The 288,358-nt window shown below is 48.1% G+C and overlaps 1 long non-coding RNA gene across 1 annotated transcript; it reads left to right on the plus strand.

The window, feature by feature from the left end:
* The first annotated feature begins 113,162 nt into the window (after positions 1-113,162).
* LOC138257958 (uncharacterized) lies at positions 113,163-229,835 on the plus strand. The gene is made up of 2 exons (XR_011198402.1): positions 113,163-113,214; positions 228,766-229,835. It is a non-coding gene; the product is annotated as an uncharacterized lncRNA (long non-coding RNA).
* Positions 229,836-288,358: the final 58,523 nt, after the last annotated feature.

The following is a 288,358-nucleotide window of genomic DNA, read 5'->3' on the forward strand; positions in this document are numbered from 1 at the left end:
CCCAGGAGATTTATGCAGTGGTCTTTCTGCTCAGCAGTAAGACAATCTGCTAACACTACACCTTCCACTAGAGCATCTTGTTCTGTGGAAGAGAAGAGATCAGGGAGAGGGTCACTCTCTTCTTCCTGTCCTTCATCTGTTGCCATGAGCAGGGTGAGATCAGCCCTGTCATAGTAGGGTTTCAGGCGATTGACATGAAGCACCCTAAGGGGACTCCTGGCAGTGCCTAAGTCAACCAAGTAGGTGACTTCTCCCTTCTTTTCAACAATTATGTGGGCTCCACTCCATTTGTCTTGGAGTGCTCTTGGGGCCACAGGCTCCAACACCCACACTTTCTGCCCTGGTTGGAACTGAACCAAAACAGCCTTCTGGTCATACCATTGCTTTTGGAGCTCTTGGCTGGCCTGAAGGTTTTTACTGGCCTTTTTCATGTACTCAGCTATCCTAGATCTTAGGCCAAGTACATAGTCCACTATGTCTTGCTTTGCAGCTTTTAAAGGTTGTTCCCAACCCTCCTTCACAAGTGTTAGAGGACCTCTTACATGGTGTCCAAATAGGAGTTCAAAGGGGCTGAAGCCCACTCCTTTCTGGGGTACCTCCCTGTAAGCAAAAAGGAGGCAAGGTAACAGAATATCCCATCTCCTGCGGAGTTTTTCAGGGAGTCCCATTATCATTCCTTTGAGAGTTTTATTAAACCTCTCAACCAGTCCATTTGTTTGTGGATGATAGGGTGTGGTGAACTTGTATGTCACACCACATTCCTTCCACATGGCCTTTAAGTAAGCAGACATAAAATTGCTTCCCCTGTCTGATACCACCTCTTTTGGGAAGCCCACCCTGGAAAAGATTCCCAGGAGGGCCTTTGCCACTACAGGAGCTGTAGTGGTCCTTAGAGGAATTGCTTCAGGATATCTGGCGGCATGGTCCACTACCACCAAAATAAACCTATTGCCTGAAACAGTAGGAGGGTCAAGGGGGCCAACTATGTCAACCCCTACCCTTTCAAAGGGAACCCCAACCACAGGCAGTGGAATAAGGGGTGCCTTTGGAGTGCCACCTGTCTTGCCACTGGCTTGACAGGTTTCACAGGACTTACAAAATTCCTTTGTGTCCTCTGACATTCTAGGCCAATGAAACAAGGGGACAAGCCTGTCCCACGTTTTCATTTGCCCCAAATGTCCAGCTGAGGGAATGTCCTGGGCTAGAGTTAGGAGGAACTTTCTGTATTGCTGAGGAATCACCAACCTCCTGGCAGCTCCAGGTTTTGGATACCTTGCCTCAGTATATAAGAGGTTGTCCTCCCTGTAAACTCTGTGAGAGTCACTGACATCCCCATTTGCTTGTTTGACAGCTTGCTGCCTTAGACCCTCTAGTGTGGGACAGGTATGCTGTGCCACACTCAGCTCCTCCCTGGCAGGCCCCCCTTCACCCAAAAGCTCAGCAGTGTCTGCTTCCAGCTCCTCTGGTGTAGGTTCTGCACAGGGTGGAAATTCTTCTTCCTCAGAAGTTGAATCCACTGTAGAGGGAGGGATAGTAGGTAGTGTTTTACCTTTACTAACCCTAGCTTTAGGGAGCACTTGGTCCATTCTTCCAGGATCCAAGTCACCCTGTCCTTTTTGCTTTTTGGCCTGAGCCCTGGTCAAAGCAAAAATATGCCCTGGAATGCCCAGCATTGCTGCATGAGCCTCCAACTCCACTTCTGCCCAAGCTGATGTCTCTAAATCGTTCCCTAGTAGACAGTCTACAGGTAAATCTGAGGCAACCACAACTTTCTTTGGACCAGTAACCCCCCCCCAGTTGAGATTCACAACAGCCATGGGGTGGCTAAGAGTGGTGTTATGAGCATCAGTCACTTGGTCCTGTGACCAAGTAGGTGTTGTTCAGGGTGGACCAGTTTCTCTATTACCATTGTAACACTGGCACCTGTGTCCCTGTAGGTCTGAACCTCAACACCATTTATTAGGGGTAGTTGCTTGTACTTATCCATATCAAGGGGACAAGCAACCAAGGTGGCCAAAAAAATGGCCCCCTCAGAGACTAACACAGCCTCTGTGGTCTCCCTAACAAGACCAACCCCAACTAAATTACCAAAAGTGAGCCCAGCTACTCCTTTGGATTGGCTATTAGTAGGTTTGCTCCCACCACCACTGTTATTACTAGGCGTACTAGGTGTAGCAGCAGGGGCTGTAGTGGTAGGAGGCTTGGTGCTTTTCTTTGGGCAACTGGGATCAGTTGTCCAATGGCCTTTTATTTTACATAAATAGCACCATGGTTTCTTTTCTTTGTTTTGATTTGAAGAGGATTTGGACCCACCACCCCCACCAGAGTATTTTTGTGGGCCTGATGAAGACTCATTTTTAGATTTGTCCCCACTCTTGTCAGAAGACTTACCATCCTTCTTCTGGCCATCCTTGTCACCCCCTGTATGAACATTTCTGTTCACCCTTGTTCTGACCCATTTGTCTGCCTTCTTTCCCAATTCTTGGGGAGAGGTCAGATCAGAGTCTACCAGGTACTGGTGTAACAAATCAGACACACAATTATTAAGAATATGCTCTCTCAGGCTTAAGTTATACAGGCTTTAGTCAGAAACTTTACTGCCATGTAACCACCCCTCCAAGGCCTTCACTGAATGGTCAACAAAGTCTACCCAGTCTTGTGAAGACTCCTTTTTGGTTTCTCTGAACTTGATCCTGTACTGTTCAGTGGTTAAGCCATAACCATCAAGGAGTGCATTCTTAAGAACTGTAAAATTATTGGCATCACTTTCCTTCACAGTAAGGAGCCTATCCCTACCCTTTCCACTGAAAGATAGCCATAGGATAGCAGCCCACTGCCTTTGAGGGACTTCCTGTACAACACAGGCCCTCTCAAGTGCAGCAAACCACTTGTTAATGTCATCCCCCTCCTTGTAAGGGGGAACTATCTTGTGCAGATTCCTAGAATCATGCTCTTTTGCAGGATGACTATTTGGAATACTGCTGCTGCCACCATGGGGTCCTAGCCCCAATCTCTGTCTTTCTTTTTCTAAATCAAAGACTTGCCTATCTAAATCCAGCTGTTGCTTCTTGAGCTTCAGCCTGGATTCTTCCACTCTCAATCTATTGAGCTCCCTTTCTAACACTCTGTCATCAGGGTGGGTGGGTGGGGCATGCTTTGACACAGAAGTATGATGAGAATGAACAGAGGGGGACCTGTCCTTAACAGATGGCACTCTAACAACCTGGCTAACAGAAGTAACACTCCTACTGTGATGAGAACTCACATTAGTAACAGCAATGCTAGGTGGTCTGCTTATGGGCAGGTTGGGAAGGTTCCCTTCCAAATCTTTTGCTAGGGGTGCCCCAGGATCAAATTGGGAACCATCAGCTAATTTCTCAACAGAAGTGCCAACTAAGGTCTTATCTTGTTTAATGAGCATATTAACCAACAGTTGTCTTGAGGGATTCTTCCCTACCCCTAAACCTCTATCTATGCAGAGACTCCTTGCTTCTTTCCAGATAATGTTGTCATAAGCTATGCTGGCCAGATCAAGAGTTTGGCCTGTACCAGACATGATAGACAATAGTTTAAGGGTCAGAAAAAGAAAGAAAAAGTTTCAGAACTTTTTAAAGAACAGGAAAAAAAAAACTTTAAAAACTTTTAAAGAACTTTTTGAAAGTTTTAGAGGTACTTTTCAGCACTTAGCAAAGAAGTGAGAGAAGAACAGCAAAACCTTTTGGTTAGCTGTACATACACTGAACTTGTTTTGTATATTTTTCCAGGCTGGACTGGCTTGCAGTGGGTACCAAGAGGTACTTACACCTTGCACCAGGCCCAGGTATCCCTTGTTAGTGTAGAGGGGTGTCTAGCAGCTTAGGCTGATAGAAAAGGTAGCTTAGCAGAGCAGCTTAGGCTGAAGTAGGAGACAAGTGAAGCTCCTACAGTACCACTAGTGTTACTTGCACAATATCATAAGAAAACACAATACACAGATATACTAAAAATAAAGGTACTTTATTTTTATGACAATATGCCAAAGCATCTCAGTGAATACCCTCAGTATGAGGATAGCAAATATACACAAGATATATGTACACAATACCAAAATATGCAGTAATAGCAATAGAAAATAGTGCAAACAATGTAAAGTCACAATAGAATGCAATGGGGGCACATAGGGATAGGGGCAACACAAACCATATACCCTAGAAGTGGAATGCGAACCACAAATTGACCCCAAACCTATGTGACCTTGTAGAGGGTCGCTGGAACTGTAAGGAAACAGTGAGGGTTAGAAAAATAACCCACCCCAAGACCCTGAAAAGTGGGTGCAAAGTGCACCGAAGTTCCCCAAAGAGCACAGAAGTCGTGATAGGGGAATTCTGCAAGGAAGACCAACACCAGCAATGCAACAACAATAGATTTCCAGATGAGAGTACCTGTGGAACAAGGGGACCAAGTCCAAAAGTTACGATCAAGTCGGGAGTGGGCAGATGCACAGGAAATTCCAGCTGTGGGTGCAAAGAAGCTGCCACCGGATGGTAGAAGCTGTGGATTCTGCAAGAACGACAAGGGCTAGAAACTTCCCCTTTGGAGGATGGATGTCCCACGTCGTGGAGAGTCGTGCAGAGGTGTTCCCGTGCAGAAAGACCGGAAACAAGCCTTGCTAGCTGCAAGGGTCGCGGTTAGGGTTTTTGGATGCTGCTGTGGCCCAGGAGGGACCAGGTTGTCGCCAATTGCGTGAGGAGACAGAGGGGGCGTCCACCAAGACAAAGAGCCCACTCAGAAGCAAGCAGCACCCGCAGAAGTGCCGGAACATGCACTACGAAGTGGAGTGAACCGGAGCTCACCCGAAGTCACAAAGTAAGGTCCCAGGACGCCGTAGGACAACTCAGGAGGTTGTCTTTGCTACTTTGATGCAGTTTTGCAGGCTTCCAGCGCGGTCAGCAGTCGGTTCCTTGGCAGAAGGTGAAGAGAGAGATGCAGAGGAACTCTGATGAGCTCTTGCATTCGTCATATAAGGAATTCCCCAAAGCAGAGACCCTAAATAGCCAGAAAAGGAGGTTTGGCTACCTAGGAGAGAGGATAGGCTAGCAAAACCTGACGGAGCCTATCAGAAGGAGTCTCTGACGTCACCTGCTGGCACTGGCCACTCAGAGCAGTCCAGTGTGCCAGCAGCACCTCTGTTTCCAAGATGGCAGAGGTCTGGAACACACTGGAGGAGCTCTGGGCACCTCCCAGGGGAGGTGCAGGTCAGGGGAGTGGTCACTCCCCTTTCCTTTGTCCAGTTTCGCGCCAGAGCAGGGCTGGGGGATCCCTGAACCAGTGTAGACTGGCTTATGCAGAAATGGGCACCATCTGTGCCCATGAAAGCATTTCCAGAGGCTGGGGGAGGCTACTCGTCCCAAGCCCTAACACCTTTTTCCAAAGGGAGAGGGTGTAACACCCTCTCTCTGAGGAAGTCCTTTGTTCTGCCTTCCTGGGCCAAGCCTGGCTGGACCCCATGAGGGCAGAAACCTGTCTGATGGGTTGGCAGCAGCAGCAGCTGCAGTGAAACCCCGGGAAAGAAAGTTTGGCAGTACCCGGGTGTAGGAGGCTGGACTGGCTTGTAGTGAGTACCAAGGGGTTCTTACACCTTGCACCAGGCCCAGGTATCCCTTATTAGTGTATAGGGTGTCTAGCAGCTTAGGCTGATAGATAATGGCAGCTTAGCAGAGCAGCTTAGGCTGAACTAGGAGACGAGTAAAGCTCCTCCAGTACCACTAGTGTCACTTGCACAATATCATAAGAAAACACAATACACAGATATACTAAAAATAAAGGTACTTTATTTTTATGACAATATGCCAAAGTATCTCAGTGAGTACCCTCAGTATGAGGGTAGCAAATATACACAAGATATATGTACACAATACCAAAAATATGCAGTATAGTCTTAGAAAACAGTGCAAACAATGTATAGTTACAATAGGATGCAAAGGGGACACATAGGGATAGGGGCAACACAAACCATATACTCCAAAAGTGGAATGCGAACCACGAATGGACCCCAAACCTATGTGAACTTGTAGAGGGTCGCTGGGACTGTAAGAAAACAGTGAGGGTTAGAAAAATAGCCCACCCCAAGACCCTGAAAAGTGAGTGCAAAGTGCACTAAAGTTCCCCAAAGGACATAGAAGTCGTCATAGGGGAATTCTGCAGGAAAGACACAAACCAGCAATGCAACAACGATGGATTTCCAAACAAGAGAACGTGTGGAACAAGGGGACCAAGTCCAAAAGTCACAAGCAAGTCGGAGATGGGCAGATGCCCAGGAAATGCCAACGGTGGGTGCAAAGCAGCTGCTACTGGACAGGAGAAGCTGAGGATTCTGCAGGAACGACAAGGGCTAGAGACTTCCCCTTTGGAGGATGGTTTTCCCACGCCTTGGACAGTCGTGCAGAAGTGTTTTTCTGTGGAAATACAGCCAACAAGCCTTGCTAGCTGCAAATTGTGCTGTAAAGGTTTTTGCATGCTGTTGTAGCCCAGGAGGGGCCAGGATGTCGTCAATTGCGTCTGGGGACAGAGTGGGCGTCGTGCAAGACAAGGAGCCCTCTCAAAAGAAGGCAGCACCCGCAGAAGTGCTGGAAAAGGCACCAGGAAGAGGAGTGAAATGGTGCTCACCCGAAGTTGCACAAAGGAGTCCCACTCCGCCGGAGGGCAACTTAGAAAGCCGTGCAATGCAGGTTCGAGTGCCGTGGACCCAGGCTTGGCTGTGCACAAAGGATTTCCGCCGGAAGTGCACAGAGGCCGGAGTAGCTGCAAAAGATGCAGTTCACAGCAATGCAGTCTGGCGTGGGGAGGCAAGGACTTACCTCCACCAAACTTGGACTGAAGAGTCACTGGACTGTGGGAGTCACTTGGACAGAGTTGCTGGAATCAAGGGACCTCGCTCGTTGTGCTGAGAGGAGACCCAGAGTACCGGTAATGCAGTTCTTTGGTGCCTGCGGTTGCAGGGGGAAGATTCCGTCGACCCATGGGAGATTTCTTCGGAGCTTCTAGTGCAGAGAGGAGGCAGACTACCCCCACAGCATGCACCACCAGGAAAACAGTTGAGAAGGCGGCAGGATCAGCGTTACAGAGTTGCAGTAGTCGTTTTTGTTACTTTGTTGCAGTTTTGCAGGCTTCCAGCGTGGTCAGCAGTCGATTCCTTGGCAGAAGGTGAAGAGAGAGATGCAGAGGAACTCTGATGAGCTCTTGCATTCGTTATCTACGGACCTACCCAAAGCAGAGACCCTAAATAGCCAGAAAAGAGGGTTTGGCTACTTAGGAGAGAGGATAGGCTAGCAACACCTGAAGGAGCCTATCAGAAGGAGTCTCTGAAGTCACCTGCTGGCACTGGCCACTCAGAGCAGTCCAGTGTGCCAGCAGCACCTCTGTCTCCAAGATGGCAGAGGTCTGGAGCACACTAGAGGAGCTCTGGGCACCTCCCAGGGAAGGTGCAGGTCAGGGGAGTGGTCACTCCCCTTTAATTTGTCCAGTTTCGCGCCAGAGCAGGGCTGAGGGATCCCTGAACTGGTGCAGACTGGCTTATGCAGAGATGGACACCATCTGTGCCCATCAAAGCATTTCCAGAGACTGGGGGAGGATGCTCCTCCACAGCCCTGACACCTTTTTCCAAAGGGAGAGGGTGTAACACCCTCTCTCTGAGGAAGTCCCTTGTTCTGCCTTCCTGGGCCAAGCCTGGCTGGACCCCAGGAGGGCAGAAACCTGTCTGAGGGGTTGGCAGCAGCAACAGCTGCAGTGAAACCCCGGGAAAGGTAGTTTGGCAGTACCCGGGTCTGAGCTAGAGACTCGGGAGATCATGGAATTGTCTTCCCAATGCCAGAATGGCATTGGGGTGACAATTCCATGATCCTAGACATGTTACATGGCCATGTTCAGAGTTACCATTGTGACGCTATACATATGTCGTGACATATGTATAGTGCACACGAGTAATGGTGTCCCCGCACTCACAAAGTCCGGGGAATTTGCCCTGAACAATGTGGGAGCACCTTGGCTAGTGCCAGGGTGCCCACACACTAAGTAACTTAGCACCCACCCTTTACCAGGTAAAGGTTAGACATATAGGTGACTTATAAGTTACTTAAGTGCAGTGGTAAATGGCTGTGAAATAACGTGGACGTTATTTCACTCAGGCTGCACTGGCAGGCCTGTGTAATAATTGTCAGATCTCCCTATGGGTGGCACAAGAAATGCTGCAGCCCATAGGGATCTCCTGGAACCCCAATACCCTGGGTACCTCAGTAACATATACTAGGGAATTATAAGGGTGTTCCAGTATGCCAATGTAAATTGGTGAAATTGGTCACTAGCCTGTTAGTGACAATTTGGAAAGAGAATGAGAGAGCATAACCACTGAGGTTCTGATTAGCAGAGCCTCAGTGAGACAGTTAGTCACTACACAGGTAACACATTCAGGCACACTTATGAGCACTGGGGCCCTGGGTTACCAGGGTCCCAGTGACACATACAACTAAAACAACATATATACAGTGAAAAATGGGGGTAACATGCCAGGCAAGATGGTGCTTTCCTACCCACCCCCCCCCCCCCAAACGAAGGACAATAAGACTAGCCATTACCTGATGAGTCTTCATTGTCTAAGTGGAAATATCTGGAGAGTCCATCTGCATTGGAGTGGCTACTCCCAGGTCTATGTTCCACTGTATAGTCCATTCCCTGTAGGGATATGGACCACCTCAACAATTTTGGATTTTCACCTTTCATTTGTTTTAGCCAAAGTAGAGGTTTGTGGTCTGTCTGAACAATGAAGTGAGTGCCAAACAGGTATGGCCTCAACTTCTTCAGAGCCCAGACCACAGCAAAGGCCTCCCTCTCAATGGCAGACCAACGCTTTTCTCTAGGGGTCAACCTTCTACTAATAAAAGCAACAGGTTGATCCTGGCCCTCAGAATTAAGTTGTGATAGGACTGCCCCTACTCCTAATTCAGATGCATCAGTTTGGACATAGAATTTTTTAGAGTAACAAGGGCTTTTCAGGACAGGTGCAGAGCACATGGCCTGCTTCAGCTCCTCAAAAGCTTTCTGACAGCTTGCTGTCCACAATACCTTTTTAGGCATTTTCTTGGATGTGAGGTCATTAAGAGGGGCTGCAATGGAGCTATAGTTCTTAATGAACCTCCTGTAATACCCAGTGAGGCCTAGGAAGGCTCTCACCTGAGTCTGAGTGGTAGGGGGAACCCAATCAATAATTGTTTGGATTTTCCCCTGAAGTGGTGCAATCTGTTCCCCACCAACAAGGTGTCCCAGATAAACCACCTTACCCTGCCCTATCTGGCACTTTGAAGCCTTGATAGTGAGGCCTGCCTTTTGCAGGGCCTCCAAAACTTTCCAAAGGTGGACCAGGTGATCATCCCAGCTGGAGCTAAAGACAGCTATATCGTCCAAATATGCTGCACTGAAAGCTTCCAGCCCTTGCAGGACTGTGTTCACCAACCTCTGAAAAGTGGCAGGTGCATTTTTCAAACCAAAAGGCATTACAGTAAACTGGTAATGTCCTCCAATGGTAGAAAATGCAGTCTTAGGTTTAGCATCTTCTGACAATTTGATCTGCCAATACCCTGCAGTCAAATCAAAAGTGCTTAGATACTTGGCAGATGCCAGTGTATCTATGAGCTCATCTGCCCTGGGTATAGGGTGAGCATCAGTTTTGGTTACCAAGTTGAGACCTCTATAGTCTACACAAAACCGCATTTCTTTCTTTCCATCCTTAGAATTGGGTTTTGGTACCAGTACCACAGGAGAAGCCCATGGACTGTCAGAGTGCTCAACCACTCCTAGTTCCAACATTTTCTGAACTTCTTGCTTTATGCAGTCCCTGACATGGTCAGGCTGCCTATAGATCTTACTTTTGACAGGTAAACTGTCTCCAGTATCTATAGTGTGCTCACACCAAGAAGTGGTGCCTGGCACAATAGAGAAGAGTTCTGAAAATTGTCCTAGGAGATTTATGCAATTGTCTTTCTGCTCAGCAGTAAGACAATCAGCCAAAACTACACCTTTCACAAGAGCATCTTGATCTGTGGAAGAGAAGAGATCAGGTAGAGGATCACTGTCTTCTTCCTGTCCCTCATCTGTTGCCATGAGCAGGGTGAGATCAGCCCTGTCATAGTAGGGTTTCAGGCGGTTGACATGGAACACCCTAAGGGGACTCCTGGCAGTGCCTAAGTCAACCAAGTAGGTGACTTCACCCTTCTTTTCAACAATTGTGTGGAGTCCACTCCATTTATCTTGGAGTGCTCTTGGGGCCACAGGCTCCAAGACCCACACTTTCTGCCCTGGTTGGTACTGAACCAAAACAGCCTTCTGATCATGCCATTGCTTCTGGAGCTCTTGGCTGGCCTGAAGGTTTTTACTGGCCTTTTTCATGTACTCAGCCATCCTTGATCTGAGGCCAAGTACATAATCCACAATATCCTGCTTAGGAGCTTTTAAATGTTGTTCCCAACCCTCCTTTACAAGTGTGAGTGGACCCCTAACAGAGTGTCCAAAAAGAAGTTCAAAGGGGCTGAAGCCCACTCCTTTCTGGGGTACCTCCCTGTAGGCAAAAAGGAGGCATGGTAGAAGGATATCCCATCTCCTGCGGAGTTTTTCAGGGAGACCCATAATCATGCCTTTGAGAGTTTTATTAAATCTCCCCACCAGTCCATTTGTTTGTGGATGATAGGGTGTTGTGAACTTGTACGTTACACCACACTCCTTCCACATGGCCTTTAAGTATGCAGACATGAAATTGCTTCCTCTGTCTGATACTACTTCCTTTGGGAAGCCCACCCTGGAAAATATTCCAAGGAGGGCCTTTGCCACTGCAGGAGCTGTAGTGGTCCTTAAAGGAATAGCTTCAGGATATCTTGTGGCATGGTCCACTACCACTAAGATAAACCTATTGCCTGAAGCAGTAGGAGGGTCAAGGGGGCCAACTATGTCAACCCCTACCCTTTCAAAGGGAACCCCAACCACAGGCAGTGGGATAAGGGGTGCCTTTGGAGTGCCACCTGTCTTGCCACTGGCTTGACAGGTTTCACAGGACTTACAAAATTCCTTTGTGTCCTCAGACATCCTAGGCCAATGAAACAATGGTACCAATCTGTCCCAAGTTTTCATTTGACCCAGGTGCCCAGCTAAGGGAATGTCATGTGCCAGTGTTAGGAGGAACTTTCTGTACTCCTGAGGAATCACTAATCTCCTGGCAGCTCCAGGTTTAGGATCCCTATGCTCAGTGTACAAGAGGTTGTCCTCCCAGTAAACTCTGTGAGAGTCACTGACATCCCCATTAGCCTGTTTGACAGCTTGCTGTCTGAGACCCTCTAATGTGGGACAGGTTTGCTGTGCCACACGCAGCTCCTCCCTGGCAGGCCCCCCTTCACCCAAAAGCTCAGCAGTGTCTGCTTCCAGCTCCTCTGGTGTAGGTTCTGCACAGGGAGGGAATTCTTCTTCCTCAGAAGTTGAATCCACTGTAGAGGGAGGGATAGTAGGAAGTGGTTTGCTTCTACTAGCCCTAGCTTTAGGGAGCACTTGGTCCATTGTTCCAGGATCCAAGCTTCCCTGTCCTTTTTGATTTTTTGGCCTGAGCCCTTGTCAAAGCAAAAATATGCCCTGGGATGCCCAGCATTGCTGCATGGGCCTCCAACTCCACATCTGACCAAGCTGATGTCTCCAAATCATTCCCTAATAGACAGTCTACAGGTAAATCTGAAGCTACCACAACTTTCTTTGGACCAGTTACCCCCCCCCAGTTGAGATTTACAACAGCCATGGGGTGGCTTTGTGTTATGTTGTGAGCATCGGTTACTTGGTACTGGTGTCCAAGTATGTGTTGTTCAGGGTGCACCAGTTTCTCAATCACCATTGTGACACTGGCACCTGTGTCCCTGTAGGCCTGGACCTCAACACCATTTATTAGGGTTAGTTGCTTGTACTTCTCCAAGTTATAGGGGCAAGCAACCAAAGTGGCTAAATCAATAGCCCCTTCAGAGACTAAAGTAGCCTCTGTGGTCTCCCTAATCAGACCAACCCCAACTAAATTACCAAAAGTGAGCCCAGCTACTCCCTTGGATTGGCTATTAGTAGGTTTGCTCCCACCACCACTGCTATTAGTAGGGACACTAGGTGTAGCAGTAGGGGTTGTAGTGGTAGGAGCTGTGGTGCCTTTCTTTGGACAACTGGGATCTGTTGTCCAATGGCCTTTTATTTTAAATAAATAGCACCATGGTTTCTTTTCCTTGTTCTGATTAAAGGAGGATTTGGGCCCACCACCCCCACCAGAGTGTTTTTGCGGGCCTGATGAAGACTCATTTTTAGATTTGTCCCCACCCTTGTCAGAAGACTTACCATCCTTCTTTTTGTTGCCATCTTTGTCACCCCCTGTATGAACTTTTCTGTCCACTCTTGTTCTGACCCATTTGTCTGCCTTCTTTCCCAATTCTTGGGGAGAGGTCAGATCAGAGTCCACCAAGTACTGGTGCAACAAATCAGACACACAATTATTAAGAATATGCTCTCTCAGGATTAAGTTATACAGGCTGTCATAATCAGTAACTTTACTGCCATGTAACCACCCCTCCAAGGCCTTCACTGAATGGTCAATGAAATCAACCCAGTCTTGTGAAGACTCCTTTTTGGTCTCTCTGAACTTTATCCTGTACTGTTCAGTGGTTAAGCCATAACCATCCAGGAGTGCATTCTTAAGAACTTGGAAATTATTGGCATCATTTTCTTTCACTGTAAGGAGCCTATCCCTACCTTTTCCACTAAATGATAGCCATAGGATAGCAGCCCACTGCTTTTGAGGGACATCCTGTACAGCACAGGCCCTCTCAAGTGCAGCAAACCACTTGTTAATGTCATCCCCCTCCTTATAAGGGGGAACTATCTTGTGCAGATTCCTTGAATCATGCTCTTTTGCAGGATGACTATGGGGAATACTGCTGCTGCCACCATGGGTATCTAAACCCAACTTCTGTCTTTCCTTCTCTAATTCTAAAGACTGTCTATCCAAATCCAGCTGTTGCTTCTTGAGCTTCAGTCTGGTTTGTTCCACTCTCAATCTATTGAGCTCCCTTTCTAACAATCTGTCATCAGGGTGGGTGGGAGGGACATTTCTAGATACAGAGGTATGATGGGAATGAACAGAAGGAGACCTGTCCCTTACAGAGGGCACCCTAACAGCTTGGCTACCAGCATAATGTGAGAGCACACCATCAGTATGGTGTGATTCAATTTCTGTACCAACTATGCTAGACTGTCTAGTAATGGGCAGGCTGAGAAGTTTCTTTCCTGAACCTTTTCCTGGGGGAGTCCCTGGATCAGATTGAGAACCATTAGCTACTTTTTCACCAGATTGGGCACTTATGGCCTTATCCTGTACTCTAAGCATATTAATTAACAGTTCTAAGGAAGGATTCTTCCCTACACTCAAACCTCTCTCTATGCAGAGACTCCTTGCTCCTTTCCAGCTAAGGTGATCATATGCAATTTTGGACAGTTCAACATTTTGGCCTGTACCAGACATTTTTTAGAGAGAGTTAAAGTGATAGAAAAAGAGAAAAAAGTTTTCAGAACTTTTTGGAAAGGCAGAATTTTTTTTTTTTTAAACTTTTAAGAACTTTTTGAAAGTTTAGGAGTACTTTTCAGCACTTAGAGAAGAGTGAAAAGAGGAAATGCAAAACTTTTTGGCTATGTGTATATACACTGACCTTGTTTTGTATATTTTTCTCTTATGAAAAGTACAATGACAAGAGTGGTAAGTAGTCTCAAGCACTTATCCCACCACTGCACATCCAATGTAGGAGGCTGGACTGGCTTGTAGTGAGTACCAAGGGGTACTTGCACCTTGCACCAGGCCCAGTTATCCCTTATTAGTGTATAGGGTGTCTAGCAGCTTAGGCTGATAGATAATGGTAGCTTAGCAGAGCAGCTTAGGCTGAACTAGGAGACGTGTGAAGCTACTAGAGTACCACTTAGTGTCATATGCACAATATCATAAGAAAACACAATACACAGTTATACTAAAAATAAAGGTACTTTATTTTTATGACAATATGCCAAAGTATCTTAGAGTGTACCCTCAGTGAGAGGATAGGAAATATACACAAGATATATATACACAATAGCAAAAATATGCAGTATAGTCTTAGAAAACAGTGCAAACAATGTATAGTTACAATAGGATGCAATGGGGAAACATAGGGATAGGGGCAACACAAACCATATACTCCAGAAATGGAATGCGAACCACGAATGGACCCCAAACCTATGTGACCTTGTAGAGGGTCGCTGGGACTTTTAGAAAATAGTGAGAGTTAGCAAAATAACCCTCCCCAAGACCCTGAAAAGTGAGTGCAAAGTGCACTAAAGTTCCCCTAAGGACAAAAGAGTCGTGTTAGAGGAATAATGCAGGAAAGACACAAACCAGCAATGCAACAACTGTGGATTTCCAATCTAGGGTACCTGTGGAACAAGGGGACCAAGTCCAAAAGTCACAAGCAAGTCGGAGATGGGCAGATGCCCAGGAAATGCCAGCTGCGGGTGCAAAGAAGCTTAACTGGACAGAAGAAGCTGAGGGTTTCTGCAGGAACGAAAAGGGCTAGAGACTTCCCCTTTGGTGGACCGATCCCACTCGCCTTGGAGAGTCGTGCAGAAGTGTTTTCCCGCCGGAAGGACGCCAACAAGCCTTGCTACACGCAAATCGTGCGTTTGGCGTTTTTGGACGCTGCTGGGGCCCAGGAGGGACCAGGAGGTCGCAAATTGGACCTGCAGAGAGAGGGGACGTCGAGCAAGACAAAGAGCCCTCATTGAAGCAGGTAGCACCCGGAGAAGTGCCAGAAACAGGCACTACAAGGATGCATGAAACGGTGCTCGCCGAAGTTGCACAAAGGAGTCCCACGTCGCCGGAGACCAACTTAGAAAGTCGTGCAATGCAGGTTAGAGTGCCGTTGACCCAGGCTTGGCTGTGCACAAAGGATTTCCGCCGGAAGTGCACAGGGGCCGGAGTAGCTGCAAAGTCGCGGTTCCCAGCAATGCAGCCCAGCGAGGTGAGGCAAGGACTTACCTCCACCAACCTTAGGCTGAAGAGTCACTGGACTGTGGGGGTCACTTGGACAGCATCGCTGGATTCGAGGGACCTCGCTCGTCATGCTGAGAGGAGACCCAAGGGACCGGTAATGCAGCTTTTTGGTGCCTGCGGTTGCAGGGGGAAGATTCCGTCGACCCACGGGAGACTTCTTCGGAGCTTCTGGTGCAGAGAGGAGGCAGACTACCCCCACAGCATGCACAAGCAGGAAAACAGTCGAGAAGGCGGCAGGATCAGCGTGACAGAGTTGCAGTAGTCGTCTTTGCTACTATGTTGCAGGTTTGCAGGCTTCCAGCGAGGTCAGCGGTCGATTCCTTATCAGAAGGTGAAGAGGGAGATGCAGAGGAACTCGGCTGAGCTCATGCATTCGTTATCTAAAGTTTCCCCAGAGACAGAGACCCTAAATAGCCAGAAAAGAGGGTTTGGCTACCTAGGAGAGAGGAAAGGCTACTAACACCTGAAGGAGCCTATCAGCAGGAGTCTCTGACGTCACCTGGTGGCACTGGCCACTCAGAGCAGTCCAGTGTGCCAGCAGCACCTCTGTTTCCAAGATGGCAGAGGTCTGGAGCACACTGGAGGAGCTCTGGACACCTCCCAGGGGAGGTGCAGGTCAGGGGAGTGGTCACTCCCCTTTCCTTTGTCCAGTTTCGCGCCAGAGCAGGGGCTAAGGGGTCCCTGAACCGGTGTAGACTGGCTTATGCAGAATTGGGCACATCTGTGCCCAACAAAGCATTTCCAGAGGCTGGGGGAGGCTACTCCTCCCCTGCCTTCACACCATTTTCCAAAGGGAGAGGGTGTCACACCCTCTCTCAGAGGAAGTTCTTTGTTCTGCCATCCTGGGCCAGGCCTGGCTGGACCCCAGGAGGGCAGAAACCTGTCTGAGGGGTTGGCAGCAGCAGCAGCTGCAGTGAAACCCCGGGAAAGGTAGTTTGGCAGTACCCGGGTCTGAGCTAGAGACTCGGGGGATCATGGAATTGTCGCCCCAATGCCAGAATGGCACTGGGGTGACAATTCTATGATCTTAGACATGTTACATGGCCATGTTCGGAGTTACCATTGTGACGCTATACATATGTCGTGACATATGTATAGTGCACGCGTGTAATAGTGTCCCCGCAAGTCTGGGGAATTTGCCCTGAACAATGTGGGAGCACCTTGGCTAGTGCCAGGGTGCCCACACACTAAGTAACTTAGCACCCAACCTTTACCAGATAAAGGTTAGACATATAGGTGACTTATAAGTTACTTAAGTGCAGTGGTAAATGGCTGTGAAATAACGTGGACGTTATTTCACTCAGGCTGCACTGGCAGGCCTGTGTAAGAATTGTCAGATCTCCCTATGGGTGGCACAAGAAATGCTGCAGCCCATAGGGATCTCCTGGAACCCCAATACCCTGGGTACCTCAGTATCATATACTAGGGAATTATAAGGGTGTTCCAGTATGCCAATGTAAATTTGGTGAAATTGGTCACTAACCTGTTAGTGACAATTTGGAAAGAAATGAGAGAGCATAACCACTGAGGTTCTGGTTAGCAGAGCCTCAGTGAGACAGTTAGGCACCACACAGGGAACACATACATATAGGTCACAAACTTATGAGCACTGGGGTCCTGGCTAGCAGGGTCCCAGTGACACATAACAAACATACTGAAAACATAGGGTTTTCACTATCAGCACTGGGCCCTGGCTGGCAGGATCCCAGTGAGACAGTGAAAACACCCTGACATACACTCACAAACAGGCCAAAAGTGGGGGTAACAAGGCTAGAAAGAGGCTACTTTCTCACAGCGTGCACGCAGACGCAGAGCCCAGCAGCAAGAACAGCAGCTACAACAACACCAGCAGGGACCCCAAAGGCAGCGCAGAAGGCAGGAGAGGATATTCTGCCCAAGAACAACCCTTCAGGGCCTCAGGGAACATGACATTATCCAGAGGTACCGGTTGAACTGGCATGCCATACAGCAGCTGCTGAGAAACATTGAACAGCAGTTGGCCCCCACTTTGGTGACACCCCACACCATACCAACAGAAACAAAGCTGCTTGCCGTACTTCACATGCTGGCAAGTGGCTCTTTTCAAACAACTGGTGCCCTGGTTGGCGGAATATCACAACCATCATTCTCCGCATTTCTGCCCAAAGTACTGGACGCCATCATTCGCCTGACACCCCGCCACATCTGCTTCCCTAACACACAGCAGAAGCAGCAGGAAACAAAACAGGGGTTCTACGCAATCAGTGGCTTCCCACACGTCCTTGGTGCAATCGACTGCACACATGTACGCCTTGTGCCACCTGCTGCAACTGAACACCTCTACCACAACAGGAAGCACACACATTCAATCAACGTGCAGGCCATAGTCGATCACCAGGGATTGATCACCAACATCGTGGCTAAATATCCTGGGAGTGTACATGACTCATTCATCTTCTGTCACTCTACCATCAACCAACACTTCCAGGATGGACGGTATGGCAATGGACTACTTGTTGGTAAGTACAAAAACCTACTAATATACACACTGCACAGCAACCCTCTAGGACACACAACACACACACCACAACAGCAACATCTAGACAGGAACACACTGAGGTCCTGACATCACTAGCCATGTTTCTTAAGTCACCATTGAACCTGTCACACATCGGAATTTACTGTACAGCCTAATGTGAAGACATTAATGAGTGTGGTAGCCGAAATGTCACCTTGCAAATTGTAAGTGTCCCAATTACCTTTACATTAATACACTGCCTAAGTCTAAAGGTATGGGATGTCCAGGGTACTTTCAGATGAACGTGCTAACAACACTTATAAATGAAACTCTACATTGAACTATCTACTCACCCCAAGTGAAGACACAAGGACACCTGTATCACAAGTCACAATGCTAGGGAGGGCACACTGCACTGAAAATCCCAAAACATACTGATGACAAACACTTACTCAGCCAAGGAAACAACACAATGCAGATGGTATAGCCTACAAGTATAGGATGTCACATTAGTACACTAAATAGTCACAGACAACACAAGACAACTACTGCCATTGAAGGTCTTTTCAATAGCGCAAGCTACATCAACATGATCCCATTCTTTTTCTCTTTCAGCTGATCAGGGATATGGCATCCAGCCATGGATAATGACACCATTTGGCAACCCGAGTACTGCTGCATAGCGGGCATACAACGACGCCCATAAGAGGACACGCAGCATTGTCGAGCGGACCTTCGGCATCCTCAAGTCAAGGTTCCGCTGCCTCGACATCACTGGTGGTAGCCTACCCCCGAGATGGTCTGTAGGATCATCCTCACATGTGCAATATTGCACAACATTTGTGTCAAAAGGAACATTCCCCTCCTCGAACCAGATCCATACATGCCTGAATACGAGGAAGAGGAGGATGCTGGCCTGCAACAGGAGGGGGAACAACCAAACACAGCTGCTGGAGTGCGTAGGCGCCAACACATTGTAAACAATTTCTTTTCATAATTATCACCATCACCACTTAATGAACTATTGTAAATAAACACTGATAACAAACACCACATCATGGTCTGGCTATTCATTTCTGCACACCTTTAGCTCTAAATATCAGAAGAAGAATGTCGCCTCATGGAGCATTAATGATATACCAATCAGGACACAGAAAAATACACTACAAATGTAATGCCTATAACACAACGGTCACATACACACAAAATGTAAATGACTGACATCCTATACAGTTCACCTTTGGGGAGGTGCAGGTCAGGGGAGTGGTCACTCCCCTTTCCTTTGTCCAGTTTCGTGCCAGAGCAGGGCTAAGGGTCCCTGAACCGGTGTAGACTGGCTTATGCAGAAATGGGCACCATCTGTGCCCATGAAAGCATTTCCAGAGGCTGGGGGAGGCTACTCCTCCCCTGCCTTCACACCTTTTTCCAAAGGGAGAGGGTGTAACACCCTCTCTCTGAGGAAGTCCTTTGTTCTGCCTTCCTGGGCCAAGCCTGGCTGGACCCCAGGAGGGCAGAAACCTGTCTGAGGGGTTGGCAGCAGCAGCAGCTGCAGTGAAACCCCTGAAAAGACAGTTTGGCAGTACCCGGGTCTGAGCTACAGACCCGTGGGATCATGGGATTGTACCAACAATGCCAGGATGGCATAGAGGGGGCAATTCCATGATCTTAGACATGTTACATGGCCATATTCGGAGTTACCATTGTGAAGCTACACATAGGTAGTGACCTATGTGTAGTGCACGCGTGTAATGGTGTCCCCGCACTCACAAAGTCCGGGGAATTTGCCCTGAACGATGTGGGGGCACCTTGGCTAGTGCCAGGGTGCCCACACACTAGGTAACTTAGCACCCAACCTTTACCAGGTAAAGGTTAGACATATAGGTGACTTATAAGTTACCTAAGTGCAGTGGTAAATGGCTGTGAAATAACGTGGACGTTATTTCACTCAGGCTGCAGTGGCAGGCCTGTGTAAGAATTGTCAGAGCTCCCTATGGGTGGCAAAAGAAATGCTGCAGCCCATAGGGATCTCCTGGAACCCCAATACCCTGGGTACCTCAGTACCATATACTAGGGAATTATAAGGGTGTTCCAGTATGCCAATGTGAATTGGTAAAATTGGTCACTAGCCTGTTAGTGACAATTTGGAAAGAAATGAGAGAGCATAACCACTGAGGTTTTGGATAGCAGAGCCTCAGTGAGACAGTTAGTCATATACACAGGTAACACAGTCAGGCACACTTATGAGCACTGGGGCCCTGGCTGGCAGGGTCCCAGTGACACATACAACTAATACAACATATATACAGTGAAAAATGGGGGTAACATGCCAGGCAAGATGGTACTTTCCTACACCAAGTTACAAGGGAAAGAACTGAAGTCTGCGACAAACAATACAAAATGAAACGGACACATGACTACATATAAATCATCCTCCTAAAACATATGGAAAATGGGTCTCACATTTCTATCCCCATGTTCTGTATGCTGTATGAGTGACATAACAACTATACCTTCAATGTGGCTGTCATTAATGCAGCATGACTGTCTCCGTGGCTGAGAGAGCTTGCTTCAGTGTGCTAGATCTGACGTCTATTTGAGTTGATGGCACTGCATGGGTTCTCTCACGCGCGTCGATCATGCATAGCATTCTGATACATCCTCATTGTTGCCTTAAACTGCAGGATGCTGTGTGACGCTGTTTGCAAGTACCACTGCTTAGTGTTGCCTTACAATTTGTGTGGGAACACCCACCTTGCATACATTACTCGCTGCGCCATGCACTGTAAGGCCGCACATCGCTTGCACATGCAGGCAGTCAAAAGCAATAAAAACCTGTTCCTCGTGTGGATAGCCAAGTTTTGCTGGGAGAAGTAGTAGTAAAACTAGGACTCAACATATTCTTTAAAGTTCTACCTTTCCGATACCATGTAGGTATTCTTTCTGGTATTAGATTTTTCATTGATTCGTCTTGGAGTAATATATTCCAATGTTTAATCATAAATCTTCTTAAAATCAGAGAAGCATCATTGTAATCTGTTATAAATTGAACCTTATTGGATTTCTCCTTTCCCACACTATTTCGATCTTTGGTTCTCAAGGTGTCACTTCTATTCAATTGTTTGGCTCTCAACTGTGCCCTCTTAACTACCTTGTTGGAGTAACCCCGTGCCTTAAATCTCCTACCCATATCAACCACATGGTCTAAAAACTCATCATCCAAACTACAGTTACGTCGTGCCCTTGTAAGCTCTCCAAAGGGAATTGAAACTACTTGATGTCTGGGGTGTGCACTCTCAGCATGAAGAATAGAGTTGCATGCTTTAGCTTTACGGAAGAGTCTACTTTGGATTCTACCACCCGCAAAGAAAAGTTCTACATCCAGGAATTCAATACTAACCAAACTAAATTGATAAGTGAATTCAACATACATGGAATTTGAAATTGAAAAGGTACAAAATTCCATCAATTTCTGCTCTCCACTGGTTCAAATCAAAAAACAATCGTCTATGTAACGACCCCAAAATAATATATGAGTTTGTCATTGAGTGGATTCAGGACCCCAAACCCATTTGTGTTCAAACCACGCCATTAAAAGATTCGCATAGGAGGGAGAAAATTTGGAGCCCATCGCAACACCCCGTTTTTGTCTAAACCAATCATTATTGAACAGAAAAAAATTATTATTGAGAATCAAACTCATCATCTCAATTACCATTGTGGTATGTTCCCAAAGACTTGCTGATCTTTTATTTAGAAAATATCGAATAGCTTCCTGTCCTAATTCATGATTGATGCAGGTACATAAAGATACCACGTCCAATGTAACTAATAACATATTGCTCTCCCATTCCACATCATTCAAAATACTGAGAATATGTGTAGTTTCCTTGATAAAAGATGGGAGATTTTGAACCAAAGGTTGCAAAAAAACAATCCACAAATTCAGACAGTCTCTCAGTGGGACCTAGTATACCAGAAACAATTGGTCTACCCGGTGGGAAAGGTAATCCTTTGTGTATTTTCGGTAGTGTATAGAGACAAGGATATCTAGGATGGTCTACCTTCAGATAGAGATATTCGTCCTTGCTAGGTAGCCCCTGTTGTTGCCAAGCAAGTAACCTCTTGTTGATTATGTGCATAAGGTTGGGAATGGAATTACCAATGATCTTCTCATAACATGTCCTATCATTCAATTGTGACAAAATCTCATTGTCATAGTCTATCTTGTTCATGAGAACAACATTCCCCTCTTTATCCGCTTGCCTAATAATAATGTCTTTGTCATGTCTGAGTTTTTCCAGTGCAGCTAATTCCTCTGTATTCATATTTTTTTTTAATTGTCTATAGTTGTTCTTAGTTAGATAATTGTCACAGTCTTGACAAACCAGGTCAAAGAACTTATCAAAAGAATTCATGCCTACAGATCTCGGAGTCCAACACGACTTTCTTTTCAAGCCACTAGAGATACGTCTACTGGATACTACGTCCAAATCATGTAGTACCCTTGAAAGAATATCAGGCTCTTCATCTCGTTCAGCTATAGATAAAAGAAGTGCTGTATCATACACTTCTTCAATAGACAATGTACTCAAAGAAGATGTAGCTTCATCCGGAATCGAGCTATCAAACGGATTCAGTTGAAAATGTTTTTTTAATTTAAGTTTACGAACAAACCTAAATAAATCAATTTTATATCTACAGGGATCACCAAAAGTTTTAGGACAAAAATTAAGACCTTTAGCCAGGAGACTCCTAACCCCTAACGTCAATTCAACCTTGGAAAGATTAATCACATTAATCGATGATTAACCGTCTACCCCTATATTTTCTTGGCCCGAGATCTCGTTTTGACACCATGTTGATCTTTTGCCTTGACCACCTGCTCCTCTCCTACCCCTCCTGTTTTTTTTGTATGTGATATTCCTCTGCTTTGGACATATTTGCCTCGTTTCATCCTCATTAGTTCTTGTAAAAAAGCATTCCCACCCGAAGTGTCACTCCCTTGGGCAGAAGTACTCGCACCGCCATCCACCTCACTATCGCTGTTCACTTTACCACTGCTAATCAGTGCTAATGTACTTGTGCTTTCACAACTCAACGTGGTAACATTGGCTTATACCCAATCAGCATATTTCATTTACTTATAGGTCCCTTGTAAAGTGCACTACTCGTGCCCAGGGCCTGTAAATTTAAAGCTGCTATTAGGCCAGCAGCACTGATTGTGCCACCCACTGAACTAGCCCTTTAAACATGTCCCAGGCCTGCCATTGCAGAGTTTATGTGTGCAAATGTATGCTGCCATGCCTACCTGGCAAAATAAACCTTTTGCCAGGCCCAAACCTTCCTTTTCCGTGCATATAGTCAACTTTAGGGTAGGCTCGGACAGCCCAGAGGGCAGGGTGCAATGTATAATGAATGATGTCCATGGCTTACGTGCTCTGCCCTTAAGGACAACAAACAGAAAGATGCCAATTGCAGTTTTTATCTCCTCCAGTTGCAAGGAGCACGAGACAGAAGGTGGGGGAAACAGTCACCTGTTTAGTCAACATTGACTCATCCTCCTGCCAAGAACCAAACTGGTAGAGCTGCCTCAGGATCTGTCATCAGATCTGCTGAGAGGGGAGGGACGGCGGCTTCCAGCGTAAATACTGGAGCTCTGGGCTTAGAAAGACACCTTGAGATCAGACCTTTTCTAGATTAAATCTCAATACTCAGCCGTCTCTCAGCCATGAAGACCGCTCTCTCCTTCCTGTCGGTGGCAGTCATGTGCTCCCTTGGTAAGTGTAATTCTTATGCTCAGAGAATGGGGGTCAGAAGACATGGGTCTAAATGTGCCTCTCTTTAAATAAATAATCTCCTGGACTCTGTGATGTCTGTGAAAGCGTCGGTCGTAGAGAGCCCCCAAGCAGAATAAAACATGCAGCGGGCTGTGGGCAGTCCTCACACCACTAAAAGGGATGAACAACTGTAGAGGTCCAACTCCCTCTTGGAATTGGATCATTGCTGTAGGTGCACTGAGTATTTCAGAAGCTCCCTAATAAAACATCATTCTCTTGGGATGGAATAATCATTTGAAATGATAGATTCTGTAAAACAATGGATTAAACATACCTTCGAGTGTTGACCCCATGACTATGCACATCACACTCGATACATATGGTTTAATCCCTACACTGCTAAGCTTTCCCCATACGTGCTGTCTTTTTTGGGGGGCTATATGAGGTAGTTTGTGTTGAGGCCCCCATACCTTTGTTATTTCAACTGTGTGTCCTTTTTTCCAACATCCTGGGGATTCTAAAGTTCTCCAGGCTTTGTGGATTCCCTTGTAGAGGACCGAGAACGTACCTAATTACAGCTAAACTTTGAGTTTTTCAGGAAAAACTGGCAACAACATCTGTTTCTTTTCCCTGCAAATGGCATCAATGAAGGGTTTGTGGCGCTTAAATCACCACATACCCACCCTAGGCAACAGACAGACTAGAATCAGAAAACAAACATTTTCAACACAGTTTTGGCATTTTACTGGGACATACCACATTTTCCTATTTTTTATGCTTTCAGCCTCCTTCCAGTTAGTGACAGAAATGGGTGTGAAACTGATGGTGGATCCCAGAAAGCTATATATTTCTGAAAAGTAGACAAAGTTGCAAATCTAGCAAGGGGTGTGTAGATCCTTCAAGGTTTTCTTATAAAAAAGTACAAATTGAAATAAAATAATATTGAAATTGAGATTAAAAAAACAGCCATTTCTGTCTATGTTTTCATCTATAACTTTTTTAACTATGGCAGATTTTCAAAAGCAATACACAGTTACGTCCGTGGACTCTTCTGGTTGTGGGTATATATAGGACTTGTAGGTTCACCAAGAACTAAAGGCACCCAGAGCCAATAACTGAGCTGCACCTTGCAATGGGTTTTAATTGTGTACTGGGAATACAGCAATCCAATTAGTAAAATATAAGGAATGAAAATAGGCATCAAAGAAACCTATGTATTTCCGAACTGGGCATAAGATATGGAGATTAATGCAGTGGTTATTTGCACATCTCTGAATTTGTGAGCACCCTTACTAGCGTGTGAAGTAGAGGGCATTTCTCAAAGTGACCGCTTTCTTACACACCGTCTTACATTTGGAAGGCACAAATGTAGAGAAAGAGAATTGGTAATAACACTTATTCTGCTATTCCGTGTACCCCCAAGTCTCCCGATAACAATTGTACCTCACTTGTTTGGGTTGGCCTTGTGCCTGCGACAGGAAACGTCCCAAAACGCAATGTGGACCCATCACATTTTTCCACTGAAAGCTGAACCTTTATTTGTAAAGTGCCTAGCTGTGGATTTTGGGATCTAGCTCAGCTGGCACCTAGGGAAACCTAGCAAACGCATATTTTTTAAAACTAGACACCCATGGGTGACTTGTGTGGCTCTCACCACATTCCTTTAAATAGAACTCCTTGCAAACCTCAACATTTGCCTAAAAAACATATTTTCTTCACATTTCAATGAAGGAAGGTTCTGGAATCTGAGGGGAACCAAAACTTTCTTTCATCCAGCATTCCCTCAAGCCTCCCAATACAAGTGGTACCTCACTTGTGTGGTTAGGTCTAGTATTTGCAACAGGTAATGGCCCAAAACAGAACGTGGACACATCACATTTTTCCACTGAAAACTGACCTATTTTTTTTGCAATGTGCGTAGCTGTGGATTTTGGGTTCTCACTTAACCGACACCTAAGGAAACCTAGCAAACATGTACATCTTTGAAGTCCACACACCTAGAGAAATACAGGATGGGGTGACTTGTGTCGCTCTCAACGCATTTTCTTACCCAAAATCCCTTGCAAATCTCAAAATGTACCTAAGAACACATTTCTCTCACATTTGTGTGATGCAAAGTTCTGAAATCTGAGGGGAACCATAAACTACCTTCCACCCAGCGTTTCCTCAATTCACCTCATAAAAATGGTACCTCACTTCTGTGGAAAGGCCTAGTGCCCATGACAGGAAATGGCCCAAAATGCAACGTAAACACATCACATTTTTCCACCGAAAACTAACTTCTTTTTTGCAATGTACCTAGCTGTGGATTTTGGACTCTAGCTCAGAGAGCACCTACGGACACCTACAAAACCTGTGCATTTTTTAAAAGTAGACAGGTTGTGGAATTCAGGATGGGGGTAACATGTGTGGCTCTCAGCACAGGTTCTTACCCAGACTCCCTTGCAAACCTCAATATGTGTCTAAAACACATTTACTTCACATTTCTGTGAGGGACAATTCAGGAATTTGAGGGGACCCACACATTTCATACCACTCAGCATTCCCCTGATAAAAATGATACCCCACATGTGTGGCTGGGCCAACTGCCTTTGACAGGGAAAGGCCAAAAACATGTAAAAATTGAGGAAGAACCAACGAGGGTACAAAGGGGCAAGCTTTTTAGACATTTTGAGGGTGACTGCTGTGGGCACCCGGTATCAGTTTTATCTGGGAATGTTGGGTAGTAGGAAATGTGTCGCTTATTTCTGTTTGTGGAAGAACATGGTACAGAAATTCATGAACAATTTGTGATTTTAGTCACCTTTTGAGGCTTGCAGAGCATTGTAAGAAAACCTATTTGGGACAACGAAAGTCACGCAATCCTGTACTCCCCTGGTGTCTAGTTTTTTAACATATCGAGACTTGGTAGTTTTTGCCTAGACAAGAAGCGAGCACACTACCAAGTCTCTTACTTCTGTGATGTCCCAAACACTCACTAGTTGGTGGCATGCTTAATCATTAGGGTCCATCTGAGACACGTAGTATGTCGGGTGTGATTCGATGCCTGATTACAGCAGAGCAGGTTTTTCCATGAGTGAAATTCCCAACTGAGAGGAGAAGTTACAAGGGCCAACAACCCAGTGATATCTTGTAGCACAATGCTACTAAAAGTAGCAAGGAAGTCAAAAAATAAACAATACTGCAGATGTAAAGTTTCAGACTAGTACATGAATCAGCTGAAAAGACCCATTTACGGTCACTTGCTAATGGAAACTTATAAACAAATACATAACAAATAGAATACGTCCTTAGCTACATACACTTTCTTTGCATGCACTCTGGCTCACAAATTAAAACTGGCCCCACAAGCCAAACAAAACCCATCTTTCTTATGCACCCCAGACTAACAAATGGAACATTGCCCTAGCAGTGAGACACACTAGCTACTATTTAAGGACACAATAATTAGCCACTAGGAAAGATAATAATCTACATTTCTATAACAAAACCAATGCTTGCCTTTCACACACCTTGGCTTTATATGTACCACACTCAAGGAAAAGGAGCAAGGAAACCCAAAGAGTAAACCAGACGGCATATGCAAACATTCAGATTTACTACATAACAACTGAATGACCCACGTATGGGCACATTATGGAGATCTATAAACAAATAGAACACATCATAATCTACATACGTTTTCTTTGCATATTCTCTGACTCACAAAATAAAACTGTGCCCAACAAACCAAACAAAAAACATCTTCCCTACATAGTCTGTGCAACTAAAGGGAAAGGCGACCTGGCAGTGAGCTACACAAACTACTATATGGAGGACATGATAATTCATCATTAGGAAAAAATAATAATTGTATTTTTGTTTTTCATTGATGTTGAGCTCCATATGTGATACAATCCTACTAAAGTTGCATGGAAGCCCAAATAATAAACTAGACTGCATACATAAAGTTTCAGAATTAGTACATAAATAACTAAAAAACACATTCATGGTCACATCATTATGTAAGCCAATAAACAAATACATAACAAATACAATAAATAAAAAGGAAGACATCACAGTAAATCTGATTGCCACTCTGTAGTTATAGTTAGTATTCCCAAAAGATATTCCCAAGTATAGGAATGACTTGGATAAAAACTCCCTAATATGTTCCCCCTATTTGACAAATCACCACAAAACGTTCCGGACCTATAGCATTCTCTACATTGTGCGATGATGTAAACTTTTGTGGTGAGTCGTAGGGGGATGCAAAGATAAAAGGGGGTCCCAAAATGAGTTTTTCCACCAATGCATTTTCCATAGACTATTGCATTTGACTTAGCACGAAAATGGCTGAATGGATTTACATAAAACTTGGCATCATTATACATTATGGTGCATAGAATATGCTTTTTGGATACTGTAGTTAAGTAGGGTAATTATTTTTCAGTTATAAAGCATTTGAACTTCACCAAATTTTGTGAACGTTTTGTGTTACATAGCTGTAAACTTATTTCAAATATATAAAAAATATAAATATATGTCCATAGTTATTACCGCTTTAATAAAGTGGTAATAGTTAGGGACCTTCAACTTACCAAAATCTAAGGCCCTAACACTGAACACAGCCACAGAGAAATAAAACAAAAATATGGCTGCCTTTTCATTCTCAAAAAACAACCATTACCCAATTATATACTGATTTGTCATCACAATGTACTACAGTATCCTGCAAAGATATGGTATACCATGAGCCAAAATATAACTAAGGTCTAGCTGTATTATTGGATTGCCGTCCCTTGTGTCACTCATGGTGTCCCATGTCAACGCAATACTTAAGTCAGAGTTACAAAAGACCGCAAGGCCACGATATGTGGCCCTGCATTGATTGGTGAATCTGGAGAAGCAAAAGGCAGTGCATTTCGCTGTTTTACTTTACTCTGCTCCCCATAATCTAGATTGCTGCTAACGTTTATATACATCCATATGCCATGCCACTGTAGCCACTGTACTGTATGCTATCCCATTCCACACCGCTCCACTCTACGCCTCTCTACTGTACTGTATGAGGCTCCATTCTACGCCACTCCACTCTACAACACTCCACTGTATGCCACTCCACTGTACGCTACTCCACACTGCACCACTCCAGGGTATGCCACTCCACTCTACAGCACTCCACTGTGTGCTATACCATTCTACACCACTCCACTCTATGCCTCTCCACTGTATGAAACTCCATTCTACACTACTCCACTGTACGCTATTTCACTGTATGCAAGCCACTGTATACCACTCAAGTCTATGTCACTCCACTGTATGCCACTCCACTGGATGCCACTCCACTCTACAGCACTCCACTGTATGCTATCCCATTCTACACCGCTCTATTCTATGCCTCTCCACTGTATGAGACTCCATTCTACACCACTCCACTCTACACTGTTACAATGTATACAAGCCACTGTATGCCACTCCACTCTATGCTATTACACTGTATACCACTCCACTGTATGCCACTCCACTGGATACCACTCCACTCTACAGTACTCCATTGTATGCTATCCCATTCTACACTGCTCCCTCTATACCTCTCCACTGTATGAGACTCCATTCAACACCACTCCACTCTACGCTATTACACTGTGTGCAAGACACTGTGGGGGTCATTCTGACCCTGACGGGCGGCGGAGGCCGCCCGCCAGAGTTCCCCCCTCCGAAATACCACTCCGCGGTCGAAAGACCGCGGAGGGTATTCTAAGTTTTTCCCTGGGCTGGCGGGCGGTCGCCAAAAGACCGCCCGCCAGCCCAGGGAAAAACTCCCTTCCCACAAGGATGCCGGCTCGTAATCGAGCCGGCGGAGTGGGAAGGTGCGACGGGTGCTGTTGCACCCGTCGCGTATTTCACTGTCTGCCAAGCAGACAGTGAAATACTTGTAGGGGCCCTCTTACGGGGGCCCCTGCAGTACCCATGCCAGTGGCATGGGCACTGCAGGGGCCCCCAGGGGCCCCGCGACCCCCCCACCGCCATCCGTTCCCGGCGGGCGGACCGCCGGGAACTGGATGGCGGTAGGGGGGGTCGGAATCCCACTCTATGCCTCTCCACTGTATGAGACTCCATTCTCTGCCGCTCCACTCTACGCTATTACACTGTATGCAAGCCACTGTATGCCACTCCAGTCTATTTCACTCCACTGTATGCCACTCCACTGGATGCTACTCCACTGTATGCTATTCCACTTTATGTCATTGTACAGTATGCCACTCCACTTACTCTAACCCACTTTATGCCACTCCACTCTACAACACTCCACTGTATGCCACTCCACTGTACGCTACTCCACTCTATACCACTCCAGTGTATACCACTCCACTGGATGCCTCTCCAGTCTACAGCACTCCAATGTATGCTATTCCATTCTACACCGCTCCACTCTTTTCCTCTCTGTAGGAGGCTGGACTGGCTTGTAGTGAGTACCAAGGGGTACTTGCACCTTGCACCAGGCCCAGTTATCCCTTATTAGTGTATAGGGTGTCTAGCAGCTTAGGCTGATAGATAATGGTAGCTTAGCAGACCAGCTTAGGCTGAACTAGGAGACGTGTGAAGCTACTACAGTACCACCTAGTGTCATATGCACAATATCATAAGAAAACACAATACACAGTTATACTAAAAATAAAGGTACTTTATTTTTATGACAATATGCCAAAGTATCTTAGAGTGTACCCTCAGTGAGAGGATAGGAAATATACACAAGATATATATACACAATAGCAAAAATATGCAGTATAGTCTTAGAAAACAGTGCAAACAATGTATAGTTACAATAGGATGCAATGGGGAAACATAGGGATAGGGGCAACACAAACCATATACTCCAGAAGTGGAATGCGAACCACGAATGGACCCCAAACCTATGTGACCTTGTAGAGGGTCGCTGGGACTATTAGAAAATAGTGAGAGTTAGCAAAAGAACCCTCCCCAAGACCCTGAAAAGTGAGTGCAAAGTGCACTAAAGTTCCCCTAAGGAAAAAAGAGTCGTGTTAGAGGAATAATGCAGGAAAGACACAAACCAGCAATGCAAAAACTGTGGATTTCCAATCTAGGGTACCTGTGGAACAAGGGGACCAAGTCCAAAAGTCACAAGCAAGTCGGAGATGGGCAGATGCCCAGGAAATGCCAGCTGCGGGTGCAAAGAAGCTTCGACTGGACAGAAGAAGCTGAGGTTTCTGCAGGAACGAAAAGGGCTAGAGACTTCCCCTTTGGTGGACGGATCCCACTCGCCTTGGAGAGTCGTGCAGAAGTATTTTCCCGCCGGAAGGATGCCAACAAGCCTTGCTACACGCAAATCGTGCGTTTGACGTTTTTGGACGCTGCTGGGGCCCAGGAGGGACCAGGAGGTCGCAAATTGGACCTACAGAGAGAGGGGACGTCGAGCAAGACAAGGAACCCACACTCAAGCAGGTAGTACCTGGAGAAGTGCCAGAAACAGGCACTACGAGGATGCGTGAAACGGTGCTCGCCGAAGTTGCACAAAGGAGTCCCACGTCGCCGGAGACCAACTTAGAAAGTCGTGCAATGCAGGTTAGAGTGCCGTGGACCCAGGCTTGGTTGTGCACGAAGGATTTCCGCCGGAAGTGCACAGGGGCCGGAGTAGCTGCAAAGTCGCGGTTCCCAGCAATGCAGCCCAGCGAGGTGAGGCAAGGACTTACCTCCACCAAACTTGGGCTGAAGAGTCACTGGACTGTGGTGGTCACTTGGACAGCGTCGCTGGATTCGAGGGACCTCGCTCGTCGTGCTGAGAGGAGACCCAAGGGACCGGTAATGCAGCTTTTTGGTGCCTGCGGTTGCAGGGGGAAGATTCCGTCGACCCACGGGAGATTTCTTCGGAGCTTCTGGTGCAGAGAGGAGGCAGGCTACCCCCACAGCATGCACAAGCAGGAAAACAGTCGAGAAGGCGGCAGGATCAGCGTTACAGAGTTGCAGTAGTCGTCTTTGCTACTATGTTGCAGGTTTGCAGGCTTCCAGCGCGGTCAGCGGTCGTTTCCTTATCAGAAGGTGAAGAGGGAGATGCAGAGGAACTCGGCTGAGCTCGTGCATTCGTTATCTAAAGTTTCCCCAGAGACAGAGACCCTAAATAGCCAGAAAAGAGGGTTTGGCTACCTAGGAGAGAGGAAAGGCTACTAACACCTGAAGGAGCCTATCAGCAGGAGTCTCTGACGTCACCTGGTGGCACTGGCCACTCAGAGCAGTCCAGTGTGCCAGCAGCACCTCTGTTTCCAAGATGGCAGAGGTCTGGAGCACACTGGAGGAGCTCTGGACACCTCCCAGGGGAGGTGCAGGTCAGGGGAGTGGTCACTCCCCTTTCCTTTGTCCAGTTTCGCGCCAGAGCAGGGGCTAAGGGGTCCCTGAACCGGTGTAGACTGGCTTATGCAGAATTGGGCACATCTGTGCCCAACAAAGCATTTCCAGAGGCTGGGGGAGGCTACTCCTCCCCTGCCTTCACACCATTTTCCAAAGGGAGAGGGTGTCACACCCTCTCTTAGAGGAAGTTCTTTGTTCTGCCATCCTGGACCAGGCCTGGCTGGACCCCAGGAGGGCAGCTGCCTGTCTGAGGGGTTGGCAGCAGCAGCAGCTGCAGTGAAACCCCAGGAAGGGCAGTCTGGCAGTACCAGGGTCTGTGCTACAGACCACTGGGATCATGGAATTGTACCAACAATGCCAGGATGGCATAGAGGGGGCAATTCCATGATCATAGACATGTTACATGGCCATATTCGGAGTTACCATGGTGAAGCTACATATAGGTAGTGACCTATATGTAGTGCACGCGTGTAATGGTGTCCCCGCACTCACAAAGTTCAGTGAATTGGCTCTGAACAATGTGGGGGCACTTTGGCTAGTGCCAGGGAGCCCTCACACTAAGTAACTTTGCACCTAACCTTTACCAGGTAAAGGTTAGACATATAGGTGACTTATAAGTTACTTAAGTGCAGTGTAAAATGGCTGTGAAATAACGTGGACGTTATTTCACTCAGGCTGCAGTGGCAGGCCTGTGTAAGAATTGTCAGAGCTCCCTATGGGTGGCAAAAGAAATGCTGCAGCCCATAGGGATCTCCTGGAACCCCAATACCCTGGGTACCTCAGTACCATATACTAGGGAATTATAAGGGTGTTCCAGTAAGCCAATGTAAATTGGTAAAAATGGTCACTAGCCTGTCAGTGACAATTTGGAAAGAAATGAGAGAGCATAACCACTGAGGTTCTGATTAGCAGAGCCTCAGTGAGACAGTTAGTCACTACACAGGTAACACATTCAGGCACACTTATGAGCACTGGGGCCCTGGGTTACCAGGGTCCCAGTGACACATACAACTAAAACAACATATATACAGTGAAAAATGGGGGTAACATGCCAGGCAAGATGGTACTTTCCTACACAACCCCCCCCCAAACGAAGGACAATAAGACTAGCCATTACCTGATGAGTCTTCATTGTCTAAGTGGAAATATCTGGAGAGTCCATCTGCATTGGAGTGGCTACTCCCAGGTCTATGTTCCACTGTATAGTCCATTCCCTGTAGGGATATGGACCACCTCAACAATTTAGGATTTTCACCTTTCATTTGTTTTAGCCAAAGTAGAGGTTTGTGGTCTGTCTGAACAATGAAGTGAGTGCCAAACAGGTATGGCCTCAACTTCTTCAGAGCCCAGACCACAGCAAAGGCCTCCCTCTCAATGGCAGACCAACGCTTTTCTCTAGGGGTCAACCTCCTACTAATAAAAGCAACAGGTTGATCCTGGCCCTCAGAATTAAGTTGTGTTAGGACTGCCCCTACTCCTAATTCAGATGCATCAGTTTGGACATAGAATTTTTTAGAGTAACAAGGGCTTTTCAGGACAGGTGCAGAGCACATGGCCTGCTTCAGCTCCTCAAAAGCTTTCTGACAGCTTGCTGTCCACAATACCTTTTTAGCCATTTTCTTGGATGTGAGGTCATTAAGAGGGGCTGCAATGGAGCCATAGTTCTTAATGAACCTCCTGTAATACCCAGTGAGGCCTAGGAAGGCTCTCACCTGAGTCTGAGTGGTAGGGGGAACCCAATCAATAATAGTTTGGATTTTCCCCTGAAGTGGTGCAATCTGTTCCCCACCAACAAGGTGTCCCAGATAAACCACCTTACCCTGCCCTATCTGGCACTTTGAAGCCTTGATAGTGAGGCCTGCCTTTTGCAGAGCCTCCAAAACTTTCCATAGGTGGACCAGGTGATCATCCCAGCTGGAGCTAAAGACAGCTATATCGTCCAAATATGCTGCACTGAAAGCTTCCAGCCCTTGCAGGACTGTGTTCACCAACCTCTGAAAAGTGGCTGTTGCATTTTTCAAACCAAAAGGCATTACAGTAAACTGGTAATGTCCTCCAATGGTAGAAAATGCAGTCTTAGGTTTAGCATCTTCTGACAATTTGATCTGCCAATACCCTGCAGTCAAATCAAAAGTGCTTAGATACTTGGCAGATGCCAGTGTATCTATAAGCTCATCTGCCCTGGGTATAGGGTGAGCATCAGTTTTGGTTACCAAGTTGAGACCTCTATAGTCTACACAAAACCTCATTTCCTTCTTTCCATCTTTAGAATTGGGTTTTGGTACCAGTACCACAGGAGAAGCCCATGGACTGTCAGAGTGCTCAACCACTCCTAGTTCCAACATTTTCTGAACTTCTTGCTTTATGCAGTCCCTGACATGGTCAGGCTGCCTATAGATCTTACTTTTGACAGGTAAACTGTCTCCAGTATCTATAGTGTGCTCACACCAAGAAGTGGTGCCTGGCACAGTAGAGAAGAGTTCTGAAAATTGTCCTAGGAGATTTATGCAATTGTCTTTCTGCTCAGCAGTAAGACAATCAGCCAAAACTACACCTTCCACAAGAGCATCTTGATCTGTGGAAGAGAAGAGATCAGGTAGAGGATCACTGTCTTCTTCCTGTCCCTCATCTGTTGCCATGAACAGGGTGAGATCAGCCCTGTCATAGTAGGGTTTCAGGCGGTTGACATGGAGCACCCTAAGGGGACTCCTGGCAGTGCCTAAGTCAACCAAGTAGGTGACTTCACCCTTCTTTTCAACAATTGTGTGGGGTCCACTCCATTTATCTTGGAGTGCTCTTGGTGCCACAGGCTCCAAGACCCACACTTTCTGCCCTGGTTGGTACTGAACCAAAACAGCCTTCTGATCATGCCATTGCTTCTGGAGCTCTTGGCTGGCCTGAAGGTTTTTACTGGCCTTTTTCATGTACTCAGCCATCCTTGATCTGAGGCCAAGTACATAATCCACAATGTCCTGCTTAGGAGCTTTTAAAGGTTGTTCCCAACCCTCCTTTACAAGTGTGAGTGGACCCCTAACAGGGTGTCCAAAAAGAAGTTCAAAGGGGCTGAAGCCCACTCCTTTCTGGGGTACCTCCCTGTAGGCAAAAAGGAGGCATGGTAGAAGGATATCCCATCTCCTGCGGAGTTTTTCAGGGAGTCCCATAATCATGCCTTTGAGAGTTTTATTAAATCTCTCCACCAGTCCATTTGTTTGTGGATGATAGGGTGTTGTGAACTTGTAAGTTACACCACACTCCTTCCACATGGCCTTTAAGTATGCAGACGTGAAATTGCTTCCTCTGTCTGATACTACTTCCTTTGGGAAGCCCACCCTGGAAAATATTCCCAGGAGGGCCTTTGCCACTGCAGGAGCTGTAGTGGTCCTTAAAGGAATAGCTTCAGGATATCTTGTGGCATGGTCCACTACCACCAAGATAAACCTATTGCCTGAAGCAGTAGGAGGGTCAAGGGGGCCAACTATGTCAACCCCTACCCTTTCAAAGGGAACCCCGACCACAGGCAGTGGGATAAGGGGTGCCTTTGGGGTGCCACCTGTCTTGCCACTGGCTTGACAGGTTTCACAGGACTTACAAAATTCCTTTGTGTGCTCAGACATCCTAGGCCAATGAAACAATGGTACCAATCTGTCCCAAGTTTTCATTTGACCCAGGTGCCCAGCTAAGGGAATGTCATGTGCCAGTGTTAGGAGGAACTTTCTGTACTCCTGAGGAATCACTAATCTCCTGGCAGCTCCAGGTTTAGGATCCCTATGCTCAGTGTACAAGAGGTTGTCCTCCCAGTAAACTCTGTGAGAGTCACTGACATCCCCATTAGCCTGTTTGACAGCTTGCTGTCTGAGACCCTCTAATGTGGGACAGGTTTGCTGTGCCACACTCAGCTCCTCTCTGGCAGGCCCCCCTTCACCCAAAATCTCAGCAGTGTCTGCTTCCAGCTCCTCTGGTGTAGGTTCTGCACAGGGAGGGAATTCTTCTTCCTCAGAAGTTGAATCCACTGTAGAGGGAGGGATAGTAGGAAGTGGTTTGCTTCTACTAGCCCTAGCTTTAGGGAGCACTTGGTCCATTGTTCCAGGATCCAAGCTTCCCTGTCCTTTTTGCTTTTTGGCCTGAGCCCTTGTCAAAGCAAAAATATGCCCTGGGATGCCCAGCATTGCTGCATGGGCCTCCAACTCCACATCTGACCAAGCTGATGTCTCCAAATCATTCCCTAATAGACAGTCTACAGGTAAATCTGAAGCTACCACAACTTTCTTTGGACCAGTTACCCCCCCCCAGTTGAGATTTACAACAGCCATGGGGTGGCTTTGTGTTATGTTGTGAGCATCGGTTACTTGGTACTGGTGTCCAAGTATGTGTTGTTCAGGGTGCACCAGTTTCTCAATCACCATTGTGACACTGGCACCTGTGTCCCTGTAGGCCTGGACCTCAACACCATTTATTAGGGTTAGTTGCTTGTACTTCTCCAAGTTATGGGGGCAAGCAACCAAAGTGGCTAAATCAATAGCCCCTTCAGAGACTAAAGTAGCCTCTGTGGTCTCCCTAATCAGACCAACCCCAACTAAATTACCAAAAGTGAGCCCAGCTACTCCCTTGGATTGGCTATTAGTAGGTTTGCTCCCACCACCACTGCTATTAGTAGGGACACTAGGTGTAGCAGTAGGGGTTGTAGTGGTAGGAGCTGTGGTGCCTTTCTTTGGACAACTGGGATCTGTTGTCCAATGGCCTTTTATTTTACATAAATAGCACCATGGTTTCTTTTCCTTGTTCTGATTAAAGGAGGATTTGGACCCACCACCCCCACCAGAGTGTTTTTGTGGGCCTGATGAAGACTCATTTTTAGATTTGTCCCCACCCTTGTCAGAAGACTTACCATCCTTCTTTTTGTTGCCATCTTTGTCACCCCCTGTATGAACTTTTCTGTTCACTCTTGTTCTGACCCATTTGTCTGCCTTCTTTCCCAATTCTTGGGGAGAGGTCAGATCAGAGTCCACCAAGTACTGGTGCAACAAATCAGACACACAATTATTAAGAATATGCTCTCTCAGGATTAAGTTATACAGGCTGTCATAATCAGTAACTTTACTGCCATGTAACCACCCCTCCAAGGCCTTCACTGCCTGGTCAATGAAATCAACCCAGTCTTGTGAAGACTCCTTTTTGGTCTCTCTGAACTTTATCCTGTACTGTTCAGTGGTTAAGCCATAACCATCCAGGAGTGCATTCTTAAGAACTTGGAAATTATTAGCATCATTTTCTTTTACAGTAAGGAGCCTATCCCTACCTTTTCCAGTAAATGATAGCCATAGGATAGCAGCCCACTGCTTTTGAGGGACATCCTGTACAGCACAGGCCCTCTCAAGTGCAGCAAACCACTTGTTAATGTCATCCCCCTCCTTATAAGGGGGAACTATCTTGTGCAGATTCCTGGAATCATGCTCTTTTGCAGGATGACTATGGGGAATACTGCTGCTGCCACCATGGGTATCTAAACCCAACTTCTGTCTTTCCCTCTCTATTTCTAAAGACTGTCTATCCAAATCCAGCTGTTGCTTCTTGAGCTTCAGTCTGGTTTGTTCCACTCTCAATCTATTGAGCTCCCTTTCCAACAATCTGTCATCAGGGTGGGTGGGAGGGACATTTCTAGATACAGAGGTATGATGGGAATGAACAGAAGGAGACCTGTCCCTTACAGAGGGCACCCTAACAGCTTGGCTACCAGCATAATGTGAGAGCACACCATCAGTATGGTGTGATTCAACCTCTGTACCAACTATGCTAGACTGTCTAGTAATGGGCAGGCTGAGAAGTTTCTTTCCTGAACCTTTTCCTGGGGGAGTCCCTGGATCAGATTGAGAACCATTAGCTACTTTTTCTACAGATTGGGCACTTATGGCCTTATCCTGTACTCTAAGCATATTAATTAACAGTTCTAAGGAAGGATTCTTCCCTACACTCAAACCTCTCTCTATGCAGAGACTCCTTGCTCCTTTCCAGCTAAGGTGATCATATGCAAGTTTGGACAGTTCAACATTTTTTCCTGTGCCAGACATTTTTTAGAGAGAGTTAAAGTGATAGAAAAAGAGAAAAAAGTTTTCAGAACTTTTTGGAAAGACAGAAAAAAAAACTTTTTAAACTTTTAAGAACTTTTTGAAAGTTTTAGAAGTACTTTTCAGCACTTAAAAAAGAGTGAAAAGAGGAAATGCAAAACTTTTTGGCTATGTGTATATACACTGACCTTGTTTTGTATATTTTTCTCTTATGAAAAGTACAATGACAAGAGTGGTAAGTAGTCTCAAGCACTTATCCCACCACTGCCACCAATGTAGGAGGCTGGACTGGCTTGTAGTGAGTACCAAGGGGTACTTGCACCTTGCACCAGGCCCAGTTATCCCTTATTAGTGTATAGGGTGTCTAGCAGCTTAGGCTGATAGATAATGGTAGCTTAGCAGAGCAGCTTAGGCTGAACTAGGAGACGTGTGAAGCTACTACAGTACCACCTAGTGTCATATGCACAATATCATAAGAAAACACAATACACAGTTATACTAAAAATAAAGGTACTTTATTTTTATGACAATATGCCAAAGTATCTTAGAGTGTACCCTCAGTGAGAGGATAGGAAATATACACAAGATATATATACACAATAGCAAAAATATGCAGTATAGTCTTAGAAAACAGTGCAAACAATGTATAGTTACAATAGGATGCAATGGGGAAACATAGGGATAGGGGCAACACAAACCATATACTCCAGAAGTGGAATGCGAACCACGAATGGACCCCAAACCTATGTGACCTTGTAGAGGGTCGCTGGGACTATTAGAAAATAGTGAGAGTTAGCAAAAGAACCCTCCCCAAGACCCTGAAAAGTGAGTGCAAAGTGCACTAAAGTTCCCCTAAGGACAAAAGAGTCGTGTTAGAGGAGTAATGCAGGAAAGACACAAACCAGCAATGCAACAACTGTGGATTTCCAATCTAGGGTACCTGTGGAACAAGGGGACCAAGTCCAAAAGTCACAAGCAAGTCGGAGATGGGCAGATGCCCAGGAAATGCCAGCTGCGGGTGCAAAGAAGCTTCGACTGGACAGAAGAAGCTGAGGTTTCTGCAGGAACGAAAAGGGCTAGAGACTTACCCTTTGGTGGACGGATCCCTCTTGCCTTTGAGAGTTGTGCAGAAGTGTTTTCCCGCCGGAAGGAGGCCAACAAGCCTTGCTACACGCAAATCGTGCGTTTGGCGTTTTTGGACGCTGCTGGGGCCCAGGAGGGACCAGGAGGTCGCAAATTGGACCTGCAGAGAGAAGGAACGTCGTGCAAGACAAGAAGCCCTCACTGAAGCAGGTAGCACCCAGAGAAGTGCCAGAAACAGGCACTACGAGGATGTGTGAAACGGTGCTCGCCGAAGTTGCACAAAGGAGTCCCACGTCACCGGAGACCAACTTAGAAAGTCGTGCAATGCAGGTTAGAGTGCCGTGGACCGAGGCTTGGCTGTGCACGAAGGATTTCCCCCGGAAGTGCACAGGGGCCGGAGTAGCTGCAAAGTCGCGGTTCCCAGCAATGCAGCCCAGCGAGGTGAGGCAAGGACTTACCTCCACCAAACTTGGGCTGAAGAGTCACTGGACTGTGGGGTTCACTTGGACAGCGTCGCTGGATTCGAGGGACCTCGCTCGTCGTGCTGAGAGGAGACCCAAGGGACCAGTAATGCAGCTTTTTGGTGCCTGCGGTTGCAGGGGGAAGATTCCGTCGACCCACGGGAGATTTCTTCGGAGCTTCTGGTGCAGAGAGGAGGCAGGCTACCCCCACAGCATGCACAAGCAGGAAAACAGTCGAGAAGGCGGCAGGATCAGCGTTACAGAGTTGCAGTAGTCGTCTTTGCTACTATGTTGCAGGTTTGCAGGCTTCCAGCGCGGTCAGCGGTCGTTTCCTTATCAGAAGGTGAAGAGGGAGATGCAGAGGAACTCGGCTGAGCTCGTGCATTCGTTATCTAAAGTTTCCCCAGAGACAGAGACCCTAAATAGCCAGAAAAGAGGGTTTGGCTACCTAGGAGAGAGGAAAGGCTACTAACACCTGAAGGAGCCTATCAGCAGGAGTCTCTGACGTCACCTGGTGGCACTGGCCACTCAGAGCAGTCCAGTGTGCCAGCAGCACCTCTGTTTCCAAGATGGCAGAGGTCTGGAGCACACTGGAGGAGCTCTGGACACCTCCCAGGGGAGGTGCAGGTCAGGGGAGTGGTCACTCCCCTTTCCTTTGTCCAGTTTCGTGCCAGAGCAGGGGCTAAGGGGTCCCTGAACCGGTGTAGACTGGCTTATGCAGAATTGGGCACATCTGTGCCCAACAAAGCATTTCCAGAGGCTGGGGGAGGCTACTCCTCCCCTGCCTTCACACCATTTTCCAAAGGGAGAGGGTGTCACACCCTCTCTCAGAGGAAGTTCTTTGTTCTGCCATCCTGGGCCAGGCCTGGCTGGACCCCAGGAGGGCAGCTGCCTGTCTGAGGGGTTGGCAGCAGCAGCAGCTGCAGTGAAACCCCAGGAAGGGCAGTCTGGCAGTACCAGGGTCTGTGCTACAGACCACTGGGATCATGGAATTGTACCAACAATGCCAGGATGGCATAGAGGGGGCAATTCCATGATCATAGACATGTTACATGGCCATATTCGGAGTTACCATGGTGAAGCTACATATAGGTAGTGACCTATATGTAGTGCACGCGTGTAATGGTGTCCCCGCACTCACAAAGTTCAGTGAATTGGCTCTGAACAATGTGGGGGCACTTTGGCTAGTGCCAGGGTGCCCTCACACTAAGTAACTTTGCACCTAACCTTTACCAGGTAAAGGTTAGACATATAGGTGACTTATAAGTTACTTAAGTGCAGTGTAAAATGGCTGTGAAATAACGTGGACGTTATTTCACTCAGGCTGCAGTGGCAGGCCTGTGTAAGAATTGTCAGAGCTCCCTATGGGTGGCAAAAGAAATGCTGCAGCCCATAGGGATCTCCTGGAACCCCAATACCCTGGGTACCTCAGTACCATATACTAGGGAATTATAAGGGTGTTCCAGTAAGCCAATGTAAATTGGTAAAAATGGTCACTAGCCTGTCAGTGACAATTTGGAAAGAAATGAGAGAGCATAACCACTGAGGTTCTGATTAGCAGAGCCTCAGTGAGACAGTTAGTCACTACACAGGTAACACATTCAGGCACACTTATGAGCACTGGGGCCCTGGGTTACCAGGGTCCCAGTGACACATACAACTAAAACAACATATATACAGTGAAAAATGGGGGTAACATGCCAGGCAAGATGGTACTTTCCTGCACTCTCCACTGTATGAGACTCCATTCTACGCCACTCCACTCTACGCTCTTACACTGTATGCAAGCCACTGTATGCCACTCCAGTCTATGTCACTCCACTGTATGCCACTCCATTCTACAGCAGTCCACTGTATGCTATCCCATTCTACACCTCTCCACTCTATGCTTTTTTACTGTATGAGACTCCATTCTACGCCACTCCACTCTACGCTCTTACACTGTATGCAAGCCACTGTATGCCACTCCAGTCTATGTCACTCCACTGTATGCCACTCCACTGGATGCCACTCCACTCTACAGCACTCCACTGTATGCTATCCAATTCTCCACTTCTCCACTCTATGCCTCTCCACTGTATGAGACTCCATTCTGCGCCACTACACTCTACACTCTTACACTGTATGCAAGCCACTGTATGCCACTCCAGGTCACTCCACTGTATGCCACTCCACTGGATGCCACTCCACTCTACAGCACTCCAGTGTATGCTATCCCATTCTACACCTCTCCACTCTGTGCCTCTCCACTGTATGATACTCCATTCTATGCCACTACAATCTCCGCTATTACACTGTATGCAAGCACTGTATGCCACTCCAGTCTATGTCACTCCACTGTATGTCACTCCACTGTAAGCCACTCCACTGGATGCTACTCCAATATACACTATTCCACTTTATATGATTGTACTTCCCACTCATGCCATTCCACTTTACTCAATCCCGCTGTATGCCACTCCACTCTATAACACTCCACTGTAAGCCTCTCTACTGGATGCCACTCCACTATACAGCACTCCACTGTATGAGACTTCATTCTACTCCACTCCACTCTATGCTATTACAATGTTTGCAAGCCACTGTATGCCACTCCAGTCTATGTCACTCCACTGTATGCCACTCAACAGGATGCTACTCCATTGTACGCTATTCCACTTTATATCATTGTACTTTATGCCACTCCACTTTACTCTATCCCACTGTATGCCACTCCACTCTACAACACTCCACTGTATGCTATTCCATTCTACACCGCTCCACTCTATGACTTTCCACTGTATGAGTCTTCATTCTATGCCACTCCACTTCACGCTATTATACTGTATGCAAGTGTAGGAGGCTGGACTGGCTTGTAGTGGGTACCAAGAGGTACTTACACCTTGCACCAGGCCCAGGTATCCCTTATTAGTGTAGAGGGGTGTCTAGCAGCTTAGGCTGATAGAAGAGGTAGCTTAGCAGAGCAGCTTAGGCTGAACTAGGAGACGAGTGAAGCTCCTACAGTACCACTAGTGTTACTTGCACAATATCATAAGAAAACACAATACACAGATATACTAAAAATAAAGGTACTTTATTTTTATGACAATATGCCAAAGTATCTCAGTGAGTACCCTCAGTATGAGGATAGCAAATATACACAAGATATATGTACACAATACCAAAATATGCAGCAATAGCAATAGAAAACAGTGCAAACAATGTATAGTCACAATAGAATGCAATGGGGGCACATAGGGATAGGGGCAACACAAACCATATACTCTAGAAGTGGAATGCGAACCACGAATGGACCCCAAGCCTATGTGACCTTGTAGAGGGTCGCTGGGACTGTAAGGAAACAGTGAGGGTTAGAAAAAAGGCCCACCCGAGACCCTGAAAAGTGGGTGCAAAGGGCACCTAAGTTCCCCAAAGAGCACAGAAGTCGTGATAGGGGAATTCTGCAAGGAAGACCAACACCAGCAATGCAACAACAATGGATTTCCAGACAAGAGTACCTGTGGAACAAGGGGACCAAGTCCAAAAGTCACGATAAAGTCGGGAGTGGGCAGATGCCCAGGAAATGCCAGCTGTGGGTGCAAAGAAGCTGCCACCGGATGGTAGAAGCTGTGGATTCTGCAAGAACGACAAGGGCTAGAAACTTCCCCTTTGGAGGATGGATGTCCCAGGTCGTGAAGAGTCGTGCAGAGGTGTTCCCGTGCAGAAAGATTGCAAACAAGCCTTGCTAGCTGCAAGGGTGGCGGTTAGGGTTTTTGGATGCTGCTGTGGCCCAGGAGGGACCAGGATGTCGCCAATTGCGAAAGGAGACAGAGGGTGCGTCCAGCAAGACAAAGAGCCGACTCAGGAGCAAGCAGCACCCGCAGAAGTGCCGGAACAGGCACTACAAAGTGGAGTGAACCGGAGCTCACCCGAAGTCACAAAGTAAGGTCCCACGACGCCGAAGGACAACTCAGGAGGTTATCTTTGCTACTTTGTTGCAGTTTTGCAGGCTTCCAGTGCGGTCAGCAGTCGGTTCCTTGGCAGAAGGTGAAGAGAGAGATGCAGAGGAACTCTGATGAGCTCTTGCATTCGTTATCTAAGGAATTCCCCAAAGCAGAGACCCTAAATAGCCAGAAAAGGAGGTTTGGCTAGCTAGGAGAGAGGATAGGCTAGCAACACCTGCAGGAGCCTATCAGAAGGAGTCTCTGACGTCACCTGCTGGCCCTGGCCACTCAGAGCAGTCCAGTGTGCCAGCAGCACCTCTGTTTCCAAGATGGCAGTGGTCTGGAGCACACTGGAGGAGCTCTTGGCACCTCCCCTGGGAGGTGCAGGTCAGGGGAGTGGTCACTCCCCTTTCCTTTGTCCAGTTACGCGCCAGAGCAGGGTTGGGGGATCCCTGAACCGGTGTAGACTGGCTTATGCAGAAATGGGCACCATCTGTGCCCATGAAAGCATTTCCAGAGGCTGGGGGAGGCTACTCCTCCCAAGCCCTAACACCTTTTTCCAAAGGGAGAGGGTGTAACACCCTCTCTCAGAGGAGTTCCTTTGTTCTGCCATCCTGGGACAAGCCTGGCTGGACCCCAGGAGGGCAGAAACCTGTCTGAGGGGTTGGCAGCAGCAGCTGTAGTGAAACCCCGGGAAAGGCAGTTTGGCAGTACCCGGGTCTGTGCTAGAGACTCGGGGGATCATGGAATTGTCTCCCCAATGTCAGAATGGCATTGAGGTGACAATTCCATGATCTTAGACATGTTACATGGCAATGTTCGGAGTTACCATTGTGACGCTATACATATGTTGTGACATATGTATAGTGCACGCGTGTAATGGTGTCCCCGCACTCACAAAGTCCAGGGAAGTTTCCCTGAACATTGTGGGAGCACCTTGGCTAGTGCCAGGGTGCCCACAAACTTGACAATTTGGAAAGAAATGAGAGAGCATAACCACTGAGGTTCTGGATAGAAGAGCCTCAGTGAGACAGTTAGTCTTAACACAGGTAACACATACAGGGCACACTTATGAGCACTGGGGCCCTGGCTGGCAGGGTCCCAGTGACACATACAACTAAAACAACATATATACAGTGAAATATGGGGGTAACATGCCAGGCAAGATGGTACTTTCCTACACAACCCCCCCCCAAACGAAGGACAATAAGACTAGCCATGACCTGATGAGTCTTCATTGTCTAAGTGGAAATATCTGGAGAGCCCATCTGCATTGGAGTGGGTACTTCCAGGTCTGTGTTCCACTGTATAGTCCATTCCCTGTAGGGATATGGACCACCTCAACAATTTAGGGCTTTCACCTTTCATTTGTTTTAGCCAAAGTAGAGGTTTGTGGTCTGTCTGAACAATGAAGTGAGTGCCAAACAGGTATGGCCTCAACTTCTTCAGTGCCCAGACCACAGCAAAGGCCTCCCTCTCTATGGCAGACCAACGCTTTTCTCTAGGGGTCAACCTTCTGCTGATAAAAGCATCATGTTGATCCTGGCCCTCAGAATTAAGTTGTGATAAGACTGCCCCTACCCCTAATTCAGATGCATCAGTTTGGACAATGAATTGTTTGGAGTAACAGGGGCTTTTCAGGACAGGTGCAGAGCACATGGCCTGCTTGAGCTCCTCAAAAGCTTTCTGACAGTTTGCTGTCCATAATACCTTTTTAGACATTTTCTTTGAAGTGAGGTAATTAAGAGGGGCTGCTATGGAGTCATAGTTCTTTATGAACCTCCTGTAGTACCCAGTGAGGCCTAAAAAGGCTCTCACCTGAGTCTGAGTTGTAGGGGGAACCCAATCTATAATAGTTTGGATTTTCCCCTGAAGTGGTGCAATCTGTTCTCCACCTACCAGGTGTCCCATATAAACCACTTTCCCTTGCCCTATCTGGCACTTTGAAGCCTTGATAGTGAGGCCTGCCTTTTGCAGGGCCTCCAAAACTTTCCATAGGTGGACCAGGTGATCATCCCAGCTGGAGCTAAAGACAGCTATATAATCTAGATATGCTGCGCTAAAAGCTTCCAGCCCTTGCAGGACTGTGTTCACCAACCTTTGAAAAGTGGCAGGTGCATTTTTTAATCCAAAAGGCATTACTGTGAATTGGTAATGGCCTCCAATGGTTGAAAATGCAGTTTTTGCTTTTGCATCCTCTGATAACTTGATCTGCTAATACCCTGCAGTCAAATCAAAGGTGCTTAGATACTTGGCAGATGCCAGTGTATCTATTAGCTCGTCTGCCCTGGGTATAGGGTGAGCATCAGTTTTGGTTACCTGGTTGAGACCTCTGTAGTCAACACAAAATCTCATTTCCCTTTTACAATCTTTGGAATGAGGTTTTGGTACAAGTACCACAGGAAAGGCCCATGGACTTATATAGTGCTCAACCACTCCTTGTTCAAGCATTTTCTGCACCTCTTGTTTTATGCAGTCTCTGACATGGTCAGGCTGCCTATAGATCTTACTTTTGACAGGCAAGCTGTCTCCAGTATCTATAGTGTGCTCACACCAAGAAGTGGTGCCTGGCACAGTAGAAAAGAGTTCAGAAAACTGACCCAGGAGATTTATGCAGTGGTCTTTCTGCTCAGCAGTAAGACAATCTGCTAACACTACACCTTCCACTAGAGCATCTTGTTCTGTGGAAGAGAAGAGATCAGGGAGAGGGTCACTCTCTTCTTCCTGTCCTTCATCTGTTGCCATGAGCAGGGTGAGATCAGCCCTGTCATAGTAGGGTTTCAGGCGATTGACATGGAGCACCCTAAGGGGACTCCTGGCAGTGCCTAAGTCAACCAAGTAGGTGACTTCTCCCTTCTTTTCAACAATTATGTGGGCTCCACTCCATTTGTCTTGGAGTGCTCTTGGGGCCACAGGCTCCAAGACCCACACTTTCTGCCCTGGTTGGTACTGAACCAAAACAGCCTTCTGGTCATACCATTGCTTTTGGAGCTCTTGGCTGGCCTGAAGGTTTTTACTGGCCTTTTTCATGTACTCAGCTATCCTAGATCTTAGGCCAAGTACATAGTCCACTATGTCTTGCTTTGCAGCTTTTAAAGGTTGTTCCCAACCCTCCTTCACAAGTGTTAGAGGACCTCTTACATGGTGTCCAAATAGGAGTTCAAAGGGGCTGAAGCCCACTCCTTTCTGGGGTACCTCCCTGTAAGCAAAAAGGAGGCAAGGTAACAGAATATCCCATCTCCTGCGGAGTTTTTCAGGGAGTCCCATTATCATTCCTTTGAGAGTTTTATTAAACCTCTCAACCAGTCCATTTGTTTGTGGATGATAGGGTGTGGTGAACTTGTATGTCATACCACATTCCTTCCACATGGCCTTTAAGTAAGCAGACATAAAATTGCTTCCCCTGTCTGATACCACCTCTTTTGGGAAGCCCACCCTGGAAAAGATTCCCAGGAGGGCCTTTGCCACTACAGGAGCTGTAGTGGTCCTTAGAGGAATTGCTTCAGGATATCTGGCGGCATGGTCCACTACCACCAAAATAAACCTATTGCCTGAAACAGTAGGAGGGTCAAGGGGGCCAACTATGTCAACCCCTACCCTTTCAAAGGGAACCCCAACCACAGGCAGTGGAATAAGGGGTGCCTTTGGAGTGCCACCTGTCTTGCCACTGGCTTGACAGGTTTCACAGGACTTACAAAATTCCTTTGTGTCCTCTGACATTCTAGGCCAATGAAACAAGGGGACAAGCCTGTCCCACGTTTTCATTTGCCCCAAATGTCCAGCTGAGGGAATGTCCTGGGCTAGAGTTAGGAGGAACTTTCTGTATTGCTGAGGAATCACCAACCTCCTGGCAGCTCCAGGTTTTGGATACCTTGCCTCAGTATATAAGAGGTTGTCCTCCCTGTAAACTCTGTGAGAGTCACTGACATCCCCATTTGCTTGTTTGACAGCTTGCTGCCTTAGACCCTCTAGTGTGGGACAGGTATGCTGTGCCACACTCAGCTCCTCCCTGGCAGGCCCCCCTTCACCCAAAAGCTCAGCAGTGTCTGCTTCCAGCTCCTCTGGTGTAGGTTCTGCACAGGGTGGAAATTCTTCTTCCTCAGAAGTTGAATCCACTGTAGAGGGAGGGATAGTAGGTAGTGTTTTACCTTTACTAACCCTAGCTTTAGGGAGCACTTGGTCCATTCTTCCAGGATCCAAGTCACCCTGTCCTTTTTGCTTTTTGGCCTGAGCCCTGGTCAAAGCAAAAATATGCCCTGGAATGCCCAGCATTGCTGCATGAGCCTCCAACTCCACTTCTGCCCAAGCTGATGTCTCTAAATCGTTCCCTAGTAGACAGTCTACAGGTAAATCTGAGGCAACCACAACTTTCTTTGGACCAGTAACCCCCCCCCAGTTGAGATTCACAACAGCCATGGGGTGGCTAAGAGTGGTGTTATGAGCATCAGTCACTTGGTACTGTGACCAAGTAGGTGTTGTTCAGGGTGGACCAGTTTCTCTATTACCATTGTAACACTGGCACCTGTGTCCCTGTAGGTCTGAACCTCAACACCATTTATTAGGGGTAGTTGCTTGTACTTATCCATATCAAGGGGACAAGCAACCAAGGTGGCCAAAAAAATGGCCCCCTCAGAGACTAACACAGCCTCTGTGGTCTCCCTAACAAGACCAACCCCAACTAAATTACCAAAAGTGAGCCCAGCTACTCCTTTGGATTGGCTATTAGTAGGTTTGCTCCCACCACCACTGTTATTACTAGGCGTACTAGGTGTAGCAGCAGGGGCTGTAGTGGTAGGAGGCTTGGTGCTTTTCTTTGGGCAACTGGGATCAGTTGTCCAATGGCCTTTTATTTTACATAAATAGCACCATGGTTTCTTTTCTTTGTTTTGATTTGAAGAGGATTTGGACCCACCACCCCCACCAGAGTATTTTTGTGGGCCTGATGAAGACTCATTTTTAGATTTGTCCCCACTCTTGTCAGAAGACTTACCATCCTTCTTCTGGCCATCCTTGTCACCCCCTGTATGAACATTTCTGTTCACCCTTGTTCTGACCCATTTGTCTGCCTTCTTTCCCAATTCTTGGGGAGAGGTCAGATCAGAGTCTACCAGGTACTGGTGTAACAAATCAGACACACAATTATTAAGAATATGCTCTCTCAGGCTTAAGTTATACAGGCTTTAGTCAGAAACTTTACTGCCATGTAACCACCCCTCCAAGGCCTTCACTGAATGGTCAACAAAGTCTACCCAGTCTTGTGAAGACTCCTTTTTGGTTTCTCTGAACTTGATCCTGTACTGTTCAGTGGTTAAGCCATAACCATCAAGGAGTGCATTCTTAAGAACTGTAAAATTATTGGCATCACTTTCCTTCACAGTAAGGAGCCTATCCCTACCCTTTCCACTGAAAGATAGCCATAGGATAGCAGCCCACTGCCTTTGAGGGACTTCCTGTACAACACAGGCCCTCTCAAGTGCAGCAAACCACTTGTTAATGTCATCCCCCTCCTTGTAAGGGGGAACTATCTTGTGCAGATTCCTAGAATCATGCTCTTTTGCAGGATGACTATTTGGAATACTGCTGCTGCCACCATGGGGTCCTAGCCCCAATCTCTGTCTTTCTTTTTCTAAATCAAAGACTTGCCTATCTAAATCCAGCTGTTGCTTCTTGAGCTTCAGCCTGGATTCTTCCACTCTCAATCTATTGAGCTCCCTTTCTAACACTCTGTCATCAGGGTGGGTGGGTGGGGCATGCTTTGACACAGAAGTATGATGAGAATGAACAGAGGGGGACCTGTCCTTAACAGATGGCACTCTAACAACCTGGCTAACAGAAGTAACACTCCTACTGTGATGAGAACTCACATTAGTAACAGCAATGCTAGGTGGTCTGCTTATGGGCAGGTTGGGAAGGTTCCCTTCCAAATCTTTTGCTAGGGGTGCCCCAGGATCAAATTGGGAACCATCAGCTAATTTCTCAACAGAAGTGCCAACTAAGGTCTTATCTTGTTTAATGAGCATATTAACCAACAGTTGTCTTGAGGGATTCTTCCCTACCCCTAAACCTCTATCTATGCAGAGACTCCTTGCTTCTTTCCAGATAATGTTGTCATAAGCTATGCTGGCCAGATCAAGAGTTTGGCCTGTACCAGACATGATAGACAATAGTTTAAGGGTCAGAAAAAGAAAGAAAAAGTTTCAGAACTTTTTAAAGAACAGGAAAAAAAAAACTTTAAAAACTTTTAAAGAACTTTTTGAAAGTTTTAGAGGTACTTTTCAGCACTTAGCAAAGAAGTGAGAGAAGAACAGCAAAACCTTTTGGTTAGCTGTACATACACTGAACTTGTTTTGTATATTTTTCCAGGCTGGACTGGCTTGCAGTGGGTACCAAGAGGTACTTACACCTTGCACCAGGCCCAGGTATCCCTTGTTAGTGTAGAGGGGTGTCTAGCAGCTTAGGCTGATAGAAAAGGTAGCTTAGCAGAGCAGCTTAGGCTGAAGTAGGAGACAAGTGAAGCTCCTACAGTACCACTAGTGTTACTTGCACAATATCATAAGAAAACACAATACACAGATATACTAAAAATAAAGGTACTTTATTTTTATGACAATATGCCAAAGCATCTCAGTGAATACCCTCAGTATGAGGATAGCAAATATACACAAGATATATGTACACAATACCAAAATATGCAGTAATAGCAATAGAAAACAGTGCAAACAATGTAAAGTCACAATAGAATGCAATGGGGGCACATAGGGATAGGGGCAACACAAACCATATACCCTAGAAGTGGAATGCGAACCACGAATTGACCCCAAACCTATGTGACCTTGTAGAGGGTCGCTGGAACTGTAAGGAAACAGTGAGGGTTAGAAAAATAACCCACCCCAAGACCCTGAAAAGTGGGTGCAAAGTGCACCGAAGTTCCCCAAAGAGCACAGAAGTCGTGATAGGGGAATTCTGCAAGGAAGACCAACACCAGCAATGCAACAACAATAGATTTCCAGATGAGAGTACCTGTGGAACAAGGGGACCAAGTCCAAAAGTTACGATCAAGTCGGGAGTGGGCAGATGCACAGGAAATTCCAGCTGTGGGTGCAAAGAAGCTGCCACCGGATGGTAGAAGCTGTGGATTCTGCAAGAACGACAAGGGCTAGAAACTTCCCCTTTGGAGGATGGATGTCCCACGTCGTGGAGAGTCGTGCAGAGGTGTTCCCGTGCAGAAAGACCGGAAACAAGCCTTGCTAGCTGCAAGGGTCGCGGTTAGGGTTTTTGGATGCTGCTGTGGCCCAGGAGGGACCAGGTTGTCGCCAATTGCGTGAGGAGACAGAGGGGGCGTCCACCAAGACAAAGAGCCCACTCAGAAGCAAGCAGCACCCGCAGAAGTGCCGGAACATGCACTACGAAGTGGAGTGAACCGGAGCTCACCCAAAGTCACAAAGTAAGGTCCCAGGACGCCGTAGGACAACTCAGGAGGTTGTCTTTGCTACTTTGATGCAGTTTTGCAGGCTTCCAGCGCGGTCAGCAGTCGGTTCCTTGGCAGAAGGTGAAGAGAGAGATGCAGAGGAACTCTGATGAGCTCTTGCATTCGTTATATAAGGAATTCCCCAAAGCAGAGACCCTAAATAGCCAGAAAAGGAGGTTTGGCTACCTAGGAGAGAGGATAGGCTAGCAAAACCTGACGGAGCCTATCAGAAGGAGTCTCTGACGTCACCTGCTGGCACTGGCCACTCAGAGCAGTCCAGTGTGCCAGCAGCACCTCTGTTTCCAAGATGGCAGAGGTCTGGAACACACTGGAGGAGCTCTGGGCACCTCCCAGGGGAGGTGCAGGTCAGGGGAGTGGTCACTCCCCTTTCCTTTGTCCAGTTTCGCGCCAGAGCAGGGCTGGGGGATCCCTGAACCAGTGTAGACTGGCTTATGCAGAAATGGGCACCATCTGTGCCCATGAAAGCATTTCCAGAGGCTGGGGGAGGCTACTCGTCCCAAGCCCTAACACCTTTTTCCAAAGGGAGAGGGTGTAACACCCTCTCTCTGAGGAAGTCCTTTGTTCTGCCTTCCTGGGCCAAGCCTGGCTGGACCCCATGAGGGCAGAAACCTGTCTGATGGGTTGGCAGCAGCAGCAGCTGCAGTGAAACCCCGGGAAAGAAAGTTTGGCAGTACCCGGGTGTAGGAGGCTGGACTGGCTTGTAGTGAGTACCAAGGGGTTCTTACACCTTGCACCAGGCCCAGGTATCCCTTATTAGTGTATAGGGTGTCTAGCAGTTTAGGCTGATAGATAATGGCAGCTTAGCAGAGCAGCTTAGGCTGAACTAGGAGACGAGTAAAGCTCCTCCAGTACCACTAGTGTCACTTGCACAATATCATAAGAAAACACAATACACAGATATACTAAAAATAAAGGTACTTTATTTTTATGACAATATGCCAAAGTATCTCAGTGAGTACCCTCAGTATGAGGGTAGCAAATATACACAAGATATATGTACACAATACCAAAAATATGCAGTATAGTCTTAGAAAACAGTGCAAACAATGTATAGTTACAATAGGATGCAAAGGGGACACATAGGGATAGGGGCAACACAAACCATATACTCCAAAAGTGGAATGCGAACCACGAATGGACCCCAAACCTATGTGAACTTGTAGAGGGTCGCTGGGACTGTAAGAAAACAGTGAGGGTTAGAAAAATAGCCCACCCCAAGACCCTGAAAAGTGAGTGCAAAGTGCACTAAAGTTCCCCAAAGGACATAGAAGTCGTCATAGGGGAATTCTGCAGGAAAGACACAAACCAGCAATGCAACAACGATGGATTTCCAAACAAGAGAACGTGTGGAACAAGGGGACCAAGTCCAAAAGTCACAAGCAAGTCGGAGATGGGCAGATGCCCAGGAAATGCCAACGGTGGGTGCAAAGCAGCTGCTACTGGACAGGAGAAGCTGAGGATTCTGCAGGAACGACAAGGGCTAGAGACTTCCCCTTTGGAGGATGGTTTTCCCACGCCTTGGACAGTCGTGTAGAAGTGTTTTTCTGTGGAAATACAGCCAACAAGCCTTGCTAGCTGCAAATTGTGCTGTAAAGGTTTTTGCATGCTGTTGTAGCCCAGGAGGGGCCAGGATGTCGTCAATTGCGTCTGGGGACAGAGTGGGCGTCGTGCAAGACAAGGAGCCCTCTCAAAAGAAGGCAGCACCCGCAGAAGTGCTGGAAAAGGCACCAGGAAGAGGAGTGAAATGGTGCTCACCCGAAGTTGCACAAAGGAGTCCCACTCCGCCGGAGGGCAACTTAGAAAGCCGTGCAATGCAGGTTCGAGTGCCGTGGACCCAGGCTTGGCTGTGCACAAAGGATTTCCACCGGAAGTGCACAGAGGCCGGAGTAGCTGCAAAAGATGCAGTTCACAGCAATGCAGTCTGGCGTGGGGAGGCAAGGACTTACCTCCACCAAACTTGGACTGAAGAGTCACTGGACTGTGGGAGTCACTTGGACAGAGTTGCTGGAATCAAGGGACCTCGCTCGTTGTGCTGAGAGGAGACCCAGAGTACAGGTAATGCAGTTCTTTGGTGCCTGCGGTTGCAGGGGGAAGATTCCGTCGACCCATGGGAGATTTCTTCGGAGCTTCTAGTGCAGAGAGGAGGCAGACTACCCCCACAGCATGCACCACCAGGAAAACAGTTGAGAAGGCGGCAGGATCAGCGTTACAGAGTTGCAGTAGTCGTTTTTGTTACTTTGTTGCAGTTTTGCAGGCTTCCAGCGTGGTCAGCAGTCGATTCCTTGGCAGAAGGTGAAGAGAGAGATGCAGAGGAACTCTGATGAGCTCTTGCATTCGTTATCTAAGGACCTACTCAAAGCAGAGACCCTAAATAGCCAGAAAAGAGGGTTTGGCTACTTAGGAGAGAGGATAGGCTAGCAACACCTGAAGGAGCCTATCAGAAGGAGTCTCTGAAGTCACCTGCTGGCACTGGCCACTCAGAGCAGTCCAGTGTGCCAGCAGCACCTCTGTCTCCAAGATGGCAGAGGTCTGGAGCACACTAGAGGAGCTCTGGGCACCTCCCAGGGAAGGTGCAGGTCAGGGGAGTGGTCACTCCCCTTTAATTTGTCCAGTTTCGCGCCAGAGCAGGGCTGAGGGATCCCTGAACTGGTGCAGACTGGCTTATGCAGAGATGGACACCATCTGTGCCCATCAAAGCATTTCCAGAGACTGGGGGAGGATGCTCCTCCACAGCCCTGACACCTTTTTCCAAAGGGAGAGGGTGTAACACCCTCTCTCTGAGGAAGTCCCTTGTTCTGCCTTCCTGGGCCAAGCCTGGCTGGACCCCAGGAGGGCAGAAACCTGTCTGAGGGGTTGGCAGCAGCTGCAGTGAAACCCCGGGAAAGGTAGTTTGGCAGTACCCGGGTCTGAGCTAGAGACTCGGGAGATCATGGAATTGTCTTCCCAATGCCAGAATGGCATTGGGGTGACAATTCCATGATCCTAGACATGTTACATGGCCATGTTCAGAGTTACCATTGTGACGCTATACATATGTCGTGACATATGTATAGTGCACACGAGTAATGGTGTCCCCGCACTCACAAAGTCCGGGGAATTTGCCCTGAACAATGTGGGAGCACCTTGGATAGTGCCAGGGTGCCCACACACTAAGTAACTTAGCACCCACCCTTTACCAGGTAAAGGTTAGACATATAGGTGACTTATAAGTTACTTAAGTGCAGTGGTAAATGGCTGTGAAATAACGTGGACGTTATTTCACTCAGGCTGCACTGGCAGGCCTGTGTAATAATTGTCAGATCTCCCTATGGGTGGCACAAGAAATGCTGCAGCCCATAGGGATCTCCTGGAACCCCAATACCCTGGGTACCTCAGTAACATATACTAGGGAATTATAAGGGTGTTCCAGTATGCCAATGTAAATTGGTGAAATTGGTCACTAGCCTGTTAGTGACAATTTGGAAAGAGAATGAGAGAGCATAACCACTGAGGTTCTGATTAGCAAAGCCTCAGTGAGACAGTTAGTCACTACACAGGTAACACATTCAGGCACACTTATGAGCACTGGGGCCCTGGGTTACCAGGGTCCCAGTGACACATACAACTAAAACAACATATATACAGTGAAAAATGGGGGTAACATGCCAGGCAAGATGGTGCTTTCCTACCCCCCCCCCCCCCAAACGAAGGACAATAAGACTAGCCATTACCTGATGAGTCTTCATTGTCTAAGTGGAAATATCTGGAGAGTCCATCTGCATTGGAGTGGCTACTCCCAGGTCTATGTTCCACTGTATAGTCCATTCCCTGTAGGGATATGGACCACCTCAACAATTTTGGATTTTCACCTTTCATTTGTTTTAGCCAAAGTAGAGGTTTGTGGTCTGTCTGAACAATGAAGTGAGTGCCAAACAGGTATGGCCTCAACTTCTTCAGAGCCCAGACCACAGCAAAGGCCTCCCTCTCAATGGCAGACCAACGCTTTTCTCTAGGGGTCAACCTTCTACTAATAAAAGCAACAGGTTGATCCTGGCCCTCAGAATTAAGTTGTGATAGGACTGCCCCTACTCCTAATTCAGATGCATCAGTTTGGACATAGAATTTTTTAGAGTAACAAGGGCTTTTCAGGACAGGTGCAGAGCACATGGCCTGCTTCAGCTCCTCAAAAGCTTTCTTACAGCTTGCTGTCCACAATACCTTTTTAGGCATTTTCTTGGATGTGAGGTCATTAAGAGGGGCTGCAATGGAGCTATAGTTCTTAATGAACCTCCTGTAATACCCAGTGAGGCCTAGGAAGGCTCTCACCTGAGTCTGAGTGGTAGGGGGAACCCAATCAATAATTGTTTGGATTTTCCCCTGAAGTGGTGCAATCTGTTCCCCACCAACAAGGTGTCCCAGATAAACCACCTTACCCTGCCCTATCTGGCACTTTGAAGCCTTGATAGTGAGGCCTGCCTTTTGCAGGGCCTCCAAAACTTTCCAAAGGTGGACCAGGTGATCATCCCAGCTGGAGCTAAAGACAGCTATATCGTCCAAATATGCTGCACTGAAAGCTTCCAGCCCTTGCAGGACTGTGTTCACCAACCTCTGAAAAGTGGCAGGTGCATTTTTCAAACCAAAAGGCATTACAGTAAACTGGTAATGTCCTCCAATGGTAGAAAATGCAGTCTTAGGTTTAGCATCTTCTGACAATTTGATCTGCCAATACCCTGCAGTCAAATCAAAAGTGCTTAGATACTTGGCAGATGCCAGTGTATCTATGAGCTCATCTGCCCTGGGTATAGGGTGAGCATCAGTTTTGGTTACCAAGTTGAGACCTCTATAGTCTACACAAAACCGCATTTCTTTCTTTCCATCCTTAGAATTGGGTTTTGGTACCAGTACCACAGGAGAAGCCCATGGACTGTCAGAGTGCTCAACCACTCCTAGTTCCAACATTTTCTGAACTTCTTGCTTTATGCAGTCCCTGACATGGTCAGGCTGCCTATAGATCTTACTTTTGACAGGTAAACTGTCTCCAGTATCTATAGTGTGCTCACACCAAGAAGTGGTGCCTGGCACAATAGAGAAGAGTTCTGAAAATTGTCCTAGGAGATTTATGCAATTGTCTTTCTGCTCAGCAGTAAGACAATCAGCCAAAACTACACCTTTCACAAGAGCATCTTGATCTGTGGAAGAGAAGAGATCAGGTAGAGGATCACTGTCTTCTTCCTGTCCCTCATCTGTTGCCATGAGCAGGGTGAGATCAGCCCTGTCATAGTAGGGTTTCAGGCGGTTGACATGGAACACCCTAAGGGGACTCCTGGCAGTGCCTAAGTCAACCAAGTAGGTGACTTCACCCTTCTTTTCAACAATTGTGTGGGGTCCACTCCATTTATCTTGGAGTGCTCTTGGGGCCACAGGCTCCAAGACCCACACTTTCTGCCCTGGTTGGTACTGAACCAAAACAGCCTTCTGATCATGCCATTGCTTCTGGAGCTCTTGGCTGGCCTGAAGGTTTTTACTGGCCTTTTTCATGTACTCAGCCATCCTTGATCTGAGGCCAAGTACATAATCCACAATATCCTGCTTAGGAGCTTTTAAAGGTTGTTCCCAACCCTCCTTTACAAGTGTGAGTGGACCCCTAACAGAGTGTCCAAAAAGAAGTTCAAAGGGGCTGAAGCCCACTCCTTTCTGGGGTACCTCCCTGTAGGCAAAAAGGAGGCATGGTAGAAGGATATCCCATCTCCTGCGGAGTTTTTCAGGGAGACCCATAATCATGCCTTTGAGAGTTTTATTAAATCTCCCCACCAGTCCATTTGTTTGTGGATGATAGGGTGTTGTGAACTTGTACGTTACACCACACTCCTTCCACATGGCCTTTAAGTATGCAGACATGAAATTGCTTCCTCTGTCTGATACTACTTCCTTTGGGAAGCCAACCCTGGAAAATATTCCAAGGAGGGCCTTTGCCACTGCAGGAGCTGTAGTGGTCCTTAAAGGAATAGCTTCAGGATATCTTGTGGCATGGTCCACTACCACTAAGATAAACCTATTGCCTGAAGCAGTAGGAGGGTCAAGGGGGCCAACTATGTCAACCCCTACCCTTTCAAAGGGAACCCCAACCACAGGCAGTGGGATAAGGGGTGCCTTTGGAGTGCCACCTGTCTTGCCACTGGCTTGACAGGTTTCACAGGACTTACAAAATTCCTTTGTGTCCTCAGACATCCTAGGCCAATGAAACAATGGTACCAATCTGTCCCAAGTTTTCATTTGACCCAGGTGCCCAGCTAAGGGAATGTCATGTGCCAGTGTTAGGAGGAACTTTCTGTACTCCTGAGGAATCACTAATCTCCTGGCAGCTCCAGGTTTAGGATCCCTATGCTCAGTGTACAAGAGGTTGTCCTCCCAGTAAACTCTGTGAGAGTCACTGACATCCCCATTAGCCTGTTTGACAGCTTGCTGTCTGAGACCCTCTAATGTGGGACAGGTTTGCTGTGCCACACGCAGCTCCTCCCTGGCAGGCCCCCCTTCACCCAAAAGCTCAGTAGTGTCTGCTTCCAGCTCCTCTGGTGTAGGTTCTGCACAGGGAGGGAATTCTTCTTCCTCAGAAGTTGAATCCACTGTAGAGGGAGGGATAGTAGGAAGTGGTTTGCTTCTACTAGCCCTAGCTTTAGGGAGCACTTGGTCCATTGTTCCAGGATCCAAGCTTCCCTGTCCTTTTTGCTTTTTGGCCTGAGCCCTTGTCAAAGCAAAAATATGCCCTGGGATGCCCAGCATTGATGCATGGGCCTCCAACTCCACATCTGACCAAGCTGATGTCTCCAAATCATTCCCTAATAGACAGTCTACAGGTAAATCTGAAGCTACCACAACTTTCTTTGGACCAGTTACCCCCCCCCAGTTGAGATTTACAACAGCCATGGGGTGGCTTTGTGTTATGTTGTGAGCATCAGTTACTTGGTACTGGTGTCCAAGTATGTGTTGTTCAGGGTGCACCAGTTTCTCAATCACCATTGTGACACTGGCACCTGTGTCCCTGTAGGCCTGGACCTCAACACCATTTATTAGGGTTAGTTGCTTGTACTTCTCCAAGTTATAGGGGCAAGCAACCAAAGTGGCTAAATCAATAGCCCCTTCAGAGACTAAAGTAGCCTCTGTGGTCTCCCTAATCAGACCAACCCCAACTAAATTACCAAAAGTGAGCCCAGCTACTCCCTTGGATTGGCTATTAGTAGGTTTGCTCCCACCACCACTGCTATTAGTAGGGACACTAGGTGTAGCAGTAGGGGTTGTAGTGGTAGGAGCTGTGGTGCCTTTCTTTGGACAACTGGGATCTGTTGTCCAATGGCCTTTTATTTTACATAAATAGCACCATGGTTTCTTTTCCTTGTTCTGATTAAAGGAGGATTTGGGCCCACCACCCCCACCAGAGTGTTTTTGCGGGCCTGATGAAGACTCATTTTTAGATTTGTCCCCACCCTTGTCAGAAGACTTACCATCCTTCTTTTTGTTGCCATCTTTGTCACCCCCTGTATGAACTTTTCTGTTCACTCTTGTTCTGACCCATTTGTCTGCCTTCTTTCCCAATTCTTGGGGAGAGGTCAGATCAGAGTCCACCAAGTACTGGTGCAACAAATCAGACACACAATTATTAAGAATATGCTCTCTCAGGATTAAGTTATACAGGCTGTCATAATCAGTAACTTTACTGCCATGTAACCACCCCTCCAAGGCCTTCACTGAATGGTCAATGAAATCAACCCAGTCTTGTGAAGACTCCTTTTTGGTCTCTCTGAACTTTATCCTGTACTGTTCAGTGGTTAAGCCATAACCATCCAGGAGTGCATTCTTAAGAACTTGGAAATTATTGGCATCATTTTCTTTCACTGTAAGGAGCCTATCCCTACCTTTTCCACTAAATGATAGCCATAGGATAGCAGCCCACTGCTTTTGAGGGACATCCTGTACAGCACAGGCCCTCTCAAGTGCAGCAAACCACTTGTTAATGTCATCCCCCTCCTTATAAGGGGGAACTATCTTGTGCAGATTCCTTGAATCATGCTCTTTTGCAGGATGACTATGGGGAATACTGCTGCTGCCACCATGGGTATCTAAACCCAACTTCTGTCTTTCCTTCTCTAATTCTAAAGACTGTCTATCCAAATCCAGCTGTTGCTTCTTGAGCTTCAGTCTGGTTTGTTCCACTCTCAATCTATTGAGCTCCCTTTCTAACAATCTGTCATCAGGGTGGGTGGGAGGGACATTTCTAGATACAGAGGTATGATGGGAATGAACAGAAGGAGACCTGTCCCTTACAGAGGGCACCCTAACAGCTTGGCTACCAGCATAATGTGAGAGCACACCATCAGTATGGTGTGATTCAATTTCTGTACCAACTATGCTAGACTGTCTAGTAATGGGCAGGCTGAGAAGTTTCTTTCCTGAACCTTTTCCTGGGGGAGTCCCTGGATCAGATTGAGAACCATTAGCTACTTTTTCACCAGATTGGGCACTTATGGCCTTATCCTGTACTCTAAGCATATTAATTAACAGTTCTAAGGAAGGATTCTTCCCTACACTCAAACCTCTCTCTATGCAGAGACTCCTTGCTCCTTTCCAGCTAAGGTGATCATATGCAATTTTGGACAGTTCAACATTTTGGCCTGTACCAGACATTTTTTAGAGAGAGTTAAAGTGATAGAAAAAGAGAAAAAAGTTTTCAGAACTTTTTGGAAAGGCAGAATTTTTTTTTTTTTAAACTTTTAAGAACTTTTTGAAAGTTTAGGAGTACTTTTCAGCACTTAGAGAAGAGTGAAAAGAGGAAATGCAAAACTTTTTGGCTATGTGTATATACACTGACCTTGTTTTGTATATTTTTCTCTTATGAAAAGTACAATGACAAGAGTGGTAAGTAGTCTCAAGCACTTATCCCACCACTGCACAACCAATGTAGGAGGCTGGACTGGCTTGTAGTGAGTACCAAGGGGTACTTGCACCTTGCACCAGGCCCAGTTATCCCTTATTAGTGTATAGGGTGTCTAGCAGCTTAGGCTGATAGATAATGGTAGCTTAGCAGAGCAGCTTAGGCTGAACTAGGAGACGTGTGAAGCTACTAGAGTACCACTTAGTGTCATATGCACAATATCATAAGAAAACACAATACACAGTTATACTAAAAATAAAGGTACTTTATTTTTATGACAATATGCCAAAGTATCTTAGAGTGTACCCTCAGTGAGAGGATAGGAAATATACACAAGATATATATACACAATAGCAAAAATATGCAGTATAGTCTTAGAAAACAGTGCAAACAATGTATAGTTACAATAGGATGCAATGGGGAAACATAGGGATAGGGGCAACACAAACCATATACTCCAGAAATGGAATGCGAACCACGAATGGACCCCAAACCTATGTGACCTTGTAGAGGGTCGCTGGGACTTTTAGAAAATAGTGAGCGTTAGCAAAATAACCCTCCCCAAGACCCTGAAAAGTGAGTGCAAAGTGCACTAAAGTTCCCCTAAGGACAAAAGAGTCGTGTTAGAGGAATAATGCAGGAAAGACACAAACCAGCAATGCAACAACTGTGGATTTCCAATCTAGGGTACCTGTGGAACAAGGGGACCAAGTCCAAAAGTCACAAGCAAGTCGGAGATGGGCAGATGCCCAGGAAATGCCAGCTGCGGGTGCAAAGAAGCTTCAACTGGACAGAAGAAGCTGAGGTTTCTGCAGGAACGAAAAGGGCTAGAGACTTCCCCTTTGGTGGACGGATCCCACTCGCCTTGGAGAGTCGTGCAGAAGTGTTTTCCCGCCGGAAGGACGCCAACAAGCCTTGCTACACGCAAATTGTGCGTTTGGCGTTTTTGGACACTGCTGGGGCCCAGGAGGGACCAGGAGGTCGCAAATTGGACCTGCACAGAGAGGGGCCGTCGAGCAAGACAAAGAGCCCTCATTGAAGCAGGCAGCACCCGGAGAAGTGCCAGAAACTGGCACTACAAGGATGCATGAAACGGTGCTCGCCGAAGTTGCACAAAGGAGTCCCACGTCGCCGGAGACCAACTTAGAAAGTCGTGCAATGCAGGTTAGAGTGCCGTTGACCCAGGCTTGGCTGTGCACAAAGGATTTCCGCCGGAAGTGCACAGGGGCCGGAGTAGCTGCAAAGTCGCGGTTCCCAGCAATGCAGCCCAGCGAGGTGAGGCAAGGACTTACCTCCACCAACCTTAGGCTGAAGAGTCACTGGACTGTGGGGGTCACTTGGACAGCATCGCTGGATTCGAGGGACCTCGCTCGTCATGCTGAGAGGAGACCCAAGGGACCGGTAATGCAGCTTTTTGGTGCCTGCGGTTGCAGGGGGAAGATTCCGTCGACCCACGGGAGACTTCTTCGGAGCTTCTGGTGCAGAGAGGAGGCAGACTACCCCCACAGCATGCACAAGCAGGAAAACAGTCGAGAAGGCGGCAGGATCAGCGTTACAGAGTTGCAGTAGTCGTCTTTGCTACTATGTTGCTGGTTTGCAGGCTTCCAGCGAGGTCAGCGGTCGATTCCTTATCAGAAGGTGAAGAGGGAGATGCAGAGGAACTCGGCTGAGCTCATGCATTCGTTATCTAAAGTTTCCCCAGAGACAGAGACCCTAAATAGCCAGAAAAGAGGGTTTGGCTACCTAGGAGAGAGGAAAGGCTACTAACACCTGAAGGAGCCTATCAGCAGGAGTCTCTGACGTCACCTGGTGGCACTGGCCACTCAGAGCAGTCCAGTGTGCCAGCAGCACCTCTGTTTCCAAGATGGCAGAGGTCTGGAGCACACTGGAGGAGCTCTGGACACCTCCCAGGGGAGGTGCAGGTCAGGGGAGTGGTCACTCCCCTTTCCTTTGTCCAGTTTCGCGCCAGAGCAGGGGCTAAGGGGTCCCTGAACCGGTGTAGACTGGCTTATGCAGAATTGGGCACATCTGTGCCCAACAAAGCATTTCCAGAGGCTGGGGGAGGCTACTCCTCCCCTGCCTTCACACCATTTTCCAAAGGGAGAGGGTGTCACACCCTCTCTCAGAGGAAGTTCTTTGTTCTGCCATCCTGGGCCAGGCCTGGCTGGACCCCAGGAGGGCAGCTGCCTGTCTGAGGGGTTGGCAGCAGCAGCAGCTGCAGTGAAACCCCAGGAAGGGCAGTCTGGCAGTACCAGGGTCTGTGCTACAGACCACTGGGATCATGGAATTGTACCAACAATGCCAGGATGGCATAGAGGGGGCAATTCCATGATCATAGACATGTTACATGGCCATATTCGGAGTTACCATGGTGAAGCTACATATAGGTAGTGACCTATATGTAGTGCACGCGTGTAATGGTGTCCCCGCACTCACAAAGTTCAGTGAATTGGCTCTGAACAATGTGGGGGCACCTTGGCTAGTGCCAGGGTGCCCTCACACTAAGTAACTTTGCACCTAACCTTTACCAGGTAAAGGTTAGACATATAGGTGACTTATAAGTTACTTAAGTGCAGTGTAAAATGGCTGTGAAATAACGTGGACGTTATTTCACTCAGGCTGCAGTGGCAGGCCTGTGTAAGAATGGTCAGAGCTCCCTATGGGTGGCAAAAGAAATGCTGCAGCCCATAGCGATCTCCTGGAACCCCAATACCCTGGGTACCTCAGTACCATATACTAGGGAATTATAAGGGTGTTCCAGTAAGCCAATGTAAATTGGTAAAAATGGTCACTAGCCTGTCAGTGACAATTTGGAAAGAAATGAGAGAGCATAACCACTGAGGTTCTGATTAGCAGAGCCTCAGTGAGACAGTTAGTCACTACACAGGTAACACATTCAGGCACACTTATGAGCACTGGGGCCCTGGGTTACCAGGGTCCCAGTGACACATACAACTAAAACAACATATATACAGTGAAAAATGGGGGTAACATGCCAGGCAAGATGGTACTTTCCTACAGGTACCTCCCTGTAAGCAAAAAGGAGGCAAGGTAACAGGATATCCCATCTCCTGCGGAGTTTTTCAGGGAGACCCATAATCATGCCTTTGAGAGTTTTGTTAAATCTCTCTACCAGTCCATTTGTTTGTGAATGATAGGGTGTAGTGAACTTGTACGTTACACCACACTCCTTCCACATGGCCTTCAAGTAAGCAGACATGAAATTGCTTCCTCTGTCTGATACTACCTCTTTTGGGAAGCCCACCCTGGAAAATATTCCCAGGAGGGCCTTTGCCACTGCAGGAGCTGTAGTGGTCCTAAGAGGAATAGCTTCAGGATATCTTGTGGCATGGTCCACTACCACCAAGATAAACCTATTGCCTGAAGCAGTAGGGGGGTCAAGGGGGCCAACTATGTCAACCCCTACCCTTTCAAAGGGAACCCCAACCACAGGCAGTGGAATAAGGGGTGCCTTTGGAGTGCCACCTGTCTTGCCAATGGCTTGACAGGTTTCACAGGACTTACAAAATTCCTTGGTGTGCTCTGACATTCTAGGCCAATGAAACAAGGGAACAAGCCTGTCCCAAGTTTTCATTTGCCCCAAATGTCCAGCTAAGGGAATGTCGTGAGCAAGAGTTAGTAGGAACTTTCTGTACTCCTGAGGAATCACCAATTTCCTGGCAGTTCCAGGTTTTGGATACCTTGACTTAGTGTACAAGAGGTTGTCCTCCCAGTAAACTCTGTGAGAGTCACTGACATCCCCATTTGCGTGTTTGACAGCTTGCTGCCTTAGACCCTCTAGTGTGGGACAGGTATGCTGTGCCACACTCAGCTCCTCCCTGGCAGGCCCCCCTTCACCCAAAAGCTCAGGAGTGTCTGCTTCCAGCTCCTCTGGTGTAGGTTCTGCACAGGATGGAAATTCTTCTTCCTCAGAAGTAGAATCCACTGTAGAGGGAGGGACAGTAGGTAGTGTTTTACCTTTACTAACCCTAGCTTTAGTCTTTTATTTTACATAAATAGCACCATGGTTTCTTTTCTTTGTTTTGATTTGAAGAGGATTTGGGCACACCACCCCCACCAGAGTGTTTTTGTGGACCTGATGAAGACTCATTTTTAGATTTGTCCCCACCCTTGTCAGAAGACTTACCATCCTTCTTCTTGCCATCCTTGTCACCCCCTGTATGAACCTTTCTGTTCACCCTTGTTTTGACCCATTTGTCTGCCTTCTTTCCCAATTCTTGAGGAGAGGTCAGATCAGAGTCTACCAGGTACTGGTGTAACAAATCAGACACACAATTATTAAGAATATGCTCTCTCAGGATTAAGTTATACAGGCTTTAGTCAGAAACTTTACTGCCATGTAACCACCCCTCCAAGGCCTTCACTGAATGGTCAACAAAGTCTACCCATTCTTGTGAAGACTCCTTTTTGGTTTCTCTGAACTTCATCCTGTACTGTTCAGTGGTTAAGCCATAACCATCAAGGAGTGCATTCTTAAGGACTGCAAAATTATTGGCATCACTTTCCTTCACAGTAAGGAGCCTATCCCTTCCCTTTCCACTGAAAGATAGCCATAGGATAGCAGCCCACTGCCTTTGAGGGACATCCTGTACAACACAGGCCCTCTCAAGTGCAGCAAACCACTTGTTAATGTCATCCCCCTCCTTGTAAGGGGGAACTATCTTTTGCAGATTCCGAGAATCATGCTCTTTTGCAGGATGACTATTTGGAATACTGCTGCTGCCACAATGGGATTCAAATCCCAATTTCTGTCTTTCTCTTTCTATCTCTAAGGACTGCCTATCTAAATCCAGCTGTTGCGTCTTGAGCTTCAGTCTGGCTTGTTCCACTCTCAATCTATTGAGCTCCCTTTCTAACACTCTGTCATCAGGGTGGGTGGGTGAGGCATGTCTTGAAACAGAAGTATGGTGAGAATGAACAGAAGGAGACCTGGCCCTAACAGATGACACTCTAACATTCTGGCCTACAGAAGTAACACTTTTACTGTGATGAGAAACAACAGTACTACTGTGATGAGAAACAACACTATTACTGTGATGTGAATTCAAATCAGTACCAGCTATGCTAGGTGGCTTGCTAAGGGGCAGGTTGGAAAGATTCCCTCTCAAATCTTTTGCTAGGGGTGCCCCAGGATCAGACTGGGAACCATCAGCTAATTTCTCACCAGAAGTGCCACCTCTGGCCTTATCTTGTTCAACAAGCATATTAACCAACAGTTCTCTAGAGGGATTCTTCCCTACCCCTAAACCTCTTTCTATGCAGAGACTCCTTGATCCTTTCCAGCTAAGGTGATAATAAGCAACTTTGGACAGATCAACAGTTTGGCCTGTACCAGACATGATAGAAAGTGTATAAGGGACAGAAAAAGTGAGAAAAAAGTTTTCAGAAGTTTTTAAAGGACAGAAAAAAAACTTTTTAAACTTTTTAAGAACTTTTAGAAAGTTTAGAGGTACTTTTCAGCACTTAGTAAAGAAGTGAAAGGAGAAAAGCAAAACTTTTTGGTTATGTGTACATACACTGAACTTGTTTTGTATATTTTTCTCTTATGAAAAGTACAATATGACAAAGTGGTAAGTGGTTGCAAAGTACTTATCCCACCGCTGCACAACCAATGTAGGAGGCTGGACTGGCTTGTAGTGAGTACCAAGGGGTACTTACACCTTGCACCAGGCAAATCCCTTATTAGTGTAGAGGGGTGTCTAGCAGCTTAGGCTGATAGAAAAAGTAGCTTAGCAGAGCAGCTTAGGCTGAACTAGGAGACGAGTGAAGCTCCTACAGTACCACTAGTGTCACTTGCACAATATCATAAGAAAACACAATACACAGATAAACTAAAAATAAAGGTACTTTATTTTTATGACAATATGCCAAAGTATCTCAGTGAATACCCTCAGTATGAGGATAGCAAATATACACAAGATATATGTACACAATATCAACATATGCAGTAATAGCAATAGAAAACAGTGCAAACAATGTATAGTCACAATAGGATGCAATAGGGGCACATAGGGATAGGGGCAACACAAACCATATACTCTAGAAGTGGAATGCGAACGACGAATGGACCCCAAACCTATGTGACCTTGTAGAGGGTCGCTGGGACTGTAAGAAAACAGTGAGGGTTAGAAAAATAGCCCACCCAAAGACCCTGAAAAGTGGGTGCAAAGTGCACCTAAGTTCCCCAAAGAGCACAGAAGTCGTGCTAGGGGAATTCTGCAGGAAAGACCAACACCAGCAATGCAACAACAATGGATTTCCAGACGAGAGTACCTGTGGAACAAGGGGACCAAGTCCAAAAGTCACGATCAAGTCAGGAGTGGGCAGGTCGTGCAATGCAGGTTAGAGTGCCGTGGACCCAGGCTTGGCTGTGCACAAAGGAAATCCTGGAAAAGTGCACAGGAGCCGGAGTAGCTGCAAAACATGCGGTTCTCAGCAATGCAGTCTGGCATGGGGAGGCAAGGACTTACCTCCACCAAACTTGGACTGAAGAGTCACTGGACTGTGGGAGTCTCTTGGACAGAGTTGCTGAGTTCAAGGGTCCTCGCTCGTAGTGTTGAGAGGAGACCCAGAGGACCGGTGATGCAGTTCTTTGGTGCCTGCAGTTGCAGGGGGGAAGATTCCGTGGACCCACAGGAGATTTCTTCGGAGCTTCTAGTGCAGAGAGGAGGCAGATTACCCCCACAGCATGCACCACCAGGAAAATAGTCGAGAAGGCGGCAGGATCAGCGTTGCAAGGTCGCAGTAGTCGTCTTTGCTACTTTGTTGCAGTTTTGCAGGCTTCCAGCGCGGTCAGCAGTCGATTCCTTGGCAGAAGGTGAAGAGAGAGATGCAGAGGAACTCTGATGAGCTCTTGCATTCGTTATCTAAGGAATTCCCCAAAGCAGAGACCCTAAATAGCCAGAAAAGAGGGTTTGGCTACTTAGGAGAGAGGATACGCTAGCAACACCTGAAGGAGCTTATCAGAAGGAATCTCTGACGTCACCTGCAGGCACTGGCCACTCAGAGCAGTCCAGTGTGCCAGCAGCACCTCTGTTTCCAAGATTTCCTTATAATTTCCTAGTATATGGTACCTAGGTACCCAGGGTATTGGGGTTCCAGGAGATCCCTATGGGCTGCGGCATTTCTTTTGTTACCCATAGGGAGCTCAGACAATTCTTACACAGGACTGCCACTGCAGCCTGAGTGAAATAATGTCCACGTTATTTCACAGCCATTTTACACTGCACTTAAGTAACTTATAAGTCACCTATATGTCTAACCCTCTCTTAGTGAAAGTTAGGTGCAAAGTTACTAAGTGTGAGGGCACCCTGTCACTAGCCAAGGTGCCCCCACATTGTTCAGGGCAAATTCCCTGGACTTTGAGTGCGGGGACACCATTACACGTGTGCACTACATATAGGTCAATACCAGTATGTAGCGTCACAATGGTAACTCCGAACATGGCCATGTAACATGTCTAGGATCATGGAATTATCACCCCAATATAATTCTATGCATCCCCAGGGCTCCAACAAAGAGCCCGGGTACTGCCAAACTAACTCTCTGGGGTTTTCTCTGCAGCTGCTGCTGCTGCCAACCCTCAGACAGGTTTCTGCCCCCCTGGGGCCTGGGCAGCCCAGTCCCATGAAGGCTGTACAAAGGATTTCCTCTGAGAGAGAGTGTTACACCCTCTCCCTTTGGAAATATTGTGAAGGGCCTGGGAGGAGTAGCCTTTCCTGGCCTCTGGAAATTATTTGAAGGGCACAGATGGTGCCCTCCTTGCATAAACCAGTCTACACCGGTTCAGGGATCCCCCCAGCCCTGCTCTGGCGTGAAACTGGACAAAGGAAAGGGGAGTGACCACTCCCCTGATCAGCACCTCCCAAGGGGAGATGCCCAGAGCTCCTCCAGTGTGTCCCAGACCTCTGCCATCTTGGATGCAGAGGTGTGAGGGCACAATGGAGACCTCTAAGTGTCCAGTGCTAGCATGTTACGTCAGAGACCCCTCCTGATAGGTGCTTACCTTCCTCTGTAGCCAAACCTCCTCTGATGGCTATTTAGGGTCTCTCCTGTGGGTTTCTCTTCAGATACCTAATGCAAGAGCTCACCAGAGTTCCTCTGCACTTCCCTCTTCGACTTTTGCCAAGGATCGACTACTGACTGCTCCAGGACGCCTGAAAAACGACAACAAAGTAGCAAGAAGACTACAAGCAACATTGTAGCACCTCATCCTGCCGGCTTTCTCAACTGTTTCCAGGTGGTGCATGCTCTGAGTGCTGTCTGCCTTCACCCTGCACTGGAAGCCAAGAAGAAATCTCCAGTGGGTCGACGGAATCGTCCACCTGCCAACGCAGGCACCAAACTTTAACTTCACCGGTCCTCTGGGTCCCCTCTCGTCTTGCCGAGCGTGGTCCCTGGAACACAGGAGCCGGATCCAATTGTCCCCGACAGTCCAGTGGTCCTTCTGTCCAAATTTGGTGGAGGTAAGTCCTTGCCTCCCCACGCCAGACAGTAATCCTGTGTACTGCGAGAACTGCAGCTGCTCGGGCTTCTGTGCACTTTTGCAAGACTTCCTTTGTGGACAGCCTAGCCCTGCACTCTGTCCTATATTGCCCAACTCGCTGAGTTGGACTCCGACTTCGTGGGACCCTCTTTTGTTGTGCTGAGTCGACCGTTATGCTCAGATCTTCTGAACGCCTGTTGAAGTCCTTCTGCAGGTGCTGCATGCTTCTGTGTGGGCTCTCCATGTTGTTGAGTGCCCCCTCTGTTTCCTCCTCCAAGGGGCGACCTACTGGTTCTTCCTGGGCCCTGGCAGCACCCAAAACCTTCAACCCTGACTCTTGCAGCTAGCAAGGCTTGTTTGTGGTCTTTCTGAGTGGAAACAACACTGCATCCTCCAGCACGCCGTAGGATATCTTCTAACCAAAGGAGAAGTTCCTGGCACCTTCCGTTGTTGCAGAATCTTTGGCTTCTTCCACCCAGAGGGAGCCCTTTTGCACCTTCATCCGGGGTTTAGTGGGCTCCTGCCCCCAGGACACTTGCATGACTCTTGGACTTGGTCCCCTTCCTTTGCAGGTCATCAGGTCCAGGAATCCGTCTTCAGTGCATTGCAGTCAGTTGTTGTCCTTGCAGAATCCCCTATCTCGACTTTACTGTCTTTCTGGGGTAGTAGGGTAACTTTACTCCTACTTTTCAGGGTCTTGTGGTAGGGTATCTTGGACACCCTTAGTGTTTTCTTACACTCCCAGTGACCCTCTACACACTACACTAGGCCTGGGGTCCATTTGTGGTTCACATTGCACTTTTGGAGTGTATGGTTTGTGTTGCCCCTAGGCCTCTTAGTATTGTGTTTCTTATGATATAGTGCTAAGCGATATAAGTGTTATAGTAGGAGCTTTACATGTCTCCTAGTTCAGCCTAAGCTGCTCTGCTATAGCTACCTTCTATCAGCCTAAGCTGCTATAACACTACTAATCTACTAATAAGGGATAACTGGACCTGGCACAAGGTGTAAGTACCATCAGGTACCCCCTATAAGCCAGGCCAGCCTCCTACAATCCACAAACTGCAGCTCTTCTGTCTGATCAGCAAACTTCAGACACAAGGGTAATCGTTTATTTCTCACCGATCTACCGAGCTCATGAACGCTAATTCACCAAAATTGCAGGGGTAGCAGAAGTGACATCACACGCCCTTTGACCTTCAGTTTTACTCACAAGCACATGCTTACACATACACTGACACGTGAACACACTCTCCCACATAAACGCACACTCCTGCAAGCACACACATACAACATTTATTTAAAAATATGTCATATTCCAGCTAATTGTACTCCATTTTGTATTCCTTTAATAGTGAATAATACGGCATTGTTCACTATTAGTGTAAAAGAAACAGAAAGCGAGTGGAGCCCCAGCCGAGGCCCATAAGGACGAGCTGCCACTGTGTTCCTGGCACTGATTTTGGCACCTGAGGCCCGGGGTCGCGAAGGCAGTGGCAGGGATCACAAGGGGCAAGCCAGTGGTGGAGCTGCAGCCCCTAGGTGACGTCCATGACTGAGGTAACGGGTGGAGGTCCTTAAAATAACCACTGCATCGCTCCTTGGAGATATGTGAGGTGGTCTGGAGCATGGGAGAGCTGGACAATGCAGGAATATAGGTAGATCATTTACCGCCGGGGAGTCACACTACCCCGTCGGATCTTTGGAAGCCCATACGGAGTCCATTATCACTGATGCATCCTAAATAAATGAGATCCTCCTGAGTGCTGCAGATTTCACTATTCTATATAAAGTCTCAAGAGATGCTTGTCAGCAATCCTGTATCTCGTGCACTTCAAGCACCTTTCTCAGACTCTTGGGCAGGTTTCTTGTCCTCAGTGATGTCTCTAGATTCATTGTACGCAAATTCCACTTTCTTGGCCACAGTGCTTGCAAGAGGGTCCCATGATCACAATGCGCCTTAGACTGCGTAACCCGCTGATCTAATGGGGACAAGAAGCTAAAAGTGTGATAGGATCCGCCCATAGCAGCAGGGCCGGACTGGCTGTAGCGGGCATTGGCCGTTCTCCTGGGAGGCTGGAAGGGGGGTGTGGGTCGGTTTTGCAGCTGTGGAGCCTGCTTTTGTTATTGCGGGCTGGTTTCCGAGCAGTGCTGCAATATCGGCGTCCAGTAACAAACGCAGCGGTGCTCCACACGTGCACCCAACTCCCCCACCACTGGCGGTGGGGGTGAGGGACTGGTCTGACAAAATTGTGAGGATTGCTTTGTGTTCCCAGCCAAACCCTGCATAGCAGCCTAATCTGATGCTATATGCGGGCGCTAGCATACAGCACTGTGCCATGTGCGCGTGCTAGCATACAGCACTGTGCCATGTGCTTGTGCTAGCATACAGTACTGTGCCAGCTAGCATACAGCACTGTGCCATGTGCGCGTGCTAGCATACAGCACTGTGCCATGTGCTTGTGCTAGCATACAGTACTGTGCCAGCTAGCATACAGCACTGTGCCATGTGCGCGTGCTAGCATACAGCACTGTGCCAGCTAGCATACAGCATTGTGCAATGTGCGTGCACTAGCATACAGCACTGTGCTATGTGCGCGCGCTAGCATACAGCACTGTGCCACGTGCGCGCACTAGCATGCAGCACTGTGCCAGCTAGCATACAGCACTGTGCCATGTACGCGTGCTAGCATACAGCACTGTGCCAGCTAGCATCTGGCACTGTGTCAGCTAGCATACAGCAGTGTGCCATGTGCGCCCACTACCATACAGCACTGTGCTATGTGTGCGCGCTAGCATACAGCACTTTTCCATGTGCGCGCGCTAGCATACAGCACTCTGCCAGCTAGCATACAGCACTGTGCCATGTACGCGTCCTAGCATACAGCACTGTGCCATGTGCGCGCGCTAGCATGCAGCACTGTGCCAGCTAGCATACAGCACTGTGCAATGTACGCGTGCTAGCATACAGCACTGTGCCAGCTAGCATCTGGCACTGTGCCAGCTAGCATACAGCAGTGTGCCATGTGCGCCCGCTACCATACAGCACTGTGCTATGTGTGCGCGCTAGCATACAGCACTGTTCCATGTGCACGCGCTAGCATACAGCACTCTGCCAGCTAGCATACAGCACTGTGCCATGTACGCGTCCTAGCATACAGCACTGTGCCATGTGCTTGCGCTAGCATACAGCACTGTGCCATGTGCTTGCGCTAGCATACAGCACTGTGCCAGCTAGCATACAGCACTGTGCCATGTGCGCGTGCTAGCTTACAGCAATGTGCCAGCTAGCATACAGCACTGTGCCATGTGCGCGTGCTAGCATACAGCACAATGCCAGCTAGCATACAGCACTGTGCCAGCTAGCATACATCACTGTGCCATGTGCGCACGCTAGCATACAGCACTGTGCCATGTGCTCTCGCTAGCATACAGCACTGTGCCATGTGCTCGCGCTAGCATACAGCACTGTGCCATGTGCGCGCAAAAGAATACAGCACTGTGCCATGTGCGCGCGCTAGCATACAGCACTGTGCCATGTGCGCGTGCTATCTTACAGCACTGTGCAAGCTAGCATACAGCATTGTGCCATGTACGCTGCTAGCATACAGCACTGTGCCATGTGCTCACGCTAGCATACAGCACTGTGCCATGTGCGTGCAAAAGCATACAGCACTGTGCCATGTGCGCGCGCTAGCATACAACACTGTGCCATGTGGGCACGCTAGCATACAGCACTGTGCCAGCTAGCATACAGCACAGTGCCATGTGCGCGCACTAGCATACAGCACTGTGCCAGCTAGCATACAACATTGTGCCATGTGCGCACGCTAGCATACAGCACTCTGCCATGTGCGCGCACTAGCCTACAGCACTGAGAAGGCACACTTCCACTTTATCAACCTTGTGGTTCCTTTTTTAGATCTATCTATATATCTATCTATATATATATATATATATAGATATTTTTTTTTAATGTATATATGGGATGTTAGCTGCAGAACACAGGCCTCTGGAGCCCCTGTGGCTTCCAGCCCTGCCTGTCATTATCTTGATATCTGTCTGTCTGTCTGTCTATCTATCTATCTATCTATTTATCTATCTATCTATCTGTATTTCTATCTATCTATCTATCTATCTATCTATCTATCTATCTATCTATCTATCTGTCTGTCTGTATATCAATATTTTGATATCTGTCTATCTATCTATCTATCTATCTATCTATCTATCTATCTATCTATCTACCTCTCAAGCTATCTATCTATCTATGTGTCTATCTTTGTATCTATCTATCTATAGAGATATATATGGATATATATATATTTTTTCAATAATGTATATATGGGATGTTAGCTGCATAACACAGTCCTCTGGAGCCCCTGTGGCTTCCAGCCCTCCATGTCATTATCTTGATATCTATCTGTCTGTCTATCTATCTATCTATCTATCTATCTATCTATCTATCTATCTATCTATCTATCTATCTATCTCTCTCTCTCTCTATATATATGTATATATATATATATATATGTATATATATATATATATATATATATTTGTTTAATAATGTATATATGGGATGTTAGCTGCATAACACAGGCCTCTGGAGCCCCTGTGGCTTCCAGCCCTCCCTGTCATTATCTTGATATCTGTTTGCTCAGGATAAACTCTGGAAATTGTCTCCATGTGGTGTTTCTTCTGAGCTATCTGGCCGAGGGGATCATTAGCACCTTTCACCTTTGGCATCGAGAGAAAAGCTTAGAAACAATAGTCAGTCTGGTGAATGAAGTCCACAGAAGGTGCATCTGTCCCTTTCAATCACAACTGCGCGGAGCCTTACTTGATTATGGGGGCTCCTGGGTTATGGGGCTCCTTACTAGCAGATGTCCTGGAACTACAGCTGCGCGGAACTGCTTGGCCTTCCTGGGTTATGGGGCTCCTTACTAGCAGATGTCCTGGAACTACAGCTGCGCGGAACTGCTTGGCCTTCCTGGGTTATGGGGCTCCTTACTAGCAGATGTCCTGGAACTACGGCTGCGCGGAGCTGCTTGGCCTTCCTGGGTTATGGGGCTCCTTGGTTATGGGGATCCTTACTAGCAAGTCTCTGGGAACTACAGCTGGGCGGAGCTGCTTGGCCTTCCTGGGTTATGGGGCTCCTTGTTTATGGGGCTCCTGGGTAATGGGGGCTCCTGGGTTATGGGGCTCCTTACTAGCAGATCTCCTGGAACTACAGCTGCTTGGAGCTGCTTCGCCATCCTGGGTTATGGAGCTCCTTGGTTATGGGGCTCCTTGGTTATGGGGTTCCTTACTAACAGATCTCTGGAAGGTCATCGGGGTCTCGGCCCTCTGGAGAGTCAGGGGATGGACCTTTGCTTCTTCTGTGTCTTGCTTTTGATGTCATCACTGGTATTCTGCCGTTTCAATGCTGTTCCTTTATTTTCCAACAATACTGCTTCTAAATCAGCTCACATGGAATCACCTCCGCGTCGATGCTTCTTGTAGAACACGTCACTGTCTGTAAATGCACTGATTGCGTCTTTTTCATCCCTGTGCCCAGGTCTTGTGTTGGCGGCTCCTGCAGGATTGGGTTTGCCTGCAGTCGATGACCCCACCTATGTTCTGCTCCCAGGGGTATGCATTTTAAGTTCCAATTTGCCTTTAAAGATGTTCTTCTGCTGTTGAAGTGATGATCTCCATCCATGGTGAATGCACACGTGCTGAGTCGCTGCCCACCTGCGGGGCTCCTGGGGACATCTGGGGGTGTGTGTGGGTGAGTCTTGGGGCTCCTGGGGATGTCTGAGGGTGTGTGCGGGTGAGTTTTGGGGCTCCTGGGGATGCCTGAGGGTGTGTGCGGGTGAGTCTTGGGGCTCCTGGGGATGTCTGAGGGTGTGTGGGGGTGAGTTTTGGGGCTCCTGGGGATGTCTGGGGGTGAGTCTTGGGGCTCCTGTGGAAGTCTGGAGGTGTGTGAGGGGTAAGTCTTGGGGCTCCTGTGGATGTCTGGGGGTGTGTGAGGGGTAAGTCTTGGGGCTCCTGGGTAAGTCTGGGGGGGTGTGTGGGATGAGTCTTGGGGCTCCTGGGGATGTCTGGGGGTATGTGTGGGATGAGTCTTGGGGCTCCTGTTGATGTCAGGGGGTGCGTGAGGGGTAAGTCTTGTGGCTCCTGGGGATGTCTGAGGGTGTGTGCGAGGTGAGTCTTGCACAAATGGCCTCAGCACAAGAGTCCTGCAGCAGGAGGCTCTGGAGCTACTGGCACTTCGCCCCTACTTGAAGGAACTTTGAGATAGTATATACAGAGCCAACTTCCGACAGAGGGTGAGGGTGACTGTTTCCAAGAGAAAGAGAGGACCTTGCAACTAGAACTGATAAGGTAATGCCAGAGAAGCTAGAGGACATGGCAATAACATCTGCTCATACATGTTAAAAGGAACCAGGACATTTGTGATGGGTGAGAAAAGGCACCGAGCAGCTTCTTTGGTTGTGTGATCCTTAATGCATTCCCTAGACAACTCTTCCATCTGCATGATGGATACATGCTGGTCCAGCTTGTTGTAGACGGATCTGCTGTTGTTTTCACTACGCCACCTTCCAGGGCAGCTTGAAACATAGAGAACATTCAAAAGGCAGTTATTATGATCAACTTAAATGGTGCTGACGGATGGTAGAATGACTGGCTCACATGGAATATGGCTTGTGATCTTTCTCAGACATGTTTAGGGGCATATTTATACTTTTTGCTGCAAAACTGCGCTAATGCAGTTTTGGGGCAAAATGTTTAGCTCTGGCTTGCGTCACTCTACAACGCCAGCAGGGTGGCTTATTTATAGAATGGCGCAAGCGGGCTCTAAGCTTGGGCTAGTGTCTAAAAAAAACAACGCTAGCCGGGTGGGGATGACGGTATGGTGTGAGGGGGTTGTGTACCCAAAAATGATGTTAGGCTGGTTGCGGCAAAATAAATGCCGCCAGCCAGCCTTGCATCATTTCTAGGCACACAACCATCCTAAAACATGACTCCTGTCTTAGAAAAGACAGGAGTCATGCCCACCGCCCCAATGGCGAGCACAGGGGACCCTTGTTAGGGCCCCCAATGCTTACCTATACTTACCCTACTTACCTGGGATGGGGTCCCCCATTCCACAGCATCCCTCTGGTGTGGGTGGGGGTGTTGCTGGAGTTTCAGGTTGGCACCTGTGGGTTCTTTTAATGGTGTTTGACCATGGAAATGGGTCCACATGTCCCCTAGCGGCTGGTCTGACCCAGGCATTAAATAATGGCACCAAGATAGCTGAACCCCATTATTTGGGGCCGCATTCCAGCCGTGCGTCATCTTTGCACAGGGGTACAAATATAGCGCTATGGGTATAGCTGCTTTTATTGGATGGGTACGCCTACCTTGCATCTCATTGACGCAAGGTAGGTTCACGGATCCAAAAAATGGTGCAAACTCCTATATTTCGACGCTAGATGTGTCTAGTGTCAACCTATAAATATGGAGTTAAGTTTGTGCCGCATTTGCGTCAAAACAAATGACACAAACAGTGCAAACAAAGTATAAATATGCCCCCCAGTGCTCACCAGGACGAGAGTAGGGGAGCAGCCACTCTGCTATGTTCAGCACTTTAAGACCCATCACAATCTGGGTCACCAATGCAGAGAAGTAGATTTCATGGACGTCACCTAAGAGGAGACTTAAGGCAGCGGTGTAAGTGGCTCAACTTTCAGAAAAACATCTAAGTACAAATGCTGGAATAGTTGACTCTGTGGTCTGCTTAGAGCTCTGTAACTCCTGCGATGGCACCGTTCATCTGCAGTGAAATGAGGCCTCAGTTCCAGTTTAGCAATTAGAGTCCCAAAGTTCTTGAGCACGAGGATTGCCAGGTCACAGAAATGTGCCAGGGCAGCTGCCAGGAGAAGGTGCAGAGAAGCAGCTGAACCGAGTAACAGAGATGTCTGGCCTCTGACCTCCTCCACCGGGGGGGGGGGGACACTTGACTGGTCCTTCACATGGATGTGTGGCCTCTGACCTCCTCCACGGGGGGACACCTGACTGTCCCCTCACATGGATGTCTGGCCTCTGACCTCCTCCACGGGGGGCACACCTGACTGGCCCCCCACATGGATGTCTGGCCTCTGACCTCCTCCACGGGGGGCACACCTGACTGGCCCCTCACATAGATGTGTGGCCTCTGACCTCCTCCACCGTGGGGGGCTGGACACACTTGACTGACCCTCCCAAGGGCATGAGGATTCCTACTGCAATGCACGTGGGAATTACAAATCAAAACCAGCAGACGGTCTGCCACCTCGTTGTGCCCTCTGTCATTGGCACAGAATCTGGTGAGTGAAGGGCAAAGCTGTGTAAGTGCCAGTGATGTGTCACACTTCAGTGATTGAACAGAAGAACTGTTGTTACAGTGTTTGGAGAGCTCTCCTAAGCGCTTTGTTTCATTCTTTTGTAGCTGACGTTTACCTTGAAAATAGTAGTGATAATAGTGGAGAACCGTTTAGCCGTTGGAGAACAAGTAAGTTTTTTATTTACTTCTATTATTTACAACCTGAAGCCTCATTGGAGACGCTGCCTCAGATCGTAGTGATGACTTGAAATGTAGTGTTCAGTGGGCGAGAAATACACATCATGGATGGGGCGTCCAGATCTGAGGACACTTTATACTTGGAACAAGCTGAAGGTCTGACTTAGAGTTGTACAGATTGCTGTCTCCACCCCCATCACCCCCAGGCGCACAAGATCCCTCCCTATGGAGAGGCCCCCTGTCTGGGTGGGGATCTCTTTTGCTAAAAATGCTGACGCTGCTGTAGCAGAAGACCATTTGGCAGAACCCTGCGTTGTGAGGCTGCTGTGTTTTGGCAACCTCCTAGCATTTATTTTGTATTTTTTGCAGAAAAACTAATGATTGACTCAGGACTTAATTTGAGCTGGTGGCTTCTGGTGGGGGGGGGGGGGGGCACAGCACTTATTTTTGAGGGCCAGTACTTATTTTTCTGCATCAGGCATTTACGGTGAGCAAAAGATGCAAGTGGGAACCACAGAGGAAGAGAAAAACGAAGGAGCCTCACAAAGGGAGAAAGCTGCAAGGGTGAGCAGAAGGGGCAGGGAGTGTCTGTAAATGGATTAAAGAGGCCCCAGTTGGCTTCAGGATTATGATGCCTCAGTAGTCTGTCCTAGCACATTTAATTGTAGCAACCGCGTGTTCCAAAGGAAGGCTTTGAGCACCAGCACGTTTTTATTTACAAATTAAGCACTGGATTGACTGCTGAATTGATCCTCTGGCATCATGCACGTCTGGCAAATTGTTGCCTGGCTTTACTTTGGCCCAGGGAGGTGTTCCGTAGTTGGTACATAGGTGTTCCCAACCATCCGCCCATGAATCTTGACATATTCCCAGATGTACCATTAGTGGTAGACCTGGGAATGCGTAAAAATGAACAAGAGTTCTTCCTGCAGAATTTCTAGTGTCATAGTAGCACCTTTTCTGTATAAACATGCCTGCTTCGAAATTCCTTCAAGTGTTTGTTAAAAGAGTTACTGTCCTGCAGATCTGGCGTAAGACGTATGTGGTCGATTATTGCTTTACGTACATGGAGGACATAGTGCTGCTCTATCGAAGCTGCTCTATCGAAGCAATGTGTCTGGAGTCAGATACACACCGCCAGTCGTTAAGCAGCTGTGCAGATCAGTTCTTCTGCTTTGTAATATAAGGGAGGTCATGATTCTGAGTTCTCAGAAGTCGGTGGACCACTAAGGGTGGAATGAATGAGGTTGGTACCAAGGTCTATGGTATCACTCAAGGATCTCTATCAACAATAGGGCAGAAAGCAGGTTTATCACATCCTGCTATGACCTCCCTGTCTCAGTGTCTACTGCAAGCTGCCAGCCGAGCATAGCTTTCTGCTTTTGGGGAATTATTGTGTTTGCTTTAGTTTAGTTTTGATACTTGTAAAGTGCAATCTACACCCTAACTAGGGAATATAGATGCTGAAAACCAAAAGTCACTCAACAGCTCCAGTTGAACAGGCTTGAAAAAGTGACCGCAGGACTAGAGACCCCAGGGCACTGGAGGGCTGGACACCACCAGTCTTCAGCAGTTTTCTGAATTTCATGATATATGGTGGCATGTAATTCCACTGAAGGGCTGGAGTTATTGATAAAGGGCCCGCTACTCGTGGTCGTTGGACTTAAATTTAGAATTCTCAAATATACACTTGTTTTTAGGCCTTAATGGGTGACCAGAGGAGTACATGCAAACTCTGTGTTGGAATAGGAATGTTCAGGAGTAAAAGTAGATTTGATACCATAACATTTGTTTAAATAAGTTTAATGGCCTAATTTAAAATTTTGCAGTTGGGCTGTCCTCCGCCAGGGTGATGGAGTAAATCCCTCCGTGTCTCTTGGGGGGGTCCCAGCGGCCACATTTTGAAACGTCTCTGGACCTTTCAAGGATTGAGAGGAACCGCCAAGGTGGTCACTGCTATGCACTGTAATGTTGTTGTACGTCTCCGTCAGACATGAAGGATCTGTGTGATAAAAGTTAATATTTTTTTCATAAACAAAACCTCAAAGAGGGATTTCCATTGTTGAAAATAAAAACAAAACAATGCCCTACTTTACTTGCCATGGCAAAGGGAGCATTTTGCAGTTTTCACTGTCAGTTACAGCAAGGGCTTTCCTGTGGGTGACTCGCAGTGAAAACTAACCTGCATGTCCGCCCTTCTGAATGATGTGGGCGCACATACATGTGAACCTCCAACAGGCCTGACTCCTTCAGGCCATCAGGAGGGCGTCACCACGACAGAGTCGCAGTAGTCTCCATAGGTCTGCCCGCATTTAAATCAGATGAGTAGACCATTATGTTAGAGGATAGGGTACTCCCTTGCCATTGCCGCCAATATACATGTGAACCTCCAACAGGCCTTAGTCCTTCAGGCCATCAGAAGGGCGTCACCACGACGGAGGTGTAGTAGTCTCTGTTGTGGTTGCATCATAGATCTGCCCGCATTTAAATCGGATGAGTAGACCATTATGTTAAAGGGAGGAGTACTCCCTCGCCATTGCCTCCAATATATTAATTAGGCCCAAAGTCTTTCACTGCGGGCGATGCAGCGAGGCCTGCTCAGAGATGGTTCCTTTGATGAAAGCCAAGGGCTGGTCCTGCAGCGTGATCCTGAATTTCTTCTCCTGGAACAAGACTGCTGGAAGGTCAAGACGGGCTGTAATCCAAGTGAGCTGACAAAAAGAGTTCTTAATTTGAAACTTGTGAAGGAATGGAAAAAGCTGTGAAAATATTTTAGTGAACGCAGTTGGAGTAAACAAGATTTTTCGGCTGAATAACTCTGATCGACCATAGTAGTGGAGGAATCCACCTTTACATTGAGATCTTTCACAGATGCCATGGAGGTGGACGTAGGGCCTAGGGTGGCTGGGCCAAGATGATAGTTATGTAAACGTTGAAGGGTTACTAGCACAAAGGATTTATGTCTGGTCCCCATGAAGCCAGGGATGGTTTGAACTCATCCAAAGCTGAACCTTGGGGAGGCAATCATACAGGCGAGCCACCACTGGCTGGACATCGTGGGACAGGTTCCAAGTGGTTTGTGTATCATCCGCAGAAAGAAATAGACTGAACCAAAATATTGTTTTTGCTGGTGGGGAGGGACACAATTCTTACACTAGCTCCACAGGATAGAGATGTCTATGCACCCATGAAAGCTGCTTCACTGGCCAAGTTTGCGCTGACCCCTGAGAAATACCGTCAGAGGTTTAGGGACAGCACCAAACTTCCCACACAAACTTGGGTAGATTGTTATGATTTCTCCAATAAGGCACAGGATGGATGGGTGCGGGGCAGCAAAGTAGATGATTATAAAGGGTTATATGACTTGATTCTGAGAGAGCATATGCTCATTATTTCTTTTACAGAATTGCGGCAGCACTTGGTAGATAGTAAGCTGACTGATCCTAGGAAGCTTGCTGAGGAGGTGGATCTCTGGGTTAGCACCAGTTTCCAAGAAGGCATCTGGTGGGGACACCCACAAAGGTGGTCAGGGTTCCCAACAGAAGAAAGAGGGGGGCGAAAAACTTAAAGAAAAGGAGTTCTCAAAAGGCCCCCAAAACAATTCCCAAGGGGGGGTGGTAACCATTCCTGTTCTAGATTTGGGAAGAAACCAGGGTTCTTTGACAGAAAGTTAGGGAAGTTCATCCCCAAATGCTTAGTGTGCTACCAGCATGGACACTCTAACGGCGACTCCCAGTGTTCCAAGAGAGCAGAGTCCACCACTGGACAGACACCTGGGTCGGCTAGTGTAGTGCTCGGGGGAGATAGTCCCAGTTAGCTTTGGGGGGAAGACAGAGGTTTCCCTAGTGTCCCTGGGAGATAGAGAGATGGTGCCTAAAGCCCACATGCCGGCAAATACTTCAAAGTACAGGCAGTGGGTCACCATTGATGGGCAAAGGGTGGAGGCTCTGCGTGTCACAGGAGATAGTATGACTACTGTCAAGAGTCAGCAGGTGTCAGCAGAGCAGATAGTCCCAGATACATTCCACCAGGTCATAGTCACTGACAATCGTGAGAGTCACCGACCAGTGGCTCTGGTTCCCTTTGAGTGGGGGGTGGTTTGTTACTCTGAAAGTAGCTGTGAGTCCTGCCATGCCTGTAGATTGTTTGTTAGGCAATGATCTTGAGTACACTACCTGGAAGGAGGTAGAGCTCAGATCCCGCCTGGAGATGTTAGGTTTGCCTGAGTTGGTCTGCATGCACATAGGGTCCATGGCTGCCCGAGTCAAGGGCATCTGGAGCCTGGAACAATGGCCCAGACAGCTGCAAAGAGGAAGGGCAAGAGGCATGGGAAACCCGCCTCAGATGTTCCCAAGGTGGTGGACGGGGCCCCTGAGGAGGAGGAGGCCCCTGAGCCAACTGGAGAGCACGTTGCTGACCTGGGCAACCTGCCTGAACTTGCTGGCAGGCAAGTAGAGGGTGGGCCAACTAGGGCAGAGTTCTGCAAGGCGCAGAAAGAATGCCCCGCCCTTGAGGGTCTGAGGCGACAGGCCACAGCCCAAGCAGCTGGTGAAGCCTCTGGCACTCACCATATCTACTGGGAGAATTAACTCCTTTACAGTGAGCCTAAGGTTCTGGGCCCTGGGGCAGCACGTGTGCTGGTGGTCCCCCAGTGTTACCGAGCCTTCCTACTGGGTCTGGCTCACGACATTCCCCTTGCACGACATCTGGGCCAAGACAAGACCTTTGACAGGCTTGTCACCCACTTCCATTGGCCTAGAATGAGGGTAGCCTCAGATAATTTCCACAGAGCCTGCCTCACCAGCCAGGCTAGTGGGAAGACAGGGAAAAAGCCTAAAGCTCCCCTGATCCCACTCCCCGTCATTGGCACCCCCTTTGAAAGGGTGGGCATCGACATTTTTGGTCCCTTGGACCCCAAAACTGCCTTGGGCAACAGGTTTATCCTCGTTTTGGTGGACCATGCCACCCACTATCCAAAGGCAATCCCTCTGAGAACAGTGACTGCACCGGTGGTGACCTGAGCCCTACTGGGAATATTTAACCGTGTGGGATTCCCTAAGGAAGTTGTGTCTGACAGAGGCACAAACTTCATGTCTGCATACATGAAGTCCATGTAGGATGAGTGTGGGGTGACCTACCGGTTTCCCCCCCCTTATCAACCTCAATCCAATGGGCTTGTTGAGAGATTCAACAAGACCCTTAAAGGCATGATCAATGGCCTTACTGAAGCCATGAAGCATAAGTGGCACGTCCTCTTGCCATGCCTGCTGTTTGCTTATAGGGAGGTGCCCCAGAAAGGGGTTGTGTTCATCCCCTTTGAACTTCTCTATGGACACCCTGTCAGTGACCGCTAAGCATAGTTAAAGAGGGCTGGGAGAAAGCTCCCAAGACACATCCCCAGGATGTGGTCAGTTACATGCTGGCCCTCCGCAACCAAACCCAACGCTTCTGGAAGCAGGCCAAGAGTATCCTCAAGGCCAGTCAAGAGGTGATGAAGAAGTATGACCGGGAGGCCACTCTGGTTGAGTTCTCACCTGGAGACATTGTTTGGGTGAAGGAGCCAGTAGAACCTAGGGCTCTCCAGGACCACTGGTCTGGCCTATTTGAGATTAAGGATCGGAAGGGGAGGCCACTTACCTAGTGGACCTCAAGACCCTTAGGCACCCCCTAAGGGTCCTCCATCATAACAGACTCAAACCTCACTTTGAGAGGTCTGAGGTCAGTATTCTCCTGGTCACTGATGAGGACATGGAAGAGGATAGTGAACCTCTCCCCGACCTCCTCTCTCTCAAAGCAGGTGATGGGTTGTCGTAGTTGGACTCTTGCTCTAGGCAATACAGCTGGTTTAAGGATGACAGTACTTATGTTTGTAGGCTACTATGCCTATCCTACAATAAGTCACAGCTGTAGTCCCAACCCTTCGGGCTCACTAGCAGCACCTCACCAAAAACCCAAACAGTAAAAGGTGATTTGTGGCAGCCTTTACGCATGGACTTAAAAGTATGACATCTCAGGGAGTGTTGTGGTTTAACGGAGATTACCCCTTTCTCACAGATATATCATGTCTCATCCAAACACAGGCAATAACGAAAATGCAGTAAAGTTTCCATGGTTTTTATTTAACACAACTGCAATTTGCGATAAGTTGCATGGGCTGCAATGATTAGGATAATGAATAGTGCAAGAAACAGAATTGTAAAGACGAGAGTCATTATTACAAAGACCCCTACCATCTTGCAATAACATGAAAAGACATAAAGTGTGCATTATGTCCTAATACCTTATCATGATTGGCCTAACCTCCTACCTAAAGGAGAGCTGGGAATGTTAAACCTAATCTGCCAATGCCATGTCCATGAGAGGACCCCCAACCCTTGTTACCTTGGAATGAGGTTTCTATCTCAGACTCTGCAGGGACACGAAGACTGGGTCAACGTCAAGACGACTGCAGCATCGATATCAGCGATGGTGGCGATGCCCTCTGGTCGGAATCCCTCTGATTATCTGTCTAAAGTGTGATGTATTTATACAGATCTACTTGGACCCCTGACGTAGGTGTGTTCCCAAACAATAGATAACAGGCATGCTTGGGGCGGCAATTAATATAAACAATTCCCTCGAAAGCATGGAGAGGGAAAGTCCCTAAGTGTGAACACCTACTGTTTGTCACTTGATCTTGACGTCTTAACGCAGTGGCACTGATAATGCAAATCATAACAAGTGGCCTAACTATAAACAAAGCAGCCATCTTAGAAGAATTAAATAATTAAATAGGATAAGGCAGAGCAAGCTAAGTAGGTTAAAAGTCACTAGGTGACGGGGGCACGAGTCTGCAAGCTAAAGGCTAAGCTAACTCCTGTTATCCCATTAAAACAAACTAGGATTCACTACAGGGTCAGTGGAGGGTGTCATTCTCTCTGACTCCCTGACTCTAGATCAGACAGGAGACTGCTATGAGTTAGAGCAGTTATCTTCCCTGTTTTCCCTTACTTCTGGACTTACTCATCTGTGTGTCCATGACAATGACACGGGAGACAGTCCCCCTGTGAAGACCAACATTTACAGGTTGTCGGATAAGGTGAAGGCCAGCATCAAGGAGGAGGTCTCCAAGATGTTGACCCTAGGGGTTATTGAGAAGTCCAGTAGTCCCTGGGCCAACCCTGGGGTGCTGGTACCTAAGGCTGCTGCCCCCGGTGTGTAGGAGGCTGGCCTGGCTTATAGTGGGTACCTGATGGTACTTACATCATGTGCCAGGTCCAGTTATACCTTATTAGTAGATCAGTAGTGTTCTAGCAGCTTAGGCTGATAGAGATAGCAGAGCTGCTTAGGCTGAACTAGGAGACATGCAAAGCTCCACTTATATCATATAGCACTATATCACAAGAAACACAACACTCCGAGGTACTTAAAATAAAGGTACTTTTTTTAGTGACAATGTGCCAAAAATATCTCAGAGGATATACTCTCTTAAGAGGTAAGTAAAATACACAAAATATACACAGAAACAAAAATCAGGTAGTAAACAGTTAGAAAAGTAGTGCAAACTCTGTAGAATACAATAGGATGCAATAGGCCTAGGGGCAACACAAACCATATACTAAGAAAGTGTAATGCGAACCACTTCGGGACCCCTGGTCTAGTGTAGTGTGTAGAGGATAGCTGGGAGTGTAAGAAAACACTAAGGGTGTCCAATATACCCCACCCAAGAGCCTTAAAAATAGGAGTAAAGTGATTCCTGGACCTGAGTATGTTTAAAGGAAGGGGACCAAGTCCAAGAGTCACAAAAGTGTCCAGGGGGGGCAGGAGCCCACTAAACCCCGGATGAAGGTGCAAAATGGCAGCCTCCAGATAGAAGAAGCCAAAGATTTTGTGACAACGAAAGGTGCTAGGAATTTCTTCTTTGTGCAGAAGAAGTCCCACGGAGTGCTAGAGGATGCAGCATTGTTTCTTTGGAGAAAGACCATAAACAAGCCTTGCTAGCTGCAAAGGTCGTGGTTGAAGAAAAAGGGTGCCGCCCAGGTCCATGAAGGACCAGGAGATCGCCACTTGGAAGAGGAGACAGAGGGGGCCCACAGCAATAAAGAAAGCCCATGCACAAGAAGGCAGCACCTGCAGAAGTACTTGAACACAGGTTCAGAGAAAACTTAGCATGGCGGTCATCTCAACACGACAAAAGCGGGTCCAATGAAGCGGGTGGTCAACTCAGCGAGTTGAGCAATACAGGACGGAGTGCTGGGGACCTGGGCTAGGCTGTGCAGGAAGGTTTCCTTGCAAAAGTGCACAAAAGCCCTAGCAACTGCCGTTCACGCAGTGCACAGGATTACTGTCTGCAGAGGGGAGGCAAGGACTTACCTTCTCCAAATTTGGACAGTTGGACCACTGGACAGTCTGGATTACTTGGGTCCACCACCTGTGTTCCAGGGGCCACGCTCGTCAGGGTAAGAGGGATCCCAGAGTACCAGTGACGCTGAGGTTTGGTGCCTTCTAGAGCAGGGGGAAAATTCCGTCGACCCACAGGAGATTTATTCTTGGCTTCCAGTGCAGGGTGAAGGCAGACAGCCCCCAGAGCATGCACCACCAGGAAACAGTTGAGAAAGCCGTCAGGATTAGGCGCTACAATGACGCTGGTAGTCTTCTTGCTACTTTGTTGCAGTTTTGCAGGCGTCCTGGAGCAGTCAGTGGTCGATCCTTGGCAAAAGTCGAAGAGGGAGATGCAGAGGAACTCTGGTGAATTCTTGTAAATTGTGATCTGAGGAAAAGCCCACAGGAGAGACCCTAAATAGCCCCCAGAGGAGGATTGGCCACCTAGTGAGGTAAGCACCTATCAGGAGGGGTCTCTGACATCACCTGCTGGCACTGTCCACTCAGAGGCCTCCATTGTGCCCTCACACCTCTGGATTCAAGATGGCAGAGGTCTGGGACACACTGTAGGAGCTCTGGGCACCACCCCTGGCGTTGTGATGGACAGGGGAGTGGTCAGTCCCCTTTCCTTTGTCCAGTTTCATGCCAGAGCAGGGACTGGGGGATCCCTGAACTGGTGTAGACTGGTTTATGCAAGAAGGGCACTGTAGGAGGCTGGCCTGGCTTGTAGTGGGTACCAGAGGTACTTACACCTTGTCCCAGGTCCAGTTATCCCTTATTAGTGTAGAAGAGGTGTTTCTAGCAGCTTAGGCTGATAGAAGGTAGCTATGGCAAAGCAGCTAAGGCTGAACTAGGAGACATGTAAAGCTCCTACTATACCACTGGTGTCATATGCACAATATCATAAGAAAACACAATGCTCAGAGTTACTAAAAATAAAGGTACTTTATTTTAGTGACAATATGCCAAAAGTATCTCAGAGGATATACTCCGTTAGGAGGTAAGTACAAAATATACACACACAGCCAAAATCAGGTAAGTAAACAGTTGGAAAAGTAGTGCAAAAACTGTAGAACACAATGGAACGCAATAGGGAAAAATAGGCCTAGGGGCAACACAAATCATATACTCCAAAAGTGGAATGAGAACCACAAATGGACCCCAGGCCTAGTGTAGTGCGTAGAGGGTCGGTGGAGTGTAAGAAAACACTAAAGGTGTCCAAGATACCCCACCCCAAAACCCTGAAAAGTAGGAGTAAAGTTACCCTACTACCCCAGAAAGACAGTAAAGTCGAGATAGGGGATTCTGCAAGGACAACAACTGACTGCAAAGCACTGAAGACGGATTTCTGGACCTGAGCACCTGTAAAGGAAGGGAACCAAGCCCAAGAGTCACGCAAGTGTCCGGGTGGACAGGAGCCCACTAAACCCCGGATGAAGGTGCAAAAGGGGTGCCTCTGGGTGGAAGAAGCTGAAGATTCTGCAACAACGGAAGGTGCCAGGAACTTCTCCTTCGCTCAGAAGATGTCCCTCGGCGTACTGGAGGATGCAGAGTTGTTTCCAAGCAGGGTGCTGCCAGGGCCCAAGAAGGACCAGGAGTCACCCCTTGGAGGAGGAGACAGAGGGAGCGCTCAGCAACAGAGAGTGCCCACGTAGAAGCAGGCAGCACCCGCAGAAGCACCTGAACAGGCGTTCAGAAGATCTGAGCAAAACGGTCGACTCAGCAAAACAAAAGGGAGTCCCACGAAGTCGGAGTCCAACTCAGTGAGTTGGGCAATGTAGGATGGGGTGCTGGGGACCTATGGTAGGTTGTACACGAAGGAAGTCTTGCAAAAGTGCACAGAAGCCCTAGCAGCTGCAGTTCACACAGTACACAGGATTGCTGTTTGGCGTGGGGAGGCAAGGACTTACCTCCACCAAATCTGGACAGAAGGGCCACTGGACTGTCGGGGACACTTGGACGCAGCTCCTGTGTTCCAGGGACCATGCTCGTCAGGATGAGAGGGGACCCAGAGGACCGGTGATACAGAAGTTTGGTGCCAGCGTTGGCTGGGGGAAGATTCCGTCGACCCACAGGAGATTTCTTCTTAGCTTCTAGTGCATGGTGAAGGCAGACACCACCAGGAAACAGTCACGAAAGCCGACAGGATGAGGCGCTACAATGTTGCTGGTAGTCTTCTTGCTACTTTGTTGCGGTTTTTCAGGCGTCCTGGAGCAGTCAGTAGTCAATCCTTGGCAGAAGTCGAAGAGGGAAGTACAGAGGAATTCTGGTGAGCTCTTGCATTCGTTATCTGGTGAAATACCCACAGGAGAGACCTTAAATAGCCCTCAGAGGAGGATTGGCTACCGCGAAAGGTAAGCACCTATCAGGAGGGGTCTCTGACGTCACCTGCTGGCACTGGCCACCCATAGATGTCCATTGTGCCCTCACACCTCTGCATCCAAGATGGCAGAGGTCTGGGACACACTGTAGGAGCTCTGGGCACCACCCCTGGCGTTGTGATGGACAGGGGAGTGGTCACTCCCCTTTTCTTTGTCCAGTTTCGTGCCAGAGCAGGGCTGGGGGGATCCCTGAACCAATGTAGACTAGCTTATGCAAGGATGGCACCATCTGTGCCCTTCAAAGCATTTCCAGAGGCCTGGAGAGGCTACTCCTCCCCACACCTATTTCCAAAGGGAGAGGGTGTAACACCCTTTCTCAGAGGAAATCCTTTGTTCTGCCTTCCTGGGACTGGGCTGCCCAGGCCCCAGGGGGGCAGAAACCTGTTGAGGGTTGGCAGCAGTGGTAGCTGCAAGGAAAACCCCGGAAAGTTAGTTTGGCAGTACCCAGGCTCTATGCTGGAGACCTGGGGATGCACCCATTGTCACCCCAATACCAGAATGGTATTGGGGTGACAGTTCCATGATCCTAGACATGTTACATGGCCATGTTCGGAGTTACCATTGTGGCACTACATATAGGTATTGACCTATATGTAGTGCCCTTGTGTAATGGTGTCCCCGCACTCACAAAGTCCGGGGAATTTGCCCTGAACAATGTGGGGGCACCTTGGCTAGTGCCAGGGTGTCCACACACTAAGTAACTTTGCACCTAACCTTCACTAAGTGAGGGTTAGACATATAGGTGACTTATAAGTTACATAAGTGCAATGAAAAATGGCTGTGTAATAATGTGGACGTTATTTCACTCAGGCTGCAAGGGCAGGCCTGTGTAAGAATTGTCTGAGCTCCCTATGGGTGGCAAAAGAAATGCTGCAGCCCATAGGGATCTTCTGGAACCCCAGTACCCTGGGTACCTAGGTACCATATACTAGGGAATTATAAGGGTGTTCCAGTGTGCCAATCAGAATTGGTAAAATTAGTCACTATCCTGCAGTGACAATTTTAAAAGCAGAGAGAGCATAAACAATGATCTGGTTGGCAGAGCCTCAGTGATACAGTTAGTCACCACACAGGGAACACATACAGGGCACACTTTATGAGCAGGATCCCAGTGACACAGGCAAAAACAAACATATATACAGTAAAAATAGGGTAACATGCCAGGCAAGATGGTACTTTCCTACAGGTACAAATTCCTAAAGATCTGGTGAAAGATTACAAGAGGGAGGATGACATATATCTGTGGTTTAAGGGGTATGAGTCTGCTCTCCAAATGTACATGGTCCCTGAAGCACAATGGGGGGCAGGTCTGTGGAATCACTTTGAGGTAGAGGGGAGGGATATTCTGACATCCTTCGGGAATTCTCAGGGGATCACTTACTCTATCAAGAAGGACGCCCTACTCACAAGGCATGGTCTCACCCTGAGCAGTACAAGGACAGTTTAGGTCCTACAAGACAAACATGATTAGAATGTGTTGACTCTTTCTGCAGGTCACTGGATGGTTGGGTGAAGGGCAGTAAGGTAACAATTTAGCAGGGGCTTTACAACTGAATTGCTTGGGAGCACTTGTACAGTCATTGTTTTCCTGAGCTGCACCAGCACCTAATTGACAGCAAGCTGACTGATCCCAGAAAGGCAGCTCGTCAGGGTGATCAGCAGGCCCTGAAGCCTTTAAGAGTGGCCCAGGTGTCTGCCAGAAGAACTAAGGACATGGGGCACGGGAAACCCAACCCTGAAGTTCCAACGGTCCGGGAGAAGACTGAACCTGAGGGGGATGCTGTAGGAGGCTGGACTGGCTTGTAGTGGGTACCAAGAGGTACTTACACCTTGCACCAGGTCCAGGTATCCCTTATTAGTGTGGAGGGGTGTCTAGCAGCTTAGGCTGATAGAAAAGGTAGCTTAGCAGAGCAGCTTAGGCTGAACTAGGAGGCGTGTAAAGCTCCTACTATACCACTGGTGTCATATGCACAAGAAAACACAATACACAGATATACTAAAAATAAAGGTACTTTATTTTTATGACAATATGCCAAAGTATCTCAGAGAGTACCCTCAGTATGAGGATAGCAAATATACACAAGATATATGTACACAATACTAAAATATGCTGTAATAGCAATAGAAAACAGTGCAAGCAATGTATAGTCACAATAGAATGCAATGGGGGCACATAGGGATAGGGGCAACACAAACCATATACTCTAGAAGTAGAATGTACCACAAATGTACCCCAAACCTATGTGACCTTGTAGAGGGTCGCTGGGACTGTAAGAAAACAGTGAGGGTTAGAAAAATAGCTCACCCCAAGACCCTGAAAAGTGGGTGCAAAGTGCACCTAAGTTCCCCAGAGAGCACAGAAGTCGTGATAGGGGAATTCTGCCAGGAAGACAAACACCAGCAATGCAACAACAATGGATTTCCAGACGAGAGTACTTGTGGAACAAGGGGACCAAGTCCAAAAGTCACGATCAAGTTGTGAGTGGGCAGATGCCCATGAAATGCCAGCTGTTGGTGCAAAGAAGCTGGCACCGGATGGTAGAAGCTGTGGATTCTGCAAGAACGACAAGGGCTAGAAACTTCCCCTTTGGAGGATGGATGTCGCACGTCGTGAAGAGACTTGCAGAGGTGTTTCTGTGCAGAAAGACCGCAAACAAGCCTTGCTAGCTGTAAGGGTCGCAGTTAGGGTTTTTGGATGCTGCTGTGGCCCAGGAGGGACCAGGATGTCACCAATTGCGTGAGGAGACAGAGGGGGCGTCCAGCAAGACAAAGAGCCCACTCAGAAGCAAGCAGCACCCGCAGAAATGCCAGAACAGGCACTACAAAGTGGAGTGAACCGGAGCTCACCCGAAGTCACAAAGGAGGGTCCCACAACGCCGGAGGACAACTCAGGAGGTCGTGCACTCCAGGTTAGAGTGCCGGGGACCCAGGCTTGGCTGTGCACAAAGGAAATCCTGGAAGAGTGCACCTCAGTACCATATACTAGGGAATTATAAGGGTGTTCCAGTATGCCAATGTAAATTGGTGAAATTGGTCACTAGCCTGTTAGTGACAATTTGTACAGAGAGAGCATAACCACTGCGGTTCTGGATAGCAGAGCCTCAGTGAGACATTTAGTCATAACACAGGTAACACGTACATATAGGTCACAAACTTATGAGCACTGGGGTCCTGGCTAGCAGGGTCCCAGTGACACATAACAAACATACTGAAAACATAGGGTTTTCACTATGAGCACTGGGCCCTGGCTAGCAGGATCCCAGTGAGACAGTGAAAACACCCTGACATACACTCACAAACAGGCCAAAAGTGGGGGTAACAAGGCTAGAAGGAGGCTACTTTCTTACACCCCCCCCCCCCCCCAAATGAAGGATAATAAGGCTAACCTTGGCCAGTTGAGACTTTATTGTCTAAGTGGTGATAAGTAGAGAGTAGCTCTGCAATAGACTGGTTACTCCCTTTATCATCCACTATATGGTTACTTCCCTGTGGGGATGTAAACCACTCTGTTTAAAGTTGTTTAGCTAAGCAACAATGTGAAGATATATTTTCAGAGTTTCTATCAGTAAGTTTTAGCTTAGAGCAGTGGGAATTGTCCACTGAACCTAAGTTTTAGCTTAGAGCAGTGGGAATTGTCCACTGAACCTATTTGTAGTGATGAAAATGCCAGACAGGGATGCTGTCTCAGTAAAGCCATAGCTGGGAAAAAACGATGTCCATATGGCTGGAAGAGAGAACAGGGATGCTGTTTCTCTTTAGTTGGAGCAGGGCAGGGATGCTGTCCTAGGAGCTCCACACTAGGGCAGGGATGCTGTCCTAAGTGTTGTGAGGCAGTGCATGGTTTCTGCACTAAAGTTTCTCTGGGAGGGTTGGAGGGATGCTCCATGTTAACTAAAATGGTGATCTTTTTCTCACCAATGTTAGTTATCCCACGGAGAGGTACTTCCACCTCAGGGAGAACAGCTATGCCAGCTGATGATTCCCTTGGGACAGGTGCCACCCCAGGAGAGGTTTCTCCCACCACAGGAATGGTATCCTGAATGGTAGGGTGGTTAGGGGATACTGTGATACCCTTTTTACCTGTTGTTGGAGAGGGATCCTGAGTTTTCAGGCCTTCTCTCCTTTGCTTTTTCATTTCAGTAGAAATGAGAGGGAACAATTCCTCAGGGATGCCCAGCATGGCTGCATGGGTATAAAACTCTACATCAGCCCAACCTGAGGCCTCTAGGTCATTACCTAAGAGATAATCTACAGGTAAGCTAGGTGACACTACCACCTGCTTAGGGCCAGTAACTCCACCCCAACTAAGCTGGACTATAGCTAAGGGAAGAAATTTAGTGGAGTTATGGACATCAATAATCTTATACTGTTGTCCAGTGATGTGTTGTTCAGGAGCCACTAGGTTTTCAGTCACCAAAGTGATACTGGCACCTGTGGCCCTGTAGGCCTGGGCCTCAACACCATTTATTGAAAATGTCTGCCTGTACTTATCATTTGTAAGGGGACAAGCAGCCAGTGTGGTAAGGCCAATGCCACTAGGTGTGACAGAAACTGTCTTGGGACTGACTACCCCAGTTTCTATGATGGACCCATAAGTGAACCCAACTATACCCTTTGCTTGACTGTTGCCAGCAGTCCCACCACTAGTACCGCTACTGCTAGGGGCACTAGAGCTTGATGTATTAGTGGTGGTAGGCTCAGGGGGTTTACCTGAACAGGACTTATCCCCTGGCCTATGGCCTCTGTTTTTACACACAAAGCACCAAGGCTTCTTAATGTGTGCAGGTTGTGAAGAAGAGGAAGAATTTGTTTTATCCCCACCCCCTGAAGAGTGTTTAGGATTTGAAGAAGGATCTTTGGTTTTACCCTTATCCCCATCCTTATCCTGAGATTTCTCACCATCTTTTGTCTTGCCATCCTTGTCACCACCTGTATGAACTTTTCTGTTCACTCTTGTTCTGACCCATTTGTCTGCCTTCTTTCCCAATTCTTGGGGAGAGGTCAGATCAGAGTCTACCAGGTACTGGTGTAACAAATCAGACACACAATTATTACGAATATGCTCTCTCAGGATTAAGTTATACAGGCTTTCATAGTCAGAAACTTTACTGCCATGTAACCACCCCTCCAAGGCCTTCACTGAATGGTCAACAAAGTCTACCCAGTCTTGTGAAGACTCCTTTTTGGTTTCTCTGAACTTGATCCTGTACTGTTCAGTGGTTAAGCCATAACCATCTAGGAGTGCATTCTTAAGAACTGTAAAATCATTGGCATCACTTTCCTTAACAGTAAGGAGCCTATCCCTACCCTTTCCACTGAAAGATAGCCATAGGATAGCAGCCCACTGCCTTTGAGGGACCCCCTGTACATTACAGGCCCTCTCAAGTGCAGCAAACGACTTGTTAATGTCATCCCCCTCCTTGTAAGGGGGAACTATCTTGTGCAGATTCCTAGAATCATGCTCTTTTACAGGATTACTATCTGTAATACTGCTGCTGCCACCATGGGGTCCAAACCCCAACCTCTGTCTTTCTTTTTCTAAATCAAAGGCTTGCCTATCTAAATCCAGCTGTTGCTTCTTGAGCTTCAGCCTGGATTCTTCCACTCTCAATCTATTGAGCTCCCTTTCTAACACTCTGTCATCAGGGTGGGTGGGTTGGGCATGCCTTGACACAGAAGAATGGTGAGAATGAACGGAGGGAGACCTTTCCCTAACAGATGGCTCTCTAACAACCTGGCCTAAAGGAGCTATCTCTAAACTATGATGATAACTCACAGCAGTACCAGCCCTGCTAGGTGGTCTACTAATGGGCAGGTTGGGAAGGTTCCCTTCTAACTCTTTTACTAGGGGTGCCCCAGAATCAGAGTGGGAACCATCAGCTAATCTCTCACCAGAAGTGCCAACTATGGTCTTATCTTGTTCAATGAGCATATTAACTAACAGTTCTCTTGAGGGACTCTTCCTTTCCCCTAAACCTCTTTCAATGCAGAGACACCTTGCTCCTTTCTAGCTAAGGTGATCAAAAGCAAGTTTGGTCAGATCAACAGTTTGACCTGTATCAGACATTATAGAAAAGGTTTAAGGGACAGAAAAAGAAAGAAAAAGTTTCAGAACTTTTTCAAGAACATAAAAAACGTTTTTAACTTTTTAAGAACTTTTTGAAAGTTTTAGAGGTACTTTTCAGCACTTAGCAAAGGAGTAAGAGAAGAAAAGCAAAACTTTTTGGTTAGGTGTACATACACTGAACTTGTTTTGTATATTTTTCTCTTATGAAAAGTACAAAATGACAAAGTGGTAAATAGTTACAAGTATTTATCCCACCGTTGCACAACCAATGTAGGAGGCCGGCCTGGCTTGTAGTGGGTACCAATAGGTACTTACACCTTGCACCAGGTCCAGGTATCTATTATTAATGTAGAGGGGTGTCTAGCAGCTTAGGCTGATAGAAAAGGTAGCTTAGCAGAGCAGCTTAGGCTGAACTAGGAGGCGTGTAAAGCTCCTACTATACCACTGGTGTCATATGCACAATATCATAAGAAAACACAATACACAGATATACTAAAAATAAAGGTACTTTATTTTTATGACAATATGTCAAAGTATCTCAGTGAGTACCCTCAGTATGAGGATAGCAAATATACACAAGATATATGTACACAATACTAAAATATGCAGTAATAGCAATAGAAAACAGTGCAAGCAATGTATAGTCACAATAGAATGCAATGGGGGCACATAGGGATAGGGGCAACACAACCCATATACTCTAGAAGTGGAATGCGAACCACGAATGGACCCCAAACCTATGTGACCTTGTAGAGGGTCGCTGGGACTGTAAGAAAACAGTGAGGGTTAGAAAAATAGCCCCCCCCAAGACCCTGAAAAGTGGGTGCAAAGTGCACCTAAGTTCCCCAGAGAGCACAGAAGTCGTGATAGGGGAATTCTGCCAGGAAGACAAACACCAGCAATGCAACAACAATGGATTTCTAGACGAGAGTACCTGTGGAACAAGGGGACCAAGTCCAAAAGTCACGATCAAGTCGGGAGTGGGCAGATGCCCAGGAAATGCCAGCTCTGGGTGCAAAGAAGCTGCCACTGGATGGTAGAAGCTGTGGATTCTGCAAGAACGACAAGGGCTAGAAACTTCCCCTTTTGAGGATGGATGTCCCACGTCATGAAGAGACTTGCAGATGTGTTTCTGTGCAGAAAGACTGCAACCAAGCCTTGCTAGCTGCAAGGGTTTTGGTAAGGGTTTTTGGATGCTGCTGTGACCCAGGAGGGACCAGGATGTCACCAATTGTGGGAGGAGACAGAGGGCGCGTCCAGCAAGAAAAAGAGCCCACTCAGAAGCAAGCAGCACCCGCAGAAGTGCCGGAACAGGCACTACGAATTGGAGTGAACTGGAGCTCACCTGAAGTCACAAAGGAGGGTCCCACGATGCCGGAGCACAACTCAGGAGGTCGTGCAATGCAGGTTAGAGTGCCGGGGACCCAGGCTTGGCTGTGCACAAAGGAAATCCTGGAAGAGTGCACAGGAGCCGGAGCAGCTGCAAATCACACTGTTCCCAGCAATGCAGTCTAGCGTGGGGAGGCAAGGACTTACCTCCACCAAACTTGGACTGAAAAGTCACTGGACTGTGGGAGTCACTTGGACAGAGTTGCTGAGTTCAAGGGACCTCGTTCGTCGTGCTGAGAGGAGACCCAGAGGACCGGTGATGCAGTCTTTTGGTGCCTGCGGTTGCAGGGGGAAGATTCCATCGACCCACAGGAGATTTCTTCGGAACTTCTAGTGCAGAGAGGAGGCGGACTACCCCCACAGCATGCACCACCAGGAAAACAATCGAGAAGGCGTCCGGATCAGCGTTACAAGGTTGCAGTAGTCGTCTTTGCTACTTTGTTGCAGTTTTGCAGGCTTCCAGAGCAGTCAGCGGTCGATTCCTTGGCAGAAGGTGAAGAGAGAGATGCAGAGGAACTCTGATGAGCTCTTGCATTCGTTATCTAAAGAATTCCCCAAAGCAGAGACCCTAAATTGCCAGAAAAGGAGGTTTGGCTACTTAGGAGAGAGGATAGGTTAGCAACACCTGAAGGAGCCTATCAGAAGGAGTCTCTGACGTCACCTGCTGGCACTGGCCACTCAGAGCAGTCCAGTGTGCCAGCAGCACCTCTGTTTCCAAGATGGCAGAGGTCTGGAGCACACTGGAGGAGCTCTGGGCACCTCCCAGGGGAGGTGCAAGTCAGGGGAGTGGTCACTCCCCTTTCCTTTGTCCAGTTTCGCGCCAGAGCAGGTCTGGGGGATCCCTGAACCGCTGTAGACTGGCTTATGCAGAAATGGGCACCATCTGTGCCCATGAAAGCATTTCCAGAGGCTGGGGGAGGCTACTCCTTCCTAGCCCTAACACCTTTTTCCAAAGGGAGAGGGTGTAACACCCTCTCTTTGAGTAAGTCCTTTGTTCTGCCTTCCTGGGCCAAGCCTGGCTGGACCCCAGGAGGGCAGAAACCTGTCTGAGGGGTTGGCAGCAGCAGCCGCTGCAGTGAAACCCAGGGAAAGGTAGTTTGGCAGTACCCGGGTCTGAGCTAGAGACTCGGGGGATCATGGAATTGTCTCCCCAATGCCAATGACAATTCCATGATCTTAGACATGTTACATGGCCATGTTCGGAGTTACCATTGTGACGCTATACATATGTCATGACATATGTATAGTGCACGCGTGTAATGGTGTCCCCGCACTCACAAAGTCCGGGGAATTTGCCCTGAACAATGTGGGGGCACCTTGGCTAGTGCCAGGGTGCCCACACACTAAGTAACTTAGCACCCAACCTTTACCAGGTAAAGGTTAGACATATAGGTGACTTATAAGTTACTTAAGTGCAGTGGTAAATGTCTGTGAAATAACGTGGACGTTATTTCAGTCAGGCTGCAGTGGCAGGCCTGTGTAATAATTGTCAGATCTCCCTATCGGTGGCAAAAGAAATGCTGCAGCCCATAGGGATCTCCTGGAACCCCAATACCCTGGGTACCTCAGTACCATATACTAGGGAATTATAAGGGTGTTCCAGTAAGCCAATGTAAATTGGTAAAATTGGTCACTAGCCTGTTAGTGACAATTTGGAAAGAAATGAGAGAGCATAACCACTGAGGTTCTGGATAGCAGAGCCTCAGTGAGACAGTTAGTCACTACACAGGTAACACATTCAGGCACACTTATGAGCACTGGGGCCCTGGCTGGCAGGGTCCCAGTGACACATACAACTAAAACAACATATATACAATGAAATACGGGGGTAACATGCCAGGCAAGATGGTACTTTCCTACACTGGTAAGAAAATATTTTCTGCAAACTGTGAAGCAAACGTATTGGTCTATAATTGCCAGGGACTGACCTATCTCTCTGTGTCTTTTAGAGTAAACGGTGTAAGCCCGCCTGCACGAGTGTTATCAATCACCCTTGCTCTCCCTGTGCCAATTAGAGGTCCAGACTCCTGCCTATAGAGTCCAGTCATCAGGTTGTATATGGCAATCAGCTCTGGGATTCTCTTTTCACCCCCTTTGGGTTACCAACAACCAGAACTGCTAATGATTACTTTCCTTAGCTGCTACTAACAATTCCTGCCAAGTTGCCTCCTCCCATTTAGTCTCACTAGTCCTAATTGCAGTGGCATACTCTCTCCTCAACAAAATAATCATTGATCTATCTTTTTGTTTGATTGCCTCCAAGAGCCTGCACTTGGCCTTTTTACACACTTTATTAAACCATCTATTGCATTTGCCTATTTTCGGCTGTTTATTTCCTTTGCTGACTCTGAAAAATAGCTCTTTCAGAGAAGAAAAGAATTCTGCATGAGTGGCCATAATCTGATCCGGTGTGTGTACTAGAAGCAGCGGCTACATGATAAGTGAAGCCTGAGTTGTGCTTTTCAGCCACTGATTCATTTGAATTTGTAAAAGTCTCCCATTTTATGGCACGCTTGTTATTCGTCACCACTATGGGGAGCATATCACCATGCTTCTGCTGAATGTCTTTTTTAGTAGAAAACCACCAATCACACACGACCACAATAGGTGAGTGACCACTGCAGCGCTGTTCTCCCACCCTAAGGTCTTCGATTTCATGCCAGATCCTTACATCAATGAGCACGAAATCAATATGACTGCTGTAGGACCCTCGAAGGAATGTTGGATTCGATGGGGTGTCTGAAGGAAAGCGCCCATTTCCTGGCCGAAGTCCATGTGTTTTCATAAATTCAATGACCTGCTGCGCCCTGGCACTGGATTTTGACTGTTTTTTCTTTTACATTGAAGGAGCTGGAATTCCCCATATACAGTCCTCTACCTGCGTAAGCTCAGAAAAGAGGGATTTAGGCTCTGGGGACACATTAAAATCTCCGGCTACAATAATAAAATGTGAGGGAAGACATTTCGAGACAAGAACACTCAGAATACTAATAGAATTAGTGATTAGGCTTGGAGAACCTGGTCTATTATATATATATTGACACACAGAAGCAAGGGACCCCGATTCAGCTTAATTGAAACTGCCAATATATGGGCTGAGTCTACATGGATTTCTTTCATTTCACCCACCTGCAAGATTTTTACCCAGGTAATAAGGCCCCACCTGCTCTCCCAGCTGCGGATGGAGTAGCCTCCTTGCAAAATGAGGTAAACCCTTGCCTGTAAACATTTGACGTGGCCCACGTTTCCTGAAAAAAGCAAATGTTAAAGCTATCGACAAACTGCCCCCACTCCACATCATCAGTCTTATTTCGTATGCCGGCTATATTCCATTAAATTAATGCAGGGTTAGAGAACCCATGTCCCACATGATCATTCTTTCGGAACTCACAGCTAGGGATTATGTTTGTTCTCCTGTTGATTTCTACCCTGTTTGATTTTTTGGCTTGGTAAAATCCCCTAGGAGTAGCCAATTCGAAGAGCACCCTAGTTTCTATTTGGAGATTACTTACATCAACATGTACGTTATTATCTGCAGGAGTGGATGATAAATGCAGTCAACCTATATCTGAGAGATTATCTGCCTGCATTGTTCTCAATAAATTCTCTTCTCCATTAGAGTTTACGCACTCCCTCCTAGCAGCCATAGAATACACCCGCAGATGGATTTGAATCCTCAGTTCCCATATGGGATGGTTCTGTACTCATGGTAGTAGAGACCCCACTGCCCCCAGTGCCTCGGTCAGACCAAGAACTTTTGAAAACAGTATTTGAACCATTTCTTAATGAGTTACGCATCTCCAAGGATATCAAACTTTTTACCAACATGGGACTGACAAGCATTAATTCTTTGGTATCCCTACAGCCTGAATGCTCTGTATAACACTTGGCAGAAATTATATCTGAATGTACAATAGACCCACATTGCCTAACATGTCTTATCCAATGCATCACTTTATTCTTTAGCGACAAGCTGTCTTCTCGTACATTAGGAGGTAAAGATGGTACTCCACACTAGTAAATTGGATAAGCTCTATTAAGGTTTTTAGTAGACTGCACAATGCTCGAATTCTATGTCGTAGGCACACGCAGATGAATCAATGTTAAAGAACTATTTTGACCAGATGCTCTATGTTGGTTTTTGGAATTTGCCAAGGGTACTCTTGTCCTCGCAGCTGGCCTAGGAGAGCCCTTGCTCGTCATATTCCTCTGCTCTATGATGTTATGTAGAGATGGGCCTTCTCTTCGAGTACTTTCAATATCCCTTTTCATTGCAATGGGTCGGAGGAGATTGAGTACCTCCATCATCATTTGTTTAAGCTCTGTTACCTCTTTTTTTAAGCCATTAATAACATTAACCACTTCTTCCTGGTTGAAGACTCCATTAGGCTGGTGGCTAAATATTCCCACAGTCGAGTCAAGCTTACTGAATCCTGTTGATTGGTCAAGAGTCTCCAGTGGCAAAAAACGAATTTAGCAAGGAATTACGTGGACAATTGCACTACATGTTGGGACACCATCAGCATTGCTATGTGAGGGGCTACTTTTACTAGCCTCTGCGTTAGATTCACCAGATTCCCCTGTTAACAACAAACCGGTCAAGATGTCTTTCTTGCAGGCAATATCTCCCTTGTTTGGCAATCTAGGGTTAAAAAAGGGTGAGAGTGAGCCACTTTTCAACCCCTTAGAGGTTCACTTCTCTTTCCCCTTCAATATAGATTCTGCGTCTTCAATTAATGAGTCAATTTAATTTGTAACACAATTAGAGGGATTTTGAAGAATTTTGTGAATTTTGGGGATTTTGGATAAAGTTGCACATGCTGCAGGGCTCCCTTTTACCTTACGCTGCTCCATAATGTAACTTGTATTTGAAAAGGTAGTAGTGTTTGGAAGAATTAGTGATCAATCCCTACCTTAAGACCAAGAGGTATGGCCCAGCCCGGCCTCAGGCTGTCTCTAACGGGCATGGATGGGCCCGCCCTTGGCCCACGCACGTTCTGTGCTGCAGGAAGGCAGAAACACTTTCTTGCGCTGTTGGTGCTGCTGGAGCAAGTTCCTGTCACCGCCCCCTTCCCCCAAGGGCTCCTGGGACACAGAGTCCCCTTGAAAACATCTTGGATAATTTAATTGACAGTGTTCACCAGAGATTATGGCCTACGTGGCAAGATACTGGGAGTGATGTGGGTCTGCTGGCCATGCTTAAACTGCCAGGAGTGACGCGCCTTGGCTTCAGATAAACAGTATGGCGAAGTCTTGGTCCCTCCAGATATATTCGCCGAGGGTCAACGGTTCGACGCACTTAGAGAAACTTTATGGGTGCATCCACACAAAAGGTGTTCATTTTCATCGCAGGAGCACTGCACTCATCACGGTAGTCATAAGCTTTGCCACATCGTATCCCCGGTGGTAAGGTATCCAAAATGTTAGCCCTTGGGGTTATTGAGTTCTTCAGTTGCCCTCGGACCAGCCCTGTAGTCTTGGTCCCAAAAGCTGATGCTCCTGGTGCCACTCCAGAAATACGGTTCTGTGTGGATTACAGGGTACTCAATGAGGTCACTAAGACTGACGCGCACCCCATCCCCGAGCTGATGAGCTCATTGATCGGTTAGGTGCTGCCAAATATCTAAGTACGTTTGATCTAACATCTGGATATTGGCAGATTGCTCTGACTGAGGGGGTTCAGGAGAGGTCTGCTTTTTCTACCCCAGATGGGCACTACCAGTTTAGTGTGATGCCCTTTGGGATGAAAAATGCCCCTGCCACATTTCAGAGGCTAGTTAGTTATGTATTGGTTGGATTGGATGATTTCAGTGTAGCCTACCAGAATGACATTGCTGTGTTCAGCTCCACTTTGGAGGAACACTTGAAGCACCTCTGTAAAGTGTAGAGGCCCTGCAGAAGGCAGTACTCACTGTTAAGGCCAGTAAGTGTCAAATAGGGCAGGGTTCTGTGGTGTACTTGGGACACCAGGTAGGGAGTGGCCAGGTGATACCCCTACAGCCAAAGATTGATACCATTCTGGCTTGGGAGCCTCCCAAGACCCAGACTGCGTTGAGAGCCTTTTTAGGTCTCACAGGATACTATAGTAGGTTTGTCAAGGGGTATGGTACTATTGCTGTTCCTTGACTGTGTTAACCTCCAAGAAACAACCAAAAAAGTGATCAGGACTAAGTCTCGCCAGACAGTTTTTGATGCCCTGAAGGCACCCATGTGCACGGCTTCAGAGCATGGTGTAGGAGCAGTGTTGTCACAGCTAAATGGAGAGGGCCTAGAACAGCCTGTAGCCTTCATCAGTAGGCAGTTACTTCCCCTGGATCTTAGGTGGAGTGCAATAGAGCGTGAAGCTTTCGCTGTGGTCTGGGCGCTGAAGAAGCTAAGACCCTACTTGTTTGGGACTTACTTCTGGGTTCAGACAGATTACAGACCCCTCAGATGGTTAATGCAGATGAGGGGTGAGAACCCAAAACAGTTGAGGTGGTCCATTTCCCTACAGCAAATGGACTTTACAGTGGAACACCGCCCTTGAACAAAACACGCCAGTGCTGATGGTCTGTCCAGATTCTTCCGCCAGCGTGAAGAGAACTTCCATGAAGTTGGGTAGTTCTCTCCACTTTCAGCTGGGGGGGACACATGTTAGACTTGGCATCCTTGGCGTTGTCTCCCCTGTCTTTTTTGCCTCTGCTTCACATGTTGTGACTGTGTGCGGACTCTGTTTATACAATTTTTGGTACTCTGGGCACTTTACCACTGCTGATCAGTGCTAAAGTGAAAGTGGTCCCTGTATAAATTGTATGTACAATTGGCTTTTCCATGATTGGCATATTTGATTTACTGGTAAGTCCCTAGTAAAGTGCACTAGAAGTGCTTAGGATCTGTAAATCAAATGCTACTAGTGGACCTACAGCACTGATTGTGCCATCCACATGAGTAGCCCTGAAAATATGTCTCGACCTGCCAATGCAGTGTCTGTGTGTGGAGTTTTAAACTGCCAATTCGATTTGGCAAGTGTACCCGCTTGCCAGGTCTAAACCTTCCCTTTTTATACATATAAGGCACCCCTAGGGTAGACCCTAGGTAGCCCCAGGAGCAGGGTGCAGTGTATGTTAAAGGTGGGACATGTGTTGTACATGTCCTAACAGTGAAATACTGCCAAATTCTTTTTCACTGTTGCAAGGCCTATCTCTCTCATAGGTTACCATAGGGGCTTCCTTTAAATAGTTGGGGTCTCTTAACTCACAATTTAACATCTTTTAGTGAAGGTGTTTTTTTGATTGTTAGTTTGAAAATGCCACTTTTAGAAAGTGGGCATTTTCTTGCTTAAACCATTCTGTGACTCTGCTTGCTTGTGTATTCCCTGTCTGGGCCAGACAGACAGTTGGGCTGTTTGTGAATCCCCTCTAGACAGTGACAAAGGGAGCTGGGGTGTAGCCTGCATATCCGGATGAGCCATCTGGGCTAGAGTGGCAACTTACACTTGAATGGGCTGTGCCTGCCCTCACACAATGCAGACTCCAACCCCCTGGTGTGTTGTCTGGGGCAGGCCTGGGCAAGGGAGAATCTTGTGAACAACAGAGACTTTCCTACTTTATCTGCAGAAAGGGGTATAAGTAGTGGACCCAAAACCCCAGACTTTGGATTCACTTCTGGAACCAAGAGGAATCTCTGCCAAGGAGAAGAGCTGAAGAGCTGAGGATAAGTGCTGCTGCTACCTGTGACTGTTGGGCTATCCTGCAGTTGCTGCTTCTGCCTGAGGAAGGGGAAGAAGGCTGGACTTTGTGGTATATTCCTGCTTGAGAAGAATCTCCAAGGGCTTGGACTGAGCTTGCTCCCTGTTCTGAAGTCTCAGGGCCATCAAAGACTTCCTCTGCCAGCACCTGGACTCTCTGCTGAGACCTCTGCCCCGCCAAGTGGTGCCTAATCCAGTGCCTGGGCCATTGAAAGAAGAAGCTGGAGAAAAAATCAAGAAGATTCAACTAAACCAACTTCAGATGACTCCAGATTGACGCTGCTGCTTAATCCTGTGACACCGTCTGCAACCACAGCCGTTGTCCTCGTTGGAGTGTGACGACCCCACAGGCCCGATGCTGCTGCAGCCTTGCTGAAGTCCGCGACTCCGTGGAAGTTGCCGCACCATGTCATGACTGCCGGATACCGACTCTACCGGAAGTGCGCGGATCCAATGCTTTGCACCAACGCCTCCTCACCTCAGCCTCTCCGAAGCAAGGACCCAACTTCTTTTTGTGAAACCTCCTCGCCTTTGCTCCACAGCACCGGAACTGATGCGAAGCTGCGATCCCCGAGTCCGTGCACCGGCTTGTTTCCTCATTTTCTCTAGGTACTGTACCTGGGGGTGAGCGTGACGCACGACCGGCGCCATTGGCATTGGATTGTTGGGAGCGACTCCACCATGATGCTGTGATATCACCAATTCGAAGCATTTGTGTTTCTAAGCGCTATATTGAATTTAATCTTCTAAAAATTCAGAACTTTGCTTGTGTATGTTTGATTTTTGTCATTTTGGTCTTGTTTGTATTGTTTTCACTGTATTACTGTGTGTGTTGGTAAAAATACTTTCCATATCGTTTCTGGGTTAAACCTTTCTGCTCGTGCCAAGCTACCAAGGGGGTGAGCAGGGGTTAACTGGGTGTGTTTCTCCTTTGCCCTGACTAGAGGGAGGGTCCGTGCTTGGACGGGGGTAACCTGACTGGTAACCAAAGGCCCCATTTCTAACAACCTTTCGAGCCTAGTGTGTGTGTCCTTTAACCACAACTAGTAAACTGGATTCAGGTTGAGGGCTCTACACCACGACATAGACAACAGATTCATGCATGTCCCTTCCTACTTCAGGTCCATGAGATTGTTTGAAAGCTGCTGTTGTTGACTGGCTTTCTCATAAACCAAAAGGAAGGCTTTTTCCTCCATTTAATTTTAATTAGAACATTGGATTGTTGGGAGCTCCATTGTACACAATGGAGTGCTCTGTACTTCTAATGGCTGGTAAAAGCCCTGAGCCTCAACATTTCTATGTTCTTTGTTAACAGCAACAGCCCTGAACAAAGGTCTCACAGAGCCAAAGGGGATTTCAATCCCCTCGGGCTCCGGGAGCCCTTTGTTTTGTTTATTAGAACATTCTGCCCTTTGCTTCAGCCTGGACCTTACTGCTGGAGCTGGCTTTTAATGGCCGGTATAACCTACTACGGCAGGCTATAATGCTATACTACAGTTTGATTTTGAGTTGATGTGGGTTCAGTCCTACTGTGAGATCTGAGGGCTAGCATGATTGTGTCACTTGCTCACGATTACACTGAATGACCAACCAAAGGGCAGAGAGTGGCACAAGACATGGAGGAATATGATGAATCCAGCCTTTGTTCTTCCTTGTCTGGTGATTTTCCCGTTTCATGGAGTTAAGTAATGGCAGCTTTTTTTGTTGCCATTATTATATTTGGTCGTTGATCCGTTGGTGACTATGGTGCAGGGAAATCTGTTTTGGAAAATCTTCTGCTGGTCATATGAAAGTATTTACACCCACTCCCGGCTCCCAAGTCACCTTTGTCATTTCAGTATGTCTTTTGTTATAATTCAGTTGATCATTATACAATATAGACGAGGATTCCTCTAGATGGCAAGGTTGGCGCTGAGCTTGCGTCAGGGTCCCTCCTGCCCCTTGGAAGTTTTCCATTGTTAAAATGGAAGGTACTGGCAGCAGTCCAGCTGGCTCTAAGATGCTTTTCATGTTCCAGGTGGTGACTGTAAAGACAGAAAACACAAAAGCAATGATCCAGGCATGCATCACAAATTGGAGTGTAAAGAGGTGAAGGGGTGTGTTAGACATGGACTTCATCAGCTGTCATTAAATAAGTTGGTAGGTGGCACAGAGGCAGACGGGTGGAGCATGATTTTCTCTTCTTGCCAGGACCCTTGTATCTCTCTCAGTAACTTCAGTATTTATACTGTAGGTTTCAGTCTTTGATGGTGGACCTCTGCATGGCCCAAATGTAAGGTGGCATTCATCAGATTCCTCAAAAGGGTCCTGCTGGTGGGTGTATGAGGTAGATGTGCTGCTCTTTCTGTTACAGACCCAGATCCAGTACACCTCGGCTTTTCCACTGAGTACCCAGCTTATTGTCACAGATGTGAAAGTCATTGGCACTGGGGATTGATGTGGTCTTCCTTTGGTCATTCATAGTATTATGTTTCCCTGCATTGTCATGCCCTTTTTTCAGTCTGCTGCTTTTCACTGACATGCACCCTCTAATGGCTACTAGCCTACAGGTTGTGAAGGCTTGACATGGGTTTTTGGGCCTTTTCAGGTATTTAGCTTGTTCTATCCAAGTCTCTCATAAGCCCTAAACAGTAGCTACTTATTACACTCACAACTCATGTTCATTCATTGTGCAAGGAGCAGACACTACGTAGGACTCTGAAGAACAGTTGATAATACTGCTCTAGTTTGTTTTGGGCGTAGGCCTGGCAGGGGACACACCGTGGTAGTAAGGATTTTCATGAGCTCAATATGTGGACCCCAGGAAGGAGATGTTGCTTTGTGGGCATTAAGAGTCTGGAATGGTCTCTCTGTAGGAGTTAAAGCTGCGGGGATCAGTCTTTAAGCCTCTTGCACCAAAGTACAATCTTCATTTGGTTTTAGGCTTGCTGCTGGATTTATCATGTGTATATCAAATGGAAGTTTTGCTTCTGGTTCTTTCTTTGAAGATCATCTTCTTAGTGGTCATTTCTTGACCAGGACAAGGGGGGAGATGACAGGCTTCACATTTCCAGGTATTGTTGCCGTTATCTGGTCCAGGGATTCTTTCAAATGTGATTACTCTGTTTTACTGGGTGTTGGAAAATGGGTTATTGGTAGGGCAGGTAGGTACCTACACCTAGCAACAAGCCACTAACCTCCACATAGGTACAGTTAGGTCTCAGTAAATTAATCCCAGCTCAACCCTTGGTAGCTTGGCAACGAGCGTCAAGGCTTAACTTAGGAGACAAAGTGTAAAGCATTCAAATATCACAAAACAGTAATTAAATAAAACACAGGAAACAGTTTAAAAATTCAGGGGAACCGGAGATATGAATTTTTAAAGAATTATTACTTTTCTAGCGCTTAGAAACAAAAAGCGCCAATCGGGTCATCTGATTGCACCTCGACCGGGGCAAAGTCAAACTTTCAGGCCGACCGCGTTGGAGCCCTGCTCGGCTACAGGTCGCGGGAGGCCTCGGTTAAAAAGTTACCTTCTGACTTAGTCTTTATTTTGAAGTTTTTCTTCACCGGGACGAACCTGCCAGTTGAATCCGACCTCCTGGAGCCCTTGTCCGGATACGCGATGTGGGTTTCCTCGGTGGAGACTTTTACCTTCGGACTTAGTCGTTTTTTCGAGATGAAAATCCTTCGACCGGGGTAAACCTGGATCTTGATCCGACGTCCATGGAGCCCTTCTCGGATACGGATACGATGGCTGGGAGGTCCCGGTCAACTTTTTACGTTCGGACTTAGTCTCTTTTTTGGATGTTTTTCTTTACCGGGACGACCCACGAAGTCAGGCCGGGTCGCGGTTGAGGCAAGCCGGCTAGAATTTCCACGGCGGGTCGGTCCCTCTCTGGAGCTTTTTTCCAAAAATTCTCAAATCTTTTCCAAACTTCTGGGGCTTCACCCAGATGTTCTTTTAAGGTTCTTTTGGGGTCCACAGCTCACCCCAAGGGTCCAGAAGTTCTGTGATGGTCCTTGGGGGGTGCGGACTTCAACTCCCAGAATGCACCTGGCGCAAACTCCTTTTTGGCCACAGGACAGTGGTCAGCTGGTCGCTTTCTTCAGGAGTTGGTGCAGGGGACTCTGGTTTAGCAATTTTTCACCTGTAGCAAACAGGGAGTCCCTCCTTGAACCAGTTGAAGCCAGGCAAAGTCCTTCTTGTGGTGAAGCCCAAGTGTGCAGCTGGTGCAGTCCTTCTGAGTGCAGGGTCCAGGTGAAGGCCAGGGGTCCAGCAGGGCAGTCCTTCTTCTCCTTAAGTTCTTTCTTCTTGAAATTTGGTGGGGATCTGAGGCGTGGGTGCAGGTCTGCCAGTTTTATCCTTGCTCCTGGGTGAAAAGCAGGGGGGCCCTGGTTCTCCAATCAGGGACAGGGTCGTCCCCCTGTGATGACCACTTCCTGGGAAGTGTGGCAAAAATCCATCCCAGAAGGCAACAGTCTCTAAAAATCCAACATGGATGAATCTGATTTTTGGAGGTTACATCTGGCTGAGCCCACCCACTGGTGTGGCTAAAAATCATAAACACACCCCTCTCCTGCCCTCTCCTAATCTAATCAAGGGGGCACCTAATTGTCTGGGGTTGCAGGATGTGGGGGTGTTGCTGGGTGCTCCAAATGTCCTTCTCTGCCTTTGAAGACCAGTTTGGCAGCCCTCCCCCTTCCTGCCTCACCATCTGCTGAGGGGAGATTCTCTCCCCCAAGCACATCCCTTTGTGTGAAGCCTGGCCACTTCACACCTCATCAAGGCAGCCTGGCAGAAGCTGCTGCAGGCTGGCCAATCAGAGCACAGCAGCAAAAACAATGCAGAGCTGAAATTGGCAACTTTTTAGGTAAAGTCTAAACTTTTTACCTGAACAAGTTATATTAAATCCAACAACTGGAAGTTGTGGGATTTATTACAACAATTAATTTGATACCAAATTCTTGGTATGTAACATTTAAGGAGACTTTAAAATGTAAAATAAAGTCTGCCCATTCTAGCCTATGAAGGCCATTTACTTCAATGAGGGAACAACAAATTTGGCTGTTTTTACCTCACCAGGGCTTATAAATCTATGTTTATAAAGTCCCTGCTTATAGTTACATGGCACCCAGCCCTAGGGGCACATAGGGCACACCTTAGGGGTGACTTATATGTAAAAATAAGGTAGTTTAAGACTTTGGAAGTACCTTTAATTCCAAAGTCGAATTTGCATATAACTTTAATTTAAAAGCAGCCAGCAAGGCAGGCTTGCTTTTAAAATGACACTGGGCACCTCAGCAGTGCACCTAGGTGTGCACCACCTATGCTGTGGTCCCTAAACCTACATGCCCTACCATATACTAGGGACTTATAGGTAGGTTAACTTAGCCAATTATAATTAGCCTAATTTGCATATCCATTTTACACAGAGCACAGGCCCTGGGACTGGTTAGCAGTACCCAGGGCACCATCAAAGTCAGGAAAACACCAGCAAAAAGAGGAAAATGGGGGCAAAAAGTTATGGGGCCTCTGCAATCAGCCCTGTTTTCTCACACAACCCCCCCCCCAGCCCACACGCCCAGGAGACTCAGCCCAACCCTGGGAGAGTCTTCCTGGCTTGTTAGGCGAGGAAGACAGTGAAGAAAACTGGCTGTCCCTTTGCAGGGCCTACTCTGCCTTATATCCTCCTGTCAGGGTCACTTCCTATGGGTAGTGAAGCCATCCCAACAGTAAAAGGACCCAACTCAAACTGAAACTTTCCTCTAGGGGGGTCTTCCTCCTTTCTCTCTGCCAACTTGGGTAGTGAGGTGCCCACCTCCCCTACTCCAAACTTTGCTAGGGCAACACCTAGCTTACCCAAAGAGGTCACCCAACACTTGAGCAACCCCACCATGACCAATAGGGTCAGGGGTCCTACTTTGCTATTGGCCCTGGGGTCTGCCTCCCAGGCCAAGTACAGTGCTGCCAGGAAGGCTAGCACCCAGCAGAGGCTACTGACAGCTGTCAGTACCGAGAACCACACCCTAAGCTCTCCACTGACAGGTGGCTGAGCTGCTTTAGGGGCATCTTTGGGGTCCTGGCACCCCTCTTGCTGTCTAGAGTGGGGGGCTACCACCTCCTGTGGCAGACACCTTCCTTCCACTCTCCCTTCTGTCAGTGCAGGGGCAACACCTTGCATCTGGACAGCTGCCTGACTACTCAGGACTTCATTGGGGTCAGGTGAGGCCTCACCAGTGCCAACTCTGGGCTCCCCCCCTACTGGGGCAGAAGGCCCTTGGCTCCCTGGAACTCTCTTTAAGAGTGGCCTACCCTTCCTTTTCTTCTTTCCTTTTCTTGGGGACCCCTGTCTCCTAACTGTAGGGACTGACTCCCCAGGACTTTGGGTTGGGGGGGCGCCTTGGGCGACCACCCCATCTGTGACCAGACTCACCTCTGGGAGGTCATTGCCCAGGATACAATCTAGGGGTAGGTCAGCACTGACTACCACCCTAATCCAGTCAAGGATACCCTCCCTCTCTAGGGGCACTATGGCTACAGGTTTGGAGGTGACCTCCCCTGTGGCTATGTTGACTTTCTTTGTCTTTCCTGGGACATACATGTCTGGGGTCACTAACCGGTCACTCACTATAGTTTGACTGGCACAGGTGTCTCTCAGGCCAGTGGTAGGGATCCCAGACATGTATGTCCCAGGAAAGACAAAGAAAGTCAGGATGAGCTTCTTCTGACTCTACCTCTTGGGCCTCAGCCCATGCTGTCAGGGATGTGATCAGGATTTGCTTCCTGAGATCAGTGGTTGCAGGCAACCCTCTTTCAATACACAACCCCCTAAGCTGGACTACTGTCAGTGTGGGTAGGCTAGCCAGATCAAGCTCCATGGTTTCCTAGTTTTGTGTCAACAAAAACTTTTTGCAAAAATTGGAAACAAGAATTTAGAAAAATTACAAAAATTCAATATTTGAAATTAATCCAAATTAAAAATTAAAAACAATTTTTGCACTAGGACAATTTAAAGGATTTTTTATTTGTTTTACCTAAAACTGTAACGTGATATTGAACACAAGTACAGGATCCCGTCGCTGCTTCCAATTATGTTGGAAAATGAGTTATTGGTAGGGCAGGTAGGTACCTACACCTAGAAACAAGCCACTAACCTCCACATAGGTACAGTTAGGTCTCAGTAAATTAATCCCAGCTCAACCCTTGGTAGCTTGGCAACGAGCGTCAAGGCTTAACTTAGGAGACAAAGTGTAAAGCATTCAAATATCACAAAACAGTAATTAAATAAAACACAGGAAACAGTTTAAAAATCCAAAACCAATTTATAAAAATAGTTTATATTTTTATCTTTAAAATGACACAAAAACGATTAAAATCGGTTCAGGGGAACCGGAGATATTAATTTTTAAAGAATTATTACTTTTCTAGCGCTTAGAAACAAAAAGCGCCAATCGGGTCATCTGGTTGCACCTCGACCGGGGCAAAGTCAAACTTTCAGGCCGACCGCGATGGAGCCCTGCTCGGCTACAGGTCGCGGGAGGCCTCGGTTAAAAAGTTACCTTCTGACTTAGTCTTTATTTGGAAGTTTTTCTTCACCGGGACGAACCTGCCAGTTGAATCCGACCTCCTGGAGCCCTTGTCCGGATACGCGATGTGGGTTTCCTCGGTGGAGACTTTTACCTTCGGACTTAGTCGTTTTTTCGAGATGAAAATCCTTCGACCGGGGTAAACCTGGATCTTGATCCGACGTCCATGGAGCCCTTCTCGGATACGATGGCTGGGAGGTCCCAGTCAACTTTTTACGTTCGGACTTAGTCTCTTTTTTGGATGTTTTTCTTTACCGGGACGACCCACGAAGTCAGGCCGGGTCGCGGTTGAGGCAAGCCGGCTAGAATTTCCGCTGCGGGTCGGTCCCTCTCTGGAGCTTTTTTCCAAAAATTCTCAAATCTTTTCCAAACTTCTGGGGCTTCACCCAGATGTTCTTTTAAGGTTCTTTTGGGGTCCACAGCTCACCCCAAGGGTCCAGAAGTTCTGTGATGGTCCTTGGGGGGTGCGGACTTCAACTCCCAGAATGCACCTGGCGCAAACTCCTTTTTGGCCACAGGACAGTGGTCAGCTGGTCGCTTTCTTCAGGAGTTGGTGCAGGGGACTCTGGTTTAGCAATTTTTCACCTGTAGCAAACAGGGAGTCCCTCCTTGAACCAGTTGAAGCCAGGCAAAGTCCTTCTTGTGGTGAAGCCCAAGTGTGCAGCTGGTGCAGTCCTGCTGAGTGCAGGGTCCAGGTGCAGGCCAGGGGTCCAGCAGGGCAGTCCTTCTTCTCCTTAAGTTCTTTCTTCTTGAAATTTGGTGGGGATCTGAGGCGTGGGTGCAGGTCTGCCAGTTTTATCCTTGCTCCTGGGTGAAAAGCTGGGGGGCCCTGGTTCTCCAATCAGGGACAGGGTCGTCCCCCTGTGATGACCACTTCCTGGGAAGTGTGGCAAAAATCCATCCCAGAAGGCAACAGTCTCTAAAAATCCAACATGGATGAATCTGATTTTTGGAGGTTACATCTGGCTGAGCCCACCCACTGGTGTGGCTAAAAATCATAAACACACCCCTCTCCTGCCCTCTCCTAATCTAATCAAGGGGGCACCTAATTGTCTGGGGTTGCAGGATGTGGGGGTGTTGCTGGGTGCTCCAAATGTCCTTCTCTGCCTTTGAAGACCAGTTTGGCAGCCCTCCCCCTTCCTGCCTCACCATCTGCTGAGGGGAGATTCTCTCCCCCAAGCACATTCCTTTGTGTGAAGCCTGGCCACTTCACACCTCATCAAGGCAGCCTGGCAGAAGCTGCTGCAGGCTGGCCAATCAGAGCACAGCAGCAAAAACAATGCAGAGCTGAAATTGGCAACTTTTTAGGTAAAGTCTAAACTTTTTACCTGAACAAGTTATATTAAATCCAACAACTGGAAGTTGTGGGATTTATTACAACAATTAATTTGATACCAAATTCTTGGTATGTAACATTTAAGGAGACTTTAAAATGTAAAATAAAGTCTGCCCATTCTAGCCTATGAAGGCCATTTACTTCAATGAGGGAAAAACGAATTTGGCTGTTTTTACCTCACCAGGGCTTATAAATCTATTTTTATAAAGTCCCTGCTTATAGTTACATGGCACCCAGCCCTAGGGGCACATAGGGCACACCTTAGGGGTGACTTATATGTAAAAATAAGGTAGTTTAAGACTTTGGAAGTACCTTTAATTCCAAAGTCGAATTTGCATATAACTTTAATTTAAAAGCAGCCAGCAAGGCAGGCTTGCTTTTAAAATGACACTGGGCACCTCAGCAGTGCACCTAGGTGTGCACCACCTATGCTGTGGTCCCTAAACCTACATGCCCTACCATATACTAGGGACTTATAGGTAGGTTAACTTAGCCAATTATAATTAGCCTAATTTGCATATCCATTTTACACAGAGCACAGGCCCTGGGACTGGTTAGCAGTACCCAGGGCACCATCAAAGTCAGGAAAACACCAGCAAAAAGAGGAAAATGGGGGCAAAAAGTTATGGGGCCTCTGCAATCAGCCCTGTTTTCTCACACTGGGGACAAGACATTACCTTCTTTCAACTTATTGAGGGTTGTGTTATTTTGGAATCCTCTATCTATGTAAGCCTTTCTCCCTCTCAAGCCACAGCTTGTCAACACTGAGTTAAATTGGCAGTGTTGCTGGCCAACAAGATAAGTAAGCAGTTCTCTGAACCACAAGAACGGGGTGGTCAACTACGGGGGATGGCCAGTTGGCCCTTCTTGGTGCATAAAAGTCAATTGTAGACATCTGTTGGGATGCATCCAAGGCAATGCTTTCAACATTTGTGCCACACCATTGGTAGATTTGGATGAGGGGATTCTTAGATTTTGTAAAGTTTTTATTTTTTGTCCACAGCATTGTCTAGCATTTACATGGATGCACATGATGATTGTTTCACATGGCTTTGGTGCGGTGTTGTAGTCACTAGGATGGGATTGAAAGTACACAACTTGGGTGTATTCTGATTAATATAGACGCTGGAAAGAGGTAACCATGCAGGGATTACTCATTTTCATAACTGATATTCCTTGTAACAATACTTACAACTTCATCATAGGTGCTTTAGCCTTAATCAGTGAGGTACGGAAAAGGCAGGCAGCTTCATGTCTGGTCACTCCCGATGGAGGTGGGCAGCATCTTGGAGGGAATCAAGTATCAATTCCTGGACATCTCACCATACCTGACTGAAAGCACCTGTACCCAAGTATTTACCAGAAAATGAATTTATTAGGGGGGTGTAGCACCTCACCCCCTCCCCAACCCAAAACTACACCCCTGAGCAAGACAGGTGTCTCACCCCTAGTTTGTTATACTCTGTCAATAACTATGCTCCGAGACACTCCCAGGGCATGAGTATCTCATCACTTTTTATCTTTACTTGTATCTCTCCCTCCTTCATGTTTATTATGTTATGAAAGTGTACATTTATGTAGTGGCAATTTTATCTTATTCTTAATTTGTTTTTATAATCGATTCTCCTAATTTTCTGTTTTAGAGCTCATCACAAGCAAAGAAATGGATTTCAGAAAATGTGTGGGGTGAAATTGTAAGAGAACTACAATGTTTTAAATTGTTAAATCCTGTCTGAAAGATTCAGCATGCCTGTATATCAATGGTTAGAATGCCTCTAAGAGACAAGATTCTCGTCCAGACAATACTCACTCTTTATCTGGGCTTTGACCTCATTGAAATGTCCCTATAACCAAAGTTAGATGCATAATGTGTAGATGCGTTTATTGGTGCAAATGAACGAGTTACTTACCTTCGGTAACGACTTTTCTGGTGGATACATTAGCTACCTGTGGATTCCTCACCTAATGAATACTCCCATGGCGCCAGCATTCGACGGAAATCTTCTTACTAGTCTCTGCACGTCGACGAGGACGTCACTCTAGCCCACGCGACGCCGTCTGACGTCATACAGGCAATAAGAGGTCCTCGACGACGTGCGGACGTCAGTACCAATCATTTTTTACGTGCATGAGAACAACCAGGCAATGCAATGAAAGAGCAAGGCAGCATCCCATTACATTGTAAAAATACACAACATTGCATGAATAACTGTAAATCTTTTATATATATATATAACTCTGTCTTTTTAAAACATATATCTACACATCAAGTATATACACAAAGATATATACATATATACATATAATATATACAACATCTATTGCACCCTCAAAGACCAAGAGGAGCGTACTCAAGGATTACTTGGCAAGACCAGAAAGGCAACGGGGAGGCGGGTGGGACCGTGAGGAATCCACAGGTAGCTAATGTATCCACCAGAAAAGTCGTTACCGAAGGTAAGTAACTCGTTCTTCTGATGGATACAACTACCTGTGGATTTCTCACCTAATGAATAGAGTCCCAAAGCAGTACCACGCCCGGCGGTGGGTGCCTAAATGGTCAAACCAAGAAATCCTGCAGCACTGACCGTGCAAAATGGCCGTCCCTTCTAACCTCAGAATCCAAACAGTAATGTTTTGCAAAAGTGTGAAGGGACGACCAAGTTGCGGCCTTGCAGATGTCGACCACAGGAACACCTCTGGCCAATGCCGAAGTGGCCGACTTAGCTCTGGTGGAATGAGCTCTAATGCCCTCAGGAGGATCCTTCTTTGCCAAAGAGTAACAGATTTTAATGCAAAGAACAACCCACCTGGATAGTGTTCTCTTGTGGACTGCCTTTCCTCTCCTCTTGCCCACGTATCCAATAAACAGCTGATCCTCCAGCCTGAAATCCTTTGTTCTATCAATAAAGAAGCTCAACGCCCTCTTTGGGTCCAGACGGTGCAGTCTTTCTTCCTCTTTGGAAGGATGAGGCGGAGGATAGAACGTGGACAAAGTAATGGCCTGAGCCAAATGGAAGGGTGAAACAACCTTCGGGAGGAAAGCAGCCTTGGTCCTCAACACCACCTTATCCCCATAAAAAGTTGTATAAGGGGGCTTTACTGATAAGGCCTGCAACTCACTCACTCTCCTTGCTGATGTTATAGCTATCAGGAAGACTGTTTTTAAAACCAAATACCTTAAGGGGCAAGAATGCATAGGTTCAAAAGGGGACCCCATAAGGAAAGTCAGGACCAAGGACAAATCCCATTGCGGCATAACGAATGGCTTTGGAGGATATTTATTTAGAAGACCTTTCAAGAATCTGATAACAATAGGGGATTTAAATAAAGATGGTTGGTCTGGAAGACATATGAAGGCTGACAAGGCCGATAAATAACCCTTAATGGTAGCCACTGCACAACCTTTCTGCGCTAGAGACAGAGCAAAAGACAAAACGTCCGATAGATGAGCATGCAAAGGATCAATCTGCCTCTCTCCACACCACGCAACAAATTTAGACCATCTATTAGCGTAGATAGATTTAGTGGAGTGTCGCCTGGCCGCTAATATAACATCCACTACCTCAGGTGGGAGAGAGAAGTAACTCAGGTTGCCCGTTCAATCTCCAGGCATGTAGGTGCAGACTCTGGAGGTTGGGGTGTAGAACCTGCCCCTGCGACTGCGAGAGGAGGTCTGCCCTGAAAGGGAGACGGAGCAGAGGGCACATTGAGAGTTGGAGAAGGTCGGAGTACCATACCCTCCTTGGCCTATCCGGAGCTATTAGGATGACTAGAGCCCGGTCCTGGCGAATCTTCCTCAATACTCGAGGAATCAAGGGTATGGGAGGAAACGCGTAAAGCAACTGGCCGCACCAGGTTATTTGAAACGCGTCCCCCAACGCTCCCTGCATCGGATACTGGAGGCTGCAGAATAACGGACAATGCGCGTTCTCTCGAGTGGCAAACAGATCTACCCGAGGAAACCCCCACCTCTGGAAGATTAAACGGACTTGATCTGGATGGAGACGCCACTCGTGGTCTGCCGAGAAATGGCGACTGAGACTGTCCGCACGCACATTCAAGACTCCGGCCAGATGGTTTGCTATCAAGCAAATCTGATGGTCCTTTGCCCAGGACCATAGTCGAAGAGCTTCTCTGCAGAGAAGGTACGACCCCACTCCTCCCTGCTTGTTTATGTACCACATCGTGGTAGTATTGTCCGTTAGGACCTGTACCGACTGACCACGAAGGGAAGGGAGGAAGGCCTTGAGAGCCAGACGTACAGCCCGTAACTCTAACAGATTGATGTGAAACATCTGTTCCTCTGGAGACCAAAGACCTTTGATCTCCAGATCCCCCAGATGAGCTCCCCACCCTAGAGTGGAAGCATCCGTTATGACTGTGGCTACTGGTGGCGACTGCTGGAACGGCTTTCCTTGTGAAAGATTGTTGCTTGCAATCCACCACTTCAAATCCACAGCAGCATCTCTGGATATCTTGACAGTACTCTCTAGATCCCCTTTGTGTTGAGACCACTGCCTTCGGAGGCACCACTGAAGAGCCCTCATGTGCCAGCGAGCATGCGTGACCAACAGAATGCAGGAGGCAAACAGACCGAGCAGACGAAGGACCTTGAGGACTGGAACTACCGCTCCATTTCGAAACATTGGAACCAAATCCTGAATATCTTGAATCCGCTGAGGCGGAGGAAAGGCCCGACCCAATGTTGTATCCAGTACTGCCCCTATGAACAGGAGGCGCTGAGAGGGCTCTAGGTGAGATTTGGGCTCGTTCACCGAAAAACCCAGGTCGAACAACAACTGGGTTGTTGACTGCAGATGATGCGACACAAGCTCCGGGGACTTGGCTTTGATCAACCAGTCGTCCAAGTAAGGGAATACTGCTATCCCCTTCCTTCTGAGTTCTGCCGCAACCACCGACATCACCTTCGTGAAGACTCGAGGTGCTGAAGTAAGACCAAACGGAAGGACCGCAAACTGATAGTGCTGCGATCCCACCACAAACCGGAGATACTTCCTGTGTGACTTGAGTATCGGGATATGAAAGTAAGCATCCTGCAAGTCGACAGACCCCATCCAGTCTTCTTTGTTCAACGCCAAGAGCACCTGTGCTAGGGTCAGCATCTTGAACTTTTCCTGCTTGAGGAACCAATTCAAGATCCTCAGGTCCAGGATTGGTCTCAAACGACCATCCTTCTTGGGAATCAGGAAATACCTTGAGTAACATCCTCGACCCCTTTCCTGCTCTGGGACCAACTCCACCGCGCCCTTTGAAAGGAGGGCTTGTACCTCCTGTTCTAGCAACAGGAGGTGTTCTTCTGAACAATAAGAAGGACGGGGCGGGATGAGGGGCGGGAACTCCCGAAAGGGAAGGGTGTAGCCTTTTCCCACAATACTGAGAACCCAAGTGTCCGTTGTAACAGTCTTCCATTTGGTGAGAAAATGCTGTAATCTTCCCCCTACAGGAGAGGAGTGAGTGGGAAATGGTGGAAGCCTAAGGCTGCTTCCCCTGCTGCACCCCGCCAGAGGATGAGGAAGAGGCAGAGTGCTGCTGAGAGGCTCCTCTGGTGCGGACCCTACCTCTCCCCCTAAAAGATCTATAGGGATGGGAAGAGGCAGGTTGCTGATATCTTCCCCGAAAGGAAGAGGAGGAAGAGCCACGCCCAAATCCACGAAACCTCCTGAAAAATCTGGAAGAGGCCGTGGAAGAAGGAGCTTGGAGCCCTAACGACTTAGCCGTGGTCCTGCTTTCCTTAAAACGTTCCAAGGCCGAATCAGCCTTGGCTCCAAACAGTTTGTCCCCATCAAACGGGAGATCCAACAATGTGGACTGTACATCCGCAGAAAAGCCCGAGTTACGGAGCCAGGCCTGTCTCCTTGCCACCACTGTTGTGCCCATTGCTCTGGCTACCGAGTCGGTGGTATCCAGTCCCGTCTGGATAATCTGGGTCGCAGCAGCCTGGGCATTTGAAACAAGATCCAAAAGACCCTGGGGAAGCTCTGTAAATGATGAGGAAATGTCATCCATCAGAGCATGAATATACCTCCCCAGGATACAGGTTGCATTGGTGGCTTTTAACGCCAGACTGCAGGACGAAAACATCTTCTTGGACTGCGCCTCTAGTTTATTTGAATCTCTGTCCCCAGGCACCGTCAGGAAAGAACCAGGCGCTGACTTGGATGAACAGGAGGCCTGCACCACCAAGCTCTCCGGCGTAGGGTGCCTAGATAGAAAACCAGGGTCAGTCGGAGCCGCCCGATACCTCCTGGCCACGGCTCTGTGAACTGCTGGGGAAGATGCCGGCCTCTTCCACACCTCTAACACCGGATCCAGCAGAGCGTCATTAAATGGCAAAAGAGGCTCCGCCGCAGCTGAGGCCGGATGTAGCACCTCTGTTAAAAGGTTTTGTTTAGCCTCCACCACCGGCAAAGGCAGGTCCAAAAAACTAGCTGCCTTCCGTACCACTGCATGAAAGGAAGCAGCCTCCTCAGTGTATTCTCCCGGGGACGAAAGATCCCACTCAGGGGAAGTGTCCAGCCCACTGGCCGACTCCAGACCACGCAGCCCATCACCGAGTCCTCTAGCTCTCCTTCCTCCAGGGCTCGTTGGTACTCCTGCTCCTCTAATACACGGAGAGCACGTCTCCTCGAATGAAGTCGTTGTTCAATACGCGGAGTCGACAATGCCTCCGCCGAAGTCGAAGATCGGCGCCGATCTTCAGCAGCCACCGACGCCGCGTCCGGCGCAACAGGTAACTTCGGCGCCGACGAAAGAGCAGCTGAAGCAGATGGACCCACCGGAGTCACAGGCCGAAATCCCAACGTCGACGTCGACGGGATGGAAATCCCCGGGGCCAATCCTTCTGAAGCCACCGGAGCGGCCACCGGCGCCGACACTGGCGCCGAGCCCACGTTCCCAAAAGGGAGAAAGGGCATAAAGGGTGCCGGCCGAAGAGGCGCAGGATCACCCAATGAAAAGGCCAAAGGCCCAGCCGGAGCACCCCCTGGAGCCATCTGTTGGAAGATGGCATACATCGCATTCAAGAATGCGAAACTATCGGCTCCAGGGGTGGGAAAAGCCGGATACTGGGGTGCCTGTCTCGGAGGCGACCCCGACGCCGGCCTCGACGTCTGCAACGCCGGAGAAAACACCTGAGGCTCCAATACCTCAATCACCGACGCCTGTCCAGGTGAAGTTGGAGACGCCGGACAGGGCAACGGCGTCGAAGGATGCGGCGTAACCGTGGGACTGATCTCCCATGTCCTTCGGCGCCGATCCGAAGACCTGGAACGAGTCTCCTTCGAATGACGCCGAGATTCTCTACGGCGCCGGGAGTCTCGATGACGCCGATGTCTTGGAGAAGAAGACTTCTTGTGATGCTTCTCCTTCGATATCGCCATAAACAGCTTCGCCTCACGTTCCTTGAGGGCCTTTGGATTCATGTGCTGGCATGAATCACAAGTCGAGACGTCGTGGTCGGAGCTCAAACACCAAAGGCAATCGGAATGAGGATCCGTCACCGACATCTTGCCTCCACACTCACGACAAGGCTTGAATCCAGACTTTCTCTGCAACATTATTACCACAGCGAAAGACTACGCAACAAAAATACACTGTAACCACAAAAGTAACAGTTGCTCCCTCGAAGATAACCGTTTCGAATGCACGGAAAAAAGGGAACTGACGTCCGCACGTCGTCGAGGACCTCTTATTGCCTGTATGACGTCAGACGGCGTCGCGTGGGCTAGAGTGACGTCCTCGTCGACGTGCAGAGACTAGTAAGAAGATTTCCGTCGAATGCTGGCGCCATGGGATTATTCATTAGGTGAGGAATCCACAGGTAGTTGTATCCATCAGAATGGACAGATGTTCGGTATGTTTCAATGCATCACTGTGTTTATTGATTGTGGGTGCATGGTATTTATGTTTGTGGTAGTATTAGTGGCTGCCTAAATGGTTGCATTTTCCATGAAGTGTAGTACGGTAGGAAAGACACAATTCTCAATTTGAATCTTATTAAATGGAAAGGAACTAATATTTGGGCATGGCATAGGTCCTTTAGGTGGTAACACATATTTTATAGCTATGATTTGCAAGTACTCCCACTAGCTGCCATTACTCCAGGCTATGTCTTTCTAATGCCACTGTATTTACTTCAGTCCTATGGCAATGTATATCAATGTATTGCTGTAGGAGGCTGGACTGGCTTGTAGTGAGTACCAAGGGGTACTTGCACCTTGCACCAGGCCCAGTTATCCCTTATTAGTGTATAGGGTGTCTAGCAGCTTAGGCTGATAGATAATGGTAGCTTAGCAGAGCAGCTTAGGCTGAACTAGGAGACGTGTGAAGCTACTACAGTACCACTTAGTGTCATATGCACAATATCATAAGAAAACACAATACACAGTTATACTAAAAATAAAGGTACTTTATTTTTATGACAATATGCCAAAGTATCTTAGAGTGTACCCTCAGTGAGAGGGTAGCAAATATACACAAGATATATATACACAATAGCAAAAATATGCAGTATAGTCTTAGAAAACAGTGCAAACAATGTATGGTTACAATAGGATGCAATGGGGAAACATAGGGATAGGGGCAACACAAACCATATACTCCAAAAGTGGAATGCGAACCACGAATGGACCCCAAACCTATGTGACCTTGTAGAGGGTCGCTGGGACTATTAGAAAATAGTGAGAGTTAGAAAAATAACCCTCCCCAAGACCCTGAAAAGTGAGTGCAAAGTGCACTAAAGTTCCCCTAAGGACAAAGAAGTCGTGTTAGAGTAATAATGCAGGAAAGACACAAACCAACAATGCAACAACTGTGGATTTCCAATCTAGGGTACCTGTGGAACAAGGGGACCAAGTCCAAAAGTCACAAGCAAGTCGGAGATGGGCATATGCCCAGGAAATGCCAGCTGCGGGTGCAAAGAAGCTTCTACTGGACAGAAGAAGCTGAGGTTTCTGCAGGAACAAAAAGGGCTAGAGACTTCCCCTTTGGAGGACGGATCCCACTCGCTGTGGAGAATCGTGCAGAAGTGTTTTCCTGCCGAAAGAACGCCAACAAGCCTTGCTAGCTGCAAATCGTGCGGTTAGCGTTTTTGGACACTGCTGTGGCCCTGGGGGGACCAGGAGGTCCCAAATTGGACCAGGAGAGAGAGGGGACGTCGAGCAAGACAAGGAGCCCTCTCAGCAGCAGGTAGCTCCCGGAGAAGTGCCAGAAACAGGCACTACGAGGATGCGTGAAACAGTGCTCACCCAAAGTTGCACAAAGGAGTCCCACGTCGCCGGAGACCAACTTAGAAAGTCGTGCAATGCAGGTTAGAGTGCCGTGGACCCAGGCTTGGCTGTGCACAAAGGATTTCCGCAGGAAGTGCACAGGGGCCGGAGTAGCTGCAAAAGTCGCGGATCCCAACAATGCAGCCCAGCGAGGTGAGGCAAGGACTTACCTCCACCAAACTTGGACTGAAGAGTCACTGGACTGTGGGGGTCAATTGGACAGAGTCGCTGGATTCGAGGGACCTCGCTCGTCGTGCTGAGAGGAGACCCAAGGGACCGGTGATGCAGCTTTTTGATGCCTGCGATTGCAGGGGGAAGATTCCGTCGACCCACGGGAGATTTCTTCGGAGCTTCTGGTGCAGAGAGGAGGCAGACTACCCCCACAGCATGCACAAGCAGGAAAACAGTCGAGAAGGCGGCAGGATCAGCGTTACAGAGTTGCAGTAGTCGTCTTAGCTACTTTGTTGCAGGTTTGCAGGCTTCCAGCGCGGTCAGCAGTCGATTCCTTGGCAGAAGGTGAAGAGAGAGATGCAGAGGAACTCGGATGAGCTCATGCATTCGTTATCTAAAGTTTCCCCAGAGACAGAGACCCCAAAGAGCCAGAAAAGAGGGTTTGGCTACCTAGGAGAGAGGATAGGCTAGCAACACCTGAAGGAGCCTATCACAAGGAGTCTCTGACGTCACCTGGTGGCACTGGCCACTCAGAGCAGTCCAGTGTGCCAGCAGCACCTCTGTTTCCAAGATGGCAGAGGTCTGGAGCACACTGGAGGAGCTCTGGACACCTCCAGGGGAGGTGCAGGTCAGGGGAGTGGTCACTCCCTTTCCTTTGTCCAGTTTCGCGCCAGAGCAGGGCTAAGGGGTCCCCTGAACCGGTGTAGACGGGCTTATGCAGAATTGGGCACCTCTGTGCCCAACAAAGCATTTCCAGAGGCTGGGGGAGGCTACTCCTCCCCTGCCTTCACACCATTTTCCAAAGGGAGAGGGTGTCACACCCTCTCTCAGAGGAAGTTCTTTGTTCTGCCATCCTGGGCCAGGCCTGGCTGGACCCCAGGAGGGCAGATGCCTGTCTGAGGGGTTGGCAGCAGCAGCAGCTGCAGTGAAACCCCAGGAAGGGCAGTTTGGCAGTACCAGGGTCTGTGCTACAGACCACTGGGATCATGGGATTGTGCCAACTATGCCAGGATGGCATAGAGGGGGCAATTCCATGATCATAGACATGTTACATGGCCATATTCGGAGTTACCATTGTGAAGCTACATATAGGTAGTGACCTATATGTAGTGCACGCGTGTAATGGTGTCCCCGCACTCACAAAGTTCAGGGAATTGGCTCTGAACAATGTGGGGGCACCTTGGCTAGTGCCAGGGTGCCCTCACACTAAGTAACTTTGCACCTAACCTTTACCAGGTAAAGGTTAGACATATAGGTGACTTATAAGTTACTTAAGTGCAGTGTAAAATGGCTGTGAAATAACGTGGACGTTATTTCACTCAGTGTAGGAGGCTGGACTGGCTTGTAGTGAGTACCAAGGGGTACTTGCACCTTGCACCAGGCCCAGTTATCCCTTATTAGTGTATAGGGTGTCTAGCAGCTTAGGCTGATAGATAATGGTAGCTTAGCAGAGCAGCTTAGGCTGAACTAGGAGACGTGTGAAGCTACTACAGTACCACTCAGTGTCATATGCACAATATCATAAGAAAACACAATACACAGTTATACTAAAAATAAAGGTACTTTATTTTTATGACAATATGCCAAAGTATCTTAGAGTGTACCCTCAGTGAGAGAATAGGAAATATACACAAGATATATATACACAAATAGCAAAAATATGCAGTATAGTCTTAGAAAACAGTGCAAACAATGTATAGTTACAATAGGATGCAATGGGGAAACATAGGGATAGGGGCAACACAAACCATATACTCCAAAAGTGGAATGCGAACCACGAATGGACCCCAAACCTATGTGACCTTGTAGAGGGTCGCTGGGACTATTAGAAAATAGTGAGAGTTAGAAAAATAACCCTCCCCAAGACCCTGAAAAGTGAGTGCAAAGTGCACTAAAGTTCCCCTAAGGACAAATAAGTCGTGTTAGAGGAATAATGCAGGAAAGACACAAACCAGCGATGCAACAACTGTGGATTTCCAATCTAGGGTACCTGTGGAACAAGGGGACCAAGTCCAAAAGTCACAAGCAAGTCGGAGATGGGCAGATGCCCAGGAAATGCCTGCTGCGGGTGCAAAGAAGCTTCTACTGGACAGAAGAAGCTGAGGTTTCTGCAGGAACAAAAAGGGCTAGAGACTTCCCCTTTGGTGGACGAATCCCTCTCGCCTTGAAGAGTTGTGCAGAAGTGTTTTCCTGCCGAAAGGACGCCAATAAGCCTTGCTAGTTGCAAATTGTGCGTTTGGCGTTTTTGGACGCTGCTGAGGCCCATGAGGGATCAGGAGGTCGCAAATTGGACCTGAAGAGAGAGGGGACGTCGAGCAAGACAAAGAGCCCTCACTGAAGCAGGTAGCACCCAGAGAAGTGCCAGAAACAGGCACTACAAGGATGCGTGAAACGGTGCTCGCCGAAGTTGCACAAAGGAGTCCCACGTCGCCGGAGACCAACTTAGCAAGTCGTGCAATGCAGGTTAGAGTGCCATGGACCTAGGCTTGGCTGTGCACAAAGGATTTCCGCCGGAAGTGCACAGGGGCCGGAGTAGCTGCAAAAGTCGCGGTTCCCAGCAATGCAGCCCAGCGAGGTGAGGCAAGGACTTACCTCCACCAAACTGGGACTGAAGAGTCACTGGACTGTGTGGGTCACTTGGACAGAGTCGCTGGATTCGAGGGACCTCGCTCGTCGTGCTGAGAGGAGACCCAAGGGACCGGTAATGCAGCTTTTTGGTGCCTGCGGTTGCAGGGGGAAGATACCGTCGACCCACGGGAGATTTCTTTGGAGCTTCTGGTGCAGAGAGGAGGCAGGCTACCCCCACAGCATGCACAAGCAGGAAAACAGTCGAGAAGGCGGCAGGATCAGCGTTACAGAGTTGCAGTAGTCGTCTTTGCTACTATGTTGCAGGTTTGCACACTTCAACAGATGAGGCACATATGGCCTTATCCTGTTCTCTAAGCACGTTAAGTAACAGTTCCAAGGAAGGATTCTTCCCTACACTCACACCTCTCTCTATACAGAGACTCCTTGCTCTTTTCCAGCTAAGGTTGTCATATGCAAGTTTGGACAGATCAACATTTTGGCCTGTGCCAGACATTTTTAGAGAGAGTTAAAGTGATAGTAAAAGATAAAAAGTTTGTCAGAGCTTTTAGAAAGACAGAGAAAAAAACTTTTTTAACTTTTTAGAACTTTTTAGAAAGTTAGAAGTACTTTTCAGCACTTAGAAAAGAGTGAAAAGAGGAAATGCAAAACTTTTTGGCTATGTGTATATACACTGACCTTGTTTTGTATATTTTTCTCTTATGAAAAGTACAATGACAAGAGTGGTAAGTAGTCTCAAAGCACTTATCCCACCACTGCACAACCAATGTAGGAGGCTGGACTGGCTTGTAGTGAGTACCAAGGGGTACTTGCACCTTGCACCATGCCCAGTTATCCCTTATTAGTGTATAGGGTGTCTAGCAGCTTAGGCTGATAGATAATGGTAGCTTAGCAGAGCAGCTTAGGCTGAACTAGGAGACGTGTGAAACTACTACAGTACCACTCAGTGTCATATGCACAATATCATAAGAAAACACAATACACAGTTATACTAAAAATAAAGGTACTTTATTTTTATAACAATATGCCAAAGTATCTTAGAGTGTACCCTCAGTGAGAGGATAGGAAATATACACAAGATATATATACACAAATAGCAAAAATATGCAGTATAGTCTTAGAAAACAGTGCAAACAATGTATAGTTACAATAGGATGCAATGGGGAAACATAGGGATAGGGGCAACACAAACCATATACTCCAAAAGTGGAATGCGAACCACGAATGGACCCCAAACCTATGTGACCTTGTAGAGGGTCGCTGGGACTATTAGAAAATAGTGAGAGTTAGAAAAATAACCCTCCCCAAGACCCTGAAAAGTGAGTGCAAAGTGCACTAAAGTTCCCCTAAGGACAAAGAAGTCGTGTTAGAGGAATAATGCAGGAAAGACACAAACCAGCGATGCAACAACTGTGGATTTCCAATTTAGGGTACCTGTGGAACAAGGGGACCAAGTCCAAAAGTCACAAGCAAGTCGGAGATGGGCAGATGCCCAGGAAATGCCAGCTGCGGGTGCAAAGAAGCTTCTACTGGACAGAAGAAGCTGAGGTTTCTGCAGGAACAAAAAGGGCTAGAGACTTCCCCTTTGGTGGACCGATCTCACTCGCCTTGGAGAGTTGTGCAGAAGTGTTTTCCCGCCGAAAGGACGCCAACAAGCCTTGCTAGTTGCAAATCGTAAGTTTGGCATTTTTGGACGCTGCTGTGGCCCAGAAGGGACCAGGAGATCGCAAATTGCACCTGAAGAGACAGGGGACGTCGACCAACACAAAGAGCCCTAACTGAAGCAGGTAGCACCTAGAGAAGTGCCAGAAACAGGCACTACGAGGATGTGTGAAACGGTGCTTGCCGAAGTTGCACAAAGGAGTCCCACGTCGCCGGAGACCAACTTAGAAAGTCGTGCAATGCAGGTTAGAGTGCTGTGGACCCAGGCTTGGCTGTGCACAAAGGATTTCCGCCGGAAGTGCACAGGGGCCGAAGTAGCTGCAAAGTTGCAGTTCCCAGCAATGCAGCCCAGCGAGGTGAGGCAAGGACTTACCTCCACCAAACTTGGACTGAAGAGTCACTGGACTGTGGGGGTCACTTGGACAGATTCGCTGGATTCGAGGGACCTCGCTCGTCGTGCTGAGAGGAGAACCAAGGGACCGGTAATGCAGCTTTTTGGTGCCTGCGGTTGCAGGGGGAAGATTCCGTCGACCCACGGGAGATTTCTTCGGAGCTTCTGGTGCAGAGAGGAGGCAGGCTACCCCCACAGCATGCACAAGCAGGAAAACAGTCGAGAAGGCGGCAGGATCAGCGTTACAGAGTTGCAGTAGTCATCTTTGCTACTATGTTGCAGGTTTGCAGGCTTCCAGCGCGGTCAGCAGTCGATTCCTTATCAGAAGGTGAAGAGGGAGATGCAGAGGAACTCGGATGAGCTCTTGCATTCGTTATCTGAAGTTTCCCCAGAGACAGAGACCCTAAATAGCCAGAAAAGTGTGTTTGGCTACTTAGGAGAGAGGATAGGCTACTAACACCTGAAGGAGCCTATCACAAGGAGTCTCTGACGTCACCTGGTGGCACTGGCCACTCAGAGCAGTCCAGTGTGCCAGCAGCACCTCTGTTTCCAAGATGGCAGAGGTCTGGAGCACACTGGAGGAGCTCTGGACACCTCCCAGGGGAGGTGCAGGTCAGGGGAGTGGTCACTCCCCTTTCCTTTGTCCAGTTTCGCGCCAGAGCAGGGGCTAAGGGGTCCCTGAACCGGTGTAGACTGGCTTATGCAGAATTGGGCACATCTGTGCCCAAGAAAGCATTTCCAGAGGCTGGGGGAGGCTACTCCTCCCCTGCCTTCACACCATTTTCCAAAGGGAGAGGGTGTCACACCCTCTCTCAGAGGAAGTTCTTTGTTCTGCCATCCTGGGCCAGGCCTGGCTGGACCCCAGGAGGGCAGATGCCTGTCTGAGGGGTTGGCAGCAGCAGCAGCTGCAGTGAAACCCCAGGAAGGGCAGTTTGGCAGTACCAGGGTCTGTGCTACAGACCACTGGGATCATGGGATTGTGCCAACTATGCCAGGATGGTATAGAGGGGGCAATTCCATGATCATAGACATGTTACATGGCCATATTCGGAGTTACCATTGTGAAGCTACATATAGGTAGTGACCTATATGTAGTGCACGCGTGTAATGGTGTCCCCGCACTCACAAAGTTCAGGGAATTGGCTCTGAACAATGTGGGGGCACCTTGGCTAGTGCCAGGGTGCCCTCACACTAAGTAACTTTGCACCTAACCTTTACCAGATAAAGGTTAGACATATAGGTGACTTATAAGTTACTTAAGTGCAGTGTAAAATGGCTGTGAAATAACGTGGACGTTATTTCACTCAGGCTGCAGTGGCAGGCCTGTGTAAGAATTGTCAGAGCTCCCTATGGGTGGCAAAAGAAATGCTGCAGCCCATAGGGATCTCCTGGAACCACAATACCCTGGGTACCTCATCACCATATACTAGGGAATTATAAGGGTGTTCCAGTAAGCCAATGTAAATTGCTAAAATTGGTCACTAGCCTGTTAGTGACAATTTGAAAGAAATGAGAGAGCATAACCACTGAGGTTCTGGTTAGCAGAGCCTCAGTGAGACAGTTAGGCACTACACAGGGAACACACACATATAGGCCACAAACTTATGAGCACTGGGGTCCTGACTAGCAGGGTCCCAGTGACACATAACAAACATACTGAAAACATAGGGTTTTCACTATGAGCACTGTTGGACTTTTGCTTATGCAGGGTCATCCCCAGTCTTTTTCGCCTCCTGCCTCCTATTTTTTTCTGACATGTTGCCGTTGGCTTTTCAACTCTGAGCACTTTACCACTGCTAACCAGTGCTAAAGTGCATATGCTCTCCTGTTTAAATTGTAGGTAAGTGGTTTATCCATGATTGGCATATTTGATTTACTAGTAAGTCCCTAGTAAGGTGCACTAGAGGTGCCAGGGCCTGTAAATCAAATGCTACTAGTGGGCCTGCAGCACTGGTTGTGCCACCCACATAAGTAGCTCTGTAATCATGTCTCAGACCTGCCCCTGCAGTGTCTGTATGTGTATTTTTACACTGTAAATTCGACTTGGCAAGTGTACCCACTTGCCAGGCCTAAACCTTCCCTTTCCTTACATGTAAGGCACCCCTAAGGTAGGCCCTAGGTAGCCCCAAGGGCAGGGTGCAGTGTATGGATAAGGTAGGACATATAGTAATGTGGTTTATATGTCCTGACAGTGAAATACTGCCAATTTCGTTTTCACTGTTGCAAGGTCTGTCTCTCTCTCATAGGATAATATGGGGGCTACCTTTAAATATGATTAAAGTGTAGATTCCCCTAGAGAGTAGATGGACATGTGGAGTTTGGGATCCCTGAACTCACAATTTAAAAATACATCTTTTAGTAAAGTTGATTTTAAGATTGTGCGTTTGGAAATGCCACTTTTAGAAAGTGAGCATTTTCTTGCTTAAACCATTCTGTGACTCTGCCTGGTTTGTGGATTCCCTGTCTGGGTCAGTTTGACAGTTGGGTTGTTTTTCACCTCACACCAGACAGTGACACAAAGGGAGCTGGGGTGTGATCTGCATTTCCTGATTAGCCATCTCTGCTAGGAGGGAGGGGTGGAGTGGTCACTCTCATCTGAAAGGACTGTGCCTGCCTCTGACAATGCTGTCTCCAGCCCCCTGGTGTGTGTCTGAGGCCTTGCCTGGGCAAGGCAGGATTTCACAAGAAGGTGTGAGTCCCCTTTGAAGAAAGGTGACTTCAAAGACTAAAATGGGTATAAGAAGGGCACCCAAACTTACAAACTTCAGAAACACTTCTGGAACCAAGAGGAACCTCTGCCTGGAGAAGAGCTGATAGCTGAGGAAAACGTGCTGCCCTGCCTGTGACTGTGCTTTGTGGAGCTTTCCTGCAGTGCTGCTTCTGCCAGAGTAAGAGGGCAAAGACTGGACTTTGTGTGCCTTCCATCTTGAAGAAGAAATCTCCAAGGGCTTGATGTAGAGCTTGCCTCCTGTTGTTGAAGTCTCAGGGATAGCAAAGACTTCTTCCTGCCAGCACCTGGAGTCTCTGGAGAGACCCCTACTCTGCTCTGTGGTGCCCTTCCAGTTCCTGGGACCCTGAAAGGAGAGGCTGGCAGCCTAAGGACAAAAATACACGCACCGAGCGCAGTGCGGAGAAAAGATCGACGCGAATCCGATCGCGGCTGAGAAAACGACGCGACGCCGGTTCCGCAGCTGAGAAACGACGCCGCAGGAAACGCGACCGAAAAACCGACGCCCGGAGCAGGAGAAACGACGCGCAGCATCGCTGACGGAGGCTGAGAGATCGCACCCTGCGCCGCGGGACTTTCGGATCGTCGTGTGGCTGGCTTTTTCAACGCGCACCGCCGTGCCGAGTTGTTTTCGACGCACACAGCCGTGCAGGGTTACTTTCGACGCACACCGCCCGTGCGGGGTTATTTTTGACGCAAACCAGGTACATTTTCACGCTAGCAGCGCTAGTGTGGTGTTACAACTACCTAAAGACTCTTTTTATTTTAAACCTTTTAAAAATCATAACTTGACTTGTGTATGTTGGATTTTTGTCGTTTTGGTCTTGTTTTGTCTAGATAAATATTTCCTATTTTTCTAAACTGGTGTTGTGTCATTTTGTAGTGTTTTCATTAAGTTACTGTGTGTGTTGGTACAAATACTTTACGCCCAGCACTCTGAGGTTAAGCCTACTGCTCTGCCAAGCTACCAAGGGGGTAAGCAGGGGTTAGCTGAGGGTGATTCTCTTTTATCCTAACTAGAGTGAGGGTCCTTGCTTGAACAGGGGGTAACCTGACTGTCAACCAGAGACCCCATTTCTAACATTGGTGACCAGCGGTCGGGATTGGACTTGTATTTGTACTTGACATACAGTAATTGAGTGTACACTACTGTTTTGATCTCAGACCACTACGTGACCACATACTACTTGTTTGGTGATCTTTTGATTTTTCTCTTAAGGACTCTTTTTATTCTACTTCCATGATTTTGCTGATCCCTTGACTGATTCTTTTTACTTCATTGGGAAATTATTTTTTTCTGCCTTTTGGAACTTTGCACTTGTGACCATCATGTCTCAATCTGGAGATGCAACAGCTGGAGCTGTGTTTGAAATGGAGAAACTGAAGGAGTACTCAGTTGCTCAATTGAAACAGTTCCTTAAAGATCTTGACTGTCCCACTGAGAGCTCCACCAGGGAGGAGGAGCTGCAACAGGCACAGAGGGCTTGGGTGACAATCAAGAAGGCTGGAGGGCACACAGAGGAGGAGAATATGGGTGGGGAAGTGCAGAGGATACACAGTGGTGTAGTGGAGGAACCTGTTACGCCTGGGGGGAGGGTCCCCAGGAGGGGTGGCAGGGTGTCACCCAAGGGTCTGACTCCTGAAGAGTTACAGGACAGACAGGCAGAGAGGGAGTACCAATGGGAGCTGAAAAAGCTCGATTGGGAGTTGGAAGAAAGGAGGAGGAACTTAGAGATTAAAAAAATGATTTATGCTTACGAGCTTAAATTGAAAGAGCTGGAAGTCATGAGGGCTGAGTCCAGCTGGAATGGTGGCAGCAACAATTGTATATCCAGTGATGCTGCAGAAGTGCACATGCCCAGAGAGGTGGTGCCCTACTTGAAGGAGGGAGTTAACACACGCCAGGAGGTTCAGGGGTATGTGGTAGCTCCAGTGATGCACAGGGTCCCTGAGGTGGATTGGGGAACTGGCATGGGGAGTCATATTCCTACTGATGGGAGGGACACTCTACTGACTCTAGGTGAGAGTGACAGGGAGAGGGGTTCCCCCCAGGTAGAAGTCCTGGTTATTGAGTGTGAAAACATCCCAGAAGAGTGTGGGTTGAGTGTCAGGGACAGTCAGGTACTGTCTCACCAGTCTCAGGAGGGTGATGTGGGGTGCTTTTTCAAAGCAGAGTCACTGGATGGTTGGGTGAAGGGTACTTTGGTTAATTCATGCGAGGGGCTGAGTGATGTAATTGCTGGAGAGCATATGTCTAGTCCTTATTTTCCAGAGCTATGCCAACACCAGGTGGAGTGTGAGTTCTCTGACCCCAGGGAGCTTACAATGGAGGCAGACTTCTGGGTGAGTACCAGAGAGTCTGAAGAGGCATTTGGGGGTGCTCCTGAGAGGAGTGGTCTAGGTAGTTCCCAACCAGGTGAGGAAGGGAAGGATTGTAGTGTCCCAGGTAGGTCCCAGTGTAGTGGGATGGGTGAGGGACCCCATGTCCAGTCTCAGAGGAGAGGGAATGGGGATGGGTTGAGGCCCAAGGTGCCCGAGATCCGGTCCCAGGTCCTGGAGGGTTCCCTGCGGGAACACCAGGAGGGGAGCCTAGCCTGTACCATAGGGCCATCTGTTGAGGGAGACCCCACAGTGTCAGGAGAACTTGGGGGGGCGGCTGTAGCCAGCGTCCCACCAGTTCTGGTGTCTGGCAGTACCACTCCTAGTGAGGGGGTGCAGAAGTCCAGACAGAGGGTTGAGAGGGGGTTGCGGACCCCAGTGGAGAACCTGGAGGGTCAGGGGTCAGCTCTGAGAGCAGAGCCCCCCATGAATGACCTTGGTAAGACCATTTCTGGGTTGGGGGGAATCCAGACTCTGTCAGATGGGCAGAGGTCAGGAGACCTGCGCCAGCCAGACTCTTGTGTGGCCCTTCGGGACAGTGTGTCCCTTGAGGGGGGTAAGTGTGCCCCCCTGGAAGTCCTGGTGTGCCAGGCAATGGTTCAACCGCAGGGTGGTGACTCTGGGTTGAATGATCAGGTTCAGGGGGTAAACTCTGACCTGATGGGGGGTAAGTGTGCTCCCAAGGAAGTCCTGGTGTGCCAGGCAGTGGTTCAACCGCAGGGTGGTGACCCTGGGTTGGATGACCAGGTTCAGAGGGTAAACTCTGACCTGGTAGGGGGTAGGTATGCCCCCCAGGAAGTCCTGGTTTGCCAGGCAGTGATCCAGTCTGTGGGTACAGACCCTGGATTGAGAGGCCAGGTTAAGGGTGTCCCCCCTGACCTGGAGGAAGGGGCTACTGCTAACAGTGCCCCTACCATGTTGTCTTCTGGGGGGGCCACTCCTAGTTGGGTGGTCCAGGACCCCAGAGGAGAGGGCAGGGGGAGGGAAGCCTCACCCCTGGCCCTGGTCCAACCTGAAGGTACAGACCCCAGGTTGGAGGATCAGTTGCAGGTTAACATCCCTGCACTGGTGGAAGAATTGTGCAGGACTGCTTCTACAAGCACCCTGACAGTTTTTGACTCTGGGGGTGCCGCGTCTGCCGGGAGGTTACAGAGCCCCAGAGGGGAGGACCAGGGTCAGGTTGTCATCCCTGACCTGGTGGAAGAGAGAGTGGTCAAAGGGTGCCAGGCACCTGGGGCTACCACCCCCCACTCTCCACAGTCACAGTGGTTAGAGAGGCCTGAGGTCGGGCTCTCATCCCTGACAGTTGTCTGGGGCCACTGTGGCTTGCTGTCCTGGTGGACAGAGTTGCCCCTGGGGGGGGGAGGACGAGAGTCACACCCCGGGGGTGGAGTGGGCAACACCACTGTGTTGGCCCTGGTGGTACTATCTGCCCATTGCAATACATCTGTGAGCAAAGTAAAGTTAGGTGTTGCACAGATGGTGTCTGTAGATGTGGAGAAGGGTTCCCCATGGGTTAGCTTAGTGGGCCCTGAGAGTATGGACAGAGGGATCCAACTGGAGTCAGGAAGGCGTAGAACTGGAACATGCCCCTGCTGTTGTGGGCCTGGGTCCCTGTTCTATCGCCCCAATCAGGGAAGTACATCAAGGTATTGATTGTTCTCCCCTGGCTTTAGGCTGGTAGGGGGTCGTGTTGGACTTTTGCTTATGCAGGGTCATCCCCAGTCTTTTTCGCCTCCTGCCTCCTATTTTTTTCTGACATGTTGCCGTTGGCTTTTCAACTCTGAGCACTTTACCACTGCTAACCAGTGCTAAAGTGCATATGCTCTCCTGTTTAAATTGTAGGTAAGTGGTTTATCCATGATTGGCATATTTGATTTACTAGTAAGTCCCTAGTAAGGTGCACTAGAGGTGCCAGGGCCTGTAAATCAAATGCTACTAGTGGGCCTGCAGCACTGGTTGTGCCACCCACATAAGTAGCTCTGTAATCATGTCTCAGACCTGCCCCTGCAGTGTCTGTATGTGTATTTTTACACTGTAAATTCGACTTGGCAAGTGTACCCACTTGCCAGGCCTAAACCTTCCCTTTCCTTACATGTAAGGCACCCCTAAGGTAGGCCCTAGGTAGCCCCAAGGGCAGGGTGCAGTGTATGGATAAGGTAGGACCTATAGTAATGTGGTTTATATGTCCTGACAGTGAAATACTGCCAATTTCGTTTTCACTGTTGCAAGGTCTGTCTCTCTCTCATAGGATAATATGGGGGCTACCTTTAAATATGATTAAAGTGTAGATTCCCCTAGAGAGTAGATGGACATGTGGAGTTTGGGATCCCTGAACTCACAATTTAAAAATACATCTTTTAGTAAAGTTGATTTTAAGATTGTGCGTTTGGAAATGCCACTTTTAGAAAGTGAGCATTTTCTTGCTTAAACCATTCTGTGACTCTGCCTGGTTTGTGGATTCCCTGTCTGGGTCAGTTTGACAGTTGGGTTGTTTTTCACCTCACACCAGACAGTGACACAAAGGGAGCTGGGGTGTGATCTGCATTTCCTGATTAGCCATCTCTGCTAGGAGGGAGGGGTGGAGTGGTCACTCTCATCTGAAAGGACTGTGCCTGCCTCTGACAATGCTGTCTCCAGCCCCCTGGTGTGTGTCTGAGGCCTTGCCTGGGCAAGGCAGGATTTCACAAGAAGGTGTGAGTCCCCTTTGAAGAAAGGTGACTTCAAAGACTAAAATGGGTATAAGAAGGGCACCCAAACTTACAAACTTCAGAAACACTTCTGGAACCAAGAGGAACCTCTGCCTGGAGAAGAGCTGATAGCTGAGGAAAACGTGCTGCCCTGCCTGTGACTGTGCTTTGTGGAGCTTTCCTGCAGTGCTGCTTCTGCCAGAGTAAGAGGGCAAAGACTGGACTTTGTGTGCCTTCCATCTTGAAGAAGAAATCTCCAAGGGCTTGATGTAGAGCTTGCCTCCTGTTGTTGAAGTCTCAGGGATAGCAAAGACTTCTTCCTGCCAGCACCTGGAGTCTCTGGAGAGACCCCTACTCTGCTCTGTGGTGCCCTTCCAGTTCCTGGGACCCTGAAAGGAGAGGCTGGCAGCCTAAGGACAAAAATACACGCACCGAGCGCAGTGCGGAGAAAAGATCGACGCGAATCCGATCGCGGCTGAGAAAACGACGCGACGCCGGTTCCGCAGCTGAGAAACGACGCCGCAGGAAACGCGACCGAAAAACCGACGCCCGGAGCAGGAGAAACGACGCGCAGCATCGCTGACGGAGGCTGAGAGATCGCACCCTGCGCCGCGGGACTTTCGGATCGTCGTGTGGCTGGCTTTTTCAACGCGCACCGCCGTGCCGAGTTGTTTTCGACGCACACAGCCGTGCAGGGTTACTTTCGACGCACACCGCCCGTGCGGGGTTATTTTTGACGCCAACCAGGTACATTTTCACGCTAGCAGCGCTAGTGTGGTGTTACAACTACCTAAAGACTCTTTTTATTTTAAACCTTTTAAAAATCATAACTTGACTTGTGTATGTTGGATTTTTGTCGTTTTGGTCTTGTTTTGTCTAGATAAATATTTCCTATTTTTCTAAACTGGTGTTGTGTCATTTTGTAGTGTTTTCATTAAGTTACTGTGTGTGTTGGTACAAATACTTTACGCCCAGCACTCTGAGGTTAAGCCTACTGCTCTGCCAAGCTACCAAGGGGGTAAGCAGGGGTTAGCTGAGGGTGATTCTCTTTTATCCTAACTAGAGTGAGGGTCCTTGCTTGAACAGGGGGTAACCTGACTGTCAACCAGAGACCCCATTTCTAACAAGCACTGGGCCCTGGCTAGCAGGATCCCAGCGAGACAGTGAAAACACCCTGACATACACTCACAAACAGGCCAAAAGTTGGGGTAACAAGGCTAGAAAGAGGCTACTTTCTCACACTCAGGCTGCAGGGGCAGGCCTGTGTAAGAATTGTCAGAGCTCCCTATGGGTGGCAAAAGAAATGCTGCAGCCCATAGGGATCTCCTGGAACCCCAATACCCTGGGTACCTTAGTACCATATACTAGGGAATTATAAGGGTGTTCCAGTAAGCCAATGTAAATTGGTAAAAATGGTCACTAGCCTGTTAGTGACAATTTGGAAAGAAATGAGAGAGCATAACCACTGAGGTTCTGATTAGCAGAGCCTCAGTGAGACAGTTAGTCACTACACAGGTAACACATTCAGGCACACTTATGAGCACTGGGGCCCTGGGTTACCAGGGTCCCAGTGACACATACAACTAAAACAACATATATACAGTGAAAAATGGGGGTAACATGCCAGGCAAGATGGTACTTTCCTACACAACCCCCCCCCAAACGAAGGACAATAAGACTAGCCATGACCTGATGAGTCTTCATTGTCTAAGTGGAAATATCTGGAGAGTCCATCTGCATTGGAGTGGCTACTCCCAGGTCTATGTTCCACTGTATAGTCCATTCCCTGTAGGGATATGGACCACCTCAACAATTTAGGATTTTCACCTTTCATTTGTTTTAGCCAAAGTAGAGGTTTGTGGTCTGTCTGAACAATGAAGTGAGTGCCAAACAGGTATGACCTCAACTTCTTCAGAGCCCAGACCATAGCAAAGGCCTCCCTCTCAGTGGCAGACCAACGCTTTTCTCTAGAGGTCAACCTCCTACTAATAAAAGCAACAGGTTGATCCTGGCCCTCAGAATTAAGTTGTGATAGGACTGCCCCTACTCCTAATTCAGATGCATCAGTTTGGACATAGAATTTTTTAGAGTAACAAGGGATTTTCAGGACAGGTGCAGAGCACATGGCCTGCTTCAGCTCCTCAAAAGCTTTCTGACAGTTTGCTGTCCATAATACCTTTTTAGGCATTTTCTTGGATGTGAGGTCATTAAGAGGGGCTGCAATGGAGCCATAGTTCTTAATGAACCTACTGTAATACCCAGTGAGGCCTAGGAAGGCTCTCACCTAAGTCTGAGTGGTAGGGGGAACCCAATCAATAATTGTTTGGATTTTCCCCTGAAGTGGTGCAATCTGTTCCCCACCAACAAGGTGTCCCAGATAAACCACCTTACCCTGCCCTATCTGGCACTTTGAAGCCTTGATAGTGAGGCCTGCCTTTTGCAGGGCCTCCAAAACTTTCCATAGGTGGACCAGGTGATCATCCCAGCTGGAGCTAAAGACAGCTATATCGTCCAAATATGCTGCACTGAAAGCTTCCAGCCCTTGCAGGACTGTGTTCACCAACCTTTGAAAAGTGGCAGGTGCATTTTTCAAACCAAAAGGCATTACAGTAAACTGGTAATGGCCTCCAATGGTAGAAAATGCAGTCTTAGGTTTAGCATCTTCTGACAATTTGATCTGCCAATACCCTGCAGTCAAATCAAAAGTGCTTAGATACTTGGCAGATGCCAGTGTATCTATGAGCTCATCTGCCCTGGGTATAGGGTGAGCATCAGTTTTGGTTACCAAGTTGAGACCTCTATAGTCTACACAAAACCGCATTTCCTTCTTTCCGTCTTTGGAATGGGGTTTTGGTACCAGTACCACAGGAGAAGCCCATGGACTGTCAGAGTGCTCAACCACTCCTAGTTCTAACATTTTCTGGACCTCTTGCTTTATGCAGTCCCTGACATGGTCAGGCTGCCTATAGATCTTACTTTTGACAGGTAAACTGTCTCCAGTATCTATAGTGTGCTCACACCAAGAAGTGGTACCTGGCACAGTAGAGAAGAGTTCAGAGAATTGATCTAGGAGATTTATGCAATTGTCTTTCTGCTCAGCAGTAAGACAATCAGCCAAAACTACACCTTCCACAAGAGCATCTTGTTCTGTGGAAGAGAAGAGATCAGGTAGAGGATCACTGTCTTCTTCCTGTCCCTCATCAGTTGCCATGAGCAGGGTGAGATCAGCCCTGTCATAGTAGGGTTTCAGGCGGTTGACATGGAGCACGCTAAGGGGACTCCTGGCAGTGCCTAACTCAACTAAATAGGTGACTTCTCCCTTCTTTTCAACAATTGTGTGGGGACCACTCCATTTATCTTGGAGTGCTCTTGGGGCCACAGGCTCGGAGACCCACACTTTCTGCCCTGGTTGGTACTGAACCAAAACAGCCTTCTGATCATGCCATTGCTTCTGGAGCTCTTGGCTGGCCTGAAGGTTTTTACTGGCCTTTTTCATGTACTCAGCCATCCTTGATCTGAGGCCAAGTACATAATCCACAATATCCTGCTTAGGAGCTTTTAAAGGTTGTTCCCAACCCTCCTTTACAAGTGTGAGTGGACCCCTAACAGGGTGTCCAAAAAGAAGTTCAAAGGGGCTGAAGCCCACTCCTTTCTGGGGTACCTCCCTGTAGGCAAAAAGGAGGCATGGTAGAAGGATATCCCATCTCCTGCGGAGTTTTTCAGGGAGACCCATAATCATGCCTTTGAGAGTTTTATTAAATCTCTCCACCAGTCCATTTGTTTGTGGATGATAGGGTGTTGTGAACTTGTACGTTACACCACACTCCTTCCACATGGCCTTTAAGTATGCAGACATGAAATTGCTTCCCCTGTCTGATACCACTTCCTCTGGGAAGCCCACCCTAGAAAATATTCCCAGGAGGGCCTTTGCCACTGCAGGTGCTGTAGTGGTCCTTAAAGGAATTGCTTCAGGATATCTTGTGGCATGGTCCACTACCACCAAGATAAACCTATTGCCTGAAGCAGTAGGAGGGTCAAGGGGGCCAACTATGTCAACCCCTACCCTTTCAAAGGGAACCCCAACCACAGGCAGTGGGATAAGGGGTGCCTTTGGGGTGCCACCTGTCTTGCCACTGGCTTGACAGGTTTCACAGGACTTACAAAATTCCTTTGTGTCCTCAGACATTCTAGGCCAATGAACATGGGGAACAAGCCTGTCCCAAGTTTTCATTTGTCCTAGATGCCCAGCTAGGGGAATGTCATGTGCCAGTGTTAGGAGGAACTTTCTGTACTCCTGAGGAATCACTAATCTCATGGCAGCTCCAGGTTTAGGATCCCTATGCTCAGTGTACAAGAGGTTGTCCTCCCAGTAAACTCTGTGAGAGTCACTGACATCCCCATTAGCCTGTTTGACAGCTTGCTGTCTGAGACCCTCTAATGTGGGACAGGTTTGCTGTGCCACACTCAGCTCCTCTCTGGCAGGCCCCCCTTCACCCAAAAGCTCAGCAGTGTCTGCTTCCAGCTCCTCTGGTGTAGGTTCTGCACAGGGAGGGAATTCTTCTTCCTCGGAAGTAGAATCCACTGTAGAGGGAGGGATAGTAGGAAGTGGTTTGCTTCTACTAGCCCTAGCTTTAGGGAACACTTGGTCCATTGTTCCAGGATCCAAGCTTCCCTGTCCTTTTTGCTTTTTGGCCTGAGCCCTTGTCAAAGCAAAAATATGCCCTGGGATGCGCAGCATTGCTGCATGGGCCTCCAACTCCACATCTGACCAAGCTGATGTCTCCAAATCATTTCCTAGTAGACAGTCTACAGGTAAATCTGAGGCTACCACAATTTTCTTTGGACCAGTAACCCCCCCCCGATGAGATTTACAACAGCCATGGGGTGTCTAAGTGTGTTGTTGTGTGCATCGGTTACTTGGTACTGGTGACCAAGTAGGTGTTGTTCAGGGTGGACCAGTTTCTCTATCACCATTGTGACACTGGCACCTGTGTCCCTGTAGGCCTGAACCTCAACACCATTTATTAGGGGTAGTTGCTTGTACTTATCCATGTTAAGGGGACAAGCAACCAAGGTGGCTAAATCAATAGCCCCCTCAGAGACTAACACAGCCTCTGTGGTCTCCCTAATCAGACCAACCCCAACTAAATTACCAAAAGTGAGCCCAGCTACTCCCTTGGATTGGCTATTAGTAGGTTTGCTCCCACCACCACTGCTATTAGTAGGGACACTAGGTGTAGCAGTAGGGGTTGTAGTGGTAGGAGGCTTGGTGCCTTTCTTTGGACAACTGGGATCTGTTGTCCAATGGCCTTTTATTTTACATAAATAGCACCATGGTTTCTTTTCCTTGTTCTGATTAAAAGAGGATTTGGGCCCACCACCCCCACCAGAGTGTTTTTGTGGGCCTGATGAAGACTCATTTTTAGATTTGTCCCCACCCTTGTCAGAAGACTTACCATCCTTCTTTTTGTTGCCATCTTTGTCACCCCCTGTATGAACTTTTCTGTTCACCCTTGTTCTGACCCATTTGTCTGCCTTCTTTCCCAATTCTTGGGGAGAGGTCAGATCAGAGTCCACCAAGTACTGGTGCAACAAATCAGACACACAATTATTAAGAATATGCTCTCTCAGGATCAAGTTATACAGGCTGTCATAATCAGTAACTTTACTGCCATGTAACCACCCCTCTAAGGCCTTCACTGAATGGTCAGTGAAATCAACCCAGTCTTGTGAAGACTCCTTTTTGGTCTCTCTGAACTTTATCCTGTACTGTTCAGTGGTTAAGCCATAACCATCCAGGAGTGCATTCTTAAGAACTTGGAAATTATTAGCATCATTTTCTTTCACAGTAAGGAACCTATCCCTACCTTTTCCACTAAATGATAGCCATAGGATAGCAGCCCACTGCCTTTGAGGGACATCCTGTACAACACAGGCCCTCTCAAGTGCAGCAAACCACTTGTTAATGTCATCCCCCTCCTTATAAGGGGGAACTATCTTGTGCAGATTCCTGGAATCATGCTCTTTTGCAGGATGACTATGGGGAATACTGCTGCTGCCACCATGGGTATCTAAACCCAACTTCTGTCTTTCTCTCTCTAGTTCAAAAGACTGTCTATCCAAATCCAGCTGTTGCTTTTTAAGCTTCAGTCTGGTTTGTTCCACTCTCAACTTATTGAGTTCCCTCTCTAACATTCTGTCATCAGGGTTGGTGGGAGGGACATTCTTAGACACAGAAGAATGAACAGAAGGAGACCTGTCCCTTACAGAAGCCACCCTAACAGCTTGGCTAACAGAAACATCACTACCAGTATGGTGAGAATAAATGCTTTTGCTATGATGTGAGACACTATTTCTATGGTGAGGCTCTCCATCATTACCAACTATGCTAGACTGTCTAGTAATGGGCAGGGTAGGAAGTTTCTTTCCAGAATCTTTTCCTGGGGGAGTCCCTGGATCAGATTGGGAACCATTTGCTACCTTTTCAACAGATGTGGCCCCTATGGCCTTGTCTTGTTCTCTAAGCATGTTAAGCAATAATTCCAAAGAAGGATTCTTGCCTACACTCAAACCTCTCTCTATGCAGAGACTCCTTGCTCCTTTCCAGCTAAGGTGATCATATGCAAGTTTGGACAGATCAACATTTTGGCCTGTGCCAGACATTTTTAGAGAGAGTTAAAGTGATAGAAAAAGAGAAAAAAGTTTTCAGAACTTTTTAGAAAGACAGAAAAAAAAACTTTTTAAACTTTTAAGAACTTTTTGAAAGTTTAGAAGTACTTTTCAGCACTTAGAAAAGAGTGAAAAGAGGAAATGCAAAACTTTTTGGCTATGTGTATATACACTGACCTTGTTTTGTATATTTTTCTCTTATGAAAAGTACAATGACAAGAGTGGTAAGTAGTCTCAAAGCACTTATCCCACCGCTGCACAACCAATGTAGGAGGCTGGACTGGCTTGTAGTGAGTACCAAGAGGGACTTGCACCTTGCACCAGGCCCAGTTATCCCTTATTAGTGTATAGGGTGTTTAGCAGCTTAGGCTGATAGATAATGGTAGCTTAGCAGAGCAGCTTAGGCTGAACTAGGAGACGTGTGAAGCTACTACAGTACCACTTAGTGTCATATGCACAATATCATAAGAAAACACAATACACAGTTATACTAAAAATAAAGGTACTTTATTTTTATGACAATATGCCAAAGTATCTTAGAGTGTACCCTCAGTGAGAGGGTAGCAAATATACACAAGATATATATACACAATAGCAAAAATATGCAGTATAGTCTTAGAAAACAGTGCAAACAATGTATGGTTACAATAGGATGCAATGGGGAAACATAGGGATAGGGGCAACACAAACCATATACTCCAAAAGTGGAATGCGAACCACGAATGGACCCCAAACCTATGTGACCTTGTAGAGGGTCGCTGGGACTATTAGAAAATAGTGAGAGTTAGAAAAATAACCCTCCCCAAGACCCTGAAAAGTGAGTGCAAAGTGCACTAAAGTTCCCCTAAGGACAAAGAAGTTGTGTTAGAGGAATAATGCAGGAAAGACACAAACCAACAATGCAACAACTGTGGATTTCCAATCTAGGGTACCTGTGGAACAAGGGGACCAAGTCCAAAAGTCACAAGCAAGTCGGAGATGGGCATATGCCCAGGAAATGCCAGCTGCGGGTGCAAAGAAGCTTCTACTGGACAAAAGAAGCTGAGGTTTCTGCAGGAACGAAAAGGGCTAGAGACTTCCCCTTCGGTGGACGGATCCCACTCGCTGTGGAGAGTTGTGCAGAAGTGTTTTCCCGCCGAAAGAACGCCAACAAGCCTTGCTAGCTGCAAATCGTACGGTTAGGGTTTTTGGACGCTGCTGTGGCCCTGGGGGGACCAGGAGGTCGCAAATTGGACCAGGAGAGAGAGGGGACGTCGAGCAAGACAAGGAGTCCTCTCAGCAGCAGGTAGCACCCAGAGAGGTGCCAGAAACAGGCACTACGAGGATGCGTGAAACGGTGCTCACCCAAAGTCGCACAAAGGAGTCCCACGTCGCCGGAGACCAACTTAGAAAGTCGTGCAATGCAGGTTAGAGTGCCGTGGACCCAGGCTTGGCTGTGCACAAAGGATTTCCGCCGGAAGTGCACAGGGGCCGGAGTAGCTGCAAAAGTCGCGGTTCCCAGCAATGCAGCCCAGCGAGGTGAGGCAAGGACTTACCTCCACCAAACTTGGACTGAAGAGTCACTGGACTGTCGGGGTCACTTGGACAGAGTCGCTGGATTCGAGGGACCTCGCTCGTCGTGCTGAGAGGAGACCCAAGGGACCGGTGATGCAGCTTTTTGGTGCCTGCGGTTGCAGGGGGAAGATTCCGTCGACCCACGGGAGATTTCTTCGGAGCTTCTGGTGCAGAGAGGAGGCAGACTACCCCCACAGCATGCACAAGCAGGAAAACAGTCGAGAAGGCGGCAGGATCAGCGTTACAGAGTTGCAGTAGTCGTCTTAGCTACTTTGTTGCAGGTTTTCAGGCTTTCAGCGCGGTCAGCAGTCGATTCCTTGGCAGAAGGTGAAGAGAGAGATGCAGAGGAACTCGGATGAGCTCTTGCATTCGTTATCTAAAGTTTCCCCAGAGACAGAGACCCTAAATAGCCAGAAAAGAGGGTTTGGCTACCTAGGAGAGAGGATAGGCTAGCAACACCTGAAGGAGCCGATCACAAGGAGTCTCTGACGTCACCTGGTGTGAGAAGGTAGCCTCTTTCTAGCCTTGTTACCCCCACTTTTGACCTGTTTGTGACTGTATGTCAGGGTGTTTGTCACTGTTTTCACTGTCTCACTGGGATCCTGATAGCCAGGCCTCAGTGCTCATAGTGAAAACACTATGTTTTCAGTATGTTTGTTATGTGTCACTGGGATCCTGCTGGTCAGGACCCCAGTGCTCATAGGTTTGTGGCCTATATGTATGTGTCACTGGGACCCTGTCACACAGGGCCCCAGTGCTCATAGGTGTGCATGTATATGTTCCCTGTGTGGTGCCTAACTGTCTCACTGAGGCTCTGCTAACCAGAACCTCAGTGGTTATGCTCTCTCATTACTTTCAAATTGTCACTAACAGGCTAGTGACCAATTTTACCAATTTACATTGGCTTACTGGAACACCCTTATAATTCCCTAGTATATGGTACTGAGGTACCCAGGGTATTGGGGTTCCAGGAGATCCCTATGGGCTGCAGCATTTCTTTTGCCACCCATAGGGAGCTCTGACAATTCTTACACAGGCCTGCCACTGCAGCCTGAGTGAAATAACGTCCACGTTATTTCACAGCCATTTTACACTGCACTTAAGTAAGTTATAAGTCATCTATATGTCTAACCTTTACCTGGTAAAGGTTAGGTGCAAAGTTACTTAGTGTGTGGGCACCCTGGCACCAGCCAAGGTGCCCCCACATTGTTCAGAGCCAATTCACTGAACTTTGTGAGTGCGGGGACACCATTACACGCGTGCACTACATATAGGTCACTACCTATATGTAGCTTCACAATGGTAACTCCGAAAATGGCCATGTAACATGTCTATGATCATGGAATTGCCCCCTCTATGCCATCCTGGCATAGTTGGCACAATCCCATGATCCCAGTGGTCTGTAGCACAGACCCTGGTACTGCCAAACTGCCCTTCCTGGGGTTTCACTGCAGCTGCTGCTGCTGCCAACCCCTCAGACAGGCATCTGCCCTCCTGGGGTCCAGCCAGGCCTGGCCCAGGATGGCAGAACAAAGAACTTCCTCTGAGAGAGGGTGTGACACCCTCTCCCTTTGGAAAATGGTGTGAAGGCAGGGGAGGAGTAGCCTCCCCCAGCCTCTGGAAATGCTTTGTTGGGCACAGAGGTGCCCAATTCTGCATAAGCCAGTCTACACCGGTTCAGGGACCCCTTAGCCCCTGCTCTGGCGCGAAACTGGACAAAGGAAAGGGGAGTGACCACTCCCCTGACCTGCACCTCCCCTGGGAGGTGTCCAGAGCTCCTCCAGTGTGCTCCAGACCTCTGCCATCTTGGAAACAGTGGTGCTGCTGGCACACTGCAGAGAGAGTATGCACTGGCGGTAAAAAGAAAAAAAAATACAAAAACATTCTTGCTCACCCATCCCCTACTCAATTACAGGCCTACTGGTTGGATTTGTCACAAAGGTAAGTAAATGGTTCATAAAAAAAACTTTATTCACCAATGACTTTATAAAATAAAATCTGCAAAAGTTATTGTTAATTATTTCAACATCAGATCAGAGAACCACTCCATCAACCACTTTACAATCCATTCTCATGCCTTTCATGCATTACACATAGAATGTGAGGTTAGGGCAGGGAGTTTGCCAAAGCAAAGGTTTGTCACTAGGTTCTCATTGTCCTAATGAGACTACTGGATTTGAATAAAACATATCTAGGTTAAAGTGCACAGCGGCAGGCCTAGATTGCTAAAATAACGTGTATAAAGTTATAGCTAAAATGGCTACACAACACCCTCCCCTTGCCGGTTCAAAGCCAAATCTAATACCTATAAGCCACTAAAATGCATATTAAAGCATAATGTCAATGATGACAAGTCTAAAGACACTTGAGCATATATTAAAAGGACAATTTAAAATGTTAATTGTGGCATCAAGAAAAGCCGAATTTCAAAAGTCAGAGTCAGTTTTAAAGTAGCGAATTGAATCCGGGATAATTGAAGATAAGAAATCTTCCACTTCGGCAAGTGTTAAAGTAGGAAGTTCTTCGCCAAGGAAAACCAAGGAGCATTCGAGTTCCCAAGCCTGAGCTCCAGACGAGGCGGTGTGCCCAACAGTGAGTTCAGAGCTTCCCGTAGCAAACGCACACTCAACGTGCATGTCTGGTAATGAGCCCTCAGCGAGAACATCAACAGATCAGCGTCCAATAAAAGCAAGTGCTGCATAGAAAGACAAACTTTTAGTACACATTCAAAAGGGCACCTAAGGCACCGAAACACGGGCTGCACACAATGCAAAACCTGTCTGAATGACAGACACCAGTCACACTGCAATCGCTCCAGGAGTGATGCTCCAAAGTACTGCATCATACGTTCATGACACCACTGCGCTGGTGAAAGTGCTTTCAGTCCTCCTTGTTGTAACAGGACAGCCATCGCACAGAAAAAGTAGCAATAGCAAGATGCCACCTATTAAAGCCAAAGTTATCAGAAATCCCCCGAAAATACTGGAGAATATTGAGTGGATCGCTGAAGGTATTAAGTCAAATATAGAGGAGAAAATGTGAACGAAACCATAACCAACAGCCTTAAGAAAATTTGCGATTTCAGGAGTACTGGATGCGTTAAATATCTGTCCCACAAGTTCACCAAAGTGTCTTGGAAAGTTAGTACTTAAAAGGGACTGTACCTCTGCGGATGACCTTGCAACCTGAGGCGCATAGGTCTTGCATGAAGATGTAAGCGCCACATGTTTTTGAAACAAGAAAGCCTTGAGTCTGCTCAACTTGTCAAAATTCACATTGGAAGTAGCGATACGGGGCCAAATCTCAACTACTTCCCTCTGTCGTGTGGGAGGAAAAGGTACATTCCTGTAGAATGTAACAACTTAAGAGACCGAAACAACATAAACTATTCCGGCTCGCATCCCACAACAGCTCTCACTATTAAGGAGCACTTAGCTGCCATTTGAGAGCACCTCAAATGCACGTCTAATCAAAGGGACTGTGACTTTCCTTTAGATAACAAGCCAAGATTGGTGCTGAACCGTTGCACGCACCGTGCAAGGACAGCTGTTTGCAAACCCTTGAATGGCTGAGAGAAGTCTTGCATTCACTACTGCTAAGAAAGACCTCTTTCATGCCACTGAGGCATTTGTACAAGAAGGGCAGCTCCCACACCTCATGGATGTAACTATCTCCTAGCCTTTCATATCTGCCCACTGGAATGTGTTTTAAGAAGGCCGTGAATTGAAGTGTTGAAATTGGCAGATTGATGACCCTCGTGTTTCAACGTCTCAGCAGATGGTATTTTAGCCACAGTAAAAGGCAACTTTTCTAATTTCTCAATATTTAACATGACATAAATCGTTTCTTTTTTAGCCATTAGCTTTTTTTGTGGCATTAAATTAAATGTGGTAAATATGTCCCTCGCACTGACATGCTGCCAGGGAATGCGACCTGCCTTCAGTGTTTGTAGTGTCCAACCTAACTGCATAATGGACCTTAGTTGACTGTCCATGGTGTAAAAAGGACATGTTGCTCTGTACTATGTCTATTGCAGAGGAAACAATGTTGTTTAAGGTGTATATCCGGTCGGACAGTGTATTAATCCCATCATATACAACAGCTAATGCCTTTTGTACATTTGCCTTAACCGGGCAGCAGCTTCTTATTGAGAAATTTTCCAAATTTCATTATAGACTGCATATAAGAAGCACTTTCTGCATTGTTTTCTGGGGCAGAAGAGGAAGCCCTGCAAGTCGGTGTTATTAGACAGGAGACTGAGGCGTTCTTCAACAACATCTAGTGAGGGACTCTTCAACCATTGCTGGCATAGTTTCCCAACACTGTATGTTGTTACTATACCCGCATGTTCAGATGACACATAGCGAGGGTCAGGCCTACTTGTTCTAAAGCCCCTGTGGAGATTACAGAACGTTTATGACATGGATTGGTATCTATTGGCCACAATAACCACCCACCAGGATGTGAAAGTGAAGCATAAAAAGTGGTTCTTTGGACGCATTCATCGAGCTGATCTTAAGTTGTATTTTTATACTGTTGCCATTTGTAAACTTTTGCAGGGGCAGGAATACTGAGCACATTCAAATCCTAAATTTTTGCTGAGCCTAAACAACTGTGTGTTGTAAAGTTTCATTTCAAAATATCATTTGAACAGGTATCAGGCATGCTCCAAACAAAGCTTCCTTTCCCCTTATGTAGGAGGTTGGCCTGGCTTACAGTGGGTACCTTGTGGTACTTACACCTTGTGCCAGGTCCAGTTATCCCTTATTAGTAGAATAGAGGTGTTTCTAGCAGCTTAGGCTGATAGAAGGTAACTATGGCAAAGCTTAGGCTGAACTAGGAGACATGCAAAGCTCCTACTATACCACTTATATCATACTGCACAATATCATAAAGAAACACAATACACAGAGTTACTAAAAATAAAGGTACTTTATTTTTATGACAATATGCCAAAAGTATCTCAGTGAGTACCCTCAGTTAGAAGGTAAGTAATATACACAAGTTATATGTACACAAACCCAAAATAGGTAAGTAATAGTAAGAAAAGTAATGCGAACAGTATAGAATTACAATAGGATGCAATAGGTAGACATAGGTCTAGGGGCAACACAAACCATATACTCCAAAAGCGGAATGCGAATCACAAATGGACCCCAGACCTATGGGAGCTTGTAGAGGGTCGCTGGGACTGTAAGAAAACAGTCAGGGTGTCCAAGATACCCCACCCCAAGACCCTGAAAAGTAGGAGTAAAGTACACCTACTACCCCAAAACGACACAATAGTCGTGCTAGGGGGATTCTGCAAGAACCACAAACACCAGCAAAGCACTGAAGATGGATTCCTGGACCTGAGGACCTGCAAGGCAAGGGGACCAAGTCCAAGAGTCGTGATAGTGTCCATGGGGGGCAGGAGCCCAGGATACCCCGGATGAAGGTGCAAGGAAGCTGCCTTGTGGTGGAGTTGGACAATATTTTTTGGCTCTGGCTCTGTGAATGAAATGGTGTCCATAATAATTATAGCAAAACATGTCACCATATTTTTCTTTTGATTGATAAACATCCTCACTTTCAAATACAGTAAAATACTGCAACTCAGTCATCATAGAATCAACTGTTTTCACATCGCAGTCACCAGAAACAAATCCGGGTATTAATACATCATTCATAGAGAGTTTAAACACATATGCTATTTGAATGACCTCCTTCGGGCCGGTTAGATCAAATGTGACCTTATCCCATACAATCCCATCAGGCATTGGCATAGCGGAAATGATAATGTAAGACAAGTCTCTTTGTATTTTGTGTGAAGAAAAATGGTGTTTAGGACCTCAACCACCAGTTCAACTGTTGGTCGGTCAGGAAGGTAATGACCATGTATCAGCAGAAAGAAAACAATGATGAAGCCAATCCAAAGGAGGACAGCTAATACAGTCAAGGAAAGCCACAGATAGTTTCATGGGAAAACAAAGTAATTTGTTTTAAGCCAAATTATTAGCTTACGTGTTTTAACAGATGCAGAAGAGGCAGATGAGTTTGAAAAGGTGTCATTAACGTTGGCAAAATATCCGTATTTGAAGTAGGAGAACGGGTAGAAGTCTCCCACGGTGGTTCATAATAAAGACGCCATCCGTTTGTGTAGAGGCCAAATCAAATCGATCAGCAATTTCTGTATTGCCTGTTGCAATAGGTGTTAGTGGAACTAATGCAAGATCATTTTACACCCTCCTGAAGCTCAAAGAGGTGTCAGTGTTGCTGCTCAAAACTTGGAGAGGGACATCTTGATCAGTAGTGAGAAGGATTCGGGTACTACTAGTTGTTCCCTCTTGGTTTGTTGTGCAGAATTGGCCACATGGTGTAACTTGACATTGTCGTTGGAGACACAACGATTTTATTTAGAAGCAGGCATCAGTGGTTGAATAACAGTGCTGGTACTGTGTACGATAGAAAGGACCAAACTCCTTTTTCCCAGCAACTTTTTCACGTACTAGATCCCCAACCTTTAGAATCCAGCCGGTAGGTGTTATTGGTACATCCTTGATTCCTACAGAGGCAGCACTGGCAGAAGTGTTGTTGTCACGGAACTGCTGGAATTCCTGCAAGACAGTGACACGATCATTTATGTCAAAGGGTGTTTCTGCTGCCTCCATGCCAGGACCATCAAGATCTGGAAAATACATTTGAGTTCTAAACAGGCACTCGTATGAAGTGTGACCATTTTTTAGAAGGGGGAAACTGCCTTGCTTTAATGATTTGCAAGGTAGGCGTTCCCTTCCAAAAAATGACTTTAAGGCCTGTGCGCCTTATTTATACCCCAGCGTCATTTTGACGCACAGGAGGGGGTGGGCCTTAAAAAACGGCTCACAGCCTGTTGTGCGCTGTTTTTTAACGCCTGGGTCAGGGCAGGCGTTAAGGGATCTGTGGGCACGGAAGGAGCCCAGAGGTGCCCTCCCCTTCCCCCAGGGACACCCCCTGACTCCCTCGCCCACCCCTGGAGGACACCCATGGATGGGGGGACCCATCCCCTGGAAGTAAGGGTAAGTTCAGGTAAGTATTTTTTACCTTTTTTTTCAAGTGGCATAGGGGGGCCTATACCATACAGACAGGAGTCATGTCAATGGGGGTTGTGCAGCAAAAAAAATGGCGCAAGTCCGGTTTGAGGCCTGATTTTTGCCTCAGACCTGACTTGCACCATTTTTTGACGCACACCCCATTTTCCCATATGCCGGCGCTGCCTGGTATGAGTCATTTTTTTTTACTCAGACCAGTCTGCAGCGCCGGCTAACGTCATTCCATAATGAAGGCGCCCGCATGGCGTGTTGGAATGGCGTTAGCAGCAGTAACATTTTTGACGCACAACTGCGTTGGTGCAGTTGTCCGTCAAAAAGTATAAAAAAAGTATAAATATGGCCCCAAATCTTTAACAACGGTGTGAGCGTCAGCCGAGCATTGTGGCCAAACCCATAGAAATCTGGAGCAGGAGTCAACAGCCACTAAGATGTATTTGTATGCACTGTCAGGTGTCAGTGGACCGCAATGGTCCAAGTACACACATTGTAGTTGTTTGTTAAAAATTAGGAGAGGTGTCTGCGGTGGGCATTTGACGGTGGACCCCTTAATTTGTTGGCAGATATCACAACAAAGTACATACTTCTGGGTCTGTTTGAATAGACCTGGCCACCAATAACGAGCTTGCAACAATGATATTGTAGCTGCCACACCAGCATAGGCTGAAGCAACTCCCTCATGCGATCAATTCTTGTCTTAGGTCTTTATTGTGAATTACTTAAACTCCCACGTCTGGTATTTTTACTTCTGCATCTAAGAAGCATCCCATTCGGTAGGAATATCTAATGGGATATCCTTTAGGTAAAGGTGTGCTTTCACGGCAGCCAGTATTTCATTGTCCCGTTTAGTTCTAGAATGAACTAAAGACACTTGAGCATATATTAAAAGGACAATTTAAAATGTTAATTGTGGCATCAAGAAAAGCCGAATTTCAAAAGTCAGAGTCAGTTTTAAAGTAGCGAATTGAATCCGGGATAATTGAAGATAAGAAATCTTCCACTTCGGCAAGTGAATATCTAATGGGATATCCTTTAGGTAAAGGTGTGCTTTCACGGCAGCCAGTATTTCATTGTCCCGTTTAGTTCTAGAACGAGTTACTGCTCCAACAGTTTGATGGTGTTACCTTTGGAATCTCTGAACCCATTCTGGTGCCAGTAATGCAGATATTCATTGAAGGACTGGACGCAATAGTTTGAATCACAATCAGTGTTAGCTGGACAGGATCCATATGTTCCAGTGCCATCACCAAGCCTTTAGCTCTGCCAGTCGTGCAGTGCAATCCCTTAGGGTTTGCGTAAAGATATGTTGTGGATAGAATTTACTACTTTCCATGTAGCTGCTGACGACTGAGCAGTATTGATGCTTTGTCCCTATTGCAGGTTATGCTGAGCAGTCGGTGTACATGACTCTTTGCTATTGATCAATAGGCAATGTATTTGCCAGAATTGGGTATTCTAGTTCATATTGCAAAAATTCTTGAGCTTGTAACTTTGGGTCAAAAATATAGTAAACATCAGTGGCTGTCAGAGAAGTTGCCATTGGATCCAACGTGGATGCAATGCTTTAGCATTTGGAACGCTGGCTTTGGTAACAGCCTCGGGGGCTGGGATGGGAGATACATCAATAATGGATTTCCCTTGGGCTAGTGGTCTTTCTTTACTGACAGCCATCTGGACAGCAGTGAGAATTTTCTCAGTGGGAGCCAAACGTTGTTCTCCTGTAGAGTAAAATTGTGATTTGTATGCAATCTGGACTGTCTCACCTTCATTGAATGTTACATAGGTAAAACCAATGGCACCAGCAATTACTCTGATGACCAGATATTTTTTATTGTCCTTTGTGTGTAAGTGTTGTGCTGCGAGCATGTCTTGATGCAATGCTCAAAGGATGTGTGTGTGTTCGACTGTCCAGAATGTACTGGAAAAGTCAGGACGTATCAAGTCATATAATATATGTGATGCGTAATCTGGAATGTATGTTCTGCCAAAATTTAGAAACCCAATAAAGATTGGAGTTTTTTAATGGTATTTGGAGGGTGTAACTGTGCGCATTTTTCTAAGAATTCTGGCGCTAGGCTGTTTAATTCATTTGATAATTTGAATCCCAAAAACAGGACACTAAGAAAGGCTATTTTTTATTTTTTTAAATATTATTTATAGCTGAATTCGGCAAATCCTACAACAATGCGGGCTACCCCTCTTAGATGTTGAAGTAATTCATCATCCGTAAGACAGATATCATCCACATAGGACAATGCTTTAGGGTCAAAGTCGTGCAATATTGAAGTCACACGTGCCGTGAACAGTCTTGGACTGTTCTTGTACCCCTGTGGTAAACGACCGAATTTTTTGGGAGCCTAGTGTGCTGAAACTTGTTAGGTCTCTATTTTCAGGTGCTATATTTCGGCTAAGAAGCCATTGGAAATATCCAATGTTGTTTTGTATTTTTTGCGCACTATATTGTTCATAAGTGCTGTGCTATGAGAGTTTTGTATAGCATATGTGCATGTATGACTGTTTTAAGTGTCTGTAGTCTAAGACTATTCTGTATGACTGGTCCGGTTTAGCTACAGGGAATAGAGGATTATTCATTGGTGAGACACAGGGTTCGATTACGCCCTGGTACTCTAGTTATGTGAGGATTTCCCTCACAGGTGCATTAGCATCATGGTTAATTAGGTATTGGTGTTGAGGTTGGGGTGGATTTTTTATTGAAATTACATGATAGGGGAATCTTTACCCCACCCTACGTGGTTACGATATATAACGCAATGTCAATGGCATAGGATTCTGTGAGCTCATCGGGAACAAGAGGTGAGAAAGAAGGTTTGATTACCTCTTCCCAATATGGGCAAGTACGGACAAATTCAGGAGGCCAATCTTTTTCGGACAGTAAAATGTCATAAATGTTATCGACGCGGTCCCAAAAGATTGCATCTACTATGCCTTCAATGTCTACTTCTAACTCTATTGTTACTTTGTACACACTATTAGGCATGGAGTCACGCATGTCCGTAGTTTCAACTTGTAAGAAGTCATCAGTTACTTTCACCTCCAGATGCTCTTGAAGATTCCAGTGAACTATTGCGACCCCTGCTGCGCTGTCTAACAGAGCTAATGCCCACGTCTTGTTCTTAAATATAGCCCCCTTCTTGAGTAGCATGACGAATCACAACTGCTGCCACTTTTTTCTTTTTAAATTGTTTTTTTTGCTGAGGAAGTTTCTCTTCTTTTTTTAACAGAAACTTCTGTTCAGCGTTGTGATTCCTGTCTCAGTTTCACATACTCAGTTCTTCGCTCTGTCCGGCTACCTCTCTCACTGCGTTTTTCCAGTAAGTCCAGAATACGGAACTAACAAGATTTGCGTGTATCAGTATATTGATTTCTGTCAGGCATTTTTATATTATCTCTATTTCTGCGATTATATCTATTCTGTGGGGTCTCCGAATGCAGAGATTCTCCTTTTTCTTTTTTAGGTGTTTGTTGTTTTTTATCCCAGTGTTTTTTAAAACCCTCAGGTGCTTGCTTGGTAGAATCTTTATTAGATTTACCCTTAAACTGTGGTTTCGTGGGTCTGACCCACAGACTATCTTGACCAATACTAGAGTAGGTCTCCGTGATAATCTTTGGCAGCTCACATTCTTGATCCTGTGGAGGAACGTCCTAGAGCTGCATACTCACCGCTAGTGCAACTGCTTCCCCTTTAAGGTTACTTAATATGATTGAAGATACCGTGGCAAAATTGCCCATGAGTTGCATCACCAAGTCTAGAGCTGAGGCAGTCCTGCATTCATCTTGAATTTGTTTTAACACTTAAGGTAAATTGGCAAGTTGCAGTGTACATTGTGCGGTAGTATAGAGCGTGGCAAATACAGTGCCCCAAGCATTGCAGTTATGTACTGTGGGAACCATCCCAAATGGCAAGCACATAGTTAATATTCTATGCTTACCCTGAGGTCCCAAATGGGGAAATACTGCTTCCAGTGCATTTATTTTTTGAGCTAACCAAAACGGAATCTCTTCCTGTTTGGCGAGTACCTTACCCATGATAGAATGTACAGTTGCAGGATTAATGTCTGGCATTGCTTCATGTGGTTGCACCGGGGCAGCACGTGCAGGGTTTTATTTTAATGTCTGCATTACAAACTGTACTAATAGTCTGTATATTCCTGTAACCGTCAAGGTTGCTGCATCAGGATGTGGTGTATATGTAGCCAGGTAGGACCATCATTACTTAGGGGACCTAACCTAACATGTAAAACCGTATGTGGTAGGGCGCCATCAAGCCAATTATTATGGTCTTGATAAGATAGAGGTATTTCCAAATATGCATATGCTCTATATTGTGCAGGTATGTTTGCAGTTGTATAGTGGTGAAATGTATTTGTGTTCCCATCAGCTGCTGAAAAATGTGACCCAAGAATAGAACATTTCTGTTCTGTAAGCTGGATGAGTCTCAACAACAAATGTAACTGGACCCCCATGGGCTGTTAGGCCATGTGCCAATAAATGTGCAGTAAGGGGTGGTGTCATATTGACTGCAATTGCTACCCGTTGCGGGTTCAGAGATTTGCACACCAAATGGGGATTATCCTTTTAGGGTTCAAGCTTGAACAACCTACAGCGTTAGTTAGGTAACTACTTAGCTGAGGAAGAAAAATCCTCAATACCACGGACGTCTCCATAAATACTACTGAGGTGTCTTTGCATGTAGTGAGACAGAGATACTCAGGAGGATCAGAAAATTAGTGCCTGACCAAACCATGCAATGCCTGACTACACCATGCCGCTTAGGTTCTCATTATTCTAATGAGACTAGTGGATTTGGGTGGCATGATCACCTGTACTGTGGGGGACTGAGTCTCATCCCGCACCATGTGACTCCTGTCGGCCTAATCCGAGTTTCGTTCCGACTAACTAGCAGTTCCTCACCTCCACCCAAGAGCAGGGATGATTGGACAACCAGGCGCATGACATAAATTACTTCTCAGGGGAATCGTGGTCACTCAGATCTCATCCATTTCTCTCATTTACATCTGTCTCACATATGCAAGGACAATCAGAGGCAGAGTATGGTTTAATAAAGTTTCATTGAAGTAACTGCATCTTAGATAGTAAGGCATGTATTGCAATAAGTAGGACGATAAAGCACAATAAGATTAAAATGGACCAAGGAGAGTAAAACACAAAAACAACCCTACCATACGGTCGCTATGGTTTATAAATATAGTTCCCACCTAAGCTAAGTTAGAGCACAGCATGTTAATCTCTAATTCTGACATTCAGGTTCTTAGATAAATAGGCATGTATTGCAATAACTAGGACGATGAAGCACAACAAGATTAAAATTGTGACAAGGAGAGTAAGACACAAAAATACCGCTACCATGTTGTTACTAAGATTTATGAGGACAGTTCCTACCTAAGCTGTGTTAGAGCACAGCATGTTAAGATCTAATTCTGCCCTTCAGGTTTCCCCTAGGAAGGCATCATCCCTCATACCTGAGCAAGAAGCCTGTAGTCTACATAAGCAGCTGTAGCGAAGCAATCAGCAAATTAGCATACAGTCGTGGTCATCTGGCTGGAATCTCCCTCTAACGTACAGGGCTCAAAGTAGTGTTTTTATAATAAAACAGCTGACTTTCCAAGAAAGGATCCACACGTAAGAGTGTGTATGTTTCAATGAACATTGGAGACAAAGCGTACCACTTTTGCCAGCAACCTATCTTGGTGCAGCCTTGAGAAAGCACAGAGTGAAAGAAATGTCTGACCTAGGCGAAGAACAGCTAGATATAGAAAATAAAACAAAACCGAAAATGTGGCTACTGTTAAAATAATATAACAAAGCTAAATAAAACATATCTAGGTTAAAGTGCACAGCGGCAGGCCTAGGTTGCTAATATAACGTGTATAAAACTATAGCTAAAATGGCTACACAACGGGTTGGTGCTAGGTGTATAAATATTGGAGCTTCAGGGCCACTGTTGCCTGTAGAGGAGTGGATGGGACAGCGGCGGTGGCTCCCGTACGTGTTTTTTAAATTATTTACTTTTTAATCCCGACTCCCAACACCCCCCACCCCAGAGCGCTGCCCCGCCCCTTCTGCTGGTCGCGGGCTGCGACTGGTAGAGTGTCTCCCTGTCTGACTCTTTGTTTCCTGGTAAGAATGGTAGAAGGCTTCGTACATACGTGTGTATCACCCCAAGTGGCGGCTGCAGCGATCACGCTGTTTATTGGCTGGATTCCATCCTTCCACAGCTCACTTTTATGGAACTTTTTTATCTTTTAGGTTAAGCGCTTGTGTTTTTTAGCTTTCCCCTGATTCTCCCCATGTGCTCTTTACAAATGCCTAGCCCCTGTACCCCCGGTACTCTAATTTTTTCTCTTGAGTACTTCTGCCCACCTACCTTGTCCTCCATATTGTTGTTATCCTTAATGGTTCTTCCTGGTCCTGTGTTGCTGTCACTTTTGTGTGCTTCTTACTATCTCATGTGATTCTCCCTCACTCTCATTCTTCATCCTAACCTGACCCTCACTGTGGTCTTCTCTTCTGTGCTTTTCCACCACCACTGTGTTTCTTTTCAGTTGTACGATTCTTTTCTCTCCTCGCCCCTAATCGCTCATCCGGTATGCTCCTCTCTTGCCCCCACTCCCTCATCCTTTTTTCCCAAGTTGGCACATTTGTGCTACAAAACCTTTATTTTTCATTTACTGATCCCAGGGGCCTCCGCCATCTTGAATTTAAAAATAAAAGAGAGCTTCTATTATTCTGCTTGTGTGCGCGTACATTCTAATACATGCACGTGCATACGTCATCAGGCATGTGCGCAGCAGCAGCGGTCACATTACTGATCCTGTTTTAAACATTATTTTTTGATGATGCTACACAGTGTCGAGAAAAACCTCAACACTATAGATCTTTGCCAAAAGACATTGGCAAAGACAATGGATACCAAAAGTGTGACCTATTGGCTTCTTACTGGGTAGGTTTTATCATCTGCTTAAATTCAAAACCTCATACAGTCAGGTCACAAAAGTAGATTGATCAGTGCTATTTCATGTCCATGCTGGAAAGCAGTGCTTGGTGCAAGCTCCTTTTACAGCCAGGTTATGAACGGAGGTTTCTGCAGGCAGTAATTTGTGACAAGAAGGTTTGTGTTTTCCTGAGAGGCATGGAGCAAATACTTAAATTCCACTCAGACTTAGCAACGGAAGCCATAACTCTTACCATAGTCCTCTTCTCTACTGCCTACCTAGGTTTCCCTACTGGTATTTCACATTTACTTCTTCACAACCGTCTCTCAGTCTGCAATCCTCACTGCTGTCTCCTTCTCTCCCCATTTCAACATTTACCATCATGCCTCTGGAAATGTTTTGATGGGCAGGGATGCTGCACATATTTGCATAAGCCAGTCTACACCGGTTCACGGATCCCCCAGCCCTGCTCTGGCGCGAAACTGGACAAAGGGAAGGGGAGTGACCACTCCCCTGACCTGCACCTCCCAGGGGAGGTGCCCAGAGCTCCTCCAGTGTGCCCCAGACCTCTGCCATCTTGGATTCAGAGGTGTTGCTGGCACACTGGACTGCTCTGAGTGGCCAGTGCCATCAGGTGACATCAGAGACTCCTTCTGATAGGCTCTTACCTCTCTTAGTAGCCAATCCTCCTTCCTAGGTAGCCAAACCTTCTTTTCTGGCTATTTAGGGTCTCTGCTTTGGGGATCTCATCAGATAACGAATGCAAGAGCTCATCATAGTTCCTCTGCATCTCCCTCTTCATCTTCTGCCAAAGGATTGACCGCTGACTGCTCAGGACGCCAGCAAAACTGCAACAAAGTAGCAAGACGACTACTAGCAACCTTGTATCGCTTCATCCTGCCGGCTTTCTCAACTGTTTCCAGGTGGTGCATGCTCTGGGGATAGCCTGTCTCGTCTCTGCACCAGGAGCTCTGAAGAAATCTCCTGTGGGTCGACGGAATCTTCCCCCTGCAACCGCAGGCACCAAAAGACTGCATCACTGTTCCTCTGGGTCCTCTCTCAGCACAACGAGCGTGGTCCCTGGAACTCAGCAACTCTGTCCAAGTGACTCCCACAGTCCAGTGACTCTTCAGTCCAAGTTTGGTGGAGGTAAGTCCTTGCCTCCCCACGCTAGACTGCATTGCTGGGTACAGTGTGATTTGCAGCTGCTCCGGCTTCTGTGCACTCGTCCAGGATTTCCTTTGTGCACAGCCACGCCTGGGTCCCGGACACTCTAACCTGCAGTGCACAACCTTCTGAGTTGTCCTCCGGCGTCGTGGGACTCACTTTTGAGACTACAAGTGGACTCTGGTTCACTCCTCTTCCAAGTGCCTGTTCAGGTACTTCTGCGGGTGCTGCCTGCTTTGGTCAGGGCTCCCTATGTTGCTGGGTGCCCCCTCTGTCTCCTCTTCCAAGTGGCGACATCCTGGTCCCTCCTGGGCTACAGCAGCACCCAAAAACCTCTACTACGACCCTTGCAGCTAGCAAGGCTTGTTTGCAGTCTTTCTGCGTGGGAATACCTTTGCAAGCTTCTTCACGACGTGGGACATCCACTCTCCAAAGGGGAAGTTCCTAATCCTCTTCTGTCTTGCAGAACTCCAAGCTTCTTCCAACAGGTGGCATCTTCCTTGCACCCTCAGCTGGCATTTCCTGGGCTCCTACCCACTCTCGACACTGTCGCGACTCTTGGACTTGGTCCCCTTCTCTTACAGGCCTGGACCTTTCCGGAAATCCACTGTTGTTGCATTGCTGGTGTTCCTCATGCAGAAACCCCTTATCACGACTTCTGTGCTCTCTGGGGGTAGTAGGTGCACTTTACACCTACCTTTCAGGGTCTTGGGGTGGGCTATTTTAATAACCCTCACTGTTTTCTTACAGTCCCAGCGACCCTCTACAAGCTCACATAGGTTTGGGGTCCATTCGTGGTTCGCATTCCACTTTTGGAGTATATGGTTTGCGTTGCCCATATACCTATGTGCTCCTATTGCAATCTACTGTAACTTTACATTGCTTGCATTACTTCCTTTTGCTATTATCTGCATAATTTTGGTTTGTGTACATATATCTTGTGTATATAACTTATCCTCATACTGAGGGCACTCACTGAGATACTTTTGACATATTGTCATAAAAATAAAGTACCTTTATGTTTAGTATATCTGTGTATTGTGTTTTCTTATGACATTGTGCATATGACACCAGTGGTATAGTAGGAGCTTTACATGTCTCCTAGTTCAGCCTTAGCTACTCTTCCATAGCTACCTTCTATCAGCCTAAGCTGCTAGAAACACCTCTTCTACACTAATAATGGATACCTGGACCTGGCACAGAGTGTAAGTACCCTTGGTCCCCACTAAAAGCCAGGCCAGCCTCCTACATTGGTTGTGCAGCGGTGGGATAAGTACTTGTAACTACTTACCACTTTGTCATTTTGTAATTTTCATAAGAGAATAATATACAAAACAAGTTCAGTGTATGTACACCTAACCAAAAAGTTTTGCTTTTCTCCTCTTACACTTTCTACTAAGGGCTGAAAAGTACTCTAAAACTTCTAAAAAGTTTCTAAAAGTTAGAAAAAGTTTTTTTCTCTGTTCTTTAAAAAGTTCTGAAACTTTTTCTTCCTTCTCACTACCTCTATACTTTTTTCTATCATGTCTGATGTAGAGTCTGCTCTTAAAATGGTCAGTACAACTTATCACAATTTGAATTACAAGAGCCTAAGGAGTCTCTGCTTAGATAGAGGTTTAGTGATAGGAAAGAACCCCACAAAAGAGTTTCTATATAACATGCTTATTGTGAATGATGAGTCCCAAGCAGGCACTTCAAATGAGAAGTTAATAGATGGCTCCCATTCTGACTCAGGGGATAACCTTGAGGGAGGTGGGGGGGGTTCTGTTCCAAATCTGCTCCTTAGCAGACCACCTAGTGATGCTGGTAGTAATAGAGACTCCCATCATAGTAGGGGTGCTTTTATTCCTGGAGGCCAGGTTGTTAGAGTCCAGTCAGTTAGGGACAGATCTCCCTCTGTTGTTCCCAATTTATCCTCTGTGTCCAAGCATTCCCAACCCACCCACCCTGAAGACAACATGTTAGAAAGGGAACTCAAAAAGTTGAGAGTGGAAGAGACCAGACTGAAGCTTAAACAGCAACAGCTGGCTCTAGGCAGGGAATCCCTAGACCTGGAGAAGAAGAGACAGAGATTGGGGTTAGGACCCCATGGTGGCAGCAACAGCAGTATTCCTGATAAAGATCCTGTTAGAGAGTCTGATTCCAGGATTCTGCACAAGATAGTTCCCCCTTATAAGGAGGGGAATGAACCAAACAAGTGGTTTGTTGCACTTGAGAGGGCCTGTATGATACAGGGGGTCTCTCAAAGGCAGTGGGCTGCTATATTGTGGCTATCTTTCAATGGAAAGGGTAGGGATAGGCTCCTTACTGTTAGATAAAGTGATGCTGACAATTTTGCGTTTTGAAGGATGCACTCTTGGATGGATTTGGCTTAACCACTGAACAATACAGGATTAAGTTCAGAGACACCAGAAAAGAGTCCTCTCAAGACTGGAGAGATTTTGTAGACTGTTCAGTGAAGGTCTTGGAAGGGTGGTTACATGGCAGTAAATTTTCTGACTATGAAAGCCTGTATAATCTTATTCTGAGAGAGCATATTCTGAATAACTGTGTGTCTGACTTGTTACACCAATATATAGTGGACTCAGATCTGACCTCTCCCCAAGAATTGGGAAAAAAGGCAGGCAAATGGGTCAGAACAAGAGTGGACAGAAACGTTCATACAGGGGGTGTAAGGAAATGCCTCCTTGGCATGGTTACCCCCTGACTTTTTGCCTTTGCTGATGCCAAGTTATTATTTGGAAGTGTGCTGAGGCCTGCTAACCAGTCCCCAGCACCAGTGTTCTTTCCCTAACCTGTACCTTTGTTCCACAATTGGCACACCCTGGCATCCAGGTAAGTCCCTTGTAACTGGTACCTCTGGTACCAAGGGCCCTGATGCCAGGGAAGGTCTCTAAGGGCTGCAGCATGTCTTTTGCCACCCTGGAGGCTCCTCACTCAGCACAGACACACTGCTTGCCAGCTTGTGTGTGCTGGTAAGGAGAAAACGACTAAGTCGACATGGCACTTCCCTCAGGGTGCCATGCCAACCTCACACTGCCTATGGCATAGATAAGTCACCCCTCTAGCAGGCCTTACAGCCCTAAGGCAGGGTGCACTATACCATAGGTGAGGGCATAAGTGCATGAGCACTATGCCCCTACAGTGTCTAAGCAAAACCTTAGACACTGTAAGTGCAGGGTAGCCATAAGAGTATATGGTCTGGGAGTCTGTCATCCACGAACTCCACAGCACCATAATGGCTACACTGAAAACTGGGAAGTTTGGTATCAAACTTCTCAGCACAATAAAAGCACACTGATGCCAGTGTACATTTTATTGTGAAATACACCCAAGAGGGCATCTTAGAGATGCCCCCTGACACCATGCCCGACTTCCAGTGTGGGCTGACTAGTTTTAGCAGCCTGCCACACACCAGACATGTTGCTGGCCACATGGGGTGAGTTCCTTTGTCACTCTGTGGCTATTAACAAAGACTGTACTGGGTGGACGTGCTTCTCACCTCCCCCTGCAGGAACTGTAACACCTGGCGGTGAGCCTCAAAGGCTCACCCCCTTTGTTACAGTGCCCCAGGGTACTCCAGCTAGTGGAGATGCCCGCCCCCACGGCCACGGCCCCCACTTTTGGCGGCAAGGCCGGAGGAGATGATGAATAAAACAAGGAGGAGTCACTGGCCAGTCAGGACAGCCCCTAAGGTGTCCTGAGCTGAGGTGACTCTAACTTTTAGAAATCCTCCATCTTGCATTGGAGGATTCCCCCAATAGGATTAGAGATGTGCCCCCCTCCCCTCAGGGAGGAGGCACAAAGAGGGTGTAGCCACCCTAAGGGCTAGTAGCCATTGGCTACTAACCCCCCAGACCTAAACACCCCCCTAAATTGAGTATTTAGGGGCCCCCAGAACCAAGCAAGATAGATTCCTGCAACCTAAGACGAGGAGGGACTGCTGAGCTGAAAAACCTGCAGAGAAGACGGAGACACCAACTGCTTTGGCCCCAGCCCTACCGGCCTGTCTCCCCACTTCAAAAGAACTAGTCCAGCGACGCATCCCACAGGGTCCAGCGACCTCTGAAGCCTCAGAGGACTACCTTGCATCTAAAAGGACCAAGAACTCCCAAGGACAGCGGCTCTGCTCCAAGAAAGAAGCATCTTTGCAACAAAGAAGCAACTTTGAAAGAACACACGTTTCCCGCCGGAAGCATGAGACTTTGCACTCTGCACCCGACGCCCCGGGCTCGACTTGTGGAGAACCAACACTACAAGGAGTACTCCCCGGCGACTGCGAGCCCGTGAGTAGCCAGAGTTGACCCACCTGAGCCCCCACAGCGACGCCTGCAGAGGGAATCCAGAGGGTCCCCCTGACCGCGACTGCCTGCTTCAAAGAACCCGACGCCTGGTAAAGACACTGCACCCGCAGCCCCCAGGACCTGAAGGATACGACCTCCAGTGCAGATGCGACCCCCAGGTGGCCCTCTCCCTTGCCCAGGTGGTGGCTACCCAGGGGAGCACCCCCCTCTTGCCTGCCTGCTTCTCTGAAGAGACCCCTGGGTCCCCCATTGAATCCTATTACAAACTCGACGCCTGTTTGCACTCTGCACCCGGCCGCCCCCGTGCCGCTGAGGGTGTACTTTTTGTGCTGACTTGTGTCCCCCCCGGTGCCCTACAAAACCCCCCTGGTCTGCCCTCTGAAGTCGCGGGTACCTACCTGCTGGCAGACTGGAACCGGGGCACCCCCTTCTCCATTGAAGCCTATGTGTTTTGGGCACCCCTTTACATCTGCACCTGACCGGCCCTGAGCTGTTGGTGTGGTCACTTTGGGGTTGCCTTGAACCCCCAACAGTGGGCTACCTTGGACCCAACTTTGAACCCTGTAGGTGGTTTACTTACCTGCAAAACTAACAAACAGTGTCCAGTTTTAAAATAGTTTATTGCCATTTGTGTGAAAACTGTATATGCTATTTTGCTAATTCCAAGTTCCTAAAGTTCATAAGTGAAATACCTTTCATTTAAAGTATTGTTTGTAAATCTTGAACCTGTGGTTCTTAAAATAAACTAAGAAAATATATTTTTCTATATAAAAACCTATTGGCCTGGAATTGTCTTTGAGTGTGTGTTCCTCATTTATTGCCTGTGTGTGTACAACAAATGCTTAACACTACCCTCTGATAAGCCTACTGCTCGACCACACTACCACAAAATAGAGCATTAGATTATCTCTTTTTTCCACTATCTTACCTCTAAGGGGAACCCTTGGACTCTTTGCACACTATTTCTTACTTTGAAATAGTATATACAGAGCCAACTTCCTACAGGGGGTGACAAGGATGGCAAGAAGTAGGATGGTAAGTCTTCTGACAAGGGTGGGGACAAAAGTAAACAAACTGAGTCTTCATCAGGCCCACAAAAATCCTCTGTTGGGGGTGGTAGGTCCAAATCCTCTTCAAATCAAGTTAAAAAGCCTTGGTGTTATTTGTGTAAAGTCAAAGGCCATTGGACAACTGATGCCAGTTGTCCAAAGAAAAACACCAAACCTCCCACTACCACAACCACTGCTGCAACTCCTAGTGCCCCTAGTAATAGCAGTGGTAGTGGGAGCAAACCTACTAATAGCCAATCCAAGGGAGTAGCTGGGCTCACTTTTGGTAATTTAGTTGGGGTTGGTCTTGTTAGGGAGACCACAGAGGCTGTGTTAGTCTCTGAAGAAGCCATTGATGTGGCCACCTTGGTTGCTTGTCCCCTTAATATGGATAAGTACAAGCAACGTCCCCTAACAAATGGTGTTGAGGTTCAGGCCTACAGGGACACAGGTGCCAGTGGTACCATGGTAATAGAGAAACTGGTACACCCTGAACAACACCTACTTGGTCACCAGTACCAAGTGACAGACGCTCATAACAACACTCTTAGCCACCCCATGGCTGTTGTGAATCTCAACTGGGGGGGTTACTGATCCAAAGAAAGTTGTGGTTGCCTCAGATTTACCTGTAGACTGTCTACTAGGGGATGATTTAGAGACATCAGCTTGGGCAGAAGTGGAGTTGGAGGCTCATGCAGCAATGCTGGGCATTCCTGGGCAAATTTTTGCTTTAACCAGGGCTCAGGCCAAAAAGCAAAAAGGACAGGGTAACTTGGATCCTGGAAAAATGGACCAAGTGCTCTCTAAAGCTAGGGGTAGAAACGGAAAATCCCTACCCACTATCCCTCCGTCTACAGATGATTCTCCTTCTGAGGAAGAAGAATTTTCTCCCTGTGCAGAACCTTCACCAAATGAGCTGGCAGCAGACACTGCTGAGCCTTTGGGTGGAGGGGGGCCTGCCAGGGAAGAACTGAGTGTGGCACAGCAAACCTGTCCCACATTAGAGGGTCTCAGACAGCAAGCTGTCAAACAGCAAAATGGGGATGTCAGTGACTCACATAGAGTTTACTGGGAGGACAACCTCTTGTACACCGAGGCAAGGGACCCAAACCTGGAGCAGCCAGGCGATTGGTCATTCCCCTGCAGTACAGAGAGTTCCTCCTAACTCTTGCACATGACATTCCTTTGGCTGGGCATTTGGGCCAGATCAAAACATGGGAAAGGCTTGTCCCCCTGTTTCACTGGCCTAGGATGTCAGAGGACACTAACGTTTTCTGCAAGTCTTGTGTGACCTGCCAAGCCAGTGGCAAGACTGGTGGCACACAAAAGGCTCCCCTTTTCAACTACCTGTGGTTGGGGTTCCCTTTAAAAGGGTAGGGGTTGACATAGTTGGCCCCCTTGACATTGCTTTAGGCAATAGGTTTATCTTAGTGGTTGTGGACCATGCCACAAGATATCCTGAAGCAATTCCTCTAAGGACCACTACAGCACCTGCAGTGGCAAAAGCCCTCCTGGGAATCTTTTCCAGGGTGGGTTTTCCAAAAGAGGTTGTATCAGACAGGGGTAGCAACTTTATGTCTGCATACTTGAAAGCTATGTGGAGGGAATGTGGTGTAACATACAAATTCACCACACCTTATCATCCACAAACTAATGGACTGGTAGAGAGGTTTAATAAAACTCTGAAAGGTATGACAATGGGAGTCCCTGAAAAACTCAGGAGGAGATGGGATGTCCTGTTACCTTGCCTCCTTTTTGCTTACAGGGGGGTACCCTAGAAAGGAGTGGGCTTCGGCCCCTTTGAAATCCTCCTTGGACACCCTGTAAGAGGTCCACTAACACTTGTGAAGGAGGATTGGGAACAACCTTTAAAAGCTCCCAAACTGGACATAGTGGACTATGTACTTGGCCTAAGTTCTAGAATGGCTGAGTACATGAAAAAGGCCAGTAAAAACCTTCAGGCCAGCCAAGAGCTCCAAAAGCAATGGCATGACCAGAAGGCTGTTTTGATCCAGTACCAACCAGGACAGAAGGTGTGGGTATTGGAGCCTGTGGCCCCAAGAGCACTCCAGGACAAATGGAGTGGACCCCATCTCATTGTTGAGCAAACGGGTGAGGTTACCTATTTGGTAGACCTGGGCACTGCCAGGAGTCCCCTTAGGGTGATTCATATCAACCGCCTAAAACCCTACTATGACAGGGCTGATCTCACCCTGCTCATGGCAACAGATGAAGGACAGGAAGAAGAGAGTGACCCTCTCCCTGATTTCTTCTCCTCCACTGAAGAGGATGCTTTAGTGGAGGGAGTAGTTGTGGCAGATTGTCTGACTGCACAACAGAAAGACAACTGCATAAAACTCCTTGGACAGTTTTCTGAACTCTTTTCAACTGTGCCTGGCACCACATCTTGGTGTGAACACACAATTGATACTGGAGACAGCATGCCTGTCAAAAGTAAAATTTATAGGCACCCTGGCCATTTCAGAGACTGCATAAAACAAGAGGTTCAGAAAATGCTTGATCTGGGAGTGGTTGAACCTTCTGAAAGCCCATGGGCGAGTCCTGTGGTGCTTGTACCAAAGCCTCACTCAAAAGATGGAAAAAGGGAGATGAGGTTTTGTGTAGACTACAGAGGTCTCGATCAGGTAACAAAAACTGATGCTCACCCTATACCCAGGGCAGATGAGCTCATAGATACACTGGCATCTGCCAAGTATCTAAGCACCTTTGATTTGACTGCAGAGTATTGGCAGATCAAATTGGCTGAGGATGCTAACCCTAAAACTGCATTTTCAAATATAGGAGGGCACTATCTATTTACAGTGATGCCCTTTGGCTTGAAAAATGCACCTGCCACTTTTCAGAGGTTGGTGAACACAGTCCTGCACGGGTTGGAGGCTTTTAGTGCAGCCTATCTAGATGATATAGCTATCATTAGCTCCACCTGGGATGAGCACCTGGTCCACCTTTGGAATGTTTTGGAGGCCCTGCAAAAGGCAGGCCTCACTATCAAGGCCTCAAAGTGCCAGATAGGGCAGGGAAATGTGGTTTATCTGGGACACTTGGTAGGTGGAGAACAGATTGCACCACTACAGGGGAAAATCCAGATAATCATTGATTGTGTTCCCCCTACAACACAGACTCAGGTGAGAGCCTTCTTAGGCCTCACTGGGTATTACAGGAGATTCATTAAAAACCATGGCTCCATAGCAGACCCTCTTAATGATCTCACTAGTAAGAAGATGCCTAAAAAGGTATTGTAAACAGCTATCTGTCAGAAAGCTTTTGAGGAGCTCAAACAGGCCATGTGCTCTGCACCTGTCCTAAAAAGTCCATGTTACTCCAAGACATTCATTGTTCAAACTGATGCATCTGAATTAGGGGTAGAGGCAGTCTTATCACAACTGAATTCTGAGGGCCAGCATCAACCAGTTGCTTTTATCAGCAGAATGTTGAGCCCTACAGAAAAGCGTTGGTCTGCCATAGAGAGGGAGGCCTTTGCTGTGGTCTGGGCACTGAAAAAGTTGAGGCCATACCTGTTTGGCACTCACTTTATTGTTCAGAAAGGCCACAAACCCCTACTTTGGCTAAAACAAATGAAAGGTGAAAACCCTAAATTGTTGAGGTGGTCCATATTTCTACAGGGAATGGACTATACAGTGGAACATAGACCTGTGAGTACCCACTCCAATGCAGATGGACTCTCCAGATATTTCCGCTTAGACAATGAAGACTCATCAGGTCATGGCTAGTCTTTTTGTCCTTCGACGGGGGGGGCGGGGGGTTGTGTAGGAAAGTACCATCTTGCCGGGCATGTTACCCCCATATTTCACTGTATGTATGTTATTTTAGTCCATGTGTCACTGGGACCCTGTCAGGCAGGGTCCCAGTGCTCATAAGTATGTGCCCTGTATGTGTTACCTGTGTTATGACTAACTGTCTCACTGAGGCTCTGCTATCCAGAACCTCAGTGGTTATGCTCTCTCATTCTCTTTCCAAATTGTCACTAACAGGCTAGTGACCAATTTCACCAATTTACATTGGCATACTGGAACACCCTTATAATTCCCTAGTGTATGGTACTGAGGTACCCAGGGTATTGGGGTTCCAGGAGATCCCTATGGGCTGCAGCATTTCTTGTGCCACCCATAGGGAGATCTCACAATTATTACACAGGCCTGCCAGTGCAGGCTGAGTGAAATAACGTCCAACGTTATTTCACAGCCATTTACCACTGCACTTAAGTAACTTATAAGTCACCTATATGTCTAACCTTTACCTGGTAAAGGTTGGGTGCTAAGTTGCTTAGTGTGTGGGCACCCTGGCACTAGCCAAGGTGCTCCCACATTGTTCAGGGCAAATTCCTCGGACTTTGTGAGTGCGGGGACACCATTACACGTGTGCACTATACATATGTCACGACATATGTATAGTGTCACAATGGTAACTCCGAACATGGCCTTGTAACATGTCTAGGATCATGGAATTGTCACCCCAATGCCATTCTGCATTGGGGAGACAATTCCATGATCCCCCGAGTCTCTAGCTCAGACCCGGGAACTGCCAAACTACCTTTTCTGGGATTTCACTGCAGCTGCTGCTGCTGCCAACCCCTCAGACAGGTTTCTGCCCTCCTGGGGTCCAGCCAGGCTTGGCCCAGGAGGGCAGAACAAAGGACTTCCTCAGAGAGAGGGTGTTACACCCTCTCTCCTTTGGAAAAAGGTGTCAGGGCTGGGGAGGAGCAGCCTCCCCCAGCCTCTAGAAATGCTTTGATGAGCACAGATGGTGTCCATCTCTGCATAAGCCAGTCTGCACCGGTTCAGGGATCCCTCAGCCCTGCTCTGGTGCCAAACTAGACAAAGGAAAGGGGAGTGACCACTCCCCTGACCTGCACCTCCCCTGGGAGGTGCCCAGAGCTCCTACAGTGTGCTCCAGACCTCTGCCATCTTGGAAACAGAGGTGCTGCTGGCACACTGGACAGCTCTGAGTGGCCAGTGCCGACAGGTGACGTCAGAGACTCCTTCTGATAGGCTCCTTCAGGTGTTGCTAGCCTATCCTCTCTCCTAGGTAGCCAAACCCTCTTTTCTGGCTATTTAGGGTCTCTGCTTTGGAGACTTCCTTAGATAACGAATGCAAGACCTCATCAGAGTTCCTCTGCATCTCTCTCTTCACCTTCTGCCAAGGAATCGACTGCTGACCGCGCTGGCAGCCTGCAAAACTGCAACAAAGTAGCAAAGACGACTACTGCGACCTTGTAACGCTGACCCTGCCGCATTCTCGACTGTTTTCCTGGTGGTGCATGCTGTGGGGGTAGTCTGCCTCCTCTCTGCACTAGAAGCTCCGAAGAAATCTCCCGTGGGTCGACGGAATCTTCCCCCTGTAACCGCAGGCACCCTAGAACTGCATCACCGGTCCTCTGGGTCTCCTCTCAGCACGACGAGCGAGGTCCCTTGAATCCAGCAACTGTGTCCAAGTGACTCCCACAGTCCAGTGAATCTTCAGTCCAAGTTTGGTGGAGATAAGTCCTTGCCTCCCCACGCCAGACTGCATTGCTGGGAACCAAGACTTTTGCAGCTACTCCGGCCTCTGTGCACTTCCGGCGGAAATCCTTTGTGCACAGTCCAGCCTGGGTCCACAGCATTCTAACCTGCATTGCACGACTTTCTAAGTTGGTCTCCGGCGATGTGGGACTCCTTTGTGTAACTTCGGGTGAGCACCGTTTCACACATCCTCGTAGTGCCTGTTTCTGGCACTTCTGCAGGTGCTACCTGCTGCTGAGAGGGCTCCTTGTCTTGCACCACTTCCCCTCTGTCCCCAGACGCAATTGGCGACATCCTGGTCCCTCCTGGGCCACAGCAGCATCCAACAACCTTTTTCATACGATTTGCAGCTAGCACGGCTTGTTGGCTGTATTTTCATAGGAAAATACTTCTGCATGACTCCCCACTGCGTGGTGGATTCATCCTCCAAAGGAGAAGTTTCTAGCCCTTGTCGTTCCTGCAGAATCCTAAGCTTCTACTGTCCAGTAGCAGCTTCCTTGCATCCACCGTTGGCATTTCTTGGGCATCTGCCCATCTCCGACTTGCTTGTGACTTTTGGACTTGGTCCCATTGTTCCACAGGTACCCTCGTTTGCAAATCCATTGTTGTTGCATTGCTGGTTTGTGTCTTTCCTGCAGAATTCCCCTATCACGACTTCTTTGTCCTTTGGGGAACATTAGTGCACTTTGCACTCACTTTTCAGGGTCATGGGGTGGGCTATTTTTCAAACCCTAACTATTTTCTAATAGTCCCAGCGACCCTCTACAAGTTCACATAGGTTTGGGGTCTATTTGTGGTTCGCATTCCACTTTTGGAGTATATGGTTTGTGTTGCCCCTATCCCTATGTGTCCCCATTGCATCCTATTGTAACTATACATTGTTTGCACTGTTTTCTAAGACTATACTGCATATTTTTGGTATTGTGTACATATATCTTGTGTATATTTGCTATCCTCATACTGAGGGTACACTCTGAGATACTTTGGCATATTGTCATAAAAATAAAGTACCTTTATTTTTAGTATATCTGTGTATTGTGTTTTCTTATGATATTGTGCAAGTGACACTAGTGGTACTGTAGGAGCTTCACTCGTCTCCTAGTTCAGTGTAAGCTGCTCTGCTAAGCTACCATTATCTATCAGCCTATGCTGCTAGACACCCTATACACTAATAAGGGATAACTGGGCCTGGTGCAAGGTGCAAGTACCCCTTGGTACTCACTACAAGCCAGTCCAGCCTCCTACATTGGTTGTGCAGTGGTGGGATAAGTGCTTTGAGACTACTTACCACTCTTGTCATTGTACTTTTCATAAGAGAAAAATATACAAAACAAGTTAAGTGTGTGTACACATAGCTAAAAAGTTTTGCATTTCCTCTTTTCACTCTTTTCTAAGTGCTGAAAAGTACTTCTAAACTTTCTAAAAAGTTCTTAAAAAGTTTTAAAAGTTTTTTTCTGTCTTTCTAAAAGTTCTGAAAAACATTTTTTTCACTTTTTCTGTCACTTAAACTCTTTCTAAAATGTCTGGCACAGGCCAAAATGTTGATCTGTCCAAACTTGCATCTGACCACCTTAGCTGGAAAGGAGCAAGGAGTCTCTGTGTAGAAAGAGGTTTGAGTGTAGGGAAGAATCCTTCCTTGGAATTGTTGCTTAACATGCTTAGAGAACAAGATAAGGCCAAAGGGGCCACATCTGTTGAAAAAGTAGCTAATGGTTCCCAATCTGATCCAGGGACTCCCCCAGGAAAAGATTCAGGAAAGAAAATTCTCAGCTTGCCCATTACTAGACAGTCTAGCATAGTTGGTACTGAAGTTGAGTCACACCATACAGATAGTGTTGTCTCACATCATAGCAAGAGCATTGTTTCTCACCACAGTAGAACTGACGTTTCTGTTAGCCAATTTGTTAGGGTGCCTTCTGTAAGGGATAGGTCTCCTTCTGTCCATTCTCACCATACTTCTGTTTCAAGGCATGTCCCTCCCACCCACCCTGATGACAGAATGTTAGAAAGGGAGCTCAATAGATTGAGAGTGGAGCAATCCAGACTGAAGCTTAAACAGCAACAGCTGGATTTAGATAGACAATCCTTAGAAGTAGAGAAGGAAAGACAGAAATTGGGTTTAGAAACTCATGGTGGCAGCAGCAGTATTCCCCATAGTCATCCTGCAAGAGAGCATGATTCAAGGAATCTGCACAAGATAGTTCCCCCTTATAAGGAGGGGGATGACATTAACAAGTGGTTTGCTGCACTTGAGAGGGCCTGTGTTGTACAGGATGTCCCTCAAAGGCAGTGGGCTGCTATCCTATGGCTATCATTTAGTGGAAGAGGTAGGGATAGGCTGCTTACTGTGAAAGAAAGTGATGCCAATAATTTTACAGTTCTTAAAAATGCACTCCTGGATGGTTATGGCTTAACCACTGAACAATACAGGATAAAGTTCAGAGAGACCAAAAAGGAGTCTTCACAAGACTGGGTTGATTTTATTGACCATTCAGTGAAGGCCTTGGAGGGGTGGTTACATGGCAGTAAAGTTACAGATTATGACAGCCTGTATAACTTGATCCTGAGAGAGCATATTCTTAATAATTGTGTGTCTGATTTGTTGCACCAGTACTTGGTGGACTCAGATCTGACCTCTCCCCAAGAATTGGGAAAGAAGGCAGACAAATGGGTCAGAACAAGGGTGAACAGAAAAGTTACAGGGGGTGACAAAGATACCAATAAGAAGAAGGATGGTAAGTCTTCTGACAAGGGTGGGGACAAATCTAAAAATGAGTCTTCATCAGGCCCAAAAAAACACTCTGGTGGGGGTGGTGGGCCCAAATCCTCTTCTAATCAAAACAAAGAAAAGACACCATGGTACTATTTATGTAAAATAAAAGGCCATTGGACAACAGATCCCAGTTGTCCAAAGACAAGCACCAAGCCTCCTACCACTACAACCCCTACTGCTACACCTAGTGTCCCTACTAATAGCAGTGGTGGTGGGAGCAAACCTACTAATAGCCAATCCAAGGGAGTAGCTGGGCTCACTATTGGTAACTTAGTTGGGGTTGGTCTGATTAGGGAGACCACAGAGGCTGTGTTAGTCTCTGAGGGGGCTATTGATTTAGCCACCCCATGGTTGTTGTAAATCTCAACTGGGGGGGGGGGGGGTTACTGGTCCAAAGAAAGTTGTGGTATCCTCAGATTTACCTGTAGACTGTCTACTAGGAAATGATTTGGAGACATCAGCTTGGTCAGATGTGGAGTTGGAGGCCCATGCAGCAATGCTGGGCATTCCAGGGCATATTTTTGCTTTAACCAGGGCTCAGGCCAAAAAGCAAAAAGGACAGGGAAACTTGGATCCTGGAACAATGGACCAAGTGCCTCCCTAAAGCTAGGGCTATTAGAAGTAAAGCACTTCCTACTATCCCTCCCTCTACAGTGGATTCAACTTCTGAGGAAGAAGAATTCCCTCCCTGTGCAGAACCTACACCAGAGGAGCTTGAAGCAGACACTGCTGAGCTTTTGGGTGAAGGGGGGCCTGCCACAGAGGAGCTGAGTGTGGCACAGCAGACCTGTCCCACATTAGAGGGTCTAAGACAGCAAGCTGTCAAACAGGCTAATGGGGATGTCAGTGACTCTCACAGAGTTTACTGGGAGGACAACCTCTTGTACACTGAGGCAAGGGATCCTAAATCTGGAGCTGCCAGGAGATTAGTGATTCCTCAGGAGTACAGAAAGTTCCTCCTAACACTGGCTCACGACATTCCCCTAGCTGGACATTTGTTGCAAATGAAAACTTGGGACAGGCTTGTTCCCTTGTTTCATTGGCCTAGAATGTCTGAGGACACAAAAGATTTTTGTAAGTCCTGTGAAACCTGTCAAGCCAGTGGCAAGACAGGTGGCACTCCAAAGGCACCCCTTATCCCACTGCCTGTGGTTGGGGTTCCCTTTGAAAGGGTAGGGGTTGACATAGTTGGCCCCCTTGACCCTCCTACTGCTTCAGGCAATAGGTTTATCTTGGTGGTAGTGGACCATGCCACAAGATACCCTGAAGCTATTCCTCTTAGGACCACTACAGCTCCTGCAGTGGCAAAGGTCCTCCTGGGAATATTTTCCAGGGTGGGCTTCCCAAAAGAGGTGGTTTCAGACCGAGGAAGCAATTTCATGTCTGCTTACTTGAAGCACATGTGGAAGGAGTGTGGTGTAACGTACAAGTTCACTACACCCTATCATCCACAAACAAATGGACTGGTGGAGAGATTTAATAAAACTCTCAAAGGCATGATTATGGGTCTCCCTGAAAAACTCCGCAGGAGATGGGATATCCTGGTACCATGCCTCCTTTTTGACTATAGGGAGGTACCCCAGAAATGAGTGGGCTTCAGCCCCTTTGAACTTCTTTTTGGACACCCTGTTAGGGGTCCACTCACACTTGTCAAGGAGGGTTGGGAACAACCTCTAAAAACTCCAAAGCAAGATATTGTGGATTATGTACTTGGCCTCAGATCAAGGATGGCTGAGTACATGAAAAAGGCCAGTAAAAAACCTTCAGGCCAGCCAAGAGCTCCAGAAGCAATGGCATGACCAGAAGGCTGTTTTGGTTCAGTACCAACCAGGGCAGAAAGTGTGGGTCTTGGAGCCTGTGGCCCCAAGAGCACTCCAAGATAAATGGAGTGGACCCCACACAATTGTTGAGAAGAAGGGTGAAGTCACCTACTTAGTTGACTTAGGCACTGCCAGGAGTCCCCTTAGGGTGCTCCATGTCAATCGCCTGAAACACTACTATGACAGGGCTGATCTCACCCTGCTCATGGCAACTGATGAGGGACAGGAAGAAGACAGTGTGAGAAGGTAGCCTCTTTCTAGCCTTGTTACCCCCACTTTTGGCCTGTTTGTGAGTGTATGTCAGGGTGTTTGTCACTGTTTTCACTGTCTCACTGGGATCCTGATAGCCAGGCCTCAGTGCTCATAGTGAAAACACTATGTTTTCAGTATGTTTGTTATGTGTCACTGGGATCCTGCTGGTCAGGACCCCGGTGCTCATAGGTTTGTGGCCTATATGTATGTGTCACTGGGACCCTGTCACACAGGGCCCCAGTGCTCATAGGTGTGCATGTATATGTTCCCTGTGTGGTGCCTAACTGTCTCACTGAGGCTCTGCTAACCAGAACCTCAGTGGTTATGCTCTCTCATTACTTTCAAATTGTCACTAACAGGCTAGTGACCAATTTTACCAATTTACATTGGCTTACTGGAACACCCTTATAATTCCCTAGTATATGGTACTGAGGTACCCAGGGTATTGGGGTTCCAGGAGATCCCTATGGGCTGCAGCATTTCTTTTGCCACCCATAGGGAGCTCTGACAATTCTTACACAGGCCTGCCACTGCAGCCTGAGTGAAATAACGTCCACGTTATTTCACAGCCATTTTACACTGCACTTAAGTAACTTATAAGTCACCTATATGTCTAACATTTACCTGGTAAAGGTTAGGTGCAAAGTTACTTAGTGTGAGGGCACCCTGGCACTAGCCAAGGTGCCCCCACATTGTTCAGAGCCAATTCCCTGAACTTTGTGAGTGCGGGGACACAATTACACGCGTGCACTACATATAGGTCACTACCTATATGTAGCTTCACAATGGTAACTCCGAATATGGCCATGTAACATGTCTATGATCATGGAATTGCCCCCTCTATGCCATCCTGGCATAGTTGGCACAATCCCATGATCCCAGTGGTCTGTAGCACAGACCCTGGTACTGCCAAACTGCCCTTCCTGGGGTTTCACTGCAGCTGCTGCTGCTGCCAACCCCTCAGACAGGCAGCTGCCCTCCTGGGGTCCAGCCAGGCCTGGCCCAGGATGGCAGAACAAAGAACTTCCTCTGAGAGAGGGTGTGACACCCTCTCCCTTTGGAAAATGGTGTGAAGGCAGGGGAGGAGTAGCCTCCCCCAGCCTCTGGAAATGCTTTGTTGGGCACAGAGGTGCCCAATTCTGCATAAGCCAGTCTACACCGGTTCAGGGACCCCTTAGCCCCTGCTCTGGTGCGAAACTGGACAAAGGAAAGGGGAGTGACCACTCCCCTGACCTGCACCTCCCCTGGGAGGTGTCCAGAGCTCCTCCAGTGTGCTCCAGACCTCTGCCATCTTGGAAACAGAGGTGCTGCTGGCACACTGGACTGCTCTGAGTGGCCAGTGCCACCAGGTGACGTCAGAGACTCCTGCTGATAGGCTCCTTCAGGTGTTAGTAGCCTGTCCTCTCTCCTAGGTAGCCAAACCCTCTTTTCTGGCTATTTAGGGTCTCTGTCTCTGGGGTAACTTTAGATAACGAATGCATGAGCTCAGCCGAGTTCCTCTGCATCTCCCTCTTCACCTTCTGATAAGGAAACGACCGCTGACCGCGCTGGAAGCCTGCAAACCTGCAACATAGTAGCAAAGACGACTACTGCAACTCTGTAACGCTGATCCTGCCGCCTTCTCGACTGTTTTCCTGCTTGTGCATGCTGTGGGGGTAGCCTGCCTCCTCTCTGCACCAGAAGCTCCTAAGAAATCTCCCGTGGGTCGACGGAATCTTCCCCCTGCAACCGCAGGCACCAAAAAGCTGCATTACCGGTCCCTTGGGTCTCCTCTCAGCACGACGAGCGAGGTCCCTCGAATCCAGCGACGCTGTCCAAGTGACCCCCACAGTCCAGTGACTCTTCAGCCCAAGTTTGGTGGAGGTAAGTCCTTGCCTCACCTCGCTGGGCTGCATTGCTGGGAACCGCGACTTTGCAGCTACTCCGGCCCCTGTGTACTTTCGGCGGAAATCCTTTGTGCACAGCCAAGCCTGGGTCCACAGCACTCTAACCTGCATTGCACGACTTTCTAAGTTGGTCTCCGGCGACGTGGGACTCCTTTGTGCAACTTCGGCGAGCACCGTTTCACGCATCCTTGTAGTGCCTGTTTCTGGCACTTCTCCGGGTGCTACCTGCTTCAGTGAGGGCTCTTTGTCTTGCTCGACGTCCTTTCTCTCCTCAGGTCCAATTTGCGACCTCCTGGTCCCTCCTGGGCCCCAGCAGCGTCCAAAAACGCCAAACGCACGATTTGCGCCTAGCAAGGCTTTTTGGCGTCCTTCCGGCGGGAAAACACTTTTGCACGACTCTCCAAGGCGAGTGGTATCCGTCCACCAAAGGGAAAGTCTCTAACCCTTTTCGTTCCTGCAGAAACCTCAGCTTCTTCTGTCCAGTCGAAGCTTCTTTGCACCCGCAGCTGGCATTTCCTGGGCATCTGCCCATCTCCGACTTGCTTGTGACTTTTGGACTTGGTCCCCTTGTTCCACAGGTACCCTAGATTGGAAATCCACAGTTGTTGCATTGCTGGTTTGTGTCTTTCCTGCATTATTCCTCTAACACGACTATTTTGTCCTTAGGGGAACTTTAGTGCACTTTGCACTCACTTTTCAGGGTCTTGGGGAGGGTTATTTTTCTAACTCTCACTATTTTCTAATAGTCCCAGCGACCCTCTACAAGGTCACATAGGTTTGGGGTCCATTCGTGGTTCGCATTCCACTTTTGGAGTATATGGTTTGTGTTGCCCCTATCCCTATGTTTCCCCATTGCATCCTATTGTAACTATACATTGTTTGCACTGTTTTCTAAGACTATACTGCATATTTTTGCTATTGTGTATATATATCTTGTGTATATTTCCTATCCTCTCACTGAGGGTACACTCTAAGATACTTTGGCATATTGTCATAAAAATAAAGTACCTTTATTTTTAGTATAACTGTGTATTGTGTTTTCTTATGATATTGTGCATATGACACTAAGTGGTACTGTAGTAGCTTCACACGTCTCCTAGTTCAGCCTAAGCTGCTCTGCTAAGCTACCATTATCTATTAGCCTAAGCTGCTAGACACCCTATACACTATTAAGGGATAACTGGGCCTGGTGCAAGGTGCAAGTACCCCTTGGTACTCACTGCAAGCCAGTCCAGCCTCCTACATTGGTTGTGCAGTGGTGGGATAAGTGCTTGAGACTACTTACCACTCTTGTCATTGTACTTTTCATAAGAGAAAAATATACAAAACAAGGTCAGTGTATATACACATAGCCAAAAAGTTTTGCATTTCCTCTTTTCACTCTTTTCTAAGTGCTGAAAAGTACTTCTAACTTTCTAAAAAGTTCTTAAAAGTTTAAAAAGTTTTTTTCTGTCTTTCCAAAAAAGTTCTGAAAACTTTTTTCTCTTTATCTATCACTTTAACTCTCTCTAAAAATGTCTGGCACAGGCCAAAATGTTGATCTGTCCAAACTTGCATATGATCACCTTAGCTGGAAAGGAGCAAGGAATCTCTGCATAGAGAGAGGTTTGAGTGTAGGGAAGAATCCTTCCTTAGAACTGTTAATTAACATGCTTAGAGTACAGGATAAGGCCATAAGTGCCCCATCTGTAGAAAAAGTAGCTAATGGTTCTCAATCTGATCCAGGGACTCCCCCAGGAAAAGATTCAGGAAAGAAACTTCATAGCCTGCCCATTACTAGACAGTCTAGCATAGATGGTAATGATGATGAGCCACACCAAATAAATAGTGTTGTCTCACATCATAGCAAAAGCATATATTCTCACCATACTGGTAGTAATGTTTCTGTAAACCAAGCTGTTAGGGTGCCTTCTGTAAGGGACAGGTCTCCTTCTGTTTATTCCCATCATAGCTCTGTTTCTAGAAATGTCCCTCCCACCAACCCTGATGACAGAATGTTAGAGAGGGAACTCAATAAGTTGAGGGTGGAACAAACCAGACTGAAGCTTAAAAAGCAACAGCTGGATTTGGATAGACAGTCTTTTGAATTAGAGAAGGAAAGACAGAAGTTGGGTTTAGATACCCATGGTGGCAGCAGCAGTATTCCCCATAGTCATCCTGCAAAAGAGCATGATTCCAGGAATCTGCACAAGATAGTTCCCCCTTATAAGGAGGGGGATGACATTAACAAGTGGTTTGCTGCACTTGAGAGGGCCTGTGTTGTACAGGATGTCCCTCAAAGGCAGTGGGCTGCTATCCTATGGCTATCATTTAGTGGAAAAGGTAGGGATAGGCTCCTTACTGTGAAAGAAAATGATGCTAATAATTTCCAAGTTCTTAAGAATGCACTCCTGGATGGTTATGGCTTAACCACTGAACAGTACAGGATAAAGTTCAGAGAGACCAAAAAGGAGTCTTCACAAGACTGGGTTGATTTCATTGAACATTCTGTGAAGGCCTTGGAGGGGTGGTTACATGGCAGTAAAGTTACTGATTATGAAAGCCTGTATAACACAATCCTGAGAGAGCATATACTTAATAATTGTGTGTCTGATTTGTTGCACCAGTACCTGGTAGACTCTGATCTGACCTCTCCCCAAGAATTGGGAAAGAAGGCAGACAAATGGGTCAGAACAAGGGTGAACAGAAAAGTTCATACAGGGGGTGACAAAGATGGCAATAAGAAGAAAGATGGTGAAAAATCTCAAGATAAGCATGGGGATAAGGGTAAAACCAAAGACCCCACTTCAAATCTTAAACACTCTTCAGAGGGTGGGGATAAAACAAATTCTTCCTCTTCTTCCCAACCTGCACACATTAAAAAGCCTTGGTGCTTTGTGTGTAAAAACAGAGGCCATAGGCCAGGGGATAAGTCCTGTCCAGGTAAACCCCCTGAGCCTACCACCACTAATACATCAAGCTCTAGTGCCCCTAGCAGTAGTGGTACTAGTGGTGGGACTATTGGCAACAGTCAAGTTAAGGGTGTAGTTGGGTTCACTTATGGGTCCATAGTAGAACCTGGGGTAGTCAGTCCCAAGACAGTTTCTGTCACACCTAGTGGCACTGGCCTTGCCACACTGGCTGCTTGTCCCCTTACAATGGATAAGTACAGGCAGACAGTTACAATAAATGGTGTTGAGGCCTTGGCCTACAGGGACACAGGTGCCAGTTTCACTTTGGTGACTGAAAACCTAGTGCACCCTGATCAACACATCATTGGACAACAGTATAAGATTATTGATGTCCATAACTCCACTAAGTTTCTTCCCTTAGCTATAATTCAGTTTAGTTGGGGTGGAGTTACTGGCCCTAAGCAGGTGGTGGTATCACCTAGCTTACCTGTAGACTGTCTCTTAGGTAATGACCTAGAGGCCTCAGGTTGGGCTGATGTAGAGTTTTATGCCCATGCAGCCATGCTGGGCATCCCTGAGGAATTGTTCCCTCTCATTTCTACTGAAATGAAAAAGCAAAGGAGAGAAGGCCTGAAAACTCAGGAACCCTCTCCATCAACAGGTAAAAAGGGTATCACAGTATCCCCTAACCACCCTACCATTCAGGATACCATTCCTGTGGTGGGAGAAACCTCTCCTGGGGTGGCACCTGTTCCAAGGGAATCATCAGTTGGCAAAACTGTACTCCCTGAGGTGGAAGTACCTCTCTGTGGGATAACTAACATTGGTGAGAAAAAGAGCACCATTTTAGTTAACATGGAGCATCCCTCCAACCCTCCCAGAGAAACTTTAGTGCAGAAACTCTGCACTGCCTCACAACACTTAGGACAGCATCCCTGCCCTAGTGTGAAGCTGATAGGACAGCATCCCTGCCCTGCTCCAACCCAAGAGAAACAGCATCCCTGTTCTCTCTTCCAGCCATATGGACAAAGTTTTTGCCCAGCTATGGCTTTTCTGAGACAGCATCCCTGTCTGGCATTTCCATCACTACAAATAGGTTCAGTGGACAATTCCCACTGCTCTAAACTAAAACTTACTGATAGAAACTCTGAAAATACATCTTCACATTGTTGCTTAGCTAAAAAACTTCAAGCAGGGTGGTTTACATCCCCACAGGGAAGTAACCATATAGTGGATGATAAAGGGAGTAACCAGTCTATTGCAGAGCTACTCTCTACTTATCACTACTTAGACAATAAAGTCTCAACTGGCCAAGGTTAGCCTTATTGTCCTTCGTTTGGGGGGGGGTTGTGTGAGAAGGTAGCCTCTTTCTAGCCTTGTTACCCCCACTTTTGGCCTGTTTGTGAGTGTATGTCAGGGTGTTTGTCACTGTTTTCACTGTCTCACTGGGATCCTGATAGCCAGGCCTCAGTGCTCATAGTGAAAACACTATGTTTTCAGTATGTTTGTTATGTGTCACTGGGATCCTGCTGGTCAGGACCCCAGTGCTCATAGGTTTGTGGCCTATATGTATGTGTCACTGGGACCCTGTCACACAGGGCCTCAGTGCTCATAGGTGTGCATGTATATGTTCCCTGTGTGGTGCCTAACTGTCTCACTGAGGCTCTGCTAACCAGAACCTATATGTCTAACCTTTACCTGGTAAAGGTTAGGTGCAAAGTTACTTAGTGTGAGGGTACCCTGGCACTAGCCAAGGTGCCCCCACATTGTTCAGAGCCAATTCCCTGAACTTTGTGAGTGCGGGGACACCATTACACGCGTGCACTACATATAGGTCACTACCTATATGTAGCTTCACAATGGTAACTCCGAATATGGCCATGTAACATGTCTATGATCATGGAATTGCCCCCTCTATGCCATCCTGGCATAGTTGGCACAATCCCATGATCCCAGTGGTCTGTAGCACAGACCCTGGTACTGCCAAACTGCCCTTCCTGGGGTTTCACTGCAGCTGCTGCTGCTGCCAACCCCTCAGACAGGCAGCTGCCCTCCTGGGGTCCAGCCAGGCCTGGCCCAGGATGGCAGAACAAAGAACTTCCTCTGAGAGAGGGTGTGACACCCTCTCCCTTTGGAAAATGGTGTGAAGGCAGGGGAGGAGTAGCCTCCCCCAGCCTCTGGAAATGCTTTGTTGGGCACAGAGGTGCCCAATTCTGCATAAGCCAGTCTACACCGGTTCAGGGACCCCTTAGCCCCTGCTCTGGTGCGAAACTGGACAAAGGAAAGGGGAGTGACCACTCCCCTGACCTGCACCTCCCCTGGGAGGTGTCCAGAGCTCCTCCAGTGTGCTCCAGACCTCTGCCATCTTGGAAACAGAGGTGCTGCTGGCACACTGGACTGCTCTGAGTGGCCAGTGCCACCAGGTGACGTCAGAGACTCCTGCTGATAGGCTCCTTCAGGTGTTAGTAGCCTATCCTCTCTCCTAGGTAGCCAAACCCTCTTTTCTGGCTATTTAAGGTCTCTGTCTCTGGGGAAACTTTAGATAACGAATGCATGAGCTCAGCCGAGTTCCTCTGCATCTCCCTCTTCACCTTCTGATAAGGAAACGACCGCTGACCGCGCTGGAAGCCTGCAAACCTGCAACATAGTAGCAAAGACGACTACTGCAACTCTGTAACGCTGATCCTGCCGCCTTCTCGACTGTTTTCCTGCTTGTGCATGCTGTGGGGGTAGCCTGCCTCCTCTCTGCACCAGAAGCTCCGAAGAAATCTCCCGTGGGTCGACGGAATCTTCCCCCTGCAACCGCAGGCACCAAAAAGCTGCATTACCGGTCCCTTGGGTCTCCTCTCAGCACGACGAGCGAGGTCCCTCGAATCCAGCGATGCTGTTCTAGTGACCCCCACAGTCCAGTGACTCTTCAGCCCAAGTTTGGTGGAGGTAAGTCCTTGCCTCACCTCGCTGGGCTGCATTGCTGGGAACCGCGACTTTGCAGCTACTCCGACCCCTGTGCACTTCCGGCGGAAATCCTTTGTGCACAGCCAAGCCTGGGTCCACGGCACTCAAACCTGCATTGCACGACTTTCTAAGTTGGTCTCCGGCGACATGGGACTCCTTTGTGCAACTTCGGCGAGCACCGTTTCACGCATCCTCGTAGTGCCTGTTTCTGGCACTTCTTCGGATGCTACCTGCTTTAGTGAGGGCTCTCTGTCTTGCTCGACGTCCCCTCTCTCTTCAGGTCCAATTTGCGACCTCCTGGTCCCTCCTGGGCCCCAGCAGCGTCCAAAAACGCCAAACGCACAATTTGCGCCTAGCAAGGCTTTTTGGCGTCCTTCCGGCGGGAAAACACTTCTGCACGACTCTCCAAGGCAAGCGGGATCCGTCCACCAAAGGGGAAGTCTCTAGCCCTTTTCGTTCCTGCAGAAACTTCAGCTTCTTCTGTCCAGTCGAAGCTTCTTGCACCCGCAGCTGGCATTTCCTGGGCATCTGCCCATCTCCGACTTGCTTGTGACTTTTGGACTTGGTCCCCTTGTTCCACAGGTACCCTAGATTGGAAATCCACAGTTGTTGCATTGCTGGTTTGTGTCTTTCCTGCATTATTCCTCTAACATGACTATTTTGTCCTTAGGGGAACTTTAGTGCACTTTGCACTCACTTTTCAGGGTCTTGGGGAGGGTTATTTTTCTAACTCTCACTATTTTCTAATAGTCCCAGCGACCCTCTACAAGGTCACATAGGTTTGGGGTCCATTCGTGGTTCGCATTCCACTTTTGGAGTATATGGTTTGTGTTGCCCCTATCCCTATGTTTCCCCATTGCATCCTATTGTAACTATACATTGTTTGCACTGTTTTCTAAGACTATACTGCATATTTTTGCTATTGTGTATATATATCTTGTGTTATTTTCCTATCCTCTCACTGAGGGTACACTCTAAGATACTTTGGCATATTGTCATAAAAATAAAGTACCTTTATTTTTAGTATAACTGTGTATTGTGTTTTCTTATGATATTGTGCATATGACACTAAGTGGTACTGTAGTAGCTTCACACGTCTCCTAGTTCAGCCTAAGCTGCTCTGCTAAGCTACCATTATCTATCAGCCTAAGCTGCTAGACACCCTATACACTAATAAGGGATAACTGGGCCTGGTGCAAGGTGCAAGTACCCCTTGGTACTCACTACAAGCCAGTCCAGCCTCCTACAGACAGTGATCCTCTTCCTGATCTCTTCTCTTCCACAGAACAAGATGCTCTAGTGGAAGGTGTAGTTTTGGCTGATTGTCTTACTGTTGAGCAGAAAGACCATTGCATAAATCTCCTGGGTCAGTTTTCTGAACTCTTCTCTACTGTGCCAGGTACCACTTCTTGGTGTGAGCACACTATAGATACTGGAGACAGCTTGCCTGTCAAAAGTAAGATCTATAGGCAGCCTGACCATGTCAGAGACTGCATAAAGTAAGAGGTGCAGAAAATGTTAGAACTGGGAGTGGTTGAGCACTCTGAAAGTCCATGGGCTTCTCCTGTGGTACTGGTACCAAAACCTCATTCCAAAGATGGAAAGAAGGAAATGCGGTTTTGTGTAGATTACAGAGGTCTCAACCAGGTAACCAAAACTGATGCTCACCCTATACCCAGGGCAGATGAGCTCATAGATACACTGGCATCTGCCAAGTATCTAAGCACTTTTGATTTGACTGCAGGGAATTGGCAGATCAAATTATCAGAAGATGATAAACCTAAAACAGCATTTTCAACCATTGGAGGACATTACCAATTCACAGTAATACCTTTTGGATTGAAAAATGCACCTGCCACTTTTCAGAGATTGGTGAACACAGTCCTGCAAGGGCTGGAAGCTTTTAGTGCAGCATATTTGCACGATATAGCTGTCTTTAGCTCCAGCTGGGATGATCACCTATGGAAGGTTTTGGAGGCCCTGCAAAAGGCAGGCCTCACTATCAAGGCTTCAAAGTGCCAGATAGGGCAGGGGAAGGTGGTTTATCTGGAAAACCTAGTTGGTGGGGAACAGATTGCACCACTACAGGGGAAAATCCAAACAATTATTGATTGGGTTCCCCCTTCTACTCAGACTCAGGTGAGAGCCTTCCTAGGCCTCACTGGGTATTACAGGAGGTTCGTTAAGAACTATGGCTCCATTGCAGCCCCTCTTAATGACCTCACATCCAAGAAAATGCCTAAAAAGGTATTATGGACATCAAACTGTCAGAAAGCTTTTGAGGAGCTGAAGCAGGCCATGTGCTCTGCACCTGTCCTGAAAATCCCTTGTTACTCTAAAAAATTCTATGTCCAAACTGATGCATCTGAATTAGGAGTAGGGGCAGTCCTATCACAACTTAATTCTGAGGGCCAGGATCAACCTGTTGCTTTTATTAGTAGGAGGTTGACCTCTAGAGAAAAGCGTTGGTCTGCCATAGAGAGGGAAGCCTTTGCTGTGGTCTGGGCACTGAAGAAGTTGAGGCCATACCTGTTTGGCACTCACTTCATTGTTCAGACAGACCACAAACCTCTACTTTGGCTAAAACAAATGAAAGGTGAAAATCCTAAATTGTTGAGGTGGTCCATATCCCTACAGGGAATGGACTATACAGTGGAACATAGACCTGGGAGTAGCCACTCCAATGCAGATGGACTCTCCAGATATTTCCACTTAGACAATGAAGACTCATCAGGTCATGGCTAGTCTTATTGTCCTTCGTTTGGGGGGGGGGGTGGTTGTGTAGGAAAGTACCATCTTGCCTGGCATGTTACCCCCATTTTTCACTGTATATATGTTGTTTTAGTTGTATGTGTCACTGGGACCCTGTCAGCCAGGGCCCCAGTGCTCATAAGTGTGCCTGAATGTGTTACCTGTGTAGTGACTAACTATCTCACTGAGGCTCTGCTATCCAGAACCTCAGTGGTTATGCTCTCTCATTTCTTTCAAATTGTCACTAACAGGCTAGTGACCAATTTTACCAATTTACATTGGCTTACTGGAACACCCTTATAATTCCCTAGTATATGGTACAGAGGTACCCAGGGTATTGGGGTTCCAGGAAATCCCTATGGGCTGCAGCATTTCTTTTGCCACCCATAGGGAGCTCTGACAATTCTTACACAAGCCTGCCACTGCAGCCTGAGTGAAATAACGTCCACGTTATTTCACAGCCATTTTTCACTGCACTTAAGTAACTTATAAGTCACCTATATGTCTAACCTTTACCTGGTAAAGGTTAGGTGCAAAGTTAATTAGTGTGAGGGCACCCTGGCACTAGCCAAGGTGCCCCCACATTGTTCAGGGCCAATTCCCCAGACTTTTTGAGTGCGGGGACACCATTACATGCGTGCACTACACATAGGTCACTACCTATGTGTAGCTTCACAATGGTAACTCCGAATATGGCCATGTAACATGTCTATGATCATGGAATTGCCCCCTCTATGCCATCCTATCATAGTTGGCACAATTCCATGATCCCAGTGGTCTGTAGCACAGACCCTGGTACTGCCAAACTGCCTTTCCTGGGGTTTCACTGCAGCTGCTGCTGCTGCCAACCCCTCAGACAGGTTTCTGCCCTCCTGGGGTCAAGCCAGGCTTGTCCCAGGATGGCAGAACAAAGGACTTCCTCTGAGAGAGGGTGTTACACCCTCTCCCTTTGGAAAATGGTGTGAAGGCAGGGGAGGAGTAGCCTCCCCCAGCCTCTGGAAATGCTTTCTTGGGCACATTTGTGCCCAATTCTGCATAAGCCAGTCTACACCGGTTCAGGGACCCCTTAGCCCTGCTCTGGCGTGAAACTGGACAAAGGAAAGGGGAGTGACCACTCCCCTGACCTGCACCTCCCCTGGGAGGTGTCCAGAGCTCCTCCAGTGTGCTCCAGACCTCTGCCATCTTGGAAACAGAGGTGCTGCTGGCACACTGGACTGCTCTGAGTGGCCAGTGCCACCAGGTGACGTCAGAGACTCCTTCTGATAGGCTCCTTCAGGTGTTGCTAGCCTATCCTCTCTCCTAGGTAGCCAAACCCTCTTTTCTGGCTATTTAGGGTCTCTGTCTCTTGGGATTCCTTAGATAATGTAGGAGGCTGGACTGGCTTGTAGTGAGTACCAAGGGGTACTTGCACCTTGCACCAGGCCCAGTTATCCCTTATTAGTGTATAGGGTGTCTAGCAGCTTAGGCTGATAGATAATGGTAGCTTAGCAGAGCAGCTTAGGCTGAACTAGGAGACATGTGAAGCTACTACAGTACCACTTAGTGTCATATGCACAATATCATAAGAAAACACAATACACAGTTATACTAAAAATAAAGGTACTTTATTTTTATGACAATATGCCAAAGTATCTTAGAGTGTACCCTCAGTGAGAGGATAGGAAGTATACACAAGATATATATACACAATAGCAAAAATATGCAGTATAGTCTTAGAAAACAGTGCAAACAATGTATAGTTACAATAGGATGCAATGGGGAAACATAGGGATAGGGGCAACACAAACCATATACTCCAAAAGTGGAATGTGAACCACGAATGGACCCCAAACCTATGTGACCTTGTAGAGGGTCGCTGGGACTATTAGAAAATAGTGAGAGTTAGAAAAATAACCCTCCCCAAGACCCTGAAAAGTGAGTGCAAAGTGCACCAAAGTTCCCCTAAGGACAAAATAGTCGTGTTAGAGGGAGAATGCAAGGAAAACACAAATCAGCAATGCAACAACGATGGATTCCTGTCTGAAGGTACCTGTGGAACAAGGGGACCAAGTCCAAAAGTCACAAGCAGCTCGGAGATGGGCAGATGCCCAAGAAATGCCAGCGGTTGGTGCAAAGAAGCTCTTACTAGGCTGAAGAACTGTGAATACTGCAGGAACGACAAGGGCTAGAGACTTCCCCTTTGGAGGATGGATCCCCCACGCCTTGGAGAGTCGTGCAGAAGTGTTTTCCCGCCGGATGGACGCCAACAAGCCTTGCTACACGCAAATCGTGCGTTTGGAGTTATTGGACGCTGCTGGGGCCCAGGAGGGACCAGGAGGTCGCAAATTGGACCTGCAGAGAGAGGGGACGTCGAGCAAGACAAAGAGCCCTCACTGAAGCAGGTAGCACCCGGAGAAGTGCCACAAACAGGCACTACGAGGATGCGTGAAACGGTGCTCGCCGAAGTTGCACAAAGGAGTCCCACGTCGCCGGAGACCAACTTAGAAAGTCGTGCAATGCAGGTTAGAGTGCCGTGGACCCAGGCTTGGCTGTGCACACAGGATTTCCGCCGGAAGTGCACAGGGGCCGGAGAAGCTTGCAAAGTCGCGGTTCCCAGCAATGCAGCCCAGCGAGGTGAGGCAAGGACTTACCTCCACCAAACTTGGGCTGAAGAGTCACTGGACTGTGGGGGTCACTTGGACGGTGTCGCTGGATTCGAGGGACCTCGCTCGTCGTGCTGAGAGGAGACCCAAGGGACCGGAGATGCAGCTTTTTGGTGCCTGCGGTTGCAGGGGGAAGATTCCGTCGACCCACGGGAGATTTCTTCGGAGCTTCTGGTGCAGAGAGGAGGCAGACTACCCCCACAGCATGCACAAGCAGGAAAACAGTCGAGAAGGCGGCAGGATCAGCGTTACAGAGTTGCAGTAGTCGTCTTTGCTACTATGTTGCAGGTTTGCAGTCTTCCAGCGCGGTCAGCGGTCGATTCCTTATCAGAAGGTGAAGAGGGAGATGCAGAGGAACTCGGCTGAGCTCATGCATTCGTTATCTGAAGTTTCCCCAGAGACAGAGACCCTAAATAGCCAGAAAAGAGGGTTTGGCTACCTAGGAGAGAGGAAAGGCTACTAACACCTGAAGGAGCCTATCACAAGGAGTCTCTGACGTCACCTGGTGGCACTGGCCACTCAGAGCAGTCCAGTGTGCCAGCAGCACCTCTGTTTCCAAGATGGCAGAGGTCTGGAGCACACTGGAGGAGCTCTGGACACCTCCCAGGGGAGGTGCAGGTCAGGGGAGTGGTCACTCCCCTTTCCTTTGTCCAGTTTCGCGCCAGAACAGGGGCTAAGGGGTCCCTGAACCGGTGTAGACTGGCTTATGCAGAATTGGGCACATCTGTGCCCAACAAAGCATTTCCAGAGGCTGAGGGAGGCTACTCCTCCCCTGCCTTCACACCATTTTCCAAAGGGAGAGGGTGTCACACCCTCTCTCAGAGGAAGTTCTTTGTTCTGCCATCCTGGGCCAGGCCTGGCTGGACCCCAGGAGGGCAGCTGCCTGTCTGAGGGGTTGGTAGCAGCAGCAGCTGCAGTGAAACCCCAGGAAGGGCAGTCTGGCAGTACCAGGGTCTGTGCTACAGACCACTGGGATCATGGAATTGTACCAACAATGCCAGGATGGCATAGAGGGGGCAATTCCATGATCATAGACATGTTACATGGCCATATTCGGAGTTACCATGGTGAAGCTACATATAGGTAGTGACCTATATGTAGTGCACGCGTGTAATGGTGTCCCCGCACTCACAAAGTTCAGTGAATTGGCTCTGAACAATGTGGGGGCACCTTGGCTAGTGCCAGGGTGCCCTCACACTAAGTAACTTTGCACCTAACCTTTACCAGGTAAAGGTTAGACATATAGGTGACTTATAAGTTACTTAAGTGCAGTGTAAAATGGCTGTGAAATAACGTGGACGTTATTTCACTCAGGCTGCAGTGGCAGGCCTGTGTAAGAATTGTCAGAGCTCCCTATGGGTGGCAAAAGAAATGCTGCAGCCCATAGGGATCTCCTGGAACCCCAATACCCTGGGTACCTCAGTACCATATACTAGGGAATTATAAGGGTGTTCCAGTAAGCCAATGTAAATTGGTAAAATTGGTCACTAGCCTGTTAGTGACAATTTGAAAGTAATGAGAGAGCATAACCACTGAGGTTCTGGTTAGCAGAGCCTCAGTGAGACAGTTAGGCACCACACAGGGAACATATACATGCACACCTATGAGCACTGGGGCCCTGTGTGACAGGGTCCCAGTGACACATACATATAGGCCACAAACCTATGAGCACTGGGGTCCTGACCAGCAGGATCCCAGTGACACATAACAACCATACTGAAAACATGGTGTTTTCACTATGAGCACTGAGGCCTGGCTATCAGGATCCCAGTGAGACAGTGAAAACAGTGACAAACACCCCGACATACACTCACAAACAGGCCAAAAGTGGGGGTAACAAGGCTAGAAAGAGGCTACCTTCTCACACAACCCCCCCCCCAAACGAAGGACAATAAGGCTAACCTTGGCCAGTTGAGACTTTATTGTCTAAGTGGTGATAAGTAGAGAGTAGCTCTGCAATAGACTGGTTACTCCCTTTATCATCCACTATATGGTTACTTCCCTGTGGGGATGTAAACCACCCTGTTTGAAGTTTTTTAGCTAAGTAACAATGTGAAGATGTATTTTCAGAGTTTCTATCAGTAAGTTTTAGTTTAGAGCAGTGGGAATTGTCCACTGAACCTATTTGTAGTGATGGAAATGCCAGATAGGGATGCTGTCTCAGAAAAGCCATAGCTGGGCAAAAACTTTGTCCATATGGCTGGAAGAGAGAACAGGGATGCTGTTTCTCTTGGGTTGGAGCAGGGCAGGGATGCTGTCCTATCCGCTCCACACTAGGGCAGGGATGCTGTCCTAAGTGTTGTGAGGCAGTGCAGAGTTTCTGCACTAAAGTTTCTCTGGGAGGGTTGGAGGGATGCTCCATGTTAACTAAAATGGTGCTCTTTTTGTCACCAATGTTAGTTATCCCACAGAGAGGTACTTCTACCTCAGGGAGTCCAGCTATGCCAGCTGATGATTCCCTTGGAACAGGTGCCACCCCAGGAGAGGTTTCTCCCACCACAGGAATGGTATCCTGAATGGTAGGGTGGTTAGGGGATACTGTGATACCCTTTTTACCTGTTGATGGAGAGGGATCCTGAGTTTTCAGGCCTTCTCTCCTTTGCTTTTTCATTTCAGTAGAAATGAGAGGGAACAATTCCTCAGGGATGCCCAGCATGGCTGCATGGGCATAAAACTCTACATCAGCCCAACGTGAGGCCTCTAGGTCATTACCTAAGAGACAGTCTACAGGTAAGCTAGGTGATACCACCACCTGCTTAGGGCCAGTAACTCCACCCCAACTAAACTGAATTATAGCTAAGGGAAGAAACTTAGTGGAGTTATGGACATCAATAATCTTATACTGTTGTCCAATGATGTGTTGTTCAGGAGGCACTAGGTTTTCAGTCACCAAAGTGAAACTGGCACCTGTGTCCCTGTAGGCCAAGGCCTCAACACCATTTATTGAAACTGTCTGCCTGTACTTATCCATTGTAAGGGGACAAGCAGCCAGTGTGGCAAGGCCAATGCCACTAGGTGTGACAGAAACTGTCTTGGGACTGATTACATCAGTTTCCACTATGGACCCATAAGTGAACCCAACTACACCCTTTGCTTGACTGTTGCCAGCAGTCCCACCACTAGTACCACTACTGCTAGGGGCACTAGAGCTTGATGTATTAGTGGTGGTAGGCTCAGGAGGTTTACCTGGACAGGACTTATCCCCTGGCCTATGGCCTCTGTTTTTACACACAAAGCACCAAGGCTTTTTAATGTGTGCAGGTTGGGAAGAAGAGGAAGAATTTGTTTTATCCCCACCCTCTGAAGAGTGTTTAAGATTTGAAGTGGGATCTTTGGTTTTACCCTTATCCCCATGCTTATCTTGAGATTTTTCACCATCTTTCTTCTTATTGCCATCTTTGTCACCCCCTGTATGAACTTTTCTGTTCACCCTTGTTCTGACCCATTTGTCTGCCTTCTTTCCCAATTCTTGGGGAGAGGTCAGATCAGAGTCTACCAGGTACTGGTGCAACAAATCAGACACACAATTATTAAGTATATGCTCTCTCAGGATTGTGTTATACAGGCTTTCATAATCAGTAACTTTACTGCCATGTAACCACCCCTCCAAGGCCTTCACTGAATGGTCAATGAAATCAACCCAGTCTTGTGAAGACTCCTTTTTGGTCTCTCTGAACTTTATCCTGTACTGTTCAGTGGTTAAGCCATAACCATCCAGGAGTGCATTCTTAAGAACTGTAAAATTATTGGCATCACTTTCTTTCACAGTAAGGAGTCTATCCCTACCCTTTCCAGTAAATGATAGCCATAGGATAGCAGCCCACTGCTTTTGAGGGACATCCTGTACAGCACAGGCCCTCTCAAGTGCAGCAAACCACTTGTTAATGTCATCCCCCTCCTTGTAAGGGGGAACTATCTTATGCAGATTCCTGGAATCATGCTCTTTTGCAGGATGACTATGGGGAATACTGCTGCTGCCACCATGGGTATCTAAACCCATCTTCTGTCTTTCCCTCTCTATTTCTAAAGACTGTCTATCCAAATCCAGCTGTTGCTTCTTGAGCTTCAGTCTGGTTTGCTCCACTCTCAATCTATTGAGCTCCCTTTCTAACAATCTGTCATCAGGGTGGGTGGGAGGGACATTTCTAGATACAGAGGTATGATGGGAATGAACAGAAGGAGACCTGTCCCTTACCAAGGGCACCCTAACAGCTTGGCTACCAGCATAATGTGAGAGCACATCATCAGTATGATGTGATTCAACCTCTGTACCAACTATGCTAGACTGTCTAGTAATGGGCAGGCTGAGAAGTTTCTTTCCTGAACCTTTTCCTGGGGGTGTCCCTGGATCAGATTGAGAACCATTAGCTACTTTTTCTACAGATTGGGCACTTATGGCCTTATCCTGTACTCTAAGCATATTAATTAACAGTTCGAAGGAAGGATTCTTCCCTACACTCAAACCTCTCTCTATGCAGAGACTCCTTGCTCCTTTCCAGCTAAGGTGATCATATGCAAGTTTGGACAGTTCAACTTTTTGGCCTGTGCCAGACATTTTTTAGAGAGAGTTAAAGTGATAGACAAAGAGAAAAAAGTTTTCAGAACTTTTTGGAAAGACAGAAAAAACTTTTTAAACTTTTAAGAACTTTTTGAAAGTTTAGAAGTACTTTTCAGCACTTAGAAAAGAGTGAAAAGAGGAAATGCAAAACTTTTTGGCTATGTGTATATACACTGACCTTGTTTTGTATATTTTTCTCTTATGAAAAGTACAATGACAAGAGTGGTAAGTAGTCTCAAAGCACTTATCCCACCGCTGCACAACCAATGTAGGAGGCTGGACTGGCTTGTAGTGAGTACCAAGGGGTACTTGCACCTTGCACCAGGCCCAGTTATCCCTTATTAGTGTATAGGGTGTCTAGCAGCTTAGGCTGATAGATAATGGTAGCTTAGCAGAGCAGCTTAGGCTGAACTAGGAGACATGTGAAGCTACTACAGTACCACTTAGTGTCATATGCACAATATCATAAGAAAACACAATACACAGTTATACTAAAAATAAAGGTACTTTATTTTTATGACAATATGCCAAAGTATCTTAGAGTGTACCCTCAGTGAGAGGATAGGAAATATACACAAGATATATATACACAATAGCAAAAATATGCAGTATAGTCTTAGAAAACAGTGCAAACAATGTATAGTTACAATAGGATGCAATGGGGAAACATAGGGATAGGGGCAACACAAACCATATACTCCAAAAGTGGAATGTGAACCACGAATGGACCCCAAACCTATGTGACCTTGTAGAGGGTCGCTGGGACTATTAGAAAATAGTGAGAGTTAGAAAAATAACCCTCCCCAAGACCCTGAAAAGTGAGTGCAAAGTGCACCAAAGTTCCCCTAAGGACAAAATAGTCGTGTTAGAGGGAGAATGCAAGGAAAACACAAATCAGCAATGCAACAACGATGGATTCCTGTCTGAAGGTACCTGTGGAACAAGGGGACCAAGTCCAAAAGTCACAAGCAGCTCGGAGATGGGCAGATGCCCAAGAAATGCCAGCGGTTGGTGCAAAGAAGCTCTTACTAGGCTGAAGAACTGTGAATACTGCAGGAACGACAAGGGCTAGAGACTTCCCCTTTGGAGGATGGATCCGCCACGCCTTGGAGAGTCGTGCAGAAGTGTTTTCCCGCCGGATGGACGCCAACAAGCCTTGCTACACGCAAATCGTGCGTTTGGCGTTTTTGGACGCTGCTGGGGCCCAGGAGGGACCAGGAGGTCGCAAATTGGACCTGAAGAGAGAGGGGACGTCGAGCAAGACAAAGAGCCCTCACTGAAGCAGGTAGCACCCGGAGAAGTGCCAGAAACAGGCACTACGAGGATGCGTGAAACGGTGCTCGCCGAAGTTGCACAAAGGAGTCCCACGTCGCCGGAGACCAACTTAGAAAGTCGTGCAATGCAGGTTAGAGTGCCGTGGACCCAGGCTTGGCTGTGCACACAGGATTTCCGCCGGAAGTGCACAGGGGCCGGAGAAGCTTGCAAAGTCGCGGTTCCCAGCAATGCAGCCCAGCGAGGTGAGGCAAGGACTTACCTCCACCAAACTTGGGCTGAAGAGTCACTGGACTGTGGGGGTCACTTGGACGGTGTCGCTGGATTCGAGGGACCTCGCTCGTCGTGCTGAGAGGAGACCCAAGGGACCGGAGATGCAGCTTTTTGGTGCCTGCGGTTGCAGGGGGAAGATTCCGTCGACCCACGGGAGATTTCTTCGGAGCTTCTGGTGCAGAGAGGAGGCAGACTACCCCCACAGCATGCACAAGCAGGAAAACAGTCGAGAAGGCGGCAGGATCAGCGTTACAGAGTTGCAGTAGTCGTCTTTGCTACTATGTTGCAGGTTTGCAGGCTTCCAGCGCGGTCAGCGGTCGATTCCTTATCAGAAGGTGAAGAGGGAGATGCAGAGGAACTCGGCTGAGCTCATGCATTCGTTATCTGAAGTTTCCCCAGAGACAGAGACCCTAAATAGCCAGAAAAGAGGGTTTGGCTACCTAGGAGAGAGGAAAGGCTACTAACACCTGAAGGAGCCTATCACAAGGAGTCTCTGACGTCACCTGGTGGCACTGGCCACTCAGAGCAGTCCAGTGTGCCAGCAGCACCTCTGTTTCCAAGATGGCAGAGGTCTGGAGCACACTGGAGGAGCTCTGGACACCTCCCAGGGGAGGTGCAGGTCAGGGGAGTGGTCACTCCCCTTTCCTTTGTCCAGTTTCGCGCCAGAACAGGGGCTAAGGGGTCCCTGAACCGGTGTAGACTGGCTTATGCAGAATTGGGCACATCTGTGCCCAACAAAGCATTTCCAGAGGCTGAGGGAGGCTACTCCTCCCCTGCCTTCACACCATTTTCCAAAGGGAGAGGGTGTCACACCCTCTCTCAGAGGAAGTTCTTTGTTCTGCCATCCTGGGCCAGGCCTGGCTGGACCCCAGGAGGGCAGCTGCCTGTCTGAGGGGTTGGTAGCAGCAGCAGCTGCAGTGAAACCCCAGGAAGGGCAGTCTGGCAGTACCAGGGTCTGTGCTACAGACCACTGGGATCATGGAATTGTACCAACAATGCCAGGATGGCATAGAGGGGGCAATTCCATGATCATAGATATGTTACATGGCCATATTCGGAGTTACCATGGTGAAGCTACATATAGGTAGTGACCTATATGTAGTGCACGCGTGTAATGGTGTCCCCGCACTCACAAAGTTCAGTGAATTGGCTCTGAACAATGTGGGGGCACCTTGGCTAGTGCCAGGGTGCCCTCACACTAAGTAACTTTGCACCTAACCTTTACCAGGTAAAGGTTAGACATATAGGTGACTTATAAGTTACTTAAGTGCAGTGTAAAATGGCTGTGAAATAACGTGGACGTTATTTCACTCAGGCTGCAGTGGCAGGCCTGTGTAAGAATTGTCAGAGCTCCCTATGGGTGGCAAAAGAAATGCTGCAGCCCATAGGGATCTCCTGGAACCCCAATACCCTGGGTACCTCAGTACCATATACTAGGGAATTATAAGGGTGTTCCAGTAAGCCAATGTAAATTGGTAAAATTGGTCACTAGCCTGTTAGTGACAATTTGAAAGTAATGAGAGAGCATAACCACTGAGGTTCTGGTTAGCAGAGCCTCAGTGAGACAGTTAGGCACCACACAGGGAACATATACATGCACACCTATGAGCACTGGGGCCCTGTGTGACAGGGTCCCAGTGACACATACATATAGGCCACAAACCTATGAGCACTGGGGTCCTGACCAGCAGGATCCCAGTGACACATAACAACCATACTGAAAACATGGTGTTTTCACTATGAGCACTGAGGCCTGGCTATCAGGATCCCAGTGAGACAGTGAAAACAGTGACAAACACCCCGACATACACTCACAAACAGGCCAAAAGTGGGGGTAACAAGGCTAGAAAGAGGCTACCTTCTCACAGATAACGAATGCAAGAGCTCATCAGAGTTCCTCTGCATCTTTCTCTTCACCTTCTGCCAAGGAATCGACTGCTGACCGCGCTGGAAGCCTGCAAAACTGCAACAAAGTAGCAAAGACGACTACTGCAACTCTGTAACGCTGATCCTGCCGCCTTCTCGACTTTTTTCCTGGTTGTGCATGCTGTGGGGGTAGTCTGCCTCCTCTCTGCACTAGAAGCTCCGAAGAAATCTCCCGTGGGTCGACGGAATCTTCCCCCTGCAACCGCAGGCACCAAAAAGCTGCATTACCGGTCCCTTGGGTCTCCTCTCAGCACGACGAGCGAGGTCCCTCGAATCCAGCAACTCTGTCCACGTGACTCCCACAGTCCAGTGACTGTTCAGTCCAAGTTTGGTGGAGGTAAGTCCTTGCCTCCCCACGCCAGACTGCATTGTTGGAAACCGCGTCTTTTGCAACTACTCCGGCTTCCATGCACTTCCGGCGGAAATCCTTTGTGCACAGCCAAGCCTTTGTCAACGGCACTCTAACCTGCATTGTACGACTTTCTAAGTTGGTCTCCTGCGACGTGGGACTCCTTTGTGCAACTTCAGCGAGCACCGTTTCACGCATCCTTTTAGTGCCTGTTTCTGGCACTTCTGCGGGTGCTACCTGCTGCTGAGAGGGCTCCTTGTCTTGCTCGACGTCCCCTCTCTCTTCTGACGCAATTTGCGACATCCTGGTCCTTCCTGGGCCACAGCAGCGTCCAAAAATCTTTTTTGCACGATTTGCAGCTAGCAAGGATTGTTGGCTGTATTTCCACGGGAAAGCACTTCTGCACGACTTTCTACGACGTGGGGGATCCATCCTCCAAAGGGGAAGTTTCTAGCCCTTTTCGTTCCTACAGAATCCTAAGTGTCTACTGTCCAGTAGCAGCTTCTTTGCATCCACCATTGGCATTTCTTAGGCATCTGCCCATCTCCGACTTGCTTGTGACTTTTGGACTTGGTCCCCTTGTTCCACAGGTACCCTCGTTTGGAAATCCATCGTTGTTGCATTGCTGGTTTGTGTCTTTCCTGCAGTATTCCCCTATCACGACTTCTTTGTCCTTTGGGGAACTTTAGTGCACTTTGCACTCACTTTTCAGGGTCTTGGGGAGGGCTATTTTTCTAACCCTTACTATTTTCTCATAGTCCCAGCGACCCTCTACAAGGTCACATAGGTTTGGGGTCCATTCGTGGTTCGCATTCCACTTTTGGAGTATATGGTTTGTGTTGCCCCTATCCCTATGTGTCCCGATTGCATCCTATTGTAACTATACATTGTTTGCACTGTTTTCTAAGACTATACTGCATATTTTTGGTATTGTGTACATATAACTTGTGTATAATTGCTATCCTCATACTGAGGGTACTCAATGAGATACTTTGGCATATTGTCATAAAAATAAAGTACCTTTATTTTTAGTATATCTGTGTATTGTGTTTTCTTATGATATTGTGCAAGTGACACTAGGTGGTACTGTAGGAGCTTCAGTCGTCTCCTAGTTCAGCCTAAGCTGCTCTGCTAAGCTACCATTATCTATCAGCCTATGCTGCTAGACACCCTATACACTAATAAGGGATAACTGGGCCTGGTGCAAGGTGCAAGTACCCCTTGGTACTCACTACAAGCCAGTCCAGCCTCCTACAGGATTCTACTTCTGAGGAAGAAGAATTCCCACCCTGTGTAGAACCTTCACCAGAGGAGCTGGAAGCATACACTGCTGAGCTTTTGGGTGAAGGGTGGCCTGCCAGGGAGGAGCTGAGTGTGGCACAGCAGACCTGTCCCACACTAGAAGGTCTAAGACAGCAAGCTGTCAAACAGGCTAATGGGGATGTCAGTGACTCTCACAGAGTTTACTGGGAGGACAACCTCTTGTACACTGAGGCAAGGGATCCTAAACCTGGAGCTGCCAGGAGATTAGAGATTCCTCAGGAGTACAGAAAGTTCCTCCTAACTCTTGCTCACGACATTCCCCTAGCTGGACATTTGGGGCAAATGAAAACTTGGGACAGGCTTGTTCCCTTTTTTCATTGGCCTAGAATGTCTGAGGACACAAAAGAGCTTTGTAAGTCCTGTGAAACCTGTCAAGCCAGTGGCAAGACAGGTGGCACCCCTTATTCCACTGCCTGTGGTTAGGGTTCCCTTTGAAAGGGTAGGGGTTGACATAGTTGGCCCCCTTGACCCTTCTACTGCTTCAGGCAATAGGTTTATCTTGGTGGTAGTGGACCATGCCACCAGATACCCTGAAGCAATTCCTCTTAGGACCACTACAGCTCCTGCAGTGGCAAAGGCCCTCCTGGGAATTTTTTCCAGGGTGGGCTTCCCAAAAGAGGTGGTATCAAACAGAGGAAGCAATTTCATGTCTGCTTACTTGAAGGCCATGTGGAAGGAGTGTGGTGTAACGTACACGTTCACTACACCCTATCATCCACAAACAAATGGACTGGTGGAGAGATTTAATAAAACTCTCAAAGGCATGATTATGGGTCTCCCTGAAAAACTCCGCAGGAGATGGGATATCCTGTTACCATGCCTCCTTTTTGCCTACAGGGAGGTACCCCAGAAAGGAGTGGAATTCAGCCCCTTTGAAACCCTCTTTGGACACCCTGTTAGGGGTCCACTAACACTTGTCAAGGAAGGTTAGGAACAACCTTTAAAAGCTCCAAAGCAAGATATTGTGGATTATGTACTTGGCCTCAGATCAAGGATGGCTGAGTACATGAAAAAGGCCAGTAAAAACCTTCAGGCCAGCCAAGAGCTACAGAAGCAATGGCATGACCAGAAGGCTGTTTTGGTTCAGTACCAACCAGGACAGAAAGTGTGGGTATTGGAGCCTGTGGCCCCAAGAGCACTCCAAGATAAATGGAGTGGACCCCACACAATTGTTGAGAAAAAGGGTGAAGTCACCTACTTAGTTGACTTAGGCATTGCCAGGAGTCCCCTTAGGGTGCTCCATGTCAATCGCCTCAAACCCTACTATGACAGGGCTGATCCCACCCTGCTCATGGCAACTGATGAGGGACAGGAAGAAGACAGTGATCCTCTACCTGATCTCTTCTCTTCAACAGAACAAGATGCTCTAGTGGAAGGTGTTGTACTGGCAGATTGTCTTACTGTTGAGCAGCAAGACCACTGCATAATTCTCCTGGGTCAGTTTTCTGAACTCTTCTCTACTGTGCCAGGTACCACTTCTTGGTGTGAGCACACTATAGATCCTGGAGACAGCTTGCCTGTCAAAAGTAAGATCTATAGGCAGCCTGACCATGTCAGAGACTGCATAAAGCAAGAGGTGCAGAAAATGTTAGAACTGGGAGTGGTTGAGCACTCTGAAAGTCCATGGGCTTCTCCTGTGGTACTTTTACCAAAACCTCATTCCAAAGATGGAAAGAAGGAAATGCGGTTTTGTGTAGACTACAGAGGTCTCAACCAGGTAACCAAAACTGGCGCTCACCCTATACCCAGGGCAGATGAGCTCATAGATACACTGGCATCTGCCAAGTATCTAAGCACTTTTGATTTGACTGCAGGGTATTGGCAGATCAAATTATCAGAAGATGCTAAAGCTAAAACTGCATTTTCAACCATTGGAGGCCATTACCAATTCACAGTAATGCCTTTTGGGTTGAAAAATGCACTTGCCACTTTTCAGAGGTTGGTGAACACAGTCCTGCAAGGGCTGGAAGATTTCATTGCAGCATATCTGGACGATATAGCTGTCTTTAGCTCCAGCTGGGATGATCACCTGGTCCACCTATGGAAAGTTTTGGAGGCCCTGCAAAAGGCAGGCCTCACTATCAAGGCTTCAAAGTGCCAGATAGGGCAGGGTAAGGTGGTTTATCTGGGACACCTTGTTGGTGGGAAACAGATTGCACCACTTCAGGGGAAAATCCAAACAATTATTGATTGGGTTCCCCCTACAACCCAGACTCAGGTGAGAGCCTTCCTAGGCCTCACTGGGTATTACAGCAGGTTCATTAAGAACTATGGCTCCATTGCAGCCCCTCTTAATGACCTCACTTCCAAAAAGATGCCTAAAAAGGTATTATGGACAGCAATCTGTCAGAAAGCTTTTGAGGAGCTGAAGCAGTCCATGTGCTCTGCACCTGTCCTGAAAATCCCTTGTTACTCTAAAAAATTCTATGTCCAAACTGATGCATCTGAATTAGGAGTAGGGGCAGTCCTATCACAACTTAATTCTGAGGGCCAGGATCAACCTGTTGCTTTTATTAGTAGGAGGTTGACCCCTAGAGAAAAGCGTTGGTCTGCCATAGAGAGGGAGGCCTTTGCTGTGGTCTGGGCTCTGAAGAAGTTGAGGCCATACCTGTTTGGCACTCACTTCATTGTTCAGACAGACCACAAACCTCTACTTTGGCTAAAACAAATGAAAGGTGAAAATCCAAAATTGTTGAGGTGGTCCATATCCCTACAGGGAATGGACTATACAGTGGAACATAGACCTGGGAGTAGCCACTCCAATGCAGATGGACTCTCCAGATATTTCCACTTAGACAATGAAGACTCATCAGGTCATGGCTAGTCTTATTGTCCTTCGTTTGGGGGGGGGGGGTTGTGTAGGAAAGTACCATCTTGCCTGGCATGTTACCCCCATTTTTCACTGTATATATGTTGTTTTAGTTGTATGTGTCACTGGGACCCTGTTCACCAGGGCCCCAGTGCTCATCAGTGTGCCTGAATGTGTTACCTGTGTAGTGACTAACTGTCTCACTGAGGCTCTGCTAATCAGAACCTCAGTGGTTATGCTCTCTCATTTCTTTCCAAATTGTCACTAACAGGCTAGTGACCAATTTTACCAATTTACATTGGCTTACTGGAACACCCTTATAATTCCCTAGTATATGGTACTGAGGTACCCAGGGTATTGGGGTTCCAGGAGATCCCTATGGGCTGCAGCATTTCTTTTGCCACCCATAGGGAGCTCTGACAATTCTTACACAGGCCTGCCACTGCAGCCTGAGTGAAATAACGTCCACGTTATTTCACAGCCATTTTACACTGCACTTAAGTAACTTATAAGTCACCTATATGTCTAACCTTTACCTGGTAAAGGTTAGGTGCAAAGTTACTTAGTGTGAGGGCACCCAGGCACTAGCCAAGGTGCCCCCACATTGTTCAGAGCCAATTCCCTGAACTTTGTGAGTGAGGGGACACCATTACATGCGTGCACTACACATAGGTCACTACCTATGTGTAGCTTCACAATGGTAACTCCGACTATGGCCATGTAACATGTTTAAGATCATGGACTTGCCCCCTCTATGCCATCCTGGCATTGTTGGTACAATTCCATGACCCCAGTGGTCTGTACCACAGACCCTGGTACTGCCAAACTGCCTTTTCTGGGGTTTCACTGCAGCTGCTGCTGCTGCCAACCCCTCAGACAGGCTTCTGACCTCCTGGGGTCCAGCCAGGCTTGGCCCAGGATGGCAGAACAAAGGACTTCCTCTGAGAGAGGGTGTTACACCCTCTCCCTTTGGAAAATGGTGTGAAGGCAGGGGAGGAGTAGCCTCCCCCAGCCTCTGGAAATGCTTTCTTGGGCACAGATGTGCCCAATTCTGCATAAGCCAGTCTACACCGGTTCAGGGACCCCTTAGCCCCTGCTCTGGCGCGAAACTGGACAAAGGAAAGGGGAGTGACCACTCCCCTGACCTGCACCTCCCCTGGGAGGTGTCCAGAGCACCTCCAGTGTGCTCCAGACCTCTGCCATCTTGGAAACAGAGGTGCTGCTGGCACACTGGACTGCTCTGAGTGGCCAGTGCCACCAGGTGACATCAGAGACTCCTTCTGATAGGCTCCTTCAGGTGTTGCTAGCCTGTCCTCTCTCCTAGGTAGCCAAACCCTCTTTTCTGGCTATTTAGGGTCTCTGTCTCTGGGGAAACTTTAGATAACAAATGCAAGAGCTCATCCGAGTTCCTCTGCATCTCTCTCTTCACCTTCTGCCAAGGAATCGACTGCTGACCGCGCTGGAAGCCTGCAAAACTGCAACATAGTAGCAAAGACGACTACTGCAACTCTGTAACGCTGATCCTGCCGCCTTCTTGACTGTTTTCCTGGTGGTGCATGCTTTGGGGGTAGTCTGCCTCCTCTCTGCACTAGAAGCTCCGAAGAAATCTCCCATGGGTCGACGGAATCTTTACCCTGCAACCGCAGGCACCAAAGAACTGCATTACCAGTCTCCTGGGTCTCCTCTCAGCATGACGAGCGAGGTCCCTTGAATCCAGCAACTCTTTTCAAGTGACTCCCACAGTCCAGTGACTCTTCAGTCCAAGTTTGGTGGAGGTAAGTCCTTGCCTCCCCACGCCAGACTGCATTGCTGGGAACCGCGACTTTTGCAGCTACTCCGGCTTCTGTGCACTTCCGGCAGAAATCCTTTGTGCACAGCCAAGCCTGGGTCCACGGCACTCTAACCTGCATTGCACAACTTTCTAAGTTGGTCTCCGGCGACGTGGGACTCGTTTGTGCAACTTCGGCGAGCACTGTTTCATGCATCCTCGTAGTGCCTGTTTCTGGCACTTCTGCGGGTGCTACCTGCTGCTGAGCAGGCTCCTTGTCTTGCTCGACATCTCCTCTGTCCCCAGACGCAATTGGCGACATCCTGGTCCCTCCTGGGCCACAGCAGCGTCCAAAAACCCTTTTCGCACAATTTGCAGCTAGCAAGGCTTGATGGCTGTATTTCCATGGGAAAACACGTCTGCACAACTCTCCACGGCGTGGGAGATCCATCCTCCAAAGGGGAAGTTTCTAGCCTTTGTCGTTCCTGCAGAATCCTAAGTTTCTACTGTCCAGTAGCAGCTTCTTTGCATCCACCGTTGGCATTTCTTGGGCATCTGCCCATCTCCGACTTGCTTGTGACTTTTGGACTTGGTCCCCTTGTTCCACAGGTACCCTCGTTTGGAAATACATTGTTGTTGCATTGCTGGTTTGTGTCTTTCCTGCAGAATTCCCCTATCACGACTTCTTTGTCCTTTGGGGAACTTTAGTGCACTTTGCACTCACTTTTCAGGGTCTTGGGGAGGGCTATTTTTCTAACCCTTACTATTTTCTAATAGTCCCAGCGACCCTCTACAAGGTCACATAGGTTTGGGGTCCATTCGTGGTTCGCATTCCACTTTTGGAGTATATGGTTTGTGTTGCCCCTATCCCTATGTGTCCCCATCGCATTCTATTGTAACTATACATTGTTTGCACTGTTTTCTAAGACTATACTGCATATTTTTGGTATTGTGTACATATAACTTGTGTATAATTGCTATCCTTATACTGAGGGTACTCACTGAGATACTTTGGCATATTGTCATAAAAATAAAGTACCTTTATTTTTAGTATATCTGTGTATTGTGTTTTCTTATGATATTGTGCAAGTGACACTAGTGGTACTGTAGGAGCTTCACTCGTCTCCTAGTTCAGCCTAAGCTGCTCTGCTAAGCTACCATTATCTATCAGCCTATGCTGCTAGACACCCTATACACTAATAAGGGATAACTGGGCCTGGTGCAAGGTGCAAGTACCCCTTCGTACTCACTACAAGCCAGTCCAGCCTCCTACACTCACACACCCCCTCACAGACCCACTCAGACACTCATGCACTGTAGGAGGCTGGCCTGGTTTGTAGTGGGTACCAAGGGGTACTTACACTCTCTACCAGGTCCAGTTATCCCTTATTAGTGTAGAAGACGTGTTTTTAGCAGCTTAGGCTGATAGAAGGTAGCTATAGCAGAGCAGCATAGGCTGAACTAGGAGACATGCAAAGATTCTACTATACCACTGGTGTCATATGCACAATATCATAGGAAAACACAATACACAGATATACTAAAAATAAAGGTACTTTGTTTTTATGACAATATGCCAAAAGTATCTCAGTGAGTACCCTCAGTATGAGGATGCCAAATATACACAAGATATATGTACACAATACCAAAATTATGCAGTAATAGCAAAAGGAAGTAATGCAAGCAGTGTAAAGTTACAGTAGATTGCAATAGGAGCACATAGGTATAGAGACAACACAAACCATATACTCCAAAAGTGGAATGTGAACCACGAATGGACCCCAAACCTATGTGAGCTTGTAGAGAGTCACTGGGGCTGTAAGAAAACAGTGAGGGTTAGAAAAATAGCCCACCCCAAGACCCTGTAAGGTAGGTGCAAAGTGCACCTACAACCCCCAGACAGCACAGAAGTCGTGATAGGGGGATTCTGCAAGAAAAACCAACACCAGCAAAGCAACAACAGCGGATTTATGGACCTGAGTACCTGTAAGAGAAGGGGACCAAGTCCAAGAGTCGCAACAGTGTCGAGAGTGGGCAGATGCCCAGGAAATGGCAGCTGAGGGTGCAAGGAAGCTGCCACCGGATGGAAGAAGCTTGGTGTTTTGCAAGAACGAAAAGGACTAGGAACTTCCTCTTTGGAGGATGGATGTCCCACGTCGTGAAGAAGCTTGCATAGGTGTTCCCATGCAGAAAGACCGCAAACAAGCCTTGCTAGCTGCAAAGGACATGTTGAGGGTCTTTGGATGCTGCTGTGGCCCAGGAGGGACCATGATGTCGCCACTTGGATGAGGAGACAGAGGGGGTGCCCAGCAAGTCAGGGAGCTCTCACAGAAGCAGGCAGCACCCGCAGAAGTACTGGATCAGGCACTTAGAAGAGGAGTGAACCGGAGTCCATCCGAAATCAGAGAAGGGAGTCCCACGACGCCGGAGGACAACTCAGAAGGTTGTGCACTGCAAGTTAGAGTTTCGGGGACCCAGGCTTGGCTGTGCATGAAGGAAATCCTGGAAGAGTGCACAGGAGCCGGAGCAGCTGCAAATCACGTGGTACCCAGCAATGCAGTCTAGCGTGGGGAGGCAAGGACTTACCTCCACCAAACTTGGACTGAAGAGTCACCGGACTGTGGGAGTCACTTGGACAGAGTTGCTGAGTTCCAGGGACCACGCTTGTCGTGCTGAGAGGGGACCCAGAGGACCAGTGATGCAGTCTTTTGTTGCCTGCGGTTGGAGGGGGAAGATTCCGTCGACCCACGGGAAATTTCCTCAGAGCTCCTGGTGCAGAGAGGAGGCAGGCTACCCCTAGAGCATGCACCACCTGGAAACAGTTGAGAAAGCCAACAGGATGAAGAGATACAAGGTTGATAGTAGTCGTCTTGCTACTTTGTTGCAGTTGTGCAGGCGTCCTGAGCAGTAGTGACCCATGTATAGTGCACACGTGAAATGGTGTCCCCGCACTCACAAAGTCTGGGGAATTTGCCCTGAACGATGTGGGGGTACCTTGGCTAGTGCCAGGGTGCCCACACACTAGGTTACATTGCACCCAACCTTCACCAGGTGAAGGTTAGACATATAGGTGACTTATAAGTTACTTAAGTGCAGTGGTAAATGGCTGTGAAATAACGTGGACGTTATTTCACTCAGGCTGCACTGGCAGGCCTGTGTAAGAATTGTCAGATCTCCCTATGGGTGGCAAAAGAAATGCTGCAGCCCATAGGGATCTCCTTGAACCCCAATACCCTGGGTACCTCAGTACCATATACTAGGGAATTATAAGGGTGTTCCAGTATGCCAATGTGAATTGGTGAAATTGGTCACTAGCCTGTTAGTGACAATTTAGAAAGCAGAGAGAGCGCAACCAATGACGTTCTGGTTAGCAGAGCCTCAGTGAGACAGTTAGTCATCACACAGGGAACACATTCAGGCACACTTATGAGCACTGGGGCCCTGCTGGCTGGCAGGGTCCCAGTGACACATACACTAAAACAACATATATACAGTGAAATATGGGGGTAACATGCCAGGCAAGATGGTACTTTCATACAGGGGGCACCTCCAAGGTGACCCCTGGGTACTTTTTATAATAAATCCAGTGCTGGTACCAGTTTGGATTTATCATTCTGAGTTGTTTGATATCAAACAACCCAGGGTTCAGAGTAGCCATTTTGAAGCTGGGAAACTCGTATTGACCAGTATCCAGCACATATATTAAAATGGCTGCTCCGTTCACTAACTATGTCCCAGGCTTGCCTTGCCCCTAAAGTACTCACTGTGATTGAGTAGGAACAGCTATTTATACATGTAAAGTGGTTTGTAGAAATGACTCATGCAGCAACATATCACCTCTATTTACAAACCTATTCCAATAAACATCTGTCTTTTGCAAACATGACTTTGTGACATGTGGGCATGTGAGTTTTTTATTCCATTGAAAATGCGCTGGAGTGCAGGGAATGGCCGTCGAGGCGTTTTGAAATCAAACAAGCAGTAGCAAAGCCTAAAGGTCTAGTTTTGGAAGCATGCAACAAAAAAGACAAGCCGACGGCCACCATCAGCGCAAGGCAGACACAGAAAAAGGAAACAGAAGTTTGCCCACAGTAAACGGTATTGGCAAAAGTGCAATTATTCATGTGACCGGCAAAAGTGCTATTATCCATGTAACAGGGTCCATGTCATGCAGAGTGCTCGACTACTGCCCAGCGAGATCCTGCTGCATAGGAAATAAAATGTCCAGAAGCCATGCAGAAAACACAGAGCCTTGTATGTTTTCAGTAGTTGCCCGGTGCTCTCGAGGAGGGCTAAACACCGGAAAAGGCATGACATATGCATGCCTTTCACTAGTGAAAGCAGGCAAATTTTAAAAGGCAAGACAACGAACCAATGAAAGTGACGGGCATGACATGGGCTTGGTTACAAGCCCACAGAGAGATTACACCAGGGACAGAGCGCTTTGTGCTCAGCCCTAAAAAGGGGGCCCCAAAACACGTTTTCCCCGTTCATTTTTTCATAGAGATTTTGAACAGCAATAGTGCAAAAACTACTGGATGGAATTCAACCGAATTTGGCAGGAAAGTAGGACCTGGTCCAGAAAGAGTGTTTTTTTGTTTGTTTTGTTTTGGTGTTATTCCTTTCAGTACTTTTTGAGCAATTAAGGGAAAAACTAATTTGTATATCTAGGGACGCAAAGGATTTGTGACCCCTAGCGATCACGTGCTGGGATCTGATTGGCTGACAACACTTCAACAGAAGTTGTTGAAGTGTTATCAGCCATCTTGGGACTTGGCTTCAGCCGAATCCCCCCAAAAAAGTAAAAAAGAAAACAAAAGGGGCCAGGGTAGAATCACTCTGACCCCATAGCTCTGGTGGTGAGGTCCCCAAGGGACCCTCTCCCGAATAAAAGCATTTATTTTTATTGTACGAGCAGATACTCAGTAGACCTGTGAATCAAAAAGAAAATGAAGGGCGGGCTCCTGCACTTCTTTAGCCTAATGCCCCCAGGCGGGCCAAGTCCTGGGTCTTTTTTTTTTTAAAAGCAGGGGGCCTCCTGGCCCCCTCCTGCTGCCTTGGGTACCACCACTACCCCAGGGCGATCTCTTAATAAATGCGGGGGGCCTCTGGCCCCCGTCGCTAACCTGGACACCACCACCCCCTGGGAAATGTTTACAAAATGAAAGTGGGGGTCCCTATGGGACACCTGTTCCCCAGGGACCCCCACCTCCCAGGGCTATGCAAACATTGGAGGGGGGGCCATGCGGCTCCCCTTGAGGAGCCTCTGATGGCCCTGGGGACTGCCATCACATAGCTGTTTTCTGTGGCTTGGTTGCAGCACTGAAGCCAAGCCACAGCAAACAGTTCGGGTTTTGACAGCAGGACCTTTAAACTTTAAAGCAGGTCCCGCTGTCAAAATCTGACATTTCATCTCTGTCCCCTGCATGCGTGCGAGAACATAGATTAAATGATTCAGCAAGCAGGAAGCTGCTGCCAAGGCATTTCCATGCTTGCTGAAGCATTGGCACTGCAAGGGAAGCCTGAAGGCTCCCCCGCAGTGCCAAGTAGCCCATAAAGACTTTGTATTAAAAAAAAATAATTAAAAAAGTAGGGACCGCAGGGGGAGCCCTTGAGGGTTCCCACACAGTCCCACATAGCACGTAAAGGTCTTTGTAATAAAAAGAACTAAATAGCTAAACTACTAAATAAATAAATACATATAATAGAGTCGCAGTCCTTCACACTGAGCTATGGGGGTTTGAATCAAGGTGGACTCATTTTTTAATTTTTTTTATTTAATAAAAAAAAATCTACTTTTTAAAATATATTAAATATTTTTTTTTGTTAAATCCAACAAAAATATCTAATTCTAATTATATGAGATATTAAAGCCTGAAAAAACTCTCTCTTTCTCTCTCACTTTCTCTCACTTTCTGTCTCTCTTTCAATCAATTTCTCTCACTCACACAACCACTGAGACACTCACACACCCACTCACAGACCCACTCAGGCACTCACACACCCACTCACACAACCACTGAGACACTCACACAACCACTCACAGACCCACTCAGACACTCACACACCCCCTCACAAACCCACTCACCCTCACACGCCCACTCACAGACCCACTCAGACACTCACTGTAGGAAAGTACCATCTTGCCAGGCATGTTACCCCCATATTTCACTGTATATATGTTGTTTTAGTTGTATGTGTCACTGGGACCCTGCCAGCCAGGGCCCCAGTGCTCATAAGTGTGCCCTGTATGTGTTACCTGTGTTATGACTAACTGTCTCACTGAGGCTCTGCTATCCAGAACCTCAGTGGTTATGCTCTCTCATTCTCTTTCCAAATTGTCACTAACAGGCTAGTGACCAATTTCACCAATTTACATTGGCATACTGGAACACCCTTTTAATTCCCTAGTATATGGTACTGAGGTACCCAGGGTATTGGGGTTCCAGGAGATCCCTATGGGCTGCAGCATTTCTTGTGCCACCCATAGGGAGCTCTGACAATTATTACACAGGCCTGCCAGTGCAGCCTGAGTGAAATAACGTCCACGTTATTTCACAGCCATTTACCACTGCACTTCAGTAACTTATAAGTCACCTATATGTCTAACATTTACCTGGTAAAGGTTGGGTGCTAAGTTACTTAGGGGGTGATTCCAACCTGGTGGGCGGCTACTGCCGCCCGCCAGGCGGAAACCGCCATTTGGCCGCCATGCAGCCAAAATTGCGCGGCCCCCATTCCAACATTCCCGCTGGGCCGGCGGGCGCTAACCAAGTTAACGCCCGCCTGCCCAGCGGGAATGAGGCCGCAACACAGGAGCCGGCTCCGAATGGAGCCGGCGGTGTTGCGGCCGTGCGACGGGTGCAGTTGCACCCGTCGCGCTTTTCACAGTCTGCTAGGCAGACAGTGAAAAGCTGTCCGGGGCCCTGTTAGGGGACCCCTGCACTGCCCATGCCAGTGGCATGGGCAGTGCAGGGGCACCCAGGGGCCCCAGGACACCCCTTACCGCCAGCCTCTTCCTGGCGGTGAAAAACACCAGAAACAGGCTGGCGGTAAGGGGGTCAGAATCCCCAGGGCAGCGCTGCTTGCAGCACTGCCCTGGCGGATTATCCCAGCCGGGGCAAAAGCGGCGGAAAACCGCTGGCCCCGGCGGGGCGACCGCGGCTTTACTGCTGCGGTCGGAATGGGAATTGAAGCACCGCCAGCCTGTTGGCGGTGCTTCCGTCATTCTTGCCCTGGTGGTCCAAGACCGCTAGGATCAGAATGACCCCCTTAGTGTGTGGGCACCCTGGCACTAGCCAAGGTGCTCCCACATTGTTCAGGGCAAATTCCCCGGACTTTGTGAGTGCGGGGACACCATTACACGCGAGCACTATACATATGTCACGACATATGTATAGCGTCACAATGGTAACTCCGAACATGGCCATGTAACATGTCTAGGATCATGGAATTGTCACCCCAATGCCATTTTGGCATTGGGGAGACAATTCCATGATCCCCCGAGTCTCTAGCTCAGACCCGGGTACTGCCAAACTACCTTTCCCGGGGTTTCACTGCAGCTGCTGCTGCTGCCAACCCCTCAGACAGGTTTCTGCCCTCCTGGGGTCCAGCCAGGCTTGGCCCAGGAGGGCAGAACAAAGAACTTCCTCAGAGAGAGGGTGTTACACCCTCTCCCTTTGGAATAAGGTGTTAGGGCTTGGGAGGAGTAGCCTCCCCCAGCCTCTGGAAATGCTTTCATGGGCACAGATGGTGCCCATTTCTGCATAAGCCAGTCTGCACCGGTTCAGGGATCCTTCAGCCCTGCTCTGGCGCGAAACTGGACAAAGGAAAGGGGAGTGACCACTCCCCTGACCTGCACCTCCCCTGGGAGGTGCCCAGAGCTCCTCCAGTGTGCTCCAGACCTCTGCCATCTTGGAAACAGAGGTGCTGCTGGCACACTGGACTGCTCTGAGTGGCCAGTGCCAGCAGGTGACGTCAGAGACTCCTTCTGATAGGCTCCTTCAGGTGTTGCTAGCCTATCCTCTCTCCTAAGTAGCCAAACCCTCTTTTCTGGCTATTTAGGGTCTCTGCTTTTGGGAATTCCTTAGATAACGAATGCAAGAACTCATCAGAGTTACACTGCATCTCTCTCTTCACCTTCTGCCAAGAAATCGACTGCTGACCGCGCTGGAAGCCTGCATAACTGCAACAAAGTAGCAAAGACGACTACTGCGACCTTGTAACGCTGATCCTGCCGCCTTCTCGACTGTTTTCCTGGTGGTGCAAGCTGTGGGAGTAGTCTGCCTCCTCTCTGCACTAGAAGCTCCAAAGAAATCTCCCGTGGGTCGACGGAATCATCCCCCTGCAACCGCAGGCACCAAAGAACTGCATCACCGGTCCTCTGGGTCTCCTCTCAGCAAAACGAGCGAGGTCCCTTGAACTCAGCAACTCTGTCCAAGTGACTCCCACAGTCCAGTGACTCTTCAGTCCAACTTTGGTGGAGGTAAGTCCTTGCCTCCCCACGCCAGACTGCATTGCTGAGATCCGAGTGTTTTGCAGCTACTCCGGCTCCTGTGCACTTTTCCAGGATTTCCTTTGTGCACAGCCAAGCCTGGGTCCACGGCACTCTAACCTGCATTGCACGACCTCCCGAGTTGTCCTCCGGCGGCGTGGGACTCTCTTGTGCAACTTTGGGTGAGCACCGTTTCACTCCACTTCGTAGTGCCTGTTCTGGCACTTCTCCGGATGCTGCTTGCTTCTGATTGGGCTCCTTGTCTTGCTGGACGCCCCCTCTGTCTCCTCACGCAATTGGCGACATCCTGGTCCCTCCTGGGCCACAGCAGCATCCAAAAACCCTAACCGCGAGCTTTGCAGCTAGCAAGGCTTGTCTGCGGTCTTTCTTTAGGAAAACACTTCTGCGCGACTCTTCACGACGTGGGACATCCATCCTCCAAAGGGGAAGTTTCTAGCCCTTCTCGTTCTTGCAGAATCCTCAGCTTCTACTGTCCGGTGGCAGCTTCTTTGCATCCACAGCTGGCATTTCCTGGGCATCTGCCCACTCACGACTTGATCGTGACTTTTGGACTTGGTCCCCTTGTTCCACAGCTACTCTCGTCTGGAAATCCATTGTTGTTGCATTGCTGGTGTCAGTCTTTCCTGCAGAATTCCCCTATCACGACTTCGGTGCTCTTTGGGGAACTTCCGTGCACTTTGCACTCATGTTTCAGGGTCTTGGGGTGGGCTATTTTTCTAACCCTCACTGTTTTCTTACAGTCTCAGCGACCCTCTACAAGGTCACATAGGTTTGGGGTCCATTCGTGGTTCGTATTCTACTTCTAGAGTATATGGTTTGAGTTGCCACCATCCCTATGTGCTCCTATTGCATCCTATTGTGACTATACATTGTTTGCACTGTTTTCTATTGCTATTACTGCATATTTTTGTGTGGTGTACATATATCTTGTGTATATTTGGTATCCTCATACTGAGGGTACTCACTGAGATACTTTGGCATATTGTCATAAAAATAAAGTACCTTTATTTTTAGTATATCTGTGTATTGTGTTTTCTTATGATATTGTGCAGGTGACACTAGTGGTACTGTAGGAGCTTCACTCGTCTCCTAGTTCAGCCTAAGCTGCTCTGCTAAGCTACCTTTTCTATCAGCTCAAGCTGCTAGACACCCCTATACACTAATAAGGGATAACTGGGCCTGGTGTAAGGTGTAAGTACCCCTTGGTACTCACAACAAACCAGTCCAGCCTCCTACATTGGTTGTGCAGCGGTGGGATATGTACTTTGCAACTACTTACCACTTTTGTCATATTGTACTTTTCATAAGAGAAAAATATACAAAACAAGTTCAGTGTATGTACACATAACCAAAATGTTTTGCTTTTCCTCTTTCACTTCTTTGCTAAGTGCTGAAAAGTACCTCTAAACTTTCTAAAAGTTCTTAAAACGTTTAAAAAGATTTTTCCTGTTCTTTAAAAAGTTCTGAAAACTTTTTTTTTTTCACTTTTTCTGTCCCTTAAACACTTTCTATCATGTCTGGTACAGGTCTACCTCTTGATCTGTCCAACATAGCTTATGAGAACCTTAGCTGGAAGGAAGCAAGGAGTCTCTGCATAGATAAAGGTTTAGGGGTAAGGAAGAATCCCTCAAGACAACTGTTAGTAAATATGCTCATTGTAGGAGGCTGGACTGGCTTGTAGTGAGTACCAAGGGGTACTTGCACCTTGCACCAGGCCCAGTTATCCCTTATTAGTGCATAGGGTGTCTAGCAGCTTAGGCTGATAGATAATGGTAGCTTAGCAGAGCAGCTTAGGCTGAACTAGGAGACGTGTGAAGCTACTACAGTACCACTTAGTGTCATATGCACAATATCATAAGAAAACACAATACACAGTTATACTAAAAATAAAGGTACTTTATTTTTATGACAATATGCCAAAGTATCTTAGAGTGTACCCTCAGTGAGAGGATAGGAAATATACACAAGATATATATACACAATAGCAAAAATATGCAGTATAGTCTTAGAAAACAGTGCAAACAATGTATAGTTACAATAGGATGCAATGGTGAAACATAGGGATAGGGGCAACACAAACCATATACTCCAGAAGTGGAATGCGAACCACGAATGGACCCCAAACCTATGTGACCTTGTAGAGGGTCGCTGGGACTATTAGAAAATAGTGAGAGTTAGAAAAATAACCCTCCCCAAGACCCTGAAAATTGAGTGCAAAGTGCACTAAAGTTCCCCTAAGGACAAAAGAGTTGTGTTAGAGGAATAATGCAGGAAAGACACAAACCAGCAATGCAACAACTGTGGATTTCCAATCTAGGGTACCTGTGGAACAAGGGGACCAAGTCCAAAAGTCACAAGCAAGTCGTAGATGGGCAGATGCCCAGGAAATGCCAGCTGCGGGTGCAAAGAAGCTTCGACTGGACAGAAGAAGCTGAGGTTTCTGCAGGAACGAAAAGGGCTAGAGACTTCCCCTTTGGTGGACGGATCTCTCTCGCCTTGGAGAGACGCGGAGAAGTGTTTTCCCGCCAGAAGGACGCCAGCAAGCCTTGCTACACGCAAATCGTGCGTTTGGCGTTTTTGGACGCTGCTGGGGCCCAGGAGGGACCAGGAGGTCGCAAATTGGACCTGCAGAGAGAGGGCACGTCGAGCAAGACAAAGAGCCCTCATTGAAGCAGGTAGCACCCAGAGAAAGGCCAGAAACAGGCACTACGAAGATGTGTGAAACGGTGCTCGCCGAAGTTGCACAAAGGAGTCCCACGTCGCCGGAGACCAACTTAGAAAGTCGTACAATGCAGGTTAGAGTGCCGTGGACCCAGGCTTGGCTGTGCACGAAGGATTTCCGCCGGAAGTGCACAGGGGCCGGAGTAGCTGCAAAGTCGCGGTTCCCAGCAATGCAGCCCAGCGAGGTGAGGCAAGGACTTACCTCCACCAAACTTGGGCTGAAGAGTCACTGGACTGTGGGGGTCACTTGGACAGCGTCGCTGGATTCAAGGGACTTCGCTCGTCGTGCTGAGAGGAGACCCAAGGGACAGGTAATGCAGCTTTTTGGTGCCTGCGGTTGCAGGGGGAAGATTCCGTCGACCCACGGGAGATTTCTTCGGAGCTTCTGGTGCAGAGAGGAGGCAGACTACCCCCACAGCATGCACAAGCAGGAAAACAGTCGAGAAGACGGCAGGATCAGCGTTACAGAGTTGCAGTAGTCGTCTTTGCTACTATGTTGCAGGTTTGCAGGCTTCCAGCGCGGTCAGCGGTCGTTTCCTTATCAGAAGGTGAAGAGGGAGATGCAGAGGAACTCGGCTGAGCTCATGCATTCGTTATCTCAAGTTTCCCCAGAGACAGAGACCCTAAATAGCCAGAAAAGAGGGTTTGGCTACCTAGGAGAGAGGATAGGCTACTAACACCTGAAGGAGCCTATCAGCAGGAGTCTCTGACGTCACCTGGTGGCACTGGCCACTCAGAGCAGTCCAGTGTGCCAGCAGCACCTCTGTTTCCAAGATGGCAGAGGTCTGGAGCACACTGGAGGAGCTCTGGACACCTCCCAGGGGAGGTGCAGGTCAGGGGAGTGGTCACTCCCCTTTCCTTTGTCCAGTTTCGCGCCAGAGCAGGGGCTAAGGGGTCCCTGAACCGGTGTAGACTGGCTTATGCAGAATTGGGCACCTCTGTGCCCAACAAAGCATTTCCAGAGGCTGGGGGAGGCTACTCCTCCCCTGCCTTCACACCATTTTCCAAAGGGAGAGGGTGTCACACCCTCTCTCAGAGGAAGTTCTTTGTTCTGCCATCCTGGGCCAGGCCTGTCTGGACCCCAGGAGGGCAGCTGCCTGTCTGAGGGGTTGGCAGCAGCAGCATCTGCAGTGAAACCCCAGGAAGGGCAGTTTGGCAGTACCAGGGTCTGTGCTACAGACCACTGGGATCATGGGATTGTGCCAACTATGCCAGGATGGCATAGAGGGGGCAATTCCATGATCATAGACATGTTACATGGCCATATTCGGAGTTACCATTGTGAAGCTACATATAGGTAGTGACCTATATGTAGTGCACGCGCGTAATGGTGTCCCCGCACTCACAAAGTTCAGGGAATTGGCTCTGAACAATGTGGGGGCACTTTGGCTAGTGCCAGGGTGCCCTCACACTAAGTAACTTTGCACCTAACCTTTACCAGGTAAAGGTTAGACATATAGGTGACTTATAAGTTACTTAAGTGCAGTGTAAAATGGCTGTGAAATAACGTGGACGTTATTTCACTCAGGCTGCAGTGGCAGGCCTGTGTAAGAATTGTCAGAGCTCCCTATGGGTGGCAAAAGAAATGCTGCAGCCCATAGGGATCTCCTGGAACCCCAATACCCTGGGTACCTCAGTACCATATACTAGGGAATTATAAGGGTGTTCCAGTAAGCCAATGTAAATTGGTAAAAATGGTCACTAGCCTGTCAGTGACAATTTGGAAAGAAATGAGAGAGCATAACCACTGAGGTTCTGATTAGCAGAGCCTCAGTGAGACAGTTAGTCACTACACAGGTAACACATTCAGGCACACTTATGAGCACTGGGGCCCTGGGTTACCAGGGTCCCAGTGACACATACAACTAAAACAACATATATACAGTGAAAAATGGGGGTAACATGCCAGGCAAGATGGTACTTTCCTACACAACCCCCCCCCAAACGAAGGACAATAAGACTAGCCATGACCTGATGAGTCGTCATTGTCTAAGTGGAAATATCTGGAGAGTCCATCTGCATTGGAGTGGCTACTCCCAGGTCTATGTTCCACTGTATAGTCCATTCCCTGTAGGGATATGGACCACCTCAACAATTTAGGATTTTCACCTTTCATTTGTTTTAGCCAAAGTAGAGGTTTGTGGTCTGTCTGAACAATGAAGTGAGTGCCAAACAGGTATGGCCTCAACTTCTTCAGAGCCCAGACCACAGCAAAGGCCTCCCTCTCAATGGCAGACCAACGCTTTTCTCTAGGGGTCAACCTCCTACTAATAAAAGCAACAGGTTGATCCTGGCCCTCAGAATTAAGTTGTGATAGGACTGCCCCTACTCCTAATTCAGATGCATCAGTTTGGACATAGAATTTTTTAGAGTAACAAGGGCTTTTCAGGACAGGTGCAGAGCACATGGCCTGCTTCAGCTCCTCAAAAGCTTTCTGACAGTTTGCTGTCCATAATACCTTTTTAGGCATTGTCTTGGATGTGAGGTCATTAAGAGGGGCTGCAATGGAGCCATAGTTCTTAATGAACCTCCTGTAATACCCAGTGAGGCCTAGGAAGGCTCTCACCTGAGTCTGAGTGGTAGGGGGAACCCAATCAATAATTGTTTGGATTTTCCCCTGAAGTGGTGCAATCTGTTCCCCACCAACAAGGTGTCCCAGATAAACCACCTTACCCTGCCCTATCTGGCACTTTGAAGCCTTGATAGTGAGGCCTGCCTTTTGCAGGGCCTCCAAAACTTTCCATAGGTGGACCAGGTGATCATCCCAGCTGGAGCTAAAGACAGCTATATCGTCCAAATATGCTGCACTGAAAGCTTCCAGCCCTTGCAGGACTGTGTTCACCAACCTCTGAAAAGTGGCAGGTGCATTTTTCAAACCAAAAGGCATTACAGTAAACTGGTAATGTCCTCCAATGGTAGAAAATGCAGTCTTAGGTTTAGCATCTTCTGACAATTTGATCTGCCAATACCCTGCAGTCAAATCAAAAGTGCTTAGATACTTGGCAGATGCCAGTGTATCTATGAGATCATCTGCCCTGGGTATAGGGTGAGCATCAGTTTTGGTTACCAAGTTGAGACCTCTATAGTCTACACAAAACCGCATTTCCTTCTTTCCATCTTTGGAATGGGGTTTTGGTACCAGTACCACAGGAGAAGCCCATGGACTGTCAGAGTGCTCAACCACTCCTAGTTCTAACATTTTCTGGACCTCCTGCTTTATGCAGTCCCTGACATGGTCAGGCTGCCTATAGATCTTACTTTTGACAGGTAAACTGCCTCCAGTATCTATAGTGTGCTCACACCAAGAAGTGGTACCTGGCACAGTAGAGAAGAGTTCAGAGAATTGATCTAGGAGATTTATGCAATTAACTTTCTGCTCAGCAGTAAGACAATCAGCCAAAACTACACCTTCCACAAGAGCATCTTGTTCTGTGGAAGAGAAGAGATCAGGTAGAGGATCACTGTCTTCTTCCTGTCCCTCATCAGTTGCCATGAGCAGGGTGAGATCAGCCCTGTCATAGTAGGGTTTCAGACGGTTGACATGGAGCACCCTAAGGGGACTCCTGGCAGTGCCTAAGTCAACTAAATAGGTGACTTCTCCCTTCTTTTCAACAATTGTGTGGGGACCACTCCATTTATCTTGGAGTGCTCTTGGGGCCACAGGATCCAAGACCCACACTTTCTGCCCTGGTTGGTACTGAACCAAAACAGCCTTCTGATCATGCCATTGCTTCTGGAGCTCTTGGCTGGCCTGAAGGTTTTTACTGGCCTTTTTCATGTACTCAGCCATCCTTGATCTGAGGCCAAGTACATAATCCACAATATCCTGCTTAGGAGCTTTTAAAGGTTGTTCCCAACCCTCCTTTACAAGTGTGAGTGGACCCCTAACAGGGTGTCCAAAAAGAAGTTCAAAGAGGCTGAAGCCCACTCCTTTCTGGGGTACCTCCCTGTAGGCAAAAAGGAGGCATGGTAGAAGGATATCCCATCTCCTGCGGAGTTTTTCAGGGAGACCCATAATCATGCCTTTGAGAGTTTTATTAAATCTCTCCACCAGTCCATTTGTTTGTGGATGATAGGGTGTTGTGAACTTGTACGTTACACCACACTCCTTCCACATGGCCTTTAAGTATGCAGACATGAAATTGCTTCCCCTGTCTGATACTACTTCCTTTGGGAAGCCCACCCTGGAAAATATTCCCAGGAGGGCCTTTGCCACTGCAGGTGCTGTAGTGGTCCTTAAAGGAATAGCTTCAGGATATCTTGTGCCATGGTCCACTACCACCAAGATAAACCTATTGCCTGAAGCAGTAGGAGGGTCAAGGGGGCCAACTATGTCAACCCCTACCCTTTCAAAGGGTACCCCAACCACAGGCAGTGGAATAAGGGGTGCCTTTGGAGTTCCACCTGTCTTGCCACTGGCTTGACAGGTTTCACAGGACTTACAAAATTATTTTGTGTCCTCAGACATCCTAGGCCAATGAAACAATGGAACCAGTCTGTCCCAAGTTTTCATTTGTCCTAGATGCCCAGCTAGGGGAATGTCATGTGCCAGGGTTAGGAGGAACTTTCTGTACTCCTGAGGAATCACTAATCTCCTGGCAGCTCCAGGTTTAGGATCCCTATGCTCAGTGTACAAGAGGTTGTCCTCCCAGTAAACTCTGTGAGAGTCACTGACATCCCCATTAGCCTGTTTGACAGCTTGCTGTCTGAGACCCTCTAATGTGGGACAGGTTTGCTGTGCCACACTCAGCTCCTCTCTGGCAGGCCCCCCTTCACCCAAAAGCTCAGCAGTGTCTGCTTCCAGCTCCTCTGGTGTAGGTTCTGCACAGGGAGGGAATTCCTCTTCCTCTGAAGATGAATCCACTGTAGAGGGAGGGATAGTAGGAAGTGGTTTGCTTCTGCTAGCCCTAGCTTTAGGGAGCACTTGGTCCATTGTTCCAGGATCCAAGCTTCCCTGTCCTTTTTGCTTTTTGGCCTGAGCCCTTGTCAAAGCAAAAATATGCCCTGGGATGCCCAGCATTGCTGCATGGGCCTCCAACTCCACATCTGACCAAGCTGATGTCTCCAAATCATTTCCTAGTAGACAGTCTACAGGTAAATCTGTGGCTACCACAACTTTCTTTGGACCAGTAACCCCCCCCCAGTTGAGATTTACAACAGCCATGGGGTGGCTAAGTGTGTTGTTGTGAGCATCGGTTACTTGGTACTGGTGACCAAGTAGGTGTTGTTCAGGTTGGACCAGTTTCTCTATGACCATAGTCACACTGGCACCAGTGTCCCTGTAGGCCTGAACCTCAACACCATTTATTAGGGGTAGCTGCTTGTACTTATCCATATTAAGGGGACAAGCAACTAAGGTGGCTAAATCAATAGCCCCCTCAGAGACTAACACAGCCTCTGTGGCCTCCCTAACAAGGCCAACCCCAACTAAATTACCAAAAGTGAGCCCAGTTACTCCCTTGGATTGGCTATTAGTAGGTTTGCTCCCACCACCACTGCTATTAGTAGGGACACTAGGGGTAGCAGTAGGGGTTGTAGTGGTAGGAGCATTGGTGCCTTTCTTTGGACAACTGGGATCTGTTGTCCAATGGCCTTTTATTTTACATAAATAGCACCATGGTTTCTTTTCCTTGTTCTGATTAAAAGAGGATTTGGACCCACCACCCCCACCAGAGTGTTTTTGTGGGCCTGATGAAGACTCATTTTTAGATTTGTCCCCACCCTTGTCTGAAGACTTACCATCCTTCTTTTTGTTGCCATCTTTGTCACCCCCTGTATGAACTTTTCTGTTCACTCTTGTTCTGACCCATTTGTCTGCCTTCTTTCCCAATTCTTGGGGAGAGGTCAGATCAGAGTCCACCAAGTACTGGTGCAACAAATCAGACACACAATTATTAAGAATATGCTCTCTCAGGATTAAGTTATACAGGCTGTCATAATCAGTAACTTTACTGCCATGTAACCACCCCTCCAAGGCCTTCACTGAATGGTCAATGAAATCAACCCAGTCTTGTGAAGACTCCTTTTTGGTCTCTCTGAACTTTATCCTGTACTGTTCAGTGGTTAAGTGTGAGAAGGTAGCCTCTTTCTAACCTTGTTACCCCCACTTTTGGCCTGTTTGTGAGTGTATGTCAGGGTGTTTGTCACTGTTTTCACTGTCTCACTGGGATCCTGATAGCCAGGCCTCAGTGCTCATAGTGAAAACACTATGTTTTCAGTATGTTTGTTATGTGTCACTGGGATCCTGCTGGTCAGGACCCCAGTGCTCATAGGTTTGTGGCCTATATGTATGTGTCACTGGGACCCTGTCACACAGGGCCCCAGTGCTCATAGGTGTGCATGTATATGTTCCCTGTGTGGTGCCTAACTGTCTCACTGAGGCTCTGCTAACCAGAACCTCAGTGGTTATGCTCTCTCATTACTTTCAAATTGTCACTAACAGGCTAGTGACCAATTTTACCAATTTACATTGGCTTACTGGAACACCCTTATAATTCCCTAGTATATGGTACTGAGGTACCCAGGGTATTGGGGTTCCAGGAGATCCCTATGGGCTGCAGCATTTCTTTTGCCACCCATAGGGAGCTCTGACAATTCTTACACAGGCCTGCCACTGCAGCCTGAGTGAAATAACGTCCACGTTATTTCACAGCCATTTTACACTGCACTTAAGTAACTTATAAGTCACCTATATGTCTAACCTTTACCTGGTAAAGGTTAGGTGCAAAGTTACTTAGTGTGTGGGCACCCTGGCACTAGCCAAGGTGCCCCCACATTGTTCAGAGCCAATTCCCTGAACTTTGTGAGTGCGGGGACACCATTACACGCGTGCACTACATATAGGTCACTACCTATATGTAGCTTCACAATGGTAACTCCGAATATGGCCATGTAACATGTCTATGATCATGGAATTGCCCCCTCTATGCCATCCTGGCATAGTTGGCACAATCCCATGATCCCAGTGGTCTGTAGCACAGACCCTGGTACTTCCAAACTGCCCTTCCTGGGGTTTCACTGCAGCTGCTGCCAACCCCTCAGACAGGCAGCTGCCCTCCTGGGGTCCAGCCAGGCCTGGCCCAGGATGGCAGAACAAAGAACTTCCTCTGAGAGAGGGTGTGACACCCTCTCCCTTTGGAAAATGGTGTGAAGGCAGGGGAGGAGTAGCCTCCCCCAGCCTCTGGAAATGCTTTGTTGGGCACAGAGGTGCCCAATTCTGCATAAGCCAGTCTACACCGGTTCATGGGACCCCTTAGCCCTGCTCTGGCGCGAAACTGGACAAAGGAAAGGGGAGTGACCACTCCCCTGACCTGCACCTCCCCTGGGAGGTGTCCAGAGATCCTCCAGTGTGCTCCAGACCTCTGCCATCTTGGAAACAGAGGTGCTGCTGGCACACTGGACTGCTCTGAGTGGCCAGTGCCACCAGGTGACGTCAGAGACTCCTTGTGATAGGCTCCTTCAGATGTTGCTAGCCTATCCTCTCTCCTAGGTAGCCAAACCCTCTTTTCTGGCTATTTAGGGTCTCTGCTTTGGGGAATTCCTTAGATAACAAATACAAGAACTCATCCGAGTTCCTCTGCATCTCTCTCTTCACCTTCTGATAAGGAAACGACTGCTGACCGCGCTGGAAGCCTGCAAACCTGCAACATAGTAGCAAAGATGACTACTGCAACTCTGTAACGCTGATCCTGCCGCCTTCTCGACTGTTTTCCTGCTTGTGCATGCTGTGGGGGTAGCCTGCCTCCTCTCTGCACCAGAAGCTCCGAAGAACTCTCCCGTGGGTCGACGGAATCTTCCCCCTGCAACCGCAGGCACCAAAAAGCTGCATTACCGGTCCCTTGGGTCTCCTCTCAGCACGACGAGCGAGGTCCCTCGAATCCAACGACTCTGTCCAAGTGACCCCCACTGTCCAGTGACTCTTCAGTCCAAGTTTGGTGGAGGTAAGTCCTTGCCTCACCTCGCTGGGCTGCATTGCTGGGAACCGCGACTTTGCAGCTACTCCGGCCCCTGTGCACTTCCGGCGGAAATCCTTTGTGCACAACCAAGCCTGGGTCCACGGCACTCTAACCTGCATTGCACGACTTTCTAAGTTGGTCTCCGGCGACGTGGGACTCCTTTGTGCAACTTCGGCGAGCACCGTTTCACGCATCCTCATAGTGCCTGTTTTTGGCACTTCTCTGGATGCTACCTGCTTCAGTGAGGGCTCTTTGTCTTGCTCGACGTCCCCTCTCTCTTCAGTTCCAATTTGCGACCTCCTGGTCACTCCTGGGCCCCAGCAGCGTCCAAAAACGCCAAATGCACGATTTGCAACTAGCAAGGCTTGTTGGCGTCCTTCTGGCGGGAAAACACTTCTGCACAACTCTACAAGTCAAGAGGGATACGTCCACCAAAGGGGAGGTCTCTAGCCTTTTTCGTTCCTGCAGAAACCTCAGCTTCTTCTGTCCAGTAGAAGCTTCTTTGCACCCGCAGCTGGCATTTCCTGGGCATCTGCCCATCTCCGACTTGCTTGTGACTTTTGGACTTGGTCCCCTTGTTCCACAGGTACCCTAGATTGGAAATCCACAGTTGTTGCATTGCTGGTTTGCGTCTTTCCTGCATTATTCCTCTAACACGACTACTTTGTACTTAGGGGAACTTTAGTGCACTTTGCACTCACTTTTCAGGGTCTTGGGGAGGGTTATTTTGCTAACTCTCCCTATTTTCTAATAGTCCCAGCAACCCTCTACAAGGTCACATAGGTTTGGGGTCCATTCGTGGTTCGCATTCCACTTTTGGAGTATATGGTTTGTGTTGCCCCTATCCCTATGTTTCCCCATTGCATCCTATTGTAACTATACATTGTTTGCACTGTTTTCTAAGACTATACTGCATATTTTTGGTATTGTGTATATATATCTTGTGTATATTTCCTATCCTCTCACTGAGGGTACACTCTAAGATACTTTGGCATATTGTCATAAAAATAAAGTACCTTTATTTTTAGTATAACTGTGTATTGTGTTTTCTTGTGATATTGTGCATATGACACTAAGTGGTACTGTAGTAGCTTCACACGTCTCCTAGTTCAGCCTAAGCTGCTCTCCTAAGCTACCATTATCTATCAGCCTAAGCTGCTAGACACCCTATACACTAATAAGGGATAACTGGGCCTGGTGCAAGGTGCAAGTACCCCTTGGTACTCACTACAAGCCAGTCCAGCCTCCTACATTGGTTGTGCAGTGGTGGGATAAGTGCTTGAGACTACTTACCACTCTTGTCATTGTACTTTTCATAAGAGAAAAATATACAAAACAAGGTCAGTGTATATACACATAGCCAAAAAGTTTTGCATTTCCTCTTTTCACTCTTTTCTAAGTGCTGAAAAGTACTCCTAAACTTTCAAAAAGTTCTTAAAAGTTTAAAAAGTTTTTTTTCTGTCTTTCCAAAAAGTTCTGAAAACTTTTTTCTCTCTTTCTATCACTTTAACTCTCTCTAAAAAATGTCTGGCACAGGCCAAAGTGTTGATCTGTCCAAACTTGCATATGACAACCTTAGCTGGAAAAGAGCAAGGAGTCTCTGTATAGAGAGAGGTTTGAGTGTAGGGAAGAATCCTTCCTTGGAACTGTTACTTAACATGCTTAGAGAACAGGATAAGGCCATAGGTGCCCCATCTGTTGAAAAAGTACCTAATAGTTCCCAATCTGATTCAGGGACTCCCCCAGGAAAAGATTCAGGAAAGAAACTTCCTAGCTTGCCCATTACTAGACAATCTAGCATAGATGGTAATGATGATGAGCCACACCAAATAAATAGTGTTGTCTCACATCATAGCAAAAGCATTTATTCTCACCATACTGGTAGTAATGTTTCTGTAAACCAAGCTGTTAGGGTGCCTTCTGTAAGGGACAGGTCTCCTTCTGTTCATTCCCATCATAGCTCTGTTTCTAGAAATGTCCCTCCCACCAACCCTGATGACAGAATGTTAGAGAGGGAACTCAATAAGTTGAGGGTGGAACAAACCAGACTGAAGCTTAAAAAGCAACAGCTGGATTTGGATAGACAGTCTTTTGAATTAGAGAAGGAAAGACAGAAGTTGGGTTTAGATACCCATGGTGGCAGCAGCAGTATTCCCCATAGTCATCCTGCAAAAGAGCATGATTCCAGGAATCTGCACAAGATAGTTCCCCCTTATAAGGAGGGGGATGACATTAACAAGTGGTTTGCTGCACTTGAGAGGGCCTGTGTTGTACAGGATGTCCCTCAAAGGCAGTGGGCTGCTATCCTATGGCTATCATTTAGTGGAAAAGGTAGGGATAGGCTCCTTACAGTGAAAGAAAATGATGCTAATAATTTCCAAGTTCTTAAGAATGCACTCCTGGATGGTTATGGCTTAACCACTGAACAGTACAGGATAAAGTTCAGAGAGACCAAAAAGGAGTCTTCACAAGACTGGGTTGATTTCATTGACCATTCAGTGAAGGCCTTGGAGGGGTGGTTACATGGCAGTAAAGTTACTGATTATGAAAGCCTGTATAACACAATCCTGAGAGAGCATATACTTAATAATTGTGTGTCTGATTTGTTGCACCAGTACCTGGTAGACTCTGATCTGACCTCTCCCCAAGAATTGGGAAAGAAGGCAGACAAATGGGTCAGAACAAGGGTGAACAGAAACGTTCATACAGGGGGTGACAAAGATGGCAATAAGAAGAAAGATGGTGAAAAATCTCAAGATAAGCATGGGGATAAGGGTAAAACCAAAGATCCCACTTCAAATCTTAAACACTCTTCAGAGGGTGGGGATAAAACAAATTCTTCCTCTTCTTCCCAACCTGCACACATTAAAAAGCCTTGGTGCTTTGTGTGTAAAAATAGAGGCCATAGGCCAGGGGATAAGTCCTGTCCAGGTAAACCCCCTGAGCCTACCACCACTAATACATCAAGCTCTAGTGCCCCTAGCAGTAGTGGTACTAGTGGTGGGACTGCTGGCAACAGTCAAGCAAAGGGTGTAGTTGGGTTCACTTATGGGTCCATAGTGGAAACTGATGTCATCAGTCCCAAGACAGTTTCTGTCACACCTAGTGGCACTGGCCTTGCCACACTGGCTGCTTGTCCCCTTACAATGGATAAGTACAGGCAGACAGTTACAATAAATGGTGTTGAGGCCTTGGCCTACAGGGACACAGGTGCCAGTTTCACTTTGGTGACTGAAAACCTAGTGCACCCTGATCAACACATCATTGGACAACAGTATAAGATTATTGATGTCCATAACTCCACTAAGTTTCTTCCCTTAGCTATAATTCAGTTTAGTTGGGGTGGAGTTACTGGCCCTAAGCAGGTGGTGGTATCACCTAGCTTGCCTGTAGACTGTCTCTTAGGTAATGACCTAGAGGCCTCAGGTTGGGCTGATGTAGAGTTTTATGCCCATGCAGCCATGCTGGGCATCCCTGAGGAATTGTTCCATCTCATTTCTACTGAAATGAAAAAGCAAAGGAGAGAAGGCCTGAAAACTCAGGATCCCTCTCCATCAACAGGTAAAAAGGGTATCACAGTATCCCCTAACCACCCTACCATTCGGGATACCATTCCTGTGGTGGGAGAAACCTCTCCTGGGGTGGCACCTGTTCCAAGGGAATCATCAGCAGGCAAAGCTGGACTCCCTGACGTAGAAGTACCTCTCTGTGGGATAACTAACATTGGTGACAAAAAGAGCACCATTGTAGTTAACATGGAGCATCCCTCCAACCCTCCCAGAGAAACTTTAGTGCAGAAACCCTGCACTGCCTCACAACACTTAGGACAGCATCCCTGCCCTAGTGTGGAGCTCATAGGACAGCATCCCTGCCCTGCTCCAACTCAAGAGAAACAGCATCCCTGTTCTCTCTTCCAGCCAAATGGACAAAGTTTTTGCCCAGCTATGGCTTTATTGAGACAGCATCCCTGTCTGGCATTTCCATCACTACAAATAGGTTCAGTGGACAATTCCCACTGCTCTAAACTAAAACTTACTGATAGAAACTCTGAAAATACATCTTCACATTGTTGCTTAGCTTAAAAACTTCAAACAGGGTGGTTTACATCCCCACAGGGAAGTAACCATATAGTGGATGATAAAGGGAGTAACCAGTCTATTGCAGAGCTACTCTCTACTTATCACCACTTAGACAATAAAGTCTCAACTGGCCAAGGTTAGCCTTATTGTCCTTCGTTTGGGGGGGGGGTTGTGTGAGAAGGTAGCCTCTTTCTAACCTTGTTACCCCCACTTTTGGCCTGTTTGTGAGTGTATTTCAGGGTGTTTGTCACTGTTTTCACTGTCTCACTGGGATCCTGATAGCCAGGCCTCAGTGCTCATAGTGAAAACACTATGTTTTCAGTATGTTTGTTATGTGTCACTGGGATCCTGCTGGTCAGGACCCCAGTGCTCATAGGTTTGTGGCCTATATGTATGTGTCACTGGGACCCTGTCACACAGGGCCCCAGTGCTCATAGGTGTGCATGTATATGTTCCCTGTGTGGTGCCTAACTGTCTCACTGAGGCTCTGCTAACCAGAACCTCAGTGGTTATGCTCTCTCATTACTTTCAAATTGTCACTAACAGGCTAGTGACCAATTTTACCAATTTACATTGGCTTACTGGAACACCCTTATAATTCCCTAGTATATGGTACTGAGGTACCCAGGGTATTGGGGTTCCAGGAGATCCCTATGGGCTGCAGCATTTCTTTTGCCACCCATAGGGAGCTCTGACAATTCTTACACAGGCCTGCCACTGCAGCCTGAGTGAAATAACGTCCACGTTATTTCACAGCCATTTTACACTGCACTTAAGTAACTTATAAGTCACCTATATGTCTAACCTTTACCTGGTAAAGGTTAGGTGCAAAGTTACTTAGTGTGTGGGCACCCTGGCACTAGCCAAGGTGCCCCCACATTGTTCAGAGCCAATTCCCTGAACTTTGTGAGTGCGGGGACACCATTACACGCGTGCACTACATATAGGTCACTACCTATATGTAGCTTCACAATGGTAACTCCGAATATGGCCATGTAACATGTCTATGATCATGGAATTGCCCCCTCTATGCCATCCTGGCATAGTTGGAACAATCCCATGATCCCAGTGGTCTGTAGCACAGACCCTGGTACTGCCAAACTGCCCTTCCTGGGGATTCACTGCAGCTGCTGCTGCTGCCAACCCCTCAGACAGGCAGCTGCCCTCTTGGGGTCCAGCCAGGCCTGGCCCAGGATGGCAGAACAAAGAACTTCCTCTGAGAGAGGGTGTGACACCCTCTCCCTTTGGAAAATGGTGTGAAGGCAGGGGAGGAGTAGCCTCCCCCAGCCTCTGGAAATGCTTTGTTGGGCACAGAAGTGCCCAATTCTGCATAAGCCAGTCTACACCGGTTCAGGGGACCCCTTTGCCCTGCTCTGGCGCGAAACTGGACAAAGGAAAGGGGAGTGACCACTCCCCTGACCTGCACCTCCCCTGGGAGGTGTCCAGAGCTCCTCCAGTGTGCTCCAGACCTCTGCCATCTTGGAAACAGAGGTGCTGCTGGCACACTGGACTCCTCTGAGTGGCCAGTGCCACCAGGTGACGTCAGAGACTCCTTCTGATAGGCTCCTTCAGGTGTTAGTAGCCTATCCTCTCTCCTAAGTAGCCAAACCCTCTTTTCTGGCTATTTAGGGTCTCTGTCTCTGGGGAAACTTTAGATAACGAATGCAAGAGCTCATCCGAGTTCCTCTGCATCTCTCTCTTCACCTTCTGCCAAGGAATCGACTGCTGACCGCGCTGGAAGCCTGCAAACCTGCAACATAGTAGCAAAGACGACTACTGCAACTCTGTAACGCTGATCCTGCCGCCTTCTCAACTGTTTTCCTGCTTGTGCATGCTGTGGGGGTAGTCTGCCTCTCCTCTGCACCAGAAGCTCCGAAGAAATCTCCCATGGGTCGACGGAATCTTCCCCCTGCAACCGCAGGCACCAAAAAGCTGCATTACCGGTCCCTTGGGTCTCCTCTCAGCACGACGAGCGAGGTCCCTCGAATCCAGCGACTCTGTCCAAGTGACCCCCACAGTCCAGTGACTCTTCAGTCCCAGTTTGGTGGAGGTAAGTCCTTGCCTCACCTCGCTGGGCTGCATTGCTGGGAACCGCGACTTTTGCAGCTACTCCGGCCCCTGTGCACTTCCGGCGGAAATCCTTTGTGCACAGCCAAGCCTGGGTCCATGGCACTCTAACCTGCATTGCACGACTTGCTAAGTTGGTCTCCGGCGACGTGGGACTCCTTTGTGCGACTTCGGGTGAGCACCGTTTCAGGCATCCTTGTAGTGCCTGTTTCTGGCACTTCTCTGGGAGCTACCTGCTTTAGAGAGGGCTCCTTGTCTTGCTCGACGTCTCCTCTCTCTGCTGGTCCAATGTGCGACCTCCTGGTCGCTCCTGGGCCTCAGCAGTATCCAAAAACTTTAACCGCACGATTTGCAGCTAGCAAGGCTTGTTGGCATTCTTTCGGCGGGAAAACACTTCTGCACGACTCTCCACGGCGAGAGGGATCCTTCCACCAAAGGGGAAGTCTCTAGCCCTTTTCGTTCCTGCAGAAACCTCAGCTTCTTCTGTCCAGTAGAAGCTTCTTTGCACCCGCAGCTGGCATTTCCTGGGCATCTGCCCATCTCCGACTTGCTTGTGACTTTTGGACTAGGTCCCCTTGTTCCACAGGTACCCTAGATTGGAAATCCACAGTTGTTGCATTGCTGGTTTGTATCTTTCCTGCATTATTCCTCTAACACGAGTTCTTTGTCCTTAGGGGAACTTTAGTGCACTTTGCACTCACTTTTCAGGGTCTTGGGGAGGGTTATTTTTCTAACTCTCACTATTTTCTAATAGTCCCAGCGACCCTCTACAAGGTCACATAGGTTTGGGGTCCCTTAGTGGTTCGCATTCCACTTTTGGAGTATATGGTTTGTGTTGCCCCTATCCCTATGTTTCCCCATTGCATCCTATTGTAACTATACATTGTTTGCACTGTTTTCTAAGACTATACTGCATATTTTTGCTATTGTGTATATATATCTTGTGTATATTTCCTATCCTCTCACTGAGGGTACACTCTAAGATACTTTGGCATATTGTCATAAAAATAAAGTACCTTTATTTTTAGTATAACTGTGTATTGTGTTTTCTTATGATATTGTGCATATGACACTAAGTGGTACTGTAGTAGCTTCACACGTCTCCTAGTTCAGCCTAAGCTGCTCTACTAAGCTACCATTATCTATCAGCCTAAGCTGCTAGACACCCTATACACTAATAAGGGATAACTGGGCCTGGTGCAAGGTGCAAGTACCCCTTGGTACTCACTACAAGCCAGTCCAGCCTCCTACATTGTGGCGATAGGTGCTTTCACAACTGCCACCAATGTTGCACCTCTGTGGTGAAGGCGGCTCTCACCGCTCCTTGCCCTCAGTGATGAATAGTTTTTGTGGGGATCTCTGCAGTGGTCCTTGTTTCCTGTATATGTTTTAAGATGGAGCCTTCTGCAGGTTTTACTCATAGTTTAGATGTTTAATGTGAGAGGAGCCTACTCTTCCACTCCCCATGCAGCAGGGAGGCTTACACTGCTGCTAATCGTGATGCAATTTGGGAGAGTTATTTTGAAAGCTGTGGTCCAAGCAGTTTCTTTTCGGTGTGACGAAAGCTTGCAATCCTGCTGCCTGCGTTGTCCCTGTTCTGTGTGTGAAGGAAGCCTGCACAGCGTCTGGATCTGCAGGGAGGCTTGCATTCTAGCCCTGTGTGCTATCCCTCTTCTGCGTGAATGAATCTTGGTGTGTGTATGTGTGTGTGCATGTATGTGTCTTCGTGTCGAGGTGTATCTGTGCATGTGTGTGGGTGTGCGGCACCTGTTATGGGTTTGTAAGTGAATGTTACTCTGCTGCTGTCACACGACCTATTCCTGCCTCTACTCTACCCATTCTACAGACTCATGCTCTGTCACTGATTTTGCTACTGAAATCTGTCCCAAATGGTGAAATGAATTTTTGGAGCAGAGGGTCATAAATAACCCAGTGAGGCGACAGGCTTTACAGAACTCAGGCTTTAGGGGCTGAAGGAGAGTTAGGGGTCAGCATGGTGACAGAAAGATGAATAAAGCAAGAGTGGAAAGAAGGAGAGTGAAGCAAAGGAGCAGCAAATGAAAAGAAACAATTCAGTGAGAGCAAAGTGGGAGAATTAGGGCAAAACGTTAGAGGGGGATGAAAGAAAGAGAAGGGACAAAATGAAAGGGGTGGGACTATACAGAATTAGAAAAATATTGGGTGACAGAAAGGAGAAGCAGTTTTTGTGGTAATAGCAAAAGAGATATAACACAGTGGAAAACTCAGCAAGAAATGGTAGGTGGAGAATTAACAAGAAAGGATAATGGAGGGGACAGGAAAAAGAGTTTAAACGAAGTAAGAGGTAGAGTTATTAAGTGTCAAGGAGAACTGAATGTCAAAGGGAGAGTGGAGGTATAAAATGAGAGAATGTGACGCATAACATTGAATTAAAACTGGGGGATGAAATGGAGAATGAAGGGTGGGGTGGGATTGACACTGATAGGCACAGAGGTTAGAGAATGAAAGCTTGAGCGTTGCAAAGTAAGCAGCAAATTAGAAGATACAGAGTGAACTAAAGAGAGATTGAGGTGCATAGAAACCCAGAAGAAATAGCCAGGTGCACAATGTCTACCACAGATGCAAGAGAACAAGAAGAGGAAATGTGAGGGAACATGGTAGAGGCATGAGACTGAATATAAAGTGGAAACTAGAACAAACGGTTTTAATAGGTGGAAAGAGGTGGACTTAAGACGGAAACCCGAAGAGAGAGAATATGGTGGGAAGGGAGGAAAACTGGAAGAGATAGTCATGAGAATCATAGCAGTAGAGACCAGCAGTGCAGGTGAGGGGGCTTAAATATGCTGGAGAGGGGTATATGTGATGGAATAATGAGGGAGTAGGTGGTATGCTTGAAGCAGAAATAGTGATAAAAGAATGAGAGCTAGTAATCAGAGGTAGGCTGGGATTAAATAAACTGAGACATACATAGGATAAAATACCAGTAACAACGTCCGATGGTGCATTGCAGATTGACTTTTAGATAGCACAAATGCTTGTGATCCTATGTCAGTATCCTGGGATCCCTCCATTTCAGCAGGAACCTCTACTTCTGGAACCCATAAACCCTCATTTTGTAAATGAATAACATCTGGAATATCTTTGACATGTCCTGATGATTCCATGTCTCCAGAACATGTTGCTCTCCCTAAAGCTAATTGTATTACTGAAAAATTATAGAAAACCCTGTCTTCTTGGGGGTATGTTGCAAGGGCAAGATAAAGAAAATGATGGGTGACTGGGTGATTGTAGTGGGGGCCCCCCTCACAGCACCTATTGGGGACCCTAAGTTTTCATCATGTCACTAAACACACCGTACTGCTGCACTCATGCAAGGTCATAGCCCTGCAAGTACAGAGTCATAACTTGTTTCTGAATAATTGCCCAATATGTTTTACATGTACTTTCTTGTCTCCATTCCCAGCGAACCAACCTGGAGAACGCCACTGGGACGGCAGAGGAACAAGGCGAGCACGCAATTCGTATCACCAAGAATAATATCCAGGAGCTGGAGGAGGCCCTCAAGAGGGCCATGCAGAACATGGCAGACAAAGTGTGTGATTACCAGGAGGCGGCGAACATGAAGATGAGTTTGGACATTGAGATTGCCACCTTATGTATACTGCTGGAAGAGGAGTAGACCCGGTGAGTGGGTTTGCCAAAGGAAAGACCACCACAAGGTCAAAGACACCATGAGGAAACGTTCAACATACGCGTGTAGGAGCCATGCCGTCCCTCAATTTCTATTCCTATGTATTCCTCTTATGCAAACATATCCCTACGTGTGTTGTGTAGCCATTGTAGCTATAGCTCCATGCACGCTATTTTAGCATACTAGGCCTGCCGCTGTGCACTATAACCTATATATATTTTATTCGGCTTCATTTTATTATTGTTACAATAGCCACTTTTACAGTCTTGTTTTATTTGAGGTCTTTCTAACTGTTTTTGCCTAGGCCAGCACTCTGTTCTCAAACAAGACATTCTTGATCACTCTGTGTTTCATTCAAGACTGCAGCAAGATAGAATGCCGGTGAACGTGGTATAAGTTTAGTCTCCGACATTCGTAGAAAACACACATCCTTACGTAGGGACATTTTCTCATAACATCAACTGTTTTATTATAAAAACACTTCCCTGTCCCTTACACGTTAGAGGGAGATTCCAGCCAGAGAACCACAACTGTATGGCTGATTGCTGAATGCTTCGCTACAGACGCTAATGCAGACCGCAGGCCTTTGCTCAGGTATGGGTTATGGATGTCATCCCAGGGGAACCTGAAGGGCAGAATTAGAGCTTAACACGCTGTGCTCTATTATACCCTAGGTAGGAATTAGTCTATTGACTGTAGTGCCAACATGCTAGCGTTATTCTTATGCTTCACTCTCCTTGTCACAATTTTAATACTGTCATGTTGTGTCGTCCTGGTTATTGCAGCTCACTCTTTGCTATCTAAGGTGCAGTTGCTTCATTAAAAATCATTACTGAAACATATACTGCCTCTGTTTGTCATTGCATATCTGAGACCAATATAACGCCCACACACTAGGTGACTACCAGTGGTTCGTCCTCGAACACCACAAGGAGGTTAAGTATGAGTCCTTCCTTCTTGAAAGGGAACAACGCTGGGTCTTCAAATGACGCACTCATCAACTAGGTCTCAACGAAAACATCCCATGGGGAAAACTAATGCATGTAGGAGGCTGGCCTGGCTTGTAGTGGGTACCAAGGGGTACTTACACCTTGCACCAGGTCCAGGTATCCCTTATTAGTGTAGAGGGGAGTCTAGCAGCTTAGGCTGATAGAAAAGGTAGCTTAGCAGAGCAGCTTAGGCTGAACTAGGAGACGAGTGAAACTCCTACAGTACCACTAGTGTCATATGCACAATATCATAAGAAAACACAATACACAGATATACTAAAAATAAAGGTACTTTATTTTTATGACAATATGCCAAAAGCATCTCAGTGAGTACTCTCAGTATGAGGATAGCAAATATACACAAGATATATGTACACAATACCAAAATATGCAGTAATAGCAATAGAAAACAGTGCAAACAATGTATAGTCACAATAGAATGCAATGGGGGTACATAGGTACAGGGGCAACAGAAACCATATACTCTAGAAGTGGAATGCGAACCACGAATGGACCCCAAACCTATGTGACCTTGTAGAGGGTCGCTGGGACTGTAAGAAAACAGTGAGGGTTAGAAAAATAGCCCACACCAAGACCCTGAAAAGTGGGTGCAAAGTGCACCTAAGTTCCCCAAAGAGCACAGAAGTCGTGATAGGGGAATTCTGCAAGGAAGACCAAAACCAGCAATGCAACAACGATGGATTTCCTGACGAGAGTACTTGTGGAACAAGGGGACCAAGTCCAAGAGTCACGATCAAGTCGGGAGTGGGCAGATGCCCAGGAAATGCCAGCTGTGGGTGCAAAGAAGCTGCCACTGGATGGTAGAAGCTGTGGACTCTGCAAGAACGACAAGGGCTAGAAACTTCCCCTTTGGAGGATGGATGTCTCACGTCGTGAAGAGCCGTGCAGAGGTGTTTCTGTGCAGAAAGACCACAAACAAGCCTTGCTAGGTGCAAGGGTTGTGGTTAGGGTTTTTGGATGCTGCTATGGTCCAGGAGGGACCAGGATGTTGCCAATTGCGTGAGGAGACGGAGGGGGCGTCCAGCAAGACAAAGAGCCCACTCAGAAGCAATCAGCACCCGCAGAAGTGCCGGAACAGGCACTATGAAGTGGAGTGAACCAGAGCTCACCCGAAGTCACAAAGGAGGGTCCCACGACGCCGGAGGACAACTCAGGAGGTCATGCACTGCAGGTTAGAGTGCCAGGGAACCAGGCTTGGCTGTGCACAAAGGAAATCCAGGAAGAGTGCACAGGAGCCGGAGCAGCTGCAAAACACGCGGTTCCCAGCAATGCAGTCTGGCGTGGGGAGGCAAGGACTTACCTCCACCAAACTTGGACTGGAGAGTCACTGGACTGTGGGAGTCACTTGGACAGAGTTGCTGGATTCAAGGGACCTCGCTCGTCGTGCTGAAAGGAGACCCAGAGTACCGGTAATGAAGTTCTTTGGTGCCTGCGGTTGCAGGGGGAAGATTCTGTTGACCCACGTGAGATTTCTTCGGAGCTTCTAGTGCAGAAAGGAGGCAGACTACCCCCACAGCATGCACCACCAGGAAAACAGTCGAGAAGGCGGTAGGATCAGCGTTACAAGGTCGCAGTAGTCGTCTTTGCTACTTTGTTGCAGTTTTGCAGTCTTCCAGCGCAGTCAGCAGTCGATTCCTTGGCAGAAGGTGAAGACAGAGATGCAGAGGAACTCTGATGAGCTCTTGCATTCGTTATCTAAAGATTTCCCCAAAGAGAGACCCTAAATAGCCAGAAAAGGAGGTTTGGCTACCTAGGAGAGAGGATAGGCTAACAACACCTGGAGGAGCCTATTAGAAGGAGTCTCTGACGTCACCTGCTGGCACTGGCCACTCAGAGCAGTCCAGTGTGCCAGCAGCACATATGTTTCCAAGATGGCAGAGGTCTGGAGCACACTGGAGGAGCTCTGGGCACCTCCCAGGGGAGGTGCAGGTCAGGGGAGTGGTCACTCCCCTTTCCTTTGTCCAGTTTCGCACCAGAGCATGGCTGGGGGATCCCTGAACCGGTGTAGACTGGCTTATGCAGAAATGGGCTCCATCTGTGCCCATGAAAGCATTTCCAGAGGCTGGGGGAGGCTACTCCTCCCCAGCCCTAACACCTTTTTCCAAAGGGAGAGGGTGTAACACCCTCTCTCTGAGGAAGTCCTTTGTTCTGCCTTCCTGGGCCAAGCCTGGCTGGACCCCAGGAGGGCAGAAACCTGTCTGAGGGGTTGGCAGCAGCAGCAGCTGCAATGAAACCCCAGGAAAGGTAGTTTGGAAGTACCCGGGTCTGTGCTAGAGACTCAGGGGATCATGGAAGTGTCTCCCCAATGCCAGAATGGCATTGGGGTGACAATTCCATGATCTTAGACATGTTACATGGCCATGTTCGGAGTTACCATTGTGACGCTGTACATAGGTAGTGACCTATGTACAGTGCACGCGTGTAATGGTGTCCCCGCACTCACAAAGTCCGGGGAATTTGCCCTGAACAATGTGGGGGCATCTTGGCTAGTGCCAGGGTGCCCACACACTAAGGTGGTCATTCCAACCTCGCCGGTAAAAGGCTCTTACCGCCGTGCAGAAGACCGCCATAACACCGCCGCGGCCGATATAAACCGCCACGGTCATTCTGACCCACAACAGGCAAACCGCCAAAAAACAGACATCCACAAAAGTCCGCCACTCCAAAGGTCAGCAAGAAACTGGCGATGACCAAACCTCCACCATCACGCCAACAGAAATACGCCCACACTATCACGACACACGAATCCACGCGGCGGTCTTTCAACCGCGGTATTCCATTGGCGGTACACACCGCCGCGCTCGAAATACACACACACTTACAAAGCACAACCACATTGGACAATTCAAACTACACACACCTGATAAACATACACACACCACTCCCACACACCCAATACAATATAAAATACACACCCACATCACCCACAAACCCCCACTCCTAGAGATACGTGCACACGCACCGAGAAAAGACATCTGAGCACCCAGATGCCCAATTCACTGTCACCCAGCAATATTTGCAAGCACTTCACACAACATAACAATACACATCACCACACTTAGCACCACACAATCTACCCTACACATCACCCACACCACCCCATGGCACCGCAAAGACACCCCAGGTTCTCTGATGATGAACTCAGGGTCATGGTGGAGGAAATTGTACGAGTCGAGCCACAGCTGTTCGGGACACAGGTGCAGCACACCACCATTGCCAGGAAGATGGAGCTATGGAGCAGAATAGTCGACAGGGTCAACGCTGTGGGACAGCACCCAAGAAATCGGGACGACATCAGGAAGAGGTGGAACGACCTACGGGGGAAGGTGCGTTCCATGGTATCCAGGCACAACATCGCGGTGCAGCGGACTGGCGGCAGACCCACACCTACTCCCCCAGAATTTACAGCATGGGAGGAGCAAGTCTGGAACATCCTGCATCCTGAGGGCCTCGCAGGATCATCTGGAGGAACGGACTCTGGTAAGTCAAATCTTCACTACTTCATCCCCCCCACCCCACCTGCATGGCAACTCATACCCACACCCTCACCCCCACCCCCATCACACCCACTCCTTGCAAACGTCTCACCATCACAACCCACCCATCCCAAAACCAAGCCCTGCATGCGTACACAAAGCATGGACACCCATCACCAAAGCATGCCCACTGCACATACACATACAAACCCCCCCAAACCACCGTCCCAACAGCCCCCACAAAGGAATGCCAGCACTGGGGTACACGGGCACCCACCCATTGCACGCTATGGCACACACAGAACCAATAACCATACTTTTATACCCCTGCAGGACCCGAACGCCAGGTCACCGCGCAGGAGGGTCCACAAATGTCCACTCCACCCCCAGAAGAGGCCCACAGTGATGACAGCACCTCTGTCTCCCTGGATCTAGATGACCAGCCCGGTCCATCGGGGACCTCGGGACAGTCGGTTCCCCTCAGACAGCCACAGGCCACAGCAGACCTTCCCCCCTCTGGGAACACCAGCACAGCACCCACCCAGCGGGCCCATACCTCTGTCCCCAGGACACGTCAATCAGCGGTGTATCCACCACTACAGGGAACCCAGGCTAACCCAACACCCCAACAACAACAGGGACCTGGGGGCAGTGGTAGTGGGCACACGGTCCAGGGGACGGAGGCCCAGGGAAACAGGGGAACTGGGAGGGCTGCTGTGCAACAGGGGGGGACAGGTCCAGGGAACCCACTCTCCACGAGGCCCTCTCCTCCATCATGGGAGCATACCACCACTCCCAGGAGACGATGGCGACGGTACTGGCCAGGTTTCAGGAGATCCAGCTTCTGCAGGAGCAACAGTATATGGGGTTCAGGGAGGAACTAAAAAACATCAGTTCCGCCATGGGTACCATCGTAGTGGCCCTGAATCAGGTAGTCACCACATTGCGGGACACTCTGGCACCTCAAAGGGCCCCTGATACTAGCATGGACCAAGAACTGCCTACCACCTCCGCCGGCGCTAGTGGACGGGAGGCCCCGACACAAGACCCACAGGCCACCAGAATCCCACCCCCTGCAGAAGGAGAACCACCCCGCAAGCGGGCCCTGAGATCCAGGAAGAAGACAGAGTAAGATGTCAAGACCCCCGCCAGCAAAGGATACCGCCCTGATTGTCATCCCACTGTCCCACATTGTCACCCTGTCCAACCTTAAACTGCCCATGCTCCACTTTCCACAGGCATTTGGACAATGCACCTGTGATACTGATAGTCTGGACTCTGCCATGGACAATCCTCCACCATCACCCCTCACCGATTTGCAACCACCCATCCAATTTAGAGCACTTGAATAAACACACTTATTGCAAAAAACAATCTGGAGTCTGGCTGTGATTTTGAACAAATGTAGTAGTCATATCCGTGCCAAAATTTTCATTCACATTGTGATGCCAACAATCCGCTGTCACACAGCTGTAGTCCATGGGGAAACAAAGCAGATGTCATGCAGTGGGGCCCACAGCTCTGAAAACGGAAGGGAAAGTCACAACACAGTTATCATACACTGGGGGAAAAAATCAGACAGTAGAGAGGTAGGAGTGTTTAAGTAAATGTAATATGCCGGTGTGTACTCTTACCTGTGTGTCATTGAAAATACTGCTGTATTACTGTGTTCCTGTTCTCTATGTCGTCCTCTTCGCCTTCCTCCTCTTCACTCTCCACAGGCTCCACAGCTGCTACAACTCCACCATCTGGACCATCATCCTGCAGAAAAGGCACCTGCCGTCGCAAAGCCAGGTTGTGAAGCATACAGCAGGCCACGATGATCTGGCACACCTTCTTTGGTGAGTATGTAGGAGGCTGGACTGGCTTGTAGTGAGTACCAAGGGGTACTTGCACCTTGCACCAGGCCCAGTTATCCCTTATTAGTGTATAGGGTGTCTAGCAGCTTAGGCTGATAGATAATGGTAGCTTAGCAGAGCAGCTCAGGCTGAACTAGGAGACGTGTGAAGCTACTACAGTACCACTTAGTGTCATATGCACAATATCATAAGAAAACACAATACACAGTTATACTAAAAATAAAGGTACTTTATTTTTATGACAATATGCCAAAGTATCTTAGAGTGTACCCTCAGTGAGAGGGTAGGAAATATACACAAGATATATATACACAATAGCAAAAATATGCAGTATAGTCTTAGAAAACAGTGCAAACAATGTATAGTTACAATAGGATGCAATGAGGAAACATAGGGATAGGGGCAACACAAACCATATACTCCAAAAGTGGAATGCAAACCACGAATGGACCCCAAACCTATGTGACCTTGTAGAGGGTCGCTGGGACTATTAGAAAATAGTGAGAGTTAGAAAAATAACCCTCCCCAAGACCCTGAAAAGTGAGTGCAAAGTGCACTAAAGTTCCCCTAAGGACAAAATAGTCGTGTTAGAGGAATAATGCAGGAAAGACACAAACCAGCAATGCAACAACTGTGGATTTCCAATCTAGGGTACCTGTGGAACAAGGGGACCAGGTCCAAAAGTCACAAGCAAGTCGGAGATGGGCAGATGCCCAGGAAATGCCAGCTGCGGGTGCAAAGAAGCTTCGACTGGACAGAAGAAGCTGAGGTTTCTGTAGGAACGAAAAGGGCTAGAAACTTCCCCTTTGGTGGACGGATCCCTCTTGCATTGGAGAGTTGTGCAGAAGTGTTTTCCCGCCAGAAGGACGCCAACAAGCCTTGCTACACGCAAATCGTGCGTTTGGCGTTTTTGGATGCTGCTGGGGCCCAGGAGGGACCAGAAGGTCGCAAATTAGACCTGAAGAGAGAAGGGACGTCGAGCAAGACAAAGAGCCCTCACTGAAGCAGGTAGCATCCAAAGAAGTGCCAGAAACAGGCACTACGAGGATGCGTGAAACAGTGCTCGCTGATGTTGCACAACGGAGTCCCACGTCGCCGGAGACCAACTTAGAAAGTCGTGCAATGCAGGTTAGAGTGCCGTGGACCCAGGCTTAGCTGTGCACAAAGGATTTCTGCCGGAAGTGCACAGGGGCCGGAGTAGCTGCAAAGTCGCGGTTCCCAGCAATGCAGCCCAGCGAGGTGAGGCAAGGACTTACCTCCACCAAACTTGGGCTGAAGAGTCACTGGACTGTGGGGTTCACTTGGACAGCATCGCTGGATTCGAGGGACCTCGCTCGTCGTGCTGAGAGGAGACCCAAGGGACCGGTAATGCAGCTTTTTGGTGCCTGCGGTTGCAGGGGGAAGATTCCGTCGACCCACGGGAGATTTCTTCGGAGCTTCTGGTGCAGAGAGGAGGCAGGCTACCCCCACAGCATGCACAAGCAGGAAAACAGTCGAGAAGGCGGCAGGATCAGCGTTACAGAGTTGCAGTAGTCGTCTTTGCTACTATGTTGCAGGTTTGCAGGCTTCCAGCGCGGTCAGCGGTCGTTTCCTTATCAGAAGGTGAAGAGAGAGATGCAGAGGAACTCGGCTGAGCTCATGCATTAGTTATCTCAAGTTTCCCCAGAGACAGAGACCCTAAATAGCCAGAAAAGAGGGTTTGGCTACCTAGGAGAGAGGAAAGGCTACTAACACCTGAAGGAGCCTATCAGCAGGAGTCTCTGACGTCACCTGGTGGCACTGGCCACTCAGAGCAGTCCAGTGTGCCTGCAGCACCTCTGTTTCCAAGATGGCAGAGGTCTGGAGCACACTGGAGGAGCTCTGGACACCTCCCAGGGGAGGTGCAGGTTAGGGGAGTGGTCACTCCCCTTTCCTTTGTCCAGTTTCACGCCAGAGCAGGGGCTAAGGGGTCCCTGAACCGGTGTAGACTGGCTTATGCAGAATTGGGCACATCTGTGCCCAACAAAGCATTTCCAGAGGCTGGGGGAGGCTACTCCTCCCCTGCCTTCACACCATTTTCCAAAGGGAGAGGGTGTCACACCCTCTCTCAGAGGAAGTTCTTTGTTCTGCCATCCTGGGCCAGGCCTGGCTGGACCCCAGGAGGGCAGCTGCCTGTCTGAGGGGTTGGCAGCAGCAGCAGCTGCAGTGAAACCCCAGGAAGGGCAGTTTGGCAGTACCAGGGTCTGTGCTACAGACCACTGGGATCATGGGATTGTGCCAACTATGCCAGGATGGCATAGAGGGGGCAATTCCATGATCATAGACATGTTACATGGCCATATTCGGAGTTACCATTGTGAAGCTACATATAGGTAGTGACCTATATGTAGTGCACGCGTGTAATGGTGTCCCCGCACTCACAAAGTTCAGGGAATTGGCTCTGAACAATGTGGGGGCACCTTGGCTAGTGCCAGGGTGCCCTCACACTAAGTAACTTTGCACCTAACCTTTACCAGGTAAAGGTTAGACATATAGGTGACTTATAAGTTACTTAAGTGCAGTGTAAAATGGCTGTGAAATAACGTGGACGTTATTTCACTCAGGCTGCAGTGGCAGGCCTGTGTAAGATTTGTCAGAGCTCCCTATGGGTGGCAAAAGAAATGCTGCAGCCCATAGGGATCTCCTGGAACCCCAATACCCTGGGTACCTCAGTACCATATACTAGGGAATTATAAGGGTGTTCCAGTAAGCCAATGTAAATTGGTAAAAATGGTCACTAGCCTGTTAGTGACAATTTGGAAAGAAATGAGAGAGCATAACCACTGAGGTTCTGATTAGCAGAGCCTCAGTGAGACAGTTAGTCACTACACAGGTAACACATTCAGGCACACTTATGAGCACTGGGGCCCTGGGTTACCAGGGTCCCAGTGACACATACACCTAAAACAACATATATACAGTGAAAAATGGGGGTAACATGCCAGGCAAGATGGTACTTTCCTACACAACCCCCCCCCAAACGAAGGACAATAAGACTAGCCAATACCTGATGAGTCTTCATTGTCTAAGTGGAAATATCTGGAGAGTCCATCTGCATTGGAGTGGCTACTCCCAGGTCTATGTTCCACTGTATAGTCCATTCCCTGTAGGGATATGGACCACCTCAACAATTTTGGATTTTCACCTTTCATTTGTTTTAGCCAAAGTAGAGGTTTGTGGTCTGTCTGAACAATGAAGTGAGTGCCAAACAGGTATGGCCTCAACTTCTTCAGAGCCCAGACCACAGCAAAGGCCTCCCTCTCAATGGCAGACCAACGCTTTTCTCTAGGGGTCAACCTCCTACTAATAAAAGCAACAGGTTGATCCTGGCCCTCAGAATTAAGTTGTGATAGGACTGCCCCTACTCCTAATTCAGATGCATCAGTCTGGACATAGAATTTTTTAGAGTAACAAGGGCTTTTCAGGACAGGTGCAGAGCACATGGCCTGCTTTAGCTCCTCAAAAGCTTTCTGACAGCTTGCTGTCCATAATACCTTTTTAGGCATTTTCTTGGATGTGAGGTCATTAAGAGGGGCTGCAATGGAGCCATAGTTCTTAATGAACCTCCTGTAGTACCCAGTGAGGCCTAGGAAGGCTCTCACCTGAATCTGAGTGGTAGGGGGAACCCAATCAATAATAGTTTGGATTTTCCCCTGAAGTGGTGCAATCTGTTCCCCACCAACAAGGTGTCCCAGATAAACCACCTTACCCTGCCCTATCTGGCACTTTGAAGCCTTGATAGTGAGGCCTGCCTTTTGCAGGGCCTCCAAAACTTTCCATAGGTGGACCAGGTGATCATCCCAGCTGGAGCTAAAGACAGCTATATCGTCCAAATATGCTGCACTGAAAGCTTCCAGCCCTTGCAGGACTGTGTTCACCAACCTCTGAAAAGTGGCAGGTGCATTTTTCAAACCAAAAGGCATTACAGTAAACTGGTAATGTCCTCCAATGGTAGAAAATGCAGTCTTAGGTTTAGCATCTTCTGACAATTTGATCTGCCAATACCCTGCAGTCAAATCAAAAGTGCTTAGATACTTGGCAGATGCCAGTGTATCTATAAGCTCATCTGCCCTGGGTATAGGGTGAGCATCAGTTTTGGTTACCAAGTTGAGACCTCTATAGTCTACACAAAACCGCATTTCTTTCTTTCCATCTTTAGAATTGGGTTTTGGTACCAGTACCACAGGAGAAGCCCATGGACTGTCAGAGTGCTCAACCACTCCTAGTTCCAACATTTTCTGAACTTCTTGCTTTATGCAGTCCCTGACATGGTCAGGCTGCCTATAGATCTTACCTTTGACAGGTAAACTGTCTCCAGTATCTATAGTGTGCTCACACCAAGAAGTGGTGCCTGGCACAATAGAGAAGAGTTCTGCAAATTGTCCTAGGAGATTTATGCAATTATCTTTCTGCTCAGCAGTAAGACAATCAGCCAAAACTACACCTTCCACAAGAGCATCTTGTTCTGTGGAAGAGAAGTGATCAGGTAGAGGATCACTATCTTCTTCCTGTCCCTCATCTGTTGCCATGAGCAGGGTGAGATCAGCCCTGTCATAGTAGGGTTTCAGGCGGTTGACATGGAGCACCATAAGGGGACTCCTGGCAGTGCCTAAGTCAACCAAGAAGGTGACTTCACCCTTCTTTTCAACAATTGTGTGGGGTCCACTCCATTTATCTTGGAGTGCTCTTGGGGCCACAGGCTCCAAGACCCACACTTTCTGCCCTGGTTGGTACTGAACCAAAACAGCCTTCTGATCATGCCATTGCTTCTGGAGCTCTTGGCTGGCCTGAAGGTTTTTACTGGCCTTTTTCATGTACTCAGCCATCCTTGATCTGAGGCCAAGTACATAATCCACAATATCCTGCTTAGGAGCTTTTAAAGGTTGTTCCCAACCCTCCTTTACAAGTGTGAGTGGACCCCTAACAGGGTGTCCAAAAAGAAGTTCAAAGGGGCTGAAGCCCACTCCTTTCTGGGGTACCTCCCTGTAGGCAAAAAGGAGGCATGGTAGAAGGATATCCCATCTCCTGCGGAGTTTTTCAGGGAGACCCATAATCATGCCTTTGAGAGTTTTATTAAATCTCTCCACCAGTCCATTAGTTTGTGGATGATAGGGTGTTGTGAACTTGTACGTTACACCACACTCCTTCCACATGGCCTTTAAGTATGCAGACATGAAATTGCTTCCTCTGTCTGATACTACTTCCTTTGGGAAGCCCACTCTGGAAAATATTCCCAGGAGGGCCTTTGCCACTGCAGGTGCTGTAGTGGTCCTTAAAGGAATTGCTTCAGGATATCTTGTGGCATGGTCCACTACCACTAAGATAAACCTATTGCCTGAAGCAGTAGGAGGGTCAAGGGGGCCAACTATGTCAACCCCTACCCTTTCAAAGGGAACCCCAACCACAGGCAGTGGGATAAGGGGTGCCTTTGGAGTGCCACCTGTCTTGCCACTGGCTTGACAGATTTCACAGGACTTGCAAAATTCCTTTGTGTCCTCAGACATCCTAGGCCAATGAAACAATGGAACCAATCTGTCCCAAGTTTTCATTTGACCCAGGTGCCCAGCTAGGGGAATGTCATGTGCCAGTGTTAGGAGGAACTTTCTGTACTCCTGAGGAATCACTAATCTCCTGGCAGCTCCAGGTTTAGGATCCCTATGCTCAGTGTACAAGAGGTTGTCCTCCCAGTAAACTCTGTGAGAGTCACTGACATCCCCATTAGCCTGTTTGACAGCTTGCTGTCTGAGACCCTCTAATGTGGGACAGGTTTGCTGTGCCACACTCAGCTCCTCTCTGGCAGGCCCCCCTTCACCCAAAAGCTCAGCAGTGTCTGCTTCCAGCTCCTCTGGTGTAGGTTCTGCACAGGGAGGGAATTCTTCTTCCTCAGAAGTAGAATCCACTGTAGAGGGAGGGATAGTAGGAAGTGGTTTGCTTCTACTAGCCCTAGCTTTAGGGAGCACTTGGTCCATTGTTCCAGGATCCAAGCTTCCCTGTCCTTTTTGCTTTTTGGCCTGAGCCCTTGTCAAAGCAAAAATATGCCCTGGGATGCCCAGCATTGCTGCATGGGCCTCCAACTCCACATCTGACCAAGCTGATGTCTCCAAATCATTCCCTAATAGACAGTCTACAGGTAAATTTGAAGCTACCACAACTTTCTTTGGACCAGTTACCCCCCCCCCAGTTGAGATTTACAACAGCCATGGGGTGGCTTTGTGTTATGTTGTGAGCATCGGTTACTTGGTACTGGTGTCCAAGTATGTGTTGTTCAGGGTGCACCAGTTTCTCAATCACCATTGTGACACTGGCACCTGTGTCCCTGTAGGCCTGGACCTCAACACCATTTATTAGGGTTAGTTGCTTGTACTTCTCCAAGTTATGGGGGCAAGCAACCAAAGTGGCTAAATCAATAGCCCCTTCAGAGACTAAAGTAGCCTCTGTGGTCTCCCTAATTAGACCAACCCCAACTAAATTACCAAAAGTGAGCCCAGCTACTCCCTTGGATTGGCTATTAGTAGGTTTGCTCCCACCACCACTGCTATTAGTAGGGACACTAGGTGTAGCAGTAGGGGTTGTAGTGGTAGGAGCTGTGGTGCCTTTCTTTGGACAACTGGGATCTGTTGTCCAATGGCCTTTTATTTTACATAAATAGCACCATGGTTTCTTTTCCTTGTTCTGATTAAAGGAGGATTTGGGCCCACCACCCCCACCAGAGTGTTTTTGTGGGCCTGATGAAGACTCATTTTTAGATTTGTCCCCACCCTTGTCTGAAGACTTACCATCCTTCTTTTTGTTGCCATCTTTGTCACCCCCTGTATGAACTTTTCTGTTCACTCTTGTTCTGACCCATTTGTCTGCCTTCTTTCCCAATTCTTGGGGAGAGGTCAGATCAGAGTCCACCAAGTACTGGTGCAACAAATCAGACACACAATTATTAAGAATATGCTCTCTCAGGATTAAGTTATACAGGCTGTCATAATCAGTAACTTTACTGCCATGTAACCACCCCTCCAAGGCCTTCACTGAATGGTCAATGAAATCAACCCAGTCTTGTGAAGACTCCTTTTTGGTCTCTCTGAACTTTATCCTGTACTGTTCAGTGGTTAAGCCATAACCATCCAGGAGTGCATTCTTAAGAACTTGGAAATTATTGGCATCATTTTCTTTCACAGTAAGGAGCCTATCCCTACCTTTTCCACTAAATGATAGCCATAGGATAGCAGCCCACTGCCTTTGAGGGACATCCTGTACAACACAGGCCCTCTCAAGTGCAGCAAACCACTTGTTAATGTCATCCCCCTCCTTATAAGGGGGAACTATCTTGTGCAGATTCCTGGAATCATGCTCTTTTGCAGGATGACTATGGGGAATACTGCTGCTGCCACCATGGGTATCTAAACCCAACTTCTGTCTTTCCTTCTCTAATTCAAAAGACTGTCTATCCAAATCCAGCTGTTGCTTTTTAAGCTTCAGTCTGGTTTGTTCCACCCTCAACTTATTGAGTTCCCTCTCTAACATTCTGTCATCAGGGTTGGTGGGAGGGACATTTCTAGAAACAGAGCTATGATGGGAATGAACAGAAGGAGACCTGTCCCTTACAGAAGCCAACTTAACAGCTTGGTTTACAGAAACATTACTACCAGTATGGTGAGAATAAATGCTTTTGCTATGATGTGAGACAGCACTATTTATTTGGTGTGGCTCATCATCATTACCATCTATGCTAGATTGTCTAGTAATGGGCAGGCTAGGAAGTTTCTTTCCTGAATCTTTTCCTGGGGGAGTCCCTGAATCAGATTGGGAACTATTAGGTACTTTTTCAACAGATGGGGCACCTATGGCCTTATCCTGTTCTCTAAGCATGTTAAGTAACAGTTCCAAGGAAGGATTCTTCCCTACACTCAAACCTCTCTCTATACAGAGACTCCTTTCTCTTTTCCAGCTAAGGTTGTCATACGCAAGTTTGGACAGATCAACACTTTGGCCTGTGCCAGACATTTTTTAGAGAGAGTTAAAGTGATAGAAAAAGAAAAAAAAAAGAGAAAAAAGTTTTCAGAACTTTTTGGAAAGACAGAAAAAAACTTTTTAAACTTTTAAGAACTTTTTGAAAGTTTAGGAGTACTTTTCAGCACTTAGAAAAGAGTGAAAAGAGGAAATGCAAAACTTTTTGGCTATGTGTATATACACTGACCTTGTTTTGTATATTTTTCTCTTATGAAAAGTACAATGACAAGAGTGGTAAGTAGTCTCAAGCACTTATCCCACCACTGCACAACCAATGTAGGAGGCTGGACTGGCTTGTAGTGAGTACCAAGGGGTACTTGCACCTTGCACCAGGCCCAGTTATCCCTTATTAGTGTATAGGGTGTCTAGCAGCTTAGGCTGATAGATAATGGTAGCTTAGCAGAGCAGCTCAGGCTGAACTAGGAGACGTGTGAAGCTACTACAGTACCACTTAGTGTCATATGCACAATATCATAAGAAAACACAATACACAGTTATACTAAAAATAAAGGTACTTTATTTTTATGACAATATGCCAAAGTATCTTAGAGTGTACCCTCAGTGAGAGGGTAGGAAATATACACAAGATATATATACACAATAGCAAAAATATGCAGTATAGTCTTAGAAAACAGTGCAAACAATGTATAGTTACAATAGGATGCAATGAGGAAACATAGGGATAGGGGCAACACAAACCATATACTCCAAAAGTGGAATGCGAACCACGAATGGACCCCAAACCTATGTGACCTTGTAGAGGGTCGCTGGGACTATTAGAAAATAGTGAGGGTTAGAAAAATAACCCTCCCCAAGACCCTGAAAAGTGAGTGCAAAGTGCACTAAAGTTCCCCTAAGGACAAAATAGTCGTGTTAGAGGAATAATGCAAGAAAGACACAAACCAGCAATGCAACAACTGTGGATTTCCAATCTAGGGTACCTGTGGAACAAGGGGACCAAGTCCAAAAATCACAAGCAAGTCGGAGATGGGCAGATGCCCAGGAAATGCCAGCTGCGGGTGCAAAGAAGCTTCGACTGGACAGAAGAAGCTGAGGTTTCTGCAGGAACAAAAAGGGCTAGAGACTTCCCCTTTGGTGGACGGATCCCTCTCGCCTTCGAGTCGTACAGAAGTGTTTTCCCGCCGGAAGGACGCCAACAAGCCTTGCTACATGCAAATCGTGCGTTTGGCGTTTTTGGACGCTGCTGGGGCCCAAGAGGGACCAGGAGGTCGCAAATTGGACCTGAAGAGAGAGGGGACGTCGAGCAAGACAAAGAACCCTCACTGAAGCAGGTAGCACCCGGAGAAGTGCCAGAAACAGGCACTACAAGGATGCGTGAAACGGTGCTCGCCGAAGTTGCACAACGGAGTCCCACGTCGCCGGAGACCAACTTAGAAAGTCGTGCAATGCAGGTTAGAGTGCCGTGGACCCAGGCTTGGCTGTGCACAAAGGATTTCCACCGGAAGTGCACAGGGGCCGGAGTAGCTGCAAAGTCGCGGTTCACAGCAATGCAGCCCAGCGAGGTGAGGAAAGGACTTACCTCCACCAAACTTGGGCTGAAGAGTCACTGGACTGTGGGGGTCTCTTGGACAGTGTCGCTGGATTCGAGGGACCTCGCTCGTCATGCTGAGAGGAGACCCAAGGGACCGGTAATGCAGCTTTTTGGTGCCTGCGGTTGCAGGGGGAAGATTCCGTCGACCCACGGGAGATTTCTTCGGAGCTTTTGGTGCAGAGAGGAGGCAGGCTACCCCCACAGCATGCACAAGCAGGAAAACAGTCGAGAAGGCGGCAGGATCAGCGTTACAGAGTTGCAGTAGTCGTCTTTGCTACTATGTTGCAGGTTTGCAGGCTTCCAGCGCGGTCAGCGGTCGTTTCCTTACCAGAAGGTGAAGAGAGAGATGCAGAGGAACTCGGCTGAGCTCATGCATTCATTATCTCAAGTTTCCCCAGAGACAGAGACCCTAAATAGCCAGAAAAGAGGGTTTGGCTACCTAGGAGAGAGGAAAGGCTACTAACACCTGAAGGAGCCTATCAGCAGGAGTCTCTGACGTCACCTGGTGGCACTGGCCACTCAGAGCAGTCCAGTGTGCCTGCAGCACCTCTGTTTCCAAGATGGCAGAGGTCTGGAGCACACTGGAGGAGCTCTGGACACCTCCCAGGGGAGGTGCAGGTTAGGGGAGTGGTCACTCCCCTTTCCTTTGTCCAGTTTCGCACCAGAGCAGGGGCTAAGGGGTCCCTGAACTGGTGTAGACTGGCTTATGCAGAATTGGGCACATCTGTGCCCAACAAAGCATTTCCAGAGGCTGGGGGAGGCTACTCCTCCCCTGCCTTCACACCATTTTCCAAAGGGAGAGGGTGTCACACCCTCTCTCAGAGGAAGTTCTTTGTTCTGCCATCCTGGGCCAGGCCTGGCTGGACCCCAGGAGGGCAGCTGCCTGTCTGAGGGGTTGGCAGCAGCAGCAGCTGCAGTGAAACCCCAGGAAGGGCAGTTTGGCAGTACCAGGGTCTGTGCTACAGACCACTGGGATCATGGGATTGTGCCAACTATGCCAGGATTGCATAGAGGGGGCAATTCCATGATCATAGACATGTTACATGGCCATATTCGGAGTTACCATTGTGAAGCTACATATAGGTAGTGACCTATATGTAGTGCACGCGTGTAATGGTGTCCCCGCACTCACAAAGTTCAGGGAATTGGCTCTGAACAATGTGGGGGCACCTTGGCTAGTGCCAGGGTGCCCTCACACTAAGTAACTTTGCACCTAACCTTTACCAGGTAAAGGTTAGACATATAGGTGACTTATAAGTTACTTAAGTGCAGTGTAAAATGGCTGTGAAATAACGTGGACGTTATTTCACTCAGGCTGCAGTGGCAGGCCTGTGTAAGATTTGTCAGAGCTCCCTATGGGTGGCAAAAGAAATGCTGCAGCCCATAGGGATCTCCTGGAACCCCAATACCCTGGGTACCTCAGTACCATATACTAGGGAATTATAAGGGTGTTCCAGTAAGCCAATGTAAATTGGTAAAAATGGTCACTAGCCTGTTAGTGACAATTTGGAAAGAAATGAGAGAGCATAACCACTGAGGTTCTGATTAGCAGAGCCTCAGTGAGACAGTTAGTCACTACACAGGTAACACATTCAGGCACACTTATGAGCACTGGGGCATTGGGTTACCAGGGTCCCAGTGACACATACAACTAAAACAACATATATACAGTGAAAAATGGGGGTAACATGCCAGGCAAGATGGTACTTTCCTACAGAGTACATTAGGGATCCACCTGTCATATGGAGGCACCTGAACCTGGCCTTCAGGAGGCCAAAGGTTCGCTCGATCACCCTCCTAGTCCGCCCATGGGCCTTATTGTACCGTTCCTCTGCCCTTGTCCGGGGATTCCTCACTGGGGTCAGTAGCCAGGACAGGTTGGGTTAACCAGAGTCCCCTAATAGCCACACACGGTGCCTCTGGAGTTGACCCATCACATACGGGATGCTGCTATTCCGCAGGATGTAGGCATCATGCACTGACCCAGGGAACTTTGCATTAACATGGGAGATGTACTGGTCAGCCAAACACACCATCTGTACATTCATAGAATGATAACTTTTCCTGTTCCTGTACACCTGTTCACTCCTGCTGGGGGGGACCAAAGCAACATGTGTCCCATCAATGGCACCTATGATGTTGGGGATATGTCCCAGGGCATAGAAATCACCCTTCACTGTAGGCAAATCCCCCACCTCTGGGAACACGATGTAGCTCCGCATGTGTTTGAGAAGGGGAGACAACACTCTGGACAACACCTTGGAAAACATGGGCTGGGACATCCCTGATGATATGGCCACTGTTGTTTGAAATGAGCCACTTGCAAAGAAATTGAGTACTGACAGCACCTGCACTAGAGGGGGGATCCCTGTGGGTTGGCGGATGGGTGACATCAGGTCTGGCTCCAGCTGGGCACACAGTTCCTGTATAGTGGCTCGGTCAAGCCTGTATGTCAGTATGACATGTCGTTCCTCCATTGTCGACAGGTCTACCAGCGGTCTGTACATGGGAAGATTCCTCCATCTCCTCGCAAGTCCCAGCGGACGGTGCCTATGAAGGACAACAGCGAGCACAGAGTCAAACTGCCCACAGGTACGTTCCCACAGCTTGCACATAACACGATTCCCAATGCATTGAAAGGTTTGTATGAGTGTTGATGCAAGGCCTAGGTATGTGTGACGCAGTAGAAAATAAGCCATGTGGGCCCTTGAAATGGCGGCTGCCTGACCTGTGAAGTGTGACAATGGGATGTGAGGTCAATGCGCTGGCGTGGCACACCGTGGCGGTTGGCGGTCGAAGACCGCGGCGCTAAACCGCATTGGTTAACATTGAACCCTATGGGTTTCAGGAGCCAATGACGATGCGCGCCGGCGGTCGCAGTACGCACTGCCGCGGGCGTGACCGCCATTTTCTATCTGCTTAATCACTCGATACCTGTTCTTCCACAGGAGAGGACCTACACTGCAAGTGCTGCTGTGACCTCGGTCTGGAAGAGACAATGGCTCATGCGACTGGGGAAAGGGCCCCTGCCTTCACATCGGAGCAGTTGGAGAAACTTGTGGATGGGGTCCTCCCCCAGTATGCGCTACTCTACGGTCCTCCAGACCAACAGGTAAGTACACTGGGACCATGCTTAGTGGGCAATGCCTGTGTTGAGTGTGGTGGATGAAAGATGGTGGGGAGGGGAGCGATTGAGGCATGCATCAAACGACAGATGAGAGCATGTGCCATATGGGGATGGGGGGGCCACTCACATCGAGCATGCAGAAGGTGATGATTTTTTTTCTCTCCCTGTACATGTCACATAGGTCAGCGCCCACCAGAAAATCGACATTTGGCGTGCCATCGCCAAGGACGTCCGGACCCTGGGGGTCCACAACAGACGGGGCACCCACTGCCGGAAGAGGTGGGAGGACATCCGACGCTGGAGCAGGAAGATAGCGGAAGCTCAGCTGGGGATGGCCTCCCAACGTGGGAGGGGTGCCAGTCGTACATTGACCCCCCTGATGTCCCAGATCCTGGCGGTGGCCTACCCCGATTTGGATGGGCGCTTGAGGACATCACAGAAGACACAAGGGGGTGAGTACAAACACATTCTGCTGACTTTGCGCGCAGTGGAGGTGTCTGGGTGGGGGAGGAGGGCTGTGGGTATCCCTAGGCCAGGGCAAATTCTGTAGGCTAGGCCCCTCCGTAAGGCATGGCCCTGTGCCCCCGCCCCCCACCTCTGTAGGGTGCCAAGTACAGGTATCCATGGCCCTGTGTCATCTATGTGTGCAGTTGTCGTCCTTAGGCTTGTAGGCCATGTCCCACGGATTGCGTAGTGGACCCCAAGTGCGCGGCGTAGAGCATGGGGCTTCTGTGTCTGTCCTCTCCGCCAACGGTGTCACCAATGCATGTACTCAACATGTATTTATTTCCCCCCCCCCCCTTTTTTGTGGTCTTCCTGTTCATGTGTGCATTAGCATCATCAGGCGGAGGAGAAGTGGCATCGGAGCACGTGGGAGCTGCATCCCACATGGCCCTGGAGGGCCATGCAACGGAGTCGGAATACACCAGTGGGACGGAGGGCGAGGGGAGCTCCACAGCGAGGACTCGTGCTGATGTCAGTGACAGCGACTCGTCCTCTGAAGGGAGCTCCCCTCTGGTGGCGGCAACATCCGTGCCCCCGCAACAACAGGTACAGCCGCCACCCAGCGCACCAGCACTGCCCTCCCAGCAGCCCCTCAGCGTTTGCCCCGTGCCCGCTCACCCAGGAAGGTGGGCATCTCCTTCGCCCCAGGCACCTCAGGCCCTGCCACTGTCACCCCTGCTGCCCTCAGTGAGGAGGTCATTGACCTCCTGAGGACCATCATTGTTGGGCAGTCTACCCTTTTGAATGCCATCCAGGGTGTAGAAAGGGAGGTGCACCAGAGTAATGCATACCTGGAGGGCATTCATTCTGGTCAGGCTGCCCATCAGCGATAGTTCAACGCTCTGGCCTCAGCACTGACGGCAGCCGTTGTCCCTGTCTCTAGCCTCCCCCCTCCAACTTCCTCCACCCAGACCCTATCACCTGTACCTCTGCCTATCCCAGACACACCATCAGACCAGCCTGCACACACGTCAACACCCAAGGGAAGCTCATCCAGACATAACCACCACACATCACACAAGCATTCACACAAGCAACATCCACATGCAGACATAACAACACCCACTGCCTCCACTGTGTCCCCCTCCTACTCGTCTCCCTCCTCCCTCCCTGTGACGTCTCCACTAACACTTGCATGCACAACATCTTCAGCCACTACGTCCATCACCAGCACACCCACCAGAACACTCCGCACACGTGCAGTCACCACCCCACTACCATTTACACGTCCCCTGTGTCCTCTCCCAGTGTGTCTGCCACCCCCTCTTCCAAACTACACAAACGCAGGCAGCCACCCACCCAACAGCCATCCACCTCACGACAGCCTCCAGCCCAAGCACCTGCACCCAAAGACACCAGACTTCACACTCCTACAACCACATCCTCTTCCTCCACTCCCATACCCACTACACCTACCCGTCCCTCTCTTTCCAAATTGCTTTTCCTTTCCAACCTTAACCTCTCTCCAACAACTCACCCACCCCGTCCATCTCATAAGACTTCAATCAGCACCTCAGCCACCACAAAACCGGGGCCTATAAAGACTGTTTGCCATGGCATGTGGAGTCCCCCACCCTCAAGGGCACCCAGTTCAACTAGGAGCCAAGGCACGGCCAGCCCACCCCCGGAAAAGCACCCGAAAATTGCCAGTGCCCGGCGCGAGAGGCCAAAGACACCAGGGACCAAAATCCCTACCATGGCTCCGGCTGGAAGTGGGGTGCCACCTGGCACACCGCCAAAGGTGGGAAAGGGCCACAGCCGAACAGGGAAGGGTGGGAAGGGCAGCACGCCCGACAAGTCCGGCAGCAGGCCAGCTGGCCAGGAGGGCCCCACCAGCCCCATCCCAGGTGTGCAGGAGGTCATCCAGAGGCCCGGGACTGCAGCCCAGGAGGGCCCCGCAAGCCACAAGACATATGGGCAGGAAGGCCCCGCCAGCCACATGTCAGGTGGCGGGTGACATCCATGCCATGGCCGGATCAGCTGACCTGGACACTCATCTTAAGCACCGCTGAACAGGGCACCGCCGTCTCCAGCACCGCTGAACAGGGCACCGCCGTCTCAAGCACCGCTGAACAGGGCACCGCCGTCTCAAGCACCGCTGAACTGGGCCCTTTCTCTCAAGCACCGCTGAACAGGGCCCTTCATCTCAAGCACCGCTGAACAGGGCACCGCCGTCTCAAGCACCGCTGAACTGGGCCCTTTCTCTCAAGCACCGCTGAACAGGGCACCGCCGTCTCAAGCACCGCTGAACAGGGCACCGCCGTCTCAAGCACCGCTGAACAGGGCCCTTTCTCTCAAGCACCGCTGAACAGGGCACCGCCGTCTCAAGCACCGCTGAACTGGGCCCTTTCTCTCAAGCACCGCTGAACAGGGCCCTTCATCTCAAGCACCGCTGAACAGGGCACCGCCGTCTCAAGCACCGCTGAACTGGGCCCTTTCTCTCAAGCACCGCTGAACAGGGCACCGCCGTCTCAACCACTGCTGAACAGGGCCCTTTCTCTCAAGCACCGCTGAACAGGGCACCGCCATCTCAAGCACCGCTGAACTGGGCCCTTTCCCTCAAGCACCGCTGAACAGGGCACCGCCGTCTCAAGCACCGCTGAACTGGCCCCTTTCTCTCAAGCACCGTTGAACAGGGCACCGCTGTCTTAAGCAGCGCTGAACAGGGCACCGCTGTCTCAAGCACCGCTGAACAGGGCACTGCCGTCTCAAGCACCGCTGAACTGGGCCCTTTCTCTCAAGCACCGCTGAACAGGGCACCGCCGTCTCAAGCACCACTGAACAGGGCACCGCCGTCTCAAGCACCGCTGAAATGGGCCTTTTCTCTCAAGCACCACTGAACAGGGCACCGCCGTCTCAAGCACCGCTGAACAGGGCCCTTTCTCTCAAGCACTGCTGAACAGGGCACCGCCGTCTCAAGCACCGCTGAACTGGGCCCTTTCTCTCAAGCACCGCTGAACAGGGCACCGCCGGTTCAAGCACTTCTGAACAGGGCACCGCCGTCTCAAGCACCGCTGAACTGGGCCCTTTCTCTCAAGCACCGCTGAACAGGGCCCTTCATCTCAAGCACCGCTGAACAGGGCACCGCCGTCTCAAGCACCGTTGAACTGGGCCCTTTCTCTCAAGCACCGCTGAACAGGGCACCGCCGTCTCAAGCACTACTGAACTGGGCCCTTTCTCTCAAGCACCGCTAAACAGGGCACCGCTTGCCCATTGGCAGAAGGGGCAGGCCCTCATCTGTGTCAAGCAGGGCTGCACGAAGCACTCTGGGCACCAAGCCCCCTCCTGAACCAGTGGAGACTGTCATCCACTTGTGAGACTGTGGCTTTGCACTCCCCAGGATGGCACAGTGGGCAAACCACCCACTGTAGAGACTTGTGAGACTGTGGCTTTGCACTCCCCAGGATGGCACAGTGGGCAAGCCACCCACTGCAGAGACTTGTGAGACTGTGGCTTTGCACTCCCCAGGATGGCACAGTGGGCAAGTCACCCACTGTAGAGACTTGTGAGACTGTGGCTTTGCACTCCCCAGGATTGAACAGTGGGCAAGCCACCCACTGCAGAGAATTGTGAGACTGTGGCTTTGCACTCCCCAGGATGGCACAGTGGGCAAGCCACCCACTTTAGAGACTTGTGAGACTGTGGCTTTGCACTCCCCAGGATTGAACAGTGGCCATGGAGGCCCCTTGTGGATCTGGCGTTGTGGACTCATCTGGCTGAGGTGCCCCCCCTTCCCTTCCCCCTGAGGTGCCTGTAGTTTTGCTATCTGATGCCCCTGCAGTGTTCTCTCCATTGGTGTCAGGTATCCTGTGTGGGCTTTTCCCATGTGATTTGGGCCCAGTGGTCCACGGACAATGGCTCCAATAATTATCGGACTTTTAATATTTATGTATATAATAGTTTTAGATGTGTGATATATTAATAAGCCAGTGATACAATATATTCGACTGTTTATGATCATTTCCTTTTGTCTTTGCATTCTTCCGGGGTGTTTGGGGGGTGTAACTGTGATGTATTGCTATGCATTGATGTGTGTGTTGTAGTGGGTGAGGGTGGGGGTGGGTGTGTCGCGTATGTGTGTCCCCGTAATTTTTTGCCTCCCCCCTCCCCTGTGTCGTAGGTGCTGTACTCACCGTTGTCTTCTGCGCCGGCGTTCGTGCTCATGGTAGAGGAGCAGGAAGACAATAGCTGGGAGGATGTGGAGTTCGGGTTCCATGCTGTCCAGATTCCTCGTGGGGTGTATGGAGGTGAGCGTTTTCCGTTTGAAATGGCTGTTTCCGCCGTGTTTTTATCGGCGGGGCTACCGCCCCGGAAAAGGTAGCGGATTGGTGGGTTGTGATAGGGTGGGCGGTACATTGACTCCCGCCTGTCTGTTGGCGGTGACCGCCGCGCTGTTTGTTTGTCCCGCCGTGGCGGTCGGAGTGTTGAAGTGGCGGTCTCTGTTGGCGGTTTCCGCCAGGGTCGGAATTCAATTTTTTTAACCGCCAGCCTGTTGGCGGGTTAGCCGCCGCTTTAACTCCGACCGCCAGGGTTGGAATGACCCCCTAAGTAACTTAGCACCCAACCTTTACCAGGTAAAGGTTAGACATATAGGTGACTTATAAGTTACTTAAGTGCAGTGGTAAATGGCTGTGAAATAACGTGGATGTTATTTCACTCAGGCTGCAGTGTCAGACCTGTGTAAGAATTGTCAGAGCTCCCTATGGGTGGCAAAAGAAATGCTGCAGCCCATAGGGATCTCCTGGAACTCCAATACCCTGGGTACCTTAGTACCATATACTAGGGAATTATATGGGTGTTCCAGTATGCCAATGTCAATTGGTGAAATTGGTCACTAGCCTGTTAGTGACAATTTAGAAAGCAGAGAGAGCATAACCACTGAGGTTCTGGTTAGCAGAGCCTCAGTGAGACAGTTAGTCATCACACAGGGAACACATACAGGGCACACTTATGAGCACCGGGGTCCCTGGCTGGCAGGGTCCCAGTGACACATACACTAAAACAACATATATACAGTGAAATATGGGGGTAACATGCCAGGCAAGATGGTACTTTCCTACAGGTACCTTACTTACCTTTGGTGTTTTCTTACACTCACAGCACCCCTCCACACACTACACTTACCTAGTTGGGAAACTGACTTTCGCATTCCACTATTTTAGTTTATGGTTTGTGTTCCCCCATTTAAACCTATTGTGATTTTCACTATTTGCACTGTTTTCCTACTGTGTACTTACCTATTTTTGGTTACTAGTATACATATTGTGTAATTTACTTACCCCTAATGGAGTATAGTCTCCAAAGTATTTTTGGCATTGTGTGACTAAAATAAAGTACCTTTATTTTTGTAACACTGAGTATTGTCTTTCATGTGTGTAAGTACAGTGTGACTATAGTGGCATTGCAAGAGTGTTGCATGTCTCCTAGTTGAGCGTTGGCTGCTCTGCGTACAGCTACCTCTAGAGAGCCTGGCTTCTAGACACTGACTACATTTCACTAATAAAGAATAACTGTCCCTGGTATAAGGTGTAAGTACCTTTGGTACCCACTACAAACCAGGCCAGCCTCCTACATGACCTATGTCCAGTGCACACGTAAAATGGCTTCCCCACACTCACGAAGTCTGGGAAAATGACCCTGTATGACAGGGGGCACCTCTGCTAGGGCAGTGGTGCCATCACACACAGGTACTTGGCACCCAGCCTTCAGGATGGAAGGCCTGGTATATGGGTGACTTATAAGTGTGATAGTGTAAATGGCTGTGTAAAGGCGCATGCACCATGTGAGAAAGTAGCCTCTTTCTAGCAAGGTTACCCCCACTTTTGGCCTGTTTGTGAGTGTGTGTCAGTGTGTTTTTCCTGTATCACTAAGATCCTGCAAGCCGGTGCTCATAGTTTGTGGCCTATGTGTGTGTTGTCAGTAGTGCTTAACTGTGTCACTGAAGTTCTGCTAACCAGAACTCCAGTGCTTATGCTCTCTCTATTTACCAAATTAGTCACTATAGTGACTGCATATTCCAATTCCAATTGGCACACAGGACCCCCCTTATAAGTCCCAAGTATATGGTTCCTAGGGCATTGGGGTTCCAGGAGATCCTTATGGGCTAAAGCATTTCTTTTGCCACCCATAAGGAGCTCCAACAAACCTTTCTTCAGGACTGCCATTGCAGCCTGAGTGAAATGGTGCACACACTATTTCACAGCCATTTTCACTGCAATTAAGTCACTTATATCACCAATATGTTTAACCTTCATTTACTGAAGGCTAGGTGCGAAGTTACTAGCAAAGGTGCCCCCACTCCGTGAGTGTGGGGACACACATTTCACACGTGTACTACATTTATGTCAATACATATATGTAGATTCACAGTGGTAACTCTGAATATGGCCATGTGAGATGTCTAAGATCATGGAATTGTGCCCCCATTCCAAACATGGTATTGGGGGGCCAATCCCATACATCCTGGGGGCTCCACCATGGACACCTAATACTGCCAAACCAGCTCTCTGAGGTTTGCACTGCAGTCCCAGCTGCTGCCAACCCTCAGACAGGTTTCTGCCCTCCTGGGGTCTGAGCAGCTGAGTCCCAGGAAGGCAGAACAATGCATTTCCTTTGGGAGGAGGGTGTTACAACCTCTCCCTTTGGAAATAGGTGTTACAGGCTTGGAAGGGGAAGCCTCCCAGAGCCTCTGGAAATGCTTTCAAGGGCACAAACTGTGCCCTCCTTGCATAAACCAGTCTACACCGGTTCAGGGACCCCCAGTCCCTGCTCTGGTGCGAAACAGGACAAAGGAAAGGGGAGTGACCACTCCCCTGTCCATCACCACCCCAGGGGTGGTGCCCAGAGCTCCTCCAGTAAGTCCCTGGTGTTAGCCATCTTGTTTTCCTAGGTGTGGGGACACTCTGGTGCCCTCTGAGTGGCCAGTGCCAGCAGGTGATGTCAGAGACCCCTCCTTATAGGTACATACCTGGGCAGTTCAAAAATTAGAATGAGTGTGACCCCATTACAGTCTGTTGTGCCATTTTGTTTTCTAAGTTAAAGAATGCCAGTGAAAAGAGAGTAATATCCACCAAATGCCAGTGACTTGACAGATATCTTGATAGAATCACCACGGGCAGACAAGTAATATTCTGTTGCTGGCTTGCTGCTTGGAGCGCACTCAGCAACACCCAATGACAAAGGTTTTATGCTGGGCCTTGATGAATGGGCTCACCGAGACAGACCCAAAATATATGGACTGCGATCTTCGTGGCTACTGGGTGCACTAAACAAACTGAGCCTAATGCACCAGAGCCGATAACAGCAACCTTCTCACGGGCCATCCAGTTCCCTTTTGTGAGTGAAGGAACACAGAGGCAGAGCCTAATACTAAAACCCTCCTGTGAAGGCTGTTGAAACGAAAAGCAGGCAGAAGTATATGGTTCCAAAAAACAACTTCTGGAAAGCTGTTAGAAATACAGTAAGCACACATAGTGAGGCAAAGACAGAGAATTTGGTGAAGATCAAGGAGAGACCCAGCAGTCAGGCGGTCCTAGCTGGGTCTCTCTACACACCTCACTTTCCCAGTCATTCATACCATAACGAGTGTAGGAAAATGCCTCTCATGGCATGGTTACTCTAGGAGGCTGGCCTGGTTTGTAGTGGGTACCTTGGGTACTTAAACCTTACACCAGGTCCAGTTATCCCTTATTAGTGAAATGTAGTAGTGTTCTAGCAGCTTAGGCTGATAGAGGTAGCTATGGCAAAGCAGCTTAGGCTGAACTAGGAAACATGCAAAGCTCCTGCAATACCACTTATAGTTACACAGTACTTATACACAAGTAAAGACAACACTCAGTGTTACCCAAAAAAAAGGTAGTTTATTTGTGTGACACAGTACCAAAATATCTAAGAGGCAATACTCCTTCTGGAGGTAAGTAGTATACACAATACATACACTAGACACCAAAATAAGGCAAGTAATTAGACATAGGATAGTGCAAACAATAGGAAATGCTATTGAATGCAATGGAGGAAATAGGTCTAAGGGCAACACAAACCATATACTAAGAAAGAAGGATGTGATTCTCGAATTCCCCCCCTAGACAAGTGTGGTGTGTGCAGAATCGCTGGGAGAGTAAGAATACAATAAAGGTAAGTGAATTCCCCCACCCCAGAGCACAGAAAAGCAGGAGTAAAGTACAGCAAGTTTCTTTAGGACACACTACACATTGTGATTCAAGTTAGTGCAAGAACCAACCAAATCTGCAAACAGCAAATGGTGGATTCCTGGACCTAAACATCTGCAAAGGAAGGAGACAAAGTCCAGAAGATGAAAGAAGTTCCAGGAAGGACAGGAGCCCCTGCCAACCTAGAAGAGGGTCAAAAGAAGAGTCCCCGGTTGGACGTAGACTGCAGAAATGCACCCAAGGAAGATGTCAGAGGGTTCCTGCATGATGCACTGGATGTCCCACGTCGAGAAGTTGGGTGAAGGCGAGTTTTGGCGCTGGATTCCTCCAACAAGCCTTGGTTCCGGCAGGCACTATCTGGAGCCAGGAGGGACCTGGGGGCCTCAACTCTTTGTGAGGAGGAAGAGGGGATAGGCAGCACTTCAGAGAACCCCCACAGCACAAGATAGCACCTACGTGAGTCCCAGGACACGGGGACAAAGGAGGTGCAAAATGCAGTTGGTGTAGCACTACAAAGGAAGGTCCCACGCCGCCGGAGAACAACTCAGCGAGTTGAGCATTGCAGGATAGAGTGCTGGGGACCTGGGCCAGGCTGTGCATGAAGGAATTGTGCAAATAGTGCACAGAGGCCTCAGGAGGTGAAGAAGACGCAGTGCACAGGTGTAGGAGGCTGGCCTGGCTTGTATTGAGTACCAATGGTACTTACACTTTGTGCCAGGTCCAGTTATCCCTTATTAGTAGAGTAGTAGTGATCTAGCAGCTTAGGCTGATAGAGATAGCTATAGCAGAGCAGCCAAGGCTGAACTAGGAGACATGGAAAGCTCATGCAATACCACTTATATCATATAGGTACTATATCATAAGTAAATGCAAAAGGCACGTCAGAGACCCCTCCTGATAGGTTCTTACCAGATAAGGTGGCCAATCCCTCTGTCCAGGCTATTTGGGGTCTCTCCTGTGGGTTCTCTTCAGATTCTGCTTGCAAGTTTCCTTCAGGAATCCTCTGCAACAACTTCAGCATCCTCTGACCTCGGATCAACCGCAGCCTGCTCCAGGAACCGCTGTAACAGCACCAAAGTATCCAGAAGGGATACTTTTCCTCTGGAACTTCAGCTACAGCCAGCAACTGCAACAGTTTCCACTGTGTGTACGCTCTGAGGACACCCTGTCTTCACCCTGCACCAGAAGGACCGAAGAAATCTCCTGTGGAGTGTCACAGTCACACCCCTGCTGAAGCAGGCACCTTCTAAGTCAACGACCGGTTCTCTTGGACTCCTCTCCTGGTGACGAGCATGTTCCTTGGAAGACAGAGGGTGGACCCCATCGGAAAGACTGTCCTGAGGTCCTGCTGTCCCAGTTTGGAGGGGGTAAGACCTTGCCTTCGCCCAGAACGACAGTACACCTGTTGCAGAAAAGTACCATCTTGCCTGGCATGTTACCCCCATTTTTACATGTATGTCATCTTGTTTTGCCTGTCTCACTGGGATCCTGATATCCAGGACCCCAGTGCTCATAGTTGTGGCCTGAATATGTATACCTGTGTAGTGCCTAACTGTGTCACCGAGGCTCGGCTAATCAGAACCTCAGTGCTAAAGCTCTCTCTGCCTTTAAATTTGTCACTATAGGCTAGTGAACACTTTTACCAATTTCAATTGGCACACTGGAACACCCTTGTGATTCACTAGTATGGTACCTAGGTACCCAGGGAATTGGCGTTCCAGGAGATCCCTATGGGCTGCAGCATTTCTTTTGCCACCCATTCGGAGCTCAGGCAAACATTTATACAGGACTGCCATTGCAGCCTGAGTGAAATAACACTCATGTTATTTCACAGCCATTTTCACTGCACTTAAGTAACTTATAAGTCACCTAGATCTCTAATCTTCAATTGCTGAAGGTTAGGTGCAAAGTTACTTAGTGTGTGGGCACCCTGGCACTAGCAAAGGTGCCCCATATAGTTCAGGGCCATTTCCCAGAACTTTGTGAGTGCGTTGACACCATTACACGCGTGCACTATACATAGGTCACTACTTATGTATAGCGTCACAATGGTAACTCCAAACATGGCCGTGTAACATGTCTAAGATCATGGAATTGTCACCCCAATGCCATCCTGGCATTGTTGGCACAATCCCATGATCCCACGGGTCTCTAGCACAGACCCGGGTACTGCCAAACTGCCTTTTCAGGGTTTGCACTGCAGCTGCTGCTGCTGCCAACCCTTCAGACAGGTTTCTGCCCTCCTGGGGTCCAGCCAGGCCTGGCCCAAGAAGGCAAAACAAAGGACTTCCTCAGAGAGAGGGTGTTACACCCTCTCCCTTTGGAAAAAAGGTGTCAGGGCTGGGGAGGTGTACCCTCCCCCAGCCTCTGGAAATGATTTGATGGGCACAGATGATGCCCATCTCTGCATAAGCCAGTCTACACCGGTTCAGGGATCCCCCAGCCCTGCTCTGGCATGAAACTGGACAAAGGAAAGGGGAGTGACCACTCCCCTGACCTGCACCTCCCAGGGGAGGTGCCCAGAGCTCCTCCAGCGTGCCCCAGACCTCTGCCATCTTGGATTCAGAGGTGTGCTGGCACACTGGACTGCTCTGAGTGGCCAGAGCCAGCAGGTGACGTCAGAGACTCCTTCTGATAGGCTCTTACCTGTGTTACTAGCCTATCCTCCTTCCTAGGTAGCCAAACCTCCTTTTCTGGCTATTTAGGGTCTCTGCTTTGGGGATCTCACCAGATAACGAATGCAAGAGCTCATCAGAGTTCCTCTGCATCTCCCTCTTCACCTTCTGCCAAAGGATCGACCGCTGACTGCTCAAGACGCCTGCAAAACCACAATAAAGTACCAAGACGACTACTAGCAACCTTGTATCGCTTCATCCTCCTGGATTTCTCAACTGTTTCCAGGTGGTGCATGCTCTGGGGGTAGCCTGCCTCCTCTCTGCACCAGGAGCTCTGAAGAAATCTCCTGTGGGTCGACGGAATCTTCCCCCTGCAACCGCATGCACAAAAAGACTGCATCACTGGTCCTCTGGGTCCCCTCTCAGCACGACGACGGTGGTCCCTGGAACTCAGCAACTCTGTCCAAGTGACTCTAACAGTCCAGTGACTCTTCAGTCCAAGTTTGGTGGAGGTACGTCCTTGCCTCCCGACGCTAGACTGCATTGCTGGGTACTGCATGATTTGTAGCTGCTCCGGCTCCTGTGCAGACTTCCAGGATTTCCTTTGTGCACAGCCAAGCCTAGGTCCCTAACCCGCAGTTCACAACCATCTGAGTTGTCCTCCGACGTCGTGGGACTCCCTTTTGTGACTTCGCGTGGACTCTGGCTCACTCTTCTTTCAAGTGCCTGTTCAGGTACTTCCGCAGGAGCTGCCTGCTTCTGTGAGGGCTCCCTAAGTTGCTGGGAGCCCCCTCTGTCTCCTCCTTCAAGTGGCGATATCCTGGTCCCTCCTGGGCCACAGCAGCACCCAAAAATCTCTAACACAACCCTTGCAGCTAGCAAGGCTTGTTGGCAGTCTTTCTGCATGGTAACACTTCTGCAAGCTTCATCGCGACGTGGGACATCTATCCTCCAAAAGGGAAGTTTGTAGTCCTCTTCTTTTTTGCAGACCTCCAAGCTTCTTCTAACAGGTGGCAGCTTCCTTGCACCCTCAGCTGGCATTTCCTGGGCTCCTGCCCACTCTCAACACTGTCGCGACTATTGGACTTGGTCCCCTTGTCTTACAGGTACTCAGGTCCGGAAATCCACTATTGTTGCATTGCTGGTGCTTGTTCTTCCTGCAGAAACCCCCTATCACGACTTCTGTGCTCTCTGGGAGTGGTAGGTGCACTTTACACCTACCTTTCATGGTCTTGGGCTGGGCTATTTTTCTAACTCTCACTGTTTTCTTACAGTCCCAGCTACCCTCCACAAGCCCACATAGGTTTGGGGTCCATTCGTGGTTTGCATTCCACTTTTGGAGTATATGGTTTGTGTTGCCCCTATACCTATGTGCTCCTATTGCAATCTATTGTAACTTTACACTGCTTGCATTACTTTTCTTGCTATTACCTGCATAATTTTGGTTTGTGTACATATATCTTGTGTATATATCCTATCCTCATACTGAGGGTACTCAATGAGATACTTTTGGCATATTGTCATAAAAATAAAGTACCTTTATTTTTAGTACTTCTGTGTATTGTGTTGTCTTGTGATATTGTGCATATGACACCAGTGATATAGTAGGAGCTTTACATGTCTCCTAGTTCAGCCTAAGCTGCTTTGCCATAGCTACCTTCTATCAGCCTAAGCTGCTAGAAACACCTATTCTACACTAATAAGGGATAACTGGACCTGGCACAAGGTGTAAGTACCTCTGGTACCCACTACAAGCCAGGCCAGCCTCCTACAGCTTATCAGAGGGTAGTGTTAAGCATTTGTTGTACACACACAGGCAATACATGAGAACACACACTCAAAGACTTAACTCCAGACCAATAGGATTTTATATAGAAATGTTTTATTTTCTTAATATATTCTAGAACCACAAGATTCAGGATTTATGTAAGTACATACATTGTAAGGTACCTGTAGGAAGGTAGCCCCTTTCTAGCCTTGTTACTCTCACTTTTGGCCTGTTTGTGAGTATATGTCAGGGTGTTTTTACTGTCTCACTGGGATCCTGCTAGCCAGGGCCCAGTACTCATAGTGAAGACCCTTTGTTGTCAGTGTGTTTGATATGTGTCACTGGGATCCTGCTAGCCTGGACCCCAGTGCTCATACGTTTGTGGCCTGTATGTGTTCCCTGTGTGGTGCCTAACTGTATCACTGAGGCTCTGCTAACCAGAACCTCAGTGTTTATGCTCTTTCTGCTTTTAAAATTGTCACTACAGGCTAGTGACTAATTTTACCAATTCTCATTGGCACACTGGAACACCCTTATAATTCCCTTGTATATGGTACCTAGGTACCGAGGGTATTGGGGTTCCAGGAGATCCCATTGGGCTGCAGCATTTCTTTTGCCACCCTTAGGGAGCTCTGACAATTCCTACACAGGACTACAAAAGCAGCCTGAGTGAAATAACGTCCACGTTATTTCACAGCCATTTACCACTGCACTTAAGTAACTTATAAGTCACCTATATGTCTAACCTTTACCTGGTAAAGGTTGGGTGCCAAGTTACTTAGTGTGTGGGCACCCTGGCACTAGCCAAGGTGCTCCCACATTGTTCAGGGCAAATTCCCCGGACTTTGTGAGTACGGGGACACCATTACACGTGTGCACGATACATATGTCACGACATATGTATAGCGTCACAATGGTAACTCCGAACATGGCCATGTAATCATGGAATTGTCACCCCAATACCACTGGGGGGACAATTCCATGATCCCCCGGGTCTCTAGCACAGAACCCTGGTACTGCCAAACTGAGTTTCCGGGGTTTCCACTGCAGCTGCTGCTGCTGCCAACCCCTCAGACAGGTGTCTGCCCCCCTGGGGTCTGGGCAGCCCAGTCCCAGGAAGGCAGAACAAATGATTTCCTCTGAGAGAGGGTGTTACACCCTCTCCCTTTGGAAATAGATGTGAAGGGCTGGGGAGGAGTAGCCTCCCCCAGCCTCTGGAAATGCTTTGATGGGCACAGATTGTGCCCATCTCTGCATAAGCCAGTCTACACTGGTTCAGGGATCCCCCAGCCCTGCTCTGGCGCGAAACTGGACAAAGGAAAGGGGAGTGACCACTCCCCTGACCAGTACCTCCCAGGGGAGGTGCCCAGAGCTCCTCCAGTGTGTCCCAGGCTTCTGCCGCCATCTTGGATTCAGAGGTGTTGGGGCACAATGGACTGCTCTGAGTGGCCAGTGCCAGCAGGTGACGTCAGAGACCCACCCTGATAGGTGCTTAACTCTTTCAGTAGCCAAGCCTCCTTTCTTAGTAGCCAAACCTCCTTTTCTGTCTATTTAGGGTCTCTCCTCTGGGCTATTCCTCAGACAACGAATGCAAGAGCTCACCAGAGTTCCTCTGCACTTCCCTCTTCGACTTCTGCCAAAGATCGACCGCTGACTGCTCCAGGACGCCTGCAAAACCACAACAAAGTAGCAAGAAGACTACCAGAAACATTGTAGCGCCTCATCCTGCCGGCTGTCTCGACTGTTTCCTGGTGGTGCATGCTCTGAGGGCTGTCTGCCTTCACCCTGCACTAGAAGCCAAGAAGAAATCTCCTGTGTGTCGACAGAATCTTCCCCCTGCCAATGCAGGCACCAAACTTCTGCATCACCGGTCCTCTGGGTCCCCTATCATCCTGACGAGCGTGGTCCCTGGAACACAGGAGCTGGGTCCAAGTGTCTCCCACAGTCCAGTGGCCCTTCTGTGCAAATTTGGTGGAGGTAAGTCCTTGCCTCCCCACGCCAGACAGCGAACCTGTGTACTGCGTGATTTGCAGCTGTTCCAGCTTCTGTGCACTTCTCCAAGGATTCCTTTGTGCACATCCTAGCCTGGCTCCCCAGCACTCCGTCCTGCAGAGCTCAACCCACTGAGTTGGACTCCGATGTTGTGGGACCCTCCTTTTGTGACTCTGAGTTCACAGATCTTCTAAGTGCCTGTTCTGGTACTTCTCCGGGTGCTGCCTGCTTCTGCGGGGATCACTGAGTTGCTGAGCGCCCCCTCTGTCTCCTCCTCCAAGGGGCAACATCCTGGTCCTTCCTGGTCCCCAGCACCACCCAAAAACCTCCACTGCGAATCTTGCAGCTAGCAAGGCTTGTTTGCCGTATTTCTGCCTGGTAACACTTCTGCAACATCCAGCATGCCGTGGGACATCTTCCATCCACAGGAGAAGTTCCTAGCCCTTTTCGTTGTTGCAGAATCTTTGGTTTCTTCCACCCAGAGGCAGCCCTTTTTCACCTTCATCCCGGGTTTTCTGGGCTCCTGCCCCCCTGGACACTTTTGTGACTCTTGGACTTGGTCCACTTCCTTTACAGGTCCTCAGGTCCAGGAATCCATCTTCAGTGTTTTGCTGGTGCTTGTGGTTCTTGCAGAATCTCCTATCACAACTATTGTGTCTTTCTGGGGTAGTGGGGTAAATTTACTCCTACTTTCTAGGGTCTTGGGGTGGGGTATCTTGGACACCCTTACAGTTTTCTTACAGTCCCAGTGACCCTCTACAACCTCCCATAGGTCTGGGGCCCATTCGTGATTCGCATTCCACTTTTGGAGTATATGGCTTGTGTTGCCCCTAGACCAATGTGTACTTATTGCATCCTATTGTTATTATACATTGTTTGCACTACTTTTCTTACTGTTACTTACCTGTTTTGGGTTTGTGTACATGTAATTTATGTATATTACTTACCTCCTAACTGAGGGTATCCTCTGAGATACTTTTGGTATATTGTCACTAAAATAAAGTACCTTTATTTTTAGTAACTTTGAGTATCGTGTTTTCTTATGATATTGTGCTATATGATATAAGTGGTACAGTAGGAGCTTTGCATGTCTCCTAGTTCAGCCTAAGCTGCTTTGCCATAGCTACCTTCTATCAGCCTAAGCTGCTAGAAACACCTCTATTCTACTGTGACCGGTGTAGGTCAATGACGACGCGAAGAGAAAGGTCCTGTGAGTTCAGGTATGATTTATTAGGTTTAGGAATATCTGGCGTGACATATGAGAGTCTTTCTTGTGCTGTTTCCTCTTTGGTTTCCTTCAACTAGGGCTTTCACCTCTTCTTTGTTTTTCTCTATTGCAGGGCTCCCAGGAAGCGCATGTGGGAAAAGAACAAGATAAGATATCAGTAAGTTCCTTTAGTCTATCTTTTTGGTTCTTTCTTTCCCTTTCTGATGGGTTTTCTCTCTCCTTCTTTTCTAATACCTTTTCCCGTTACTTATCTTCCACTGGCACTTTTTCTATCGTGGGTTATAGACTTCTGTTTCAGTCTTAGTTCCTGTATACACTTCCTGTTGTTGTGTCCTTTTCTTGGTTCTTCTCCTCTCTTACTCTTCTTGCGTTTGTTTTGTGTCTCTCTGTCCTTGGGGCCTCTGGGTTCTTTTCTCTTTCTTTCCTTTATACCCTTCTGCACTTTACGTCTGCTTTTGACTTAGTATTCCTGCATCCTGTCTACTGCCCTCAGGTTTCTTGCACCTGCTTTTGTATGTGGACTCTCTCTTCCCCTTCTTCCACGTTGTTGCTTTCCTGCTCCTCCCCTGTTCGTCCTCCCCACTCCCCCTTAGTTTCTAGTCCCCTTCTCCCCGCCATACCGCCCTGGTTCCCATTAACCGGTCCCAGGACGCACCTGAGTCTGCCATGCTTCTCCTGAAGCGTGGCTGGTAGTCTTGCGTTATGCCTCCTGGGCCGCCGATATTTCTGCAAAGTTGTTCAAACACTCGCCTCCTGGATTCCCTCTTCTTTCGCAGTTCCGTCCTCCCGCGCTGCTCCTGGTTAAACCGTCGCTGCCCTCCTCTTCTCTGCCGTCCGCCGTCTTTTCAGCTGTTCTCGTCCACGCGCACCAACCTCCCGGCTCCTCCTTTGATACCGGACGTCTTTGGGGATTCGCTATCATGTCTTGTAGAGCCGGGTTATCTACGGCAGCACAAGTCGGAGTTATGGACGGGCCGCACCGTGCCGGCCCGTCACATCTACTAATAAGGGATAACTGGACCTGGCACAGGGTGTAAGTACCTCAAGGTACCCACTATAAGTCAAGCCAGCCTCCTACATTGGTGGTGCAGCGGTGAGATAAGTACTTGCAACTGCTTTACCACTTTGTCATTTGGTGCTTTTCATAAGAAAATCATATACCAAATAGTTCAGTATATGTACATTGAACCAAAACAGTTTACTTTTCTACTCTAAAACTTTTAACTGAGTTTCTGAAAAGTTTTGAAAACTTCTAAAGGTTTTCCAAAAGTTTGAAAAAGTGTTTCTCTCTGCTTTCTGCAGTTCTAAAACTTTTTCTCTCACTGTCCTTAAACCTTTTCTATCATGTCCTCAGTAGAGACCACTCCCAAAACTGTTAATGCAACATATGAAAGTTTAAACTATAAAAGTTTGAGGGGTCTCTGCCTGGATAGAGGTTTAAGTATAGGTAAGAATCCAACAAAAGAGTTTCTCTTTAACCTGCTCGTAGAGGATAACCAGAACCAGTCTGGCCCATCTCAGGAGAGGGTAGAAAAAGGGGAGGCTTCCCAGTCAGACTCAGAGGAGTTCCCTGAAGATGCTGGGGAGGGTTCTTACAAAGTCCTGCCCCCTAGCAGGCCACCTGGTGACACTGATAGTGTTAGAGGGTCACACATTAGTAGGTCATCTTTCACTCCTAGGGGCCAGGTTACTAGGGTCCAGACAGTTAGGGACAGGTCTCTCTCTGCAAATTCCCAAATCTCCTCTGTGTCCAAACATTCCCAAGCCTCCCACCCTGAGGATAACTTAATGGAAAGGGAACTCAGAAAGCTGAGGTTGGAAGAGACCAGACTGAAGCTTACATAGCAGCAGCTGGCCTTAGACAGGGAATCCCTAGACATAGAGAGGGAAAGACAGAGATTGGGGTTAGTTCCCCATGGTGGCAGCAGCAGTGTTTCAGATAGTAATCCTGTTAAAGAGCAAGATTCCAGAAACCTGCATAAGATAGTCCCCCCTTACAAGGAGGGGGGTGACATTAATAAGTGGTTTTCTGCACTTGAGAGGGCCTGTATGGTACAGTTGGTACCTCAAAGGCAGTGGGCTTCTATCGTGTGGCTATCTTTCACTGGAAAGGGTAGGGATATGCTCCTTACTGTCAGAGAAAGTGATGACAATAATTAAAAAGTTTTGAAAGATGCACTCTTGGATGGATTTGGCTTAACCACTGAACAATACAGGATTAAGTTCACAGACACCAGAAAAGAGTCCTCTCAAGACTGGACAGATGTTGGGGACTGTTCAGTGAAGGCCTTGGAGGGGTGGTTACATGGCAGTAAAGTGTCTGACTATGAAAGCCTGTATAATCTTATTCTGAGAGCTCATATTCTTAACAATTGTGTGTCTGAATTGTTGCACCAATACCTAGTAGACTCTGATCTGACCTCTCCCCAAGAATTAGGAAAGAAGGCAGACAAATGGGTCAGAACGAGGGTGAACAGAAAAGTTCATACATGGGGTGACAAGGATGGCAAGATGAAGGATGGTAAGTCTTCTGACAAGGGTGGGGACAAAAGTAAACATTCTGAGTCTTCATCAGGCCCACAAAAATCCTCTGGGGGTAGTGGGTCCAAATCCTCTTCAAACAATCAGAAAAAAGCCTTGGTGTTATTTGTATAAAATCAAAGGCCATTGGGCAAGTGATCCACTTGTCCAAAGAAAAACACCAAACCCCCCACCACCACAACCCCAACCCCAACTGCAACCTCTAGTGCCCCTAGTAATAGCAGTGGTGGTGGGAAGTCTACTACTAATAGCCAATCCAAGGGTGTAGCTGGGCTTACTATTGGCAATGTAGTTAGGGTTGGTCTTGTTAGGGAGACCACAGAGGCTGTTTTAGTCTCTGATGTGGCATTGACTTTGCCACCTTGGTTGCTTGTCCCCTTAATATGGGTAAGTACAAGCAACTACCCCTAATCAACGTGTTGAGGTTGAGGCCTACAGGGACACAGGAGCCAGTGTGTAGGAAAGTACCATCTTGCCTGGCATGTTACCCCCATTTTTCACTGCATATATGTTGTTTTAGTTGTATGTGTCACTGGGACCCTGGTAACCCAGGGCCCCAGTGCTCATAAGTGTGCCTGAATGTGTTACCTGTGTAGTGACTAACTGTCTCACTGAGGCTCTGCTAATCAGAACCTCAGTGGTTATGCTCTCTCATTTCTTTCCAAATTGTCACTGACAGGCTAGTGACCATTTTTACCAATTTACATTGGCTTACTGGAACACCCTTATAATTCCCTAGTATATGGTACTGAGGTACACAGGGTATTGGGGTTCCAGGAGATCCCTATGGGCTGCAGCATTTCTTTTGCCACCCATAGGGAGCTCTGACAATTCTTACACAGGCCTGCCACTGCAGCCTGAGTGAAATAACGTCCACGTTATTTCACAGCCATTTTACACTGCACTTAAGTAACTTATAAGTCACCTATATGTCTAACCTTTACCTGGTAAAGGTTAGGTGCAAAGTTACTTAGTGTGAGGGCACCCTGGCACTAGCCAAGGTGCCCCCACATTGTTCAGAGCCAATTCCCTGAACTTTGTGAGTGCGGGGACACCATTACACACGTGCACTACATATAGGTCACTACCTATATGTAGCTTCACCATGGTAACTCCGAATATGGCCATGTAACATGTCTATGATCATGGAATTGCCCCCTCAATACCATCCAGGCATAGTTGGCACAATCCCATGATCCCAGTGGTCTGTAGCACAGACCCTGGTACTGCCAAACTGCCCTTCCTGGGGTTTCACTGCAGCTGCTGCTGCCAACCCCTCAGACAGGCAGCTGCCCTCCTGGGGTCCAGCCAGGCCTGGCCCAGGATGGCAGAACAAAGAACTTCCTCTGAGAGAGGGTGTGACACCCTCTCCCTTTGGAAAATGGTGTGAAGGCAGGGGAGGAGTAGCCTCCCCCAGCCTCTGGAAATGCTTTCTTGGGCACAGATGTGCCCAATTCTGCATAAGCCAGTCTACACCGGTTCAGGGACCCCTTAGCCCCTGCTCTGGCGCGAAACTGGACAAAGGAAAGGGGAGTGACCACTCCCCTGACCTGCACCTCCCCTGGGAGGTGTCCAGAGCTCCTCCAGTGTGCTCCAGACCTCTGCCATCTTGGAAACAGAGGTGCTGCTGGCACACTGGACTGCTCTGAGTGGCCAGTGCCACCAGGTGACGTCAGAGACTCCTGCTGATAGGCTCCTTCAGGTGTTAGTAGCCTTTCCTCTCTCCTAGGTAGCCAAACCCTCTTTTCTGGCTATTTAGGGTCTCTGTCTCTGGGGAAACTTTAGATAACGAATGCAAGAGCTCATCCAAGTTCCTCTGCATCTCCCTCTTCACCTTCTGATAAGGAAACGACCGCTGACCGCGCTGGAAGCCTGCAAACCTGCAACATAGTAGCAAAGACGACTACTGCAACTCTGTAACGCTGATCCTGCCGCCTTCTCGACTGTTTTCCTGCTTGTGCATGCTGTGGGGGTAGCCTGCCTCCTCTCTGCACCAGAAGCTCCGAAGAAATCTCCCGTGGGTCGACGGAATCTTCCCCCTGCAACCGCAGGCACCAAAAAGCTGCATCACCGGTCCCTTGGGTCTCCTCTCAGCACAACGAGCGAGGTCCCTCGAATCCAGCGACTCTGTCCAAGTGACCCCCACAGTCCCGTGACTCTTCAGCCCAAGTTTGGTGGAGGTAAGTCCTTGCCTCACCTCGCTGGGCTGCATTGCTGGGAACCGCGACTTTGCAGCTACTCCGGCCCCTGTGCACTTCCGGCGGAAATCCTTCATGCACAGCCAAGCCTGGGTCCACGGCACTCTAACCTGCATTGCACGACTTTCTAAGTTGGTCTCCGGCGACGTGGGACTCCTTTGTGCAACTTCGGCGAGCACCATTTCACGCATCCTTGTAGTGCCTGTTTCTGGCACTTTTCCGGGTTCTACCTGCTTCAGTGAGGGCTCTTTGTCTTGCTCGACGTCCCTTCTCTCCACAGGTCCAATTTGCGACCTTCTGGTCCCTCCTGGGCACCAGCAGCGTCCAAAAACGCCAAACGCACGATTTGCATGTAGCAAGGCTTGTTGGCGTCCATCCGGCGGGAAAACACTTCTGCACAACTCTCCAAGGCGAGAGGGATCCGTCCACCAAAGGGGAAGTCTCTAGCCCTTTTCGTTCCTGCAGAAACCTCAGCTTCTTCAGTCCAATCGAAGCTTCTTTGCACCCGCAGCTGGCATTTCCTGGGCATCTGCCCATCTCCGACTTGCTTGTGACTTTTGGACTTGGTCCCCTTGTTCCACAGGTACCCTAGATTGGAAATCCACAGTTGTTGCATTGCTGGTTTGTGTCTTTCCTGCATTATTCCTCTAACACGACTCTTTTGTCCTTAGGGGAACTTTAGTGCACTTTGCACTCACTTTTCAGGGTCTTGGGGAGGGTTATTTTTCTAACTCTCACTATTTTCTAATAGTCCCAGCGACCCTCTACAAGGTCACATAGGTTTGGGGTCCATTCGTGGTTAGCATTCCACTTTTGGAGTATATGGTTTGTGTTGCCCCTATCCCTATGTTTCCCCATTGCATCCTATTGTAACTATACATTGTTGCACTGTTTTCTAAGACTATACTGCATATTTTTGCTATTGTGTATATATATCTTGTGTATATTTCCTATCCTCTCACTGAGGGTACACTCTAAGATACTTTGGCATATTGTCATAAAAATAAAGTACCTTTATTTTTAGTATAACTGTGTATTGTGTTTTCTTATGATATTGTGCATATGACACTAAGTGGTACTGTAGTAGCTTCACACGTCTCCTAGTTCAGCCTAAGCTGCTCTGCTAAGCTACCATTATCTATCAGCCTAAGCTGCTAGACACCCTATACACTAATAAGGGATAACTGGGCCTGGTGCAAGGTGCAAGTACCCCTTGGTACTCACTACAAGCCAGTCCAGCCTCCTACATAGGTTGTGCAGTGGTGGTATAAGTGCTTGAGACTACTTACCACTCTTGTCATTGTACTTTTCATAAGAGAAACATATACAAAACAAGGTCAGTGTATATACACATAGCCAAAAAGTTTTGCATTTCCTCTTTTCACTCTTTTCTAAGTGCTGAAAAGTACTTCTAAACTTTCAAAAAGTTTAAAAAGTTTTTTTCTGTCTTTCCAAAAAGTTGTGAAAACTTTTGTCTCTTTCTCTATCACTTTAACTCTCTCTAAAAAATGTCTGGCACAGGCCAAAGTGTTGATCTGTCCAAACTTGCATATGACAACCTTAGCTGGAAAAGAGCAAGGAGTCTCTGTATAGAGAGAGGTTTGAGTGTAGGGAAGAATCCTGCCTTGGAACTGTTAATTAACATGCTTAGAGAACAGGATAAGGCCATAGGTGCCCCATCTGTTGAAAAAGTACCTAATAGTTCCCAATCTGATTCAGGGACTCCCCCAGGAAAAGATTCAGGAAAGAAACTTCCTAGCCTGCCCATTACTAGACAATCTAGCATAGATGGTAATGATGATGAGCCACACCATAGAAATAGTGTTGTCTCACATCATAGCAAAAGCATGTATTCTCACCATACTGGTAGTAATGTTTCTGTAAACCAAGCTGTTAAGTTGGCTTCTGTAAGGGACAGGTCTCCTTCTGTTCATTCCCATCATAGCTCTGTTTCTAGAAATGTCCCTCCCACCAACCCTGATGACAGAATGTTAGAGAGGGAACTCAATAAGTTGAGGGTGGAACAAACCAGACTGAAGCTTAAAAAGCAACAGCTGGATTTGGATAGACAGTCTTTTGAATTAGAGAAGGAAAGACAGAAGTTGGGTTTAGATACCCATGGTGGCAGCAGCAGTATTCCCCATAGTCATCCTGCAAAAGAGCATGATTCCAGGAATCTGCACAAGATAGTTCCCCCTTATAAGGAGGGGGATGACATTAACAAGTGGTTTGCTGCACTTGAGAGGGCCTGTGTTGTACAGGATGTCCCTCAAAGGCAGTGGGCTGCTATCCTATGGCTATCATTTAGTGGAAAAGGTAGGGATAGGCTCCTTACTGTGAAAGAAAATGATGCTAATAATTTCCAAGTTCTTAAGAATGCACTCCTGGATGGTTATGGCTTAACCACTGAACAGTACAGGATAAAGTTCAGAGAGACCAAAAAGGAGTCTTCACAAGACTGGGTTGATTTCATTGACCAGGCAGTGAAGGCCTTGGAGGGGTGGTTACATGGCAGTAAAGTTACTGATTATGACAGCCTGTATAACTTAATCCTGAGAGAGCATATTCTTAATAATTGTGTGTCTGATTTGTTGCACCAGTACTTGGTGGACTCTGATCTGACCTCTCCCCAAGAATTGGGAAAGAAGGCAGACAAATGGGTCAGAACAAGAGTGAACAGAAAAGTTCATACAGGGGGTGACAAAGATGGCAACAAAAAGAAGGATGGTAAGTCTTCTGACAAGGGTGGGGACAAATCTAAAAATGAGTCTTCATCAGGCCCACAAAACCACTCTGGTGGGGGTGGTGGGTCCAAATCCTCCTTTAATCAGAACAAGGAAAAGAAACCATGGTGCTATTTATGTAAAATAAAAGGCCATTGGACAACAGATCCCAGTTGTCCAAAGAAAGGCACCACAGCTCCTACCACTACAACCCCTACTGCTACACCTAGTGTCCCTACTAATAGCAGTGGTGGTGGGAGCAAACCTACTAATAGCCAATCCAAGGGAGTAGCTGGGCTCACTTTTGGTAATTTAGTTGGGGTTGGTCTGATTAGGGAGACCACAGAGGCTACTTTAGTCTCTGAAGGGGCTATTGATTTAGCCACTTTGGTTGCTTGCCCCCATAACTTGGAGAAGTACAAGCAACTAACCCTAATAAATGGTGTTGAGGTCCAGGCCTACAGGGACACAGGTGCCAGTGTCACAATGGTGATTGAGAAACTGTTGCTTCCTGAACAACACATACTTGGACACCAGTACCAAGTAACCGATGCTCACAACATAACACAAAGCCACCCCATGGCTGTGGTAAATCTCAACTGGGGGGGGGGGTAACTGGTCCAAAGAAAGTTGTGGTAGCTTCAGATTTACCTGTAGACTGTCTATTAGGGAATGATTTGGAGACATCAGCTTGGTCAGATGTGGAGTTGGAGGCCCATGCAGCAATGCTGGGCATCCCAGGGCATATTTTTGCTTTGACAAGGGCTCAGGCCAAAAAGCAAAAAGGACAGGGAAGCTTGGATCCTGGAACAATGGACCAAGTGCTCCCTAAAGCTAGGGCTAGTAGAAGCAAACCACTTCCTACTATCCCTCCCTCTACAGTGGATTCTACTTCTGAGGAAGAAGAATTCCCTCCCTGTGCAGAACCTACACCAGAGGAGCTGGAAGCAGACACTGCTGAGCTTTTGGGTGAAGGGGGGCCTGCCAGAGAGGAGCTGAGTGTGGCACAGCAAACCTGTCCCACATTAGAGGGTCTCAGACAGGAAGCTGTCAAACAGGCTAATGGGGATGTCAGTGACTCTCACAGAGTTTACTGGGAGGACAACCTCTTGTACACTGAGCATAGGGATCCTAAACCTGGAGCTGCCAGGAGATTAGTGATTCCTCAGGAGTACAGAAAGTTCCTCCTAACACTGGCACATGACATTCCCCTAGCTGGGCACCTGGGTCAAATGAAAACTTGGGACAGATTGGTTCCATTGTTTCATTGGCCTAGGATGTCTGAGGACACAAAGGAATTTTGTAAGTCCTGTGAAACCTGTCAAGCCAGTGGCAAGACAGGTGGCACTCCAAAGGCACCCCTTATCCCACTGCCTGTGGTTGGGGTTCCCTTTGAAAGGGTAGGGGTTGACATAGTTGGCCCCCTTGACCCTCCTACTGCTTCAGGCAATAGGTTTATCTTGGTGGTAGTGGACCATGCCACAAGATATCCTGAAGCAATTCCTTTAAGGACCACTACAGCTCCTGCAGTGGCAAAGGCCCTCCTGGGAATATTTTCCAGGGTGGGCTTCCCAAAGGAAGTAGTATCAGACAGAGGAAGCAATTTCATGTCTGCATACTTAAAGGCCATGTGGAAGGAGTGTGGTGTAACGTACAAGTTCACAACACCCTATCATCCACAAACAAATGGACTGGTGGAGAGATTTAATAAAACTCTCAAAGGCATGATTATGGGTCTCCCTGAAAAACTCCGCAGGAGATGGGATATCCTCCTACCATGCCTCCTTTTTGCCTACAGGGAGGTACCCCAGAAAGGAGTGGGCTTCAGCCCCTTTGAACTTCTTTTTGGACACCCTGTTAGGGGTCCACTCACACTTGTAAAGGAGGGTTGGGAACAACCTTTAAAAGCTCCTAAGCAGGATATTGTGGATTATGTAGTTGGCCTCAGATCAAGGATGGCTGAGTACATGAAAAAGGCCAGTAAAAACCTTCAGGCCAGCCAAGAGCTCCAGAAGCAATGGCATGATCAGAAGGCTGTTTTGGTTCAGTACCAACCAGGGCAGAAAGTGTGGGTCTTGGAGCCTGTGGCCCCAAGAGCACTCCAAGATAAATGGAGTGGTCCCCACACAATTGTTGAAAAGAAGGGTGAAGTCACCTACTTGGTTGACTTAGGCACTGCCAGGAGTCCCCTTAGGGTGCTCCATGTCAACCGCCTGAAACCCTACTATGACAGGGCTGATCTCACCCTGCTCATGGCAACAGATGAGGTACAGGAAGAAGACAGTGATCCTCTACCTGATCTCTTCTCTTCCACAGAACAAGATGCTCTTGTGGAAGGTGTAGTTTTGGCTGATTGTCTTACTGCTGAGCAGAAAGATAATTGCATAAATCTCCTAGGACAATTTTCAGAACTCTTCTCTACTGTGCCAGGCACCACTTCTTGGTGTGAGCACACTATAGATACTGGAGACAGTTTACCTGTCAAAAGTAAGATCTATAGGCAGCCTGACCATGTCAGGGACTGCATAAAGCAAGAAGTTCAGAAAATGTTGGAACTAGGAGTGGTTGAGCACTCTGACAGTCCATGGGCTTCTCCTGTGGTACTGGTTCCAAAACCCAATTCTAAAGATGGAAAGAAGGAAATGAGGTTTTGTGTAGACTATAGAGGTCTCAACTTGGTAACCAAAACTGATGCTCACCCTATACCCAGGGCAGATGAGCTCATAGATACACTGGCATCTGCCAAGTATCTAAGCACTTTTGATTTGACTGCAGGGTATTGGCAGATCAAATTGTCAGAAGATGCTAAACCTAAGACTGCATTTTCTACCATTGGAGGACATTACCAGTTTACTGTAATGCCTTTTGGTTTGAAAAATGCACCTGCCACTTTTCAGAGGTTGGTGAACACAGTCCTGCAAGGGCTGGAAGCTTTCAGTGCAGCATATTTGGACGATATAGCTGTCTTTAGCTCCAGCTGGGATGATCACCTGGTCCACCTATGGAAAGTTTTGGAGGCCCTGCAAAAGGCAGGCCTCACTATCAAGGCTTCAAAGTGCCAGATAGGGCAGGGTAAGGTGGTTTATCTGGGACACCTTGTTGGTGGGGAACAGATTGCACCACTTCAGGGGAAAATCCAAACTATCATTGATTGGGTTCCCCCTACCACTCAGACTCAGGTGAGAGCCTTCCTAGGCCTCACTGGGTATTACAGGAGGTTCATTAAGAACTATGGCTCCATTGCAGCCCCTCTTAATGACCTCACATCCAAGAAAATGCCTAAAAAGGTATTATGGACAGCAAACTGTCAGAAAGCTTTTGAGGAGCTGAAGCAGGCCATGTGCTCTGCACCTGTCCTGAAAAGCCCTTGTTACTCTAAATAATTCTATGTCCAAACTGATGCATCTGAATTAGGAGTAGGGGCAGTCCTATCACAACTTAATTCTGAGGGCCAGGATCAACCTGTTGCTTTTATTAGTAGAAGGTTGACCCCTAGAGAAAAGCGTTGGTCTGCCATTGAGAGGGAGGCCTTTGCTGTGGTCTGGGCCATGAAGAAGTTGAGGCCATACCTGTTTGGCACTCACTTCATTGTTCAGACAGACCACAAACCTCTACTTTGGCTAAAACAAATGAAAGGTGAAAATCCTAAATTGTTGAGGTGGTCCATATCCCTACAGGGAATGGACTATACAGTGGAACATAGACCTGGGAGTAGCCACTCCAATGCAGATGGACTCTCCAGATATTTCCACTTAGACAATGAAGACTCATCAGGTAATGGCTAGTCTTATTGTCCTTCGTTTGGGGGAGGGTCGTGTAGGAAAGTACCATCTTGCCTGGCATGTTACCCCCATTTTTCACTGCATATATGTTGTTTTAGTTGTATGTGTCACTGGGACCCTGGTAACCCAGGGCCCCAGTGCTCATAAGTGTGCCTGAATGTGTTACCTGTGTAGTGACTAACTGTCTCACTGAGGCTCTGCTAATCAGAACCTCAGTGGTTATGCTCTCTCATTTCTTTCCAAATTGTCACTGACAGGCTAGTGACCATTTTTACCAATTTACATTGGCTTACTGGAACACCCTTATAATTCCCTAGTATATGGTACTGAGGTACCCAGGGTATTGGGGTTCCAGGAGATCCCTATGGGCTGCAGCATTTCTTTTGCCACCCATAGGGAGCTCTGACAATTCTTACACAGGCCTGCCACTGCAGCCTGAGTGAAATAACCTCCACGTTATTTCACAGCCATTTTACACTGCACTTAAGTAACTTATAAGTCACCTATATGTCTAACCTTTACCTGGTAAAGGTTAGGTGCAAAGTTACTTAGTGTGAGGGCACCCTGGCACTAGCCAAGGTGCCCCCACATTGTTCAGAGCCAATTCCCTGAACTTTGTGAGTGCGGGGACACCATTACACGCGTGCACTACACATAGGTCACTACCTATATGTAGCTTCACCATGGTAACTCCGAATATGGCCATGTAACATGTCTATGATCATGGAATTGCCCCCTCTATACCATCCTGGCATAGTTGGCACAATCCCATGATCCCAGTGGTCTGTAGCACAGACCCTGGTACTGCCAAACTGCCCTTCCTGGGGTTTCACTGCAGCTGCTGCTGCCAACCCCTCAGACAGGCAGCTGCCCTCCTGGGGTCCAGCCAGGCCTGGCCCAGGATGGCAGAACAAAGAACTTCCTCTGAGAGAGGGTGTGACACCCTCTCCCTTTGGAAAATGGTGTGAAGGCAGGGGAGGAGTAGCCTCCCCCAGCCTCTGGAAATGCTTTCTTGGGCACAGATGTGCCCAATTCTGCATAAGCCAGTCAACACCGGTTCAGGGACCCCTTAGCCCCTGCTCTGGCGCGAAACTGGACAAAGGAAAGGGGAGTGACCACTCCCCTGACCTGCACCTCCCCTGGGAGGTGTCCAGAGCTCCTCCAGTGTGCTCCAGACCTCTGCCATCTTGGAAACAGAAGTGCTGCTGGCACACTGGACTGCTCTGAGTGGCCAGTGCCACCAGGTGACGTCAGAGACTCATGCTGATAGGCTCCTTCAGGTGTTAGTAGCCTTTCCTCTCTCCTAGGTAGCCAAACCCTCTTTTCTGGCTATTTAGGGTCTCTGTCTCTGGGGAAACTTTAGATAACGAATGCAAGAGCTCATCCGAGTTCCTCTGCATCTCCCTCTTCACCTTCTGATAAGGAAACTACCGCTGACCGCGCTGGAAGCCTGCAAACCTGCAACATAGTAGCAAAGACGACTACTGCAACTCTGTAACGCTGATCCTGCCGCCTTCTCGACTGTTTTCCTGCTTGTGCATGCTGTGGGGGTAGCCTGCCTCCTCTCTGCACCAGAAGCTCCGAAGAAATCTCCCGTGGGTCGACGGAATCTTCCCCCTGCAACCGCAGGCACCAAAAAGCTGCATCACCGGTCCCTTGGGTCTCCTCTCAGCACGACGAGCGAGGTCCCTCGAATCCAGCGACTCTGTCCAAGTGACCCCCACAGTCCAGTGACTCTTCAGCCCAAGTTTGGTGGAGGTAAGTCCTTGCCTCACCTCGCTGGGCTGCATTGCTGGGAACCGCAACTTTGCAGCTACTCCGGCCCCTGTGCACTTCCGGCAGAAATCCTTCGTGCACAGCCAAGCCTGGGTCCACGGCACTCTAACCTGCATTGCACGACTTTCTAAGTTGGTCTCCGGCGACGTGGGACTCCTTTGTGCAACTTCGGCGAGCACCGTTTCATGCATCCTCGTAGTGCCTGTTTCTGGCACTTTTCCGGGAGCTACCTGCTTCAGTGAGGGCTCTTTGTCTTGCTCGACATCCTCTCTCTCTACAGGTCCAATTTGCGACCTCCTGGTCCCTCCTGGGCCCCAGCAGCGTCCAAAAACGCCAAACGCACGATTTGCGTGTAGCAAGGCTTGTTGGCGTCCTTCCGGCGGGAAAACACTTCTGCACGACTTTCCAAGGCGAGATGGATCAGTCCACCAATGGGGATGTCTCTAGCCTTTTTCGTTCCTGCAGAAACCTCAGCTTCTTCTGTCGAGTCGAAGCTTCTTTGCACCCGCAGCTGGCATTTCCTGGGCATCTGCCCATCTCCGACTTGCTTGTGACTTTTGGACTTGGTCCCCTTGTTCCACAGGTACCCTAGATTGGAAATCCACAGTTGTTGCATTGCTGGTTTGTGTCTTTCCTGCATTATTCCTCTAACACGTCTCTTTTGTCCTTAGGGGAACTTTAGTGCACTTTGCACTCACTTTTCAGGGTCTTGGGGAGGGTTATTTTTCTAACTCTCACTATTTTCTAATAGTCCCAGCGACCCTCTACAAGGTCACATAGGTTTGGGGTCCATTCGTGGTTAGCATTCCACTTTTGGAGTATATGGTTTGTGTTGCCCCTATCCCTATGTTTCCCCATTGCATCCTATTGTAACTATACATTGTTTGCACTGTTTTCTAAGACTATACTGCATATTTTTGCTATTGTGTATATATATCTTGTGTATATTTCCTATCCTCTCACTGAGGGTACACTCTAAGATACTTTGGCATATTGTCATAAAAATAAAGTACCTTTATTTTTAGTATAACTGTGTATTGTGTTTTCTTATGATATTGTGCATATGACACTAAGTGGTACTGTAGTAGCTTCACACGTCTCCTACTTCAGCCTAAGCTGCTCTGCTAAGCTACCATTATCTATCAGCCTAAGCTGCTAGACACCCTATACACTAATAAGGGATAAATGGGCCTAGTGCAAGGTGCAAGTACCCCTTGGTACTCACTACAAGCCAGTCCAGCCTCCTACACATTGCAACTATGATGATAGAAAAACTGGTCCACCTTGATCAACACCTACTTGGTCAGCAGTACCAAGTGACTGATGCTCATAACAACACTCTTAGCCACTGAATTACCTGTAGATTGCTTACTGGGCAATGATTTGGAAACATCAGCTTGGGCAGAGGTGGAGTTGGAGGCTCATGCTGCAATTTTGGGCATTCCTGGGCATATTTCTGCTTTGACAAGGGCTCAGGCCAAGAAGCAAAAAGGACAGGGAAACTTGGATCCTGGAACAATGGACCAAGTGCTCCCAAAAACTAGGGGTAGAAAGGTTAAATCCCAACCCACTATCCCTCCCTCTACAGATGATTCCCCTTTTGAGGAAGAGGAATCCTCTCCCTGTGCAGAACCTACACCAGAGGAGCTGGCAGCAGACACTGCTGAGCTTTTAGGTGCAGGGGGGCCTGCCAGGGAAGAGCTGAGTGTGGCACAGCACACCTGTCCCACATTAGAGGTTTTGAGACAGCAAGCTGTCAAACAGCAGAATGGGGATGTCAGTGATAGTTATAGGGTGTACTGGGAAGACAACCTCTTGTACACAGAGTCAATGGACCCTAAACCTGGAGCTGCCAGGCGATTGGTCATTCCCTTGCAGTACAGAGAGTTTGTTCTCACCCTGGCTCATGACATTCCTTTGGCTGGGCATTTGGGCCAGATGAAAACTTGGGAAAGACTTGTCCCCTTGTTTCAATGGCCTCATAAGCCAGAGGGCACAAAAGACTTTTGTAAATCTTATCCCACTACCTGTGGTTGGGGTGCCCTTTGAAAGGGTATGGGTTGACATAGTTGGCCCTCTTGACCCTCCAGCAGCTTAAGGCAATAGATTTATCTTGGTGGTAGTGGACCATGCCACAAGATATCCTGAAGCCATACCGTTAAGGACCACTACAGCTCCTGCAGTGGCAAAAGCCCTCCTGGGAACCTTTTCCAGGGTAGGTTTTCCTAAGGAAATGGTGTCAGACAGAGGTAGCAACTTCATGTCTGCATACCTAAACGCAATGTGGAAGGAGTGTGGTGTAACCTACAAGTTCACCACCCCTTACCATCCACAAACAAATGGTCTGGTTGAGAGGTTTAATAAAACTCTCAACGGTATGATAATGGGACTCCCTGAAAAATTCAGAAGGAGATGGGATGTCCTGTTACCTTGCCTCCTTTTTGCTTACAGGGAGGTACCCCAAAAAGGAGTGGGCTTCAGGCCCTTTGAACTCCTCTTTGGGCACCCTGTAAGAGGTCCACCTGCTCTTATGAAGGAGTGTTGGTAATAACCTTTAAAAACTCCTAAACAGGACATAGTAGAGTATGTACTTGGCCTAAGATCCAGAATGGCTGAGTATATGAAAAAGGCCAGCAAACACCTTCAGGCCAGCAAGGAGCTGCAAAAGCAATGGCATGACCAGAAGGCTGTCCTGACTTAATACCACCCAGGACAGAAGGTGTGGGTATTGGAGCCTGTGGCCCAAAGAGACCTCCAGGACAAATGGAGTGGACCCCATCTAATTGTTGAAAAGAAGGGTGAGGTTACCTATTTGGTAGACCTAGGCACTGCCAGGAGTCCCCTTAGGGTGATTCATGTCAATCGCCTAAAACCCTACTCTGACAGGGCTGATCTCACCCTGCTCATGGCAACAGTTGAGGGACAGGAAGAAGAGAGTGACCTTCTTCCTGATTTCTTCTCTACCACTGAAGCTGATGCTTTAGTGGAGTAGTCTTAACAGGTTGTCTTACTGCAGAACAGAAAGACAACTGCATCAATCTCGTAAGTCAGTTTTCAGACCTCTTTTCACTTGTTCCAGGTACAACATCCTGGTGTGAACACACAATTGACACTGGAGACAGCCTTCCGGTCAAAAGTAAAATTTATAGGCAGCCTGACCATGTCAGGGACTGCATTAAACAAGAGGTGCAGAAAATGTTGGACTTAGGCGTGATTGAACCTTCTGAAATCCTGTGGGCTAGCCCAGTGGTGCTTGTACCAAAACCTCACACCAAAGATGGAAAGAGGGAGATGAGGTTTTGTGTAGATTACAGAGGGCTCAATCAGGTAACCAAAACTGATGCTCACCCTATACCAAGGGCATATGAGCCCATTGATACACTGGCTTCTGCCAAGTATCTAAGCACTTTTGATCTAAATGCAGGGTATTGGCAGATTAGATTATCAGAAGAAGCTAAACCCAAGAATGCATTTTCTACCATTGGAGGGCATTATCAATTCACAGTAATGCCCTTTGGTTTGAAAAATGCACCTGCCACTTTTCAGAGGTTGGTGAACACAGTCCTGCAAGGTTTGGAAGCTTTCAGTGCAGCATATCTAGATGATATTGCTGTCTTTAGCTCAACCTGGGATGATCACCTTGTCCACCTATGGAAAGTTTTGGAGGCCCTGCAAAAGGCAGGCCTCACTGTCAAGGCCTCAAAGTGCCAGATAGGGCAGGGGAAGGTGGTTTATCTGGGACACCTGGTAGGTGGAGAACAGATTGCACCACTTCAGGGGAAAATCCAAACTATTATAGATTGGGTTCCTCCTACTACCCAGACCCAGGTGAGAGCCTTTTTAGGCCTCACTGGGTACTACAGGAGGTTCATAAAGAACTATGGCTCCATAGCAGCCCCTCTTAATGATCTCACTAGCACGAAAATGCCTAAGAAGGTATTGTGGACAGCTAGCTGTCAGAAAGCTTTTGAGGAGCTCAAACAGGCCATGTGCTCTGCACCTGTCCTAAAAAGCCCTTGTTACTCCAAGAAATTCATTGTTCAAACTGATGCATCTGAATTAGGGGTGGTGGCAGTACTATCACAACTGAATTCTGAGGGCCAGGATCAACCAGTTGCTTTTATCAGCAGAAGGTTGACCCCTAGAGAAAAGCGTTGGTCTGCCATAGAGAGGGAGGCCTTTGCTGTGGTCTGGGCACTGAAAAAGTTGAGACCATACCTGTTTGGTACTCACTTTATTGTTCAGACAGACCACAACCCTCTGCTTTGGCTAAAACAAATGAAAGGTGAAAACCATAAATTGTTGAGGTGGTCCATATCCCTACAGGGAATGGACTATACAGTGGAACATAGACCTGGAGTACCCACTCCAATGCATATGGACTCTCCAGATATTTCCACTTAGACAATGAAGACTCATCTGGGCAAGGTTAGCCTTATTGTCCTTCGTTTGGGGGGGGGTTGAGTAGGAAAGTACCATCTTGTTGTAATTTAGCAGAGATTAGATTTAGCATTAGGAGAAAACATCTTGTATTTCAATCAATCAATCAGTCCCTTTATAGAGCAAGCTATTCACCTGTGAGGGACTCAAGGCGCTGGAGGGGGGGGGGTGTTACTGCTGCTCGAAGAGTCATGTCTTGAGGTGTTTCCTGAAGGCGAGATGGTCCTGGGTAGTTCTTAGGTGTGCGGGGAGGGAGTTCCATGCTTTCACTGCCAGGTAGGAGAATGATCTTCCTCCGGCGGTGGTTCTGCGGATCCGTGGGACGGTGGCGAGGGCGAGGCTGGCTGAGCGTAGCTGACGGGTGGCCGTGTAGAACGAGAGGCGGCTGTTGTGGTATTCGGGGCCCATGTCGTGGAGTGCTTTGTGTGCGTGGATGAGGAGCCTGACGGTGATCCTCTTGTTGATGGGGAGCCAGTGCAGGTGTTTCAGGTGGGCGGACATGTGGCTGTGGCGAGGAATGTAGAGGATGAGGCGTGCGGAGGCGTTCTGTATGCGTTGTAGTCGTTTCTGAAGCTTGGCAGTGGTTCCTGCGTATAGGGTGTTTCCGTAGTCCAGTCGGCTTGTGACGAGGGCATGGGTAACCGTCTTTCTGGTTTCGGCGGGGATCCACCGGAAGATCTTCCGGAGCATGCTTAGGGTGTTGAAGCATGATGACAAGACGGTGTTGACTTGCTTGGTCATTGTGAGGAGGGAGTCCAGGATGAACCCGAGGTTGCGTGCGTGATCCAAGGGGGTTGGTGCGGTACCCAGCACCGTGGGCCACCAGGAGTCGTCCCAGGCGGATGGGGATTGTCCGAGGATGAGGACCTCCGTCTTGTCTGAGTTCAGTTTTAGGCGGCTGAGCTTCATCCATTCCACGAGGTCTTTCAGTCCTTCCTGTAGGTTGGTTTTGGCGGTGGCTGGGTCTTTGGTGAGGGAGAGTATCAGCTGGGTGTCGTCGGCGTAGGAGATGATGTTGATGTTGTGTTTGCGTGCAATGGTGGCAAGGGGGCTCATGTAGATATTGAAGAGGGTTGGGCTGAGCAAGGATCCTTGGGGTATGCCGCAGATGATCTCAGTGGGTCCTGAGCGGAAGGGAGGGAGGTGGACTCTCTGGGTTCTGTCGGAGAGGAACGAGATGACCCAGTCCAGGGCCTTTCCTAGGATTCCAGTGGTGCAGAAGCGGGTTATTAGGGTGCAATGGCACACGGTATTGAAGGCTGCTGAGAGGTCAGGGAGGATGAGGGTGGTTGTTTCTCCGTTGTCCATCAGGGTCCTGATGTCGTCGGTGACTGTGATGAGGGCGGTTTCTGTGCTGTGGTTGGCTCGAAATCCAGACTGGGATGGGTTGAGTGAGTTGTTAGCCTCGAGGAAAGCCGTCAGCTGCTTATTGACAGTCTTCTTGATGACCTTGGCCGGGAAGGGAAGAAGAGAGATGGGGCCGAAGTTCTACAGGTCATTGGGGTCTGCATGGGTTTTTTCAGGAGGGCGTTGATTTCTGCGTGCTTCCAGCTCTCGGGGAAGGTGGCTGATGCGAACGAGCTGTTGATGACGTTCCGGAGATGGGGTGCGATGATGGTGTCGGCTTTGTTGAAGATGTGATGGGGGCAAGGGTCCGAGGGGGAGCCGGAGTGGATGGTGTTCATGATGCTTCTGGTCTCTTCTGAGCTGATAGGGGTCCAGGAGCTGAGGGTAGTGGTGGGGGCTGCTTGTTCGGTGGTAGGAGGCGGGGTCTGGGGTCCGAAGCTGTCGTGTAGATCTGCGATCTTTCGGTGGAAGAACGTGGCAAGGGAGTTGCAGAGTTCTTGTGACGGTGTGATGTCGTTGGAGCTGGCGCTTGAGTTGGAGACCTCTTTGACAATGTTGAAGAGTTCCTTGCTGTTGTGGGTGTTGTTGTCTAGTCGCTCTTTGAATGATGTCCTTTTGGTGGAGCGGATCAGCTGGTAGTGTTCACGGATGGCGATCTTGAGGGCTGTCATGTTTTCTGTGGTTCGTTCGTTGCGCCAGGTTTTTTCGAGGGTTCGGCAGGATTTCTTAGATTCTTTGAGGGCCTCCTTGAACCATGGGGTTTTCCTGTTGCTGGTCCCGCCTGGGGGGTTCTTAAGTGGTGCGAGGTTGTCAGCACAGTTGGTGATCCACTGTGAGAGGTTGTGGGCTGCGTTGTTGACATCAGTGATGTTGGCTGGTGGGTTCTGGCTCAGTGTTGAGAAGACCTGGTCTGTGATGATTTTGCTCCACCATCTGCGGGGGATTTGGTGTGTGCGATGGTGGTGAGTCTCCCGTTGGAAGGTGAAGTGGACGCATCTGTGGTCGGTCCAGTGTAGTCCGGAGGAGTGGCTGAAGGAAACGTGGTTGCTGGCGGAGAAGATGGGGTCGAGTGTGTGGCCAGCGATGTGGGTGGGGTGCTCACCAGTTGCTTGAGTCCGAGGTTGGCGAGGTTGGCGAGCAGGGTGGTGGTGTTGTTGTTGTTGTTTTTCTCCAGGTTCAGGTCCCCGAGGAGGATGTATTCTGGTGAGGCTAGGGCGTGAGGGCTGATGAAGTCTGCAATGGTTTCGCTGAATTGCGCGCGTGGGCCTGGGGGTCTGTAGATGAGTGTTCCTCTGAGGATGGTCTTGGGGTCGGTGTGAATCTGGAAGTTTTTCGGCGGCGAGGGGTGTGTCTTCGGTGGTGGTCGTTATGTTGATAGTGTTCCTGTAGATGATGGCGATTCCTCCTCCAGTTTGGTTAACACGGTCCTTCCAGGTGATCTTGTAGCCGTCGGGGATGGCTATGGCGATGTCTGGGGCCGAGGAAGCGTTCATCCAGGTTTCTGTGATGAAGGCGACATCTGGTGCTGTTGTGTGCAGGAGGTCCCATAGTTCGACGGCGTGCTTGTGGACTGAGCGTGTGTTGAGGAGGATGCACTTGAGGTGGTTGTTGTTGTTGCGAGGGCCGGTGGGTGGTTTGCAGGTTCGGAGGCATGTGTATTTGCAGGCTTGACAGGTGAAGGGTCCAGGGGTTCGCTTTGGGGTAGCTTGGTAGCAGGTGGCTGTTCGTCCGGTGTTGAGGGCGTTGAGGAAGGCGGAGTAGTATCTCAGTCGTGTGCTTTGTGTGCGTGGGTGCCAGGAGTTCTGGCGCTGGGCGCGGTCCAGGCGCGGACGGGCGCAGACGGACTTGCCTTTGGTGCGCCTTCTGTGCACCAGCGGCACACCCGCTGTGCGCGTCCGCTGCACGGCCACGCAGCGGCTGCCATAAGAGGGTAGGAGGGGAGGAGGGCTCAGCTGGGAGGCAGGAGGCGGGAGGGTAGGACAGCGAATGGGAGCAGGGAAGCGGGCCCGCACAGGAGGCAGCGGCAGGAAGAAAAAAAAACGGGGCTGAGCGGACAGAGCAGGATGAGCTTCAGCGGTGGGGAAGCGACCTACCCAAGTAGCAACTATTGTGAACATTTCACGGAATCCATTTTGTATTCATGGCAGCTATTTTCTCTGCCACATGCTGCCATGTGCTCGTCATGTGCTCTGTCCTACCTTCCTGTTAACTACTCTTGAAAATCTGTCTAGTGACAAGTTATATTTAGCATCTCCCACTTTCACACATGCCCACTATGATCTGCAGCTATTAGTAATTAGTAACAGACAGTAATGTCTCAACTAGTCCTTGAAAACTGTTAGCCCCTCCTACCTGTTGACTGTGCATTTCCATATGACCTTATATGTATATAAGTCTTGCTTCTATAATTGTACCACCTTCTTTTAGCCCCTGCGTGGGTATAAAAGGACCATGCTCTCTTAGTTCAGTGTGCTACTTCAAACATTACCGAAGGGTGCTGTTTGAACTGTAGTACCTCCTCTTGAGGTCTAATAAACTTTGTCTTTTATTTCAGTTTCTGTGCCAAGTTCTTCCTATATGATGTGAGGACTTTGTTCAGAGAAGGGTTTATCCCTTGCACTAGTAGGCCTTGCTGAGGCTTACTTCGACAAATTGGTGCCCGAACAGGGACTCATCAGCGTCTCGGACGCCCAACGGATTGGTGCCGATGAAGGATTGGGATCTCGCTGCGGACGATCAATGCCTGAGGAGACCCGAGTCTTGGCAACCACAGCGTTTTTCCTTTCTTTCTGATTTGACCATCCAGGTGTCGCCGGTCCTCGACTGAGATCCTTTTTTTTCATTCGTCATGCTGTGCCCATTTGGTCGATTTTAGAACTTGGCAGTTGGAACCTGGACGCCCTGTGATTGGTAAGAGCCGTTTTACGGCACTTGCTGTGGGTTTTTAATGCCTTTGTTTGGTAATGGAGTTTAGCACCACTTACTGTGGCTCTCGTGCTTTGGGTGACTAGTCAATTTGTGTCCTTTGTATTGATATAGAAATTACAATTTATATAGGCAGGTAATTAGGAGAGTTTTCTCCAATTTAATTTTGATTTGAACGCCACCTTAAGTGCTACTTTGATTATAATACTGCATATTCTGCACTATTTTTGGCATGCCTGTTTTTAGCGCACTTTGTAGGATGTGTTGCTTTTGTAATGGTACCAATTTGAGACTGGAAGAATCGCAACCGCCCCCCCAGATGGGACGCCCAATAGAGCTATGTATGTTAAACATTCTTCTATAATGTACAGCACATTATGGAATAAATACACTTGTGTCGATCCTGAGTTACGTTGGCCTATGCATGGGTCATTTGATTTGCGAAAGATTGAGTGTGTGGAACAATGTATGTGTAAGCGAAGGTCTAAGCAAGATATGTTTGATTGTGTACGAATGTGGGAGAAAGAAGTGTGTGGACGAGTGAAGCGTGAGCAAGCCTTGCTTGAGAAAGAGCAGAGGAAGAATGTATATGTGAAAGCATTGGAAATGAGAAAGAAAGAAAGAAATGACTTAAAGGAGATAGAAGAGAAAGAACGTAAATTACAGGTAACTGGCCTATACACTGTTCGGCAACCTCTCTATCCCATCCTTAATAAACCGCACAATGATTTTTTGTTACTAGATCGCCCTTCACCTCCGTATGTCGTTCCTTCTGCCCCTCATAAGTTAGCTAAGGTCTCTGGTATGGAGCAACAGAAGATACGAGACAGTCGCTCTATGTTGCCGGCTGACCGTGTGTCTGAGCTTAGATCTATTGCTCGTAAAGCAATTCGTAGCGTTGTCTCTGCTTCTGAACTTTTAGACAACATGAAAGGGTGGACGGAAAAGGAGCAGCTATATTTTACTGATGCATTTGGCACAGAAGTTATTGGACTATTTCGGAAATATTCTGATGAGTTGGAGCCCGATGATGTAGCAGCTGATCGTAAGCAAATGCATGATGGTCTTTTTGTTTTCTCCCAGGTGGCTGATGCAATCAGGCGTTTGGTGAAATTATGTGTTGTGGCAGACCGTTTGTGAGAGGAGAAAAGGGCCGTGGACGTAGTTGCACGGACATCTCAGACCGGCGGGGTGCAAGCTTCCGTCTTCGGAACAGATAAGACTATGATAGTTCATGCGAAACCAATGCGGGAGGCCGCGCCTTTGTATGTTCCTCCTAAAGGATTCGGTACAAGTGATGATAAAACTTCTGTTGATGCTAAGGGTTAGTTTATTTATAATTGGGTGTATACTCCTTAGAATAGGGCAGATGTAATGGCACTTAAAACAGCATCACCTGACCAGCGGAAACATCCAGCCGCCTTTTATGAGGAAGTTGAGGGAGCAATTAGTTCTTGTACTATGACTTTGGCTGACATTGATTTATTTTTCGGATTGATATTATCGCCAGATATGTGGAGAACTGTTCGTAAAGTTGTTGATCGTGTAGCTTTTGGGGCGTCAAGGGAAGATTTAGAACAGATGGACGGGGATAGGGAACCTGCGAAAAGGCCGTATCAGTTGATTCTAGATCTTCCCGCAGCCATATTAGTTACGTTAAAAACGATTATTCCCCCTAAAAAGATAGATTGGACTGTTTTAGCGTCTTGTAATCAAAAGGCAGATGAATCGGTCTCTGATTTCTTTACACGCTTTGAAGAAGCATTTCATGATTTTAGCGGCCAGTTATTGTCAGATGATACGGGCAGACATTTGTTCGCCGATAAATATGTCGCAAATCTGTTACCAGGAATAGCTAGTCATCTAAAAGCTAGTGAAAGTTCATGGACTACCTCCACTCCGGTTTCTCTTTTGACTATGGCTCGGTATTATGAACGTCAGGAATTAGAAGCAAAAGGTAGCGAGGATAAACAGATTAAAGAATTAAAGACGAAGGTTATGTTGGCTCAAGCTTATGGTCTGCCTTTTAGAGGTAGTGATAGAGGTGGACATGGATCTTATGGTTCTTCTTACACTCGTTCGAATTTGTCTGCTGATCATTGTGCGTATTGTAAGAAATTTGGGCATTGGGCTGCCGATTGTCCAGCACTACATGTTCAGCAGTGTTCACGTGGTCAGGGACAAATGAGAAATCGCTCAGGATATTCAGGGCCTAGAAGAAGCACGAATGATCATGCTAGGTTTGATGCTAATGTATGAAGGCAGAATGGGTTTAACACTTTTGATAGACGGAACCAATACCATATGTCTAACTA

This window comes from Pleurodeles waltl, chromosome 2_1 (assembly GCF_031143425.1).
Source record: "Pleurodeles waltl isolate 20211129_DDA chromosome 2_1, aPleWal1.hap1.20221129, whole genome shotgun sequence".
NCBI lineage: Eukaryota > Metazoa > Chordata > Amphibia > Caudata > Salamandridae > Pleurodeles > Pleurodeles waltl.